The following is a 278,552-nucleotide window of genomic DNA, read 5'->3' on the forward strand; positions in this document are numbered from 1 at the left end:
TTGATTGAAATTGACATTTCCATGGGCTCCATCAAGTTTTGAAGGTTTGAAATTGAAGCATAAACTTAGCTTTAGCTTCTGCTTTCTCTAAAAGCTTAATGCTTTTTGCTTGTTAAGTTTTGGTACTCATTCCTTTTTAACAGATACTTACAAAAAGTGTAAAAACTTCGCTTCATATTGTGTTGTGTAAAGGTAAGTTTTTTACCTGATAAATCATGATGTTTTTGCCATAGGATAAAATCCCCGCTTAATTTGTTCATATTTAGGTTTGAATCGACAAAGTCAAGTTTAAATAAAGAATTGTACTTGTTTTTATAAAATGAATTCAGTTTAAATCAATTTAAATTAAATATAGAGTTCAAATATTTTTGAATTGAATTTGAATTTTAACTCACCGTAAATATTTTTGAATTGAATTTGAATTTTAACTCACCGTGTCAAATTAACTTTCTTAATTTTAAGCTAGTCTCAATGAACTTTGTTGAAAATTGATTTTAAAAAAAAAAAATCCAATCCTAATATTGTAACAATTTGTGTGTCTTGTTTTAGATTTTTTTTTCTTCTTAATTCTTAGGTTACGCCATCATGTGGAGGCTCTTAGGTTGAGGTGGTGTAGAACCGTGCTGACCCCAAAAGCAAACAAACACAGGCCAAAGGACTATGTCCCACCAAACTATGTTGAATTTTCAAAGTTTTCTGTTAACTTTGAAAATACCATTTATCCACTCATGATATTTTATTCCCCCCAAAAAACAAAGAAATTTAACGGAACCTTAACCACTGAAAATTTAATCTTATTTTTCCCCCTAAATGTTTAAAAACTAATATTTTATTCTCTAAGTTAAGTTTGAAAATATCGCATTTTCTTCCCTAGGGTTTAGTTTCAAAACTCGTTCACTTTCTCTGACGTCATCGTCGGTCATCTCTCTCTCCAGACGATTTCTCTTCTACCGACGACCCGTTTCAACTCTACCCCAACTCATTCGACATCGAAAGACATCGTCTAGGAAGAGAAATCATCTTCCCAGACTTAAGTTGGGTATTTGGGAAGAGAAATTTTTTGTTTAATTACTCATAAATGAGTATTTTAGATTATCAAAATTAACGAGAAAAACTTTGAAAATTCAGTATAGTTTTGGTGGAAAATAGTCCTTTGGCCACAAACACAACCTAAGGGCATGCCCAATAGATTGACCTGATGCAATCCATAGGTAAACAAAAAATTGTAAAATTATTTGAAATTATAATTTTAAATATTTAACATTTTTGTTGCTTTATTCACGTAAATAAAGCCCGTGTGCTCCAAGTCTAGCATTGAGGTGGTTTGTCTTTTTATAGAACTTAAACACAACACGATCCAATCCATAGTCAACTCTTCTTCTGGGCTATTATTGCCCTCGTGACTGGTTTCAAAATCGCATGAAAATGGCGCCATAAAATGGCTTTTGATGCTCTCCCTAATATTTTTCTATAGAGGAATTCACTATACATAACATAATGGGACGTTTGATTTGGATAATATTTGATTACTAAAATAAAAAGATTATCTTGAAGATAGATTACTAGGTATAAATGATTATTATGTTTGATAAAATTTGATAAGTATAAATAATTATTGTATTTGGTTAAAGATAATAAAAGATTACTAGTAAATTATTTTACTTAAATGTCCTTGAATATAATTATTTTTAAATATTTTTTATATTATTTGTCATATTAATTAAAAATAAATTTATTTTTATCTCAAAAAAGTAATAAATAATAATATAATTATAATAAACTCAAGATTACCCCAATAATCTTTAAATACCTAAGGTGAAGATGGTAATCAGATTACCACCTATATTACCTGTCACGTCAGCATTGGTAATAGAATATTACTGTAATCTTCTATTACTGACAAACCAAACAAGGGAATAAAAGATAGATTACCAAGGTAATCTTAAAATCCCTCAACCAAACGCACCCTAACTGACATTTTTAGATCTAGATCGGTTTGAGTTTTGATTGACCAATCAAACTGTTAATTATGAGAGTCGGATTATGTATTATATTAAATATTAAAAATCTATTTTTTAATAGGATATAATTTTTTAAAAATTATTATTGTCACATTATTATTTTGAAAAAAGTATCACAAAAAATTTTTAAATTTCTAAAATTGTTCAAATATATCCCTATTATATTATTATTTTTAAATATTATTTTGTATCAATAATATATGTTATATTATTTAAAATATATATTATTTTTCTTTTATAATATATCATATATTATAATAAATATTGTATATGCTAAGGTATATTAAATATGTGCTTGACATATTAAATAAACAAAGATAAAAAATAAAATTCGATTCATATTTGCAATTAAATAGAATTTTAAATAATAATTGTCATTTTCCAATTAAATTCTAAAATTCATTACCACCAATCACATTCTTCCCGTGGACCCCGCCATTCCCCTAGATGCCTAAAGAAGACTGAAACGAATATAGATCCACAGCCGTCAGATTACCTAGATGCCCTCCAAATAGAATCTCAACCGTCCATCAGTTTCCTCATCTCGAACTCCTCCCTCCATCCGACGTGGTAATTAACTACATTTCAAATCCGGATTTCACGTCCGAATTATATAAATAAATAAATTCACAAAATGTTCCAATCTGATTTTTAAAATAATAATTAAAAAAAAATGTCAAACACTGGAAGAGAAGTGGGGAGGAGCTCAGCGTCCTGTTCGCTCGCGGGATTTGAATTTTAATTTTTTAAATCTCTGTAAGTGTTTTTAATTTTAGCGTTTTCAGGTTTTATTGGCTTTTAATTTGTGTTATTATTTTTTAGTTTTTTAGTATATTATGTGTATTTTTTTTAAGATTTTAGCTTTGTGGTGTTTGTGTTAATTCCAGGTTAAGAATAGGGTTTCGGTGTGTTGGTTTTGTCGCTGTTTGTAGTTATGGTGAAATTGGTGTTGAGGGAGTGTTTGGTTGCTGAGAAAGTGTGGGAAGAGAAAATTCTGCTGTTTGAATTTGCAAAGTAAGGGGTTTTATGGCCTGGGGTGTGAATAGGTTGAATTTTTGTTCGAAATTCAGCTTGATACTCTTGTTCTTTAGTTTTGGTATAGTTGAATTCGGAAAAAAATGGGGAGAAACAAACCCTAAAATTTCGGTATAAGCGGTTTCTCGAAGTTTGGATAACTTTCTCAGTAACCAAACAGACTTTTTTTTGCATGTGTTTTCAATTTTGTTGGCTTTGCCTATTTGGGAGCATGTTGAAGCTTTTGTAGATCTTGTTTGGATGTTTTAAGTTGTTTTTATCAGCATTTTATGCAGTGTATTAGATTTTTTAAATAATTCATAGTCAGATACTCCATTGTCTTGATATGAATTTGATGGAGAATTGACTACTTTTTGTGCAGCTCTTTGTGCCATTGGGTTGAGGAAGCAACTTATCAAGCTTGATTGAGTAGGCATACAAGGGAATTCTATTGTTTTAGCATTTACTCTGATCTGATTGAATATGGGTGAGGAAGAAACAAAGAGTGAAGTTCCTGAGGTGGCAGCAAATGGGACAACTAACCCGGTGGAGAAACCAGTAGAATTTGTGGGTGAGAAAAAAGAGATTAAGGAAGACAGAGGAGTCAAACAAGTGGAAAAAGATACAAAAGATGATGGAGTGAAAGAAATGGAAGAAGATGCTGAAGGTGATGGAGTTAAAGAATTGGAAGAAGATAAGAAAATGGATGGAGTGAATGACACTGAAGAAAATAAGAAAGCTGATGCGGGGAAAGAAATGGAGGAAGATAAGAAAGATGCTGCGAAAACTGATGAGAAAGTTGAAACTGAAAAAATGGAGGAAGACCCAGAAGTCAAGGAAGAGGCCGAACAAAAATTGGACAAAGGAAGTGAGGAACCAAAAACTGAAGCTATCAAAGAAGAAAATGAGGAGAATGATGAAAAGAATGGTGAGCAAGAGGAGGTAAATGAGAAGGCTGTTGAGGCAAAGGAGAAAGACCATAAGAAAGAAGAAAGTAAAATGTTGAAAGAGTCAACAAAGCTTGGGAAAGAGAAGAGTGAGTCGAAAGTTAAAGGAAAGAAGTCAAAGTTAGTAGATGTTAAGGAGCCTGAGCAAAGGACTCCTGTTACTGATCGCCCCGTGCGGGAGCGGAAATCTGTTGAAAGGCTTGTGGCCTCCATTGAGAAAGATGTTGTAAAGGAATTCCAAATTGCAAAGGTTTTTCATTATTATTTTAAATTTTATCTGTTTGATTCCATAAATATTTAACTGGAATGTAACATTGTAATGGCAGGGACGTGGTACCCCATTGAAAGATATTCCTAATGGTATGGCTTCTATCTCTTGTTTTGGATTTGTACTGGCTATGTTTGTGTAAATTTCATGTTAAATTTGTGGAAAAATTCTAAATGAAATATTGGTTTAAGTGTATGAACAAACCACTAGATGATGCTGTGGAACTTTAAATAGGTTTTTCTTCTTTCAAAGTGAATGTTTGAAATGTCGATTTACTTCAATACTCAAAAAGCTTCAGTGGTGTAGACTGGGCACAATGTGGAAGTCATAATGATTCAGATGTCTTTTAGATTGACCCATGTAGTGGATGAAAATAGCTCAATGGATGTCTATACTGAACATATTTTGCCAGTTTCCTCTCATATGGGCGAGAGATACACTTATCATTTGTATGAAGCCCTGTAAGGGTCCTGCGAATGATATTAAGTTTTTTTCAATATTTGATATCAAATGATCAATCGTGGGATAGTTGTTTGTTTACAATTCTATTGAGGTGGTAGTTTTTCCATTTTTCTTAGCATGTTTTCCATTTCTTCATTCATAAATCTTGTTTACCAGGTTATCAAAGTGCTTGTAAAACCATTGGAACTTCTCTCTTTTGCATCTTATCCATGTAGATATGTATGTCAATGCAGAACAGTGGATTAACTATTTGACTTAATATGTTTTCTGCTTTAGTGGCGTTTAAATTATCTCGAAGGAAAACTGATGACACCTTCAGACTGCTTCATACAATTCTCTTTGGAAGAAGGGGAAAGGTAATTTGAGAGTACTTCTTTAACTTGCTTCGATGTCGATTTCTTATTAGAATCTTGTCTATTGTAGTCAGTGACCAGGATGTAGGAGACAGATGCAAGTGTTTACGCACTGCATAAATACCAGGAAAAAAAAAGAATGGTTTTGGGGCTCTGTGTTTATTGTTTATTGCAGACGATTTTATTGACTTAGATAGACTTTTTTTATGGGATTCTCATTCCTTGCATTTGCAGGCATTTCAGGTGAAAAGCAACATATCTCGATTTTCTGGCTTTGTGTGGCATGAAAATGAGGTAAACTGCAATTTTTAAGGAGACTCTGTTGTTTCTAATATTTTTTTTCTATTTCAAAAATAGCACATCTTAGGGCTTTAAGTTTAGAAAATTATTTTGTAGAATTTAACTGGTTGGTTCGGCATGTGACATGGTGGCATGAAATTTTGGATATCATTCACTTGGATTGTTCTAATTCATTTGTTCTTGCAGGAAAAGCAAAAGATTAAAGTGAAAGAAAAATTCGACAAGTGTAACAAAGAGAAGTTGCTGGAATTATGTGATGTGCTAGACATTCCAATTTCCAAGAACACTAGGAGGAAGGTTTGTGAGTTTTCTAATGCTGCATGCTAGTTCTAGACAAAATCTGTAGCCCTATTACTAAATCCACAGTGGCTTCTTTTTCACTGGTTTTATTGAGGAAAAGAAACTATTGGTTTTTGCAAATTAGTTTAACTGCTCTCTCTGTTTTCAGCACTTGTACACAAACATGTGAACAGAATTCCCAGCTGCTGTGTGGTCTCATCCATGGTCCCATTTTACTAAATTTTCTTTTAGGAAGAGGGTTTATCGTTTTGGTTTGCTTGAATGTGCAAAGTTATAATATCAGGTGATGCTGCCTTAATGAGCTTAAAATTGTAAGTGCAGGAAGATATTGTCACAAGTCTGATAGACTTTTTGTTGGCTCCCCATGCCACAACTACAGAGCTGCTTGCTGAGAAAGAGGTCTGTTGCTTCAAAATACTGAAATTTGAGCTTAACATATATTTATGGTTTCTGGTCTGGCATGTTTTTTACTTGGATTTTTCTGCTGGTAATTTAGTCAAGAGCAAGCAAGAAGCGCAAGCGGGCAGGCAAACAAAATTCAACATCTGGGAGCACACCTTTGAAACGTTCAGCAAAGGTACTATTATACAATTAAAATCAGAAAGGTGGTTTTGATTTTTACATCATAGTATAATGGGTAAAATTGCACACTTTAAAGCCTTTTTTTATACTGTATTTAGCCAAATAGTGCATCCCTGGGTACTAGCTGGCTTTGGTTGTATTAAATGTCTGGGAAGGGGTTGAAGTAAAGTTAAAAAAAAGGTAGATCACTCCTACTATCCTGATATTTTTGTGCTAATGGTAACAGAATTATTTCATCTTTAGATAATCTGCAGCTTATAGCTGGAACTAATGAAATAAGCTGAGAAACAAATAAATTAGGAAGATCAGAGAGTTTATACCATGCAAGAATTGTATTTTTTTTTTTTTTTGTTCTATTAGTCATTTCTCGTTTCTTTGGCTTATGGCAGAGTCGAAGAAAGACTGAAGATGCTTCAAAGAAGAAGGGTACTGATTCTGAGGAGTCTGATGAAGAGGAGGAGGAGGAAAAAGAAGAAGAATCTGAAGAAGAGGAAAAAGAAGAAGAAAATGGTGTTCCCGAGCCTTCTGATGATGAGATGCCTGAGCCTTCTGAAAGTGAGGACAAAAGTGAGTCCGAGGAAGAATCTGAAGAAGATGTGAGGAAACGCAAACGAAGTTCAAAGACCACTACTAAAAAGAAGCAATCTGCTGGAAAGGCTAGTACCAAGAAAATCGCAGTTACTGGCAAGTCCAGTCCACCACTGAAAAGAACACCAAAGAATGCACCATCTAAGCGATCTAAGGCTGATGAAGACAGTGATATTAGCCCGAAGGTATTCTCAAGAAAGAGGAAAAATGAGAAGGTAACAACGGAAAAGGCTTCAACTCCAACAAAAAGTACACCAAAGGAAAAACCTGGTAAAATAACATATTTCTTCGTAACTTCAATTGTTTTTTAATTATTATTTGTCTTTCTTCTAATATATGCTGGAAAACTATGCTTTGTTTTTCAAGGAAGAAAAGCTTCAAAAGGTAAGGAAAAAGCCAAGGAGGAGGAATTGAGGCCAAGTGATGAGGATTTGAGGGATGCAATATGTGAAATTCTGAAGGAAGTGGACTTCAATACAGTAAGATTTAATATCACTTCGGTTCACTTTTAGTTTATTATAGATATATTAAATTCTAAGTTATTTCTGAAAACTGAAGGAAAATAAAGATGTAGCCAAAATTCCTGCTTCTTGACATGCGGTAGTTTACGATCTTGAGTTGTCTTAGCTAAGTTGATTTTTTTCTTTTTCTTTTCAGGCTACCTTCACTGACATTCTGAAACAACTTGGTATGCACTATCACTTCTTTTGTTTGCATTGGTTTTATGACCCTTTTGGAGTTTCCTTTCATCAGATGGCAATGGTCTGGAACTTGTAAATTTGTGGCTTACAACTATAGTGCTTCTTTGCAACAAGCTTTACTTGTTCAAGTGACCCCAAAAGCATTATATATAATGCATCAGTTGTTTTAGTCTCTCCTTTAATACATAAATCTATAATTGGCCCACTTCGATAATCTGAGGCCATTTAGAAAATGTTTTAAATCCGATAAGATTTGTTAGTGTTGTGATGTTTACAAGAAAACCCAAAATGATGAAAACCTTGAAACATACAGAATCAGAATGCCGATTAACAAGTTTTTAAGTAATGGCAATTTTGATCATTTTTCAGCTCAACGATTTGACATGGATCTCACTCCTAGGAAGTCATCTATAAAGCTGATGATCCAAGAAGAGCTCACCAAACTAGCTGATGAGGCAGGTGATGAAGATGGGGAAGGTGATACCGAGAAAGGTGAAACCCAGTCCACCGGCCAAGAGGTTGAAGCCTGATCAGTGATGACATGACTGCATGGAAATATTGTAGCTATGTATGCCTTTTGGTCCCTCTTTTGAATTTAGTTGTACCTGAATGTAATGTTTAGTCTGTTCTAAGCTGGCTGTAATTTATAATTAGTATTAATTTGCTGGGGATAAAGCTAGAGATTAGTGGAAACTAGAGGAGATGGCACTACTCAAAAGCCCTTGTGTGCTGCGGAATTGCTGCATGTTGTGTACACAATAACATAATCTGTAGGAATTATAACTGACCTTTTGTGGAGTATAAAACTTAGACATTCAATCTTGTTTTTTATGATTTTCTATCTAACCTGGGCCACTTAGAAACTTGGCATAAGCTGAAGCATGGGACCTATTGATGGCTAGCCTGGGACTCATCTTGTCTGATCCTACCATTGAGCACAGTGCCATTGTTGTTTCATGGGAATGTTCGGGTTGGATTCGATTTGAATTAATTCAAATAAGCCGATTTTGAGTTAAGAGTTAGTTTGGTAGTTAGGTTTGAGATGAGTTCATTTGTTCAATAATGGATGATACCAATTATTCAATTGGTGACATTGTTTATCTTATTGGTAATTTTTTATGATATTTTGCACCAGTTTGAGTTGTTATGGATTTGACCAAAGCAGAGACAGCCCTCAAGCTCAACTCTTTATGGTGGAATCCACCCCTAGTTTGGGTGTATTGAATGTCTTTTGCGCTTCGAGCAGCCTGCATTTAATCTCGAATATTAAAATCATTAAGACATCCATAGCCAATAATAATTATTGTCTTTTTTATTCAAGTGAGCTGTTCTCGGGGTTTCTTCAACATGTTGAATCTATGTGTGTTTGTGGAGCACTCATGGAAGCCGTTCTTGGAAGAAATTGGGTCTAGATAGATGGTGGGTGTATGACTTTTTGGCTTAGATTTTTTTTTAAAAAAAAAAAATCTAATGGCCACTAGAGTGAAAAGACTAATGTTATATCATTGGACCACCAAGGGCAGTTTATTTGAAAAATCTAAAAAAATCTCATTCAAATGATAAGAGATAAATTTGAGAAGAACCGATATTATATGTTTAAATTGGATTTAAATTGAATTCATTTACATTATTAACTAAGGTGAACTTTGATGCAATGAGAATGCCTGCCTCATAAGTTCAAGGTTAAGAAAATAAAATTTCAATTTCAATTTAATCTGTTCCCATATAGATAATGGAATCGATATACAAAAAAAGATGGAGGCTAATGTAGTAAATTGTGAAGTGAAAATGTTTGCTACTGTGACAGTTGACCCACTGCTGGGATAAGAGGAAGAAAATTCCTGACAAGACTCCAACCTCTAACACAATACGCTCTTCGTCTCAAATGTCAAATCCACGTCACATTGAAAATGATCCATCACCTTCAAATTTATAATAATATAAAATTGATTCACTTCGTGTACACCTTGATTCAGAAAAGAGCCAGTCTTTCACTCCAATTTAATTTAAATTAATTTAAGTTGACTGGGTGTACATTCAGATATTTTTTAAAACTATTTGGATCTATTAATTAAATTTGAGTTTTTTTTTTTCGTTAAATAAATTGAACTTGAATGGTTTTAAATATTTGAGATTGAACCCATTGAGAAAATATTTTAAAAAATTATTTTTAAACTAAATTTAAATATTAATTTATTAATTTTGAATTAAATTTGTTATTCAAATCAATTTCAACCCACATGGAATTTAGCCCAAGTGGAAATTCTCTTGCCTAATTCAAAAAAGCAAACTCACAACACAGGAAGGCCACTCAAATAGGATGAAAATAAATGTTAAAAAACAGTCCACCACACCAAATTGAAAGGATTCCTTTTACCCAATTTAATGCAAAAATTCATTGTCTTTTTCAAGCTTATGCATAGGGCTGCATCATTTAGAGAAAAAGATTGAATTTATTATGCAGTGGTTTAACCTTTTTCAGATGTGTTGCTTGCTTGATTGACTATTAATTTGACATGAATTGGTCCACAAAGTTTCTTCCAACTTTATAGATATTTAGATTTGAACCAAGGGACGGTTTGCTTGCTTTAGTTGAATGACAGTTGAACCCTTCGGTTTTACAAAACTAACATTTCCACCCCCAACCAGTCCAATGTTACATATCCGGTAAAACTAACATTAGTCAAATCAATGCTCAACAATAACAACAACTTTTGCATCAGATGTTAGCATCGACAAACCACCTTTTATCGTAGTTCGAAGCAATAAACCCATTTTATAACTTTACGTTATAAAACAAGACACATATTTACTTCTATTAATAAAGTTATTTTATTATTTTTAATTCGGTTTTTGAATTATTAAATCATATTCTTTAATTCGTTTTTTCACTTAACACTACCAAAAATTATGTCAAAGTTAAAAATATTTAACAAACAAGACCATTAAAGGTGTCAATTTCAATTTCTAATTCCTGAGAAGGTAGAAGTTATCACCTCCGAATGTTAGTAGTTCAATAAACCTTAGGGATGACAAGACAATTGAGTTATTAGTCAATGGCGGTCAAAGCTAAACCACTATTGACGAAAGGTAACATTAAGGGTGCAAGTTTTAGTTTCTGAAACTTGAGAGAATTTATCATATTTCCACAAAACCTTAGGGATTGACAGAAAATACCTGTGTGAACAAAAAGTTATATTGGGGGAAAGATAACCAAGGCTGCTTAAAATGTCAATATCTCAAGAAGAGTAAAGACAAATTGCTCCACTACTTTGAAGTGGAGCACTCAGCACTCAGTTGACGTTTTGCACTTGTTTAATTAAAAAAGAAATATTTAAATAAAATGATGTGTTGTGGTATAATTAAAAGTTTTTAAATTAAGAATCAAATAAATAATTAAGTTTAAATTTTTTAATATTTATCTATCATTTATACATATAATTTATTTATTAATAGTAATGGATTCAAATTAGACTTAGTTTAATATTAATTTGAGTTTGATTTAAATTCAAAATATATAATTCGAACTCGTTTAAATTAGTATATATTATAATAAGAAGATCGTCAATAGATTAAATAATATTATCAATTAAATGAACAATATCATTAATGAGATGAATAATATAATTAAAAAATAAATAAATTAAACTCGAATTAAACTATTGAGATAAATATTTACTTCAAATTCAATTTGTTCGAACTAAATGGTAGATTGAAATCAAGTTGTTTGGTGAGGATTGAATCCAACCGCCCACTCAAGTAGGATTAAGTGGATTGCAGATGGGGTTTATCTTTTAATAATGTTTAGTCTGGGGTTCTAGATTTCTAATTGAATTGTTGAGTTGTAATCAATTTTCAAATTGGGTGATTATAAAGCTAAACCTATATAAATGATTAATACTAGAGGTTGATTGACATGTTATTGTCACCACTTGAGGTTTTGCCTCAAGTGCCAATTGGGGTGCATAAATTCAAAGAATCTTAGGTGGATTAGGATCATAATTTGATGGTTAAAAAAATAAAATTAGTTTAAAGATTTTTTTGATTTGTTTATGTAAAAAAATCTCTGCAAAGGGTACTATAAAAAACACATGTTTTAAAATTTAGATAATATTAATAATTCTAATTAGAGTAGATGATAAATATAAGTTATGTTAGAGTTAAGACTTAGTTTAATTATCAGACTCGATTGACGTAAGGTTGAACCAAGTACATAATGTTAGATTGTGATTTAATCGTTGAATTAAATAGATCCAACAAAAATGTTCATATTAACATAATTTAAAATCTGTTTAAAAATTTTAATCATGTCATGTTAACATTTTCGGTTTACTTAATCAATTAGATCAACTCTTTAATAAGATCAAAGTTCGATTCGAATTTTAAATATAGGGAAAAAAATAAAAACATAGTTGATTATTTAATTTTTATCATTAGGATTAGATTTAAACCAAACTAACTTTGTTTGGCTTGATTCAAGATAAATTTGAATTAAAATTTTTGTTCAATAGCTCAATTCGTATTCAACTTGAATTTATCTCTGATAATATTGTTTATCTCATTTATTAAACTATTCATCATTGCGATGATACTATTTATTTTGTCAACAATCTTCGATGAAAGTTTTAACTAATTTGAACAAACTTGAACTTAAACTTGAATTGACCTTATAAGATTCAAATTGAATTCAAATCAACCCATATTTATGCTCAATTCGATTAAACTCAAATTCTACTATCTACCGTGTATATATATGAATAAGATTAATTTTTTGAAAATAATATAAAAAAATTTATTCCATAAAATCATATATAATTGATAAATTTGAAATGTATCTACCATTTTTAAAAATAATTATATTTAATAAAATTATGTGTATTTATTTTAAATATATATATATTTGATATATATTATTTTTTGAGTAAATAATTTTAAATTAATAATAAAATAATATATAATTAGACGAAGTTAAAAAAGTGAAAATCATGGTCACACATACCGCATGTTATAAAATCAAAGGTCCAGATTGTCCACCACAAGACCGGTCGGATGGCTTAAAATCCACCAGTACGAACACATACTTATCGACAAACAACAGTCTAAATTTTGCCACGTGGCAAATCTTTAGTCGTTATTATCCCCCTAATCCAACGGTCCCAGCTCATTCTCTCCCACCCAAACTCCTACTCCCTAAGCTCCCAAAATTTTCACGTTTAAAACGGCTTCAACATCTGAATTTCTACAATTTTCAGTAGCCCTTCAACGCAATTCTTCAGTTTCTTCCTCCATCACTTAAAAAATTTTCTGTTTAATTGATCAAGTTTCAGTCTTGTCATCTTTTGCCTTCTGTGTTTCATTGGTTCAAGCTCTGTAGATTCATTAATGGCTTCTTAATTTTTTTTTAAATCTGTTTTTAATTCAATCCATGGCTTCTCAAAGAACAGAACTCACTATAATTCTCAGTAACTAATTTTTTTTTCTTAATTTACTTTCTGAAATTCGTTGCTTTTTGCATGTTTCATGCAGTAAGAACCCTTGATTTCGTATCCAAAAACAGTTTCTGAAAACACTCTGTTCCAAAAACTGTCTCTGAAAACAACTCACCATTTCAAAGGGTCATCGAAAGGGAGCGAAATTTGAGTACTCTTTATCGAAAGGAAGAGCCTCAGAAGCTCAGAAACTCATCTTTCAATGGCGGACTCAGATAACGAGTCAGGCGGGGAAAGAGACAGGTCTCAGAACGCTGGTGCGAACTCAACCTCGGAGTTGTCTCCGAGGGAACAAGACCGGTTCTTACCGATAGCAAACGTGAGCAGGATCATGAAAAAGGCTCTGCCGGCGAACGCGAAGATATCTAAAGACGCTAAAGAGACCGTACAAGAATGTGTGTCGGAGTTCATAAGCTTCGTGACGGGCGAGGCGTCGGACAAGTGCCAGAGAGAGAAGAGGAAGACGATTAATGGCGATGATCTTTTGTGGGCAATGACCACTTTGGGCTTTGAAGATTACGTGGAGCCACTCAAGGTTTATTTGCAGAGGTTTAGAGAGATAGAGGGGGAGAAGGTGGCGCGTGACAAGGACGTGCCTCCGGGTACGGGTGGTGGGATGGGTGACTATGGCATGGCGATGATGATGGGGCATGGAAGTCATCAGCTTCATCAAGGACACATGTACGGCTCAAGTGGGTTTCATCATATGGCTCTGGGTGGTGGGATTGGCAAGGGGGGGCCTAATCTAAGTAGACCCAGATATAATAAGTAGTAATAGTAGTAACACAATTACATTACAACATCAAATATCAAGGACACGTGTATGGTTTTCATTGGTTTGATCATTTCAGTGATGAACGGCTGAGATTATATGTCAAAAATAGGTGTGCTTGGCTATTAGTGAGGTTTTGGCATTTTTGTGGATTTTGTAATTTGTAATTTGTAATCTGCTTGATGGTAATTGAGTGTGTGCCCAAACTAAGTTGGATTTGAAATTTGAAATTTGATTGAATTTAACATAATTAATTCAAAAATTATGTATTAAAAATCTAATTTGATTTGAAAATAATATAATAAATGCAGTTTAAACAGCATAATGCACCAATATTTTGTTTCTAATGCCAGCAGGAAAGAGAAGACAGCAAGAGAAGACAGCTTGGAAGAATATCTTCCACCCAATCTTTTACCTAGTACTACAACAACAACAAATAAGAGATGGTGAATCTTGAAATGGTCACCCAATCAAATCCAACAAATGCATTAAAGCTTCTTGGGGAAAAACATGTTATGATTGAATCATAATTATACGAAGAGTATCAATTATGAAAGGATTAAAAGTTTTAGGGAACATATTTTTGTTAGTTCAAAGTTTTGACATGTTACCCTTTTGAGATATTATATAGTATGTTGTATTTTCATTTTTTTGTGGTAATAACATGTTTTTTTTTTCATTTATAAAAAAGATTGAATTCAAATTAAATTTATTGAACGTTCAATTTGAACAAACAAGACTTTTTAAAGTTAGAATAACCTTAATTTGAGTTTAAATTGAGTTAGTTCGAATTCAGTAATTTGTAAAAAAGTTATTGACAAATTCATCTTCTTCAATGACTTTTCTTCTTTTTTTATTTTCTCTTTGATAATTTTTCTTCTTTCTTATTAATGATGATTATTTTTCTTCTTTATTATATTTTTTAATAGTTTATTTAATGTCTTTATCTTTAGTTTGAGTGAGTTCCAACTTAAACTGAACTTTTTAGATTCGATATGAGCTTCAACTAACCTCTATTCGAGTTTGTCTGGACTCAAATCCATCTCTATTTGTAGTTGTGAATTCAAAGATACAATGAGATCAAATTTGAGTAAAAGTAAAAATATAACAGTCAATTAAGAAATGTGTCAAATTTTAGATATTAGTTTGCTATTTTCAATTGATTAAACTACAAATTTTTCAAAACCAGAAAGTATAACTACTCATTTTTCAATCTCAAGGAAGGTCAAGTAACCCATCTTGATGCTTTTAGGTTCACTATGATTTATTTATTGATGTAGAATTTACCCTTATTTTTGGATTCAAATAGATTATGTCAAACCATATTTTATATAAATATAAAATTCGGCCACATATTTCGAGTATTGGCAATTTGTTGTATTCCTTAGAGCCTCTTTGATGGTGGGCTCTGCAAAAGACTCTGCTTAATGTGTCGGCAGCGTCATTCAGGTGGTTAACATAAACTTTTCTGGAAGATTAGCGAGTAATTAAGTTCAACTTAATGAACACTCAAATTAATTTGTATTTTCAATTATCCAACCGGTGATAATGCCTTCATGCATCATGATGGAGCTCAGAGTCTTGTGAACTCCTTAACTTGGTCCTCTCTGTACAGCTACTGTATCTGGTCACTTATTCATCCGCTCCTTTTTATTTCTTCAAATCACAGATTAATGCAGCAACCATTTCAATTTCATAATCATGTTGGTATGACCAGAATGAATGAATGCATATATCTCATTTGGGTTCATATCTTAGCCAAATTGACTCTATGTTTACTCGAATCTTATGAGTTATGAAAAATTGTTGATACATACATCTTTTTTAATGATTTTTATTCTCAATCAACTTTTTCTTTGATAATTATTCTTTATTTTTAACGATTTTTTTTTTATTTTCTAATGATTTTTAGTAATTTCCTTGAAGATTTCAACACCAACTCTGGATAGGATTTTAAAATTCAAACAAAACTCTTTTAGGCTTGACTCAACATGTATCCATCCCTAATTATCCAAGGTAAATACTTTCTAATTAAACAAAATAAACGAATGAACATGTCAAACAGTGATATGCTTGTTCAAGGTATGACTTTCTTCTGATACAAGTGTCAGACATACTCAGGCACAGTGATGAGCAATTTCAAGAGATATGTGCGCATCCTTTACGTGATGAAATAACTATCAGAAGGTCAGCAAACGCCCAGGCCTCGCAAACTCGGACACAAACACGAGCAGTTAAGAGGCAGAAATTCGGCAGCAACACATGTTTAATGGAAGTAGAACTAGAAAACGCACTTGACATTTTGCACACGAGTCTAAGAACACAGAAAACTAATGAATTTTGCAGAAGTTTCAAAGGTGTGAATGAAAACCAGAAGCCTTTTCTTTCCCAAGAACAAACGAAAAATATGATCTTACAACCCAAAATAAAAGAGCAGAAATAAACTTCTCTTTTTCTAGATTTTAATTTTGAAAATGGCTTCAGAAATACCATGCCCCATGTCTAAGACAGTAGGGGGGAAAAACTCAGGAAAACAAAACAAATGCAGATTATAAGAATTTGTATAATTTATTTTCAATATATACAAGATCACAATGTACAGTTCTCAGGCTAAATTACTGTATTAATTCGGTGATCAGATTTCCTACATCCCCTTCACAAAAAATAACATGATAAACATTGTGGTACAATCAGAAACTATAAAGGGGTTAAAAAATGATACAACAACTTGCCAACTAGCAAAGTTGAGCAGGCACATCAGCAACATTTTCTGTGCTAAATCCTATTACATCAGATTTCCTACATCCCCTTCACAAAAAATAACATGATAAACATAGTGGTATAATCAGAAACTATAAAGGGGTTAAAAAATGATACAACAACTTGCCAACTAGCAAAGTTGAGCAGGCACATCAGCAACATTTTCTGTGCTAAATCCTATTACATCACATTCAAACATTAAGTTCTGAAGTAATCTACCACATCCAGACTAGTAGAAGTTCAAGCCATCATCAAATCATCCATAACATTGATCTGATCAAATGTCAATAAACTAAAACAGACATAGCAAAAGATTCCAAAAACTAAAAAGCAAAAGTTCATCTTCAACATCAATGTCGGTAATGATTAAAAGTTATGCATTGTCTTCCTCTCACACGCAAGGTTGAGGTCCTCTTCATCTGTAAGGAAACACAGTTCTGCTGAACAGCTTCAATTCTCAAGATCACTGATCCTTCAAGCTATTAATAAACAAAGAAATGAGTAAGCAACACTGCAATCCAGGCCTTAACACAGTCAACAGAAAACATTAACAAGCTTTGGTTAAAAAAAAAGGTAACCATAGATTTCAATCGATCGGGAAATCACCATATTAGGCAATTTGAGAAAAAGGATTAATTGACAGGCTTTGGTCAAGAAAAGCAACCTTAGATTTCAATTAACTGGTAAGTCACCATATTAGGCAATTTGATAAGAATATAATGTGGTGGCAGAACCACCAAATTCAATTAAGATTATGAAATTATACCTTGACACCAACCCCCAAATTCAATCAGTAAGAAAAAAATAATCTAAAACAGGTTCCAAGAATCCACTGCATTTTTTAACATCAAACTAAAGTGCTATTGATTCAGGTTTGATTATCTAAACAGAGGAAAGTGTTCTGTCACTTCTATATGACTGATTTCAGCAGGGCAGACACAAACCAAACTACATTCCAAGTTTAGCAAATTGGCAAATTGAATGGAAGGCGTCTCTGTAGTTCATTATATTTTAACCATGTACTTAAAAAGAAAAGATAAAAGCAAAGCACATTCATGCCAGTTATATCTAGACACTGAAAGCATCTAACTGTAAAATAATAGACTTCATTAACAGGACTATTATGCCTTCAGAAAAGATACATTGAAAATTCTCTACCAGAAAAGAAAGCAGAACAGAAAATTGAAACCAAGAACTTACTTCTTTCATGCAATGGTGAAACCATACTCCTGGTGAAATGCGACAATCAAGAAACTTAAGGCAATGAAATGAGAAGTAATGTTCAGCAATTAAGGACCAAAAACGCCACTTGTAAGAGTATCTGAATGAGCATGAAATAATAAGCATCAAACTAAGCTATTCGGAAGTAAGCCGTCGTCTCTTTCCATAATCAGCATCCCTCGATCTTGAGCGATGTTCATCCTCTTGAGATAAACGTGACTTACTGTGCCTTGATGATCGCCCCCTGTCCCATTCATCATCATGCTCTGTTTCACGGTCCCTGTACCTATGATGATCCGGATATCTTTCTCTTTCCTCCCTATACCGATCACGCTCCCTTTCTCGGTCTCGCTCCCTATCACGGTCACGCTCACGATCTCTTGAACGTTCACGGTCCCTATCACGCTCTCTGTCCCTGTCTCGACCAACATCCCTGTCATCACGATGCCTTCTCTCAGCCAAGTCGTGATCATGCCCCATATCCTTTTCTCTAGGCATGTCTCTTTCATACCCAGGCTCTCTATCATCGCGATACCTTCTCTCAGAGGAACCAGACCAGTCCCTTTCTGAAGCTCGATCTTTTTCCTTCATGGAATTCTGCCAACCTCCTCTGTCATGACTCACCTCGCCATACTGTTGGTCAGAAGCAGCTTCCTCACCATAACTAGACTCTCCAGCTCTTCCACCACCATGCTCCTCACCACCCCATCCTCCCATACCAGGATCTGACCACATTCCCATATTAGGCCCCTCAACACCACCTGCAGGCATCATACCACCCATCCCATTCATTGGCATCCGACCATTAAAAAACGCAGGATTAAGATGAGGTGCTACACCAGGCAATCCAATACCTCCTACAGGTGGGAAGGAAGATAGAACCCCTGAAAATGGAGGTGTTGGGGCACCGGGAAAACCCCCATAACTGCCCATCCTCCCCATAGGTGCACCAAACCCTGGATCAAATCCCATTGACTGAGGATGCATCAAGGGAGGAGCCCCACCAATGCCTTGCCCAAATCCGTTTCCACCATTCCCCATCATACCTCTTCCACCCACTGCACCAGGCCCCCTATTCCTCATTGGACCAGCTGGCCCTCTATTTCCCATCCCTTGCATATTGCCTCTTCCCCAATTCCCTCTTCCATAGCCACCTCTATTATTGTCCCCACCTTGATAATTCCCACCGGTTGCAATATTATTTCCTCCGGCCTTACCCCCACCATCATTTGCTCCCCTCCTACCTTGCCCAATGTTAGCTTGTGACATCTGCTGATTCCTATTAACTTGAGCCTCCCCCATCTTCTTAACGCTAAAAGGTGATGCATATGCTACCACACATGGCCGTCCATTAAATAAATGTCCATTCATATTCTCTTTACATGCAGTGGCTGCAGCTGGGTCATAGAACTCAACTTGGCAATACCCCTTTGACTTCCCACTAGCCTTTTCATCAAAAAACTTCACCTCTTTCACCTGCCCGTACTTATATAACTCTGCTTCTAACTCAGCATCAGTTGTCCACCAATGCAAATCACCAACAAACAATATCGTCCCACCACCACCTCCTAAACCACCACCAACACCGCCACCAGCATTACCAACAACAATGTTATGACCATTACCACCACCAACAACTACCCCACCTCCCTGTCTCATCATTGCTTCATTCCCCATACCACCACCGCCAGTATGACTTTGCTGCACTATATTCCCTTGAACACCACCACCAACACCAGTACCACCTCCAGTATTATTACCACTATTAACATTGTTATTGCTCATAACCTGCTCTTCAACTTCGCTCGTCACCTTACTCTGCCCTAATTCAACCCTAAGCGCACCTCCACCACTACGCCCACCCATCCCGCCAGGCCCACTAAATCCTAAATTCTGCTTAGTATCGTTATTATTGTTATTACCGAAATTTCCCCCAGAAACCCTAGGCAAACTACTATTGCCACTCTCACCAACAGTGCCCGCAACATTAGGCGCTGAATCTAGTTTCTTCTCCTCATCATTACGGTTAGTATTACTCTTGTTATTAATATTATCATCCTTTTCAGACCCCACAACGTCCTCGTTCTGTTTCAAACTTTGAAGAAACCCTTCACCGACATTAACATCATTATACAGATCATCAAAATCGTCATCCTCTTCCCCGAGAAACCCCTCATCAGCAACGGCTGAGATCGCTTCGTTACGATGAAACTGCTCCACCTGATCCCCTTCCTCCATTTCTTTTCTCTCCCTCTCTCTCTCTCAATAAATATTTTCAGTTTTGACCAAAAATTGAAACCAGAAACATGTCGCTCTGGGTGTTTACCAGATGCAAAAGACAATAGAGATGCTTAAAATGAAGGAAAGATTCGAGCTTTGTTAGATCTTACCAGTGAAAATTGAGATGAAATGAAAGGATCTTCGCGAACGAAACCCTAATCTGGAAACTCGTTATCTATTTGTCTTCTTTCAAAGTTTCTTTCTTTCTATTTTATTATTATTATTATTATTTTGGGTGTTGTTTATAAATCTACTGATCCCAGTTGCTAACGTGATCAGGCGGTATTGTACGCACTCCTATCTGTGAAACGCAGCGTTTTGGTGGACAATGTATGCTGAAAAATACTGAATCAATATTAGCCTATGTCTCCATTAGGTTTTATTTTTTATTTTTTAAATTTTACAAGGAAATAAAATAACTTAAAATTTAATTTTATAGTGATAGTAATCAATGAGAAAGAAATTAAAAATATATTTATAACATATGAAAATTATCTAGTTAAGGTCGTTTTGAATAATTAGAATGAAATCATGTTTTATATATGAGTTTTGAATAATGATTAAACATAATCAAAATATAATTATATCAAAACAATCTTATTTTTAAAATTATTAAAAGTCGATTCAAATTGAGTTAATTTAGTTCGACAATAAATAATACTATTAAAAAGGGAAAAATTGTCAATAAAACAAACTTTAGTACATCAACACTAATGAAACATTGATCTCGAGCTAAATAGTATTTAGAGTCTTATTTGGCTTGAATCATATCCACTAATGAGAATTACTGAGCATACATATTTCAACTGATGGATTCTTGAATTTTTGGTGGTAATACTTCATAGTGTTTTGGTGAGGATATTAATTAAAATAGCTTTTTATTTTTTTCATTTTATACATATATAATTATTTTCTTTTGTATTTTATATTTTTTAATTTGGCTTTACTTTTAAAAAGAGAATATTTTAAAATTTAGGATTAACTAGATAGATTTGTTGTCTAACCAAAAACTCGATCAACTAATTTTTAAAAATAAATTAGTTGGTTAGATATTTGGTCAATTGATCAACCACCGATCAAATCGATTTTTTAAAAATAAAGCCAACCAACTAGCCACCTTTCTCACTGTCAAAATTGTCGAAAATTTTTACATTTTTATTTTATTTTACTATATATATCAATCTTAATTGGGTGAGTAAGTAAATTTTATGCCTTGACTTTATGAGTCTGTATATTGACTAGATAAATATAAAGTCTAAAATATTTTAAATATTTTATGTTTTTGATTAGGTAAATATAAAGTCTAAAAATAATTATATATATATATATATGAGAGTTAAATAATGGTGGAGCCGAAGGCTCCAAATTCTTATATTCACTCATTCGTTCCATGGGCCACGGCTTAGATTCCAGATTTGGTTGCCCACCATCGGATTTAAAATAAAATTATTTTTTAATCTAATTCAAATATCAAATTATTAATCTGAAACTAATTTCAGATTGAATTTAATTTTTATCAAATTCAGTCTTAACTATAACATAACCGTGAGCAGCACATCACTTGTATAAATTGGAACAAGTTAAATAGATTAATTTTAGTACTCGTATCGTATAGTTCTCGTACGATACTACCAAAGATTCTAACCCATCGCATAATTTCATCCAAACCGGACAGACGAAACTGTCCCGGCCGGTTATATTTTTCCGAGTAACGGCAACTTCACCGGCTATAGCAGGTTACACTAAGCTACAAATCCAACGGTCACATTTATCCGTTTCACAATTCACAACGTTCTGCTTTTCGTTATAAATCTCTTTCTTCTCCTCAATCTCTAAACACACTCCGTAAATAACAAATCTGAGCAAAACCCACTTCAGATTCAGGCAATTCAACATGTTCAAACTACTTGTATTTTGTTTTCTAGTCTTTTTCTTGTTGGATTCCGGTAGTGTACAAGCAGACAATGCGCCTGCTCCATCTCCCGGCACCGCCGTCACAAAATCACCCCCTGCTCCGGCCAAATCCCCGGCAAACAATCCTTCGGAAAGTCCCCAGGTGTCACCTTCGCAAGCCCCAGTTTCATCCCCGCCAAAAGTTTCTCCTGTGGCCGCTCCTGTGAAGTCACCGACAGTTTCGCCTGTGTCGCGGCCACCGGCAACTGCTCCGCCTACTGTCTCTCCTGTGGCTGCTCCTGTGAAGTCACCACCAGCGGTTTCCCCGGTGTCGCCGCCACTGGCAACTCCCCCGCCTAGTGTCACTCCCCCTGCACAATCTCCCGCAAGTCCTCCTTCCTCACCGGCTGCAACTCCAGTTGCTCCGCCGACACTGTCTCCAGTCGTGGCTCCGCCGACATTGTCTCCAGTCGTGGCTCCGCCAACAGTGGAGGGTCCGGTTGCTGCTCCAGCACCGGAAACAGTCCCAGCAAGCATTCCATCGAGTTCAGCGACTCCGGGCGAAGCTCCACCTGTGTTCCCCTCTAGCAGTAGTCCACCGGTTCCAACACCAGGAAGTTCTGCACCGGAGTCGGCTCAGGGTCCGATTAGTGATGAATCGGGCGCCGGGTTAATGTTTGAGGTTAGGATCATTTTAAGTGGATTTGCAATTGGAGCTGCCTTGGCATTCTAAAACTTCTATCAAATCAACCTGATTTTCCACATTGTACTCTTAGTTTTTTGTTACGGTTTTGATTATTTAATGAATGTGTAGTTTAGTATGAATTTCTATTTGAATTATAAATATTTTTATATTGTTATATTCTTCGGAAACTTGACAATGTTATCAGAGATATCTTGGTTCATATAAAATAGAGTGACGAAGCTCAAATCGATTGCGGGTTTAGGATACTGCTCCTTACCCTTCCTTTCTCACCTAAAGGCAGACACCCGAGGATATCTATGGGTCCTGTGAATGAAGTGATCGCCAATTTCGACCCACATGTAGAAATAAAAATTGTTCAAATGGTTGAATCTTAAATTACAAGCCTTAAATTACAGTGAAAGAAGATGTGAACATTAGGTGCCACCACCCATTTAATTAGCAATGGTGGCCTCTCTGGCAATTCATGGCGCCTGCAGATGGAGTGTAAATGGTTAACATTGAGGCTGGTCTAGCCACCATGCTTGAAGCTTTCAAGTAGCTTCCTGGAGATTCTTCTCCTGACGATGTGAAGAAAGCGCCATTAAGCATTCTGTCTCCATCTGATCTCCAGTTCCATTTCTTCCACTCTTCCTCGTCTTCTGATTCATGCTTGGTCACCTGCAGCAACAATGATAACCAAAATGCCAATCATTATCAGAAATGTTTTGACTTAGATTGAATTTTGACTTAGATTGAATATTGACTCAATCAAGGGGTTAATCTAGGATTTAGTTGACTTAATTGACACTTAACCTAATAGAGGTAGATGTGAATCGACCGAGTTTGAATATCTTTTAGTTTAAGTTTGATTAAATAAAAAATAGTTTAATTCGAATTTGTTTAGAAGTCAGTGGTAGTTCAACTGAGTTCATAAGTTCAAAGTTTAAAGCTTAGTTCAAATGAATGGTTTGGATTTGTGGTTTAAGTTTGTGATATATTGCCAAAATTATGTCGTTTTATTCAATAATAAACAAAATAATGTTTGTTTAACTATTGTTTAATATAACTCAAATTGAGTTGCGAGTAAAGTTCGAACCAAAATCAAGCTATCACCCAGTTTGCAATCTGGATTAAGCCAAACTCTCTTTAACTCAAGTTTGATTTGGTTTCGAAAATGAATCGATTTTTCTAATTAAAGTGCGACTCAAGTTTAATTTAATTGAATTTAAACTAACTTTTGAAATTGAGTCAATTTGATTTGGGTCTAGCCTTACAAACCAATAACAAAATTTAATAATATTCATTCATACAAAATTGTCTCCAAACCGTTGGAAATGAAAAGTTATGCAAAATAACATACTGACATCATGATGCATTGACTTGGTAGTTGAACTCTGACCTAATGTAATTTGCTCATTTCAACTCCTAGTTCAATCCGATCCAATAGTTTAAAATGGTTCGAAACTTGCCTCCTTTGTAAATCTATTGTCTGATGCTATAAAGACATTTCCTTGGCTGTTAATTGTAGGATTGGCACTTCCACCAATTGCATACATCTCCCAGCCAGTGTATATGTTATTGACAATATGAAAATAGCCATGCCTGCACCTACAACAACAAATTTGCAGAAATTATTGACAGAATTTTTTAGTACAGTGAAAGATAAACAGCAGAGACTGACTGACTAAGAACCTGGGCATCCTTTGAACCAAGCCTTCCCCAAAAAAATTGAAGGCAATTGTGACCTGCATATTCTTATCATCAACAAACTCATCACTGTGCCCCAGAAGCATCACTTCATTGTGATGAAACATGTAATTGTTTGAGATTGTAATGGCTGTGGAGCCATACACAGCATCAATGAGTCCATCTTTGCAGTTAGCTAAAGTACAGTGATCAATCCACACATCTCTTGATCCGGTGATAGAGATTCCGTCCCCATCCGATCGCCCTCGCAATCCGTAATGGCTAGGTGTGTCCCTCACTAGAGCATTCCCAGCAGGTAAACAGTCATGAATGAAAATGTTATGCACAATTATGTTACTCACATTGTAAATTGCAATGCAAGGGCCATTTGCAATCTGGATATTGAACCCTCTCCCATCAATGGTCTTGAATGAGTTTATCACAAGCTCTGCCTTCAAGTTAATCACCATATCGTGATCGAAGATTATCCAAAGAGGCTCCTCTTGGAGAGCTGCATACCGCAGAGTACCCGGTTTTGGATTCTGAGGATCGTCGTTTCCTGAATCGGTAACTAAATAAATTTTGCCATCTCTACCTCCCACTGCGTTGCGCCCGAACCCGACAGCACAATCTGCCAACATTTTCCTGTTTGATTCCCAGTTTGGGTCACATCTCCAACAATCATCAATGGGATTGCCTGTTCTGCAAGGTGATTCATCCCCATCTCCATCCCCATCCTCAAGCTGCCTTCTGGCTGTCAAGTTCTTCCTGTTTGAACAGTCTAAAAGTTGTTACTTAACCAACAAGTCACAGCAAAAACCCATTACAAACAAAATGCAGCAAACTTACCATTCAATTCCTTCTGCAGAAAATGCCAAGATGAGAATAAAGAACGAGAAGAAGGAGAAGCAGATTAAAGAGCTTGACATTTTGAGGTACGATGGGGTTGCTTCGATGGCTTGAGTTATATAACAAGCAGCCATTATCTTCATGGGGTCTAGTGAAAAAGATTGATCGGATTTTGCTGGTACAATAAACTTAAACTCTCTGCACATTAAGGGAAAGCTTAGTCTACCATGTGCAGAATAAATGAAGCAAAAAGGACAATCAATTTTTCTGTGGGGAATGTGTGCAAATTTAGTAACTAATTAGTTGGGTCAGCACCGTTAAATTTGGTTTCAAATGAAAGTGATGAATAAAGGGGAAAACATTGTTTTAAAATCTGAATCCAACCAATTGATTAAATCGGTAGTTAATCCAGTTTAAGTCGTAGATGACATATCAAATTAATTTGACTTAATGGTTAAACTGTAATTATCAAATTAAACTAGTCTAACTATCATGCTAATATCAACATTTTAAGGACGAAGTAATTTGAATCTAGTTTTCGACTGACTCAATAGTATTTTTTAGTGAAAATTGAACATTGACTATGATTAAGCATAGGTATTGTTTGAACTAGAAGTATTTGTTATTTAATATTATCTATTAAATATATTTAATAAACCCTATTCAAAATTTTAATTATGTCATTATGATAAAATCGATCCGTCTGAACAGTCTGACTATTCGACTGGTGAATCAACCTTTTTTAAGGGTCAAGGCCAATGTTTGGTCTAAAAACATGATAAAATTTGAAGCACTTGATGCACAGACGTGAAAGAGCTTTCACTGAAACACAGTAATATTTTGGAACTAGTTTGGTGCATTGAAAGAGGTGGGGTTGAGGGGAAGCTGTGGCCGAAAAGTTGGTTCATTATCTTTATGAAAATGGGCTGCCATTTTTAGTGCTTCTGCAACTTAATTTATTCGCAAGGAAAGTGCATGGAGATGGTACAAATTCAGCTCAAAATAATTAAGATTTCTTAAAGGTAATTGGAATCAAAGGAGTCTTATTCAAATAATACATAAAAATGGATTTTATTAGGCTAAATCTTATGGAAACCATATAAAAGAAGTTTTACTATACGAAATAGAGGAAACGTATTAATATCGAACATTAACTTAGTTGAAAAATTATCATGTAGATCAACTAATTGAATTAACAATATTAATTTAATATAATTAAAATTTTCAAAAGAATTTTAATCATATAGTGTCAATAAAGATAATAAAATTAGTATAGCCTAATAGTTGGATTGTATTTTGATACTATTTATCTGATTTTAATTTTAAATTAATATAATTCAATAATTAAAATGAGATTTCCCCGTGACAAAAATTGGACTTGGGACCAGTTCCCAAACAGATTGGTTGATACGCAATGCCAATTCTTTTTGAAAAAGATTTTTATGTAAAAAGAAAATCTTTTTATCATAAATAAGTCTAAAAGTGGGTTTAAAGTGGTCGTATTAATAAATCTTTTCAACCACTGTTTTGTTTGTAAGAAAAGGATAATTTTTCGTCCAAAGTTTAGACTAATCTTAAAATTATATTTATGATAGATAAAAAATCTAAATATCAATTCATAAACTAACTATTTTCTAAATTTTTAGTTAAAGGTAAGGATAAAATCGTTATTTTATCTATAAATCTTAAAATTTTAAAAATTTATATTATTTTATCATTTTAGTTTGAAAAACTCACATTTACCCCAATGATTAAACTTTAAAAAAATTATTTTTTTCTCTTTCTAGGTTTTATTTTCGTTGGCTTAGGAATTGATTGACTATTTAAAAAAAATGAAAGTCTTCTCTGATGAAAGACAATTCTTTATCATCTAGATCAGGAAGACTTGATCTTCCTTCGTCGTGTCATCCAAACATGACAATGAAAGATGACAAAGAGTCATCCTTTGTCAAGTCTTCGTAAGCAGATCTGAAAGATGGGTGGAAAACGGTGGCCGTTGGTCGGAATGATGGTGGCCAGAGAAGGAAGCAAATCTTAGGAGTAAAATCTAAACTTTTCAAACTTTGAGAATGAGTTAAAGTATTAGTTTTTAAAATCTGGGGAAAAAATGATATAAATTTTAAAGTTTTAAGATTTATAAGTAAAATAACGATTTTATTCTTATCTTTAACTGAAAATTTGAACGACAGTTAATTCATAAGTGAGTATTTGATTTTTTAATTAGTCATAAATATAATTTTGAGATTAGACTAAAATTTAGGTGGGAAATAATCATTTTCCCTTTGTTTATTGTTATTTTGTGTTAGTGAAAAGAGACTTCATTGTGAATCGAATTGAATAAGGGTCCGAAAAAGGGACAATTGAGCAAGTTGAAGTTATTATTATATAATTAAATAATTTAATTTTTATTTATAATTTAAAATCACTTAATTATATAATTTATATTAATTTGTTTATCCATAATATTATTATTTAATTTATATTTGTACCAAATAACAATAAAAACACAAAATAGGTGACATATTTTCTTAAAAATAATATTACATTTGTATATTAAGATTCTTAATATTACCAAAACATTATATAATTACTTCATTAAGAATAGCATTAAATATAATTTTCAAACCATGTAAACAAAATTCTAAGGTCAAAACTTTTATTACAATCCAATATTATTTTTCATTCTCATATATATATATATATATATATATATATATATATATATATATTTTTTTTCTTATCTATTTCATTTTTAATGATGGACACTTAACCTAAATATGATTTTTCATTTAATATTTAATATTAAAAATTATCTAATAAAATCATTCATGCATATCATGGTCATATTAATTTCATTATAACAAAACTCTGAAAAATGTCAATTTCTTTATGCCAATTAATATTCATTTATTTACGCTTCAAATATTATCCAAACAAATAGAAATTTCTATTTTACTCCACAATTTCCCTTCTCTCCTTTCCTCTCTACCCCCTAACAAAAACATGGCTATGTCAAATCTTTTTCTTTCTCCACCACCTCCTCTTTTCACTTTAACTAACAAACTCAACCGCCAAACCAAAGTGACTAGACCCAGAAGAGCTAGTTTCACTATAGTTGCCAAATCCCAAAACAACAAAAACAATAACTCAGCTGATTACCCAGACCGCTTAATCTCAGCTGTTTGTTACTTTTTCCCTTTTATTGATGGCATTCAATATGGGAAATATGTGTTGACCCAATTTACTCCTATTCAAGTTCTTGTACAACCACTTGTACCAGCTATTAAAATCTTCAAAAGCTTCCCCTTCAATGGGTTTTTGGTCTTTTTAACTTTGTATTTTGTTGTTGTTAGGAACAATAATTTTAGCAGATATGTTAGGTTTAATACTATGCAGGCTATTGTGCTAGATGTTTTGTTAATTTTTCCCGACCTTTTTGAGAGAACTTTTAATGTTAGAGATGGGTTTGGATTGGATTTGATGATGAGTTTGGATAGTACTGTGTTTTTGTTCCTTTTGGTTTCTTTGATTTATGGCTCTTCTTCCTGTTTGCTAGGTCAAGTGCCCAGATTGCCTATTGTTGCTGAAGCAGCTGATAGACAAGTTCTTTGATTGCCCACTTGGGTTCTTTTGCTTTATATAATACAATGCTGTTTCAGCTATCGTTTTTTCTGCTTTAGCTGGTTTATGATTGTTCATCTCTTTGAGAGATAATGGGAAATTGGGAAATGTTGTTGTGTTGTTGAATTTAGTGGCTTGGCAATACAGAAAGGCCATTGTTCTGCAATTATATTGTCATTGTCATATTTATCTGGTTTCCTGTTATTGAATTTGAATTCAGTTGTAAACTTATTGTTTGATGGAAGTGTTAAAGAATTTAGCTTTATATAATAAAATGCTGCTTCAGCTGTTGAATATGTCTTACTTATATTGATTTTGATTGGGAAGGTGATGGGAAATTTGAAAATGGTTGTTTGATGGAAGGGTTAAAGGATTTAGCTTTCCATAACACAATGTCCTTTCGGTTATGGTTTTGTGTTATAGTTTTTGGTTGGTTGGTTTGTGATTGTTTCTTTCTTTCAAAGATGTTGGGAAACTAGGAAATGATGTGTCTTTCTATTGATGGGTAATTGCATTACTCATAGTCAAATCCCACATTAGTAAAATATGGTAGAGATGATAGGTTTGTATGAGTATCCTACATTGCTTAGAAATGATAAGGGAAAATTAGTTAAATAGTTTGTGAACTCTTAAACTATCCAAATGTCTTTTGAGTTCAAATCTAACCCTATTTATGTATACTGGTTTAGGGATTTATGCCAATCTCACGAGTTTTGAACAGAAATACCTGAATTTTCACTTCTGTGATATCTGTTAAAGGAAAGACCTTGCTTAAGTAAATGCAACTGAATTTGCACACTGGGAGATCCCTAGTCAAGTCTCCAGTAAATCTAGCACTTCTTTCTTTTTCCGTTCCTACAAATTAAAATCAAACCCTGTCATCCTGGTCTGAGCAGTGTTTTATTTTACCCAAAATTCAACACTTAGATTGCCTTTCTCAAGATGCAAATGGTCCACCATCCCTCATAGCCATTTCTTTTCTAGATAGTCTAAACTCTTTGCTTGGTGTTCTTGAGATTGAAGGGAGCATTTGTTGTTCGAATAACACTATGTTATACCCATTAGTATCAAACCGTTGGTACATGAAGTATTATTATTGATATTCTGATAGACACTTCAATAAACTTGGAGATACTACATCCTTTCATGTTAAAAATTGTGCGCATTGAATGATGTTCCATGGACATGACTTTACTTCAAAATGTTCAGTCACCATGTTTGCTGAAAAATTTAATTTGTGGGCCGACTTTATGAATCTGTTTCTTGGGTTTGAAAAGGAAGAAGAAGCCATAAATGAAGTGAAGGTGATAGGGGCAATGATCTTGCCGTTCATCAGAATCCTTGTGGTTTCTGGTGCTTATTGTTTCACATTATACAGGTAAGGATGATTCTGTATCATGTGTGAGTCAAAGTTCCCACTCTCAAGGCTTTAATTAAGGTGTCTTCATGTTCAGGTCTTTCGGACGCCCCACATCTTATTTTATAGCAGGGATCCTCCATGCTTCTTTGAGTCTTGTACAAGTTTACTTGATTTTATCACAAAATCACAAGCTGGAACATGTCAGGTCTTGTTCACTGTGTTCCACTCCTTCACAATTCCTACCATTGCCAAACCCAAAATCTCTTCTATCCATCCAGTATCAAAATCAATTCATTTTCATAAATGAACTAAGTTTAAATTGATTTGAATATTTCAATACATACTTGGCTCAATTGTTTAACTTAAATTGTTTTTGAGTTTTAACTCATCGATCTCGAATTGAGTTTTATTTGAGTTTGACCAGATCAAATCCAACCATGGGTTATGCATATTTGAATGGAATAATATGCACATGAAACAATAAATCGTCACCCTTTATATGAGGGAATTTGGTATTATTTTGAATTTTAGTTTTCTTTTTCTATTTAGATTCATATTCGTATTGTCATGTGATACTTCCTCTATAGCTTTTAGTAACAAATTTTTATCAAATAATGAAATATTTGAAATAAAAAAAATGTAACAAACCCAATCAAGAAGTGTTTACGTTAGAATTAATGTTATGAGTTTATTTCAAAATTGTTACAATATTAAGGTTAAAATTGTCCAAAAATACAATTAAAAAAAATACTTAAATCAGTGTAAAGGTGGGAGCACTCAAGCCAAACGGTATGAGTTCAAAAATTGGTGAAAACATATCAAGAGCAAACTTATAAGTCAATTATTGGATTCAATTTTTTTTTTACTTGATGTAATTAGTTTAGACCCGATTAAGTCGAAAAAATAGCTCTTAACTAATAGTATAATCAGTTCAAATTTGATTAAATTAGATTTTTTTATGTTTAGATTAATTAGTTCAAACTTGAGACTAAACATGAAATGATCGAAATAAGAATTTGTTGTTAAATTTAAAAAAAAAAAAAACTAATCTTATATACATAGCCGTTGAAAGATGGTTACTAGAATTTGACCTTATAATTAAATAATCAAAGTCCTCGGATATTTACCTGCAACGTAGGAAGAATTGAGGTCAATGGATGAGCATGGTAGGTGAAAACATATTATAAAAAAAATGGAACACACCAAACCACCTTCTACATATTTTTAGTAATTGCTTTCCATAAAATACTATTACTTAATAATTAACTATTAGATAATTGCCTGCAATGTAGGAAGAATTGAGCACAATGGATGGGCATGTCGGGTGAAAAATATTATATAGACAGTTAAGGCATCTACTACATATTTTTAGTTGTTGTTTTTCAAGAAACACTGTGAAACCAGGGAAAAATGTATGGGACTGAGTCTAAGAAAGTGGATTTAAATTGACTACAGTATGGATAAGAGCCAATTGAAATTTGGCTCAAATTCAAAATGATATACTTGAGGTCCTTCAACGATTGTCTATTTCATTATTGATACTTTTCATCCTATAATCTATTTAATAAACTATTTATCCTACCAACAATACTTTTACAGAACAAACTTGAATTAGAGCCCGAATTAATTGTTAAAAAATGGCAGCAGTACTTCATTGACCAATCCGACAAAGCGGATAGTCTATTAAATCTTAGTAAAACTGATTTACATGCATTGTCTGCCTTTCCACTGATTTTGCTGCAAGCAGTATAGCTTCCTCTTTGAATCTATGGTTTCATCTTCATCTTCTTCAGTTCACCTTAATGCCAAGCATGATGTTTTCCTTTGTTTCAGGGGTGAGGTGAGGATACCCGTGACAATATTACAAGCCATCTCTATGCGGCTTTGCGTTAAAAAAGAAAAGATTCAAACCTTTTTTGATGAGGATGGACTTAAGACTGGAGATGAAATTTCACCTGCCCTTATAAGAGCAATTTAAGAATCAATGATTTCAAGTATCATTTTCTCCAAAGACAATGCTTCTTCTAAGTGGTGCTTGAATGAACTTGTAAAGATTCTTGAATGCAAGCAAAAGAATGGCCAAATGGTCATATCAGTCTTATACTTAGAGAAAAAAATGTGATAAAATTTTAATTTTTTTAATAAATAACAATTTTACCTTCAATACTAACTGAGATTTTTAACAAAAATTAGTTTATGGATATATATTTGAGTTTTTGAAAATTGAAAAATGGAATTTTGGAATTCCACTATACCTTGGATGGGTACAAGTCTTTTGGCCTTTCAAAGTCAACTCATTATCATGACGTAATTGAGTTCAAATTGATTTGAATATTCAAATTCAGATTGATTTGAATTAATTTTAAAGTTAATTTGTTTTTGAGTTTCAATTCATTGACCTTGAGTCAATCTCAAACTAGGTTTTTGTTTGAGTTTGATTCAGATTAAATTCAATCATGGATTTATGCATATTTCACCGAGAAAGTTTTTATATGAAAACTTAAGTATTAGCCTTCTATTACAGGGAAATTGGTATGTTATTGAATTTTACTTCTTCATCCCGTCATGTGATTACTTCTTATAGAGCTTTCATCAAAACAAAAGAAATGTTTGATATAAAAAATGTTCCAAACCCGACCAAGTAAGAGTTTATGTAAGAATTAAAGTTACTAGTTTATATCTAATTATTTTATTAAGGTTAAAATTGTTCAAATAAAACAAGTAAACAATAAGTTGAATTCAACTATACTTTCTCAAAAGGTAGCTTGAGTAGCATACATGGAGAACCCAAATAAGAGGGTATAGGTTCAAAAATTGGTTGAGACATATTAAAATAGAATTCTTAATTTATTTAGTATAGTAGTTGTATAGTCTATTATTAGATATCGATTTTCTTCTGATTGGCATAATCAGTCTAGATTTGATTAAATCGAAAAGATAGTTAATGACTAGTGGTGTGGTTGTTTCAAATGCAAATGTAGCTTTTGATTAATGGTGTGGTTGGTTTCAATTCGACTAAATTGGGTTTTTTGGTGTTTAGTGTGATCGGTTTAGACATGATAAATAAAAAACATAGCTTCTAACTAGTGGTGTCAGTGGTCTAAGCTCGACTAGATTGAAAAAACAATTCTTGACTAAATGCGAAATGGTTGATTATACACAAATGAGTTTCTTGTTATATATAAAAAAATAGAAAAGCTAAACTTATTTACATAACAATTGATGATGGTTATTGAAATGTGACCTTATAATTAAATAATCAAAGTAGTTAGATAATTACCTGCAATGTAGGAAAAAATGAGCTCAATGGATGAACATGTTAAGGTGAAAACATATTATAAATATAATATTTTGTCACGTACTACGTATTTTTAGTAGTTGTTTTCCACAAAACACTATAAAACCTATTAGTAAGGATGAATTCAAATTAAATTAAATCTAAATAAATATATTTGAGTCAAGCAAAGCTTTAATAAGAAAGTTCAACTTAAACTTGAAATGATAAATTTGAATTCGAATTTAAACTAGCTCGAATTGTGAATAGTGATATAAGAGAAAACTATGAATAGTTAAAAAAAAAGAAGTGTTGATAGAAAAAAAATCATTACAAAGAAGAATTTTAGTGAAAGATTGCCAACAAACCCTTGAATTCAAGCCAAATTGCTAGGTGAAACTTTAGCTCAAGTTTGATTAGTTTGAATTAAACAGGAATTTGACTCAACTAGTTCAACTAGAATCTATCCCCTTTTACAAGTTTAATTTCCCAACCAAGGGCAAAAAGATAAAACAAGAGGTAGCTAGGGTTGGAGTTGAATCGATTCAGTTCGATTCAACTCAATTCAAATTAAATTTGGGTTAACTTTGAATTTATTAATTCAGTTCGAATTCTATTTCGACAATATTATTTATTCCATTAATGACACAAATTATGATCATAGGACATTATTTATTTTATTAATAATACTATTTATCTCACAACAACTCTATAATGGCATCTCTTACTAGTTTAAATAAGTTTAAGTTTGAATTAATCATGATAAATTCAAACTAAATTTGAGTCGGTATATGTCCAAGCTTGTTTCCATTATATTCAAATCCAACCTCCTCGCTAAAAATGGCAGCAGTACTTTTCTTGACCAATTCAACAAAGTGGTTAGTCTACTTAAATTTAAATCATAAGTAAGACTTTTTGCATGCATTGTCGTTTTTCTACTGATTTTGCTGCAAACGGTCCAGCTTCCTTTTCGAATCCATGGCTTCGTCTTCATCTTCTTTGATCCACCTTAATGCCAAACACGATGTTTTCATTAGTTTCAGAGGTGAGGATACCCGTGATAATATTACAAGCCACCTCTACGCGGGTTTTTGTCAAAAAAAAATTCAAACCTTCTTTGATGAAGATGGACTTAAGACAGGAGATGAAATTTCGCCTGCCCTTATAAAAGCAATTGAAGAATCAGTGATTTCAATAATCATTTTCTCTAGAGGCTATGCTTCTTCTAAGTGGTGCTTGAATGAACTTGTAAAGATTCTTGAATGCAAGGAAAAGAATGGCCAAATGGTCATACCGGTTTTCTACCAAGTCGATCCATCGGTTGTGCGGAAGCAGACTCAGAGCTTCGGGGTCTCTTTTGTTAGGCATGAAAAAGATTTCAAGAAGATGCCAGAAAAAGTGATGAGGTGGAGAGCCGCTTTGACTCAAGCAGCCAATCTATCTGGTTTTGATTCAGCTGTGATCAGGTAAGTTTTGACATTTTTCTCTGCATTTATGATTTGATTTAACTTGTGGGTGTAGATAATCATCATTCATGCCCTTCACTCGCCCTATTAATATATAGAAATAATAATACTTCAGGGATGACAATTAAGCTCTTCAAATCAGGTCCTTGGCCCGCTCCTCTAGGAATGGGAAGGGGATTCCTCGTACCTAATAGTTATGCCATTACCCCCCTTGGGAATGTGGTGGGAAAAGGGAGGTGAAATTTTCTCGAGGGAAGAGGACAGGGATTTTCCCTTATTAGAAACAAAGCAGAGACAGGGAAAAGTCTTACTTGCGGGGATGGGAACGGGGATTAGGGTATTTGACCCCGCCTCGCCCTGCTTTATTTCTATCCATATTTATTAGAAACATTGATGCAAATGTTGATGTATATTTTAGATGATTTTGAATTAAAAATACAATAATAATAATCACATGATGATATATCAATATTTGTAAGAGAAATTGTCCAAAAAAGTTTTGAAAACATAGGTGCAAACGCTTGTGTATATCCTAAATAAACTTGTTAATGCATATGGTATTGCTTGTGTAACATATTTGTTCTCCATATTTTTTAGGCCAGAGTCTAAACTTGTAGGAGAAATTGTCAAAGAAGTTCTGAAGAATTTGAAAGAGAAATTACCATCTAGTGACTATTGTAAAGGCCTGGTTGGAATAAATTCCCGCATAAATAATGTGAAATCATTATTATGTATTGGGTTATCAGGTTTTCGTATGGTTGGAATTTGCGGTATGGGTGGTATTGGCAAGACAACAATTGCTCAAGTTTTGTTTGAACAAATCAAGCAAATTTCAGATGAGTTTGAAGGCTTCCACTTCATTGCAAATGTTAGGGAGGAAGCAAAAAGATGGGGACTTGTTAATCTACGAAATCAAGTTATTTCTAAAATACTAGAAGAAGATTTCAATGAAGGCACTCCAAACTTAACTCAATATATAGAGAAGAGGCTTCTAGGCAAAAAGGTTTTCATTGTTTTTGATGATGTTGATGATGTAGAACAATTGAAATACTTAATTGGAGGCACTAGTCGATTTGGTCCTAATAGTAAAGTCATTATAACCACTAGAGATAAACAAGTATTTCGCAGTTATGGAGTGGATAACATATATGAGGTTGAGAAGTTGAAGTATAGTGAATCGCTTCAGCTCTTTTGTAATTATGCCTTCAAACAAAAATTTCCTCTTACAGAATTTTTGAATCTCTCAAGTAGTTTTGTAAGTTATGCTAATTGCAATCCATTCGCTCTCACAGTGCTAGGAACTTCATTATACCAAAGGACCAAACAATACTGGGAAAGTACATTGCATAAACTGAAACACATGCCTTACCCTAAAATTCATGATGTTTTGAAAGTCAGTTTTGATGGACTTGATCGAGAAGAGCGGGAAATATTTCTTGATATTGTTTGTTTTTTTAAAGGGGAGGATCGTAATCAAGCAGAAAAGATATTCAATAGCTGTTACATGTCTGCACATGTTGGATTAGCTACCCTTGTTGATAAGTCACTCATATATATATCACACAAAGAGAAGCTAGAAATGCATGATTTATTACAAGAAATGGGTTGGGAAATTGTTTGCAAAGAATCCTTCAAACAGCCAGGCAAACGTAGCAGGCTGTGGGATTATGAGGATTCTTTACGTGTATTGAAGAATAAAAGTGTAAGAGCTAATTATTTGATTAACTTTTGAGTTTGTTTCTTATGCCAAAATTTTCAACTGTTACCTCAAGGTATTGTCCTTTTTGGCCTTTATTGGCCTGATGGTTTTGCCTTTAAAAAGCACCTAGCAGGGGAGAGGGAGCTTTGAGTCAAAGCCCTTGACTCCGGTTCAATGTGAAATTTTTGGCATTAACACCAACAATATGTATACCATGTACTAACCTATCCTTTTCTTTTGCTTTGAAGGGAACTGAGGCTGTCGAAGGCTTGTTCTTAGATATGTCCAAAATCACAGACTTGGAGCTAAGCTCCGAAGCCTTTACAAGTATGCACAATCTTAAATACCTAAAATTCTATGTGTCTGATTGGCGTATTGGAGCTGGAAATGTACCAAAAGTGCATCTTCCCCGAGGACTAGAATATCTTTCTGATGATTTACGGTACCTCTATTGGCATGGATATCCTCTAAAAGCATTGCCACCAAATTTTAATCCAAAGAATCTTGTAGAGCTCCACATGCCACATAGTAATGTTGAAAGACTGCCCAAAGAGAGCATGGTATGGTTGAAAAATTAACTGTGTATTTCTTTATTCACATATACATTATATGATCAATAATATTGATTTTCTTCTGCTGCATGCAGCACGGTTCCAGTTTCAAGCAGATCACTCCTTATGACGTAAATGCCCCAGAGCTTGAACGTTGTCAAACTTTGCTTGTAGGCTCTTCTATGCAATATCTCATCAACCTCTGTTTCTTAAATCTGAGTCACTGTGAAAGTATTAGTAATTTTTCGAGTGATATCTATTTTGGTTCTCTGATAACTTTTAATCTCTCATTTTGCCCCATGATCACAAAATTTCCTCAGATCTCAGGAAATATAAAAGAATTATATTTACAAGGAACTGCAATCGATGAAGTTCCTTCATCAATTGGATGTCTAAGTAAGTTGGTTGACTTAGATCTAAGTTACACAGCAATTAAAGAGCTACCAGCTTCAATTTGGCGTCTGCGTGGGCTTGAAAAGTTGACACTGGGTCACTGCAAAAATCTTGAGACTCTTCCAAGGGAAATCACATATCTGACATCGTTACGTAAAATTGGTATTTATGGTTGCTCAAAACTAAGCAAATTGCCAGTGAACACGGAGAGATTATTGAATTTGGAAACTCAAAGTACATACCATGCTCCCACAAGTCAATTGCCTTACTCTCTCGTATTTCGCATGGAAATGAGAAGTTTAGGTCTATCCAAGTTGATGGAGATCCCCGAACATTGTGATAGTCTATCAATACCTGAGCCCCTACTGAGCCTAAGATATCTAGCTGCAAGTAATTGCAAGAAGCTCCAATCCTTACCCCCAGAGCCTCCATCAAGGGATCTTGGAGAATTACATGAATTCAGATTGGCAAGAGCCTTTGGACAGTGGGTTCAACCAACAGAAGAAGACGGAATTTCTTTTAGTTTTCCAAACTGTGTGAGTCTGGATCGTAACAGTTTGGGAGATTTACTTGAAATAATTCAACATACGGCAACTGCAGCAGCAATAACAGAACTTTGTTGTGAAGTGGTATGAAACTCTGTCTTTCTTTCTTCCTGTCTTCCTGTCTTACAGTGACTCTTACAAGTTATCCGTAATTAAATTTTTCAGGCATTTACTAGAATACCTCAAATTAGCTTATTTTTACCTGGGAGTGATATTCCTGACAGCTTCACCCATAAAAGTTCAGAACCTACAATAACTATTGAGCTACCTTGGCATCAGTCATCTAACAGCTGGTTGATTGGATTCGCTTTATCTGCAGTTATTACAGTTGAGGACATTTACCTAGATAATACATTTGAGGATAGTGATGGACTTAAGGTTTTCGTCAACTGTAATTACCGTTTTCATTCTGCACATGATGATAATGACCATACTGATAATTACTATACCTGGAGTTGTTTGCTCTATAGTGGTTATTTAGAGTTGGAAACTGATCATATAGCACTAGGGTATAGTCCTTGTATGGATGTGAGGCTACCAAAAATTGAATTTATGACAACTTCGAGTAATGAGGGTGAGTTTGTCACATTTGAGTTCGGCATAATACGTGAACTTAATGACCCAATAACCGAAGGCTGCAGAATGAAAAATTGTGGTGTCTATCCCTTGTATGTTAAGACAAGTACTAGAGGTCAAAACGGAAATGATACATCTAGTGAGGAGGAGGAATCTGATGTACATGCTGCTAACGCAAGTGGAATTGAAAATGGAACTGGAAGATCTACTGAAGAAGTGATGGAACAAAATTCCAACGCAAACTGCTCTTCAAGAGAAAGTTGCTCGTCGGCCTTGTGTTGTTGGGATTTTGTTATTAGTTTCTTTCACATGAGGTAATTGTGTTGTTTGGGCTCCCGGATGTGATGTGACAGTGTCAGCAACTACAGACACAAAAGGCCTTTTTTTTAAAAGGTATCTGTTTAAACTTTGTAACTTAAAGTGTGTCTTGACAACTTAACAACTTACCGATTATATAAACAATTTTGTCTTAACATCCTCAAATAATATGAGACACTTATATATATATATATATATATATATATATATATATATATATATATATATATATGTAACATCTCTCTTATACTTTATCAATACGGTATTTATATCTAAGAGTGCATTAGTAATCTAATTATCTTAGTAGCTGTGATGAAAAGGAATATTCTCCAGTGGGATGCTCAAGCTCGGATTGATAAAAAAGTTCAGTGATACCTTATCAGCTTGTCTTTCAAGTACATAACTTAAATCATTACTGTATGGAACTGTTGAATTAGTTTTGTAAATATTACTGGAGTTGACTATGCAAAATAATGATTTTAATACATTTTAGAGCGTAAATGTTTGCCCAGATTGCGGATTTTAAGATTACTATTGAAACCACTCAGGCAGACCTGCATTGCACCTTGCACTCTGCTGTTCTACTGGAAGGCATAATCAAATATACGAATTCCCTCTTTTCGATATACAGCAAAAGAGGCTCTTTTTAAAGGCAAGTTTCTTGAACATAGGATAGTGTTTGTGTGTGTAAGTTTTTAAATTCATTATGTGGATTTTATAACTTTTGGGGTAAAAAGGATGTTCATCATTCAAGTTTGTTTGAAGTAATACGACCCATATATTCTAAAGAAGTGGCAATTTGTAAGCAAACATTTTTAAGAAGTGATGTTTACCTCTTATTCCTCATGTATGGATGTTACTGAATTGCTAACAGCTCAGGCCCAAATTTATGATGAGGATTCTATCAGTTTGTCATTGCTTGCAGTAAACCTATTGAAACTGAGTCATCTAAACCTTTGTCCGGTCAGCTTTGTTAATACAAGTTGGATTCCCACATCTGCAAGTTTTTAGAGAGCTGGAAGACAGATGAAGAAGCAGGAAGAACGACAAGGGTGTGCGCCGGCTCAATCTGCTGGATTTGGTCATGGCAGATGAAAATCAACGGTGCAATCAGAGACACTTGCATACACAGGGGAAGATCAAATAGCTGGTTGATGAGGTAATATTGGGAATGAGAGGAAGAGTGAGCCGAGAGAGCTTGAGTTGCTATGTAAAGCTAGCGGTCCGGGTAATCCTTTGAAAAATTTTGTTTTCCTTGATTGTAATTAATCTCATTGAAAGCTATTCTCTATGAATTAATGAAGTTCATCAGCCACCCCAAAGTGGTAGTTTGAGTGTAATTTTTCTTGCTGTTTGTTAGATTAATCATTGTCTAAAACACTTGAAAACCTATTCCTAATATGTGTATTTTACATATACAGGTTTGCAGTGCTAAAATGAATCCAAGTTATGAGGTGGATTTTGAGAGTGTGTTCTTCCACAAGACATATTAGTGTTGCTGAGGTCAATTTGTTTTAATTTTCATTAATATTTATACTCGCTAAAACAGTCAGGTTTAGAATTTCAAGTGCATATTCTTGGTTCTTGCATCATTTACAGTCATGACTTTCTAAATTGACGATTTGAGCCAAAGAAAGAACAAATAGAAGGGCATGAATTTGCACAAACGCCAAGGATCTATGTGGGGTTGGATTCGATCTGAATTACTCAAACTTGAATCATGAATCTGATTGAACAAACCAAATTTGAATAAAGAATTAGACTTATTTTTCATAATTGAGCCGTGTTTTGAGTTGGTTTATATTGATCCTAAAAAATGTTTTTAAGTCTTAACTTATCAATATCGAATATAGACTTATTTGGTCTCAATCTGAATCAAATCCAATTTTGGATCTATGCATATTTTAAAATCTCTTCAATCTATTTCATATGATTTTCAAATCAACTTGGTTTCATAAATGAACTGAGTTTGAGTGATTGAATATTTGAGTTTTAGTCAATTTAAATCGATTTTAAAGTTAAATTATTCGAATTTTAATTTGTCAATTTCAAATTTATTTCAAGATGAGTCTTTTTAATTCAAGTCAATGTAGGGTTGAGACTTATTTAGACCCATAAGAAGAGGTGAGATTTGTGGATTGTGACAGTGGGAAATGTCATTCCCACTGAAATAAATTCATACTCACATGCTAGAAGCTTCATGTTTGCCCACAAATGAACAACTCAACATCAATCACAGTATCAATCATAATCATCCTACTAATGCATTACAAATCATATACACTTTAATAAAGTGAGCATTTCAAATTGTCATTATGAAAATTTAAAACTAAAAATAATGTTATGTGTATATATTTTTTTAATATATAATTATAGTATATAAATAATTTATTATCATATAATTAATTGAGTGTTATTTTATTTTTAATTTAAAATTATTCAATCATATGATAACATATCATCTATATACTCAAATTGTATATTAAAAATATATATGTATAATTTTATTGGTTCAAAATATATAATAAGAAAAAGAACAAGCATAATCTTCTAAATATTTGTGGTGTCCAATTCACACTACATCTTTACTTTCTAATTTAGTGTTTATATTTTGTTATTAATGCAAGTATTAATTGTAGATTATAGTTGGACAAACCCTATTTGATGAACAACCCGTTTGAACCTAAATTGAGTAAATTCATCGGTCAATGATATAATTTACCTATATGTAGGGATGAAATTGAATCAAACTCGAATAAAGAATGATTAGAGATTGGGTTTAATTCATAAATTTTAACTCATTCGAATCAATGATGAGATCATTATGGAAGTCATTTAAAATCACCAAAGAGAAATAAAAATCACTGAAAATAGAGAAGGAGAATCACTAAAAAATTAAATTAAAAAAGAGAAAAAGTTATTAAAAAAGATGTTTCATATTGGATGTCATAAAATAAATAAATAAAGACTTTGGCATAAACTCTTCACAATTGTTTAGTAGACTAACATACGCAACACAAGAGAGGATTGAATAATATGAATGTTGACAAAGACATTAGAAAAGAAATTGTAACAGACAACCAATTTCAACCTGGAATCACGTATCCTTATGAATTATTTATTATTATATTTTTTTTCATAGAATAAAAATTATTATTATTATTATTTGTATACATGGGATACAGGTAATGTCCTGTTATGGTGAAAATTTATATTTAAATATTACGGGACAATGATAGTTTGTCAATACTATAGCTTTCATTTAAATAAATAACAAGGATTTTATATATAAAAATAATTAAAGGATAATCACTCCAAACACTAAGAAACCCTTGTAGTTTTGAAACATAACTCTCAACCCCCTACAATTTAGGATTTGGTCCCATCCAAGCTACTCAAACTTAAATTCGTATTTAAATCAAATAAATCAAGTTTGAACTAAGAATTGAAGGTATTTTTATAAACAAACTAAACTCAAATCAATCTGAATATTTGAGTATGAGTTTGTTTATATCAAATATATAATTAAATTATTTTTTAATTAAGTTTGAATTTTAATTCATTGATTTTGAACTAAATATTTTTAAACTTGACCTAATTTGAATTTTTCCCTATTACCATTTGTCGGAGTTACTGAATTATATCACTTTTTGACACATGCAGAACAAGTAATTAGGCATGTATTTTTTTTACCTATGTTAATACGTAAAAAATTAGCTTTATGTTTCGAAGCACAACTCTCTCTGTCCATCTTTCCATTGTTATCGGATAAGGCACCAACAAACGAAGATCGTGAAATAAATCAAAATGCTTTAAAAAACTGAAAAGTTTTAGATTTTTGTTTGAGGCACAGCTAATCTTATAGTGTTAATATTTAACAAATAGCAGGGGGTTAAAAGTTGTATACAGAACTATAAGGGGTTCATGGATAGTGATTATATCTCAAGGGATTGAAAATTACTATCATACACATAAATCTTACCAGAACTCCACTTTCTTGATTGAATCACAAGGATACTAAATTCAGTCTAAATTACTTAAATTTGATTCATATAAATTAAGTTCAAACAAATTTAAATTTGGTTTAATTTGATTTAATTTAAATTTAAATTATTATTTAAATAAAATTAAATTTTAATTTATCAAGCTTAAATTTATTTATTTATTATTTTGAATGGAAATGAAATTGGTCTAATTTGGACTGTTGCCTAACCAATCAAATCCTAATTTAAAGGGATTGCAGAAGCTTGAAGGCGACATCAAGGGCATATCTTTAATAACTTAGGATTTGATTATTTCATATATTATGACACATAAAAATATTTGTAATATATGTATGACTAGTCGTTTTTATATTGAGAAACACATGCACATATGCCAAAAAATAAATTATTCTCAAAAAAATATTTTCAGTATTTTCATTGCTGAAAACATGTGGGATCAGAAGAAGATTTTTAATTGTTCATCTTCATCATCATAAAAACAAATATATATATATATATATATATATATATATATATATATATAAATAAATGAATAATTTTTTATTATTCAATCGATAATTTTATATATTTTTTTCATAATTTTCATAGATAATTTTTAGGCGCTGTAAGAGGAAGAATCTTAACTGTCCAAAGACTCATCGTGTTTCCAACCAACCCAGTGCTATCTTGTCGGTGCCTGATCTTACTGCCGTCATATAATCGATCACTACCGCCCACGTGTCCAATCATGTTTTCAGTGCCAGCCTGGCAATTTTGGGAGCACGTTGAATCGAGAAGTGCTGGACCCCACTTATTAACTAAATTGCCGTATAGTTTTCCCGGACATTTACCCTCTAGTTTTACATTAAGTTACAAAATTGCCATTCCAAGAACTTCCTGAAGCCGACACTCCCAGCTTGGCGCCTAGTCATTCAAATGGACGGCTTCGATTTATTTAGAGCCATGTGCGAAAAAACTTATATTGAGGAATATTATTCACATAAAAATATGTAAAATAAAAGAAATATTATGGAAATAATATTTATAAATATTTTTAAAGATAGCCTTATATGTTTAATTGGAAATATATGCCTAAACAATTATTTTAAATTTATATACTTACAATTTGAATTAATAATTTAAAATTATAAATAATATGAATTATATAATAACATATTATTATTAATAACAAATTAATACTCATCATCTTTAATATAGATAGTTTGACTCAAATTATAAAATTTATTTGAGACTTCGTGTTGTATATGAAATGAGTACTAGAGATTTTAGTATCTAACTTATATTCATAAATAAAGTCAAATTTAAACAAGTTTTGTCTTTATTTTCGAGATTAGATCTAATATAAAAAATTATTTTAAAATTAATTAAAATTTAATTTAAAAATAATTTAATTTTAGATTTTATTTAAATCATCTTAAATTTAAATATTTAAATTAGTTTAAATTTAATTTATTTATAAAAATAAATTCAATTCTTATTTAAACTTGAATGGTTCAAATGAAACTTGAATTCTCTATGCTATAAAGAAGGGATTAGAAATTTATTTATTTATTTTGACAATTTACATCAAGTGGTCAACGACGGTGGTCAATGATTGGTTGGTGATTATCATGATATCATAAGATTGTGTTAGAACTGGGTCCCATAATCAATCTCTTCAAGGGGGACTTTACAAGTAGGTGATTATGATGCAATGCAAAGGGTGGCTAGGATTACCAAAGTATATATGCATTGCTTGCGATCTGGTGTTTCGTGTACTACGCTTTTATGCTACTTTTGTTCCTTTATTTCCGATCAAGATATGCTCAGACTCCGCCACGTGATCAGATTTGCAGCATCTTCTTGATCTTTCAAGTGATGTCGATAACTTGTCATTTCTTGACTTTTTGGTCAACGACATTGTCGTTTTATATATTTTATAAAATTTTAAAATTATAATATGAATTTTCACATTCCATGCCATTATTGTCAACTGAGCTTGCAGTGATTTGGCACCCATGGACACATCTCAATAAAATTTAAGAATTTTAAGATTAAATAAAAATAAAATATAAAAAATGAATAAAATTTTAGAAAAGATGATATAAAATTTATTGATGATATTAATTATATATATATATAAATTATCAATTTTTAAATTTAAAGAGATCAAATATCCATTTTTGACCTATTTTAGGTTTTTCTATTATGAATATATGTATATATATCTATTTTACTGAGAACCTTATGATAAATAATAGATAATGTGAAACTCTTGAATTTGGAACAGTGAATGACGAGTTTGAGTTCGAATATATTTGATTGATTGATGACAATGTTTGAGAAAATAATGAACGGTAAAAAAAAAAAAAATTATTAAACTAAAATTTTATGTTTAAATTTAATTTATTTAAATTAAATATAGATTCGAAATCTAATCAAAATGGGTAATGACTTTGTCGGTTGCGCTAAAATAGACGGTACTAGCCCTTCGAAGACTGTACACATAGTGGCTCCACTTGTAATTAATCTCAAATCTAAGCCTTATGTCCATTGACATCTTCTTCAACCTTCACCACTCCCCTCCTCACTTTTAACCCTCACTCTCCTCCTTCCTCTGCATCTCCATTTCCACAACAGAAACCTTCTCTCACTCTTTCTCTCTCCTCAAAACGACAATGCAACAGCTCAAGCTTCTCCTCCTTCTCTTCTTCACCACCTTCACTATCACCCATGCCCACAACATCACGCGCATACTGGCCGATCACCCCGACTTCTCCACTTTCAACCACTACCTCACCGCCACCCATCTCGCCGGCGAGATCAACCGCCGCACCACCATTACGGTCTGCGCCCTGAACAACGCCGCCATGTCGGACATCCTCGCTAGCCACCCCTCCATCTACACTATCAAGAACATCCTTTCCCTCCACGTCCTCCTCGACTACTTTGGCGCCAAGAAGCTCCACCAGATCACCAACGGCACCGCATTGGCGGCCACCATGTTCCAGGCCACTGGTTCTGCCCCCGGCTCGTCTGGGTTCGTCAACATAACCGATTTGAAAGGCGGGAAAGTTGGTTTCGGCCCCGAGGATAATGGTGGGAACATTGATGCCTTGTTCGTTAAGAGTATCGAAGAGAAGCCTTACAACATTTCTGTCATTCAGATCAGTAAGGCCCTCAAGTCTGACGTGGCGATGGCCCCCACTCCCGGGCCCAGTGAGCTCAATCTGACGGGGATCATGTCCGCCCATGGATGCAAAGCGTTTGCCGATGCTTTGATTGCTAATGGCGACGCCTTGGACACTTATCAGGTCAGTGACTCAAGCAATTGGGTGTTGAATTTTTAATTAAAGTTTCCATTTTTATGTGTAAAGATTTTGTTTTTAATAGCATCTAGTTTGAAGATATATTCTTTAGACGATTAGATCTGAGTGTTTTTGGATATAACCTTGAATTCCGGTATCGTTACTGGGAATCAGCTGAGTGTTTTTAATTTTACGAGTAACAAGCAGCTTCTTTGAGGCTGGCAACGTTACCGGATCACTGTTGAATATTTTATTTATCCTAATTAGCCCGGAAACCACAAGTACCCCTTATACACCATCATTTTGTTTAACTTTCTTTGGCAGGCATTACTATTGTGTTGGGTAATATTCATGTAACATTACAGGTGTTGAGTTTTCGTTCGGAGTTGTGGAAAGATTTGATGACCTTTTGCAGAATATTGTTTTCAATGTTCCTGTAACATTACTGGATCGGTACTGTCAATGTGATTGATAATTGTAAATGGGATTTTATGTTTTGGTACAGAGTAATGCAGAAGGAGGGTTGACAGTGTTTTGTCCATTGGATGATGCATTCAAGGCCTTCTTGCCCAAGTATAAGAATTTGAGCAAAGCAGACAAGACTTCATTTTTGGAATTTTTAGCTGTGCCAGTTTACCAATCTTTGTCCATGTTGAAATCCAACAATGGGTTGATGAACACATTGGCTACTGACGGGGCAAAGAAGTTTGATTTCACCGTGCAAAACGAAGGGGAAGAAGTGACGTTGAAGACCAAGATCAATACCGTCAAGATTACTGGGACTTTGATCGATGAGCAGCCTCTGGCAATTTACACAACTGATAAGGTTTTGATGCCGAATGAGTTGTTTAAGGGTGCTGCTGCACCAACTCCTTCTCCTGCTCCAGCACCAGAGAAGGCAGCCGATGCCCCCAAGGGCTCAAAGCATGCACCCTCCACTGCAGCTGCCGATTCACCGGCTGATTCCCCAGACGGTGATCCGGCAGATCAGACAGCTGACGAAGATGCCGGTGTGAAAGCTGGAGCTGCAAGATTTCTTGCTCTGGGTTTGAGCTTGTGTTTAGGACTTTTGCTGCTGTAAGATCACTGTTTTGGTAGTTCTTTCCTTCTTTTTGGATTGTTTTTTTTTTTTTAGTTTTGGAGGAAATAAGTTTATATTTATTACTAGTATGGATGTGTTTTGTTTTTATTTTTATTTTTTGATATTGTTTTTAGTGTGATGATTGTTCACTTTTGAGGTTTTTTTTTTGGCTCAGAGGAGATTGTGATTTGTTTGTGGGTGTGATCTGTTTGTGATAAAAAGGATGTAAATCTATTTATACACATTGTAATGGTCACTTTTCATCAATTAATTCGGAAGATCTCACCATATTACAATATGATTTCTGTATCCATATGTGTCTACATCATCATACTTCATTAAATTCTTGGATTTGTGGTAGCCAACTCAATTTTTTAAAGAAGTTGTTGGTGGTAGTTTTGCTTTTCTTTTATTAGGTAGTTGTCTCTACCCAATTATGGGCACCACTGGCTTCTCTGAGCGAATTACATTCCAACCCTAAGGTTTTGGTGTGTTTTTCCCCTCGATTTTGAGAACTAATAGGACAACCCCGAATACAGTTTCTGGTGCACGAAGTAGAAAATACATTTGGTGGTTCATGTAGGGTTAGATTCGATTTGAATTATTATAGTTCAGATTGAACGAGTTGGATTTGAGTGAAAATTGGGTTTAAATTTATTAATGAATTAAGTTTAAATTAATTCAAATATTCAACTTAGCTAGATTTATGTGACTTTTTATATTGAAGATTGTAATAATACCTACATAGTTGACCCTTTAATCAAATAATAAAACTATGTGTATTAATTTTGAATATTCAGATAATACCTTAACTTCTAATTTAATGATTAATGAAAAAGATTTTCGAGCCCTGAGGATAAATAAGCCCCTCTTTCTCCTTCTAAGCAAGCAAATGGAAAAATAAGGAGCAACGTTTTGACTAAGATAATGTTCTCTGTACAAGTGCTTCAAATAGAAAGCAATACAGTGAGATGAAGCTTGTGACTAATAAGTAATTACACAACTCTTTTTTTATAATCTTCCTCCCAACTTTCCAGATCATGACCCACAAGTTTTGTGCATCTTTTCACTCTTATCAAACACTTGAAGCTTCTTCTAATCATGTGTTTTCTTTCTTTGACAAGCTGTTTTGTAAGATTTTGGTCATCTTTATCTAGCTATATATTCCTATCTTTACAACTCATACTCACGTGAAAACTCAGAACAACAGCAAGGATTGCAAATCATCAATACCTTCCTTCATCCGTTTAGTTCAATTTTCAGGAAAATCTTATCCTTGCTAGGGCAGCAAATGAGCTTGGCCACTCACTTGCTACTTGCAATTTGACTTATGTCGAGTCAAGTTTGAACTTCTTGTTACACAGCTGAGCTATTTGCAATATGGTTTATGTTGAACCTAGTTTAAACTTGTTATTGCGGCTTTCTGAGATTATAACTTTGTTAGAGTATAATATTATAAACTTTTAAAAGTTTAAAATCTTGCTTTATATTTATAAAATCTTACTTTTTAACTTCGATTATAAAAGGTAATTAATAATTATATAAATTATTAAGTTTAACTTTAATTTTTTGATTTGAGCTCAAATTAACTGTTTTTAATTTTTTGAAAAAGTGTATGCTTAAATTCGAGTTCGTCAAGCTTCAACTTTGTATAAACATAATTGAGTTGAATTTAAGCTAAACAATACGTAATTTGATTCGATTAAAGCCTTAATTCTAACATGAATATCCTTAAACAAAACAAGAAGGGGTGGTAGACTTGAATAAATTTGACTGTCATTTGCTTCGTTTTCTCTAGTTGGCACAAATTTCCTAGACTTAGAACTGCAAGTGGCAGTATAAATGCACAGTCAAAAGAGACAATAAGGAAAAGATCTACGCGGCCAAGATGTCAGAAACTGGAAATAACTGACACCAGTAAAGACAAATCGTTCAAGGTCAAGCCAATCAACCATGGCAGAGGCAGACACAGGATAGAGACTAGAGAGTGCACCTGAGACTGATCAGCAGAGATTACACACGCTTTTGTCTCTCACAAAACCAACAAATAGAGGTATTCAAAATTGTTACGTTATTTATATCCTCATGTGACCATAAAATGTATGACAATACCGCATGAGATAATAAATCACAAAAGAGTAAAAATTTAGAGTAAAAGTGAAGATGCGGCAGATTATCGATAGGGTTGAATTCGATTCGATTGTATCTAAATAAGATTCGATTTAAATTAATTTAAATTCAAAAGAGTCATTTTGAGACTAATTTGAGACCAACAAACTAACAGTTTAAACTCAATTTAAAAACTTTAGATTTGATCTCAATTGATTCAAATTTTGTTATTTCAATCTGAGCATAAATTTAAGCTCAAATATAGATTGAATTTATAGATGCTAAATGGAGCAAAAAAATACAATTCAATGTAATTTAACTTAGATCTAATCTTACTCAATCTAATTCTATCTTAAAGCAATAGTTTACTATTGTAACAGAGGTAAAACAACACCCTGAGCCTGAGATGAACGTTGAGTGCTTAATAAAGGTTTGCGCATCACAAGTAAGTTCCAATCCTCTGACAAAAACAATCTGGTTCACATTTTTCTTCGCAGAAGGGACAAATTATATACAGTTTGGATCCAAGTAAAGGCAACAAAGCCTGATCTTTTTAATATATGTTCGAGATTAGGGCTGAATTTGAATTGAGCCTGTTCGAGTTCGAATTTAGTTTGAACGAGTTTGAAATGAACTAGTCCTATATAGGCTCGGTTGAGCTCGAGCTCGAACTTGAGTTCAAGCTATTTGCCAAATTTTTCATCTAAAAATTTTGATACTAAACAATGTCGTTTTAATCAATATATATTAAAACGACGTTGTTTTGATAACGAAACAGTTAAAAATTCGAGCTCGAAATGTGTTAAGCTGAATTCGAATCTAGTTTAAACTCAAACTCGAGTTCTGCTATATACAAACTGAGCTAAACTCGAATTTGATTCGGATCGAATCCAGCCGTAATCGAGATATATATGAATTAATTGAAATTTTCTCTTTTAAGGTATTTTTGTTTTGTCACGATATCTGTATTCAAGAATTTTTATAACCTAAAGGCCTAACGTCTACAGCCCACATGCGGAACACAACTAAAAATAAATAAATAAGTAAATAAATTTCGAGCACTCATAGAAGAAGCATTGTTACAATGACATTTAACGGAGCTTTCTAACTTAGATGATATATATCTGTATATATCAACATATGGCATACAAACCTAGAACAAGACGGCAAATGGCATTGACAGAGTCACTAATGAAAAGAAAAAGGGAGGCAAGTAAGGTAAAGGAGAATGGTTGGCGTCAGGAATGTAAGTGTAGGTATTTGGAGGCGAAGGAGGCGGGTAATGGCAGCACTGAACAGGACCAGGGGGACAACCGCGTTGAGCTGGTGCTGATGGTGGTGGTGGAGCTCTGTATGAAGGGTAACTGGAACCTGGAGAAGGTGGAGGTGGAGTTCCATACAGAGGGTAACCACCAGAATCAGGTGGCGGTGGGAGACTTTGGCATGGATATGGACACTTTGTGCAATTTATAACACAACCGGTACTAGGTGAAGGCAAGTCATAAGTATGTTTTTGAAACTGAAACTCTCTTGAGTTTGCAAAATCAAGGTTAAAGACCACCAACAACCAAATCAATAGAAGTAACAAAAGATTAGCAGGAACCATGGTTTCTCTGAGTTGAATGAGATTGAAGAAAATTCTGTACCTTTTTTCTGAGCCTTATAGTGTTAGTAGCTTTAAACCACTGCCTCTCTTTCATCCTTCTGTACTGAATTCTGGATTTTGTGCCGCATCGCAGACCACCTGTCATATGCATGGAGAAATAGTCTAAAATTTTATTTGCATGGATCCTCACAAGCAGACAAATGATCGCGTAAGGAAGAAGAGATAAAGATGGATCTGAATACCCATGTCTTGTTCAATATTTTGCCAATTTAGGTCTTCTAGGCACTGTCAAGTCATAATTTCCAGAGTTCCCATATCCATATTCCCCCAAAAGAGAGCTACGTTCAATATTTCTGAATGCTATAAGATTAACATTGATGCCGAATGTATGCATGATCTATTATATGCATGACATAGCAGGAAAAAATGTGCTGGAATGAAAGTTGGTTTTCTTCTCTACTTGGACAGACAATGACCAAGCCATATTCCATTTATTGACTGCTCATATAAGAAGTCAGTAGTTAACAACTTACCTTTTCGATCGGTTTGCTTTTGTAGTAAGCTATGTCTAAGTTGGATCCATTGAGATGGTGTCTCTATTTGATGTCTGTATATAACATCCACACCACATTAGACATGAATAAAAACTTCATAATCAATGAACATTCTCTTATGAGTTATGATATAAAGAAATCACAAGGATCAAGGATAAAAATAATATTGAGTTACATATAAATGGTACAACAAAATCAACACAAACTTATATATCATTTATTTTTCGAACATCAACTTTTGACTGGTCTAAATCCAATCTGTTCAAATAAAGGTAACCCAGGTCGTCACGAAAGATTGATGCTGTAGCCCGTGGAGAAAATCCAGTGTAGCGGTTGTCTATCTTTGCTATGCATAAGTCAGTTATGTACTTGAAAATCTCAGTCTTCTGAACGAAAGGTTGAGCTGCATATTCCTCAAATGGCATCCACTGTGGAGGAGGGGGTGAACATGTGAAAAACATAGATTCCAATAGCAAATTCACAGTTGATAGTCAAATTGCTCAAACTATCAATGGTAGCCTTCAACATACATGTGTGATGTCCATAACAAAATATTTAATGATTTTTTCATGCTGGAATCCGAATGGTCCAAGTATTTGTCAAGTTTTTCTTCCATTTTTGGACTAGAAGTGCTTTTAAAATGTATTTCTTTGAACCTACATCTTTGACTACATAAAACAAAGGCAGCTTCATTGAATTCAGTTGTATGTCGTGTGGTGAAGAACTAGCTTCGGAACATAAAAAAAGTATTTAAGAATGAGATTAAAATCGGCATGTTATATGTCATCTCAGAGATATTGCTTCCTTTTGTACATACACACCCTGCTCCCACGTTTGTGAAAGGAATTCTCCGATCAAAATAAATGTTAAAACTATGGCTAATGGATCTGATTTTCATATCAACAGAAAGAAGTACCTGGGCTGCCTCAATCTCTAGTTCTTGTTTTTGGATGTCAAATGATAAAGGACGCAACATACACAAGAAGAATAAATCTGATTTCTCAAAGAATGACTTGTGTGATTGTCTGCAAGAGAAAGAAAAACTATAATCACGTGACAAAGCCCTGTGTTCAAATTTTTGGGATAAGGAAATCGAAGTTACTCCTGAAGATGGCAATGATTTGTTTTAAGTTATTGTTTATAATTGCAAAATGGTGAAATGAATCTGCATTTTAACCGCATTCCTGCACATCATTCAAGACAAAGCAAATTTTACCTGAATGCTAAGATCTCAATAAACTGTGTGTCAATCTGAAATAGTCAAAAGTGGCACCATCAAGGCCATTGCCATGGATTTACAAACATTCAAGTTCGAACAAGAGATTTACATCCACTCATCACTTACTCCTGTCTCTTCTTTTACTTCTCTAATGGCTGCCTTGGAGATATCCTCACCCTGTATGTTGAAATTTTCACTTACTGGTAAAAATGCTTTTAGTTTGGTTTCTAAACAATTAAGAAACTGCTGGTCTTAGTCAAGTACCTCATCAACAATTCCAGTTGGAATTTTCCACAAACCTATTATTTGGAAATTGCCACTCTTTTCCTTGACTACAAGCAACTTCTACCGAATAAAATTCCATATTAGAAACAACAACATAGAGCAACAATGTGTCTGAACACAAAATGATATAGCATTGCGTATGATTGAGAACAAGGATTCTTAAATACTTTGTTGAGTTTCAATGGATGAAAAAAGATAGATCAATTTGAGGAAGAAATTGAAATAATAGAAGTGATCTAGTTCCGGAATATCAAATTGCTACATCAGGTTGTAAAGTCTGGTTAAGTTTGCCTTCTATTAGGATCATAAAATATCCTCTGGGATAAGCATTTGCATAATAAGATCACGGTACAAAACATTTCATCGGCAATTAATATCTGCACCTTGACATCCAAACTAATTTTAAAAAGTGAGGTGAGCTTTCTATTTGACTGATCCCTGGGAATACAGATATCTTGACCAAGTCAACTGTAAATTAGCCATGGAGCATATCCTCTAAAAAGGCAAGACATTTTAGAACTTAATCAGATTCACCAATTTTCGTTAGGATTGATATGGTAACTTAAAATGTGCAGAATAAAATAAAAGCAAAATGAATCAGCAAGTGAAGTTCTACTAACAGTAAAGGGAGAACCTCTCTTCTATCATTAAAGACAAGAGCACCAACACTGACTTGATGCGTAGCATTTGCAGGTATAGTGTTCCCAGTTTCAGGAATCCAGTAAACAAGCATGAGATAGTTTGGCTCAGCATGGTGATACCAAAATCCCTCCTACAACCAAATTTCCAAGAGAAAAGTCAGCAGTCAAGGAGACAGAACCATTTAGATTTTTTGGATGGTTCACAACTGACACTGGTCACCAAAACTACAGTTGATCGCTTTGCAAATGAATCTTGTTCTTTACTTAAATTTGAATCTGCTTGGTGGCACAAGAAAATGTTATAAAGATTGGAAAACCATCAATTTCCTTTAACAATCAACCAAACTGTGTTGCTTCTAGGCCTTAAATGTTCACTTAGCTTGTGCAGGTTTATTAAAAAAAGAATCCCCAATTTTAGAGTGTGTTCATTAACTAGTATTTTAATCAGAAAATCATTTCGTCCTCTATTTGCCATATGCAAGGTATAAATAACTAAGGAAGGAAAAAATCTAGCTTGACAACTGGGTTTTCAATATACTTTGTCTCGGTCAGCACAAGGTTGATCAGATTCAGGGGAGAAGAGTATGTTACCTTGACTGCAGTTTCAACCAGATTAACTAGTACTATAGGCAGTTTAATCCAGACTCCTTTTTTGCCCTGCAAAGTAAAACATCTTTATGATATATTTTCAAAAGCAGCGGCAGACTCAATAATGAATAAGTGTGGAGCCCAATAAATGCTAAGTAACTAAGTATGCTTTAACAAGAATCTTCGGATTTCACAAACTGGGATCCACTTATTTACTTTTTAGAACACATAAAAATAACCTTATCCACCTCAGACAAAATTCAAGAGAATAATCATTTGCAGAATAATGTTATTAAATGGCCATGTTCTATAAACATGTCAAAAGGGCCACCGAATGACGAAAATTTCCATCAGCTGTAGTGTAGAAAACCGTAAACCCAAAATAAAAACAAAATATTGATCCAACAAGGTCATATTCATGCAAAGAAAGCTTCTATAAAATAATCCACCTGATGCTTCCACTGCAACAATGAAGCTCTAAGCACAGTGACAAAGACCTCGGGGGTCATTGCCTCCTTCATCTCCACAATAACTCCTCCATGCTCATCATCGATTCCTTTTAGTAGCTTGATATCTTCAACTCCATTCCCAAACACCTCGTCCACATGCATCACTGAACTTGCCAAAAACAACATCGATCCCATTAAATCTAGCTCCGGAGCGTGTGAGTCTACAAAACAACATTGCCTAACTAAACTAGGCCTACAAAAACAACAAATTATACACAAAAGAATAATTACATGCTTTTCAATTGCCAGATTACTTAGGACTCTCCTTCAAACAATTACAAAGAAGGGGATGAGCACATAAAGTAGCACAAAGAACTAAATAGACAGGCCACAACGGGAGGTACATTCACATATACATATACATACAAATATGCATACAGACATACATACTTTAAAGTCGAACGCACACTTATGCATACATACATACATACCGCATGCATACATGTATACATACTTATGTACTTTGAAGTCGAACACATGTATGTATACGTATACAAAAGAATGGCATGTATGCGAATATATTAATAAGCATTAATTGATGCGTGAAGAAACTCGTAGATACAGATAACAATGACACTTAAATAAGAAGTTTCAGCAAAATGAAGCTCGGGAGTTCAAATTTTATGCAGAGAACTACTGTTACATCGACATACTGAACAAACACTGGACCCAAGCTCAAAATTCATAAGAAAAAATAAAATAACACAGAGGATGATTAGCAATAGATTCACAGCCAAACAAGAAGCTTATGATCAAAGAGTAAAAGCATTGAATCAACTCAATCAAGCCAAGCGAATAACACAGTTAAAAGTTGAAACGAGAAGCTAAAAACGTACTGCGTCAGTGATTCTAATGGCGGTGTGTATTATTTTTCAGTTTAAATTTTGTGGGAGATAGAAGAGGAAATGGTCGCCATTTATAGGGAATTTGAAAGTGTGATCTAGTGCTTCGTGACGCTGTTCCACTCAGTGGATCAGCCAATGGGATTTCATCGTGCGTAAGATGGGACCCCCGAAGGAAAAAGCCGCCGTTTAGTGTTTTGTATACGTGGCATTCGATTACAAGGACCGAACATTGTATGGGTCCCACGGTATAATAACATGGAAGGCCTAAATTGATTAAATGGATTTAGAATGGTCTACCAAAATTTTTGACGTTGACATTGTGAAAAAAAAAAAAATTCCGATTGAGCGATAATTCTCACGAGCACCTCTAAGGTTATTGAAATTGATTGAAAATCGACAAGTTTCAATTTTTTTATCATAGCACCCTTTTTTCAAATGGGTAATTCATATGACCTCTATTGTAGTTAGAAGAAGGACAATGTTAAGTAAATTCAGTTTTAAAATTATTAAATTAAATATTTAAAACTAAGTATATATAATTTTATTATAAATCATATATTTTTTTCATGTAAAATTGTTCTATCCCTAATTTATATGTAAATATTTAGAGAATAAAAAGACTTGAACTTGGGTTTTCTTATTGTTTAATATTATCCAATATCATTAAACTGAAACATTTATTATTTAATATTATCCAATAATATATATTTAATTAGGACAAATGACTATTTTCCATCCAAGGTTTTATGAAATGACACATCTCACCTTTTTAGTATGAAAATCTATTTTTTTATCCATCTCTCAAAGTTAATTCTTAGTTTTAACAATTAAATAACATATATGTCATTTCATCTAAATATTATAATGATGTGTAATTAACTCTACTTCTTCCCAAGGTTAAAATATTATACTAATATTCTTATCGAATAAAATAATGAATAATATTGTGAAGTATAAACGCTTTTTTTTTTTTAATTTATTATATGCAAATAGATATTTTCTTATCTTTCTTTCAAAATCATCAGTCACCCTCATTGTTTGTTATATGATATTTATATCCCTAATTTATTATATTTTGTTTAATTATTTTGGTGTGTAATTATCATTTTTGAAACAATTGAAAAGAATATTAAAATTTTAAAAATTTCAAAACACTTAAACTTTGTTTGCAAACTTCTAAAAACTCCTAAATATTTTCATTAGCATTCTTAACTTTTTTTAAAAATTATAATTTATCCTAAACATATGACTAGATGTTATTGACAACCCTATTTCTAAGTATACTAGTTTTTTTTAATCATTTTTAATTATAGTTAATAGAAATTAAGGGTATCGAAATTTTTTTAATAAAAATTTGGGTGACAAACAGAGTGCAATATAACTTAAGGGTTTTCTCTTTTTATCTATCCAATAATTTTATAAAAAAATGACGTATATTTTTTAATAACTTTAAGAAACAAGTAAAAAAAATATTTTTTTAAATTTAACATATAAAAATATATCATTGTATTAAATCTTAAGGAAAAATTACTTATTGAATCTTTTAATTATATTATATAATATTAAAATTAATTTACCGACCAACCTTTTGATTGTATCAAAGTCTAGACTAATCTTAAGGCAATATTATTTATTGGGTCTTTTAATTATGTCATGTTAAAATCAATCCACCGGCCAACCTTTTGACTGTGTCAAAGTTTAGTCCAATTATAAAAACAAAACCCATTATGAAACCAAAAGCCACCTTGATGCAAGAAATAGTAAGCCCATGCACCTTTTATTTTATTTCAATTTCAAAATATGGTCACCACAGCAATGATGATAAAGCTGCCCAAATTTGAATATTTTGAACTTCATAAATTGAACTCAAATTTCCATGTGATAAACATTGAGCTTAGGGTGGCTTAGCTAGTTCAAGTTAAATGAAATATTTGAATTTGAATTAGTTTAAATTAAATATAAAATTATTTTAAATTCAAATCAATCATGAATTGAGGCTGATCTGGATTAAACCTAGCCCCAAAGGCATCCATCAATCTTATTTAAAAGGGCAATAAGTATGCACAAGAGAAAGGTTCAAAAGTTATGAATAAGGATCATTAATAGGATTGACAGTTTAGCACATACTCATAAATGGCTTCATAGGCTCATATGCATATAATTAATGGTAAATAATAAATACCAAGTAACTTCCCATATAAAAACAGTAGTGTTTTTCAAAATGTGCCGACCGTGGACATTTTTCAAGCTTTGTTTAGGCGTTTTGCATTGGTCCTTTCAAAATTTATTTGACCCTTATTTTACAATTATTGGAGTATGCCTATTCCCTCCTCTGTCTATTTCAAAATCAATGTTATTTGACCTTATTACATTTGGATATGATAAATGGTCAATTTAGGAATTATTCAATCAAAATTTGTCAATCAAAATTTGTCGTATATAGATTAATGGTGTCAATATGATGTAATTAAAATTATAATATAAATTTTAATTGATATATGACAATTACAACAATTCTAACCTTAGGTTGAACCATTATCTAATACTATTTACTTTGATTCAATATCAAGTCAATATGATTTGATAGATAAAATAAATTTTATTTGTAATTTATATCAAATTTATCACCACTTTTTAGTCAAATTCAACCATCCAATTTGAGCTTTGAAACATTGTTCGTAACATGATAACATGTCAATTAGTAGTATGTATTAATAATAAAATTATGTTTATACACTTTTGAGTATACATATAATGCATAATTATGAAATTGCGTGATTTTGAATTAAAAATAAAGTAACATATATCTCTATACTCAATTGTATATTAAAAAGTGTATACATATAACATTACCAATATATTAATTATTTGTATATGCAATATCACTCCTTTTAGGGAAACAATAAAACCATGTGCATAAACAATATGAATAATTTTATGTACAAATAATAATATATCATCATGTGATTAAATATTGTTTTATCTTTAATTTAAAAATATCTTATCTTATGATGATACATCATTATTTATATATAAAATTATATATATTGTTTATATGCATAATATTATTATTTAGGAAATACCTCTATGTTGTATATGAAAATTTTTCTTTTATCTATTTTTGTAATTAATAGATGAAAAAAAAAAGAAAAGGGTATAAAAGTAATTTTAAAAAATTCCTTGTATGCAAGGTGAAGCTTAGTTGGTATATTTGCTTTTGGGGTCTCCTTAAAAGAAGCAAAGGACTTCTAATGCAAGTGCTTTTGAGCGATAGGAAACAAGAAGAAGAACAAAGAAGAAAAATTTGTAAAAGAAGTCCTTTCACACACACACTCTCTCACTCTATCCCTCTTTTATTTGCTTTGTATAGAGAGAATTAACAATACAGGTACTATACAAACAGCCATGTCTTTGGGCTACGCAGAGAAGCTCTCTTTTATAGAAGATGTGGGCAACGTTGGCATGACTGAACTCTTTGACACACCTCAACTTCTGCAAGAAAAAGTTAGCTTTTTCACCTTTTTTCCATCTGGGTTCTTGTTTTTGTTCCTGTTTTGAATGTAGTTTTGTTTAGTTTTATGATTTTGTTGTGCTTAGAATGCTACCGTTAATGTTACTTAGGTTTCAAAGGTTGGAACTTTGGTTGAAGTATTGCTGCAAATATGGGGTTCGAGAGTTTGTTTATTTTTATATTGAGTTGTTTGTGGAGATCTGGCATCTGGGTATTGGTGTCTGTGATGATTAGAAGTGAGTTAGTGGGGTTAGTTTGGAAATTTATGACTTTTTTGTGTTGTGGTGGTGGTGGTGGTTATGGCGTGATGATTGGAGTGACGTTGATTAATTGCATGCAAGTTAGTGGAAATGTGTATATGGAGGAAATATGTTGACTTGAGAAATAAGTTGTGGTTGAAGAATTATGGTGGAGAGAATTAAATCATGATTTGAGGGAAGTGTTGATTGGAGTACTGTTGATCAACTGTATGGAAGTTAACAGAAATCTGTAAGTGGGAAGATGTATTGACTCAGAAATTAGTTGTAGTTGAAGACTAATCATGGAATGAATTGAATTGTGCCTTGAGTCTTTGATTGTAAAAGGAACGCATTACAGGTTTTCTTGAGATTTTGCCTAATGTGGATCTAGAAGTGTTTTGTGCAGAGATGAGACTAGGGCATTGAATGGTTATGCTGTTTATATGTCTACTATACATAGTTACTAAGGTAGAGCAGTTTTGTGTTTAGTTTTAGGCTCAGATGGTTAGGTAATATGAAGTGAAGCATAATGAGAATAATCTAATTTTTCCCAAAAAAAAAAAAAAAAAGAAAGAAAAAAAGGATGACCGACATGCTTTTGTAATTAAGCTGTGTTCACTGAACGTGCTTGTGGTTCTTCTCCAAGGTTTTTGATTCTCAGTAAAATGAAATGATATGTTGTGATCTTGCTTCTAATGCTAATCTCAAATTTGTTTCATGTTTGTAATGGCAGATTGAACAGCTTGCCAAATTAATAACAAAGGTTTGAACACGATAACCTGCTGGTGGTGGTGGTTGTTATGGACGTTTATCTGTGATTCATCCCAATCAGCCTCTTTAAGATTTTTGTTTGTATTTGCAGAGTAAGCATCTAGTAGTGTTTACAGGTGCAGGGATATCTACATCTTGTGGTATACCTGATTTTCGAGGTCCCAAGGGAATATGGACGCTACAGGTGATAATTGTGAACTTTATTTGCTCAAATGAATTAAATGAAGTCCTTACTCTTTTTGAGGAGAATGATTTTCTCTATTATTATCTTTGTAAAAAATGATGGGTAGGCAATATCTGACAATTGTTTGACATGTCTCATATATTTCTGCATATATATTTTGTATATGTATATATATTATCAAACCTATAAGTTGATGATGGATATATTTTCAACCGCTTGATTACAAACATCTGACTCAGCAACTGTTTAGCAAATCATTGTGGTATGAATGTTGGCATTGATTTGGTTACTGATGTTTGACTAGGACAAAATTACCTGGACTGGAGTATTATCTATTTCCAGCCTTTCACTTTTATATAGCTCTTATTAGTAATACAACTTCCATATTTCATAAAAAGAAGAAGAAGAAATATAGATATGATATAAGTAGTAACAATGAGTTTTTTTTTTTTTTTAAAGATGCTTATGAAATTATATTGTAAATCACTCTCAATCACCAGCAAGCTGTTCCGTATTTCTTATAAAAAGAAGAAGAAGAAGAAGAAAACTAAATATGATATTAGTGGTAACAATTTTTTTTTTTTGTCAAAATGCTTATGAAATTATATTGTAAATCACTCTCAATCACCAACAAGATGTTTGCAAGTTTGTGTTGCTTGCTGTAGCTGTGCAAATCTATCATTACTATATTAACTTATTTTGATTTTTTTGTTTTTTTTATTTGCAAATGTAGCGTGAAGGCAAACCCTTGCCTGAAGCGTCCCTACCATTTCATCGCGCAATGCCGAGCATGACTCATATGGCGCTGGTCGAATTAGAGAAGGCAGGCATCTTAAAGTTTGTTATTAGTCAGGTAGGTCTTTGTTATTCATTTCTTTAGGCTTATGCTGCATATTTTCTTCATGTAGGAGTATATTAAGTTTGATGATGGAGTTTGTTATTCCCTGCTGCCACCTTCAGTTTGTTGATTAGGTTTTTCATTGAGTTCGGATGACACCAATCGTTCATTTATATTACTACATGCCAATGAGTCATTAATTCTTCAGACATGTACACATCTTAGCTTGGTTTTCTGATTCAGTATGTTATTATTACTTCTTAATGTTAGAATGTAGATGGCCTCCATCTTCGCTCTGGAATACCAAGAGAGAAACTTGCAGAATTGCATGGTGACTCCTTCATGGAGGCTTGTCCTTCATGTGGAAAAGAGTAAGACATGATCTTTATTTGAAACATATGATTTAAATATATATATGTAACCTTTCCTTACCAATTGATTATTTTTGAAGTCCTCATGTTGTGGTTATTATAGTATTCTGGTTCTGAAAAACAACGACATATTTCAATGCTTGAAGTTTTGTTGAATATGCTTTTTCTTTTCAAATTTAAAATATAATATTATTTAATCTTTGAAGGTATTTGCGTGACTTTGAGGTGGAAACAATTGGATTGAAAGAGACATCACGACGTTGCACTGATATAAAATGTGGAGGAAAACTTAAAGATACGGTCCTTGACTGGGAGGTAGCCCCTTTTTACTGTTCCATCTTTCTGAAAACTGAAGGAATTATATGTCTGTCCTGATGTGTTATCATTTAACCTAGTCGTTTCTTTCTAGTAGCATCAGTGTGAACTTCTTTCAGTGAAGGTGTATTGAATGAATCTATTTCTTTATAGGTTTTTATTTTTTTCTGAAAAGCAGTAGTTTTCATATTAGCAGACATGAATGGCGTAATTATGCAGCTCCAATTGGAGCAAAATTCTTGGTACAAACAGCTTGCTTGTGGCCCTATTTTAGATCTTTAAAATCATTCAAAATCCAAATAATCATATGAAGAGTTTTTTCTCTCTGTGCAGGATGCACTGCCCCCCAAGGAGATGAATCCAGCAGAAAGGCACTGTAGAAATGCTGATGTTGTAATGTGTCTGGGAACTAGGTATTGAAGATTCCCTGATTAATAGGTCTATGATTAGTTTCTTTAACATGTATTTTATGTTGTGGTTCCTGAAGTAATCAATGTGTAACATGGTAAAGACCAATGCAAATTTCTTTCATATGCTTACCATGTACATCGTTTGTTGCATCTTCTGATGGTCATACTGCGATTACTCTATGCAGTTTGCAGATAACTCCAGCGTGCAATCTGCCACTTAAATGTCTTAGTGGTGGGGGAAAGATTGTTATTGTGAATCTTCAGGTACTTCCTCTTTTCCTTAATTGCATTAACAGCTTTTGAAGCATTTTCTATTTATCTATTCATCAGATATGGAGAAGATATATTATTTTTCTAAATATGATCTCCCAATTATATTATTATGTTTTGTGCCTCAAATAAGAAATTAAGGGGGAACTCAATGAAGCCAGAAATTGGACAAAAGTAAATTTGTCTGTTGACCGTGACATCCCATCCCATAAAGACCATTAAGATAGATTTATTTTACCGCTGTTGGGATTTATGTTTAATCATATAAAAATTTGTTATCTAATGAATATTGGAGTTTTGCTTTTCGCTGTTATAATTATAATAAGACTGTTGCTTTCATATATCAGCTTTTGACTAATATCCATGTAATCTTTTATTTCCTGTTCAATCAGAAAACGCCAAAGGACAAGAAAGCAAGTTTGGTGATCCATGGGCTTGTAGATAAGGTACTGTCATTTGATTTTTTTTAGTGCCAAGAGATTTTAATTTCTTTCTCTTGCTTCGTATATGCCTTAATCCTCTCATGGTTTATACATGCACTGCAGCTGAGCTTCTTGAAAATCCATTATTACATGAATGCCAATATATGGTGTCTGTTTGCTATTTACCTGGAGCTTATTAGATCATATGTATGCATTAAGTTCTCTGACATGACTGTCTTCATAGATACATGCTTTATTAATTTAAACAAGAACAGGTTATTGCAGGAGTCATGGACTTGCTGAATTTGCGTATTCCTCCATATATTAGGATTGATCTTTTCCAGATCATTGTAACTCAATCCTTGAGTGCAGGTATGTGTTGCTGGGCTTTTACTCGACATATCAATCATTCCATCCAAGGCACTGTGTAATACATGTACATGCGTGTTATGCATGTGTTGCCATCCACTAGGCATAATGTTTGTTTTGGAGCGTAAATGGGACCTTTGGTTTCTATTAGATTTGCCAGTAAACCCTATCCTTTGGGCTCACCAGCCACATATGAAGTGACCCAAGATTGGTGGCTATCTGAAACATATATCTTAAAATTTATTTGTATTGTCTTGCAATTTTGGTTTGATTTATTGCTTTCTCAAATGTTTCATTCACTTGCATTACAGACAAAAAATTTGTGAACTGGACTCTCAGAGTCGCAAGTGTGCATGGACAAAATGTGCCACTGCCATTCATCAAATCTGTGGAGGTGAATTCACTTTCAGACTACATTCTGATTATTTTTCTCTAAAATCAATGTCTAAAGTCCTTTGATATGCATCGAGTTCTTTTTAATTTTACCAAAATTTAGTCTGGTGAACTTTAGTAATCAAGCAATAACGGTCTCTAAATGCTGATTTTACTAGCTACTGTCTACACTGAGTCACTTTATATTTCTTGTCTTGATGCCTGTTTCAAGTGAGGCATTGCAATTGCCTATTCATTGTATCGTTTTTAAGCCTATTCTTCCCAACTTTCTGCTTTATCCGCATCACAGGTTTCCTTCTCTGACAAGATGAAGTACAAAATAGCCAGTCTAGATAAGCATCCATTTCAGCTGAAGAGGTAAATTTAATCCTATTATAGATACATGTATTGGGGATTGAAATATGTCATATAGAATTTTGTGTAACCATACATGAATCCCATCTGGGGAAAATTATTTAGGTTAGACAAGCAATCAAAATCAGAAAATTAACTCGGTGTTTAGCTTCTGTGAGAGTAATCACCATGGAAATGCTCCTTATTCCACTTTATTATACAAACAAGATCATGTTATTTTGAACACATAATAATTTATTTCAACCTGAGAATCATGAGCTTGTGCAATTGGATTACTATTTTTTTAAGCTATAAAGACAGGCAGTTTCGATGTCATTACATACATTTTTTTCCTACTTCTTATCTTCGTGTTCTTTAATGTTATATCAGGAGAACCATTACTACAGAAGTCTTTGAAATCATGTTGAAACTCAACTTTAGTGATGGTTGTGTTTGTCCATGCACCCAAATCACTATCCCTTTTGATTTTAAGGTGAGAAGCGTTAAAACACTCAATTCATTAATAATTTGCTGTAATGGTTCAGTCTTATATTATTATCACTTGTGCAGGTTTCAGCAAAGAGTTTTGAACCTGACAAGGAGGCAATATTCCAAAAGCTAAGAGAGACAGCAACACAAGAATTCTGCTGTGGGCAGATTTCCCTTCTTGAGAGGAAGGTTTTTTCATCCCCCAAAAGTGAGACTGCAGTCTATGCCATTGTTACCAACATCAAATGTTTTGAATCTCATACTCTCACCAATGGCGATCTCAAATGGCAAAAGGGAAGTGTGAATGGTATTGAAACATCTCGGAAACGATCAAACAGTCGTAAGCGTAAATCTCGACCATAGACAACAAGGCTAGCCATTTGGGTTTTGTACATACTTGAACTTTGATTAGAATGATTGAATGAATCTCACAGGTCACAACATATTTTGCTGAGTGAATTTTGTTAGATGTTACACTCAGTCTCCCCAGCTATGGATAGGATAGCCAGAAACTTGCTATAGCAGATTATGAACACATTAGTTTCTCATAGCAGGCATTTCTCTCGTTTGCACATTTGTAGTGATGACTAGAATCGTCTCACTGGAGCTTGTCTTTCTAAAGATCTTATGACATACATCCATTTTAATTTACTTATGGATTAGATCAATTTATGTGTTATATAGAAAAATTAATCACAAGCTTGTATTTGATCAAGAAAAAACTGATATCAGAGAGGATTCTGATTCCAGACAAAGACCTTGCATGATTGATTTAAATTTTGATACTTTTGAAGTATAGATTGTTTTTATAAATGTTAAAATTAGGACTAGTTTTGATACAAGCAGGGCCCGAATAAAACTTTGTTTGAGAATGGTTTGAAACCAAAAGTTTTAGTTCAAGATTGTTTTTAAATAAAAAAGTTGAAGTTTGAACTCATTTCGAACACAAAGTAACTTTAGATTTGGTGACTTTGATTTGAGTTGACTCAAATTTGACTAATTTTATGAAAATAAGCCAAATTTTTTATTCAATAACTTTAATTGAATTTAACCCCAGGTAAAATTGCATAATGGTTAGGGATGTAAATACCCTTAGGCCTAGAGGCCAGCACCAGCTTGACTGAGTTATGCTTGGGGTGTGTTTTGAAAATGCAAGCTTGGTCTAGTTAAAATGATCAAGATTCTTTTAGGGTGCGTTTAGTTAAAGGATTTTAAGATTACCTTGATAATCTATCTTTTATTCCCTTGTTTGATTTGTCAGTAATAAAATATTACAGTAATCTTCTATTACCAATGCTGATGTGGTAGGTAATATAGGTGGTAATCTGATTACCACCTTCACCTTAGGTATTTAAAGATTACTGGGATAATCTTGAGTTTATTATAGAAAAATTATTATTTATTAATTTTTTGAGATAAAAATAAATTTATTTTTAATTAATATGACAAATAATATAAAAAATATTTAAAAATAATTATATTCAAAGGCATTTAAGTAAAATAATTTACTAGTAATCTTTTATTATCTTTAACCAAACACAATAATTATTTATACCTATTAAATTTTATCAAACATAGTAATCATTTATACCCAGTAATCTTCTAAGTAATCTATCTTCAAGGTAATCTTTCTATTTTAGTAATCAAACATTACCGAAACCAAACGTCCCCTTAGTATTCAACATTTTATTTGAATTACGAGGTTGGATGTAATTTTTTAAGAAAAATGATTTGACTATCTATGACAATACTCACAAGTCCTTATAAATACCTTACCCAATTACTTGAATGACACTTTCAAAAGCGAAAAGTTATAGAGATGTTTCTCTATCTACAAATATAACGAACAAATTCATTTTAAAGACATATTAATAGTTCAAAATTAATCAATGGAGGGGCAAGATAAATTCAGACGCAATCCCAACAAACTTGTTAGAACAAGCTCTGGTATAACTTCTTTCTCATTTTCTTTCAATATGTTATTCTATATAATTCATTTTTTATGTTTTTTTTTCTTTTTAATTTTTTTTTCATGTTTGTACATAGATATTTGATTTGATTTTTTCACCATTTAATGTGATTAAATTCAAAATCAATGATACTTTAACTAAGTTTTAGTAAAAAGTAACATCATATATTCATACATCATATTTACTTTTTCTTTTTGTCTTATTTTTTTTATAACTTTTGTTCATATATTATATTTGTTGATTTGTTTCCATATCTCATAAAAAATAAATAAATCTTTCTTTGTTTTATGGAGCTTGGTACTAAAAAATTAACCCCTTTAAAAAGAAAACATTTTTTTTTCTATTTTAAAAAAAAAAATTGCCTTTAAAATTTTCTAATTTTATTATAAGATTTTCAGTTAATAAATATTTATTTCAAAATGTTGACACAAACTTTTCCTTTGAGATGGAACGGTGATTAAAAATTTTCTAGCTATCGTAACATAACATGGTTTATTTATTTTTTATTTTTTAAAATTTTAAATACTTTCAATTTTGAGCTCATTATTAAAACCTAAATTCTCTAAATAGACATAGTTGGCAGGCCCTTATTGATCATAGAGCCCGCATATGTAGTGTTGAGTTGCCCTGTTAGCTAACATGTCTTCTATGGAAGGGTATGACGTGGCCTTTCGATATCTCATATGACAAAGGTTGAAAAAATATGTTTCTAAAGTTTGCAACCATTGTGGGTTTGGGTCCACGCAGATGACTTTATTTGTCACACAGTATTTGATCACGTGTTTATCATGTGGAGACCTATTAACCAAACCACATGCAATTGATTTAAATCATTTAATACAATACTAAATTTTGTAAATTCTTCATCATTTTATTGCTATAAAAAGGGCTACACATGCATTATTTTCTCACATATCTTCTTTGCAAGCTTAGCCATCGCAACTACCACCTTAGCCTCTGCTACCATAAATGTCACCATCAACACTGATAACGTCAACAACACTGACAACAATGATAATGACCCTAGTGAACAACAAGAAGTCATCGAACCATTGTCATACATTAGTTGCAATCAAAGTCAATATGTGCCTATAACCAATGTGACTTGCATCATGCGTAGAATACTCCCTCCTAATGTCAAGATTTCCAACAATGCGAAGGAGTTTGTCCAGGAATGTCACAAAATAAATTCAACTTTGCTACCAATGAAGCTAATGATTGTTGCCAATGTGAGCAATGTAAGACTATGATGACAGAAAATCTTATCTGGGCCATGAAAAAGTTGGGTTTTGACAATTACATCGAGACTCTTACTCTTTATCTAAGTCACAATAGAGAGAGTGAGGGTCGACGAAATTCAAGGCTCACACATCCCATTATAAGGCACAACAATTAGAATCATAGGCAACATTGGATGCTTGGGCCAGTTTACAACATAAAACCTCAATTAGGCTTTTATAATCCATCGATTGGGGCATACCTAAGGGATGACTTGGGCTCCGGATCAAATTTAGGTGGATCCTCATCCCAAACAAATAATAAGTTGCCTAAATTTTGATTTTTTTTTTTTTCCATTTTCTCAATTGAAGTGATGAGTATAATGGGATATTATTAATTTGTCCCCCTAGTTATTGTAAATCGAAACTATTAATAGAAAAAAGTTTGAGATTTTGCCATTTTGGTGTTTTTATTAAGCTTGAATGAGTGTAAATGAATGAACCCACCCACACAAATCACTCACTCTTGTGTTCACATTTTTGTGTGATGGATTTGTGCTTGCTTATGGCCTCCTTATATATAAATTGTGTTTGCATATAAATTGTACAATTTTCATTTGACTAATGAGACAATCCTCAAAATGATATAATGTAAAGTTAGATCCAAATATTTAAACAAGTGACATTCGAACCCTAAATGTTTTAATATAGTGAGATTTTCATCCAAAAATAATCACCATCAACTTAATCCATTATCTAACACAAAAGAAAATCTTGTTCTTATCTAATTATAAGAAAATTAAATAGAATAATAACTAAGTTTAATAAATATAATAAAACCAAAAATGAACTTTTCATAAAAATATATTTTCCCAACAACAAAAAAAAAAAGATAACTAGTGTTTTGATTAAAAATAAATTATAATAAATTTTCCAACATATAATAATTAAAAATAATAACATATAAGATGCTTCATATTCGATTTTGATTTATTTTATAAAAATAAGTTTAATTCTTTGTTTTAACTTAACTTGTTAAATTTAAACTCGGACCGTTCAAATTGAATTCAACTCTAGTTAAACTTTCTTAACATATAGAGATTTAAACATCCGAGCTTAGCCCGAAATTGACCGGCTACCCTTAAGGTGTATTTTTAAAATGCAAGTTTGGGTTAAGTTAAAATGAAAATGTGTCTTTTATATTTTATCATTTTATTTTAATTATGAATTTGGACGTAATTCTCTTATGATATTTGATAATATACGTCATAATAAATTGAAGAATGTAGCTTTTAAACTTTGACCTTCCGAAATTTTACTTGGTTGAAGATAATATAATCAAAGGTGAGGTTAAGGCTCTCCAAAGTTCAGACTCAGCCCAAATAAGGTCTGATTGTTTAAACTCGAGGCCATGAAAGTTCCTTTACACCCCTATAATTTGCTTCAATTACTAAATAATTTTATGCATTTCAACGTTCGTTTAAAAAAAGCACATTAGTTTTTTTTTTTTTTAATTCATCTTCTAGAAACCCTAAACATAAAATCTTCTCTCCTTTTAATTAATGGATTCTAACAGATCCATTTAATTATGGTGAAAACATAAAAATTACACCTATTCATTTGATTCTCTTTCCAAAAAAATTAACCTACTTTTCTTTGTTACCTAAAAAAAAAAATTACCTTCATATATAAAAGAATAACAAAATATTATAATAATATGTGTTTCACACGTCTATCGAAATGACTCTTATTAATAAATGAATCACGATCATATAAAATAAAATAAAATATAAGATTCGGTTTGATCACTTCATTTAATAAACTAAGAAAAACCTAATATCATATTATAAACTAAAAACGATCAAATTTAAAGAATAATATATATAATTTTTTGTCACAAAATAATGTACGAGAAACTCCCGATATATAAGTTATGCTTAGTATTATGATATCTTTAAATTATTTTTTAATAAAATATACATTTATCAATCAAAAGTCTCTGTATCCCAATTTTTTTTATTTAGAAATCATTTTATTAAAAGAAAAAAAAAAACCTTATTTATCAACCGACAACACTCAAAAGTCCTATAAATAACTCACCAAATTCACAATACACTTTAAACAACAAAAATCATAGACAAGGTTTGTCATAGACAAAGTCTGTTTAACAAATTCTTTTATAAGTCACTTTATTAGTTCAAATTTAAGTCATGGAGGGTCAAGATGGATTCAATAACAATCCCAACAAGTTTGCTAGAACAAGCTCTGGTATAACCTCTTTCTCATTTGGTTCCAATACAATATTTTATTTTATTTTATTTTTTGTTATTTATTTTTTCATGTTCATATGTAGATATTTGATCTTATTTTTTTTTTCACCATTTAATGTGATTAATTTTAAAATCAATTATATTTAACTAAGTTTTAGTGAAAAATAATGCGATAATTTGAACACCTTATCAAGTCTTATCTGAGTAGAATTTTCATTGTGACGGTATATATCTTATTAATTTATTGATCTCTTTGGATATCTCGTGAAATAGAAGTAATGAGTTTTTTTTTTTTTCATATATTATATTTATGATCTCTTTCGATATTTTTTAGAAAGTATATAATTTATTTAATCTCTTTTAACTTGGTACTAAACAAAATAATCCCTTATTTTTATTTTAAAATTATTTTTTATTTTTTAAATTGCTTTAAAATTCTTTAATTTTATTTTTTTATTATAAGATTTCCAACTATTTAATATTTATTTCAAAATTTTGAAACACTTTTCCTCCAATATTTTCTCATGATTATGACTAATCTATCTAAACCAAACATAATTTATTTATTTATCTATTATTTTAAAAATTATCTAACATAGTTGATTTTAAATTCAATAAAAGTTCAAATCTAAACAATTATGGTTGGTTGGGCCATTATCGGTCATGTAGCCCATAGATGTGCTGTTGGCTTATCCACTTAGTTGACAAGCTTAGACCACATTCAATTTTGTAAATTATGCATCTTTTATTACTATAAAAAGGGTTATACATGTACTAATTTTTCTCATATATTTTCTTTGATTTCAGGTTTGTCTACTAATTCAAAGGATGAATTTGATGCTGCGATTGCCACCCTAGCCGCTACTACCATAAATGTCACCATCAACAATGATAACGTCATTAATGCTGACAATAATAATAATGACCTTAGTGAACAACAAGAAGTCATTGAATCATCACCATGCATTATCCGTAGTCAAAATCAACATATGCCCATAACAAATGTGACTCGCATCATGCGCAAAGTACTCCCTCCAAATGTCAAGATTGCTGATAATGCGAAGGAGTTTATCCAGGAGTGTGTCACCGAATATATTAGCTTCATTACTAATGAAGCTAATGATTATTGTCATCATGAACAACGTAAAACTGTGTCGGCTGAGGACCTTATTTTGGCTATGGAAAGACTGGGTTTTGACAATTATGTTGAGCCTCTCATTTGTTATCTAAACCGCTACAGAGAGAGTGAAAGTCGAAGTAATTCAAGTCCTAAACAACCCATCACAATGCATGACCATCTGGATCGTCGACAACCTGTTTACTACATAGGGCCTCAACAAGGCTTTTACGATCCATCAGCTGGGACATACTTGAGAGATGACTCTAGCTCCGGATCAGGTGCAAATGGATCCTCCTCTCAAGCGAATAATAAATTTTCTGGTTTTGATTTTGATCCATTTGTTCAATTTAAATGATGAACATGTTGGGATCATAAATTTAACCCCTTTGGTAATTGTAAATTGAAACTATTAATAGGAAAAATGTTGAGATTTTGCCATGTCGGTGTTTTTATTAAACTTGAATGAGTACAAATGGATGTACCTACCCATACAATCTCTCACTCTTGCATTTACATTTTTGTGCAATGAATAGATGTGTGCTTACTCATTGCCACTTTATATACAAATTGTGCTTGCATAAAATTGTACAATTTTTCATTTTACTAATGAGATATTTCTCGTAATAATATAAAGTTAAACCAAATATTAAAAAACAAGCTCAACCTTCAACTTGTTCAATTTGAGTTTGAGCAATTTTGATCAAATACAATTCTAGTTAAAATTTTATATTGGTTAGTAGTTTAAATATCTTGAGCTTGGAGTTTGGTTTCGACTAGGTTATGTTTGGGATGTATTTTAAATTGCAAGCCCGGGTTGGATTAAAATGATAAAGTGTCTTCTAGTTATAATTTTGAACATTTTACTTGAATTATGAGGTTAGATATAATTCTCTTACTATATATGATCATTTATAATATAAAAGGATTCCAAAATTTTACCTTCGTAGTAAATGTTGAAAAAAAGGCACCAAAAGGTGAGGCCTACCAAAGTCCAACCTGGCCTGAATAAGGCTTGATTGTTCAAACTTGAGGCTAGGTAAATATTTATTTTTATATCCCTATAATTTGCTTTAATTGTTATAAAATACTTCTTTATTTCAAAAATTCCGAAAACAGGGTTTAGTTTTAAAATTCACTTCTGGAAACCCTAGATGTAAAATCTTCTCTCATTTAATGAATAGATTCAAAGATATCTATCTAATTCTGGCAAAAACGTAAATGTTACACGCATACATTTAATCATCTCTCCAACAAGTCAACCTTCACATTTGAGTGAGGCTATCAATTGGGCCAACTGAATCATGCATTGCTTGTCCAAGCCCGAACCTTTAAAAAAAATTTCAGGCCTGGTCTCTTTTTTTTTCCCAAGTTGGTTCATTAAAATTTTTGAGCTTTGGGCCTCCTTCAGGCTGTTTTATAGTTTTGAAAACCTACAAAGACCCCTATCAAGTTTGAAAATTTGACAAATACACCCCTAAAAAGTTTGAAAACCTTACAAACACACCCCTGTCCATTGTCATAAATTTTCAGACACAATGATACAACAGCCTGGTTCATATCCATTATTAAAAATTATAAACGAATAAATTTAGAAGAGAGATTAGTAGTTCAAAATTAATACATGAAGGGCCAAGATGGATTTAGTAGTCGTCCCCTTTTCAACAGCTTTTTTATCTCTTTCTATATCTATTGAAAAATAAACAATTTTTCCTTTGCCTTTTTCAACTTGGTAATAAAAATGTTAACCCCTCATATTTTTAAAATGCCCCTATATTAATAAAATTTGATTTTTATTATAATACTTCCAATTAAAAACTATTTATTTTAAACATTTGAAACATTTTTCCTTCAAGATTTTGTTGTGATTATAAATTTTATATCTAACCAAAAAATATATATATATATATATTTATTTATTTTTTACTTTTAAATTTCCTAATAGCTTTGATTTTGAGCCTAATAAAAATCTAAATAATCTAAACATTTGTAGTTGGTGTGACCCTTACCAATCATGGAGCCCACATATGTTGTAGCGACTTATCATCTTAACTGTTACGTTTTTTAAACAAAAAATATGACGTGAGTTTTTAATATTTTATATGACAAAAGTAAAAAAAAAAAAAAGATGTTTTTAAGAATTATAACCGTTGTAGGTTTGAGTTCACTCAGATGATTTGATTTGTCACGTGAGGCTTGATCACATGTATATCATATGATACTCAAATGCCATGATGCAACTATCATGTGAAAATCCAACCAACAGAAAAAGAAATAGATTAATGGTGTGACCAATTTGGCAAGCTTCAACCACATGAAATTAATTTAAATTATTTAATATTTTACTAAATTTTGTAAATTCTTCGTCATTTTATTGTTATAATAGAGGTTATACATGTTCTCAATTTTCTCGTCTATCTTATTTGATTTGGCGAAATGATTATTTTTCATCCAAACCTTAATATAAAAATGAATACACATCTATAAAAGGTCAAAAATTCAAACATCCACTCATAAGATAACTTCTGTTAAAAGTAAAAATAAAATTATCATTTTATCATTAAACTCTAAAATTCTAAAAATTTATATCATTATGGATTCTACAATATCTATCTAGTTATGATAAAAATATAAAAGTTATGTCATATATTTAATTTTCTTTCCAAAAAGTCTGATTTTCCTTTTTGCACTTACCCAATTGGGATAATTTTACTTCTTACTTGTATATATTATAATAATAATAATAATAATAATAATAATATATTATTATTATTATTATTCATGTAGAAATGAACTATAAACCGTTATGATATTTAATAATTTTAAATTAAAAATAAAATAAACAATTATATTAATTAATTTTATAATGATATGTCAAATAATAAAGATCTCCTAAGACAATATAAATTCCTTTATACCTAAGTCTTTTCAGTGATGAAATCTACTATATAAATGTAAGTATGTAAATATTTGTAATTCATAATATTAATTTTCTAAGGCACACTAGGGGTTATTTGCTATTTAAAAAACTCCAAGGAAACTTTGATAATACACCAAACTTTAGGGGGTTGATGGCTTCAACTTTTTCCTCTATATACGTACAATAAACAACTCACCATTGGTCGAATTGAAACAGGATGTCATCTTTATTTATTTTTAACATTTTTAATTCAAGATTTTCTAGAAAATTTTCTATCTATCCAAATAAAACTTATTTATTTATTATTAATTTTAAATAATAACTCTTTCAATTTTGAGTCCAATAAAGGTCCAATCATCAAAATATGGGTTTGTGTGACGAGACCTTTAATGGCCAAAAGACTCAAAAATGTCGTGTTGGCTTATGCTGTAAATAAAATTATAACGTAATATTTTAATATTTTTTATGATAAAAGTTTGAAAAAAATAATATTTTTAATATTTGTAACTGACTTGAGATTGGGTCCACTCGAATGATTTTATTGGTTAGATAACACTTGATCACGTATTTATCATATGATAATCACTTGTGATAATGCAGATATCATGTGAAGACCCAACTAACAAATAAAGACATAAATTAATGGTATGACAGTGAATTCCATGTCAGTTATCCAATGAATTTTGTAAATTTGGCAAGATTAGACTGTATGCAATAAATTTAAATTATTTAATAAGTTCCTAAAATTTGTAAATTGTCCATGATTTTATTGCTATATAAGGGTTATACATCTACTAATTTTTCTCACATATCCTCTTTGATTTCAAGCTTATCCACAAACTTGAGCAATGACTCTACCGCTGCGGCTACTACCCCTACCTCCGCCACCATAAATGCAACCATCAACGATGATAATGTTAGCAGCATCGACAATGATAATAATAACCCTAGTGAAAAACAACAAGTCCTCGAACCACCGCCATGTATTATTTGTAGTCAAGATCGATATGTGCCCATAACCAATGTGAATCACATAATGCGTAGAATACTGCCTCCCACCGCCAATATTTTCGATGATGCGAAGGAGGTCATCCAAGAATGCATCACGATATTCATTAGTTTCATAGCCAGTGAAGCTAATGATCATTGCCATCATGAGCAATGTAGAATTGTGACAGCAAAGGACCTTACTTGGGCCATCGAAAAATTGGTTTTGACAACTATGTCAAGTCTCTCACTCTCTATCTAAGCCGCTACAAAGAGAAAGAGTATTGACGTAATTCAATGCCTACACAACCCATCACAAGGCATGACCATCTAGATCATAGGCAACTTGGAGCCTCAACAAGGTTTCTACGATTTATAGATTATAGCGTCTTGAAGGATGACTCTGACTCCAAATCAAGTGCAGACAGATCCTCCATCTAAGCAAATAATAATTTTTCTAGTTTTAATTCTCACCCATTTGCTTAATTTGAGTGATGGGCATGTTGGGATCATAAATTTGTCCCCTTGGTTATTGTAAATTGAAACTATTAATAGAAAAAAGGTTGAGATTTCACCACATTGGTGTTTTTATTAGGCTTGAATGAGTGCTAATGGATGCACTCACCCACACAATATCTCACTCTTGTATTTACATTTTTGTGCAATTGATACATTTGAGCTTGCTCATGGCCTTTTTATATACAAATTGTGCTTGCATAAAATTTTGTACAAGTTTCATTGGACTAACAAGACAATCCTCAAACAATATGTTGTAAAGTTAGACCCAAATATTTAAACAAAGTAACGTTACAAACTCCAAATATTTTACTATAGTGAGATTTTCATCCAAAAGATAATCACCTTCAACCTAATATGTTATTTATAAGTAAAATAAATAAAATAATAACTAATTTTAATAATTATATATGAAAAAAATTAAATAATAAGTGTTTGTATCATAAATTTTTTGTTTTTTTATATTTTTTAATTATATAATAATTAAAAATAATAATACATAAGATGTAAATTATTAAATTTTACTTCACTATAACCTTTGGGTTTGTAGTGTCACTTTTTTGAATTTCTGGATCTAACATATTTACATCAAATTTTAAGGATATTAGTTTTTAAAAACAAACTTCCATATCTGTAAATACATATATAGAAGGCTAGTAAATCTTCATAAATGTATAAGAGAATCTTTTCCTTCTATTCAGTTGTAACCATGCATGGTTCCACGTGTCGCAATCACGAAGCATGCAGATAGTATCAACATCACGCATGCATGCCAGGTGTCATAATCAGGAAACATGCATCATGAAATAGGTCCCACCTGCTCTAAATATTGACAAATAAAGAATAATGGGGCTTCGCTGTCACCTTACTTGGCAGAGTAATGGCAAAAATCTTAAAATGGCTAAAACCTCTAATGAATTTGACAATTATACAGCCCATTAAGCCATTGCCAATCCTGGAAATTTTTCCAGTTCTGAACAAAACTGCCAGTTGTAGATGATGATGATAGGTGATTTGAACAAATGTTTTAAGATTCGGCTCTAATTGGTCCAACATTGACCGTGATTAAGGGTGGGTCAGGTTTAATCAGTTTGATTATTGATTAATAAATTAAATAAAAATTAATTAAATAAAATTATGATCGGGTAATATCTGTTGCATATTACTTATAAAATAAACTCGGTTTGAATATTAAAAATTGCATAATTCCAAAAAGAATTGTGATAGGGTGGTGTAAATATTTTGCAAAACAACATGATATTGTGAGATTGACTCAATTATTAAATCACGATTTAACATAATTTATCTAATTCAACCTCGATTTAATTCAGTCTTATAAGTAAAATAAATTTAAATATTGATCTAGACTGGTTTGATTGGTTGGTCTCAGGATTTATCTATTTCAACTCTGAATCAATTTAATCTGAAAATTAAAATACATTTACTTCTCGATCTAGATTGAATTGATCACTAGTCCTAATCAAATTGGTTGATTAATCCAATCAGGATTTTAAAAGATTTTAAACTATCACGTGACATGTCTAAGTCTTGAATCAACATAGTTCAATCTCGGATCAATCCAAACCAATAGCTAAAATGCATTTAAATATCGACTCAAACCTAACTAACCATCGAATCTAAATCAACCGTATCAATTGTTCAATCTCACAATTCATTTGATAGTTAAACTATTTGATAGAACCAATACTATTTGATAGTATTTAAACATCAACCCAAATCAAATTAACCATTAGATCTTATCGAATCGGTTCGATCAATTAGTATGATCCGGGTTTTAAGACGACTTGGCATTGCCAAGTCTCTCTCTTCTCTATAAAAGCCAGATTCATTTTCATTGTATATCTCAACCAACACTAGAGTTCTTACCCTGTACGTTTCTTCTCTCATTTTCCTCTTTCACAACTCATGAATTTTTATCTCAGATTCTGTCATTTCTTCGAAGAAGAATACCATCAGGTAAAGTCGATCCTTCAAATGAAGTTTTTGATACGTTTGAAGTTCTGTTTTCAGAATGCATGCACGTTTCTGTATTCTTATATATATATATTTTCGATCATGCATCATAGGATATATATAATTGGGAAGAAGAAGCTAAGGCTGGCCGTCCATTAATGGTGGATGAGAAAATGTTGACAGAAGAGAGAGAGCACAACCCACCATTGGCTGAAGAATGTCTTAGCTTTTGTTGGGAGTGTGCTTTCTCTTCTTCTGTCATCATCATCATCTCCTCCTTCTATATATGTGACATAATTTCAAGTCAAAGTAAGTTTTTTTTTTTCTTGAACCTGAAAACTAGTAATCACTGGATTTTATAAGCATTTTATGGTTCAAAAGTGTTTACAAGAGATGAATTGAAATCTTTGTAATTAGTCAACGTAAGTTCAAATTTCAATCTTTGTAATATTGTGTTTTGGATTGAAGTATGAAAATATGGACATCCATTGATAGACAGAAGTGGAAAATTGAATACCTTGGCTCTCTTTTGACTGCTGCAGCATGTGAAGCACCACAAGTATCAATTACTTGGCTTCGGGTTTGGCATTAAAGGCTGTTGATGCCAAAAATCGCATGCTGAATTCAATATAAAAAAGGTCAAAGCGGATAATACTTTACAGTTTTAAGTGGTTTGTTACGTGTGGATCAACACAACATCAAACAGTGGCCCTGTTTTCTGGGGACGATGGTGCTCTCCCCAAGCCTGTCGACTAGGGGCTGTATTGATGCTGCAAATTACACATCAAACAGAGTCAAGGCATGCTAGTGAAGGCCAAAATAGACAATAACTCCAGCTTTTAAATGGTTTTAACTGATTTGCTACGTGTGGATCGAGGATCAAGGCAATGTCAACACAGGACGGCAACAACAACACAGGTGATAGAGAATATAGATGTTGACTCTGAAAATTACATGTTCTATGTACTTTTGTAGCTACTGAAATGGTCCCAATACCTTTTTCTTGGCAATTTCAGTTTGGCTGTGCTCTGATCCTTGCAGTTGCAGACCACAGTGAACCTGATGGAGAATGTTCTGCCATTTTTTGGGTTTCTTTTTCGGGATTGTTTGGTCATCTGGAAAGATGAAGCTCTGATTGTTAGTCAGTGTCTATCTATAGTTTTTTTAATGGAAAGAAAGCTCTGCATTTCTTAGAGAATGAGAACACAAAACATGGCTTCATTTCTTATGTTAAAATTTAATAAACCAAGTCTAAACTAATAGCATTAAAGAGGAAAATTTATGCTTATCCTACAACTAAATAACCAAATGAACACAAAACAGAAGCTTAGAGAGCTTTAAATGCTGTTCATGACCGTCCAGACTAGGAGCCACAACAAATTTCAAAATAAGTTGTCAGATCTTCAATTGCTATTAAGAATATGGGGAAAGTCATAATACAAAATGAAGCTTGTCAGTTGATTGCATGAGCTGTGGCTGAGACCAAATACACATTGAAAGATTCAAGGAATCTGCTTGTTGCAAGGGTGGATTTGAGTTGTGTTCAAATAAGGGTTAACTTGAGCTAGAATAGTTAACAGTAATGTCAGAGAAGATAATAAGTCATTGGAGAAAGAAGAATTATTTGAGAAGAAGCCAAAATAAAGAATCGTGGGAGAAGAGCTCCAAAGAAAAATTGCTATCCAACTCTCAAACTTGAATCAAGCAAAATTTGACTTGTTTGAACAGAATTTAAATTTGAATCCGAGCCAGCTCAACTCAAAACCACCCTATGTGCCTATGTTAAACATACAGTCGAGACCACATAGTTCAATGGAATAACTTTGAACTCAGGCCACTGAACTTCTACATTCTCTAACTGTTGAATTACAAGCTCCACACAATGCAATGAAGGAAAAACAAATTAAAGAATCAAACAATTAAAATAAAACTTTGCATAACTAAATAATGAATGTTTCTTCTGATGATTTTGTTAATCTTACCAGCGGTCTTCTTCATCTGAAACAATGTCCTCTAGTTTCAGTGACATGTCGCTGGAGAATTTGAGACTTGGCTTCCTCTTAGGCACCATTACTAGTGCTGCCTCATTGTTCAAGATCTGAACAACTCTTCTCATTGAAGGCCTCTCTGCACTATCTGGGTTTGCGCAACTTAACCCCAGAAGTAATAGCTTCTTCATTTCTTCCTCATTAAACTCCCCATTCAATCTTTTGTCAGCTGCTTCAATGACTCTTCCCTCAGCATGCAATCCCCATACCCAATCAACCAAATTCACCATTTTGTTACTGTCTCCTTCCCTCTCTATTGGTCTTCTTCCACAAGCCACTTCAAGCACAACCACACCATAGCTGAAAACATCAGTCATATCAGTTGCTTTTCCATACTGAAGATACTCCGGCGCAAGGTACCCCATAGTTCCTGCTGTCAGCGTCGAAACTGGACTCTTATCATGATCCATCAGCCTTGCCAATCCGAAATCACCTAGCCTTGCATTGAAGTTTCCATCCAGCATTACATTGCTAGCTTTTATGTCTCTATGAATGACTTGCTGCTCACATTCTTGATGCAAGTAATTGAGAGCAGAAGCCAATCCAACCACAATGTTAATCCTATTGCACCAACTCAATAAAAATCCATTGTTAGGTTCTTGGTACAGCACCTTATCAAGGCTTCCATTTGACATGAACTCATAAACAAGTAACAATTCATCCTTCTCAGAGCACCAACCAAGGAGCTGAACCAAATTCTTGTGCCTCAAGCAAGCTATAATGGATAATTCAGCAAGAAATTCAGTTTTACCTTCATGGGAATGCTTTGATCTCTTCACTGCAGCAATGGAACCAGTAGAGACAAAGAAGGCCTTGTAAACATTCCCAAAAGCCCCGCGGCCTAAGATTCTGCTTGAGTGAAACCCTCTTGTTGCTGAATGTAACTCTTTGTAACTAAACTCTCTTGGTCCTGGCACAAGTTCTGCCTTTAGGCACATTCCTGGTCTCATACCTCTCCATTTCTTGACAGTAAAGTAACCAAAAACTGCAAGGGCTACACAAAAGAAGGCTGGACCAGCAATTCCAAGACCTAAACCAACCCTATTGTGATGTTTTCTTGTAGCATTCGATATAGGCAAATTAGGAACTGTATTCACTGAATTATCAGACACATTGTGAGGATGAGATTGCGGTCTCACAGGCTGAAACCCAGAAGTTTTGAAGCTCCAATTTTGAATCAAGTGAAGCTCAGTACTCCCTTCAGTTGAAGCAGAGAACCCCACATACATAACATCCTTCAGATACTCCGAGAGGTCAATATCCACACTTAACACCGGCTTTTCGGGCTTTGAAATCGAATAACTCATGAAAACTTTCAAGTCCTTCAAATTATTCTTGTAATCAATCCAAACTGTGGTCAAATTCCCACTGTTTAAATCAATCCCTTGAACGATTGGATCAGCAGTCTTGATTGAGTTAAGACTATCTATATCCAAACCAACATGATTGTCATTCGGATCATTAAAATGAGCATCAAGCCTTGTATCAAACTCAATAGCCACAAATCTATTCTTAGTCAACTGTGAAGAATTCACAAGGCCAAGATACCCTCCAGGGCTGCCAAGAATCTGATCATCAGGAGAAATAAAAAAGGCTAAACCATCACCATAAGAGCCCGGGTTCACATTGTTGATAGAAAACGTAAACTTTGTGTTGAAAGAAGCTGTGGTGTTGGTTTCTTGATCAAAAAAAGTAACCGGGTTGTTGTAAACAAGAGTCCCAGAGCTCGAAGAAGGCACACCAAGCTCTCTTGTGAGGCCAATTACACCATTGCGAAGATAGGCATCGCCAAGGAGCGTGAGGTTTCGGAGAGTCAAAGAAGGGAAACTGAAGCTAACATTGTTAGCCAAAACAAGATTAAAGTTTGAAAAATTGAGAAAGAAGAAGAACAAGCAGCTGAAACCAAGAAACTTTGTTGGAGGCATTGAGTTTGTGGAGCGTTTGCTGTCTTTCTTCTCAAGAAATTTAAGATTTTGATGAGAGGAGAGGATGAAGAAGACGCAAAACCACAAGGGTTTAGATCATTTTCTTGAGGAGGGAAGTGTTTGGACGGTGGGAAAATGGAAATGCAAATGGGGTTTAAACGGTTAGTTGATAATGGGCGCGTGGGAAGGTTGAAGAAGAGAATTAACTAAATAAATAGATTTGTAACGGTTATCAATAAAATGAGGTGTGAAACGACGGCGTATAAGGAGTGAAGCATGTGCGTGGTTTTGTTCTTGTTCGCTGACTTGGTCAGAGATCAAATGTGGTGGGTCACATGGATAACTTTTTAGGACACAAATTCAAAAACGAACCGTTTGACGTTTTTTGTGTAATTGTGTGCGTGCGTTTTTTTCTCTACTTTCAATTATGGTGCAATAAAGCCACGTTCACACTCACCCTCCAGCAAACAACTGCCCAAATAATTGTTTAAAAAATTAATTATGTCACAAGATAATTTATGTGTCGGGTCAATGGTCAAAAGTAATATAATTTAACTAAAATCTTATTTGTGATAGATTGATCTAATTATTTAATAAATTTTAATTTAAAATTATTTAATTATAATAAAAACATCAATAAAAAATTAATAAATATAATATTATTCTTAAAAAAATACCCTTATTTGTTATCAGAAAATACTCATAAGTGTTTATAAATAAATCACTCAATTAACTAAATAATATATTTTTAAAAGATCAAATTTTTATTCAACCATCTTTGCCAAAAGACTTTTGAGTGTTTTCATATGTCATAGTCAAACAAGAGATTTTTGGAGAATAATGCTTCCCTTAATAGTCTTACTCTTTTTTTTTTTTATAAAAATATTTATAATTTTAAAATTTATTTCTAATTAAAAAACAATCAATTATATCAAATAATCAGTTTATATGATAAAATTGAGAAGTTTGTAAGAATATTATCTTTCTTCTTTTGATCCTACATGTTTGCTTACCATAATCCAATTTTATGGTAGGTATATCCTTCTCACTTTTGAAGAGTTCACTTGAAACGATGCACCTTTTCAATTTGTAAAATTCGATGCTAAATAGGAATCATTTCAACAAATTTAGGCAACCATCTGTTGTGAACAGTGAATGGATCCATACGAATAGTTTATCACTATATGAATATTGGAAAACGTTTCCAAATATCCTCCTTTTGCTGGCGTTTCAGGTGGGGTGGCACTAAATTTCAGGAGGAGCGACTCGTTATTGCTGCACATTTTCATGAAAAAGGTCGTTTATAATTCTAATGAGCCATGAGTCTTAAAGGCTTTGTTTGAATTGTTTACTAGATTTGGAATCTGAACGGCAAAGTTGGCCAGAAAACTTTGGATAAAGGAGATTCTGAGTTGTGAAACCAATAGTGTACTTGAATTGAATGGACATGAGAGCGTTGGTCTGGTCTGGTCAGGTCGGTCCAAATTGAATAATTCATAGAGCCGTTGCAAAGATTAAATAATAATTTTACTTTATATTATGTTTGTATTTCTTTAGATAATCTCTGTCTGGCCACCCTAATTTTATCTCAAGATAATGTGTTCAGCATTTTTAGTGGACCATATTCCACGCTATCCATTTGTGAAAACGTTGTCACCCAATTTCCAAAATGAAAAAATTATGGGCAAAAGATTTTTTTCACCTAAATTTTACTCAATTTAAAAAAATATCCCCGACAGATGAAAAATTTAAATACTTACCAATTTTTAAACTATTATTAAATATAAAGGTAAAACTATTATTTAATAATAATATCAAAAAATATATAATTTTATCTCATTTTCTCTCTTAAATTTTAAAAATTAACATTTCACCTCATATTTGAATTTTAAAAAATGACTTTTTCCCCCCTCCCCCCTCAAACTTTAAGTATTTTTTACCCCTCTCTCTAGCCACTGATGACCTGTGCGATACATTATTGGACAACAAGCATCATCCAAAGATTTGGAAGATAGTCGTTGTTCTGATCTGGATGACTCCATATTATCCTTCACTGTTGATCCACTATTCGTTGAAAAAAATAGCCAGATCTCAAGTTTGATATCCTAAGAGAAAAAAATGAATTTTTTAAAACTTGCTTTAAAATGAAAATATTAGTGTTCTAAATCAAGAGAGAGAGAGAAATAAGATATAATATTAATATTACTGATAAAATAACAATTTTATCTCTTAACCTAAATAAAAAATTTATGAATATATCATAACATATTAAGACTTAAATGAGTATTTAAGTTTTTGTCAGCCATTGATATATATTTTTGATTTCACCAGAACTTGGGTAGAAAATAGTTCTTTTGGCCAAAAATTAATAAGTAGGTAAGTCAATTGAACTAGATAGGAATGACGTCTAAAAGTTTCTAAAAAATATGCATTGAACTGAACTAAATTCAGACCTAACTACAGTTAAACTCTTTATTAGTTTAAAATCTTTTCTGCAATCGGACTTGAACAAACTATGTTTACGCCCAAGACCCAAATATGTCAGAAATAATTTATTTCCCTAACTTGGATACCATTTTACTAGACTCATTTCACCTTGACCTTGAACTACTCACTCCAGTTCGACGCACACTCCCCAGCTGCCCACTCACAAGCTCCCCGAATCGCCCACTCCTAACCATTCTTCTTCTCAATCACGCAACTACAGCGGTCACCAGAGAACATAACATGTTCATTGACAGCGGGAAGAAAGCTAATACGTAAGCCTGTCTATTACAAACACTTCTCTCTTTACTTTAATTTGAGATTCTTCTTTAACAAACTGTGAACTTGTTGCAAGTCGAGAGTCAAATTACTAGCATCGAAGTTTTTATTTCGAGCCTAGTTTAAGCCTTACCATCAGCCTGGAAGTCAAAACTTGAATATAAAAAATTAGGTTAATAAATGTATGATATTGTAATGCAAGGAATAACCTTGTATATAAACCTGGAAAGTAATATTTACTTGTAACTAAATCATTCTGCCTCTATTTTTTTTTTTTTTTTTGTACAATACCTTAAAAACACAAGTTTTCTCAAAGTCTCTGGTCCACATCCCTTATCAGAATTTGCTGCTTATTTGGCGTTCCCACTGACCCAAGTGAACATTCAAGTATTTGCCCTAGGTGGGTCTTCTAAACAAGGAATAGGACGTAATTTGTCTCACATTTATTTAAAAATCTTCTAATAAAACAAGTGATCAGTTTGTTTTATCAAGTTAATTTTTACAAAATAATACTACATGTATAGATAATGAATATTAACGAGTACAAAAAAAGTGAATTGTCGTTATGTGATTATGTGATTTAATTATTCATTTATCTCTAATATAAGAGCATCTAATCACACATTAACACATCAATTTGTTCATATCTATTAATATCTAACTGTCTATATACTAAGTTTTATTGAGTTTTATAATGCTTTGGCTAGGAGGGATTGAGTCATACTAAGAAACTAGATAAAATCAAAAGGTTCATGAGAGGTAATGAACTTGTTTCAAATGTGTTAGATTCACAACATCTGAATTCAGACGTCATAAAACATTATGTACATTTCTAAGTTGCATAATGTTCAGCTACCAATGTCTCAAAATCAAAAAGTACCTGATCCTCAGCTGTCTTCACAGGATGTTGCTACAGAATCTGCTAAAAAGAATGAGAAAAAACAATAGTCAATTGCTTCCAGTCTTAAAGAATAAAATGAAAGTTTTTTCTTACCATTTTTCTCAGCCAAATGGACGATGTAAAAAAATAATTATGGAAATAATACTTCTTGTACTAAAAATAGATACAAACACAGATATAAACATTAACATGTCATCATATAATTAGATGATTTTAATAATGTTTATACCATGTTTGTATTCATTGATAATGCACATAATATTACTCAAACAGAAAACTGTACCCTTTTATTTCTCGTGAAGGCTCTTGAATAAATTGAATGCAGATGCATATTTTGAATCGAAAGTGATTTGACAAAATTTACATGTCCTTAACTTGGATATAGCTGTTTTCTACGGGGCTGGAGTACTGCAAAGAGAAAATGTGGTTTTGATTATTTAGCTGATCAGTATTGAAGTCCATGTAATAAAGGATGTACAAGCAGTACCTTCAACTATTCTGCAAAAACTCTGCCGGGGAAAAATCGTTTCTGCGTCCAGTGTTTGCTGGGAAGCAATGGCCTCTGCCACGCGATTTTTACTGTAGAAAGCAAGTATAGATGTATAATGTTTAATCATAGAGTCAGGTCCAAGCTACCAAGTTTGAATATCAAAACGCCTCTGGACTAGGTGTTTGGCTAGAGATCCTGAGTTGGTAAGATTTTTGGCTTGAGACAAAAATGATGGGCTCTAACCTCTTACTTTAAAATTTTTTTTTTTGAACCATAAAAATTATAAATTTATTTTCACTTTATATTCAAAACTTAAAAAAAAAAATAATTAAGAGTATAATTTTAAAATTTAGATCTTTTAAGCGTCAATCCGTGAACCCATGAAGTGATAAATACACTCCTCACAAGAGCAGAAATGATAAATTTCAGTTACATACCTGGCCCATGAAGGAATAAATTTAGTATTAGGTATCTCATCATCTTCTTCGTCTTCATCATCTGAACCTTTATATGGAGAAATATCATAAGACTCTTCCTGGTATTGGTGGGTATCAAAGTTGTGATTTTCTAATGGTTTCAGTATATTGCTAATTCCCTGGAAAAAGATTTAACGTATTAAGAATTTCAAAAGGGTGATTCAGATTAAGAATTTCATTTCCATCATTATTTTAGCGAGCAAGATTATCCTTGCTCATATCATACCTTTGTATTATTACCGCTACCAGCCGAAGTCTTACAAACTTCACGGGCAACGCTACCTTTCCCAGGCTTTTGCAATTTCTCAAGATTTTCATTTACCGTTTCTTTTTCCTTTCTGTTGTCCTTTCCTGTTTCATCCTTGGAAACCTTCACTTCGTTTGCTCGCTCATTCTGTGATAGATACCCAATGTTAATTCTATCCCTAAAATAGTAGAAAACAGAAGAACATTGTGTACAAGATTGATAAAGTAAAACATGCATGATTTACTCTGGTTTATTCTAATCCAGACTAAGTCAATATTTTCTCGTCTTTCTAATTACAATGAATTTGTGATTTCTTCCAATTTATTGTATACCGAATAATATGTTCATGTATATATATATAGATTATTATTCTTAAAACCTAAATCTTATTAAGGACTTTTGTTCCTTAGAAAAATCCTAACCGACTCTTTTAAGAGATAAACTCAAACTTATCATAGTATCTGACAACGAGTCGCTATAGTTAAACAGGCTTGCAGAATCTCAGTCAAGCAAGGCTCTCACCCATCGACCACCTTAACAAATAAATGGTTGCCAATTTTATCAAAGAAAGCAGGTATGAAAACATGTTTAACTTTTCTTAGGGTTCAAGCGATCATACCATGGCCCGGCCTTTCACTTCATTCTCTTTCTTAATGCGAATCTTTTCCTCATTCTCTCGCTGATGCTTCAAAGAATCAATGACACGTTTTCTTTTTCGCTCCTTCTCCTTTCTTTCTTCTTCTTCTCTCAGTCTTTTTCTGGCAGCAATCTCAGCTTCTTTCTTCTTTCGCTCCTCTTCTTTCTTTTTCTTCTGCTGTTCCAATTGCTTCAGATTTTCTTGCTCCACTCTTGCTCGTTCAACTTTCAAAGCTTCCTTCTTCATCTTACGTTCATTCTCTTTCTCTTGTGCAAGACGCTTTGCAGCCTCAGCAGCCTCTAGGGCCTTCACTTTAACATCCCTCTTTCCTGGAAGAAAACACCAGAAATACAAAATTATATTATATGAAACTGGATAGATGAACTGAAATATCTAATATCTGTTTAAATTCAAGCAATTACCTGTGATGATCGCGGCTGGTTGTTTTCGTTGAACAAGAGGAATAAAGGAATTGAGATTGGATACAATATTATTAGGCTTCGTTTCCTTTTCTGCTATACTTGAGCCTCCTTTTCTCAAACTGGGTTTTCCAGATAATTTTGGCTTACTGAACCTATTTCGAACTGATTTCCTCAACTTGTAGATCCCATTTTCTCCGGGTTCTGTACCATTGCTCACTTTCATCTTGTTTGAAAGTTGTTTCTTGCTGCTGTTATGGTGTTCAAGCTTTTGTTTGACCCTATTGCAAGTCCCAGTCAAGCTGTAATTTGTTTTTATAGATTCTATACTATCTCTAGCAGCAAATATCTCACATTTAGAAACACATGCTGGAAGGTTAGGATCTTCTGTGATGTCAGCAAGCGGTTCTCGTTTGACTGGAGAGGATAGCACTTCTGAACTTATGCCTTCTTGAAATACATCGGCAACCTCATGTGCGTTCTCATTTTCTTCAATAATGCAGGGAAGCTCTGCATTTAAGCTGCCTTGCTTCTCTGAACTTCCAGATTTTGATGTGGTTCTATCCCATAGTTTCCCAACTGGAGATGTAAAAGGTTTCCTGATATCCCAAGTAGATTGAGAACTAGAAAATGGTAAGCAATCAGAGTAGGATTTTCCTTCCAAAGCACTATTGACATCCTCATCGAAGCTGCTGGCCTTAAGTTGCTTGCCCATATCACCCATCTCAAAAAAGCTGCTTCTCAGGTCACACTCTAGCAGCCCATTTGGAACTGACTGATATAAATTCGGTGCTCTCTGAAATTTATATGTGGTAGAGAATTGGGATAGTGGGGTATCCATGGAAGCAGATTTGCATAGCCGCTCAAGCAAACTAGCACGTTCTATTGTAGATTTTGGTAGGTTCAATTCCTCAAAGCTAATGTTCTCTCCTATGCATGATTGTTCATAATCTGTTTCCACAGTGAATCCCTCAAACTCAGGAATGGCTTGGTCAGCACCGATAGACTCCATGGGCTTTCTAGTTTTAAATTCACCTGAACAATACATAAAATCACCATTTTCTTCCAGATGAGATTTCCTTTCCTGCTTGTCTCTTTCAGTACAAGTTAAGTTTTCCATATTTCCCACTTGGAATTTATCATCAAGAGATGGCAAGACTTTATTCTCTTCCAGGGTGCACTGTATACTTGAATCAGGAACACTAAATGGAACTGACACTCCTGCTTCCGCATTTGAACATCCTTCAGAATCTCTAGTAGCTTGATTGGCCAAACTTGAGATAATGGGCGCTTCTAGTTCTTCCAATACAAAGGTGAAAGGGGTGTGTGCACTTCTTTTCTTTTTCTCCAAGCGAAGCTCACTCTGTCAACCACAAAAATAAACATATATTCTTCATCAGAAATGCTCAAACACCAATAGAAACTAACGAGTGTAATCTGTGAAAAACCTGCAGCAAGACTTTATTCTCTCCCATAGTGCACTGTTTGCTTGAATTTGGTACACTGCTTGGATCTGTCCCTCCTGCTTCTGCATTTGAACATCTTTTAGGATCTCCAGTAGTCTGATCAGCCAAACTTGAAATAAAGGGCACTTCTAACTCTTCCTGTACAAAAGTCAAAGGGCTATTTGCGCTTCTGTTCTTCTCATCCAAGCAAAGCTGACGCTGTTTATCACAAAATTGAGACAGATATCCTTAGTCAAAAGAGCCAAAACACCAAGAGAAAGCAACTAGTATAATGTGTGAAAAACCTGTCAAGATCTCCAAGCTATCTTACGATTATAAATAAAGTACATTATCAACACTCCATAAACAATCAGTCGACTTTAGTACCCTTACTAAATGATTGCAGAAAAACCAGGGTTAGTGTAAACATGCAACCATGGTAATAAATCACATATAGTACCGTGTGTCAAAAATCTAATTTTTCGTATCGTTTGTCGAGTATCATATCGTATTATACGGTTTTTAAAAATATAATTAAAAAATTAAAAAATCTAATTGACACATCACCATTTTAGAAAATATTACAAATACCTTTGAAAATATAAAATTTCTTATATATACTCCTATTACCTCATTATTTTCTCTAAAAAGTGTATCGATTTATATCAGTAATATGTATCGTATTATATGATACGTCAACTGTATCATATTAATTCGATACATCTTATAATACATATCTTTTTCATTTGTATCATATCGTAGGATATTAATAACTATATATATAACTAAAACTCAAAATAGTGGACAATACCAGAAATAAACAGTGATTGGATTAGAATAATAGAAATGCACTATTATGTTTAAAACCAGCATAGTGATTGGGGCTTTAATATTTACTGGGAAGACAGGATAGGAATCATATTTATCCATACAGACCAACTAGTCAACTAATCCTTTATCCATCAAAAAGTTAAAATTAAATATTAGTTCATTTAGGTGTTTTTTATTGCCAAGAGATGATACTTCCTGAGAGCAAGAAATGTAGAAACAAGAACTTAATATTGACTTGATCATCACGTAAGGTGTAAATTTTATCAAATAGTACTCAGCACAATACTAATGGGAAAAATCTATTAATAGAATGTTCAGTGACCTGACTCAATATTCTACCTTAATATCTATGCGACTTTTAGAAGAACATGTTACTGGCAGTTGTAGTTAAATAATATTTCTAAATAACCAAAAAGGTCCGGTGAAAGCAGAACAGAAAAACAAGTACCACAGAAATTTGAAGCTTAGGTGAAGAATGAGAACCCCCTAGCATCTGGCAACCTCCATCCTGATTCAATTCAACAACTGGGCTATAACTGACACTTGATTGTACATCACCGCCCACCTGAGATATAGAAAAAAGTTAAGATTTCAGACAAGTTTTATGTTATCTACAACACATTTTAAGTTTTAAATTTCACGTGTATACATATAAATGAATTACCCTCAAGCTCAGTGAAGCAGACAGAGAGTCATTTAGTCGATTATTAACCTTTCTTCGCTTAGACTGAGGCAATGAACCCTCATCTCCAGATTTAGAACTTTCTTTTGACTGTATAGATTTCTTTCCGATCTGCTCTCTTGATTTTGAAGAACTAGCAGTCTGGTCATTGATATTCACATTCACTGAGCCCCTGTTAGAACTGACTTGCTGGCTAGAACATTGAGATCTTGTAATTCTACCAGAATAAGCATTACCGCCTTTCTCCTTGCCCTGTAAACCACCTATTTTTGGTTCTTCCACCACAGATCTTTCATGACGGCTCTCAACTGGTTTAACAAAGTCCAAATGTTCAAGTTGTACTGAAGAAATCCCAACAGGAGATGATTTAGATCCTCCAGTCAGGCAAGTTTCAACAGGATCATTAACTGGACTTCGATTGACATTTGATTTTGCAGTTTCATCTACCTGTGAAAAACAAAGGCAATGACCTTTTAAATCCAGCACTAGATAATCTTATGCAATATTCAAACTTCTAACATTGAAAAAACAGGTAAAGATAATGAAGTGGTTTTACCCTCAAGCTTAATGAAGCAGACATGGTGTTGGTTAGTAGATCTCCAATTTTGCCTGACAGAGGGGCATTCTCTTCAATCTGCTGTTGACTTGATTTGGCACTTCCTATATCATATTTTCTCCTACTAGATCTCTCGAAATAAGTGGGTCTACCTATATGCAAGAACTCCTTTATAAAAAAGCTTTGTGGTTGGCCAGAACTACGGGATCTGGTTAACCTACCAGAATATATTTTGCTACTCTTTTCCATGCCCTGGGAACAAGAGAGTTGGGCTTCATCCACCTTAGAACTTTCATTATCAAAATCATCAGGTTTTACTATTTCTGACTTATAAATTTGGTCACCCTGTACCACAGCAATTTGAGAGCCGGTAACTTCACTAGAATATACACTAACATTCTTCTCAGCACAGAAACTTTTACCCACATTTGCACTATCGCGAATCTCTAAAGCCCGTTGCCTTGAATTTGATCTTTGAATGCTTGCCAGTGACTGCAGTGGTCCCCGCTCAATGTCTGATTTTCTTGTCTTTCTCCGATATCGGGGAGATGTAACACTAGAATCCAGTTCGAGAACAACGTTTGATGCACATCCAGCATCACCGACAAGAAATTGATGCGAAACAGACTGTCCAGCTACTGAAAGACTTTTGTTGCTTGAAGCTTGAACTTCAGAGAATAAACCAGCAGGTAACTCCTCATTTTCAGATATAATAGCCGGTTTATAGTTGGGAACATTGTCATCACTAGAATAGGAGTTTGCAGGTTGTGGACTTGAGAATAGGAGTCCTGAGATGAGCTTCTCCTTACTTAACTCTGCAATTAAACTTAAACTTGTCAAGGAAATCCAAGGGAAATATAATTCAACTTGTCTTCTTCTAATTTGAGTAACCAATCAAACTTGAAAGCACCAAAAGCTTCTTGGGCATATAAAAGTACAATTTCTTTCTTTCCAAGACAAAAAATGAAATTGAAAGTGTTTCAAAGGAAAATAAAAATACCAGAGCATCACAAAAAATGGTGGCAATAAAACTGGCAACATAAAACGCTAATGAAAGCTCCATACCTTTTTCCTTGCTGTGTAAATCGCAAACTTTTGGTTCATCCAGCTCACAGTTTTCATAATTAATATCAAAAGATTCAAATAATTCCAACCCACAAGCATTGCCATTATGTACAGGAGCAATCTCAAAACCTGTAATTCCACTACCAAACACTCCACTCTTATTTTCTGTCTTACTCCCCTCACTTGTCTTATTTTCAGTTTTATTCTCATCATGTGAATGACTTTTAACTGATTTTGCACTATGACGAAGCTCAAGAGCCCTTTGCCTTGACTTAGATCTTTGAATCTTTGCCAATGACTTAGCTGCCCAGGGAGAAATTTCTAACATTCGACCATCTCTCTGACTCTGCAGAGATGCAGCAGAACTAGAATCTGGCTTGTGAACACAACTTGAGGCAGCCCCAGCATCAGTAACAGGAAGCGGTGGTGAAACAGACAACCGATCTTGTGCTGCATCAACAGCATTATTTAAAGGTTCAACTTCAGCATAAAAACTACCAGGTAATTCTGATGTAAATCTTTGAAAATTTTCTAATGACTGAGCTGGCTTGGAAGAAAAGTTTGAGATTCTTGCGTCTATCTGATCCTGTGGAGATGCTGCAGCAGAACCAGAATTTGGCTTTTGAACACAACTTGAGACACCTGCAGCATCAATAACAGGAAGCGGTGAAACAGACAATCGATCTTGTGCTGCATCAACAGCATTGTTTGAAGGTTCAACTTCAGCATAAAATCTATCAGGTAATTTTGATGTAAATCTTTGAAAATTTTCTAATGACTGAGCTGGCTTGGGAGAAACGTTTGAGATTCTTGCATCTCTCTGAGCCTGTGGAGATGCAGCAGCAGAACTAGAATCTGGCTTCTGAACACAACTTGAGGCACCCCCTATATTTGTAACAGGAAACTGTGGTGAAACAGACAATCGATCTCTTGCTACAGTAACAGCTTTGTTTATAGGATGAACTTCTGAGGAGAAATTACCAGGTAAATCTGATTTAGATTTTTGAATTTTTTCTAATGACTGTGCTGGCTCGGGATAAACATCTGAGATTCTTGCATCTCTCTGATCCTGTGGAGATGCAGCAAGACGACTAGAATTCTGTTCCTGTGCACTACTTGAGGCTCCTTCAGCATTGATAACAGGAAACTGCAGCGAAGCAGACAACAGATCTGGTGCTCCATCAACAGCTTTGTTTGAAGAGTGAACTTCTGCATAGACACTGTCAGGTAAATCTGATTTAGATCTTTGAATCTTTTCTAATGACTGAGCTGGATCGGGAAAAACATTAGAGATTCTTGTATCTCTCTGATGCTGTGGAGTTGTGGCAGGAGCACTAGAATCCTGCTTTTGAACACAACTTGAGGCTCCTCCAGCTTCATTTAGAGGGGATTGTAGGGAAACAGATAATGCATATCCTGCTGCCTCAACACCCCTGTTTGAAGGTTGAACTTCTGGATAGAAACCAGCAGGCAAATCTCCCTTACTAGCTGTAACAATGGGCTTGTTGTAACTGCCCAAAAAAGGAATTCCCAGTGGTACACGAGGGATTAAGAGTCCTGAAATGAGTTCCTCCATATTGAAGTCTGCCACAGCATAAAAGTAATGATTATACATGAATAAAGCAAAATGTGTTTCTTCTCATCATGCAAAAAACCAAAGCAATATAGCAGTGTAAACAATTAGTTACTCTATTCGGTTGCCAAAAAAATGTAGCAATAAAAACAAGCACACACTAACTTAACATCTCAAGTCAATTTCTTCATACCCTAACAATGGTTATGAACAAGTACAAACATTGGCGTATGATCATGTGATTAGCTAACAGTGAATTAGAGATAAAGTAATGCCTAAATATATTATGACACGTGAGCATTTTTATGCATTCTTAATGTATGTAGTATTTCTCAAAACTAAACAAACTCACTAATGAATCCCAGCAACTCACAGTCGCCATTTGATCATTTTTAATGTCAAGATAGAAACTCTAGGTGTTATAAACCTAGAAATTATTTCTTCACTTATTTACTTTATTGATAAAACTTGAAACACATTTCGCTTTCTAAGCCCCAACCAAACAGCTCTCTTAAGAAACAAAATTAATCAAAATTTCTATTAGTATCAAGATTCACTCACAGATCTAACCGTCAAATTTACTTAATTCGCCGTTCAAAGTCTCCAATCCTTTCAATTCAGCTTTCAGATATCCAAACAAAAGGTAGAGAAAACCGAATTCAAACCCTCCCTCAATGGCAAAACTCACATACAAATCTCATGTACAAATGACCTAATTCAGCATTCAGAGTCACGAAGATACAGTGAAAATGAACTCCAAATTGCTGGTAATATAAAAATCCACACCAATATGTAATCACAAAAATCACCAAATTCGCTTATTCGAACTCGCCTGGATCAAAGATTTCGTTTCAATTTATCTTTCAAAGCTTGTAAAAGGAAAAAAAAAAGGCGAAGAAATTTGGGACCAAAATTTTAAAAAAATAAAATAAAAAATAAAAGCGAGATTAAGATTACCGTTGTAGGATGATGAAGAAAAGAGCCACGTCGGAGGAGCGATTCCTTGAAGGAGACATTTGGAAGCGAGGTGTTGATCGAAGAGAAGTGTCCGTTGCTTGACCTGCTCAATGATCCGTTTCTTCCTCTCGAAGATCTGCATAAACATACTCTCCATCTCCGACATGTTCGTGCTTCTTCTTCTGCTTCTTCGTCTTCTTCTTCGTCTTCAAGCTTTCTTCTCCATTCGATAGTTCAAATCGAGTCACCGAGTTTCGAAAGAGCGAGAGAGGGAAATCGTGTGTTTTCTGATCCACGGAAGAGATTGCTTTTAAATTGAGCGCGTTTAAAATTTTTGAAATTTTTATAAATGGGCCGAGCCTACCTGGGCCGGGACGAGGTTAACTATTGTCCAACTTATATTCATGGCCCGATGCTCTTAGGTTTGTTAGGGACTATATTTCAATAAAAAACAGTATCTGTCCTTAATGGTTATACATCACCGCTCCACCTTTGCGTCCCTCTTCTGTCATCGTCCTCTCCAACTCAACCTCAATTCCTGAAATTGCTGGCAATATAAAAATCCAGTTTCCGTTTGGACATTTTCTCATATAGAGCAGTCGTGCTTCTCACAAATTCACCATTTTTTTGAACAGATTCGTCAATCTTCCTCCATTTCTATGTCATATTACTGTTCAACTGTTCATTCAGGTCTCAATTTCATCTTCTGTTTATTATTTTAACTCATTGATTGAGTTGGAATTATGGCTTAGGATGTATTGGGTCGTCAAGTTTTGTTTGAATTTGATTTTCGGACTGTTTATGAAGTTTCTTTGGTTATTTGGCTTGTTTGAGGAGTGATTGTTTGGAAGAAGACTGGTTAGTTTTGGGTCATTTTCTGGTTGTTTGTAAGGTGTTTGAAGAATGGTCTGTGTAAACTGCGGTAGTTTTGTTTTTAATGATCATGACATATATATTCATGTTATTTGTTCTTGATACAAAGCAAAGTGAATGTTTTTTTATTTATTAGCATTTTGCATATGTAAAGTGAATGTATATTGGTTGCTGGATGGGTATGGATTTTGCTCTAAAGTTCAATTACACATGAATTAAGATATTAGAATTTATGATTTTTGGTAAGCACAATGGTTTAATTAATTAATTTAAAATTAACCAGAGGAAAAATCAAATTTCTTAATAAATTTAATATTTATTTATATTTGATGAAAGATTTGAATCTTGTAAAGAATCATTTGCAAAATAGAATGAGTGATCAATGGTTGAATGATATCTTAACTGTGTATATAGAGAAAGAGGCATTTGATAGTGTTGATAATAAAGTTATTGTACAATACTTTCAAAAGTAAAATTATGACGAGGACAATTATAAATGTATTAGTTAATGAATGTTTTATTAATACAAATATTTGTATTTATTTTAATTTAAAATTTATTTGTGTCATTCTAACCTTAACCCCATTAAATTTTATTTCTGCATCTGCCACTCTTTAAGCTTTTGAGGCGAACATCTTATTTTCTTCAATGTTGAAATCTTTTGAGTGATCAGAGCTAATTGGGTTAGCCTTGAAATTCTGATAGAAATGGTCATTGGTCAAAAGTCAAGACTTTGATATTCAAAGGTCCACAGATATATATGTATATTATTCTCCATGAGTCTTTCTTCAATTCAATAGTCTCAGAAGAAAATAATTTTTTTTTCCTAAAGTGTGTTCATATTTTTCAGACTTTAGTTTGTTGTTTTTCTTTCATCTGGGAATTCTTGTTATACTGTTTGAAGTTTTGTGCCTATTTGTTTCTTACTTACATAGAAAATTTTATCGGTTGTTCCCTTTGTTTTCTTGAGCCAACTTTCACTGCGTATATAGTTTGGTTGTTCTCTTGTTTCTATAAATTTCAATACATAAAGTTCCTGCTTTTAGGTGCCATGGATATCCCTCTGCCTCTAGATAAGTTGTCTTTGGACTTAATAACAGAGTAAGTTTCATAATTTTTTGTTAATTCCTAATTCCTATGAGTAATCCTACATGTACTAAACAAAATGGGTGTAATTGTGTGATTTAATTATTTATTTTATCTCTAATTTAAAATTACTTAATCAGATGATTACTCGGTACTACCCATTTTGTTAGTACATGAAATATTATTGAATTTTTATGAATGTGGTGTTGATGAAGTGAGATTGAGCTAATTGGAATTCATTATCAGGGACAAAACTTATGTTGTTTTAGTAGCTACAGGAAGTTTCAATCCTCCAACTCTTATGCACTTGCGTATGTTTGGTAAGGTTTTTGACTTTAGCTTTAATTTTCATCTTATGCCCACTTCAATTATAGGATAGTGGTATTTAGATCTCCTTTGGAAAGTATTAAGTATATATGAGTTTGATCACTTCCACTTTTATGGCTAGAACTGGCAAGAGATGCACTGAACTTAGCAGGCTATTGTGTTATTGGAGGCTATATGTCACCTGTTAGTGATGCATACAAGAAAAAGGTATGTGAACTTTTCTGGTAGCATTTTTAAATAAGCATTTAGGTGATGATGGTTGTGTCCCGTGGTGAAGATTACATGCATTGTAAGTGAAGTACTTATTGTTAAGATAAGTTAAGATATCATCTCGTTTTGTATATTCATAAGTGGACATAGTTTAACTGAACTAATGGCATAAACGTTATACAGGGCCTTATATCTGCTGAACATCGGATAAAGTTGTGTAACCTGGCTTGCAAAACTTCCGACTTCATAATGGTTGATCCATGGGAGGTACTTACTCTCCCATTTCATTCGTGCAAAACTGTTTCATTTCAAGCAATGAATGATTCTGCTTCCTTTGTTCTTTCTTGATTTTTGGTGTGATTGTTAATGTATTGTTTTGCATTCAATTGTGTCACAGGCAAACCAGAATTCCTACCAACGAACTTTGACTGTTTTGTCAAGAATCAAAAACTTTTTGAGTGAGACTGGGCTGATATCCAGGGGTGAGAAACTGAATAATATTTTTATTTTAGTATTGTTAACTCAAATAATAAGTACGAGATACCACTTTATAATCTTGTTTATGTGAGCTTTATATGTTTATATGAGGCAACCAAATGTTGGCTTTCTTTGCTTCTTGTAGGGTCCCTTAAGGTCATTCTTGTATGTGGTTCTGATTTAATCCAGTCCTTCAGCATTCCTGGATTTTGGATTCCTGGGCAGGTATTTACTTGTGCTATGTCTTCATTCATATGCTATAGGGGCGAATAAGATAAATGGAGCAGTGATTATAATGGTTCTACAAGGACGTGAAAATTCCATCATCTTGTAAATATGCAAGACCAGGCCAACCAGAATGTTCAGCATGGCCTTGAACCAGGGTAATATTAGTGGTTAAAACCGGTCCGAATGGCCGGTCTGGTCCAATTTTCAAAACCATGGTCTTGCATTAGATGTGTATGTGTGAGCTAGAAAGCTCATTGTCTAATAGTTTTAACTTCAAGGTAAATGAGAATGAGAGATAAGTTGAACCGCTCATCACACAGAAAGGCTTGAAACTTTTCCTATTCTCTTCTCATTAATTCTTGTAGCCAATGTCAACCATATGATTTTTGGTTCTTTCAGGTAAGGATGATATGCAGAGATTATGGTGTGGCGTGCATCTGCAGAGAAGGACAAGATGTTGAAAAGATCATCTCGGACAATGAAATCTTGAATGAAAACAAGGTATTTTTTCAAACATGTTTTTGCATCCTCTACTGTGTTAATTGGTGTATTCTGAACTTCATGCCAATTGATTTGATGAAGATCTTGATTTTGTTCATAAATCATGGTAATCAGGTTACTGAACATGCTGTATAGAAAGGTGTTATTTGTCTACGATTCCAAATGTTGAATGATTAATCAATCACCATGAAACTTTTCGGAATTTAAAACCTTGTTTTTGACAATAGCTTCCGAATTGCTATTTTATTTCTGTACCATACATTGCATGCTCACACATCCAAGACTTGTTTAATTGAGTTTTCGCATTCACTTTCAGGCTAACATCATGGTCGTGGATGAGCTTGTGCCGAACCAAATCAGTTCAACAAGACTAAGGTGAGCCGGGCTTCCATATTCCGTAATTAAGATAGTACTCTGATTATGAATAACAGAATTCATATCAAGGGGACTTACACCTTTTTTTCCATGTGTTTCAGGGATTGCATTTCAAGAGGATTGTCAATAAAATATCTTACTACAGATGAAGTGATTGATCATATCAAAGAAAAGCAATTGTATTTGAACTCAGGTGACAATTGATCATCATCTTTTAACTTTGTACACAACAATTAACCACAATTAGTTTATAAATTTAAGGTGTCAAGTTTTAAACATATATTAGTCATTAAGATCAGATCAACGTACGGTTGAATCGGATGAATCACAGTGGATTTTGGAATTGATGGGACCTTGAACATTTGAGTCCAAGTTTTAACAGAAATGAAGAATCTCTTTTTGTAAAAATTTGCTATTGATGGGACTTAAACTTGACACCCGACAAATGGATATGGTCATGTGTATCACCAATCCAAATTTCATTTTGATAAAATGTAATTCGAATTCAATTTTACTCAAAAATCCATAATTGTTGAAACTCAAATTAAGTTTATCTGATAAGGAATATGTGTCACATACCATCACACCTAGGGCTGGACTCGAGCCGAGCCAGCTTGAGCTCGAGCTTGGCTCGGCTCGGTTCGAGCCCGAAACGAGCCGGGCTCTGCTCGGCTCGATCGAGCTCGAGCTGGCTCGGATTGACTCGGTAGATTTTTTTAAAAAATTTTTATACAAAACGACGTCGTTTTGATCCATATATATATATATATAAAACGGTGTTGTTTTGATATGAAAAACGAGCCGAAAATGAGCTGAACTCGAGCCGGCCATGAAAAAACCGAGCCGAGCCCGAGCTTGGCTCAGCTCGAATCCAGCCCTAATCACACCATAATTCTATTTATCTAGTTTGACTGTCAACGGACCAGGTCAATGTTTGTTTCAAGTATGAAAACATTGGTCTTGTGCTTGTGTTCATTTGTGGCTCATGCAACCAGCAAATAAATACACTCAATATAAATGTATCTGGCATTGATGTCCCCACTGCTGGCAAATTATACTCATAATGGAAAATGTGCAACTGTTAGGAACCCACCATAATTTACGAACAAAGCTCAGTTCAAGAATTTGAGATCTATGAATGAATTGAGATTTAAACTTGATTCAAAAACAATTTTATATTATATTTGATTTAAATTAGTTAAAATTTGAAATTAACTTATTTATAAAAATGAATCTAATTTTTGACTTTGATCCTAACTAGACCGAATTCAAAGAACTAGGATTGAATCTAGCCCATGAGCCACGATTGACATGCCATTACTTGCAAAACACTTAATAACAAAAAAAGTTCAATAGGATAACAGCTGTTTCCTCCCAAGCTTTCTATTAGCAATTTCCAGGAAACATAATAATCAAATGGTTAAAATTGAAACTCTTTAATGAGAAGACAATTTGCTCAATTTCTCTTAAAATCACTTGAACTGAGAAAATGGATCGAAGGCTGGCAGATTAGCCTGGGAAGATGATCCACCAGTAGAGCCCGAACCTGAACCCGACCCATCTCTAAAGTATCCACCTATTGTAGGATCAAAAAATCCTTGTTGGGGACCTAAGTTATAGGCAGGCCCATAAGGCCCAGGAAGCCCAATTGGTCCGTAGTCCATCACACCACGCCTGAGAATGGGTTCTTTCTGCATTGAAGAACGCTCGGTCTCACTCTCTCGATAACGGTTCAGGAAAAGAGTGAGAGGCTCGACATAGTTATCGAAGCCCAATTTTCCCATGGCCCAAATCACATCCTCAGCAGTGATCGTCTTACGTTGCTCGCGGTGGCAACGTTCATTAGCTTCTCCCGTAATAAAGCTAATATACTCTGAAACACACTCCTGGACAGTCTCCTTAGCATCGTCGGAGATCTTTGCATGGGGAGGGAGTATCCGACGCATGATCCGGATCACATTAGCAATAGGCATGTATTGGTCTTGCTCGCGAATCACGCACTGTGGTGGTTGGGGGTCTTGTTGTTGCCCAACTGAGTTATTGTTGTTGATGCCGGCAGCCGGGGTGGTGGATTCATTCCTTGACTGGATGACCAAGTCTGAAACCAAAGAAAGAGATGTAAGAACATTAGTGAATTGCGTAAAATGAAACCATAACAAGTGAATAATTAAGAATAAGTAATATTGCCAGTACCCAGTAACCTTACTGGACCTAAAGCAGTCATAGAGACCAATTAGCCTTTAAACAATGCTTACGAATATTAAATACCGTCCATATCCTATGTGGCAAAACGGTGTACATGCCGGGGAGCAAGCATGGGTCCTACCACCCAGCCAACAAAATCCAAACAAGTAAGACAATAGCCACGTCATATCCTACGTGGCAAATACCTGTTCAGGGCAAGCACATGCGTGGGTCCCAATTTTCTCCTGAAAACAAGGGACCCACCACTGTTGAGATTCTTTTGTTTTTCCTCCGAAGGTCAAAGCCTTTTGCTCTTCTCTATGAAACGGTGTCGTTTCTTGTAGCCCTTCTAAATAATATTTTAACCTGCATTAACTCTAAACCAGACTACTAGGCAGCACAATAAAACAGTGTTTGTTTCCATGAAAAATCTACGGTCAATCAATCAAAATCAGAATGTTTATCATATGAAACGACGACGTTTTGAATTTGAAAAGAAAAGGATCCTTGCAAGGATTGGAGGTGCAGAGTCTGAAGACTCACTGCATGGAAGCCATGTCAGTGAAGAAGAAACAATAAATAACAGTATAATTATATAATAATATAATTATATATGTTGTATAAACATAAGTGTGTTCACACATGTATCGTACGAAGATAAAGATGAATGGCAGAGAGAGATATGAACAAAAGAACTTGACAAAGTGACAGAAAACAGACCAACCGTTACAAAGAAGAACGCTATGATAAGGTCAAAAAGGTGGCAAAAAATATGTCACTTCGGGGCCTCAAAAACTCACTTTCAAAGACGTTTCAAATCTTTGTATGTATATATATATATATATATATACACAACTTAATAATGAATCTAACGGTGAAGAAAAAAAATCTGGGAGAGGCTGAGATGATCAAAACATAAGAAACGTTAGTAATTTGCATGCATTAATTCATTATCAAGTGTGTGCGTATATATAAATATATAAATGTAGCCAAAACTTCATCAAGAACAAAAACGAAAGAGAGAGGCCAGATACACCATGCATGCAACAGATTATTACCCAATATGAAACGCATAAAAAAGCCAAAGAGTTCGAGTGGTGTGATTTACCAGAGGTTGTTGTTGTTCTTGGGAGCTTGTTGGGGTAGTGATTGAATCCGGCTTGACGTTCCATGGCTTCAGAGTTCTAAACTTCTTTGGCTCTTGGATATATAGGGGGAAGAAAGGAAAGGATAGCTCTCTGAACTGAAGCTTTTTGTCTCTTGAATGGGGCACTCTGAAGTCTGAACACTCACCACCAATGGACTCAATTTATAGAGAAGGTGCGTGCGTGGTGATGCTCAATACCACTCCTGCCAAACCGGCGTTTTGATCGAGGAGTAGCTAGCTTTTCTCTCACTGTTATAACTTTTTGAACAGATTTAAACATTTAAATTAATACAAGTTTAATAGATTGTTTGTATGCATGATATGATGCAACAATGAAGAAATGATAAATATGAGATCAAATATGCAATGTATGTGGGTGTTAGATCACTTTATTTCAATATTACCTAAAAAAAGCACTAATGCCTTATGTCAAAGAATAAATGCCAAGTACGGAGAATTGAGACAGAGAGAGAGAGAGGTTTTTCGTTTTTAACTTTGGATATTGGAAGATGGGAAAAATGACTATTTCCCACCCAAGTTTTAGCTTTATTTTAAAGTATGCCCACCTCTAAAGAAAAACTTAAATACTTATCCAAAATTTAATCTATTTAGATCTACTAATATATTTTCTGTTAGGGTTAAGGGGTAAATTAATTATTTTATCAATAATATTAAATAATTAAAATTTTATCTCATTTTTCCCTCTTTAATTTGAAAAATTAACATTTATCCCCTCAATTAAGTTTAAAAAAATTCACTTTTCTCTCCTGAAATACAACCACTTTCTTTGACAACGACAGAGAAGTTTTCGTCTAGAGGTCGACTGCCTCTGGACGACAATCATCGTCCAAGAAGGACGAATGTCATCTAGATCTGGACGACGCTTCATTGTCTAGATCTTTGGACAACGAAGTGTTATCCATTCTGGACTATGAAGTGTCGTCCAATCTGGACGACGTTTCATCGTCCATTCTAGACAACAATGGATGACGCTCTGTCGTCCAGTGAACGTCAATGAGCATCGTCCAAATCTAGATGACGCTTTTTACTCTCCCTCCAGTCACGTCGTCGCTGATGAACGAAGGGAAAGTGAAAAAAAAAAAAAAAGGATTTGGGAGGGTGAAAGTCACTTTTCAAAGTTCAGAGATGAGGGTAAAAGTTAATTTTTAAAATCGAAGAAGAAAAATGCGATAAAATTATATAACTGTATTATAAACAGTAAAATTATGGTTTTACCCCTCTATTTAACGAAAAACTTAACGGCGATTTAGAGGTGGGTGGATGTTTGGGTTTTTCATCAAGTGTAGGTATACTTTTGATATACAACTAAAATTTGGGTGGAACATAGTCCTTTTCCCTTGGAAGATTTACTTACCATATTTTAAGAGGGTTTTTATTCACTATTAACCAATTAAAGTTGGTATATAAAGTAATTGGTTAAAGAGTAATTTTGGTAAGCCTGCTAATGGATGCTGTTGGAACAGTCTTATATATGTGTCCCAAACTAGGGGCAGGGTTGCATTAAATCTCTTTGGTAAGGTAGACATCACTTGAGTCAAATTAGACTTAGATTGTTATTCGGCTTAAGAACACCACCTGCCAATCTCCTTGTGTTGAAGCTCACAATTCTTTTTCTCCTTTTTATTCTACTCCAACCACATTTCTTCTTCTTCTGAGACGATTTTTCTGAATTTGAACAATGTGTTTTTTTTAGCGATTTTCCTTGTTCTTTCCTAACAATCTTTTTTTTATATCGATCAAGAGAATCGAAATTGATCTTGATATGACCATTCTAGAGTCAAGCCAACTCTTGACTCGAATTTACTAGGTTCGAATCCACCTCTAGTATTTGGAAAATGCCAATTTAAGCCCAAGAAAAAGCCCAGGTTTTTTATCTGCAAGCTGGGCTGATCCGGGCTTTTTGAAACAAGTATCATTACCGGTTCATTATTATTATTATTATTTTTTAAATCGAAGTTGAAGAATCTCTCTGAAGCTGCAAAGGTGACAAAGTTAAACATAGCAAGTACTCGCAAACTAGCACTCAAGCAAAAGTATAGATTTGTTCTTAAAGAAAGCGGCTGTTTGTATGATAAAATTGACCACTAGGAATCAAACAAAAATGGAAATATATTAATCGAAAAGATAAAAGAATCGTATAATGTACAAAGGCAGAAGTTTTCATGCATGTACAGTAGATAAAACTTGGCTTAAGAGAAAAAAAGCCACCATGATACATCATCTAAAGTACTAATTTCTTCTACACTCCTCTAATTGTTACAATCGTAGCATTTTGCATGAGTAATACTATATTACAAACATTTCTTATCAACATATCCACACAAAATGATACGACAACATGTGATGAAATGATTTTAAAGTAAGATAAAAAAATTAGTTTAAATGTATAAGTTAATAAAAAATGTTTGTAAATATAGATTTATTTTCCCTATATAAATTTCCTGAATTAAGTAAAGATTGCCCATAACTTAACAGTTGTAGCAGCTAAAAGAAATAATCAAATCACAAATTAGCTCTTATCTGTTTGATTTGAGTGGGGTAAAACAAATCTTCATCAACTGCATCAGATGATACTTGGCTGTGCGATGAATCTTTTGTTATGTCAATCTTCTCGACTTCATGGGAACTTTTAGTGTCTTGAGTCTCCGCCTCAAGCTTGGATTCTACCAATTTGGTCTTCCATTTGATGCCAACTGCTTCTGCTTGATTGGCGAACAAGACTTTAGAGATGGGTGAACTGCAGATTTATTTGTAAGTTTCGTAGCTAGCAGCATGAGTATTTCCACCTTCCAACAATTTTGCAAGAGGATGCAAAACTGAGATTGCATCATTTCTTCTCTCCAGGCAATCCTTCAACTCCAGAACTTGAAGAACCATTTCTTCCTTTCTGAACTGAACGAACACAGCAGTTTCATCGACATGATACATGGAAGTCACAGAGGTTAAACTGAAGACTTTAGAGATGCATTTTCTAATATCTTGTGCCTTGAGTTTGGATGGGAATCCCCATAATAGAACAATGTGACTGAAGGAAATCTTCGGGTGTCTGTACTTTTTGTTATTAGAAACCAAGGATAGAGAACTCTGATCACCGGTGCTTAGATTAATAACATCTCCACTAGTCCAACTGAGATATAGAAGACTGATGTGCTTCTGGAGTTTTTCGTTGAGTGCTATGCTTTCAGAGGATGAATGGAGTGTAAAATCAATGCCGAGATGACTGCATGCTTGAGCAAAGACACACCCTGTCATAAAAGCATCATATCCAGCTTCATGTGTGGTTCAAGAGTTCCAGTTGGAGGATGACATCTAGCATTCAATTCATTTAAAAAAAAAAAACTAAACAAGTTAACATGCCTTGCAAAGATGCCATATGACTTCAAGGGAACTCTTTAGTTCATGGCACATGCACAAATATGGCACATACTACAGTAATAAAATTAGGAAAAATTACAAAAACTTAATGTAACTTAAGTTTTGAGGAATTGACTTCTAGACTTTCCCAAATTTTAACTTAAGTAGATAAGATATATAAACACCAAGAATTTTAAACTTATTGTGACATAATATGTTATACATTGCAGCTAGTACAATTCAATGTAACCCCCTGGTGCATTTTATTAGAAACAAGCACTACAAACTTTCTAATTAGATGAGATGTCAACTGAAGAAGAAAATGAAAATGCACAAACAAACCTCATATCATCCACTTCAATCTCCACTTTCACACATGGCTGAGCAAGTAGAAGAGAGCTTTTAGAACCACTAGCATTCTGTGGACACAATGTTGAAAATGCTGAGGCTAATGAAGTGCCAGAGTTCTTCATCCGTTGTAGTAGAACATTATTGGAATTCAACAATACTTTGGTGTCAATGATGTGAGGAAAGTATTTGTTAAAGGAGGAAATGAATTCTTCAACAGTCAAAGGAAGAGCACCCAAGAACTTGCTGTAAATATGTGCAACATCTGTATGACAAAGATTAAATATCTAAATAATAAATTGCAAAAATAACTCTCTTCATGAATCTCAAGATTGATATTCATACCTAGGAAGCAATTGTGACCAACAATCAACTTCTTTTCAGAGGAGAGGCAGTCAATAACATGGCAAAACCCAATTGCAGCTTTTATCTTCATCTCCCTCTCTTTGCATTGCTCATCCTTAACCTCCTTCTGCAGAAAGATTAAGGAAATACCGACTTCAATATGAAACCAGAAACAAATTGGGAAAACACAGATTTCCTACTCAAATATTCCTTTTATGATGTCTCCATAATTATTGGCACTGATATTATCATAAGTGAGATGCCTCAATACCTGAAAATTAACGTTCTCATTTTATATTGACTCTTCCCACCTTAATCCATCTAAATTTTTTCCAAAAACATGTTATGACCATTGAAAGGATTGCAGAATTCAATTATAATTCCACTAAAAGGAGCAATCACCAACAAAGTCCCCATTAAAAAAAAAATTAATATAGAAACATCTAGAACATTCACATGTACCATATCACCGAAGGTTCTTTTCAAAAGTCATTCTTACCATAAGTAACTTCTTATCATCTTCTGACTCATTATACACTACAAGCTGCTGTGGATCTGGATTTTCGCCACTGACACAAAAATATACCAGATCTTTGAAATGCTTGTTTTCTTCCTGCAATTATTTGTTTTATTCATTATTAATGGTAATATACACAGCAACTATGAAGTAAATCTGTCATGAAAAGTAAAAGAAAATGTTAGATATATCAAGAGACAGAAAGTCTTAATGAACACTAAAAGGATAAACTAAGAATTAAAAGAGTGTTGGCTTAACCTAAATTTGTTGGATAAAGTCAAAGCCACTAAGAATTAGAAGAGAAGTTCAATTCCCATGGCAAAAGCAAATTGTCAAGTAGTCCAGTGTAAGCAACCAAATTGGTAGACCAGGTTATGCAACATGTCTGTCCTTGTTGGCTATTAATTGACACTGGATATGAAAACAAGATGTCATGAAAAATGATATCCTAAGACAAGGGAAAGATATATATATACAAGTCCCTACTGTTAAGCCAATAAATATGGTACAAAACAAACAACATAAAAAACCAGATCAGGATAAGCTAATAGGCTCCAACAATTCTGTTCAACACCAGATTTCTGAAGTAACAACTCAGATCTAGATAGGAAGTAAAGGAAAGAAAAGAACACATTACCAAGTGGATGAACTTAAGTTAATGAGAAGTGAATCCATTCAGACTAACTGCTGGACGCATCTTGTAGAAAATAGTTTGGAACTGTTGCTTTGAGTCATTTATACTGCCCTGAAATCCAGACGGTCCATTTCCATTGCGTAATAACCAAGCATGCCATTCTCTCAATCTGTTCTTCATTCTTTCAGTAAACCGGACATCTGCTATGTTGCCCCATGGCATATCTATCCCTTCTTTCAAGTCAAGTCACAAATCCAACAACTCATCCTCATACAACGAATTCATGTATCTAAGAGCTTCCTCTTCTTGGTCTCTGGATAAATAAGATACCCCTGAGATTATTCAAGCTTGTGAATCTCATACTGAAAGTATCTTGAAAGGCCAATTATGACACGTTAACAGGTGCTCCTAAGTCTGCTTTCTAGTGTTTAGCAAAAATAGACAAAAGAAAAGAGCTTTAATAAAAAAATGCGTTTGGAATTCTTTCCAAAGAGGAACTTGATAATTTTCTCTCCTAGAAACAACAGACTAGGTAGAGCTGGATTGGAAACGAGTCAACTCAGTTCGGCTCGTTTTGAAAGAACACCCTAAACTATACAAGTAGCTGTATCAAACACCAAATCAAAATCAAAACTTTAAAAAAACACCTTCATAAAAACAGGTGTTGAAATCAAACTGGTGCTTTGCCAAGAAATCCATTGATGAGGTGTGACAAAGGAACTCGTAAGTAGGGCCATCAACCGAAAACTCTTGACGAGGAAATATAAAAAATTGTGCCTGCAAAAAACGACATTGTTTTGTATCACCAAAATTCAATTTAATTTAATAGTAGTTTTGCTCCATCAATACTGACAGAAGGGAAATTTAATGGTACGGTCGGGCGATGAACGAGCAGTTGAGTGGGTCCCAACGAAAGGGGCAAACGCCGAACTGCATGACGGCGAACTTCTCAGCTGAGTCTTTGACTACGTCAAAACGGTCGAACTCGAAAGAGTCACGCCAGGGCGTGCTGGTGACGCCGGTCATTTCGAGGTCGACCGCGACGAAATCGGCGGAGCGAGCTGAGCGCGGAGTCGAAGTTGGACCTAGTTTCGTGTTTCACAGGAAACGGCGTCCTTGAGGCGGCCGTGCAAGAGTAGTAAGTGTGACTCAGGGCGCGAGAGAGTGACGTGACGGGCCATCGTTTCTTCATCGTATTGAATGTGTAAGAAGCGTTTTCCGGTTTAAGAGACGGACATGGTAGTGCTTCTACCAGTCATTACACGACATCGTTTTGAAGAGACAAATGAATTTTTACCCTACTTCATCACATAATTGTAAAAAGAGTCTATACAATTTTTCAGTTAATAAATTTATATACATAAAAAATACTATAATATTATGTAATTAAATATTATTTTACTTTTAAATTTTAACTATTTAATCCATTGATGTATATAATAATACCTTTTTTATAAAACCCAGCTCTATCCAACCGGGTTGACCATTTTGGTAGTGTGGATCAATGTTTAAACTTATATTGCAAGCAAATCCATGTGACCATCTAATAAGGAATATGCATCATATATCTTAATATCAATTTAAAGCTTATTTAAATTGTTATGAAGTTGGCCAGACAATTTTATTTGATTGAATACTCTTTTCTAATGTTTATTTAATTGTTTGACCGATAAGACCAGACAAACCAAGTCATTCCCTAATCCAGATATGAAACATTGGTCAACACTTCTCTAATGAAGTAATGAAAAATGAAACCAATTTTTTGTTTCATTGGTTCACCACCGGCCATTCATTCGGGAGTATAGGTTTTACATCCAAATTTTGGCAGCACATCCAACTAATCTAAGCATATAATAATTCTTGTGTGTATAATAATAAAACTTGCAAGTGAACAAAAAGATTTTGATTAGAATAGAATGATAAATATATCTTGTTAGTTGATTGACTCTAAATTATTGGCATGTATGCTGATGCAATGTTACCACTAAAGGCAAAATGCAATCTCCAGATTGAAAAGAACAATGAACATTTTGCAGTTTCATAACTTGAGGAACCCATGCTGCAAATGCCGTTAACTTCTGTGTGCATGTGTTTTTCGGATGACAATGATCACGATGTATAGTTTATAGCTTCCTTGAGTGGTTGTTACTTGTTCGATGTCACCAGCCGGCATGCCAATGTTAATGGAAAGCTGGTTGGTTGAGGCTGCACCGCCTTCATCTCTTGGTTATGTTTCCAGAACTGGTGTGCAGAACCATGTAGAGACTTCTCAGTCAAGCAGCTTACCACAAAATTTGTGTTCTGAATTTGGCAGAAGGTTTGTCTGTCATCAGGATTTGTTTCGTACGTTGAAAAGCATATAGAATACAAGAGTTGGTTTACTTACATGTCTTTATGCAGCTCGAACTAGACGTGCAGCAAAGGCACCATCTAGTGAATGTTTCACTGGGTCGGAGAAATAGAAACCGCGTTTTGATACAAAATCGGGTGGAACAAATCTACCAACAGGGTCAATGCTGAATTCCTAGCACAAGGTGGAAAATGGCACTCAATGTAATTTTAAAGCTAAATAAATACCAAAGGAGAAATGATAGTTAGCCGTATGCAGCTCTTACCGGATGCCGGTGGAGAAATGAGTCCACCCTTTCTTCATTCTCTTCAGGGTCTATGGAGCAGGTACTGTAGATTAGAACTCCACCGGGCTTTACTAGTCTAAAAAGCAAGATAAACATTCGAAAGAGACAAAAATTTATAATTACACATCAAGAAGAGAGAAAAAGAAAGCCTTGTAAGAGGAGCAATCATGTCTTACGAAGAAGCTGCATCAAGGAGCTCATCCTGCAGATTTTTAAGTTCTTCGAAATCTTCCAAGCTCTTTTTCCAACGCAAGTCCGCCCTCTTTAGAAGGTAAAAAAATGAGGAACAAAATGATTAAAAAGGTCCCTTAACTTCCAGATGATAGAGACATCCCCAATATTGCAAACTTTCAGTCATTAAACATTTTACAAAATAAATGTTTTTTTTTTTTTTTTTTTTTGGGGTAAGTTACAGAATGAATGTTAACTTACCTTTGAGAGGACACCAAGTCCAGAACAAGGAGCATCCAATAGAACTTTGTCATACTCATCCGACTTATAGTCCTAATATAGATTTACAAATAGCAAATATGTAAGAAGTTAAGTTCCCCTGAAAATTCTTCAGTTACAGAGTGCTAACTTACTGCAAAAATACGAAGATCACTGTGGACGGTTGTGATGACACTACTAACTTGGTGCAACATGGCTGTGTCTCTGAGGATTCTCAAACGTCCTTTGTTAATGTCAATTGCGTATAGCATGCCTGTAACCCAATGAGGCACCAGCTGTGTATCATTTGAAATCATTCCCGATAACAAGAAATACCATCACTGGTTCAGACTCATTCAATTAAACAAAAAGGTTTAAACAACATTACAACAGAGGTCAGTATTACATTATTACAGAGAAGAATTTGGAGCCTGACACTAGAGCCAACCAAGCTCCGTAGGTTTGAGCAAGGATTAGCATGGGAAAGGCTCTCCATTCTAGTAACGCAAAGAAGTTTTCACATTTAACAAAAGGAAAAGTGGAAATCATTTAACTGGCAGATATGGATTAGCTTACCTTGGCCACTCATACGGGATGCCATATAAACTGTTTTTCCTCCAGGAGCAGCACAGCAGTCAACAATCCTCTCACCCGGTTGAGCATCCACAACAGAAACTACCAGACCTGCAATGATGTGAGATGAATCAGTTAAATTAAAAACTGGAGCAAGATTTTGGAAGTCATTTTACCCTACAATATAGAATATAAGAATTAAAGCGAGGATACCGCACAATTACATAAAACCATGCAAGCATTTTCATGTATACTCTTGAGAAAATCATGGGATTGATGACAAATGTCCATAATACAGAAGAAGTACAAAAATTTCATGGTACATCTAACAAAAACCACGTCACACAATATTCAAGTGCATTAGTCTAGAAGGCGTCTTCTTGGAGAAGGATGAAAATATTAACCTGCACTCTCATCTTGGACTGCGCATAAACCTTGTTTCAGTAATCCCGCTTGTATAACAGTCTGAAAAATTAAATTGAGGAAATTAAGACCCTAAAATTATTTTGTTGGACAACCAACAGTTGAATTGATAGTAGTAGGTGCATCTTTTCTATAGGAAGTATTATCTTGCCCCATATAAAAGAAAGATTATTATCAATCTACTGTCCAAGAACTAGGGCTGGATTCAAGTCCAGTTTAGCTCGAGCTTGGCTTGTTTTGCATGGAGCCAAGCTCGGGCTTAAGCTCGAGCTCGCTTTAAAGGTATTCAAGCTCAACTTGTTTCAAATGAGCTGAGCTCAAAGAGCTCGCTTTAAAGGCGTTCGAGCTCAGCTTGTTTCAAAGAAGTTGAGCTTGAACTCGATTTGGTATTATAATGATGCCATTTTAATATATATTGATCAAAACGATGCCGTTTTGTATTAAATTTTTTAAGTTTACAAGTTTGATGAGCTGAACACCCTTAAAGCTTAGGCTTGAGTTTGAGATAAAAAATATTGAATTCTTAAGCTCGAACTCCCTTGAGCTGAGCTCATTTCAACTCAAATCCAGCCCTACCAAGAACATATTCAAACTATTGATCCTTTCCAGAAGCTAGCAAACCGCACAAGTTTAAACCCTATGTTTGATGAAGCACTCATACTTGCAATCCAGTTTTCATGCGGATGAAATCATCCAAGTGCAATGAAAGCTCATGTGGCACCTGCAGCTTAAAAGCAGCAAATTAGTAGTTGAACACATAAATTTCCCACAGATAGTAAATCCAAGACAAGTAATCAAAGATAAAACAAATTATCCGATGTAAAAGTGTGAGAGAGGGCTCAAAGCAATGAATATTAAGTTGTAAAAAATTGAATGTTGTGGAAAAATAACAAATCAAGTACAACCATAAGCCAAATATAAATTATCAAGCAAAAGAATCTTCAACATCTTAAAGATACCAGATGAATTTGGAAAAAAAAAAAAAAACCTCTAAGCACCTTCAACAAATTAAGCTGCTTCACAAGGTCAGCTCTTGTAACACCTCTTCCAACATTTGCTCTGATATCAACAATAGAAAAGGTAGCTATGAGATCCATGTAATGTAACACATAAAAGAAAAAAAACTGCCAGAAACCTCAAGCTAAAACCGGGATCATTGTTGTTCCACTCCATCAATTTAATTGCTTCCTCTTGCCCAAGGTACTTTGTCCATCGCCTTACCATCCACTGACAAAAAAAAATCTTTGTTTCAGTTATGATGATCTGTTATCCTGTTTTCATGATTCTATGAGTTCTTTCAATATGATAAAAATCTTGTACCAGAAGAACAAATAAGTTCTAGTTATAAACTCACAACAGGATGAGAATAAAGAGTGGCTAGAGCACGTGCTTGGGCACGATCATCACCTTCCAATTTTGGTAGAGGAAGAGAATTTTTTTCCTGCGATTTCAAAAATGTCACAAGTTCATAAAAACCTTAAAGTGTCATTCCATTAATCACAATGGATAGAGAAGGTGACAAACCTTAAGTACCACTAGCCTTCGCAGAATCCCATTGACCAGATCACCGGCACCAGGTCTTAGAGCAACCTTAGCAAGTGTCACATTCTGCAGTCAAACACAATAAGACTGTCTGATATGTGATTGCAAGAGATAATTTACAATAGTATAATATCCAAAAATTGAAGGCAGAAGAAGTATTGGGGCCGAAATCTGACCACAGAATAGATCCAACATAACATCAAACTTATAAATGTAGAGTTCCCAGACCCAAAATACGATGGATGTCACATATTAGGACTAAAAAGTGAATTGCTGGAACATGCTATCATGAGGGGAGAGGAAGAAATACTACTTCATACTTCGACTAATTATTGATGAACATGATATACAATTTACCTGGACTAATGTATTTCAAACTTAAACAAAGAACATGTCTACCACATGAATTTGAAAAGTCTCTTAAAACTACATTCCTCATTGGGTTCATTACATTTAAGAATGATTTTAAATGAGCATAAAATTCTTATAGTTTTCCTTTCAAACATGAAGCATATATCAGGAGACCCTTATCTTTTCATGTGAGAGAGAGAATGAAGTTTACCTCATATACCACAGCATATGCTGGCATCTCTAGCTTGACAATCTCATAGACACCAATTCTTAGAATCTGAAAAGATAAACAACAAAAGAAAAAAGTTAAAAACCTTTACCATGTACTATCCAGCCTTGATGATACATTGCATACAAAAACCGCCCACATGCAATGTAAAGAAAAAATACCTGCAAAAGTAGAGGTTCCATGCCTCTAAATGTACTCTCTTCATGGCACAGTGAACAAATTATATGATCAAGATATCTCCTCCAACGAATTGTACCCCCAACAACATCTGTGACCTATATTATTAAATTTGAAAAACAAAAGAGTTAAAGATTTTACTGCCACGATGCAAGATTGCATTTCTTTTAACATAATTTTAATAGTAGGAATTATTTTCTGAGCTTCTATTAAAAAGACATAAAGTAACAGGGTATCAAGAGGTTCTAAATACTGTTTCTGTGAACACCTCTATAGCTAAAATAACGGAGAAATTAAAAGGCAAATGTACATGAGACAAGAAAGGGATGAGAAACTACCAATCTAAGATCTCGATTGTCTAATTCTTTTGTGCGAAAACCAAGAGTTCTTTCAACATATCCCATTTCATTATCACCAGAGCCTTTCCCTTTTTTATTCAAGCGGTCAGCAAATGCACTACCTAGCTCTATTCTCATCAACCTCACAGCTGACACTATACAAGTGATAAAGAAATCAACATAAGAAATGAAACAAACAATAAAAAGACTACCACACCTTCATGTCGAATTTTCTAACCAATTAATTTTCAAAATGAAAGGACTTAAAGTCATATGTCAATTATAAGAAAATTTTATAGAATCATTGTTGCAGTCATCTCAAAATGGAATATAAACAACACAATCAAAAAAAATTTCTGATATAAGAGAAGGAAAGAGAGAGGAGATGTAATTACCAGCTCTGTGAGGAGAAACCTCATCGTTGAACTTCAGGGTTCTTTGCAAAGGACTGCGAGGAACTGAACATCACATACATTTCAAATTCAAAAGGTGCTAAACAAACCATTGAATTCAATCAAAAACAAAACAAAACAAAATCCTAAACCCCAATTGGGATAGTCTTATTAACCTCCCTCATCAGGGCTTTTGATGTTGTCTTAAAAGTTCTCTGTTTTGGCACCACAAACGAGACCAATAAAACAAAGAACGAATTTTAAAAACCCCAGATTGATATAATACTTTATTTCGTTTCAAAATTTATTGGGGCTTCGAATTAAAACCTTTTGCTTGCATTTTTTTCTCAGGAACCCAAACAAGAAGTTGTTTTAGTTACCTCTTTTATTGGTTGAAATGGAAGTCCTATGCCTCTGGGCTCTTCTCAGTGGCTTTAATGGAGCTTTACTTGTGTCTGCGGAGACAATTATCCGAGGAAGAAAGGCAACCTGTGCCATTTCCAAGCTGAGATGCTAGACTCTCACCAACAAAAGTAATAAAGATAGAATTTTTTTTTTTTTTCTGTGAATTACATTGTTTCACCCAACGTCTGCCTAAAAACCCTTTTTACCCTTTAAAACGTAAATAACCTTTTGAGAAATTAAATTACCATTTGACCCTAGCTACTTCATTTCTTGAAATTATTCTATAACCCTGAAAACAAATTAAAAAAAAAAAAAACCTTTAAATGTCAGATTTACTTTTGTACTTTTTTCTTCCATTCTTTCTCTTCGCCGTCCTGGAGCCAACCAAACCAACCTTCCATTTTCACTTCTGTTAACTAATATTCTATACTTACTAGACTTATAAACTCACTCTTGCTATTGAATCTTTTTGTTTTTGACTTATCATTGTAATGATATTATCGTTTTTAACTTATTTCAATCGATAAAACCTCTAGCCACACACTTAGAAAAAATTGATGATAATAATCTCCCTTCATAGCATGATTGAATTTCTTTCACATTTTTCTATGGTCAAAGGATTATTTTCCAACTTAAGTATGTTGTTATCTCAAGTTTTTATCTGTTAATTTTAAAAATCTCATTTACCCATTTATGAACTGTTAAAATTAACGATTTAAAGGGTAAATTTATTATTGTATTTATAATATTAAAAATAAATTAAAAAATTATTTTTTTTCCCCTCTAACCCCTAAAAACTAATCATTTCCACCTAGATCAAATTTTAAAAAATAGCATTTCACTCCTTAAGGTTTAGTTTTCAATCCCCAATGTCAAATTTGACACTATCGTAGACGACGAAGCTTTCTAGAGACATCACTATGCTTCGACAGTCTCTTTTTCCTCTTTTGGAACATTGGTCAATCAAGATTTGACCTGGAAAGTTGAGAATTTTCGTCTCCCAACAAAGCTCTTTGACTTTCCAAGCCAAATCTCAACCAATTGATGTTTCAAAAGAGGAAAAAGAAACCGTTGGAGCATGGTGATACCTCGAAAAAGCTTCGTCGTCAATGATAAAGTCATATTTGACACCAAGGATTGAAAACTAAACTCTAAGAGGGGAATGTTATTTTTTAAAACTTGGTCTAGAGGGAAATAGTTAATTTTTAAAGGTTAGGGGAGAGAAAAAAGATAAAATTTTAAGAGGTTAGAATTTTATTAATTTTAATCGTTCATAGATAGATAGATGAAATTTTTAAAGTTAACGGAGAGACTTTAAGATAATAACACGTTTTGGGTGAGAATAAGTCCTTTGGCCTTTCTCTATCCCAAAACCTTATTGTTTTAGATATTTTTTATGTTATGGGTTGATTGATGACAATGATGATGTTTTTAAATTTATATGCAAGTTTTCAAATTTTGAAACTGTTAAAACTATAAAATTAAATCTGTAAAATAAATATTTTTTAATTATTCTAAAATTTTAGCTATTTTTCCCTTATAAACAATAGTGTTTTTTTTTTAGCATCATGGAGGTTTTGTTAAGCTACACAAAGTATCCACATATTTGTAACCCCATTGATCTTATATACTCCGAGAAACCCCAAAACCAGCAGCAACAAAGCAACCCCGATATATTGTTAGTGCCACTACCCAGTGCTCCCACGGTAACTGAGTGACCAATGGCTTCTTCGACAGGAGAGGTTCCAGTTTTTACAGACACAAACTTGGGAACTCACATTGCCATGTCTGTCTCTTCAGATATCACAGCTGGAGATTTCAAAAGTAAGCCAACAGCAACTTTTTTTTTTTCTGTTTCTTTTTAAAATTTCTCTTCCATTATCTACTGATGTACTTTCAGTTTCATTGTTTCTACTTCTCTTTCTTTTTTGGGCCTAAAAATTAGTTCTTTCGACGTTTAGTTATCTGGGTATTGCTTGTTTTCTAGTGTCTTCTGTATTTGGTTCTTCGGTAGGAGCCAATTTTGTTTTGTTTTGGTTTGTTCATTGCAATTTTTATATGAATTTTTATTGAGCTTTCTGAAATTTTCAATTTTTATATGAATCTTGGTTGTGGGCTAGAATATTTGCCCAATGAGCATAAAAATTGGAGGATAGAGAACAAATCAACTTAGGTGTTCAATTCCTTTAGAAATTTAACTTAATGTGGACAATGTTAGAATTAGCGACCACTACGTCTTTTAGTGCTACGTTGGCCAGTAATCTGAAGCCCGTAAGGGTTGTTTAACTACCCTCTACCCACTACTTATCATTTAGCGGATGGTATGTTACTCTTGGTTTTGAGTTTATCTCTTGAAGAGTGTTTTAGGATTTCTCTGAGAATAAGAATTATAATGGGGTTTGGTTTTGTGATAAGAATCTTAATAAAGTTTGGCTTAGTGATGATAAATATAAAATAATGTTATGTGCACATACTAATTTTGGTACCAATGATATGTGTCATCATATAATTGTTGATTTTGAATTAAGAAAAAGTAATACCTAATCACATGGTGATATATTATTTTCAATATTCTATTTGGTACTCTATATAAGTGTGCATAGCATTACTCATAAACGTATTATTCTATAGCAAATACGTTCATTGTAGCGAGAGAGGTGAGAAAATATTCAATAATATTGAGTCTGCTGGACTTAGTTCGGTTTTGAGTGAATCAAAATAAATCACATGTTCTTTCTCTTTACTTTGTAGTATTTGTTTTATTGATTTTGTACATAATCTCAGATTCATTTGAGATAATATAAAAAAAAAAAAACAAGTTTGTTTTGTGTAGGAAAAACATTGTTATGTATTGAGACTTCACATTTCTCCATTTGGTTTGATATCTTTGCTTGCTGGTTCTATCTTTCATGAAATAATTTCTTCAAGTACTGCCAATGACCTGTATGTGCTCACATATTACTCAACATTGTAATGGTTGTCAGAGTTTAGTGTGAAGATTTCACATCTTCTCATGTGCTTCATTGTCTTCAAAATCTTCAATGGATTTGTTAGTGATATGCCAATGCACTCTACTATGTTCTTTTGTCTTAATTCATGAAGTAATATATTCAAATATTGTTTTGAAGGAGAACTTGCAAAAACACACTTCAGTTGCTTCCCAAAAATAGGGGAGATCGAAGTTTATGGATTAATGGTACATCCCTTGTTTTCCTATTACCTTTTTATTTTGACTTTGTACTTTTGTGTTCTGCAGCACTTCTTTGATGTTATACATGCTGTGTATTATGTGTCATATTTTCTAGCAGGTGAAGCGGAGGTCAAGGTTTTACCATCTGCCAGATTCAGTGCCTGTAAAGTATGCATTCCAGGGTCTGAAAGGAACATGGTTTCTTCATATGGAAGTGAGGCCTTTGGTTGCAAGTATATCCCAGTTTATAGATGCAAAATGTGGAGATACTCTTGATGGAAGCAATATTTATAGTTCCCTTATTACAAGCACTAAAAAGAAAAGCATTATGAGCAATGATAAAATGAAGAAGGTGAAGGATTTAAATGGCACTATTCCTCTAGCAGAAGAGCTTTCAAGAACTATACTTTCATCCAATGGAAGGAGGAAGAGAAGGAAGAGATTAAATAACTTCATTGGGTGCAAAGAAGATAAGAACGATGAGGGATGCACAAGTAGACATAGTAGATCCTCAGGTGGCAATGTTGATTCTATAACCGTTTGTAATCGCTCCCAAAAACGAAAGATGGCAAGAACAGATGATAAATCATCAAGTTTACAAATTGATGCCTTGGCGAAGTATTCAGTCATAACACCCCTGAAGACGTTCTTGTTTCCATCACCAACAAACTCCAATTTTGGAAGTCCAAGAAGTAAGCCTTTGAAAACAGAAGTTGGTAAACGTCTCATCAAAGCCTCAAAGAACCTCAGAAAGTCTGCGTGTAAGAAAAGGCTGTCAATTTCGTGCTGCAAAATCAGGAAAGGAAAATTATTAAGCCCCGCCGCTGCATCTGTGGCTAAATTCTTGGTCTTTGAGATCAGTGACAGAGATTACTGAAGAAAAGCATGCTTCTATTGAAAATGATAGTTATGTATTTCAAGTGTGAAATTCATTCATACTAAGTGCTATGTTGCAGCAACCATTAGTTCACACAGAGAAAGGTTTTGCAGATATATTCTTTAAGTGATACTATTAGAACTCATGTACACCTCCTGGAAAAAGGAAAAATTGTTGGCACAAGCACAAGGCAGAAATTTGGAAAACATTTGCACAAAAAGTAGGGCATGACCACGGGGAGATGATGTGGAACGTGGCATGATTTTAGAGGGCTAGAAGTTATGAAGAGAAATAAAGGTTGGAGGGGAAAGAAAGGAGGCGAGGAGAATTTTTGAAAAGACATAGTGCAAGGAGAGTGTTGGCCTCTCAAATGCCAAGTAATAGACTGTTCTGATTTCTTTCTTTGATCACTGGTACATTGTAAACATTGCATGAATCAATAAAAATTGCATTGTTTCACTAATTCCTATTTACTGTTACCTGTGAAATTGCCCTGGTTGTTGTGGAGTTACAGTATAGGTGACTGCATGCAACTAACAGATAACTAAATGCAAAGTCTTCTGATTCTCACCCTGGTAAATGGTTTTGTTTTTCCTCTGTTCTTGTCAATATTCAAGTCAGGGGACTTTTATATTGACACTCTTGAGCCGACCGCACAAGCGTGATAACAAAGAGGTCACTCACTGGGATTTCCTATTTAGAAAATGTATCAAAGGCTGGAGTGGAAACCATCAGAATGCTTACTTTGGTTGTCCCTGTAATGTGAGATTAGAAATAAACTTAGTAAGAGGGATTAGAGATTTATACTTCAAACTAGCAAATATTAATTTTATGATAATCTTTTATAGCAGTTGAATTATATATTATATTATATATTGAAAATTTAATTTTTTTATTATATATATTTTTTTAAAATAATAATAAATTATATTTATCATTGCCCTTACCAAGTAATGTCTCTTAAATAAACCAAATTTTCAATCATTCGTTGTCCATTTTCATAATTATTGAGATTATCCAAAGATTGAATTTGTTAACTCGCCGTCACCGTTTATTGCCGTTAACTAGACGTTACACCGTTAGCTTTCTTAAACGCCGCCAGACATTGGTTCCCGAAACACCTCCTCCTCCTCCGGTTCTTCAATCTTTGAAACGAGCAGGAGAGTACAAACACGCAAGTAGCCAACAATCCCTTCACTAATGTCCTCTTTCACTTCCTCAACCGCCAAAAGAATCTCTCAGCTCCCCCACAATTTCCCCAAATTTAAACCCTTTTTTCACAATAAACCCCAAGCGAAACCATTAACTAATGACCATCATTATGAGCTTCAACCTTCACACATGGAGAACAGCATCTACACCCTTCTCACTATAGAACGTTGGGAGTCTCTCAACCACATGGACTACAAGTTAGCGTCACTCAGACCTGTTCATGGGAAGCTTGCTTTGAAATTTCTCAACTGGGTTATGAAAACCCCTGGTTTGGAACTCAATCACTTCACTCACTTGCTTTGTTTGACAGCTCATGTTCTTGTTAAAGCTAGAATGTATGATGATGCCAAGGTGATATTTAGGCAGTTAGCTCATTTGGGTATTGGTCAAAAGTCCGTCTTTGGTGCTCTGATGAATACATACCCTCTTTGTAATTCAAACCCCTCTGTTTTTGACTTATTGATTAGGGTTTATATGCGAGAGGGGATGGTTTTAGATGGGTTAGAGACCTTTAGGTTGATGGGTTTTAGAGGCTTTAATCCATCGATTTTTACCTGTAATATGGTGTTAGGGTGTGTGCAGAAAGAGTGTGGAGTTGGGTCAGTTTGGTTGGTTTTTAGGGAAATGCTGGCTAGGAAGATTTGTCCTAATGTAGCTACTTTTAATGTGTTGATCAATGCTTTGTGTATGGAAGGAAAGCTAAAGAAAGCTGGTTATTTGGTGAGAAAGATGGAGGAGAGTGGTTATGTTCCTAATGTAGTGACTTATAATACTTTGCTCAATTGGTATTGTAAGAAGGGGAGATATAAAGCTGCGTTTGAGCTGATTGAGTATATGGGGTGTAAGGGTATTGAAGCTGATGTATGTACATATAATATGTTCATTGATGATTTGTGCAGAAACAATAGAAGTTCGAAGGGTTATTTACTCTTGAAAAATATGAGGAAGAGGAGGATATTTCCTAACGAAGTAACTTATAATACTCTTATTAATGGGTTTGTTAAGGAGGGAAAGAGTGGGATTGCAGCTCGGGTTTTTGATGAGATGTCAATGTTTAATCTTTCACCGAATAGTATTACTTACAATGCTTTAATTGAAGGACACTGCAACAAGGGTAATTTCAAAGAAGCTTTGAGACTTTTGGTTAGAATGGAAGCGGTTGGACTAAGACCTACTGAAGTCAGTTATGGGGCTCTTTTAAATGGATTATGTAAACATGCAAAGTTTGACTTAGCAATGGGCTTCCTGGAAAAAATGAGGACTGACGGAATGGTTATTGGCCGTATAACATACACATCAATTATTGATGGGCTATGCAAAAATGGGTTACTTGATGAAGCTATGCAATTGCTTGATAATATGTTCAAGGATGGATTGAATCCTGATCTTATCACATTTTCTGTACTTATAAATGGATTTTGCAGAGTGGGAAAGACTAAAAAAGTGAAGGAGTTGTTATGTAAATTGTATAGAGCTGGACTTGTTCCTAACAACATCATATACTCAACATTGATCTATAACTTCTGCAAGATGGGAAATGTTGTGGAAGCATTGAAGGTCTTTTCAGTTATGAGTTGCAATGGTCATGATTCAGATCAGTTTACATTTAACGTGTTGGTTGCTTCTCTATGTAGAGTTGGAAAAGTTGGAGAGGCTGAAGATTTGATGCATCACATGAGCAGAATTGGTCCAGTCCCTAACTCAGTGACTTATGATTGTATTATAAATGGCCACGGGATGTTGGGCGATGGGTTAAAAGCATTTTCTGTGTTTGATGAAATGATTGAACTTGGTCATCACCCAAGTCATTTCACATATGGTGGTTTACTTAAAGGACTGTGTAAAGGCGGCAATTTTCAGGAGGCGAAAGAATTTTTGAATACTCTTCATCATATTCCTTCTGCTGTAGATACTGTTGCCTACAACACTGTAATTTCTGAGGCATGCAAATCTGGAAAATTATGGGAGGCAGTGGTCCTTCTTGATCAGATGGTACAGCATAATTTGTTGCCTGATAGTTATACATATACTAGTCTTCTTTCTGGGTTATGTAGGAAGGGCAAAGTTGTTGCCGCTCTTCTTTTCTTTGACAAAGTGATGGCAAAAGGTACTTTGCCTAATGAGGTAATGCTTACTTGTTTGGTTAATGGCCTTTTTAAGGCTGGTCAACCAAAGGTTGCTCTCTATATTTATGATGCCATGGAGATGGAAGGTGTGTGCCCCGACGTTATTTCTTTCAATGCCATAATAGATGGACTCTCAAGGATGGGAAAAATGTTGAGGGCATATGATGTCTTATCAACAGTAAGGAGCAGAAGTCTGTGCCCTAATTTGGCTACGTATAATATTCTTTTGCATGGTTTTTCAAGAAAGAAAGATTTAGTGATGTGCTCTAATTTACAGAGTATCATGACGAGGGCTGGTCTCTCACCTGACAAATTAACATATCATTCTCTCATTCTTGGATTTTGTCAGACTGGTATGTTAGAAGTTGGTGTTAAATTTTTGAAACAGTTGATAGTAGAAGGTTCTGTTGTTGATCAGTTTACATTTAACATGCTTATTTTGGAGTGTTGTAAAACTGGTGAGCTGGAGAAGGCCTTTGATCTGCTACACATTATGAATAACTTGGGAGTTTTTCCTGACGTACATACCTATAATGCTATCATAACTGGACATAACAGACTTTCTGCTTTCAAAGAATCCCATTCCATTGTGCTTGACATGTCAGAGAAGGGTTTTACACCTAAATGTACTCAATATATTACAATAATTAATGGTATGTGTAGAATGGGGGATCTAAAAGGAGCATTCAAGGTAAAAGATGAGATGGAGGCACTTCAAGTCATTCCCTGTAATGTAGTCGAGAGTGCAATGGTAAGAGGGCTTGCATTATATGGGAAGGTTGAAGAAGCAATGCTGGTTCTTAATTACATGCTGAGGATGAGACTTGTTCCAACTGTTGCTACTTTTACGACTCTGATGTGCAAGTTCTGCAAAGAAGCTAACTTTGTGGAGGCCCTGAAGTTGAAAGACATAATGGAACGCTGTGGAGTGAAGCTTGATGTGGTTACATACAATGTTCTCATTTCAGGCCTTTGTGCACATGGGGATGTTACAGCTGCACTTGAACTATATGAAGAGATTAAACAAAGAGGTCTTTGGGCCAATACCACCACTTATACTGTTCTCATTGATGCCATTTCCAAGGAGGAAAGTTTTTTAAAAGGTGAAATGATTTTAAAGGATTTACAAGAGAGGGGAATAATAACTTGGGATTGGGATGGAAGCACTCAACATTTGCTTGAGAGCTTGATGATTGCACAGCAAAAGTTGAAATCCTTTAGCCACAAGAGAAGAAAAAATGCCAGAATGAGTAGAAAATCCCTGTAATTGGTTTGAACACGCATAGTATACACTTGGAGCTCTATTGCCTTATGATTTGGTTAGTCAGATTCTCCTATTCTCTTCGATTAATTCTTTTTTCCACAATATTTCTTGTTTACTTCTGGATTAATCTGTTTTAAGCTCTTTTCGGGTGATGTGCATGCTTTCATTTCTGAAAATCATGGGAACCACTGATACCGTTGACATCAGGAGCTGTGCCACAAATTATCAACTTGCTTGATTCGCCCTGGTAATGGAAAAGACTCCAGTTATCCATTTTACCTGGAGTAGGTTGGTTAATATATTTTGATGATCTAACTTGCTGTTGATTAATTAATTGTTTGGCAGCGATAAGGTGCAGCAAAGAGGCGATGAAAAGCTTCTTCTGGTTTAAATTGAAGCTTAGGATAACTGCTGGTGTCATTTATCATTCTTTCATGCAAGAAAATGCAGGTGGAGCCGCTTGCCCAAAGTGTCCCAAGCAATATTCAAACTCCTGAATCAACTTGATCTCAAAATAGGAAAAATGCCATGTGATCAACATGGGCCATCTATGATCTGGAAATGTATCCTGATTTGCTGTCAAATTCTTCGATTCACCAATCAAATATGTATATGTCGGTTTAAGATTTTCCCTGATTGCTAGAATGAGGAACAGCATTATAAATATGCAACTCTGCCCCTTCTGCATGTGGTTCTCATGGACAGAACAAACACATCTGGCATATGCAACATGTCCAACATCCATTGCAGGTTACAGAATTGATGCTCTTAATTCATGGCTCCCCAGGCCCCATCTGTAAGTGGCACTAATCCTCAAAATCCATAAATCTGCTACAAAACTGGCCATTTATGTCCTCTTTCTGATATGTTTTTGTTGGCACGTTTCCTTGGAAAAAAAAAAAACCAGCATAGGATTTCTTGTGACAGCATCTCATGTACATAAGAGTTTACCATACATCCAGCGTATCTTGTTATTTGTGTAAAACTAATAAAACCACGAACCCGGTTTATGTATTTACTGACTTGACGTATAATAACGTCATATGTCTAATGTATTTGATACTTTTCTCGAAAGATAAAATAGAAACAATACTCCATGTAGATGAGAATTGAAGTTGTAATACTGTTATGCAAATCCTTTGTCAACAAAGCACGTTGTTTAGAGAAAGATGTTAAATATGTATGAGCATCACACATTGTTTAGAGATGATTGAGAAAGACTGATTAAATACTCTATAAGTTTATAAACTGTCAAGATTGTAAAATTCAAAAATAGAATTGTGATAAATTGTCTGTTCAAAATTAGTAATGCTTTGACCGTGGATTGAGTATTAGACCAAAAAATAAATGAAGATGGAGACTTGGGAACCCTAATAAATAACTTGTGTGTCTAAATTTAGCCAAATAGGGGAGGCATTGGGGCTTGGTTGTCCTGAAACTCGTCCACGGTGTTGTTATTTTAGATTGGCCAAAAGACTTATTCCCACCCAAGGTGCAGTGAAAAATTAAAGTCCCACCTTCAAACTTTTAAAAACTCAAATATCTACTCATAAATTAAAATCTATTAAAATTTTTAATTAGGGTTAAGGTAAAATTATTATTTAATAATAATATTTAAAGTCTATATCATTTTACCTCTTAATTTGAAAAATTAACAATTTTCTTAAAAATTAAATTTTAAAAAGTGACATTTTTACTCTATCTAGGGTTTCTAATTTCGTCGATGAATTTTGGCCAATGATGGCCGATCTCTCTTCCTCCCAATGTCATCTTTCCCTCTGGTGCTCAATATCTAACTGATGACACTTGAATTTGACAAAATTCAAACGAAATCTAAATGAAAAGTTGAAATTCTTTGTCTGAATTTTTGTCATCCAGATTAAGTGGGTTTGTCTGGGCGATGACGACGGTCCAGGTGAGGAGTCATCCTCCTCCAAATGAGGTCAATCTCCTCGTTTGGACCATTGTTATTGTCTAAACGAAGTTGATTTTGTCTAGGTGACGAATATTCAAACGAAGAGTTTTAACTCTTTATTTGGATTTTATCTAAATTTTATCGAATTTAGGTGTCATCGATCATATATTAAGTATTGGAGAGAGAGAGAGATCAACCATCGTTGGTCGAAAATTCATCAACAAAATTTGAAAACCCTAGATAGGAGAAAAATATCACTTTTTAAAATTAATTTTAGGAAAAATTTATTAGTTTTCTAAATTAAGAGGGTAAAATGATATAAATTTTTATTTTTAAATAATAATTTTATCCTTAATTCTAATTAACAAATTTTAGTTCATAAGTAAATGTTTAGGACTTTACAATTTAGAAGGTGAGATTTTTTGAATTCCACTATACTTTGGATGGGAATAATACTTTTGGCCTTTTAGATTTTATCATCCCGCAGCGTGCAATGCATTGCCCTGTGCGTGGCAGACAGAATCTAGCAATTTCTTTGTCTCCCCATAATTTTAGTTCCATCTTTCATCCTAGCCTTATTTGCTTGTTCACACTATGCTTTTTTTTAGAAATATGTTTTCCTCAAATCTAAATAAAGTGTAATTCAAAATTGATTCTAATTTAAAAATATTAATTTGGGATCATTAAATTGAAGCTTAAATTTAATTAAAAAATAATTTAACTTTAGGTTAGGTTTGGTATATCTAACGAGTATATTTATTCTAACATACCTTAGATCAGAAAGAGACTCTTGATCAGTTGCTTAAAGCATGTTAACGGTCGGTCACTTTTAAGGCCTAATTTGAATCAAGCCTGATACTTTCAACATATTTATAGTTAAAAAAATCTATAGCTTATTTGTATATTTAGGGAAATAACCCAAAGTAAAGCCTCAATATTTTGCTCTTATATTATTAGCCAATGTCACATCACATCCTGATTGTGGCCAATTATTTATTGTTGGCCCTTTCTTGTCCTATTGTAATAAAAAACAGAATCTTATTGTATCTTCCACTTTGCATTAAACAAATGATTAATTGATAATTAAAGAATTAATTTATGATTTCATCATCCTTCTGAAAATGGATACCCACGTCTTAATTTTCTCTTATTTTTAATCCTACTGGCTGTTATTTTGAAAATGACATCTCATTCTCAATTTATTCTTTTATTCCTCCATCAATAATAAACTTTGGACACAAGCGATCGATACTAGCTAGTGGTGTAAACAAATCGAATAGTTCTTGAGTCATTTACGACATGATTGAATTATTATTGAGTTGAAATTAAATTTAATAGCTTGTGAGTTTGCTGTTTTATTTAAATAAAATATTAATAAATTTTTAAAAATTTTAAATTTTATTTTTTAACCCCTAAAATATTATCTTAGGATTTCGAATACTTGAACGGAATGACGGGGTGTAATTAATAAATATATAAATTATAAGATTTAAATTAGTTTTTTAAAGTTTTGGGTTTTAATTGTAATTTTTTCAACCAAACTTGAGTAAGCGATTTGTGTCTTGAGCTCGGGCTTGAGTTTATGTCATTGAATTGAATTTAAGTCAAATATTACTCAATTCCTTTTAATTACACCTCTACTACTAATATATTATATACTTAATCATATAATAGCATATTGATTTATTAACATTCATTAGTATCCACTATTTGTACATATAATATTACTCGAATGTAATAAGATTTTATATACAAACAATTGGGTATTTATAAGAATAAAAAATTGATATATCATTATGTGATTTAATAGTTTTAAATTAAAATAAATTAAATAATTAAAACACTTATTTACATGATAACATATCAGTTTATTTTGCATTAATTAATATTACTATTTGTATATGTAATATTATTCTAATGGTTACACAAAATTAATAACAAATTTTTTTAATAAAATAATATACATAATTTTATGTATAAATATAATATATTATTATATAATTAAATATTATTTTATTTCTAATTTAAAAATACTTAATTATATAATAACTTCTCTTTCAAAATATGGCCACCACTCCGTCATAATTAATAAAAATGATTAAAAAAATTTTGAGAAGGAAAAATTGAAAATTCTCTGACAAATTTTAATATATTTTCACAATTTCAAAAAGGATTTGTTAGAGAAGAGATTTTGGAAATTATAAATTAATCATTAAAAGACAAAAAAAATAAAATTACAATCTCGTAAACAGTCAACTGTTTGAACAGTGCCAGCTCATCAGTTGAACTCAATTGCTACCGTGTAACCTAACATCCGCTCCTTCCACCCCGTTTGCCAGCTCATCCTCCGTTCCGTTTTTGTCTCTCATTGCAGTCCAAAACGGCGTCTGTGCTTCACCGTCAAATATAACTCTCAGCTTTCCACTTCACTGTTTACACATCTCTTACTTCCATCTCTCTCTCTCTCTCTCCCCCTCCCTCTCTCTCTCTCTCTCTCTCTCTCTCTCTCTCTCTCCATTTTCCAAGCAAAAACAGCTTTCTCCCTCTAGAAAATTCATTCATGTCGGTATGTAATCACTTTCTGTCTCTGAAAGTTTCCATTTTTGTTGCCAAGTTTTGATTTTTATTGGAAAAAGTTTGTGACTTTTTGTAGTCAAGTTTCTGTTTTTGTTTCCAAGTTTCAATATTTATGACTTCCTGTTTTGTGAGAATTTGTTTGTTTTTGTTTATTGATTGATTGGTTGACTGTGTTTATTGATCGGTTTGGGCTGAAAATTTTGCTTGTGTTATTTTGTGATTTGGTGAAATGGGTTTGTTTGTGTTTAGTGATGTGATCTATGGTTGATTTGGATGCTATTGTATTAACTGATTAGTGTTGAATTTTGGTTAATTTTTCTGATTTTATTGAATAATTGGTTTCTTTAGCTGTAGTGTGCTTTATTTTGGTTGAAATTGATTTATCTTTCATTTTTGCGTGTTTATACATGTGAATTGTTTGTTCTTTTGTGCTAAGTGTTAAATCTGTTTGAAGAAAATGCTTTGATATTATTTGACGAGTAAGACCATGTGCAGTAATAAGGAGAAATAATTTGTGTTCTAATATTAATATGTCACCTTATGATTGAGTGTCATTTGATCCCTAATTTAAAATCACCCGATCAAACAATGATATATCATCGATAGTGCACAAATTAGTACTTATTGTTACTACACATAGTTTTATTGTTATTTGAAATGAAAAATTGGTTGCTGTCAATGGAAATTTAGCTATTTTTATTGGTCTATGAGGTCTATAGGGAATATTGATGCTAATAAGGTAAAGGGGCATTTAATAATAATTAGTACTATGGTAGAAGTAAGTTGAACTTTTGAAGACATACAGGTTTTTAGTTAATGGTCCATGCAATCTGAGAATCAATAAAGGGTATGTTTGGTTGTTCAATGAATTCCTTGAAAAGTTCGTTTATGGTATTTTATGAAGCATTGGAATTGAATGCCATGGATGAAGATGTTCGAAAGTGTTGTTATTGTTAATTTTGGAAATGTTTTATCAATGAGCACCTTTACAAATTTCTAAAAGCAATCTAATTCCATTTGTCTGAGAATGTTTTGCTGGATTGTGTTCTCTGTCTCTTTGAGTGGAATTACATGAGCGTTAACTTATATATTTATCTAAACTACTTTTACATAGTGATGGTTTACTGGATTACTTGAAATGTTGGTTTTTTACTGTATTTTCTTATTTGGTCATCCATATTTCAATTAATCTTTATTTATGATTTGCATGTCATTATTGCTTATATTAAAGTATCTGTTTGGACTGTGAAGTCAATTATGCTGGTGCTTCCAAGTTATGAAAATTTCATGTTTATAAAGTAACATCTTTTCAGCAGACCAGAAGAACCCCTTACCTCACTTGACCAAGAAATAGATGGTTGTAGTAGTATGGTTTTAGTGAATGCACCTGTATCAAGCAGAATTGTGGTTACTGTTACTGTATGCAACTTAGCTCCAAGTGCTTTGTGTAGTGTTTGTTGCCCTCGTAGCACAACCGTCATAAGTAAACAATTAGCTTTTCTTAGCATCTATCTGTTTTTCCATGAAGCTGTCTGTACGAAGAATTTATCATTACGGGGATGGTAGACTTAGATTGTCTCAGTTTTGTACACCTTTTACAGTGCTTATTTTTGGAACTTTTGCTTTTTAACAAAATGGCTTTATACTTGCATGATTGGTGCTTCCTGAAAGTACCAGCTTCAATTGTTATATCTGTGTTTTAAATCAACAATAATTCAGTCAGATCATTTATTCTGATCACCGAAAACATCAAGTTAATTGATAGTTCAAAGCATGGTACTTTTTATTCAAATGACTCTGCGCTGGTTGTGTCAATTGTTGGCTTTATTTCTCTGTTCCTGATGACTTAGCAAGGATCATAATTCTTTATGCTTGAATCTGAATGTCTTAGGTACATGTTTCTCAGTCATTAAGCATATTATTTGTGAACAGTACAATGCTGTTGCTTCATATGGCTTCCCCCTGGCATTAAAACATCTATGATTATTTGACTACTAATGGAACATATTCTTTTCCCTGAACAGGAGAAGGGTCACCCTTTGCCAAAATTTGGTGAATGGGATGTCAATGATCCTGCCTCAGCTGAGGGATTCACTGTGATTTTTAACAAGGCAAGGGATGAGAAAAAGACAGGAGGCAAACCCGAGTCACCCAAAAAGGTTGATCCTCCAATTAAGCATGGAGTGGATCCTGGCAAACCACAGCCTGTAAGTTCTTCCATTATTCAACACAGTGCTTGAAATTGAATATTTATGTTGGGCTAACAGTACCAACAAAAGAAATCTGTTTGCATATTAACGGTTTTGCTTCTGCGGAAACGCACTGTTAACAGAAAAAATGGTTTTGCTGCATCCAAAGCCCGGCTGCAGAATCCTGATGAGGTTCTGCTCATCTAAAAGCTTTCATGGAAGAGTATGTTCATGTGTAACTAGCCCCACTGTCTATTTAAAGAAATATAGGAGCTTTAGTGCTGTGGCCTGTCCTGCTGGAATTTGTTTCTGTGCTGTAATATTTGAGTTGTTGTGGGGGAAAGCTGAAAAAAAAGGTAAAAATGAAAACTTACTGTATCTATATGTACTGATTTTGTGGGTTATTATTAGAAGCCAAGCTATTTTCTTGTCTTTGCCTTCTCTGCTCTATTATGGATTGTAGAGCTTTTGTTTGTGACATATATTCTTCATGCTTATTGTATTGATGAATTGACTTTGTTTGTGAACTAGCTCATCTTTTCTACATAAAAAGATTATTGAGTAATAGTGCATGAACAAATGGTGAATACTAACGATTAAGTGTTATCATGTGATTGGTTAGTTCTTTATATCTAAATTTAAATTACTTAATTATATGATAATAAATCATCAATGGAATCATTGTTTATCCTAAAGAGAGTATTTGATAAGAGTATGTACAAGAATTCAAGTGATTAAAGCATGGAGCTTGTTTAAAGGAAAAAAGCAATGGTATGATCCAATTCATCTTAATAGCAACCATACTGAACTGCGGCAGTTGGATCACAGCTTTATATGGCACTGGTTTTTTCAATGGCATAAGATCCTGACTTAAAATACGGACCAAATTTGAGATACTACTGATGGTACTCTTACAAATTAGGTCATTTTGAGTTCAATATGAATAAAAAACCGTGAGTTTGAGATTAAAGTTGATTCTCTTGATTGACAATGATTTCATTGGATTAAAAGAAAAAAGGGTTATCGTATAAGAAAAAAAGAAGAATCATGAATAAATAAGAAAAAATATTAAAAAAAAGAATAAAAAGTTTTCTTAAAAACATAAAGCTATTGGCAACCATTTCGCAACTCGATTGGGTCCAGCTCACAAACTTGAATATTTTGATCCATGTCACAATCCAAGCCCAAACCGGCTAGGACTGTGCCCAGCCCAACCACAAATCATTCATAATATCACTGGCATGGTTTATCTTTGAAATAAGCAAATAAATTTTAGATCAGCAACTCAAACATATGATTCAGATTCCTTGCTAAAGCCATATAGAAAACATGGCTATATATTCATCATCATTGAAACAAAGTACAATTTAGTTTCTGTATGTGTTCTTTTTCCTGCTGAGAAATCACAAAAAAAAAAAAAAAAAATCAAAAGCATGAACAGCGGTGTAGGCTATCTGATCCTACAAGTCAATGACTCAAGGGTTAAATTACTCCTGCAATCCTTAATGAATCTAAACTCTGGATATCCCAAGCTTCCTTTCAAACAAGCGCCGAAGGAGATAAACTTGGAGAACACTAGCAGCAACAAGAGCAGAAGATTCCCAGAATGCCTTGTAAACTGCCCTCTTACTCATTGCTTCATTTACTGCATTTCCAATGGGAAAACATTGACATAAAATAAATCAGTTTGTTGTTTAGACTGAAAACACAAGAATTAACTTGACGCCCACAACTCGTGTAATACCAAATACGGATTAATTTGTATAACATCTTAGTCCAATATCACAACCTACTGTCAAGATATTATCTGCTTTAGATACATAGTTTGTGACAATTTTGCTTTTGGACTTTGTAACTCAAATTGCGTATTAACAATTTAAAAACTCATACTATTTAACCAATCATCTTTTATCATTCCCAAATAATGTGGTATATCTATATTTACCTAATATCTCTCCAATACTTTGTTGATGTGGAATTTACCTACAGGTGTTACAATTTGAGCACTAATGTTTTCAATAGTTTGAAGTCAATGTGCAAATCTAGCTAAGTCTTAATTTGGGCTCTTAAGTTTTCAACAGTTTGAAAAGGCATCAATGAAGAATGAAAAATATCAAACTAGACACTGCTTCATCTGAATTAAAATTAAAGCATATTTGGAGTTTCAATAAACTGATTACATACATATTGCCTGACGTTCAGTCTGAGCCTCTAGCCAATGCTGTTCAAACAGGACATTGTGAAGAGCTTCCTCCAATTTCGAAATCTGTTCTAACAAGGGGTTGAAATGCTCTGCAAAAATTGCACATAGTAGCTGCAAGTTCAGCGTTCTACAGAACTCAACAAGAAGAAGAAAAGGATATACAACAAGGTGCATTTTCTTACCGTCTTTTGCATGCTCTTCATGGTATGAAAAATGGCCAACATGCACATCAAAGTCCACGGTTTCATGATACGGAGAATTGTTAGTGAAGCAGAAACGGTGGACACCTTTGTGTCGAGCCACAAAATCAAATTTCTCACTAGTTTTACCACGGAAATCATGAATCTGGTCACCATGAGGACCCTTCACCTGGAACGTTCAAATGCATTGCACAATTAACTGAACCTGATGCAACCATTACCAGGCTTATTGTTGAGATTTAACCCAGAAAACACAGTGCTATAGACTCAAATTTTAAACAACATAAACTATGACCAACAACTAAGAAGCTTTTGTATATCGCCATCTAAAGTGCATACATTAATTGCGTAACAATAAATCTTAAAGCCCTATAAAATCTAGGAAACCATAATCAAACAACCAAACTCAATAGTCCACTTCAAAGAAGAGTAATTCTATATGTATAAACAGTGGGTACTAACGGGTAAATGGAGCATTATTGTTCAAAGAAACACAGAGCTTACCACAAGATCAACACCTTCGGTTCCACCATACCAATATTTATCACTCCTGATGATAACAAAAGAAGCATGAACTCTGTCACCTTCATATTGCACATCATGAGAAAAGCATTCATCCCTATCAATCACAAATCTAATCCCAAAGACACCTTGTGGGCTCAACACAAGTGCCAAAAGCACTCCAACACAAAACTCAAGTGCCCCAAATTTCATCTGCAATTCAAAGAACAAAAATTTAAACATTATGAGATTGGATCAAACTTCACAATAACATGCAGAATAATTTGCGAAAAGTGAAAAAAAAAAAAATCCACATCCACAATTTGCTTCAAAGTTCAAACCAAAATTCAAGTTTTTTTTTCTCCACAAAAAATTAAAAATTATTCAAGCAAAAATAAAAGAGGGTATTTCATGAATAAGCATAAAACACTGTCAGATGCATGGATAACTAGAAATCAAAACATGGGTTTGGCCTCATTTTCTGTTTGGTTTCCGAGAAAATTCAGGCAACTCTGCAAAATCTTCATTGCTAGAAAGCAATAAATAAAGTTTAAAATAAGAAAAAAAATGAGTCTTTTTTCCAATTCATTCAGAAGTTGCATTGAAACAAATGACAGAATAGAATTTTAATTATAATAGAATAAAAGAGATGAAAAAAATGGTACCTTTGAAGTTGATCAAAATCTTAAAACCCCTCAGAATTTTTGAGTTCTTGAGTTTTGTCAGAGCCGTGATATGGGTGGTAGTGGTTGGGCGTGATTGGAACATGGAGCACTTATGACGTTATTGTCCTAAAAACGGTTGTGATTCTCTGTGTGCAGGTGCACATACTGGTGTTACAACCCATCTGGTTAATGCCTTATCAGCAATGTTTCCAAACGGCCCAGCTCTGTTTTGGTTCGATTGATCCGAAACATCGATATTATTGAACGATTTAATGCAAAGTTGAAATAAATTTTTGTTTTCAACATTAGAACAATATATGATGAAATAAAAATGGGTGGTATGATGTATTCTCTTACAAATGTCAGAATTTGAATTTGAATTGTACAATAAAAAAAAAAATGATACATATTTTGAAATATATTAAAAATTAATATAATATATTAAATATATCATATAATATAATTTATATATTTATTTGAGAAATTTAAGAATTTTAACGAATATTTATAATATTTTTAACATTGTGATGTAATAATTATAATTTTTATTATTTTATTATAATTACTTTTAAAAAACATATTTTATGATATAATATATAAAATTAAAATTTTAATACACAATATAATTCTAGATTCAATACACAAATAGCTATTAGTATTAGTATTAATATATATTGTTTCCTTAATAAGTAAAATATTATAAATCATGCATAAACTTATTTTCCAACTAAGAAAATAGACCAAGTACAAGCAAAGAGAGCTAACCCAGGTGATTTGGCAGTAACTGATGAGCTAGCTTGAATCTCACATTAACAAATTTAAGTTATTGTTATAAGATTTATATGATTTTAGACTGCCCAATCTCAGATTTAGTATTTTGGGTCTAAATTCAGGATTCCGATCATGTAGATTTTGAGCTCAAAAAGCATCAGCTGGTGTGGGGTGAAAAGCCAGGCAAAATTACACATACCTCAGCAGCAACCAGCACAATGCATGCCCATCTTCTCCTTCTCTTGGTATGTGAGTCACTACAAACTCGAATGCAACATATACCCAGAAAAATAGACACGGCAAAAAGCCTATAACAGTCTTCCTTTAACTGTTCTTGTTTCAAACAAAGGAGCAGAGTCTTCACTTCCTATCTTCATCCTTCAAAAATGTCCTCAGTATGTTAATATGCTTCAGTTTTCTCTTTTGCATTAATACATAGGCCACAAGAAGTTGATTGGACATAACCATTACCTCATTTGATTGCTTCTTATTAGGACTAATATTTAGGTGGGAAGGTATAAAATGGGGAAGTCGGCATTTATAAAATGGAGAAGTCGACAGTTATGAAGGTGGTTTATGTAGACAGTTATGGGCAAGAAGAGGATTCTGGTCTCTCAAAAACCAGACAAGGGAGGGAAATTGTTGATCATCCTTTTTTTTTTTTTTTACCGTTTTGTTTGTAAAGGAATAACCACTGTCATCCATTGTAAAACTAGTTGACTTCATGCAAATTCATTGTCTATTCATTGCCATTGTCCTTGAGAACAGACCTTGGTACATTAGCTTGTTGATGACAACTGAAACACCGTACAGAAGAATCTGTAAAGGCATCCTAATTTACAGGAATTAGGCATGCCAATGAAGCTATAGCAATGGACTTGAACATGACTGAGAAAGGCAAGGAGCCTTTGTCCTTGCGAATGAAGAGAGCTTCATAGATTGGAAAATTCAGCAACACCATTACCCCACAAAGAATAACCTGAAACACCAAATTTTCCAAAGCCCCAAAATTCTGAAAAATCATCTTGAACATTGCTGAAACTAGACTGAAGAGGTTCAGCATTGCCAATGTTGAAATGATTGTGAACATGAGAGATGAGCTTCCAAACTCCATCACCTCTTGCTCGTATCTCTTTAAAACGTCTTCTGTCACCACCTTCACAGTGATGGCGAATGCTGTTTGAGAGAGCCCCAGTTGCTTCAGAATTACATCAATGAAGGCCAGAAAGTATGCACTAGTCATCCGGATCAGCTGCATTCTCTGTAAGTTCCACCAAATTCTGAGTGTACTGCCACAATTCATGGCCTCAAATAAGCTATAAGCATTCTTGAGTACGAAAACATACGCAAATGGTATGAACCAAAGGCTTGACACCTGAGACATAATAAAACAAATAAACAAACTTCGCATCAGCAATGAATAGTGTCCAATTAATCCGCTCTAGACAAAGATTCCGTTACAGTTTTGTTTTTCGATTTTACAACTCAATATGTGTGTCTCGAAAATCAGTTCGACCCAAATTCGTTTAGTCAAACTCAAGTCAAACTTAAATTATGAGGGTCACCTCATTTTTGAAACCAAATCAAACTCGAGCAAAAAGGAATTCAATTTTGTTCATCTCACAATTTGAGCAAATGACATGATTTGGTTCCAGCTTGACTCACGACTTGATTTGAGTCATGTTAAATAATTGTCCAAATAACGTTGTTTTATTCATTATTGAGTAAAACAATTTTGTTTTGTCCATGTGCCACAAACGCCAGTCAAGGATCAAAGCCAAGAATTTGAGTCAAGTTTTGAATTTCAAACTTAAGGACAAAGCCAAACTCGAGCTACTTTTAACTCTAGCCTAACAAACATGAGTTTGTCTATCATTGTTCAAGAGAACAAGTATTATGATGTTGATATCATTTGTAACATTTAATTCATATAATCTAATGTAAGATATCGTTTGTTTTTAACATAATTCATCACAGTTTTATTTTTGTTTACATAGTTCAAAATGAACAATATCTTAATAATATGTCAAACTATTGAACAAATAAAGTGGAGCCACTAAGAGATAGATTAATAAGTTTGAAAGGGACATACCTTTGGGAACAAGGAGATGCCATGGAACAAGCAAAGAGGAAGAACAATGACATAGTACAATGCAGGCAGGGAAAGTGGAGCCAATAAGAGATAAACACAGTAACCCATTTGTGCTCCGAGGTCTATCTTCTTGTGGCCATAGATGAATGGACAATACTTGGATAAAAACATCTGAAACATGCCCTCAAAACACCTCTTGTATTGAATAAGAGCAATGTCTAAAGTGTTAGGAGCAACGCCCATGAAAGCTCTCTTCACTGGATTGTAATACACTGATTTCCAGCCCCTGCATTGAATTGCCAAGCCAGTGACAATGTCTTCAACTGCACACCCGTATATCAATCCCATCTGCAAGTTCATGAATCAAACATTGCAGTCTAGTTCGAATCCAAAACGGTTAACTCAAAATTGGCAAGTTGAGTAGAATTGATGAGAAGAATAAATACCTCCCTGCCCCATTGAGTGTCCTGCTCATAGCTGCAACTAGCAAGAACTTTTGAAGCATCTTCCAATTCATCAACTGTTGTATCATTCTTCTTGACCTTCGTCTCCACCGTATGTTCTTTACAATCCTTGGAGTACTTGGCTCCAGAAAGACTTTCTCTTCGATGCAAACATCCAGTGCCACAATAAAACATCGCGCCATAGCCATCCATGCCATGAAGCTCCAGCTGCAACAACACACATAATGAAGATCTGATGATTTCGGCGATCTCAGTCATTAAACAAAATTGCTACAAACAATGACCATGCTAGAAAACTGTCTAATTTTTCATTTGAGTGAAACTCGCGCTAGAAAATATCAAGTTTGGTTTAGTTCGTATCCAATCCTGCTCTTTATATGGGATTTGCCTAAGAGTTTAACTTTGATACATGTGGATATGTATACCTCAGGAACTACATGAACATGACTGGCATAGATATCATTTTTTGTGATATTTCTGAAACGTTGTGGATACTGCACAAATGCGATTTCATGGCCTCTTTTGTCATCCATGAAGAAACACAATGCTTCTCGTATTGCATCTGGATTATTTGCGTACATATCACAGTCCAAATTCAGGATGAAAGCTCCACCACTTATCTCTGATGACACTCTTATCTGCAACAAATCAATATCTTAGTACCCCAGTTGTGTATCAGGAATTTTATAAGTTACTCAGGGAAAATATTTATAATCCAGCTATAATAACATTAAAGTTAAAGGACCAGTTCTCGGATTGGCCAATCTGATCAGTGATATTAACATGACAATAAAAATTTTAAAACAGGCTTTAACCATGTGACATCTGTATGATAGTCAAATTGGTCTGACTTGATGATTGAACTGCGATTCAACACTAATCACCAAGTCCAACCCTAAGTCAATTCAGTTTAATGGCTAAAATACATATCCATGACCCCAGTCATATTTAACACCAATCCCCGATTGAACCGACCAATTGGTTCAAGTTTTAAAACAATGATCATCAACCAAAGCTTTTTTATTGGGGTGAATTTGATTCAAGTCGAGTTGAGTTTGACAACAACTCAAGCTTTGATCAAATCTATAATATATAACTTAAACTCAACCTCTTTTGAATTGGTGTACAATGTCACCGTAGACTTGTTGATAGGTAAACAATGTCATCGAATGGATAAATCAGCTGATTTCAATCCGTGCTACTGAATTAGGGCTCCAGCTCAAGATCTTTTTGTACAAGCTAAGATGTGGATTCAAGTTAGCTTGGATCAGATCCAACGCTACTTTTCCGCAACAATATCTTTTTTCTCTCATTAATCTTTAAATTATTATTTGACAATATATTAATCGGTGATACAAGAGTGATGTAGTATCCCTGTAATATCATAGATGAGGTTGCAATGCATATAGTTACCAGAGCGTTCATGGCTCCGGCTTTGAAGTTATGAGGGTATCCTGGCCTCTTCTCTCGTGCCATGTACACCATTGTTGGCAATCTGCATCCTTCATTGTCTACAGCTTCTGTGTCCTTCCCATTAGTTATAATCTGAAGACCAAAACGAAAATTCATTATAATATATATATATATAGAGAGAGAGAGAGATACCGATGTATTCTACAATCTCACTCACCTGCACAATCGGCTGATGATTCTGCTTGGTTACATCAGAATTCCATTCTAAAAATCCAATGTGTTGATCCCTTATTTCTTTGGAGATGCTGCCATGTGCAATGGCTGATTCGATTCGTCTTTTCATTTCTTCATATTGTTTCTTTAAATTAAAAAAAAGAAAAAACATGTCAATAAATTAATCCAATTAGTTAGAGTGGATTTGCCCGAGTTAAATCCGAATAAGAGCTATTTTGAGTTTGGTTTGAATCCAAAATAACTAGTTGGAGATTTAGTGCAGCTTGTTTGAATTGTTCAACAGAAGAAAAGGAATATATAGAGAAGAAAGAATCTTTCCAATCCAAAAGATTCAAGTAGAGTCAAATATTGATCTGAAATTGCACCAATTCAGACATGATTCAGGTCTGCTATTAGCATCCTTCATACTAACAAAGACACCAAGTCCGTGTATTATAAATTAAAGAGGAATGCTATATGTATCTGTCTAGTTAAATTTTATCATGTGATTGATTATTATTTTTGTTATAAAACTAAATGTATTTATTTTAAGTGTATAAATGAATATATACTTTTATATATTATTATGTGGTTAAGTGATTTTAAATTAAAAATAAAGTAATACCCAATCATGTGATGATATATATAAATGTACATATTTATGTAATCAAAATAGGTACGCATATTATTCTAATATTTTTTATAAATAATTTAAATCAAAGTTTTATAAACTTGATAAAGATTCAAATTCTAATATTTCCTCAGTTATTAATGAATTATTATAAATGTGTTTATAGGTAAGATTCTTCATGGTTTTGAGAGTGTTGACCTCTACACCTTGCCAAAGACATTCTATTTTTTATGGTGGAAATTTCGTTACCTTGATTGCTATCCATTCTTGAGCTTGAGTTCTGCTGTTTTTCTCATCGGACTCCTCTAGAGCAAAGTAGGCTTCCGGAGATCTTGGTTCAACGTTGAATTTTTTACAAAAGGGTATCCAATACTTAGAGAAATGAGATGCCTCCAGGAGAGCATAAAATGTGAATTCTGAGCCACCGTCGTCTGACAGATAAACACTCAATTTCTCTGGTGGATAATTGAAAGACAGGGCTGATAAAATGGTGCTCATCACCATAATCGGTGGCTCTATCACCGGATCCGCCGTGCAAACAAAAATGTCAACCTCTGGTAACTTGTCTTCATATCTGCAAATAACAATGGACTTGAATATGTTAACTAATTAACAACACTTCAAGTTCTACAGTTTAAAGTATTAAGATATATAGCCTTTGGACTGTCACAAACAGTGAGTGAAATCAATGTTTTAAAACTTGGACTACACCTTAACCTGGATAAAAAGTTGGTTCATAGGTCGACCATCCGGGTAGAATGGTGACATTAACATGATATAATTAAAATTTTTAAATGGATTTTAAATTTTCTGATATCATGTTGGCATGATTTCATGCTAATGTCCACATTGATAAACGAATTAGTTTGACTCGACTGATAAATTACAAATTAACATAACTCAGTTAGTTTAATCCAGATCAGTTTGGTCCAATGACAAAAACAGATTTTAGCCATTACTTGGATCAGATTTGACACTGATTCCAGATCAAATAGACAAGCCCAATACCAGATTTAAAATAGTGCTTATAGTTTAAAAACCGAAATCTCAGTTAACCATACCACAAAACAAGGATAGAGTCTTCTTCTCACATATGCTTGGTAAAGCATCTGTTTTCACTTCTCATAATCTCAATAACATAAGTTCAACTGTTCAAGTAGGGCTGGATTTTATTAGAGTTGCTAGAGTTCATATTAAACGAGTCTAGTTTCAGCCAAAGAACTGTTTTCAAACCAAGTTTGGGTTTAATTTGTTGATCTTAATCCTATCTCATACTAACTTTTTTATATTCGAATTGATCTCAAGTTAGACTTTGTTTGAACTCGGCCAGATTGAATCCAACCCTGAGTTCAAGTCCTTAAGTTCAACCATTTTATTGGAAGTTTTGAAGATGTGATAAGAGAGAGCGAATATAAACCTCTGAGAGAGCCTGTTTTTATGAGGGAAACTGAATCTAGAATTCCAACGAAGAGACAGACAAATGAACCAGTAAAAACCGAAGCAGAGTTCTGCCATGAACATGCCAAGCCAAGCCCATCTTCCTCCTTCTCCAGCTCTTGGGATGTACAGAAGCCTGTAAAACAATATCAAACATGTTCCCACAAGCAATTTCAATGCAAATACCCTGTAAGCAACCGAACACTTCCCTTGCTTGCTCTCAAAGAGAGGAAGAAGAACCTCTTCTTTGTCACCTCCACAGCCTTCTGCAGCCATCTCTCTCACTTTCATCCAAAAATATTAGTCTCTCAGCATGGGAGTCTCTATAATATATAAGCATATGTCAGGCTTTCTCAATTATAAATATGCTACAAGATAATGCTCCAACACTAACGTTAAGCTCTCACAGTCGCCAATAAAAAATAAGCATATATTAACATAGTTATTTTCCAATAAATTAATTTAAGCATAGTACACATTAGGGAATAGATTCCAGTCAAATTGAACTGAAGGGGTTGGAGAAGAAAAATAATCAGTAACTCCAGTGTGGCGATACCAACAAAGCTTGAAAAATATATGTGATAAATTGTTGGCCTGAGAAATATCTAAATTATTGCTTGCATGTGCGTTTTATTGTGAACCACTTCATAATCTGTTAAAATCCCTGAATTATCAGAAAAGAAATAAAATATGTTATTATAGAGAAAAACATTTTGAGAAGATCTGGGGAGTAACAAGAGAACAACTTTTCTCATTGCCCCAAAAAAATCTTTAAAAATTTTGAACATTCTTAAAATTCCAAAAAATTTCAAACATTAATTATTTAACAGATCAACTAATAGAAAAAAAAGTGATAATTGGATATTTACAAATGTCTGGAGGAGCTTATAGCGCAAGGTCCCAATTCCCGTACAGAGCCAGCGTCAAGTTCAAATTCATACAACTTCCAAAAACTAGGATGGTTCTGAATTTCAAAATACAATACTGAAGTTTTTCTAATTTACAAGAATTAGGCAAGCCAATGCAGCTATAGCAATGGACTTGAACATAACTGAGAAGGGCAAGGAGCCTTTGTCCTTGCGGATGAAGAGTGCTTCATAGATTGGAAAATTTAGCACAACTGTTAGCCCACAAAGAATGACCTGCAACACAAATTTTTCTAGAGCGCCAAAATCCTGAAAAATCATCTTGAATATTGCTGCAACTACACTGAAGAGGTTCAGCATTGCCAATGTTGAGATGATTGTAAACATGAGAGATGAGGTTCCAAACTCCATCACCTCTTGCTCATATCTCTCCAACACATCTTCTGTCACCACCTTGGCAGTGAGGGCAAAAGCAGTTTGAGATAGCCCCAGTTGCCTGAGAATTACATCGAAAAAGGCGAAAAAGAATGATGTTGTTCTTCGAATCAGCAACATTCGCTGTAAGTTCCACCAACCCTTCAGTGTACTGTCACAATTCAGGGCTTCAATTATGCTGTACACATTCTTGGCTATGAAAACATACACAAAAGGTATGAACCATGGGCTTGACGCCTGAAACACGATGCCAAAAAAGCCAGTTTAGTACTGGAATATACTCTATCGACTAGTCATGATTGAAGAGTACTTGAATCTACGGATCAAGTGATATCAAAGCTTAGGTTGATAAAATGAAGTTTTTCCGGCTTAAGTAAAGCAAAAAAAGGGAGAGAATAAGATGAAAACCAAAACTAACTCCACCAACCACTTGATCCAGGAACGCATTAGTTTGATACATCTGTTTCATCTAAAAAGCGTTTGGTTTTTCTAGCGTAATTCATACCTTTGGGAATAGGGAAATGCCATGAAGCAAACAGAGAGGAGGGACAATTATGTAGTAAAGTGTAGGCAAGGAGACTGGAGCCCATAAAAGATAAACACAGTAACCCATTTGGGCACCAACTTTGATCTTCCCATGACCATAAATGAAAGGGCAATACTTTGAGAAAAAGATCTGAAACAAGCCTTCAGACCATCTTTTGAATTGAACAAGATGAGTATCTAAAGTAATTGGAGCAACTCCAATGAAGGCCCTCCTATCTGGATCGTAATACACTGATTTCCATCCCCTGCATTGGATTGCCAAGCCTGTAACAATATCTTCAACTGGACAACCATATAACAATCCCATCTGTAATGTTCATAATAATGATCAGTTCATACAAACAGCATAAACCATTTACCTATATAATAATGAATTGTTAAGTGTGCCACATTGGTTGGTAATTAAGTTGGGTGTGTGTACATAAGTTTGACAGAAAATCTCAACCTTTAAGCTAGTTTTTGGGGTGGGAGAAACCTGATAACACTTTATTGCAGATCCAATTAGTGGTATCAAAGCCCAGGGTTTATCCCTATGGTGTTTAAACTCAGGTTGAGGGAGGTTTTGCGCACCTTACTTCCCGGTTGGCCTGGTTGAGGGAAAGTGTTGGGCGGTTTTGTGCACCTTCCTTCCTGGTTGGCCTGGTTGAGGGAATGTTAGTATTAGAATTGTTGTGAGTGGGAATTTTCCAGCCTGGCTTAAACTCAAGTTCAGGGAGGTTTCACACATCTTACTTTCTGGTTGGTCTAGTTAAAGGGAAGTTAGTGTTAAGTTCATATCTCATGTTGATCGGGAATTAAGTTAGGTGTGGATATATGAAGCTATCTTTTAAGGTCGGATCGGACCAATAGAATATCAGATCATCCGTAGAAGAGAACACTATCGTGATAGAAAACAAACCTCTTTACCCCATGGAGTGTCCTTCTCATAGCTACAACTAGCAAGAACTTTTGAGATCTTTTCCAATTCATCGGCAGTTCTTTCATCAATCTTTTTGGCTTCTGAGTCTACATTTTCTCTACAGTCTCTAGAATACTTTGCTCCAGAGAGGCTTTCTCTTCTATGGAAGCATGCAGTGCCACAAAACAAAGCCGCATCATAGCCACCAACACCAGCCAGTTCAACCTTCAAAATCATAAAAAATGATCCATTAACATAAATTTTCTCAGTTTCAGACCTAGAATCCAGATCAACAATGAGCCAGTCTGCACCTGATGAACAACATGAGCACAATTACCATAGATATCATTTTTGGTGATATTGTTGTAACGCTGTGGATGTTGCATAAAAGCAATTTCAGGGCCTCTCTTTTCATCCATGAAGAAACATAATGCCTCTCTTACTGCATCAGGATTATTTGCATACATGTCACAGTCCAGATTGAGGATGATGGATCCATTGCTTATCTCTGATGAAACTCTTATCTGCATATACATAATTTTTGTTACATATATCACTCTAAGTTTACCAGAAATAGTTCAGTTTATGAGAAGTACCAATGCATTCATGGCTCCAGCCTTGAAGTTATGAGGCCATCCTGGCCTTTTCTCGCGTGCCATGTACACTAATGTTGGCAATCTACAGCCTTCATTATCCACTGCATATGTGTCCTTCCCATCAATTATAATCTGAAATTGTATAACATAACAATACAATTCAGAATGTCAGCACTTGGGAAATTAAAAAAATTGTTACACCTCTGGACAAATTCCCCAGGAGAGATGTGGATATGTATGGGCATTTCACATAGTTAACTAGCTGGTGAGATATCAAATTGTCAGACAATATCTTGGCATAGGACGGATGGCTATTGAACTAGAATCTTAACAGTCTTATGGATGGGCATCACATATTTTAAATAATCAAAGCGGCCAATGTTTTGATAGTGGATTGGGCTCAAAATTATAACCAAGAGGATACAATTATATTTACCTGCACAATAGACTGATGATTCTGCTTTGTCACTTCATAATTATACCATTCCAAGAAACCTTTGTGTTGTCTCCTTATTTCTTCTGAAATGCTTCCCTTTGCCATGACTGATTCTATTTGATATCTCATTTCCTTATATTTTTTCTTCAAATACACAAAAATAAACAATAAATTATCGAGATGTCCTGATTTAAGAATTATCCATTATATATAACAAGAAATTTTTATGGAATAACAATAATTAGAAGTATCGAACTATCATATTTTGTTTTATTGAAATAATGAACATTTTTTTTCTACTGAATGAATAGTTCAATATCTCCATTTGTAGTTATCCTAAATTTTTACCTTCATGGCTAACCATTCTTCTTCAACCTGATTTACATATTTCTCATCAGGTTGATGAGAGAAGTAGGCTTCTGGGGACATTGGTGCAACATTGAATTTTTTACAAAAGGGTATCCAAGATTTGGAGAAATGAGAGGCCTCCAGGAGGGCATAGAATGTGAACTCCGATCCACCATCATCAGAAAGATAAACACTCAATTTCCCAGGAGGATAATTGAAGGACATCACTGATAAAACAGTGTTTACCACCAAAGTTGGTGGCTCCATTATTGGATCAGCTGTGCACACAAATACATCAACTCCTGGTAACCTATCTTCGTATCTGCACAATTATTGTAACACTCCTATCAATGAATTATTAAGTTGAGTTTTGAGTTACAAAGTTTAAAAACAAAATTGAACTGTGTATATTAAACGGACAATATATTGATAGTGAGTCAGACTATTAGAGCAAGGAGGTTTAGTCTCATAAAAGGGTGAATATAATACCCAAAGTAAATTTCACATCAACAAAACACGAGGGATGATATGACAAATTTTAGCGAAAGCGTTGAGTTCCGTAAAGGGATGAATTTAACACCCTTATGCAAATACTACGTTGACAAAACATAAGAAAGATATTAGGTATGTATGAATATTCCATATTACTCAAATATGTTTAAAGAATATGTATGAACGTACTATATCATTCAGGGAATTAGGGATACTAATATAAGATTAGTCAAATAGACTGTGGGTTAAACTATTTAGATATATTTTGGGTTATAAATACCAAAAACAAAATTATAAAAGTTTCGCACTCATATTTATTACTCATAGTTCAACATATTAACTTACATAAATCAACATTAAACACATTGTATCATGTGTATTTCATGCCAAATTGGACCTTTTATAACTATTTTCTTGGCTTTTTTCGTGGGTCCAAGTAGATTCGTGGGGTAATGCAATCTTTTATCATTACATTGCTTTAATTTTTCTAATAATTTAACTGTTTTCAAAAAGATTCACAAAATCTAGAGCAACAAAAGTCAAGTAAACAAGTGCATCACAACTAGCAGGGATGGATTCAAGTCAAGCACTCAAGCTTGGTTGCTAGTTTGGCTTACGTAAGCTCAGGCGTAATGATAATGCACTATTAAGCTTGAGCTTGGGGTTTGTCAAGCTCACAACCTTTTGTAAGTTCAATTTAAATCTATTAAAATAATATCGTTTTGATCGATATATATTAAAAAAATTATTCTTTTGATTGATTTTAGTCTGATGCTGTAACCAAACTCAACTCTGACAATAACCAATCAAAATTTACCTCTGAGAGAGCCTCTGAATGAAAGGGAAATTCTGTGTAACATTCCAGCGAGCAGACTGAGTGATAATCCAGTAGAAACTGAACAAAACCTCTGCAACAAGCATCCCAATCCAAGCCCATCTTCCTTCTTCTCCACCCCTCGGAATATGCAGAAACCTGTAAACTAACATCAAGCATATCCCCACAAAAACTGTTGCTGTAAAGACCCTGAAAGCAGCTCTTCCCTTCGCTTGCTTGGTCTCAAAAAGAGGCTGCAGCTCAGCCATCTCTCCAATCTAAATCTTCTTCCTTAGCTAGCTGGATATAAGCTAGCGAAGAAAAGTTTTAATGCAGACAAACAAATGAATTTGTGCAATAGAAACTGATGTGTGTGCTGATTATTTTTTAAGTGCTGAACTTGAAGCACTTCTAAAAGGAAAGCCACACACTTGAGGATGGATTCTCCGGATGTGAGATCATTGTCATAGAGATGAGTAGGACAAGAAAGATCATTATAAATGGGGTAACAATAAGTTGGCATCAATATTTTATTTTGGTAATATTAACCAATAACTCAATCAGACAAAGATATGTCTTTTATTTATTTAATTATATATTTAAAATTATGTATATATAATATTATTTAATATAAAGCTCTTATTTGAATTATATTATCCTTTTATATCAATTGGGAGTTACCTTTTTTAACATAGTTGGCTTTATATTAATCACAAAAAATATAATAAAACTCCTGATTTAATAATTGTTTTATAGCATTTTATTAATTTATCAAAAGTTTAATTATAATATATTTTTAGAGAGCATCAAACTCATATATTTTTTATTATTTAAGTTACCCCATATTTATCACTTAAGCTATCCCTTAGAGATAATAAAATATAAATATTTATAATATGATAAAATATTATTTTATTTTTATTTTAAAATTTTTTAATAATTGATAAAAATTTATATTTGTATTTGTATATATAGTTAATATATAAAATATTATTATTATAAATAATATAAAGAATACTTTACATATAATTTTTTTATTAATCGATAAAAATAAATAGATATATTATTATATAAATATTTCATTAAAGTATTAATACGCTTTATATATATATATTTCTTATTAATAATATGTTTTATTTGAAAATTTGAGAATTTTTTATTGGTGGCATGTTTCCAAGGGAGACTTTCCAAATAATAAATTATACATGTCCGTTCTTTTAGGTCTCTACTTAAATTAGTTTTTTAATAGAATAATCAAGATTTAAATTATTTTATTGGTATGACCAAATTTTTATAATTTTTTTATTAAAATATCAATTTTTTTATTTTTTATTAAAAACATTAAATTAATAATTTCATTTTTAAAATATTATTACAATTATTTCTAATTGTTCATGATAATGAATTAAAATAAAATCAGATCTGGAGGAGGCGGTGGCGTCCATTGCTAACCAACCCAGATTAGGAAAGATAATAATGTTGCTTCTTAAATGTTACAAAGGCACAGTACGACTATGACACACCAAGCTGGTTAATTGGATTTCGTTGTCATCTTCTGTCTTCAGTATCATAATGAAAAATATCATTCTGCCTGCCACAGCCAATCTGTCCAAGTCCAACCCACATACCTAATTCTTTGATTTCCGTATATGTATTCTTCAGAAAGTCCAAAATCTAGCTTAACTCATACTGATCACCACCATTGTACACATTTCAGGTGCTCAGCTTGTCGCTTGCATCCATGGCAATTATATCATCTTTAACCTTTGCATGAATTGTATCTTGTTCTTCTTCTTTGTTGTTATTTTGCATCATTCTTAACTTTTTCAGGCCCGTCTTTGTAGTGGCTATATTTTTGTATAGGATTTGATTCAGTCTAAATTAAACATGAATAAAGTTTAGTTTGAGATTGATACGTTGAGATTTGAATTCAGTTTGAGAATAATTTATTTTAATTTAGTCCAAATTAGTTTGAACTTAAAGTTTTGAATCAATTTTTTTTATAAAAAATAAACTTAATCCAAACCTTGTTCATTCAATTTGAGATCGAATTTAAGTTTGAGTAGATTAAATCGAATCCAACCCTCTTTTGTAAACTGTTTGCAAAGTTTTCTTTTTAATGTTTATTTGCTTCTTTGCGACAATGTAACTCATGTTGTCCTAAGAGGATAGCTTAAGTGATAGAGATTAAGACATTCAAAAAAGAGAATACTAGGTTAAAATTTATTAACGTCACATTAAGATTAAACTTTTAATTTAGATGAGGTAGTGTTATAATCATTAGACTTGTTATTTTTATTTATTCGATGAAATTGATTCAAACTTGATTAAATAAAAAATATAACTCTAATTAAACTAAAAAATTATGATCAACTCTAATAAAATTTTCTTGCATAGAAAAAAAAATTTGTGAATTATATTCACTTGCCACAAGTATGGAATCGAAATATCTAAGTTTACCTCTTTGTCTTGGCAAATAAATTTAAATATTGTATAAACAAATGCTTTCTAAAATATTTATATCAAAGTATAAGACTTTGATGATAATTATGAGATTAATCTCTTCATAATTTACTAATGATGATCGAGTTCCGCCTAAAAGAAGAGATCGGGCTTTGCCAATGGTTTAAATTGATGACCAAAAGTTTCACGGTTATCAGCAAAAGTTAATCCACCTCCTTCACTTGGTGGCATAATCATAACAATTCAACACCTGCAAATTTGTCATGCTGATGTGGCAAATTGGTCTTTTACGTGTCACACATGCAACTAACTCCTTTTGCTATAGATTTCCATTATTGAGCTGTCAGGCTTTGCAGAGTTAGGGCCTAGCCCAAGCTCAAGCCCACCATGGTCTTGTTGGTAAAAGCTCGTTAACGGTGGAAATTCCGCCATGAGAAATACAAAAACTATAAGTTGCAATTTTATATAAGCAATAGGAATGGAAAGCTATCTCCAAATTGGTCCAAATTATTGTTCGAAAGGTTACTTCATCAGTCAATTAAAACAAAGGCCAAAAGACTTATTCCCACATAAGGTGTAGTGAATTTCCAAATTCTTATTTTTAAACTTTTAAAAATTCAAACATCTACTCATAATTTAGAAAATTAACATTTATCTTTCAAAATTAAGTTAAGATTAAAGATAAAATTATTATCTAATAATAATATTTAAAGTTTATAACATTTTACCCCTTTAATTTGAAAAATTAATAATTTCTCTAAAAATTAAGTTTTAAAAGGTGACACTTTCCCCCCTACCTAGGGTTTTCAATTTCTTCGATGAATTTTCGACCAACAATGGTCGATCTCTCTCCCTCCGGTGCTCAATATTAGAATGACGATGTCTGTATTCAATAGAATCTAGACAAAATTTAGATGAAGAGTTGAAACTCTTCATCGTTCAAAAGAAATCGGTTTCATTTGGAGGATGACGAGGGTCCAGATAAGGAGATCAATCTCTTTTGAATCATCATCGTCTTACAGATGAAGTCGACTTCGTCTAAACAACAAAGATTAAGACGAAGAATTTTGACTCTTTATTTAGATTTCATCTAAATTCTGTTTAATCTAGAAGTCGTCAATCCAATATTGAGCACCAAAGGGAGAGACGACATTGGGAAGGAGAGAGATTGGCCATCATTAGCCGAAAATTTGTTGATAAAATTGGAAAACCTAGGTAGGGGGAAATATCACTTTTTAAAACTTAATTTTAGGAAAAATTATTAGTTTTTCAAATTAATAGGGTAAAATGATATAAACATTAAATATTATTATTAAATAATGATTTTGCCCTTAATCTTAACTTAATTTTAGAGAGTGGGTGTTAGTTTTCCAAATCATGGGTGAATGTTTAAATTTTTTAAAGTTGAAAGGTGGGAAGAAAGTTCACTATACCTTGGGTGGGACAAGGTCCTTTGGCCTAAAACAAATAACATATTAAAGAACACGTCATTTATGCCGAGACTTGTTCTTTTCCGTGTTTTTGAAAAGATAGTTTCTTACCTACCGTTTTTTATTGACCTGTAACACGAGAATATCTATTTAGTTTAGTTTTTATATATATATATATATATATATATATATAAAATTGTTTTTTTATTATACAAATATAATTATTTTAAAGTTAATTTTATCTTTAAAAGAATAAAATTATAAAATTTAAGATTGATCAAATAATTAGTCAGATGGATTGACCGATCGATCGACAAATCACCTAATCAACTAATTTTTTAAAATAAATTAGTTGACTGAAGGTTTAGTCAGTCAACAACCACTTAACCAACTTTCTCATTGTCAAAGTTATTAATGATTTCTATATTTTCATCTCATATTTTTACCTTAATTGGATGAGTAAATGAATTTTATGTTTTGATTAAATAAGTCTCAATTGAATGAGTACAAAATTTAAAAATATTTTAAATATTTTATGTTTTAAGTTATATATGTATAATAAAAAAAATTACTATATATGTATATAAAAAAATATTATTTTAATCAATATTCCCTATAATACTGTAAACGTCATTTTTGAATCACAAATAAAACGATTTTTTTTTTTATTCTATGAACTAAATACTTTTTTTTTATAACTAAGTAAATAAGAAACTTTATATTAGGGTAATGCTCTATTATTTTATAATGGATATCAAATGTATCCAACTTATTACTGATTATAAGCGTTTCATTGTATGGAAAGGTAGGCCTCATAGAATAATAATACAACACTATCATAACGCAAAAGTGACCTTGAAATTTAGGTGTTACAATTATTTTATAGGGCTATGAATTTCTATAAGAATAATTGAATAAAAACTTTATATTATAATATAAAAGGAGAAAGAAGTGGGATCCATCGACAGTCAATCAAGAATATCCAAACCCCACATCAACATTACTACTTTTCTGGCTTCCATTGTCTATGTTGGAAAACTTTCACATTGGTCCCTAAGGTCTTGCTTTATTAACATTGAGTCTAGTAGAATTTCTAGGAAGTCTGATCAGGAGTTAGTGGCATTAACGGTTCTGAGTAAGGCAAAAATTATTTTGACCTTTAAATAACATTGAATTACGGTTGAACTAGACGCATTACGTCAGATTACAGTTAAATCGTCAGTTCAATATTGTCATTTGCCTGTCCACAGTATCTATGAATCCAAGGAACTTCAATTACAAAACGCCTCGTAAGGATAGGGTTACTAAGCCAAACCTCAGGGATTACCCTGTAATTTTACTTTGTTTTGACATAAGAAAAAGATGCAAACAAAGTATTTGTTACCTTTATTCATTATTGGTCATTTTCACCTTCCCCTCTCACTCGTTTTCTTGTCCTGGCCGGTGCCATTTTTGTTCGCCTCTCTCTTCAAATTCAAAAGTCTTTCTAAGCAACTCTTTGTTGTACCTTTTGGACATAATTCTTTTAAACTCAAATTTAAAAACTCGTAACCTATTGGACTCCTAAATAATCTGAATTTCATTTTTTTAATACAACTTCCTTTTGCATAACAGGTGAATTGGAAACGGGATAGATAATTCATGCTTGAGTTTTAGATAGATTTGAAAGAGTTAAATTTCACTTGAAATTTTAACTTGAGAGTTTACTAATAATTTTTTATTAGGTTTTTTTTTAACTATTATTCTTATTATTTTTCTTCGGTTATTTATCTTTTTTATTAATATTTATTAATCAAAATTTGAATTTGAATTTGAATTTGAAGTTTTAGATTTAAGTTAAATTCATATTAATTCTTGTTTGAGCATGATTTAATATTTATTAGTCAAAGATATAAAAGATTTTAAAAGATTTTCACGTGTATTGTATATTTAATTTATGCATTATGATAATATATTATTATATAATTTAATATTAATTTTTTAAAATATAAAATTACTCTATTATTTAATGATTAGTTATATTAATAATAAGATTATTTTTATAAATTATTAATATAAATTTATACATAAATAATAATATATTATAATATAATTAAATAATTTTAATTTAAAATTAACAATAATCAATTATATGATCTCATATATAAATTTATACTAATTATTTATAAATATAGATCCACTTGGGTCAATCTAAATAATTTTATTGTTATCTTTTGATTGACTGGTTAACACATAATAATCAATAATCATTTATAATAAAATTTGAATTGAAAATTATGATAGATAAGCATTCTTTTACCGAAATTACCCTTTAAAAGTTTTATCTTTGAAATTCAACTCTTCTCTTCCCAAGAGAGTACAACTCGAGATTGTCACATCTTTCTCTCTTGGAAACACTATTCAAATACTCCTCTCTCTCTCTCTCTCTCTCTCTCTCTCTCTTCACTCATTTGCTGGCATAGAATTTGTCTGCGACCGCATCCATTTTTCAAACTTTCTCTCTGTAAATTACAGTCGTTTCAACGGCTGGAGAAGGGAAAAAAAAGTCACTTGGTCTCGCCTCAGAAAAATTTCCTGGAAAACAGCTTCAGCTTTCCTGTGCGAGAAAATTTCGGCTTCGTCGAAATTTTTTAACAGCTGGAGAAATCCTTGGTGGGTTATTTTCTTTGAGTGAAAAGATTAAAAGGGTATCTTTTTTTTTTTTGGAAGAAAAGCATGAAGATCACGGGCCTGTTTGAGCTTGTAAAGACTGGTGCTTTATTATAAGTGGCTTTCTGGCTTTTGACTTTTGATGATTTCTAGGTTTACGTGATTAGGGTTTTGTGGATAGACGATTAAAGGTATGTTCTTTGTTCTTTTTATGTTTTCAAGTTTGTCTCTTTTAACTTTGCTTAGTTTTGTTTTTGTTGTTTTGGTTTTGATTTTCATTTTTTTTTATGTGACATGTCTTTTTTGTTGCTGTCTAGAAGTATTATTGATATTCTTGGAGCTTAGGTTAAGAATCATTCAAACAGTGAATTTATTGGCCAGCTGTTAGTTAAGTTTGAGAAGGGGGGAATGACATGTTAACTTGACATTTGTTATACTGGCTTATTATGGAGTGCGTGGGAAATCACCAATTTTAGGAGCTTGTGAAAGATTCTTGAGGACGCATCTCTCTCAAACTAGACTGGGGCTTCTTGAAGCGAATAGGTTTGTGGCTGAGGTGGTGATTGCCGTGGAATTCTTTGATTATGGTTGATTTGGCTAACTTCTGATTCTATAATCTTACCGTAGGGGAGCCTAACGTCCTGTTAAGAGATCTTAGGAAAGGTGCATGGAAAGCAATCTGTTTTAAGTAGTACTCAGATCTTTGGGTATTGTTTAGTCTGTATCTTTTGGTCGTTTAATGCAAAATATTTAGGAGTTAAATGTATTTGCGGTGATAGTTTATCACTTTGATTAACTTTTCAAGGTTTATCAGTTAAGGAAGTCTGGCCTATGGTTTGATGCGTTTGTTAACTGCTGGAATTGTTGATCTTTAGCAGCTTATATGGTCTGATAACACAAAGGATGATTTAAATTTTCTTCCATGTACTGTTTTTACCTTTTTCTTTCTGCTTCAGTGGAGGAAATGCGAAATAGGTTTGGAAAAAGAATATGGTTATAATTTGGCAATGTTCATTTGTTCCTTTTGTGTTCTGATTAATGCCACAACTGTGGATGAGTCTTTAGGCCTTACACCTTCTACCATTTGAGCGTCTACAGTAATTTCCTCTTGGGTTGTGTGCTATCATTCAGAAATTTAAAATGAGTGATTCTATGTGCACTTATAATGGATGACAATGATGATATTTTATCATGTGATTGAGTGTTACATTATTATTAATTCAAAATCACCCAATCACGTAGTGATACATCATCATTGATACTAAAATTGATATTCGTTATAAGTACACATAGTTTTATTGGTTTATAATAGTAATGATATTCTAGTTGCGATGCCTGCTTGCTGTGTATGTCCAATGTGTTGAGAATTTTGGCTGATCATAAATTTTATGTCTTCTTGATGTGATTTTAAATAATCTTTTTGATTGTTTTCAGCAGTTGGCTTCTAGGAAATAATACAAACAATAAAATATAATGGTAGCGAAAGGACGTCAAAATAATACAGACTCAGCTAAGGTTGAGGTAGGTGAGATAGACACCAGTGCACCATTTCAATCTGTTAAAGATGCAGTAACTCTTTTTGGTGAGGGTGCTTTCTCAGGGGAAAAACCTTCCATAAAGAAGGCAAAACCTCTTTCTGCAGAGGTACTCGTTTTTCTCGTCTTTTACATCTTGCAATAATTTACAACAGTGCAATGCCAATTCCCATGGATCAATTTTAGTGTATCATTGTTAACACTGGTGCCAGCTTTCTCAGCTTAGAATGGTTCTTTAGTGTGTATTATTAAAGAAATAGTTATTAAGCCTGCACAGATTTCTGAGTGTTACAAACTAAAGTAAACTTAGAAACAAAAGGCATCCTAATTTTACATACATTATGATAGTATTATTATGCTTAAAATTAATGCTCATTAAGCATCAAAGCTAGCTGCTGCTTTTTTTTTTTTTTCCATTTAATTAACTAATAAATGTCTTGATCATAAATATTTCTTCTCTTGTATTTTCTCAAAAGTGTTTACTTGCTCTATTGGCGGTCATATGGTGATAGATATAAGATATTTAGCTTCATATCAGTTTGAAGTACTGTTTATAATTTTGCTGTTCTATTGGCAGAGTATATTGGCCAAGGAGGCACAACTTCACTTGGCCCAGAAAGAGCTGAACAAGTTAAAGGACCAGCTGAAAAATGCCGAAACTACCAAGGCCCAAGCACTTGTTGAGCTTGAAAAAGCTAAAGGAACAGTTGATGATCTCAACAACAAACTCAAAGTCCTTAAAGAATCCAAGGGTTCAGCAATTAAGGAAACAGAAGCTGCTAAGAATCAAGCAAAGCAGATTGAGGAATCAAACAGTGGCAATTCTGTGGGATCTGAAGGTGATAGGGAACAAGACCTAGAAACTGCAAGGGAAAAGTATATGACTGTGGTTAATGAACTGGATGGTGCAAAGCAAGAATTGAGGAATATTCGTCAGGACTGTGATGCAACCTTGGAAGCAAAAGTCACTGCCTTTAATCTAGCAGCTGAAGCTGAAAATGCTGCCAAAGCAAACATGGAGAGAGTTAGTGAACTCTCCAAGGAAATCTCTGCTGTGCAGGAATCAATTGGGCAAGTGAAGCTTGCAACCATGCAAGCACAGCAAGAGCAAGCAAAAGTATTTACTGACAAGGATGTTCTGAAGCAGTCATATAAAGTAACTTTGGAAGAGTCAGCCAAGAAACTGAATTCTTTGAAGAATCAATTTGATCCTGAACTCACCAAGAGTCTTGAAACACAATTGACTGAAACAATGAACGAGGTTGCAGCTCTGCAGAAGCAGATGGAAAATGCAAAGGCTTCAGATTTAGATTCTGTGAGAACTGTTACTTCGGAGTTGGATGATGCAAAGGGGTCTCTGCAGAAAGTAGCGGAAGAGGAAAGCTCATTGCGAAGCTTGGTGGAGTCTCTTAAGCAAGAGCTTGAGAATGTGAAGAAAGAGCATACTGAACTGAAGGAGAAGGAAACTGAAACAGAATCTCTTGCTGGGAACCTTCATGTCAAACTCCGTAAAAGTAAGTCTGAGCTTGAAGCATGCCTTGCTGAGGAATCTAAAGTAAGAGGTGCTTCTGAAGAAATGATCTCAACGCTTAAACAGTTATCCTTGGAAACAGAAAATGCAAAACAAGAAGCTGAAGATATGAAGAATAAAGCTAAGGAGTTGAGGGATGAAGCTGAAGCTGCCAAGATTGCTCTGGAAGAAGCAGAAAAGAAGCTGAAAGCTGCTTTGGAAGAAGCTGAAGAAGCCAAAGACGCAGAGGCAATGGCCCTTGATCAGATTAAGACCTTGTCTGAGAGAGCTAATGCTGCACGAGCATCAACTTCTGAGTCTGGTGCTAAAATAACTATCTCTAGGGAAGAATTTGAGTCACTGAGCCGTAAAGTTGAGGAGTCTGACACATTGGCAGAAATGAAAGTGGCAGCTGCCATGGCCCAGGTGGAAGCTGTGAAGGCTAGTGAAAATGAGGCCCTGAAGAAGTTGGAGGCAACTCAGAAGGAGATTGAGGACATGAAGGCTGCCACTGAAGATGCTTTAAAGAGGGCACAGATGGCTGAAGCAGCCAAGAGGGCAGTTGAGGGAGAGCTTCGGAGGTGGCGTGAACGGGAACAAAAGAAGGCAGCTGAAGCTGCAGCTCGGATTCTTGCAGAAACAGAGATGTCATCACAGACATCTCCACATCACTATCTTGTTCAAAAGCAGAATTCATCAGAAAAATTTATGGAGGTTCGGAAGTTGGAAAAGGAGAAGACATCTCTGTCGAAAAAAGCACTCATGCCTAATATCAGCTTCTTTAATCGGAAAAAGAACCAAATCGAAGGCGGGTCACCATCTTATCTGCCTGGTGAAAATCCTATATGACATTTGTGTTTGCCAGACCTTTGTGTGATTATGAATGGTTCAGGAAAAACATTTTTAAGCCCTTGGTTGTGTGTACATGTAAGACTAGTGGAACCAAATTTCTGTTGTTTAGTCTGTTTGAGAGAGAAAGACAAATGCCATAAGGTGAGATTAGAAGCAATTTCCTGAAAGAGTTGATCTTTCACTGCTTAGCTCACTTGAATCTGATCTTTTTTTGTAATATTATGGAAGTGTGACCTTGTATATGGATATTAGGTTTATGATTGAAAAAAATTTGCCCCATTGATAAGCTTTGTTATTGCTTTACGTTTTTTGGCAGATTCCTTGAAATCTTCTCCGAAGCAGTATAAATTTTTCCTTTTGGTGGCAAAGGTGGTAAGTTGATGTGTTCATTGGAAAAGCCTCCTCCCTAGTAGTACCATTTGAAAACATCTAGCTATAGTTTCCATTTTTTAATCGCTTGACTGTTCTTGCTGTTTATATGAAGTTTCATAACGTAGACCACAGAACCAGGGTAAAGATATCTAAAAAGATCAGAGATTGATTCAAGATCTCTATCATTTATTATTTGTATTCTTTTATTTCCATAATCTTCTATAATGTGGAAGATGTAATACTGTAAATATGATATCTTGAAAATTTTTATTTTATTATAATTATATTTTTATTTATTAATTTTTTTAAAATAATTATATTAAAATATTTAATTAAAATAATATATTAATATTATTTTTAATAAATATAATAATTATTTATATTGATCAAATTTTATTTATATAATAATAAAATGTTGTTCAAATTAAATGCCTTGAATTACTTGGTTTTCATTCATCTCCATCAAGAAAGACGTCCCCGTTGTGCCACGTGTCCCTCCAAACGAAGCGGAAACTCAACAGCAAAACCAGGTAGACCGAAGTCTCATTCTCATGTTCAACACAAAAGCATTTTTACTTCACTTACCTATGCCACTGAAACTCAGTCCAAAACTCGCTCTTTAACTTTCTAATTCGCTTAATCTCTGTGGCTCACCCACAATGTCAAGCAGAGACGAGCCCTTGAATTTCACATCTTCTTCTTTTCCCATCACGGTTTCCGACCAGCTTGACAGCTTATGCACTGACTCGGGAAGCGCTTCTCTCATCGGAAGCGCTTCTAATAGCTTCCAAAATGACAACTTATTGAGTGAAGGGAGTGGTAGTGTTCTTAGTAATAGTAGTATTGATGCTGAGTTCGGGTTCTCTAGACCCGAGTTCAGACTGAGTCAACTCGCTGGTACGGTTGATTTTTATGAGCGTCACGTTTTCTTGTGTTATAAGAACCCTGCTGTTTGGCCGCCGAGGATCGAGGCTGCTGAGTTCGATCGGTTGCCGAGGCTGTTGGCGGCTGCTGTTGGTTCTAGTAAGGCTGACATGAAGAGACAGGTTTGTGGGTTCGTTATTGGTGATATGGGTTTGTTTTATTTTGGCTGAATCATGAGGGCTCTTTTTGGTTTGTGAATTTATTGTGTTTTCACAGTGGGTTGAGGTGCTTGATATGGGGGTTAACGTTATGATTTTTTTTAATGTTAGTTTGGATGAAAGGACTTGAAGCTTTGATTATTGTGGATTTATTCACCATTTCAAGTTAAATGATGTCGGTTGCTTTTGTTTTGGAGGAATTGGTGTGGGTTCTCAATGTTTTGTAGAATTGTTCTTGATGCTTGATTAATTCATTTGGCGGCTCAAGGTTCGTTTTTTATTTTCAAATTTGGATAGGAGAGGCTTCAGGCTTTGATTGAGGTGAATTTATTTCATTTCCGGTGAAATGATGTGAGTATTTGGTTGCTTTTTGGACTGGCTGTTTCTTGAGGAGTGATTTAGCAACATTTTCTTGTTGGTTTTTACAAATCTGGTAAATTATTTCTTCTTTTTGTTTTTGGGATGGGGGCTTGTTTTGTTTGATTTTAAAGGTATTTCTGCTTACTGTTTTGATTTTCAATGTGCACTGGTTTCGATTTTGTGAGTTGAAGTTGATTTTGGTTCTTCACAAGTTGCTTTTGTATTTTGGAATACACTTTAGGTGTTTTACTATGGACTCGGTTGAACTTCAACTTAAACTGGTTTTAGTTTTTCAGTGATTTTAAGTGTTTGGTATCTTGTGATTTTCATTGGGGGTTCAGAGATGTGGGTTGACTCTGTATGCTCTTGAATGAATTTTGTAGTAAAGGTTAGAGTTTGGTAATGAGCAATCTGACTTTTCAGTGAAAAATTTCCTTGTTACACATGCTTAGATTTTCTGTAGGTTGAGATAAAAACTACTATTACTTATAATACCTATTCATGATTATGGTTAGTGTGTGGATATGGAGGGAAATGGTGTTTCGGCTCTGAATATTAGTCATGAATCTTCCTTTAGTGGTCATATAAGTATCTTAATGATGCTGCTTGCTATCTTTTTCTTTGATTATGGTTTCAGTGGGACCAAATATGGAGAGTCCTTTAATGTTATGGAAAATTTATGCTATGTAAAGCATTCATTTCATCATGAACGTGAGTGGCATAATTGATTACCTGTGTTTTGAAAGATTCAGCAGCCTGAGCATTTATGATTTCTCAAATTTTAGAAGATTAAATTTTCGTTGAGAAGTGGAATATTCGGAAGATTAATTCCGATGATTGTCTTTAAAGAAATTTGTGACTAATCTTGGTGTCAAAGAAATCCGAAGCCTTGTATCAACCTATTTCAAATAATCTGCTTGAGAGCTAGGAAATGCAATCAACTATATTTTATTGGATTTTTAAGTGCTTTTATGATTGAATATCTTTCTTTGAATCTTTGGTTGGGTTGCCTTTTTTGATTTATTATTAGCTTGTCTATGTTTTCGGGTCTGGATTTGAAATTTTGATTTTCAGTGGTAGGCTGATACGAACCTTAGGAGAACCACACCTCAAAAGCTAGCTATTGAGATGGGAGAGCCCAAGGTCATATAAACCCCACATTAGTTGCCCATACTTTCCAATGTGGGATCCAAGTCCCATACCTTGCACTTGAGATCTTAACATACCACCACGCTCCGGCGCCCTGGCGCCCATGCGGGCTGGCTGTGCACTAGCTCCCTGCTAGCCTCGAGTGAACACTGCAATGCCGGCGTCACCACCTGCGCCGCACGATTGCAACTGGGAGACATGGTGATGACTCTGATACCAAATGATACGAACCTTAGGAGAACTGTTGCAAGATTCACGGGTTAATTAGGCTGAATTAGTGTGATTTGTTTGTATTTTAGTTTCCTAAAATAGCTAATGAATAGTTGTCAATTAAAGCTGTCAATTATTTTTTATTCTCTAGGATTCTTACCAGATTTAACTTCTTGTATAGTTATATATTTCTGTACCAATATAGATCAAATATATGAAAACCTTTTTATACCATACAAGTTCATATGGTATCAGAGCAGGAACTCTATTTCCTGAATTCCTAGCCTTCATCTGTATCAGCCTATCTCCTTCCTCTCTAATCTTTTTCATTATGATTTCTGAGATTTCAGAGACAACCAACACTACAGACCTGCCTACATCCACGACTACCACTCAGGTTCCCACCTCGGAATCCCACTCTATTCAAATTACCACGATTAAACTAAATGGAAAGAATTTCTTGCGCTGGTCTCAATCCGTGTGCATGTATATCCGTGGTAGGGGCAAGATGGGATATTTGACTAGAGAAAAGAAGGAACCTGCATCTGATGATTCTAGCTATGCTACGTGGGACGCGGAGAACTCGATGGTGATGACATGGTTGGTGAATTCGATGAAGGAAGACATAAGCTCCAACTATATGTGCTATCATACGGCGAAAGAGCTTTGGGACAATGTCAACCAAATGTACTCAGACTTGGGAAATCAATCTCAGGTATATGAGTTGACTTTGAAGTTGGAAGAAATTCGCCAAGGTGAGGACACTGTCACTAGGTATTTTAATTCCTTGAAACGTCTTTGGCAAGACTTGGACCTCTTCAATGATTATGAATGGAAATGCACTCATGATTGTAACCATTATAAAAAAATGGTGGAGGATAATCGTATTTTTAAGTTTCTTATTGGACTTAATATGGAGTTTGATGAAGTTAGAGGCAGGATCATCGGTAGACAACCACTTCCATCTATCGGTGAAGTGTTCTCTGAAGTCCGCCGTGAGGAGAGTCGCCGTCTTGTTATGCTCGGCAAGAAAAACCCTAGCAGTCCTATTGAAAACTTTGCTCTTGCGGCCGGGGTGAATGCTAGCCGAAATACTAACAAGAAATCCAATGACAAGCCTCGTGTTTGGTGTGACTATTGCGACAAACCACGTCATACACGTGAGACATGCTGGAAACTTCATGGAAAGCCAGCAAATTGGAAGGGCTCTCATGAAGGACGGTTTAATAAGACTCCTACTGCACATGAGGCTGATTCGGCCTCCTTCAACAAAGAGCAAATTGATCAAATCCTGAAATTGCTGAAGTTCAACTCAGGTTCATCTAGTGCTCCTAATGCTTCAGTGGCTCAAACAGGTAATGATTTTAAGGCATTATCTTGTCACTCACTAAATTATTCTACTCCTTGGATCATAGATTCGGGAGCCTCTGATCATATGACGAGTTTGTCTAGCTTGTTTCATTCTTACTATCCTTGTTCTGGCCATGAAAAAATTCGTATAGCAGATGGAACTTATTCTTCTGTAGTCGGCAAAGGTTTGGTAAATCTTTCAAAAAATATTTCCTTAAAGAACGTCTTACATGTTCCTAAACTTACTTGTAATCTACTATCGGTTAGCAAATTATCCAGAGACTCTAACTGCCGTGTTACTTTCTTTGAATCATATTGTGTTTTCCAGGAACTGAACTCGGAGAAGATGATTGGCAGTGCTAAATTAATCAATGGCCTCTATTATTTTGAAGATCAAGATTCCAAGAATAAAGAAGCTCAAGGCTTAAGTGGTATTAGTTCTACTCTAGTTAAGGATAAAATTATGCTTTGGCATTATAGACTAGGGCATCCTAGTTTTCCTTATCTTAAAAAACTATTTCCTAGTTTATTTAAAGATTTCGATTGTTCTAAACTATATTGTGAGAATTGCATTTAATCTAAGAGTCATAAGACTGTTTATCATCCTAAAACTTATCAAGCTTCAAAACCATTTTACTTAATCCATAGTGACATTTGGGGTCCGTCAAAGATTAATACACCCTCAAATAAAAAATGGTTTGTGACGTTTATTGATGATCATACCTGTTTATGTTGGGTTTACCTAATGTCAGAAAAATCTGAGGTTGAAAAACTATTTAAAATGTTTTACTCAATGATTGAAAACCATTTTGAAACCAAAATTGGGATTCTTCACACAGATAATGGAACTGAATACTTTAAAAGAATTCTTGGAAGTTTTTTCACTGAAAAAGGGATTCATCATCAAACTACTTGTGTCAATACACCTCAGCAAAATGGTATTGCTGAGCGCAAAAATAAACATCTTCTTGAAGTTTCTCGAGCTATTATGTTTTCAATGAATGTTCCTAAATATTTATAGGGAGAAGCTGTCTTAACTGCATCTTATCTTATTAATAGAATGCCTACTCGTGTTTTGAATTATATTACTCTGCTTGATTGTTTAAAAAATTTTTTTCCTGAATCAAGAATACCTTCAAATCTTCCTATTAAAATATTTGGGTGCACAGCATATATCCACATAAATAGTAAAGGAAGATCTAAACTTGATCCGAGGGCAGAAAAATGTATTTTTATTGGTTATGCTCCAAACAAAAAAGGATACAAGTGTTTTAATCCACAAACTAAAAAAATAGTTGTTTCTATGGATGTTACATTCCTTGAAAGTCAACCTTTCTTTCAAAAAATTACTCTTCAGGGGGAGATAGGAGAAGAAGGAAATTTTTGGGATATTTCTACTATTCTGTTACCTAAAATCATTGATTCTATTGATCCTATTACACCTATTACTGGTTTTATACCTGGTCCCACATCTAAAAATAAACTTTTAAATAAAGGAAAAATAAATAATACTAAGGAAACAAGTGATCCTGAATCTGTTTTGCCAAACATTTCTGAATCCTCAACAGGGGGAGAAATACTACCCATAGTTCTCACAGAACATGGTAAAGAGCTCCTAACTTATTCAAGGAAGAAAGCTCCTAACTTATTCAAGGAAGAAAGGTTATAAAAAAAGGGTCATGGTTCCTTTAGCACCAGTTCAATCAGCTGCTCCGAGAATAGAACCTGAAACTACTCCAGGTAACATTCCTCTTATTCATACTCATGTCTCTAATGACCTAAATGATGATTCTATTTCTTATCCAGTACCTAATACTGAGTCTAGTGATCTAGATATTCCTATAGCTATTAGGAAAGCTAAACGTACCTCTCATCCTACATCTCGATATCTTTCCTATGCTAAACTCTCAAAGAAACATAATGCCTTTATATCTAAAATATCTAACTTATTTATCCCAAGAAACATACAAGAAGCACTCGATGATCCTGACTGGAAATCAGCAGTAATGGAAGAGATTAATGCTCTAAAGAAAAGTGGAACGTGGGAAGTTGTTGATTTACCCAAACATAAAAAAACTGTCGGGTGTAAATGGGTGTTTACAGTGAAATGTAAGGCAGATGGAAGTATTAAGAGATACAAGGCGAGATTAGTTGCTAAAGGGTTTACTCAAACATACGGAATTGATTATCCGGAAACCTTCGCCCCTGTTGCAAAAATCAATTCCATCCGGGTATTATTGTCTTTAGCTGCTAATTATGATTGACCATTACACCAGTTAGATGTCAAGAATGCGTTCTTGAATGGGGATTTAGAAGAAGAGGTGTTTATGAGCCTACCTCCAGGATTTGAGATGATGGGACAAGATAAAGTCTGTAGACTTAAAAAATCCTTAGATGGCCTTAAACAGTCTCCGAGAGCTTGGTTTGAACGTTTTGGAAAAGCCGTGAAAAGCCATGGTTATCATCAAAGCTAGGTTGACCACACAATGTTTTATAAGCGATCGGAGAAAGGTAAAATCTCTATCTTAATCGTCTATGTGGATGATATAATTTTGACAGGTGATGATTTTGAAGAATTAGCAGACTTAAAGAAGAAGTTGGCACGAGATTTTGAGATGAAAGATCTAGGATTATTAAAATATTTCCTTGGTATGGAGTTCGCTAGATCAAGAAAGGGTATCTTTGTAAACCAAAGGAAATATATCCTTGATCTTCTCAGTGAAACAGGTCTCCTAGGTTGTAAAGCTGCCGATACTCCACTTGACGCTAATTTGAAACTTGATCCAGCTAAAGCTGAAGATGTGACTGATAAGGAAAAATTTCAAAGACTTGTAGGGAAGTTAATCTATCTGTCACATACCCGTCCTGATATTGCTTTTGCTGTGAGTATGGTTAGCCAATATATGCACTCACCTGGACAAGAACATTTTAATGCAGCCTATAGAATACTAAGATACCTAAAAGGAACTCCTGGAAAGGGCCTTATGTTTTGGAAGAATAACAACCTACAAATAGAAGTCTACACTGATGCAGATTGGGCCGGTTGTACTATTGACATACGTTCTATTTCAGGCTACTGTACCTTTATTGCAGGAAATCTTGTTACATGGCGGAGTAAAAAACAAAATGTTGTGGCTCGAAGTAGTGCTGAGGCTGAGTTCAGGTCTCTTGCTCATGGGATTAGCGAGGCAATTTGGTTGAAAAGATTGTTTGAAGACTTGAAGATCTCGGTGTCTTATCCTATAAAAGTATATTGTGATAACAAGGCAGCCATTTCAATCGCTCACAACCCGGTTTTACACGACAGAACGAAACACATTGAGGTTGACAAGCACTTCATCAAAGAGAAGATTGAAAGTGGGTTAATTTGTCTCTCCTATGTACCAACTACAGATCAAATAGCAGACATACTCACCAAAGGGCTGCACAAGGGACAGTTTGAACTTCTAGTTAGCAAGCTAGCTATGGAAGACATCTTCAAGCCAGCTTGAGGGGGAGTGTTGCAAGATTCACGGGTTAATTAGGCTGAATTAGTGTGATTTGTTTGTATTTCAGTTTCCTAAAATAGCTAATGAATAGTTGTCAATTAAAGCTGTCAATTATTTTTTATTCTCTAGGATTCTTACCAGATTTAACTTCTTGTATAGTTATATATTTCTGTACCAATATAGATCAAATATATGAAAACCTTTTTATACCATACAAGTTCATAAGAACCACACCTCAAAAGCTAGCTATTGAGATGGGAGAGCCCAAGGCCATATAAACCCCACACTAGTTGCCCATACTTTCCAATGTGGGATCCAAGTCCCATACCTTGCACTTGGGATCTTAACATAGGCTAATTAAGGATAGCATGGTGGTACTGTTGGGTTGGTTTATTCTTTCAATTATGTTCTCTAAAGTTGATCTTCTACTTCATAACTTATTATTGTCCCTCTCTTTCTTCAGACTCGCTTAACAATATGTGAGGGTCATGATGGAACAGAAACATCTAATGGGGATGTATTAATTTTCCCAGACATGATCAGATACAGGTCAACTACTAGCTCTTTGTCTCTCTTTAAAGTATTCTTAGATTTTCTCTTAAAAATTCTTTTTTTCTGCTTTATTACTGATTTTGATGTAGTGAATAATGCAGGAAATTGACTCATTTTGATGTTGACACATTTGTTGAAGAAGTTCTTGTAAAGAATGGTGAATGGCAGCCTGGTACCCCAGAAACACTTAAGGGTTGGTATGTATTTGTTTGTTCTCATGGGTCCCAAGATCGTCGCTGTGGAGTTTGTGGACCTGTATTAGTTAGTAGATTCAAAGAAGAAATAGAAACTCATGGTCTTCAGGGGAAAGTGTCTGTTAGCCCTTGCTCACACATTGGGGGGCACAAGTATGCCGGAAATGTGATAGTATTTGGATCAAATATCAATGGAAAAGTGACTGGACACTGGTAAGGGGAAAAATCAATCTCTTTATTGATTTCTTTAAACCAACTTTTAGCTCTTCTGTAATTTGTTAGCATAAGGTGCATTTAATCATAAACCCTAAACCCTATAGCATTAGTAGATATGATGAAGAATCTTATCATCTCTTAAGTGAATTTTCGATCAAGAATGTTTTCTTGGTGAGAAAGTGAAGAAAAAAGAAAAGAAAATTTAAGTAGGAGAAGATGCAGTCAAAGAGAATAGAGGAAGAATCAAAAGAGTTACAAGAATTTTTTAAGATTCGGTGTATTTTAATTTGGAATATACAAGCTGATGTAGTGTTAACTTGGATGATTCTCAAAACCTTTTTGTTTCCAAAATAACATTCTTGACTGATAACTTGGCTGAGAAGATCATTAGATCCTTCATACACAATTAGTAATTTAAGCATTTGAAGATCAATTTTTTTTTTAAATTTTGCAGGTACGGGTATGTTACCCCAGATGATGTGCCTCTATTACTTGAGAAGCATATCGGGATAGGAGAAATTGTGGACTGGTCGTGGAGGTAACTTTTTCTCCTGTGTTTTTTAAACCACTTCTCGTCCCAAAGTTCTAGGATCTTTTAATTGGTTTTTGTGAATTATTTCCATTTTAATCAGTACTCAGCAGTAGAATGGAGCTAATCAAACTTTTGTTATATGTTTTATCTGTAAAATAGGATCTCATGGTAAATTGTGGTTGTTACTTTTTGGGATGATTTGCCATGTGATTGCTATATTTTCTTAGGGGAGAGGAGGGTAGTCCATACAGAAAGAAGTAGCCTAGATGTTCTACTCATGATGAAAAATAAGTAGATATTGCAAAAATATTTACACTCATTTTCTTGTCTTGGTTCCATATCCAATTAGATGGTATTTAGTGTGTTGAAGTATGTTTTCTCTAACATTTTCTTTCTGATTTCAGGGGTCAAATGGGTTTATCAGAAGAAGAGCAGAAGAAATCTCAAGAATTAAGGCTCCAACTAAATGGTAAAACCAACATTAAGAGCTGCAGTAAAGAAATGATGCTGCTGGGAGAATTGAATGATGAAAATACTGCATCTTGCAGATCTCAAGGTGAGCTTATAGTCTGTTGCCAGCAAAATGGAGACTCTTGTTTTCAGAACCCCGTCTTACCAGAAAAACTAGACAATTTGGATGCTAATGAGAAAGCAAAAGTGTCAACTGAAAAGAAGAAAAGCCTTTCACGAAGCAGTAGTGGCAAAAGCACTTCGTCACACAAGGTATGTACAATGCCAACATGGTTTGAAAGCTGGGAGCACGAAGATACTTACGCAGCCCTTTCAGTTGTCTGTGCTGCTGTGTCTTTTTGTTGCCTATAGTTTCTACAAACAGTTGTAATAAAAAATCAAAGCGAATGTGTGTTCATTTTAATGGTATAATGGCTCAAAACCACCTTCTCCTTGTGTTATCATCATAATGTCATCCTTCTACAGGAAGATCTTCTGGGATATGAGGGCAAAGGGCTTGAAGGAATGCATTAGTCAGATATGTAAATTATCATCAAGGGTATTTGAAGCCTGAATTATTTCTTTGTTCTTTATGTTTAGTTTGTACCTATACATATATATTCACACCATTTATTGTTTTATGGGAGCTTTTAGTTTGTAAATTGTTGTCAAACAATGTGAGATATTCATACATAGTCAACATTTTCTCATGTTTTATCAACATAAGATTTGTCTATATGTGCTATTGAATAATGAAAGGTACATCAAATGGGATGCACTAGAAAATATTATGTTATGATCATACTGAAAAGATTATAATCATTATTTCAATTTCAAAAGTTCATACAAAAGGTTTGTATCTGTACTAATACTTTATACAGGGTGCTCAATTTCTTGCAGGCATTCTCAGGCTATCCAGGCAGTGCCTGCTGCAATGGCACTTATCATGGAAGATTAGATTGTGTTGCAGAGGACTCTAGCATTTAAAAATCCCAAGACCTTACTCTTGTATCAGTAGAAGATGATAAATCCACACAAAAGTGGTCAGTGTTAAGCTACAACAAATTAGTTGTTGCATCCCTTGCATCAAGTTAGTGCAAGCAAATGCCGTGGCATTTTAATGGCGGAAGGACAACCCCGGTAGCATGAATACATGACAGGCCATCGAGTGTTGGGTATTGAAGACAATATGCCGGCTACAAATGTGTAATTAGTATTCCCTAGACTGTAATTACCCATCAAATTTGAGGCCGCTCAGTGTCTTAATGAGTCCGTTCTTGCCAAGCCTGTGAAATTCAGACTCGATGGTCTCTGCGATCTTGGCATCTTCAGGGTCTAGCTCAGGGACATCTACATGAACCGGGCCATATCTGACTGGTGAAACAGATTCCATAAGCACAGCTTGCTGTTTTATGTAATTGTAGAGCATTTGATGGAACGCGTGGTCCAAAGAGAAACAATTTTCGATAGTTCCATTTTGGGATGGGCTAGAACCTTCTTTTCGACAAAAGTGTGGGAGGGAGTCATAATCTATTATCTGAAGAAAATGCATAACATGTCAAACTGCTGTATATTTTATCAAGCACATTTCATTTGCCGCTGTCTTAAAAACATGAAGCAACCAAAGAGTGACCATACTTTTGACGTTCTACCAGTATATATTACGAGCACTAGACTTGAAAGTCACCGCATGAAAACACAGAAAGGAAAAAGATATGCAATAGGATAAACTCCTTACCTTCAACAACTCGTCTCTTCCATTACCTTGCAGAACCTGAATTTTCTTCTTTGCCCTTTCTTGCACAAGCGGTTTTATGACCTGCCAAGATCTAAACTATCAAACCATAATCTATTTTTGGGTGGCTGAGAAAAGGGTAGAGAAAGAGAGGTGGTCCAAGGTGAAGATTCATTTTGATATAAACATGATGAGGAATACAAACCTTCCAACATGCTGAAAATATATATGAGGCATTGACAATATAGTATTTTTCAGTCTTCTCTGGATAATTCAAGTCGTCTACTGTTGACATTGCAGTCATTAGCTGCATTATCAGGTCAAAATGTGAGAATAAGCCTTCCAAAAAAATTAACCCTGACAGCAATTAGCAGAATGATTATCTCCTTTCTATTTTCTATTATTTGTGGTAAAGGACTTGAACATACTTTAATATCAGATCTTACAAAGTGTGTGGTAAAGAAAGTTAGATCAGCTTGTGTCAAGAAGAAATGGAACTGGCCAATACAGCTATAAGTTTCTCAAATGGAAGTTGACCAGTTCCACTAATTTAATTTTTTCCTCCTATAATTTCTTGAACTTTCTAAAGCACGACAAAATTATAATGCTCCTAACATCATGCGATACCTTTATTTGGTTCAGTGCTGAAAGCTTTAATCCAGTCATATCCAAAATCTTCAGAGAGGTGCTAATGTACCGTCCGTACTTTTTTGATGCAGCAGGCTATGAAATAAGAAGCGAAGTTAGCCTTCCAGAATATTACAGCAGAAAAATAAATCATTGATTTCAAGAACATACTTACCAGTACTACACGATCCCTATACTCATTCATTTGAATGTGTGATTGCAGATAATAATTTGCCTAAAACAAAAAGATATACAGTAGGTATCACAAACGAATTTCTATATTTGTATGACATACCAAAAACATCTATTCTAATATGCTTACAGATGCTTTGTCAAATGAGCTTAACCCAACGCCAACTGCAATTACAGGAAGACCCTAAAGATTTTATTTAAAAAGAAAAAAAGAAAAAAAATTCATAAATTGAAAATTGTAAGTGATTGATCAACATGAAAGGTTATGAACGCAACACTCATTTCCCCAGGAAGAGAAAAAAAAAAAAAAACTTAAAGAAGAAGCAGTTCCACACAACTGGCCATTGGCAAAATAGAACTTCATTTGCCAAACCCCCTTGCACAAGCTAATGGCAGGATGATAGTAATTTATAATTCTTTTTAATATGCACATACCTCTTTTGAGAAACCTGATAGACCCATAAGCTGAGAATCTCGCACCACTCCATACAATTCAACAGGGACGATTGGTCTCTACAAATAGAAAAGCAAAGCAAATATGAAATAAGTCATTGATCTCAACAAAAGCATAAAGTCATTAAATCATTATGATCATCTTAAACTTCAAAAATTAGATCTGGAAATATTAATGCTCTTTTGGGTAACATTTGACATTTGTAGCAAATGTGCCCACTAAGGGTGTTTTTGTTTTCAATGTCGATGCATGCTATAACACAGTGATGGAAGCCATAAACATATCCACATCATCCCTATTAAAAACCTCACTAGTTAACCCACACAATCCAGTGGCTATGTTCTTTATGAAATGGGTGTCACTCGAAACAACTCTAACAAGAAAACTCCCTTTCTTTTTTTTCAGCATTCCATATGCAGTCAGAATTCAGTCCCCAAGCAAAAAGAAGGAAAAAGAAGTAGAGACAGCTTGTTACAAATCTAAATGCAAGGTTCAAAGCAATCCATGAGAATCATCTGAGACCTAAATTGCAAGCACCATTAACCATAACTCACCGCGAATATACTGTCAATGTCATTAGTTATCCTCCAACCCAAACAATCAATCAACTGGGACAATTAAGCACCATTAGGAATGATACAAAGATCAATACTATGTCAAGCAGATAAATATATAACATATCAAGAGAAAAAAATTTAAAGGACCATGAATCTAACCATTTTATGGGCTTTTGAGACATTCCAGTCCCTAGCTTTGAGAAACCGCACCAGTGTTTCAGTTGGATTACCTTGGTGCATATTCTGGAGATTACAAGACAAACTTAAAGCTCAATTTGAAGTATCACAAGCACATGTACACAATCATGCCAGCATGGAGGTTTAATAACAAACTTCAGATGTCTGGTTAAGCTAAATCCAAAACGGAAGGAAATTGAGAACGCAAACTTGCAAAAAAACAACTCATCCTAGTATGATTTGACAATGATAATCTTCTGGATTCAAACCCACTACAAAGATCAAGTCATGATTTCAACTTTAAAAGCCTTAAAAGATGAAAAATACGATGATAAAAAAATCCATACACAGTACAAATCATCGCAAGTCAAAAACCCAGTTGGTATCTCAAAATTTACAACCATGAGCTTCACAACCAAAATCCCACTAGAATCAACATGAAAAAAAAAAAGAAAAACCAGAAACCCGAATGCAAATGTGAACCATCTAATCTTCCCTGAACCCAAAACCGAGAACATTGACTAACCAGATCAGAAAGCTTATTACAGAACAAACCCAGATCAAATCTCAGCTTTCATCAAGTACAAACAATACTCAATGATTGAATAAGTCTCAGATGAGTTAAAGCTTCAACTTTTACCACTATGATTATCTAAAAACCAAGACTCGCGTAAATTTTCATGCTTTTCACTTCCATTTTCCAGCATCTAAACCGAAAATAGATCCAACTAACTTAGAAAAGGAAAGTAAAAGCTGAACTAACCTTAAATGTCTCCTTGATTGACTCATCCTCCACTGAAAAAGAGTGAAAAAGAAGAAAAAGAAATTAAGACCCATCACAAACTGCTATTTCTATAGATCAAATAAGAAGATAACAACAAATTGTGAAGTGAACTCATTCTTCAAAGCTCACCATCTTCAATCAAAGACTAACGCTGCTTAATTTCTTCTTGATGAGACATACCCTCAAGATTTTTTTTTTTTTCTATTCTTCTTGATTTGGTTCTATGTATTTACGCCTTTCCAGAGCTCCGGTGATAAGAAAAAATAAAATTTAGAACAGACCATCATGGCTAGAGAAAGAAAGTAGAAATCTATTTATAAATAGAGATTAAAAAAAGGTATAAAATTTTAAAATATTCAAATTTGGTTTTTGAAATATGGAAATTAATTAAAATCTGTATGATCCATGGGGTTGAGAATGAAATATACGGTTTGAAGATGGAAAGGATATTATTTTAATCCAAAAAAAAAGGTTTTTTGCAGTGATTTTTAACAATTTGCTGAGAATATCACTATCAAAGAAATTCTTCATAAATATTCGACTGTATGATTCAACAAGAGAAAATCCAAAACAGTGTCTAATGCGGGTCAAAGCCTGCCCAGATTTGAAAACATTGTAGAATACTACAATATACTTTATAAATACATATTCTTTTACAATGTGAATCATATAAGCTGAACCAACATGCCTTCGGAACCAAAGGTCTGCAATTTCCATGGCGAAAGGAACAAAATTTACATATTATGGTCAAGAGACGAGAGAATCAATAAAGTTTCCATTACCAAACAAAATTTGTGAGTTCTGCTCGGTGTATGATCATGACACCATCTGACTTAGCCACGTGGGTCATATTTGTGAACTCTCAAATGATGATCTATCAGAAGACGAAGTATGTGTGTAAACTTAATAAAGCTCTCCATGCACTGAAATAGACGCCTAGAGTCTGGTTTTACAAACTAAAGGAAGCAGTAATCATGTGGGGATTCAGCAACTCCAAAGCAGATTCATCATTATTCTATTTGCACAAGGACAAGAGTATAGTAATCATGTTGATCTATGTTGATGAAAACTCTAGGCAACTTACTAGTTAGATGATCACCAATCTTAAGCACATATTTGCATTAAAGGATCTAGGTGAATAGGACTGGAAGTGACCAGGAAAGCGGATACACTCGATCTTCCACTTGGTGAAAGCAAAAATGAACCAAGTTAACTCTTGCCCTCCTCCTATGATCACTGGAGTCTGGACACAAACTCAGCTCTGGGGAAGTTAAACAACTCCTAATCCAACACTCTACAGAAGTCTCATGGTATCCTTGCAATATGCAACAATTACTTAACCTGTTATACTCAGTGAACAAACTAAGCCAGTTTATGCAAAACCATATTAAGAATCATTGGCAGAAAGCGAAAAGATTGCTAAGGTATCTAAATGGACCATCAAAACTTGGGTGGCTTGTGATCCTAAAGATAGAAAGTCAATTTGAGGCTATCTTATTGAGCTCAATGAAAATCCAATAGCCTGGAGTTTCAGGAAACAAAAAGGTCAGTCTAGATCTAGTATAGAAAGTGAACATAGAGCTGTGGCTCAAGTGGTGCAGAAATTGCTTATTGCAAATCACTTAGGAAAGAACTTAGATTCAACTACACAAGTTGTCTAGTGTTTTGCTTGTTGTGCAGCGGAAATATAAAACACAACTTCTATGCTATTGAATATAATAAATAATTAAAGCAAAAAATAAAATGCAGAAAAATAAAAGAAAGAGAACACAAGTATTTACGAGGTTCGGTAAATATACCTACGTCCTCGGCGCCGCTGACTACTTTCACTATCTCCAAAGAATAGTTACAAAGGAAACATAAACTATTAGAGATCCCTAAATAATAGGATTCTCTCAATACAATTGTGTTTGACTACAACTGTCTTAGGGATGATTTTGAACTAAAACCAAGGCCTCTATTTATAGCCTTTGGTAAAATACAAAGATTAAATTAATAGATGTGGGACATAAAGAGCCACTAATTTCAACAATCTCCACCTTGGCGATTTAGTGAGTCCCACCAAATTTCCTTTATACGATCTTCTTCAGCGACGACTTCAAATGCGCCTTTCGGCGCAATTTAAGCTTGCAGGATGTTGATCAAGTTCAAACAATGATTGAACTTGATCGTTGTTACCACCTTGGTCATTATATCTATAGGATTCTCAGCAGTCTCAACATACAATAATAGATAAATGAAAAACCCATCTTGTAGCCTGCGAAAATATACACAATTATCATACTTGCTTCTTGTGTACCTATGCTCCATCATAAATTGATCAAATCGCTTGTACCACTGTCTTGGTGACTGTTTCAGTCCATAAAGCGATCTTTTCAATTTGCAAACCCAATTCTCTTTATCAGCAACCTTAAATCCTTCAGGCTGAGTCATGTAGATTTCCTCTTCCAAATTACCATGTAGAAATACAGTTTTCACATCAAGTTGAACTAGTTCAAGATTCAATTGTGCTACCAAGACCAACAAAATTCTAATAGAGAAATGCTTTACAACTGGAGAAAATACCTCATCAATCCCTTCCTTTTGAGCATAGCCTCTTGCTTCCAACCTTGCCTTGTAGCGAATATCTTTTTTGTTAGGAAATCCATCTTTTCTTGCATACACCCACTTGCACCCAATTGTCTTCTTATGTTTTGGCAATTGAACTAACTGCCAAGTTTCATTCTTCTGAAGGGATTGTAATTCCTCATCCATGGCTTTCTTCCACTTTTCAACTTCTAGACTTTTGACTGATTCTTTATAAATGGAAGAAATATCATCATCTACAACTGGAAGTGCATAGGCCACCATATCAGCAAATCGAGCAGGCTTACGTATTTCTCGTTTTGGCCTATGTGATGCAATTGATTCTTGTTGCTGTTGAGGTTCTTGGGTTGAAACCTCTTCATCTTCACTTTCCTCCTCTGCCACTGGAGTATCACTATCATTTTCAACAACTCTAACTGGGTTTATTGTTGTGATTGTCTCAAACTCCACCTGTTGCGGAATACACTCCACCTGCTGTTGAGTATCATCAATATTCTTTGTTACCTTCTTTAACATGGCAGATTCATCAAAGGTAACATCCTTACTGTGAATGATTTTCTTCAACTTTGGACACCACAGACGATATCCTTTCACTCCAGAACTAATCCCCATAAAGATTGCTTTCTTAGCTCTTGGATCTAATTTAGACTCCCTTGTATGATAATAGGCAGTCGAACCAAACACATGTAAGGAATCATAGTCATTAACAGGTTTTCCAGACCATACCTCAAGGGGTGATTTCCCTTCAATTGCAGTGGATGGTAAACGATTAATGAGATGACATGCATATGTAACAGCCTCAGCCCAAAATGGTTTGCCCAACCCAGCATTGGACAACATACATCTAACCTTCTCCAGCAAGGTTCGATTCATGCGTTCAGCCACCCCATTCTGTTGTGGTGTTCCTTTGATTGAGAAATGACGTACAATATCTTCAGCCTGACAAACTTCAAAAAACGGATCACTGGTATACTCACCACCATTATCAGTTCTTAGTCGTTTGATCTTTCTGCCAGTCTGAGTTTCAACCATCTTTTTCCATTTCAGGAAAACACCTAATACGTCATTCTTCTTCTTTAAAGTGTACACCCATGTCCTTCTAGAAAAGTCATCAACAAAAATAACAAAGTAGTGTCTACCTCCCAAAGAAGCTGTTTTAGTAGGTCCCCACACATCAGAGTGAACATAATCCAAAATACCTTCAGTATTATGAATTGCAGTACCAAATCTTACTTTTGTTTGTTTTCCCAAGACACAATGCTCACAAAAATCTAACTTGCAGGTTTTTGCTCCTTTCAATAAGCCTTGTTTCACCAAACTAAACAAGGCCTTTTCCCCTACATGTCCCAAACGCATATGCCAAAGTCTGGTTGTTTCATCATCTACATCTTTTACAGATATTGCAGCTGCTAATCCAAAAACTGTACCACCATTATAATAATACAAGTTATTTCTTCTTGTACCTTTCATCACTACAAGGGCACCAGAGATAACTTTCAAGACTCCATCTTGTATTGACACCTTGAAGCCTTTGGATTCCAAAACTCCCAAAGAGATGAGATTTTTCTTCAACTGTGGTACATGTCGAACGTCTGTCAGAACTCTAGTTGACTCATCATTATTCTTCAAACGGATTGAACCTATCCCCTCAGTTTTGCAAGGACTATCATTGCCCATGAAAACAACTCCACCATTTAGTTTTTCATAACTGAAGAACCATTCCTTGTGTGGACACATATGATAAGTGCAACCTGAATCTAGAAGCCATTCATCATACTGAGATGTTGTTGGTAGAGTTACTAAAGTAAAATCTGACTCATCTTCTTCAATTTCAGCTACACATGAAGCAACTTTGGTCTTCCCCTCATCTTTCCTTTGTAACTTCGGACAATCTTTCTTCCAATGCCCCTTCTCTCGACAGAAAGCACATTCATCTTTACTAGGTCTTTTCTGAGATCTACCCCTTCTTTCTTGCTTTCGACTTTGACTTCGTCCTCTTGCAATAAGGGCTTCAATAGTTGTCTCTCTATTCTCTTGTTGATCTTTCTTTCGAATTTCATTATTACTCAAAGCAGCACATACCTCATCATAAGTTACTTTCTCCTTTCCATGAAGTAATGTAATGCTCAAATGATCCAATTCCTCAGGAAGAGATCCTAGTAGAAGCATTGCTTTATCTTCATCTTTGAAGGTTTCATCCAGGTTCAGTAAATCAGCTATCAACTGGTTAAAAGTATCAATATGATCACCTATACTTGTACCAGGTTTCAATTGAAGACGGAACAGTCTCTTCTTCAAATAAAGTCTATTCTCATTGCTCTTCTTCATATACTTGTTCTCTAATGTCTTCCACATTTTACTTGCAGACGTCTCTTTCATGAATGGATATTTCTGCTCTCTACAAAGACACGTACGAATTGTACCAAAGCTTGACGGTTGATCCTCACCCAGTCTTTGTCATCCATCTTCTCTGGTTTTTCCTCCTCCAGAGCTATATCAAGATTTTCTTGACACAGGGCGTCCATCACCTCACATTGCCACAAGCCAAAATTGTTGCGGCCATCAAATTTTTCCACATCAATTTTTGCGGTTGTCACAATTGTCTTTGTTGATGTCGATGCCATTTTCTGCTGACTACGATTTACTTGGTAGATAGTTGTTCAAATAACCAAGTTCCACAAATTTATATTCAATAGCTAGAACAAAATTACTATAACCTAAGATAGTAGTAAGTGCCTAAAAAATGATAATATATGCACCAGGAAAGTACCCAGGAAAGATTGGTGGGGACAAAGCCTCCTTAAAAACCAGCCTCCTTAGACAGCATTTTCCTAGACATGCACATAACCATATAAATAGCTACTCACTGTCCTAAACCTAGGTTCTGATACCACTTGTTGTGCAGCGGAAATATAAAACACAACTTTATGCTATTAAATATAATAAATAATTAAAGCAGAAAATAAAATGCAGAAAAATAAAAGAAAGAGAACACAAGTATTTACGAGGTTCGGTAAATATACCTACGTCCTCGGCGCCGCTGACTACTTTCACTATCTCCAAAGAATAGTTACAAAGGAAACATAAACTATTAGAGATCCCTAAATAATAGGATTCTCTCAATACAATTGTGTTTGACTACAACTGTCTTAGGGATGATTTTGAACTAAAACCAAGGCCTCTATTTATAGTCTTTGGTAAAATACAAAGAGATTAAATTAATAGATGTGGGACATAAAGAGCCACTAATTTCAACATTGGTATGACAACAAAAGTTTAGTATCGTCAGCATACAATCCTATCTTGCATGAGAAATCTAGATCAAATATATGATCAACAATGGAGAAGTAGTAATACAACACATTCCATCAAAAGAACTAACAACAGACATCTTCACCAAACCCATATCCTTGGTCAATCCAACTACCTCAGAAACAAACTAAAAGTTAAAGTTCTTCCCAAAACTTTCAGTTTGAGCCAATGTAAAAGAGGAATTGGACTTACCCTAATGTCAAGACAGCATTATCTAGACCTTAGGCTGACTGTTATGCTGTAAATGTGGGTTGGACATCGCAGAATTGAGGGTGGACACTGGAAATTGGCAGGTAGTGACAATAACCATGTAATGTGTATAAATAGAGCACAAGCCTCGCAAAAAATTTGCGGGTTTTTTATCAAACACCTTCCCTGCATTCTCTTCATTTCCTGCCCTAGCTGAAAACTAGAAACCATAGGAACATTTTAAAGAGAACGATATTAAAGACAACAAAAATAGAGAGGTTAGGAAGATTAAGCTCTAAAAGATAAGAAGGCTAAACACTGAGGCAAGAATTCCTTTTTTGGATTTGCCTTTATGGCATGTAAAGAATTTAACAATCTCTGGGCTAATAATTTTGGTTATCATGCAAAATTACTAGTTTTAATTAATTTATTGTAATGAGACATTGGAATATGACTGCCAAGAGTTCACTCTGATTATGAAAATATCTATTATGAATTATCAGTTCCTATGTCATCAGGATTATATGAAACTTCACTTTGATTCCTAACTGCTACGGTGAAATTATTTGATTCTGTTTATATATACTTCTTGTTTCAGTACTTTAATATTTAAAGCTCTTCTGAATAATCAGACTTTTCTTTTTTCTTATAAATGCAATATGATCCAAGACAACCACATCAATATATTGCTTTGTTCTAATGATAACTGAAATCAAAATGTGTGCAGAATCTGGGTTTAGACACAGCCCTCAACCGCAGAAAATTGGCTTAGTTCTGGTGCTGGATCGCCTGTTCTGGGAACAGTGTTTTGCCCAGTCAATCAACTAAATTTCAGATATTCTTATATCCGTAATTGTTTATTAGTGGGTATCTACTGTAACATGTCATAAGGTTCATAAGCTTGAGCTTACTCTTTTTCAATAGGCCTTGTCCTGATGTAAGAACTCCATAGATTATTATTTTAGATTGGCTTAGTTTATACGGCTTTGCATTTATTATATATACCTGTTATAACATGTTCATAGCCATTATCATTGTGGACTAACCTCTATTTGCAATTCTTTAACCAATATGATCATAATTTAATACAATGAAGATAAGGTAACGAACGTAATATTGTTTTATCTTGTAATTGATTAACAACAATTAAGAAATCATATAAGTTATTTTAGTAACAGTAATTGTACAATATACCGAAAATACAAAAACTGAAAGTTGCAATGCATGTGTATGTGATACTGACGTTTAATCGAATCCTTTGTTTTTACTGATAATGCTGCTACAAACTGTATTTATATATTTTTAATTATTTAATTGTTGGTTGACTTTGTCAACTGGTTAGTGTTTTTGATCTGTTTGTCCATAGAGAAACAAAAGCATTCTCTCTTGCTTGCTTATTCATCATTTTCTTTCTTATCCTGATAACTAATTCTGCTCCTGAAGATTTAATCATGGTGGCAGAGCTCTTTCTTTCTGCGTTTCTCCAGGTGCTGTTTGACAGGCTGGCGTCCAGGGAGTTGCTGAAATTAGCCTTTCAGGAGGGGTTGATTCAAAGCTAAAGAAATGGGAAAAAAACGTTGAAGATGATCGAAGCAGTACTCAATGATGCCGAGGAGAGGCAACTGACAGGGAGGGCTGTGAAATTGTGGCTGGAAGATCTCAAAGACTTGGCTTATGGTGTGGAGGACATACTAGATGAGTTTGCAACTGAAGCTTTAGGCCGTAAGTGGGTGGCTGAAGATCAGGCTAGCACTAGTAAGGTTGGGAGATTCATCCCTGCTTGCGTCAGCAACATCAATAATTTCAGTCCAAGCACTATTGAGTCCAATGTTAGCATAAGATCCAAGATAAAAGATATTACTTGCCGGATGGAAGATCTCTGTAAACAAAGAACTGATCTAGGATTGGAGAAGATTGCTGGAGGATCATCATCTATTGAACGACAAAGACTTCCATCAACTACGTGTTTGCCAATTGAACTTGCTGTTTGTGGGAGAGATGAAGATAAAGACAGAATAATCAAAATGATGTCAACCGCTGAATCAAGTGAAGCCAAATTTCTTGTTATTCCCATTGTTGGCATGGGAGGCATTGGCAAAACAACCCTTGCCCGGCTTGTGTATAATGACAAGGCAATGGAAGATTTTAAGTTCGACACAAAAGCATGGGTTTGTGTATCTGACGACTTTGACATTTTGAGAATCTCAAAAGCAATTCTCGAGTCTATCACTCTCTCACCTTGTGCTTTGAAGGATCTAAACCAAGTGCAGCTTCAACTAAGAGAAGCAATAGCTGATAAAAAGTTCTTGTTAGTTTTGGATGATGTTTGGAATAGTTAACTACGGCTTCTGGGAAACTTTGAAATCTCCTTTTATGGCTGGAGCATTTGGAAGTAAGATCATTGTGACCACACGCAGTGAAAATGTTGCATTAACAGTAGCACCCGGTGAATATTACAAATTTAAATATCTATCAGACCGTAATTGCTGGTCTGTTTTCACGGCGCATGTATTTCAAGGAAGAGATATTGCTGCGTGTCAAAATTTACAACTGATTCGTGAGAAAGTAGTTGAAAAGTGCCAAGGTTTGCCTTTGGCAGCATGGACTCTTGGTGGCCTTTTCTTTAAGAAAAGGTATGATGACTGGAATGATATACTGAATAGCAAAATTTGGGATTTACCAGAAAGGAAGGACGGACTCTTGCCAGAATGGAAGCTTTGGAGGCAATTGAAAGAAAGTGAGGATGCTGGAATTTTCCCTTGCCTCCGCAAGCTTTCAATTGTCAAATGCCCCAAACTCACGGGGAAAGTTACCTGAGAATCTTCCTTCGTTGGAGGAACTTGTAATTCATGAATGCCCTCACTTGTTGGTGCCTTCAAGCAGAAACCTTCCAATTCATGTCAACTTACAAAGAGATGCCCGCAAAGAGACAGTGGGTAGTAATCTGATTGACTGAAATTCACTGAACTCTGTGACTCCAGAAAAAATTTCAGAGTTTGGTAATTGGATAATGGAAGGGTGTCAGAAAGTGGAACGACTAAGTATCATGGATTGTGAGAAACTCATATGTTTGTGGCAGAATGAGATTTCTCTTGAGAAGCCTCCACTAGGGTTGCAAAGCTGCAGCTTCCTCAAAACACTCCATATTCAAGATGCCCAACTCTTGTTTCATTTCCAGAGGTCGGTTTATTTTCCAGTCCCAGTGAACTTGAGATTAAAAATTCCAATATGCTAACATCCTTACCAGTGGGAATGAGGCATGGCAATACAGGTCTTGAAAGTTTGCAGATCAAAGGATGTCATTCTCTGACATTCATTGTAAAAGGTCAGCTACCTCCATCTCTTAAAAGACTTTCAATATTAAATTGTGAGAAGTTGCAGGTTTTGTTAGATGATACAGATGATATTTCTCCTCCTCCATCTTCAATAATGCAAAATGTGTTCAATAGCAACACCAGTACATATGTACTTGAGCGCTTGTATATTGATAACTGTCCATCTCTCACGGCTTTATCATTAAAAGGACAGTTACCTGTTTCACTCACACATCTTAAAATTTTTGATTGCTTAAAGTTAGCATCAATCGCAGAGAAATTTGACAACAACATATCTCTCAGGTCAATACATGTTCGGGAATGTGAAATCTTATTCCCTTGCCTCAGTCTAAACATTCTTAACCGCCTTCATGAAATTACACTTGCAGACTATCCGAACCTTGTTCGCTTCCCTGAAGGAGGGCTTCCCAACACCAGTCTAGAGATTATATTCTTCAGATGTGAGAAACTTAGAGAGCTTCCTGAAGGCTTTCACAATCTCAGCTGTCTCCAACTTTTATCAATAAATAGATGTCCAAGTATCAGATCATTGCACAAGCTCACCTGCCTTACAAGCCTCCATATAGCTGGATGTCCTGATGTTGTATCTTTTCCAGAAGATGAGATGGGAATGATGCTGCCAACCTCTTTGATTCAGCTATCCGTTGAAGAATTTCCAAACTTGAAATACTTATCTTACAGGGGTTTTCAAGACCTAGCTTCTCTTCAAACTTTGGTTATCGATGATTGCCCACAGCTTCCATTCTTTCCGGTGGGCCTAACATCCTCGCTTTTGCAATTGCACATTTATGATTGTCCACTGCTGAAAAATCAGTGCACGAGGGATAAAGGACGAGAATGGCCTAAGATAGCTAACATCCCTTACGTTACATTTGACTACAAGTTTATCTACGATTCGAAGGAGGAAGAGGATAGATCAAAGAGACATTTGATATACATGAGGTATTCAATTTACATTTCAATTATACAAATTCCTATCTACAGTTTAGTCTTTGACAACTAGTCATTTACTTTTAATTTAAAGTCTTAACAGATGGTTCCGATTTTATCATTTTGACATATACAGTGATATGTAGATTGTTAGTCAAAGATAGTTTGACTCATCAAAGCTGAATTTTTGAAGTGTCAAAAACATGCTGGCCAAAAGCTGATAGATGTGCAATAAAAAACTGGTTTTATAGTATAAGAAAGGATGACCTTAGGGGTTAACAAAATTGGTGGAGTATTAGAATTTCTAAGGTGAAAACTTGAGTTCAAGCCTCTACCATGTTGTGCATTGTGCCCCGAGTTTACCCTAAACAAATACAGGCGGGTCCTGAGTTATTTAAAAAAGAAAAGATAACATGATAGCCTGCAAAATCTGTTTGGAGATCAAGTAATAAAAAATTCCTTGATTCAACGCTCTTTATTGGTACATAAACCCTCCAAACTCTCTAATCTCAGCTTTTCATCATTTCAGGCAAACTTGTGCTAATCAACTGGGCAATTTTTTTTTTTTTTTCTGGGGAAACATATTGTAGCTTTGGTGTTACATGGATTCAGGTTTTTCTGATGAGTTTAAATTTGTAAAAGATTATATGGATTCTCTTCAAAACTCTTACTTGGAAGACTCAAGACTTAGTATGTGTGATATTAAGTTATTACTTACGATAAAATTTTCGAGAGGGGAATTCATTTAAAAACCTTCAGGTTTCTAGTAAAATAATTCCCACATCTGGAGCCTCTGTTAAGAATATCACATATTTAATAGACAAGCCAATTATCAACCCCACATCTGTGATCCATATTAATGATTGTCCAAGCAAATATCTTCGAAGGATTGTGCTCTTCATTCAACTTTGGTTCTGCTGTCTCATTGCCCTCATAGCACCAATGAGACAACATTGTTGGAGCACGGATGTGGGCTGATGATTGTCCAACAATGCTCCCATATTTCAGTAGAAGCACTCTAGATAGTAGATCCTACTAAACATACGGATATTGTAACACTCTTGGACAAATCTCATATTACAGAAATTAGTTTTGTCTTAACATCCTCAAAAAGTATCTAAGATAGACAGTTTATTGATAGAGAATCGGGTTATTGGACTAAAATGTTACAAACATTGTTGAAGCACTACAGGACTGCACTTAAGAGTACAACCCAACCAGATGGAACCTTCTTGTAACCTTCCTCTTTACTCTGACCATGCCTTGACAAAACATGTGAAGCGAACAACATAAAAGGAAATGAAAATAGAAGAAAAGCCACCGAATAGTTGTGTTGATTATTTGTTAAAGGCTTCTGCCTTGGGGAGGGAAGGCACCCCTAATTGTCTGTTTCATTTTCTCTCATTTGTTTCTGCTTAAGGAGACAACATACTGCTGGTCCATTTGTTTACTGATTGTGCTTATTTGGAAGGGTGTGTTGTCTGTGAATCCATTCACAACTTGCTGGGTTTTTTTTTTCCCCTTTTCTTTTTTGTGTCGAATATTAGTTTTGTTGGAAAGAATTGTTTGGATTCGGTGATTTATTGAACTAGTCTCTGTCAGAAAATTGTCTCTTTATATATATGAAGATGTAGTTTAAACATTGTCAATTTTTTAGGTAATTAAAAACTTATATAATGCGTGATAATTTTTTTTATGCTGGATTTATTAATGATGACGAATGAGCTTTGTTAAGAGTATTTAATGTTTTATTAGTCCAATATAATATTCTCTAATCTACAAAATTGACTTGTTTTTAGAAAATCAAATTTGTTTAGATAATCTAATTTAATTAATGAGGTATGATTAATAAAAATAATTTCTGAATTTTCCTTTATGATTAATAAATATGTTAACTAGAAAATTGTCACAATACAAGCTGCATTTAATTCTTATCAATTTACATGGTAAGAGGTTGAATTTTCTGAATCAAGTCAATAGTTATTGGCAAGCTAGCATTCAGGTTCACCCACCATGTCAAATGAAGATGAGGTCTCATCTGCTTTCAAGTGGACAAAGAATAAGTACTGCAATGCAACCACGGCATAAATTGTTATGTGCTGCAAATGGAAACATTAGTCAACCCAAGAAATCACAAATGAGTATATTTCTCATTCAAATGGACAAAATTTCAAACAGCAATTTGTATTATTTTTTCCTTAATACAGCAACCGCACGCTTTCTCCATTGCATCCATGAAGTATTTACAACCCTACATTAAGTAGAAAGAAACATGATACCGTACTAAGAGTATATTTCTATAGTTGGATAGATCATTGTAAGAAAGATAATGAGATCAGCACACAAAGGCTAGGAATGGCTACAATAATGGTATATACACAATAAGAAAGACACAACAAGATTCCTGCTAATCAATGAAGAAGCAAATACATATAGAGCTAAGAACAAGGACCCAGAAGTCTTTCAGCAGCTCATTGTTTGCAGGCTTCAAATCAAGTAATTTTGGATCAAACCTAGTACTGCTATATGATGTTTTTCATATGATATGACCTATAAACGATATCATCAGTTGAATCACTTCATTAAATTAACATAAGCACAAACTCCAACTAATCTTAGAAGTAAAACTAATTCCAATATATTCTCATTTTCAAATCTCTCAAACAACGGATGAAGAGAAAAAAAGACTATGCAAAAAGAAAAGCAAAACAACTACTTACCATGTCAACCTCAACAGAAAAACACATACCAAACACTACAGGAAAACTAATAGTCCGATACTAAGTTTATGGTTCTCCTATGTATCCCTTGTTCTGATAGTAGAGAAAAACAATAGTCCATCAAATACGGTACAGAGATTGCTTTCAACATGTCCAATACTAAGTTTTCGACATGCAATAATCCACCAAATTAATATGGTACAGAAAAACGATAGTTCACAAAAATAATGCCACCAAAAAACCATATATCTCCACCATAAAAATCGATTATCAGTGCTTGATAACGCAAGAACAACAAGACAGAAAAAGTAAAACCAACTCTAATTAAGTAAATAAAATTGACTAATTGGAGATGTCGTATGCCAAAGCCGATCTTTCCGAGCATTCATCGAGCCGCCAATAGCTGGAGAAGCCGGATATGGAGAAGAGATGACTTGAATCACGCAAGAGAGGATAGAAGCTTCAATTCCCAGAGACAAAATCTGAGAGACGAGAGTTACAGGTTTAATGATCTATGTCATTAGTTAGAGTCTTCAGGAGAATACATATAATGTTTAACAAAGTTAAAATCATCAAAAAAAACCTGAATCCATGTAACACCAAGTTCAAGCATCACAAGTATTCCTGAAATGATGAAAAACTGAGATTAGAGAGTGTGGAGGGTTCTATGTACCAATGAAGAAACATTGAATCAAGGAATTTTATTACCATCTGAGATTAGAGAGTGTGGAGCATTGGTTGACTTACATTATTTGTATCTGAGATCAAACATAGCTCAATCCTCCTCTGAATCATAGATGAATTTGCCATCTATTTCAACGCAAGGGATATTAGCTATCTTAGGCCATTCTCGTCCTTTATCCCTTTTGAACTGTTTTAACAGCAGTGGACAATCATAAATGCATAATCGTAGAAGTGAGGATGTTAGGCCCCCCGGAAAGGATGAAAGCTGCGGGCAATTACTGATCCACAATTTTTCAAGAGAAGCTAAGTCTTGAAAACCCCTGAAAGATAAGCATTTCAAGTTTGGAAATTCTTCAATGTATAGCTCAATTAAAGAGGTTGGCAGCATCATTCCCATCTCGTCTTCTGGGAAAGATACAACATCAGGAAATCCGCCTATTTCCAGCCTTGTAAGGCAGGTGAGCCTGTGCAATTCCCACTCCTTCAAAGTCTTATAGATTTCAAGATTATCATAAACAGTTAGTGATCTTAGGTTGCTAAGAAAACCTTCTGCTGCAAATGATTTAATACTTGGACAATCTATTATTGTTAAATCTTGGAGACAACTCAGATTGTGAAAGCCTTCAGGAAGCTCTCTAAGTTTCTTACATCCAAAGATTGAAACATCTAAAATAGTGTTGGGAAGCCCTCCTTCTGGGAAGCAAACAAGATTTGAACAAGCCGCAAGTTCAATTTCATGAAGATGGTTAAGATTGTATAGTCCCTGAGGCAAGGAACTAAGATTTTCACATCCCCTGACTTCTAGTGATCTTAGAGATATGTTGCTGTCAAACCTCTCTACTATCGACCCTAGCTTTAAGCATTTATGAATTACAAGAAGTGTGAGCGAAACAGGTAACTGTCCTTTTAATGATAAAGCCGTGAGAGATGGACAGTTAAAAATAAGCAAGCGCTCAAGTGCAGATGTCCTGGTGTTGCTAATGAACGCATTTTGCATCATTGAAGATGAAGGAGGAGAAATATCCTCTGTATCATCAAACAAAATCTGTAACTTCTCACAATTATATATTGCAAGTCGTTTAAGAGATGGAGGTAGCTGACCTTTTATAATGAATGTCAGAGAATGACATCCTTGGATCCGTAAACTTTCAAGATTTGTATTGCCATGCCACATTCCAACTGGTAAGAATGTTAGCACATTGCAATTCTTAATCTCAAGTTCACATAGACTGGGAAATAAACCAATCTCTGGAAATGAAACAAGAGTTGAGCAATCTTGAATAAGGAGTGTTTTGAGGGAGCTGCAGCTTTGCCACCCTTGTGGAGGCTTCTCAAGAGAAATCTCATTCTGCCACAAACATATGAGTTTCTCACAATCCATGATACGTAGTCGTTCCACTTTCTGACACGCTTGCTTTATCCAATTACCAAACTCTGAATTTTTTTCTGGAGTCACAGAGTTAAGTGAATTGCAGTCAATCAGATTACTACCCATTGTCTCTTTGCAGGCATCTCTTTGTAAGTTGGCATGACTTGGAAGGTTTCTGCTTGAAGGCACCAACAATTGAGGGCATTCATGAATTACAAGTTCCTCCAACGAAGGAAGATTCTCAGGTAACTTTCCCGTGAGTTTGGGGCATTTGACAATTGAAAGCTTGCGGAGGCAAGGGAAAATTCCAGCATCCTCACTTTCTTTCAATTGCTCCCAAAGCTTCCATTCTGGCAAATCTTCAAAAAAAAGAGTCTCTAGTGACTGAAAAGGCTTCAAGTAGCTCTCTCCATAAACCTCAAAACCAATACTTATTATTTTTGTCATCCTTTTAATAGTGAGATCTTTGAGTGACCTTAATTTTCCAAGAGAAGGTAAAAATGTACAGTTTACACAACTCTCCAATCGTAAAACAACCATTTTGGATAAAGATGAATCTCCTATCCAAGATGGAAATTTCTTACCGCAGTAGCCTTTAACAGTGAACTCTTCTATATTTTCTTGTGGTTGAAGCATGTTAAGTACACTTTCCTCTTCAATCTCATCTCTTGAGTCTTCAACATGAGACCCCCATTCTAGAGACAATACCTTTAAACCTTTTTTATCACTTAATATGGCTTGTCCAATGTCTCGTGAATTAGCTACATTTTTTAATCCTGAAATGCAAAGCTCTTCGGTGAGAAACTTTAAATCTTTCAAATCTTTCAAGTTCGATCCAACATTCTTACTCACAATAAAATTAGACAAAGTCCGCAAGCATCTCAACTCTTTAATTCCTAATGGCATCTCTTTTATCTGATTTACACCTCCAATGTCAAGGTGACGCAGATTGATCAGGTGTTCCATGTTAGGCAATTTCATGAGACAATAACATTCTCGTAAAAGTAAACTTTGCAGGTTGAATAGAGAACTTGTTGATTTGGGCAAGTATTTTATCATTGTGTAAGAAAGATTAAGATATCTCAAGTGTTTCAATTCTCCAATTGAATCAGGAATCCTCGTGATATAATATCGTTTTAAAGACAACACTCTCAATTTTTTGAACTTCAACAACAAATCAGTGAGCACCACATTTGTTATATAATAATGATCAAAGATATCATTATAACGTAAGACAAAAGGGTGGAATGTTCTTAATTGTTTAAGCTCATGGAAATCCTCAAATTTCTTTATACCATCAAAAGGCTTAGAAGTATAAGAAAAATGACGTACCCTTTCAACATTTTGTCTTTGCTTGTTTGCCCCCATTCCATCTTCCATCCTAAAACTTGTTTCTCCGGAAACCCATTGAGCCAATTCACTGACAAGGTCATGCATTATAAATTTAGAATTATGAGCACTTGACTTTTGAAAAATTGACCTTGCAACAAGATCAGCAAAATACGCACAGCCCAAATCTTCCAATTGTTTGTGATCTTTTGATTCTTGAATAAGACCTTCCGCCATCCATAACAAGACAACTTCTTTTTCTTCAAATTCATAACCTTTTGGTAGAATTGAACAATAAGCAAAACATGTCTTGGTATGTGCAGGAAGGTGGTGATAGCTTAGTTTCAAAACAGGCAGTATCTCATTTTCATCAGGTAAATCCCAGATTTTGCTATTCAGTATATCATTCCAGTCATCATACCTCTTCTTTGAGCGTAGAAGGCCACCAAGAGTCCTTGCTGCCAAAGGCAAACCTTTGCACTTTTCAACTACTTTCTCCCGAATCAGCTCTAAATTTTGACATAAAGCAATATCTCTTCCTTGAAATGCATGCTTCATGAAAATGGACCAGCAATTATCATCTGATAGAAGATTTAACTTGTATTCGCCACCGGGTGCAACCATTGATGCAACACTTTCGTTGCGTGTGGTCACAATGATCTTACTTCCAGATGCTCCAGCCATAAAGGGAGATTTCAAGGTTTCCCATAAGCCATAGTTAGTGTTCCAAACATCATCCAAAACCAGCAAGAACTTTTTCTCAGCTATTGCTCTTTTTAGTTGAAGCTGCACTTGATTTAGATCCTTCAAATCACAAGGTGAAAGAGTTATAGACTCGAGAATTGCTTTTGAGATTCTCAAAATATCGAAACCGTCAGAGACACAAACCCATGCTTTTGTCTCGAACTTGAAATCTTCCATTGCCTTGTCATTATACACAAACCGGGCAAGGGTCGTTTTGCCAAGGCCTCCCATGCCAACAATGGGAATAACTAGGAAGTTGGCTTCACTTGATTCGGCAGTTGACATCTTTTTTATTATTCCGGCTTTATCTTCGTCTCTGCCGAAAATAGCAGGTTCAATTGGCAAACATGTCGATGATGGAAGTCTTTCTGGTCCGGCAAAGGACGACCGTCCTGCAATCTTCTCCAATCCAAGATCAGTTCTTTGTTTACAGAGATCTTCCATCCGGCGAGTGATATCTTTTATCTTTGACCCCATGCTAACGTTGGACTTAAGAGCACTTGGGCTCAAAGTATTGATTTTATCACGGATGAAGCTCCGAACCTTACTAGTGTTAGTGCTAGCCTGATCTTCCGCCACAAACTTGCGGCCTAAAGCATCAGTTGCAAACTCATCTAGTATGTCCTCCACATCATAAGCCAGGTCTTTGAGATCGTCCAGCCATAATTTCACAGCCGTGTCTGTCAGTTGCTTCTCCTCAGCATCATTGAGTACTGCTTCGATCATCTTCAATGTTTTTCTCCATTTCTTTAGCTTCGAACCAACCCCCTCCTGAAAGGCAAATTTCAGCAACTCCCTGGACGCCAGCCTGTCAAACAGCACCTGGAGAAAAGCAGAAAGAAAGAGCTCCGCCACCATGGTTAAGTCTTCAGAAGCAGAATCAGTTATCAAGACAAGAAAGAAAATGATGTATAGGCAAGCAATGGAGAATGCTTTTGTTTCTCTGTGGACAAACAGATCAAAAACACTAACCAGTTGACAAAGTCAACCAACAATTAAATAATTAAATCTAAAGCTTGACGGCTGGCTAGCACAATAAGCATTATCACCAATGTAGCATGGAAACGGGAATGGAGGAACGGAAGAAACACGAAAACAGAAATGTGGAAACGTTTTTTTTTAAAATATAATAAACAAAAATGTAGAAAAACTTATAAATATAAAACTAATATTTTTTTTTATAAATATTAAATTTTTTATGACAAAAATACATAAATTTGTTTAATGTAAAAATAAATAATAAAAAAAGAATGAAGAGAAAGAATACTATAATATAGAATCATAAAATCTATTGTAAATTATTCATGAGTAAACATATATATATATATATTTAAAAAAATAATAATAATACACACCAATCTATATGATATGTCGAGAAAGAGATAAGTAACACATCGAAGAGTTGAGAGGAGATAAATTAAATATGAGATTTAAAGATATTTTTGGTTCGAAAATACGAAAGATATGTGTTTAATCGATTTCACGATTTTTCTTCTAAAAAAACGTGTTTTAAAATTTTTTAAAAATTTCAAAATGACCCCGAAACATTTCCTACAAGTTTCGAGGAGTTTCAGAAACAGAAACGTTTCCGAAACATAAAAACGCATCCCATTGTAAGTTTCCGTGCTACTTTGATTATCACTAAAAGCAAAGGATTCGCTCAAACATCGCTACCACATACAAATGCCTTGCAACTTCCAGTTTTGGTAAAGCAACTTATATGATTTCCTTATTGTTGTTAATCAATTACAAATTCACGTACTTCTGCTACCTTCTCTTCATTGGATTAAATAATGATCATATTGGTTAAAGAATTGCAAATAGAAGTTAGTCCACAATGATAATGGCAATGAACGTATTATAACAGGCCCGTTCTAAAATAATAATCTATGGAGTTCTTACATCATGACAAAGCCTACTGAAACAGAGAAAGATCAAGCTCTTGAACCTTAATGACATGTTACAGCGGAAACCCACCATTAAACAATTATGGACATAAGAATTTCTGACATTTAATTAATTGACTGGACAAAACATTGTTCTACGGAAATGAAACAAAAGTTAACTAAGTAAAATTAAGTTAGGTTAAATCTTAATACATATCTAAAATAATAGATAATTATTATTGTTTCTCTAAAGTGGATGATAATGGCCTTGTTATCATTATCATGTATTTATTGATGATAAAGATAGAATGTTATTTTGTAATCATCAAAGATTGAGTTTGTTGTCTTATCTACTATGACTATAAGATATGATTGATAGTGTCAAGTTCTGCTCTTCTCATTGTTTTGTAGATGTGGCTTTTACCCACATTTGGGTTGACCCGCAGGTAGACAACATAACTGCCGATGCATGCTGCAATTATGTAAGGGTTAGTTGTCTCTCCTTGTTATCTCCTCCAGGAGTTCAACCAGGGGAGGATTTTTAATACCATAAACAAATGTGTTTTTTTATTTAGCAAGATTGCAGTATGTTGAGCTTAACAAGTCTTTGAGATCCCAAACGAGGGTGTGTTTGTCCTGCAGCAACGCTAGATGGTTTGTTTTCTACGACCAACAGCAAAATATTCCCTCCATCTTAGAATCTGAGAACTTTATATGATTAGGGTATAATAGCCTATTGATAGTGTTTTAAAACCTCAATAGACTAGATGGTTTAGCTAATCCACCTTAAACGAGTGATAAATCTTATATGGATCATGACTAAAACTTGTTTTAATCATAGGATTAAATTGATTTAGGATTGAACCACATAAATAATGTTAAGATATAATTCAATCATCAAGTCAAACTAATTCAATCATCATACTAATATCAAAGTTCATATTAATATCACTGATGCAAACAAGCCCTCAAGGCCTCTTATGCATAGAACCCTTTCTATCATCACTCAAACAACTCCTTAGAGTTGTATATTATATTATGAAGAGCTAGGCTCTAGGCATAGCTATATTTTGATTTCTTTACACTGTCACCCAAATGAAGCATGTGGTCGACATGGCCACTACCACAAATAATAAATCTTGGTCTTTTCTGCTGGTTAACAACCCTTTCCATTGAAGAAATCATAACTATCCTCAAAGGGTCTATGCATCTTGTAGATTTGACATCAGAAATCTCAGTTTCATAAAGCAATGTCTTTGTAAGCCATTTCTCACATAACTTTCTTTGTATTTTCTTGCAATTCTGAAGGAAAAGAACTCCACTTGTCCCAAAAGGAAAACACAGAAAGTTTCTTTTGTGAACTTTAATGGAGCAAAATAGTCTCCAAGAATCTAGAACTCTACTCACAGTATCATGGGGAACAACTTAAGATTCCAATTGTCAAAAGATGAGTTAAAAAGGAAAAAGCAAATCCACACATCCATGTCAGGGCTACAATGAGCTTGAAACATTGAAACCATTAACATTCAAATTTGGAATTGTTTACAACATCATATATTTGATCATTACAGCATAAGAATTCTGATTTTCATACCATCAACATTTTGGAACTCTACATTTTTCCTCAAGTGAAAAGAAACAAAGATCAAATTAAAAGAAATCAAATTCCAAGTACTTATTGTGATCAGAGATAGCGGTGGCACTGGCAGCTTTAACTGTCGGTGGTAACCCTGGGGCTTGAAATTTCTCGATTTCAACCGGCCTTGGAATCTCAGGGGGGCTTGCGCAACGAATCAATGCCCAATTTACACCTTGAAAGAAGGGATGTTGTTTGATCTCGGTTGCTCCTCGCTTATATGCCAACCTATGTTGTGGCTCTTTCACCAGTAAGCCCTTTATCAGATCCTTAGCTGAAAAACTTACAACAGGTGCATCGGGGAATCGCAATGGTTGACCCACAACATTAAACAGAGTAGCCCTGTTTTCGGAGCCCTTGAAGGGAGTTTTACCAAATAATAGCTCATACAGAAAGATCCCAAAAGTCCACCAATCAACGGCACTGCCATGCCCTTCACCTTTGATGATTTCCGGAGCCAGATACTCGTGAGTTCCTACAAATGACATGGAGCGAGCATTGGTTGGCTCAGCAATAAGTTCTGGCAGTGGAGTAACTTGGTTCCCAGTTTCATTCTTTGGCTTCTGAACTTTCTTAGATTTTGAAAAGAATCGAGGAGAAAAACAGGTTGTAGGGGCAATACATGATGGTTGGATACATGAGGGCTCAATGCAGGCAGGTTGAACACAATAAACCGGATTCCTTTTCAGGGGTTCAGACCCAAGGGTTGATGACTTGACTACTGTGGGGCTGACAGCGCATCGAAGAGAAAGATCAAAGTCAGAGAGCATTATATGTCCATCTTCCCTTACAAGAACATTTTCTGGCTTAAGGTCCCGGTAAACAATTCCAAGCATATGGAGGTATTCCAAAGCAAGGAGAACCTCTGCTACATAGAACCTGACACATAGAAAGTCATAAAATAACCCAATGAGGAAAGATAGCACACTTCTGTTTCTTTAAGTGATGCAGAATAAGGAAGTGCACAAGAAATTCAAAAAGCAATATGCAGCTACAACAAATTAGGTTATCTCCACTATTCTCCCCACTTTCTTGAAAAACATTCTCTAAATTCATGCCCCTCCTAAATAAAAGTTACCAGATCATGTCATAGCTTATAGAACTTGGATTAAGGTTAAATAGATATAAGGGATACACAAGGTCATATGCCAGGCCATAAGCAGTTTTCCTGCTCAATTTCTTCAATGACCATATTGAGAAGATGAAGAGCCCCTAAAATGCCAGAAGCATGAAAACATGCACACATATCAATCACCACAATTTACTAGTATAGACATTATGAGTAGAGGGAGGGATTTCATACTTTACTCCTTGCTCAGAAAAATGTTTCCCAGGTTGCCTTTGCCGAAGTGTGTGCAGATCACCCCCGGGGCAGAACTCCATCACCAAACATGAGAATTTGTCAGTCTCAAAATGGGTATATAAAGTTGGAAGGAAGGGGTGGTCCAGAGATTGTAATATTTCTCTCTCTGTTTGAGCTCGGAGTAGTTTCTTACGTTTTGCTAGAGATGTTTTGTCCATCACTTTCATTGCAAAATGGCACTTTGTTCCACTTAACTCAGAGAGATAGACACTTCCAATATCTCCACAGCCCAGCTTCTTAAGCAGTTTAAAATGGCCCACACCCAAAGCACCTTCTTTTGCTCGGACAGCTTGTATTGCTTCCCATCTTACATCATTCACTTTGTGAGGTTTATTGACACTGCTACTTAAGCTACTACAACTACTTTCATCACTCACATCACTGCTTGTGCTACCTCTACACATGCTGCTCTTCCCACTCTCAGCAAAATCAGCTCGATCACTAGCTTTGGCCCTTCCACTTGTCTTAACAAGACTGCAAGTCCCATCACTGACTTTAGCAGAAGCAGTGCCAACTCTATGATCTGATGTTTTCTTCTCATGTTCAACACCAACTTCCAATGAACCCTTAGTCTCACTCACTTCAGAACCAACATGTATTGGCAATTGTTTTGGATCATCCAAGCATAAACCAGAATCCAACTTATCACATAAAGAACCAACTGAATCCATTGTAGAAGAATCTAGAGATTTCTCATCCTTTGTTGCAACAGAAACATGTTCTGATGCAGCCTGCTGGCCACACTTGGGTATCTTTCTCAGAATAACCAGCTCAGAGTTGTTTGCTAAAGGTGAAGGCTTGCGAGAATCACATTCTGATGCTTGACTACCGACTGGATTCCTCTGCTTCTCTGGGGAAACTCTCATACCAGGATTTGAGGCCATCAAAATAGAGCAGACTTGTTAAACAAATCAGATTGTACCAAAAACCCATTACTTATCCCCAAGCTTCAATAAGTGGCTCCCTCCATTAGCAGTGCCAATTATTATCATCTCCAACTTCACTAACAGTATCTTGATTTCTACAGTGATCAAAACAAAAAGTTATCACTAAACAATGAACTTATCCTCCAAGTAAAAGATAGAAAACAAAAAAAATGCATAACGGAAAACACAAACCAGACAACAATCTTCTACTCACGATTATCCATGAGTTAAATCTCACACCTAGATGGATGCAACTCTGTTAAGACCAAATACAACTAAACTGCCACATGACCCCGCAATGAAAATCATCTTATACAAACCAAGAAAAGTAGTGAAAATTTCCACTCTAGTAATACCAAATTTAAGTCCATAACTCAGTTAACAATTTAAGGATGAAATGTAAAATCCAATTCATGAAACCGAGCCAATGAGCTAAAAAGATACGGCCAAAAGTGCATGCAACACAGATCAAATCTTACAATTACATCAAGAAAGTAAGAGATCAAAGCCACTTAAATCAAAATGCGAATCAATAAAAACTGAAACTTTGAATCACACAATACCATTCAAAATGCGCTTTATCCTCCGCAGCCGAAGAACACGCAACACAAACCACAGGGCAAAATATAAGAACAAATTGAAGTAAAGAAGATTCACAATAGATCTCAAAACAAAACCCCACCACTTGAGACCATGAAAAGGAAACCCACAAAGACCCAGATGCTAAAAAACAAAGCAAATTGCAATGGCAAAGAGAAGCTAAAAAACCCACCAAGCAAATCAAAAAAGCAGAAAAAAAAAGTTGAGTGAAGAGAAAAAGATAGCCAAAAAAGAAGAATACCTTATAGTGATAAGGATCAAAACTTTGAGGGCTAGCTTTTGCAGTGGCGAAAAAGAGAGAGCACCCACTTATTCATTCATTCATACACTCATTCATTGGCCAGTGTAGAGAGAGATAATAAGGGAGAGTGATGTGTGAGAGCTCCTTCTCTCTGAAATGCGTGGAGAGAGCCGTAAAAAAATTAACTTTAGAGAGAAAGAACACATAAAATAAAATTTTGCAGTGGACAAATGTCATGGTACCCAAGCCTGTATACCTCAAATTAGGTATTCCATGTTATCTTAAAAAGGTGATATCATCTCAGATTTTTTTTATTAAAACAATCCAACTTTATTTTGAACTTTTAAAAGAATTAAACTTAAAAATTTTTCTAGTAAAAACACGAAATTTTCAAACTTCTATATTAAAAAATTTATATTTATAATATTTTTTATTAAAAATATTAAACAAATATAATAATTATTATTATTTATTTTATTTTGCTTAATAAGTAGTTTATCAGGTTCTTTTAATAATAAATAGTAAAAATTTCATCATTATAATCAAAGTGGGGTCAAAGCCAAAAAGGAAAGAAGAAAAAGAGAGTCAAAGGTAGAACTTTGAGGATGGATAATTATAATAATAATTTTAGAAGTAATATAATAATACTTTTGTATATTAATAATAGATATATATATATATATAATTAAATAATTTTAAATTAAAAAATAAAGTATACATCAAAATTTATAGGGATGTCCTCCCAAAAAAAAAAAAAAGAGGAGCAAAGGTCTTAATCAAAGTGAATGGGCCTCAAGAGGCTGCAAGCTGTCTCTGCTCTTGCTTTTTTGGGCCTTTGTTTTTTTTTTTTTTTGGAGTTTCCCATTTAGGGCTTCAAAGTCTTTCAAATGACCATTTCTGTCCCTTTTTTGCCACCCTTTTCGGTGGTCCTCAAGACACTTTTCTTTTATGCTTTATTAGTTGTTTTTAGATGATGAATGATATTGAACATACTTCTACTGGACGATTCAAATACGATCAATGAAAAAGTCTTAAATTGGATGTACGTGTTATATTGTCTATATATTTATAATTTAATTTATAAGAAAATTTTAAATTATGAATTCAAGATTGAGTATATATAGTACCACTTTTTTGTCAAACATGGATAACTTATTCTATTTTGAATTCTTCTTTTCTCGCTATTCAAACCCGAGATTTGCTACTCCTGTTCACTTTCAACTATTTCAAATCAAAGAAAGTTAATTGATCCCTTTGATAAGACTTGTTCAACAATAGTGACTTCAACCAAGCTTCTCTACTAGTTACATATTGTTTATCAAATTGGTGCATGTCATTAGGTTTGCATATAAGGGTTAATTCAAGCTAAGTCGGCTTAGGTTTGAAAGCATGTTCAATTCGACTTTAAAGATTAGTCGACGATTCACTTTTCTGGGTATTCTTCACCTCTCAACCATTTTTGTTGACCTCTTTAACATAATTGTTCACCAATTTGAGTTTAATCTAAATATTATAGATTCAAACTGAATTTGAATTAACCCTAATTTGAATTTGATCTAATTAAATTCATTCTCATTTGTTCGGTTAAACTAGATGTAAGTAGATTTTAAATTTTATTTTTAATTATTAATAACAAATTTGATCTGAATCATCTTTAACTTGAATGTTCAAATCAATTTTAACTTAATTCATTTTATAAAAATAAGTTCGATCCTTGATTCAAATTCAATTTTTTAAATTTCATTTTAAATTTGAATTTTAATAATTCATATCAAATTCAACTCTAATCAAGATCATATGTTTTTGTCTTTCAAGGTCCCTCTTTTAGCTTTTTAGTTTCCACTTACATCAACATTAAAAGTTTTGGAGACTCCTTTACCAGATACCTAACTATATCAAATCAGAAATGGCATTTCATGCTACAAGTCAATTTCCATCACAATTACTTGCTGTCTTGTCTTGTCTTGTCTAAGATTCATGACTTTGAGTGATTGGATGGGACAATTTCCAGTTTGAATAAGAAATCATGGGACTGACCCAGAACCAGAAAGGTCTAATTGGTTCAATTTTTTAATGAACCTACTTGCCAAAGTTGGTTCACTTTGGGGCTTGCTCTATTGAGAACTTAGTCTTGGTGTGAACATATAATATTATTAAATGAGCAAGATGGCTATGTCATTTCGAGCAACCTAACTAATGCAGTCAGAAGTGGATTGTAACTTCAAATTTTTATTTTTAAAACTTGGACAAAATGGTTAATTTGATTGTAATTGAAGAAAAAATTGGATTAGATTGATCTTTGAATTGATAAATCATAGTAAGTTTTTATTTTATTGTCAAGTTCGATTAATTTGACTATAATATTGATATCACACTTAACAGATAAACCGTCCAAATCATGTTACTGTGATGATTTGGATAATTTTGAATTATATCATTGTTGACATTGACGAGAAAGATTGTACTTTTTTGGTTTCCGAAACTAACATTATTAACAACAGTAATAAAATTATGTATTAATAATTAATATTAATTTATATACTAATGATAATATATTATCAAATAATTGTATAATTTTAAATTAATAATAAAATAATATCTAATTTTACGGTGACATATTATTGTAGATACACAATTAGTGCACATTGTCTTACTAGGAAAATATGTTTTTGAAAAATGAACTTTAAACACCCTAATGATCTAACTCTCTTGGTTTCAGAAACTTTGAAGTTACTTGTAAACGAGAATGACGGCATGAGTTTATTAAAATCAAGAGGTGAAGTGTTCTTATCCCATAAACAAGGGGGCCAATGGAATTTAGCCAATTAAGAAATGGCCCATTTAATTGTAAGCTTAGAACATATTTGAATAATTTTTTCTCCTAAGAAAGCTTGTGAGCTGGCAGAAAAGACCGCGATTCTTTTGTCCTCAAGGACAGGTGTGCCACATGCTTCATATGGGAGAATGAAAGGTTCTCAAAGTTCTCATATAGACCTGGAAGCCTCATACCTTTTTCATATCTAGAGAATAATAGGAAAAAATGAACAGAAAAAAGGAAAATGAAAACCATTCCACCTGTACAACAACACTACAAATATGTAGGTACGGCAAGACGAAGGACACCTGTGCATCACAAGTGGACAAATGAAACAATTCTTGTGCGCGATGGATTTGAGAGCGTGGAGGGGTTGGTCAACTTAAGTTCCACTCGCCTGAAATATTCAAGTCTCCCTCAATGCAGTTTGAGGAGCGCCAAACTCAAGTTCAACTATAGGATTGAATTAAATTTGATTTAATACTATAATCAAATCACAATTGATCAAAACCATATAATTTGAATACATATTGATTAAAATAAAATAATTTTAACCAATTCAAATTAAACTCTTTCAAACTCGTAAGTTTGATGAATTAAACACGTATCACATTCAAGTTTGTCTAAAAAAAACCGAACTGATTTTAAATTCAATTGAGCCAAGCTAACTATTGAACTAGAGCTAACTTCGCTCAGATCCAACCCAAATTCTTGCTCAAGTCCTAGCTAAAAGTATTTAAGTTTGGAAAATCCAATAAACTACCCCTCGTCCACTTCTGTTAATAAAATACTCAATAAAGCTAGTAAGGTTAGCAATAGATGGGAATCCTTCTACCATCACAATACAAAACTGGAGAAATCACTCTACAGAAACATGCATTCCCCATAACAACTCTCACATTTTTTCATGCTAGTACTTGCAAAAGAATCTCATATACATAAGGTGAAACAATATTAGCATCTTCAGCTCTAAAAATGGAGGGAAAGAACAGTATCAATTACCAAACTGCTTGGTTTACTGTGAACTATATTTTGTCTTAATATCGACTCCACAAAGCATCAAGATAGCTCAGTAATCACACGTTCGCATTTGTCTTCCAAAATCTTCACAGCTTCAGTAAATAAAACTTCAGGAGGTAACGCTCCGGTTGATTCAATAGTAACTGGATAAAACAAAGATATGAAAAATAAGAACAACATTACACTACCAAAGCCTTTCAAGCAACAGCATTAAATTTACAACCAAATTGTTGCAACGCGATGATTATAAAGGACTGGAAGTTAAAACAGTGGGCTTATCATCATTTTCAAGCCTATACACAAACATTTCCTATTGGTATAGACTATCCAGTTCCATCATCTTTGGATAGCATAGCGGAAGAAATAGTTCCAGGATGGCTCAACTTCAAAGAAGGCTGCTTTGCAATCAAGTTACACGAAGCTAATTACTCATGCCACATGCATTTTGGACTTGATGCATTCATTCGAGTAGTCAATTTAAACTGACTAGGATGTTCAAGTATATTCTCCTGAATAATCTTCTAATTAAATCTAATTGATGCACATGCAGAACATACTTACATATAAAATGGTCTTTAATACGATGCAGTGATACACGCTTCTCCCATTCTTCTCCAATTCTTAGGCATTCCCTACAAAGTGTGCAAGCTCGGGGTCGTGCTACAGTTGCCTTTTTCTTACCTATTTTCCCCCAAATCATTTATGAGTGATTTCAAACATGAAAAAGAAGAAAAGAGAATCCAGGTGGGGGCAGGGTAGTAAAAACTAAAAGGCTATAAGAGAAAAGAAACAGTAAAACAGCTTAACAATCAAAATAAATTTTCGGAAAAAAAATCTTTGCGACCAAATTTCCCTGTGTAAACCATGAGAAAGAAGAAACCGATAGATACCAAAAGTCTTTACCTTTTCCAATATCTTCAATATCAAATACTTTAACAGGGCAAGTGTTTACAAGTTTTTCAGCATCCTCATCTTCAACATCTTCCAATAAAACAACCTACATGTAATTAATTAAATCATACACAGCTTGAAAAGAAAAGATAACTGAAAAAGATGCATCAGATAGTTGAGAAGCAATTCCCAGCAAAAAATTCTTACCTCAGGAAGCATTCGGTACGAGGCAGTACCCACTGGTGACCACTTTGCATGAGTTTTACCCATGCCTTTAACAGCATGTGCTTCTAACTCAATTTCCTGCAGAAGGGAGAATAATATATGAGCTGTAAGAACTTCAACAGATATTTCAACAACTGTCAACCAAATACTAAAATGAGAAACAAGATTACTTTATATTAAAACATAGTCAAGGCAAATTAGCCCCAATAAAGCATGGATGACCAGGTTTAAATTCAAACAAACATATTCACAGACTTAAAACATTTTATTTGCACTTCCAAAACAACTTATCTCTATTATGCTCACTTTCATGCAAACCATGTTTAGAAAGAAACTGTAAGCTGAGCTAAATCAGTAGCTACCAAAGAAGGAAAAGAAAGTTTACCTGACCAGGACCAAGTCTTGCGATAGTAATTTCTGGCATAGGGCTAATTGGATTGTTAGCAAATTGCGGCAAGGATGTTTGGCTGCAACTAAATGAAGTGTAGGTTCGTGGTTTTGAGGATGGATTTGAATCTGAATTTTTTGAATCCAGAAGAAGCTCACTCCCATTCGGTAACCACTTCAATTCATTAGTTTTTACTGCATCATATAAAGTATTTCCATTACATAACAACCAATAGTAACACAATAATGCAAGAACAACAAGAATTCATTTAAAAGTGTAAGTTTGGGAATTGCATAATTTTCCCAAAGATGTTATATCCTTAACCAAATCACAATCAATTGATAGAACAACCATGAGTAAATAAAAAAAAATTATCATCAAATTCATTGAAAATAAAAACTATGATTTCAATATAGAGAACTAGAACAACATCATACCAGTAAGACGGGGTGCCCCTCTTTCACAACGAACATGAAGTTTAAAAACAATGGTATTTTTTTCATTATTTGTATCATTTTCTACATTAAGAAACGGAAAAACAATCAGATATACTCCACATGTCCCAAAAACTGCAGGAATGAACAAGAAAATAATACTAAGAGCTACGAAACAAAATAACCACTAACCAATTAATTATTTAAGTCATACCTGATATATATTCAAAAAGCCTTGGATCAACCATGATTGGAATGAGACCCAGCCTGTGGGCAAGAACTTCATCTTGAATAATTGATGTATTGTTTGCAATAAGAACTTTTTCAATAGCCATTGTAGGAAGCTGCAAGCAACAATGAAACAGAATCCATTGGTATCATTAATAGAAGGCACCAACTCACATGTCACCGGCAAAACTAAGATTAAAAAAACAATGACCACCCAACACTTTGAAGATGGAACTATAAACAGTCAAAACTGCAGACATGAACAATGCTCACAATGATATTAAGTATTCATGAATACAATTATACCAAAATTATAAACATTAAACAATGCACCTCAGCTATGAGAATCCTCCGGAATGCATTTGCAATTGATGGATCAATACCAATCAAATCAAACTCCATGTCATCCTTTGTGAGTCGAACCACTTCAACTTGAAATTTGCGACGAAAATAATCCAATTGGACACTGTTGTCGACTCCCACAGATGCATAAGCACCACCATATATTACATTATCTGTCTGCATAAACCAAGAACATAAATTTAAAGAACTTGAAAAAGAAACAAAACCAAAATCCACAACCTCATATTCTTCTGCCCAAAAGAAGAAATTTTTAACAGAAAACAATAAGAAAAAAACAGATTGTAGCAAATATGGAAATTTAAAAAAAGGGCATTAACCAACATGAGAAACTTGCAACAATGTAGATAGACTTAAAATTTCAATCTTTGCAATACACGAAAATCTTATTATCAAACGCCATCTAACACAAATAAACAATCATCAAAACAAAATCATGAGTATTTACAAACATGACTAAACACACAAAGGGCATAGTCAACAAGAGAAAAACAGAAAAAGATTTCCCAAAACCATAGTTTTTCGGCCTGTGCAATATGTAAGAAAAGATACATACATACATACATATATAATTTTATACAACGCAATTGAATTATCACAAAACAAATTCATGTGTATTTAACCACCACGAGAAACAGCAAGAATAAAAAGGACTTTACAACAATGTGCGAAAGACTTAAAATTTCAATCTTTGCAATACTTGAAAATCAAATTAATAAGCATCATATAACACAAATAAACAATAATCAAAACAAAATCCTGGGTATTTAAAAACAAGAAAAAGCAGAAAAGGGCCAATGACAAACACATAAACGGCTCACACAAAAACACTACCTTGAAAGCCTCCAAAAAAAAAAAACTCGGAAATTTTCAAATAATAGATGAACACTCAAAAACCCACAAAAACAAGAAAATTTTAGCTACAAAACGGAGATGGGTCTATGAGAAGTACATGAATTGGAGCATCAAGGTTGCAGAGGACACGAGTTCTCTGAAACTCAAGCTGTGGAGGAAGCTGTTTGGGCAAATCGGGTAAATCCAAAGATGAAAACTTATTTTTCACTTCATTTACTAGCTTCTCATCTGCCATTTTTTTATTGAATCCTCTCTCGCTGAGAATGTAAAGCTTGGTGGGGTTATTGACAAGAGAGAGTGGTTCAGGAGGGTTTAGACTTTAGGGTTTAACAGAGACAGAGCAACTTGGAGAGAGGCACTTCCACGACGAGAAAATATGGGCCCAGTAAGGGATTTGGACCTTAAATTATATGAATAATTCTTCTAGGTATCCTCGATCTATTTGCTAAGAAACCCCAACTCTATTTATTTATTTATTTTTTTGTTCTTTCAAAGAGTAACACGTACAAAAAAGGGTGCAAACAAGGGGTAATTAATTAAAATAATTATACGTTTTTAGGTCACCTTAGAAAAGTTTTACCAAAATAAGTAAACCGTGTTTTTTTACCCTTTTTACCCTTATGTTAAAAAATCAAGTAAAAATATTTTTTCTGAAAATGTGCGTCGGTTTATAGTGGTTACGATGGTGGCTAGGGATTTTATACTGAAACCCTAAATATGTCGAATTATGTATATAGATGTTTTTGAATGTTTCGAACGTTTAAAATGATGTAGTTTCAATGTTAATGGATGTCTGGAAGTGTAGCCGTTGAGAGACAAAAGCACGTAAATTTACAGTGTCACGCAAATTGCACAAATTTACAGTGCTGCGCAAATCGTGCAAACACTATTTACACCGTGCAAACTTGTTCACATCGTGCAATCACTGTTTACATCGCACAAAAATAGATATTATAGTCTGTAAACAGTATTTTTTACGCGATTTTGCGAGCAGTTTGCACGATGTGAACAATATTTGCGCAGTTTGCACAGTTTGCGTGACACTGTTTACTTTTTGTGTTTTTGTCTCTCAACAACTACACTTCTAGGCATCCATTAACATCGAAACTACACCATTTTAAGCGTTCAAAACATTCAAAAACATTCATATATATTCGACATATTTAGGGTTTCACTATAAAATCCCTAGCTACCATCGTAATCACCATAAATCGATACACATTTTCAAAAAAAATATTTTTACTTGGTTTTTAAATATAAGGGTAAAAAGGGTAAAAAAAATACGATTTGTTTATTTTTATAAAATTTTTTTAGGATGACCTAAAAACGTATAAACCCTTAAAATTTTACTTATTTTAATTAATTACCCGCAAACAAGCCTTTGTGCCGAGCTGGGCTCGGTGTAATTATTGTCCAGTCTAAACTTGTATACGACCTTATTAGTGATTGGTTCAATGCATCTGCGATCTCAGAACTTGTTTAGAATAAATTATAAAATATTAACAGACATTTTAAATTTTTAGATTTTACGCTGACACTTATAAAATTTTATTATTTGATTTTTGAATATAAAAATAATTAATAATTATATAAATTATTAAATTTAAAAATAAGTTTTTGAGAGTTACGAGTTTAAAAATAATTTTGTGAAGTCCAATTCTAGTTAATTATTCTTATCTCTAACCTAAATTTATCTTTAATTAAGTTGAATTTAAGTTAAACATTATTTGATTCAGTTTAATTACTATAATTAGAGTATAAAATATTAGCATCTTTTCACGTGATTAAATATTTATTTTTAATTATAAATTATCTAATTATATAATAATATATTAATACTTATATTTAGTATAATTAAAATATAATTATGTAAAAATATATATTGTAAGTTTTTTAACCTCTTTAATTATTATAAATTTACAAGATTTACTAGCATTGGCTTTTATTTGAAGCAATGTTCGTAGACATACTTTGACATTGACTCGGTCAAGATATTAGTTCAGAATCGGTAATATATTAAATAAATATTAAAATAATGTATGATTATATAGAATTGTTGTTTAGTGGTATGTGATGCAAAGTTTTTGCATGATAACAGATTTTTACATTTCAACATGACCAACCTTACGTTATTTCTAATATGACCAAAGGACTATATTCCACCCAAGTTTAAGTGTATTTTTAAAATCACATTTATGAGATTTAAAAAATTAAAAGTTTTATCCATTTATTAAAAATTTCAGTTATGAGTAGACATAAAATCATCATTTAATAAAAAAATTTATTACGTTTGTCTCATTCAATTTGAAAATCTTATAATTTTCTCACATCTAAAGTTTGAAATATCAAAATTTTCTCTCTAGGGTTTGCAAACCGTCGCTAGAGACGACTATCTCCAATCACATTGGCTCTCCCTCCAGACTTAAATCTTTTTGCTGATAACATCCTAGTCATTGGCGAAACTTATTTCCTCTGACAAAGATGATTTTCATCTTCATCAGAAGAAATAGGTTTCATCAGTGACTGAGATGTGATCAGTAAAGAGAGTTAAGCGGAGAAAAAGAGCGAATGCAACTAGAGATGACGAAGTTCGACGTCTTTGGTGATAGTTTGTAAATCTTAAAAGAAAAATTTTGATTTTTCAAACTTCAAATATAAAAAAATTATAAGATTTTCAAACTGAAAGAGGTAAAATTAATAAAATTTTAATTTTTTATTGAATAATAGTTTTATTTTTTAATTCTAACGAAAATTTTTAATAGAAAGATAAAACTTTTAAGTTTTCAAATCTTACTGGATGTAATTTTTAAAATCCACCTAAACTTAAGTGGGAAATAGTCCTGTGGCCTTTCAATTATAAATCAGAACAATATACTGTTTTGCATGCTGACATCAACATAAAAATTAGTGTGGATCAACCCGCACTTGAACTGGCTGATTCAAACTTTAAACATCAACCCGAATCATATCTGGATCGGGTTTTGAAACGCTAATCAGAAGAGGGAGGAAATCGTGATTTGTTTCTTCCTAGAGAGAAATAAAGGTATGCTAGCCAACCCCGAGGACCTGACGTCCACATTAGAAAGTAATGTTATATATATTTAATTTTAAATAATATATTAAATATTTAGATGTATTATCATAATATTATTATATGATTTAATATTATTTTTAAATTTTTAATTATATAATAACTTATTAATTAAATATTTAATTAGATATTCAAAATAGATACACAAAATTTGACCGTATTATAAACAACGCTGTTGAATTATGACACTAAGAACACAACTTTTTTGGACTTCCACAGCCAAAAAGATTTGAACTTTTCTTCCACTCAGAACGTAAGAAAAAAAACTGAGCACTTTGCAGCAAGGCTTACAAAATCTTGAGCTTTTGATTGAATACGGTTTGATCATGTAGCTAGATGCTTATGTGCTTGGCTGCCATCATATATATCATGTTCTCGTCAAGGCTGTTCGTTGCTCCCTCCCAGTGAAAATGAATCACAGCATTACTGATCACAAACACCATCCTGTGTTATCATCAGCTGATCATTTGCTACTACTACCCACCTTGCCTGCACTGGTCTTCTTTCTCCTCAATGCTTTTCTCTTCTCTTCTCTACACGAATGATGCATGAATATATGAGATTGCATACAGAAAGTTCTCTATATGGACAAATAAGAGCATGAACAAATTGCTTGATGCCTCTCATATCAACCATTATTTGCTTGTGTCTAACAAATTAACCTCAAAAGCAACAATATCAGGTGAAATGGCACCCGTTTTTACCGATGGAAAACTTGATAAGACATGGGAACAAGCCATTACCTGGCTTTCGATATTTCCTCTCGAGATGGGAATTTTCTTTTCTTTCTTTTTTGTGGACTGGATTCAGAAACTACATTTCCATTTTCAACTGAACTACGCTTCTTTTGCTTTGCATCCTTAGCTTCTTTATTGCCTTTAGCTTCTCTAGTGCCTTCTTCTTTCACAGACCGTTCAGTCTCCTTTTCACCATCGTTCTCATTTGAAGTGGGAGCTTGTTCAACTGATTCTGCAGTTTCCGAAGCAACTGAAGTTGCTTTAGCATCGCTCATCTTCTTCAACTGCAAGAAATCAAACCAAAAAAAAATCTTAAGGCATGTAGAGAATCAAGCTGAAAAACTCAAGTAGATGGCAATGAGATAAATTCCATTAACTGAACTAACATAGACCGATGTATACCTTCGCTACAAAAAATCCATCCATATTGTGAACATGAGGATAAAGTCGCCTTGTCTTTTCCAATGATGGATGAAATCGGTGCTCCCTAAAGCTAACAAATCTATAGAAAGATGAAATGTTGTTAAATACAAAAACCAGCAGGCAAATCACAAACTCTCAAAGATAAGAGTGAAGCATTACCCTGGCCGTCCAAAGTCGAGTCCACAAGGTACAAGTTTGACATCCCTCTTTTTGAGTGCATAGTCAACAACTGCTTCATTCTGCAACGCAATAATTTACCATAAGAGAGGGAAAACTGCAAAAATGGGCATCCACAAGCACACCCTTCTTGACAAACCTCAGGAACCATGATGGAGCAAGTGGAGTAAACAATATATCCCCCCGATTTGGAATTAGCATCCACCATGTCAATTGCAGCAAGTATTAATTGCTACAGGAAAAATAACATCATTAGCTTCAACTTAGGAAATTAAATGAGATGATGTATAACAGTAGGTAATTCTTGTTTTTCTATACAGAAAGTGCATACCTTCTGCAAATGGGAAATTTTCTGAATATCGTCAACGCTTTTAGAAGTTTTAACGGATTCATCCTTAGATATGACCTGCATTGAGTAAAGTAGGGTCATTTAGTCTCATCAAGCAAATACCAATTCAAACAAGCCATCCAAAATAAAGGAGGTCCCAATCGCTTACCCCAGTCCCACTACAAGGAGCATCCAGCAATACTCTATCAACTGAGTTCACACCCAAAACCTTGGGCAACTGAAATGGACAAACATTAAACAAAAGCAAAAGCACTAGACTAGCAGAGTGGATATTCAACCACAGGATTTTACCAATCAAATAAATAACACTACTATCACCAGTGTACATTAATTTTATCACTACTCATCCACAAGCAACCAAGGTCCATATAAAATGATGATATCTTTTACCATATATCAATCTAGTGTATGAAAAATGTAGGTTTTGGTATCCAATTTGTTTTCCATTGATAGCAAAAAGACTGTCACAAGCATCTATCAGAATTTTAACATTACTTCTAAGAATAACATATGCTGGTAATTTATAAAACAAATTGCAACAATGAGTAAAATATCTGCCACAATTCAAAACCACCTTGTCAACTGAACTGAGGGGAAGAAAGAGCACAGTGTTTAATAAACTCTAACACACCGTTAAACTTAGAACTTGTTACAGCATTACATTATACTATATATGCTTGGCAAAAAGAAGCTAACCTCCTTTCCATCATAGTTGCAAACTATAGTGTTTGTCACCCCCATACGATGCAAATTTGCAGTAAGAGACTTAAGCCTTGTTTCCTTCATCTCATTTGCATAGATTAGTCCTGATAAAAATTTAATTAGAATGATAAAGGAAGAATAAGATTGGAATAAAGAGAATCAGAGCATAAATCACAATCAAATATTGGGATCAGTGTGTGCATACTAACAACAAACCAGTATTATTTTATTTCCTGAAAAAAAAGATTAATAGAATCATCTTAAAATTGATAATAACTAATACCTAATTATGTGGGTTAAGCTACTGACTAAGAAATAAAGAAATCAGAAAACATAAAGCAAAACCAGTCACATGCACAAGACAACTGTTTCATTTGAATCTTTCAAAGATTGCTTCATACTGGTATTTTTCATAAGGGCGGCAATGTAAGTTGTTTTACCACCAGGTGCAGCACTGTAACAGATATAAAATTGTTACCAGAAGAGAAAACGTGTTAAAGATACTAGGAACTTATAACATAGATACTGTGGACATTAACATTTTCACAGAACAACCAAGTTTCAATCTCATCTTATTATGAAGTGGGTCACTGCAACAAGACACAATTTGTGAAACAACTATTACCATAAAGTTACAAGCTTACAACAGAAATTCAGAACATAAGTAAATACTTTGCTTGAGTAAGCAAAAAATTAGTCTTTATCATCATGACTTCCAAAAGATATTAACATGATAGATTGGTGGACAGAGAAAAGCAACAAAATGGCTTAGAAACAGATATCCAGAAGAAAACACTTACGCCATATCAACGACTCGCTCATTTTCTTGAGGTGCAAGAGCCATTACTGGCAGAAAAGAGCTTGCACTTTGTAGCTACAAATTAAAAATAAATATATTAATACGTTTAGAACACCATGTAGAACAGGGAAACTGAAATAAAGTAGTAAAGAAAAATGTCCAGAAATATAGGACTTCCTACCATGTAATAACCAGCCATATATTCAGGAGTTGCACCAATTGGAACTTGAGAATCATATACTACCAACCCTAACTGAATAACAGTATCAAGGCATTGACATGTGTAATATTAAACCCAGAATTTAGGGAAAAAAAGTAAACAGCGTAATTCTTACTTTTGACCACTTGCTTAAGGGGTCTAAATTTACTCCTCTGTTGATGAGAACATCAGCCAAGTCTCGTCTCCGAGTCTAAGAAGATACAAGGAAAAAAAGATTCAGTCAAGATACTAAATGTTGGACGTAAAACATATATAACAATAAATCATATCTCAGAATGCAGCAACGTAAAAATGTAGTTTCACCTTCAAAGTGTTAGTTCTTAGGCATATAGGTCAAGGCTTTTCAAATGCTTCAATAAGTTCCATAAGTTCAACTGGGAGAAACATCTGTAAAGAAAAATACACATTTACCAGAGAACACAATCACAAAACAGAAGACAGATGGAAGGATGGGATAAAAGACGGGTGCTGAAGACAAATAAGGACATAGTAAACCATCAACTACCTCCACTAAAACCCCAATAAGGAACTCATTATAACCATAGTATGAAGCCAAATCCAGTTTCAGCTGTTGTATGTATTCTTTCCTTGTTCTTCCCTTTTGACACAAGTCGTTAAAATTTGAAAGCACTCGAACAACTGTAAGTGAATGTTAAAATGATATTTAGAAATTTGAAGCAACATGATTCTGAATAAATCAACTACAGTGAACTAATTGAAATATATCTCACTCTCTTTAATCCTTCTTTGAAGACTTGAAAGATCAGGAGGTCGCTGTTTTTCTTCCTCAAGTTCCTATGTTATTAGGAATGCAAAAGAACATTAATTGTGAATAAAATCAATTGATTAACAAAAGAAAAAAGACGGGAAAATTACATTCAACACAATATTTTAATAAACTGGGAACAAAAATGACGAGATATAGAAAGTGGAAGTGAAAATAATAACCTCCTTTGTTGGCAGTGTAAATTCATCAGACTCTTCTTTAATGTTGAGCTGCATTTCTTCAAGAGCCTCTCTTTCTTCCCTTGCTCGAGCTTCGTCAATAGCTCTTGACTTCTTTTCAAGATCAGATTCATCATCTGAATCTGAATTTGAATCAGAGCCAGAGTCAGAACCTGAAGCCGAAGCTTTATCTGCAAAAATATCATGATAAAAAACAAAACGAGCAGCAACATTATTAACTAATTAAAAAACCAAAATAGCACACAAAATTTTAGAAAGACTCCAAAAACTACAAATTGATAAAACCACAATACCTTCATCTTCACTTCCTTGAAGGAAATCATCAGCAAGGGGATCATCTCCATCTGAAAATAATTCTGAATCAGCATCAGAATCAGATTCTTGCTCTTTCTCTTCAAATTCTCGAGGGTCTTTTACTTCCTCATTTGCAATGTAAGAATCAGAATCATCAGAAATATCTTCCTTCTTGGAACGTTTTGCAGCAAGCATATCATTCTTCTTCTGCTTCTTTTTTGGTGGGGGCTTCTGTGCTTTCGGTCCCTTTTTCTTACTAAGGGCTGCAGTTACCATTAAAGCTGCATAAACCAAGGCAGAAGTTACTGAGAAAAATTCATAGTTAACAATAAACAACCAAACTAAACCACTCAATTAACATTGTAAAAGGAAAAAAATTATTCCATGTCCAGTAACCCTCGTTGCCTTACCTAAACAAACTTATCAAGCTTCTTCTAGCTCTCTAAATGTTGTACCAAAGGAACATTTACAACCCTCCGACTAACAGACTTATATTCTCAATAAACGATGGTAAACACAAAGCAGCATCTATAAGCTAAAATGAACCAGAAAGGAACAAAATTCATACAATAAAAAACGCTTTTTGAGCACAAAAATAATAAAAAGTCCAATTTTCAGTAGCTGCTGGGCTTCTACGCACAATAGAAGGATCAAATTCAAAGCTATAACCAAAGAACAACAGATAGGTACCACTACAAAGTTACGAAATTGATCAAAAGTTGACAGGCAAAAAGAAAAATAAACAAATGGGCAGTTATAGAAACATAAAAAGATAATATTTTTACTTGGTTTTTGGTTCAAGTGCGTGCAAAAAGTCTTCTTCTTCCACGTGGTCTGCAGGGGTTTAGGGTTTATCAGAGGAAAGGCAGAGCAACTGGAAGAAGACAGCACGAATTGGAGACAGTAGTATCGAAAAGCCTGGGCTTTTATTGGCCCAAGTGGTTATTTCTATTGGGCTGGTCTGGTCCGGCCGAGATGGGTTGGGCTTGATCCCAGTTTGGAGGTCTAAAAATGTCACTATCCTTATAGTAGAATTTGATCAAATCAAAGTTGCTAAAACGTGGATTTGAGATTTGATAGAATAAGTTGAGTTTGAGTTAAACATTAAACTTATTTTCATATAATGATCCAAGTTCAAGCATATTTGAACATTTGAGCTCAGTTGGGATCAAATTTAAAATTAAATTATTTTTTATTTGAGTTTGAGTTTCAATTGATCAATTTTGAATCAATCTTAAATTTATTCTTTTATATCAAGTAAATCTGAAGTTTGGTTTTACTTAGATCTATTTGAATCGAATCTAGCCCTAACTATTAATTAAAAGTAAAATTACACAAATACCCTCTAAACAAAATCCTAGTTCCCTTGGCCAATGGTTGGATGAAATTTGTGAAATTGTTTATTTGAAAAAGACGTTAGGGTTGATTTATGATAAAAAGATTCTTAAAGCTATATTTTTTCTCTCTCTCTCTCTTTTTTTTTTAATACAAGAGTGAAATAACCCAAAGACATTAAAATACACCCCGATAGATTATCAATTTATTAAAAGAAGTTAAAAGCAAATTTGAAGATCCATAAACCTCTAAAAATCTTAAATATTGCACTACACCTTTAAAATATTATTTCTTAATTTTGCATATTCAGTGTTAAATATAAGTTATTTATCATAAGTATTCAAAATTTTTATATGTTTGATAGAACAAACCTCAACCAAAATATTAAGTCCTGAAAAATAGTAAATGTAACACCTCTCATAAAGAGATAAATATAACACCTTTAATAAATCTCATATTAATAAAAATAGAGAAAAAAATTAGATATATATTTATTTATTTATTTATTTTTCACATTGTTTAAGAATGTAAATAAAAGTTACTGTAAAAACATATTTTAAATTATAAAACAAATAAAATATATCAAATTATGTGTAATAAATGATATCTTTAGAATGAATCAAACTATTAAATTAGGTCATTGTACAACATGGTAATTATTTAGACTCAAATATCCTAACAAAAACCTGACAATATTTAATGTAGTCTGAATATTTGGGTTGGCTTAGAGTTATGCTGTAAGAAACGGGCAAAAGAACATGTCCGATAATTTCATTAGAGTGTACAAGTAAAGTCTTGGTCCTTAAGTTTCAAAAGCCTATTTTTCATCTGTTTGTTAAAATCGTACAATAATTTTAATAGGCAAAGGTATTTTTCGATTTAGAAAAAAAAAAAAAAAACACTTTAAAAAATAGGTGCATGCAGAAGATTTTTTTTTGTAGAAATAATACCTACTATTCATAGAAACTTCTTTTCATGGTTTACAACTGGAATTATTTATTACATGGCCAACCATATGAAGAAATATAAAGTTCAATTATTTAATGGAATGATGTAACGTTAGGACTTTGGTCAAATGATATCTTTTAAGTTTAAAATATTCACTTTCACCCCCTTGGACATTATTTTTAAGAGTAATTAATATTATATGTATATTATTTTGATATATAATTTAAATATATAAATAATATATCATCATATAATTAGATGTTATTTTATCTTTAATTTAAAATTATGTATATATATCTAAATTATGTACAGAAGATATACCTTTTTCTTTAGAAGATATATATAATATAATTAGAGTTGTGTTATATACAAAAATAATCCTATATCATAATATAATTAAATAATTTTAAATAAAAATAATATTTAATTATATAATAATATATTATTATTTATGAATATAATTGTATTGATATAATTAATAACACTTGTACAAATAATACATTTAATAGTATAAATAAATCCAATTTTACCATAATTATTTTCTATTTTTCTGTCGTTTACCTCCTTTCTAATTCTCCTAAGGCATCTTCTAAGCAACCTCCCGAGACGTGAGTTGCGGGTTGGAGGATACGTATGATAGTGGACCCTCAGCATTTGATAGTGACATCAAACAAATTACCAATCTTTCATTTCATCTCCAGTGAATGTCGTAGGTAAAAAAAAAAAAAAAAGGCATTTGACAGTGACATCAAACAAATTACCAATCTTTTATTTCATCTCCAGTGAATGTGATATGTAAAAAAAAAAAAAAAAAAAGGGCATTTGACAGTGACATCAAACAAATTACCAATCATTTCTTTCATCTTTAGTGAATATGATAGGTAAAATGAAAAAGGAAAAAGAAAAAAAAGACCCCTATTTTCAAAACCCTATTATTTTACGATTAGCAAGAACTTTGCTGTGAATAAAAATGATTAATCAGATGTCTATAAAATTTTAGCTTTAGCTTTAGTAAAGACAAATGTTTTTATTGCACTTTCATCAACTTTATAAGAGTGGGAAATACTCATTCAATCTTAATAATTATTTTATATCCATCATTGAGAAAGAATGACAAACAAGAATCATCCTCTTTTAATTAATGAGCCAATTTCAAATAATCCGTGAATCTCAACAACGAAAAAATAATATCCAAGCTAAAAAGAGCTAGAATCTGAATACATCTCTGATTTCATCCAAATACAAATAATGAATTAATTATTCATTAAACAATAAACACCAACTATTCTGAAACAGACAAAAGATTTTCTAGGAAACTTGGCATTGTTTGTTCTTGGTTATGGCTCATTGGTTGGACTTATTCAAGTAAGACAGAAATGTGAAGCTTTAAACTAGTTGAAGATATGAATATTTAATTTAAGTTGTGCTTAATTTTAATTTTGTCACTTATTATCTTCAAGAAACAAACAACTACAAATTAAGCAGCTAGTGTTAATATTTTTATACATAAAAAAAAAAAATCCTATAATTGTATAAATATTTCATGAAAAAAGACCTTGAACATATGAAATTCTCGTTATGTTTGATAAAAAACAATAATTCATATGCATTCAATTTTGTGTATCCAATCGGGGTACCCACATGAGATGTTATCATATGATTAAATAATTTTGAATTAAAGATAAATTAATATTCAATCACATAATAATATATTATCTGAATATTTAATAAAATACTCAAAATTGGATACATATAACATTATTCAAGAAGTAGCTAGCCCCGTGATTAATTAGGATGACTTATTGCTAATAAATTTTATAATATCTCCTATTTATTTAAGTTAATTTTTAAATATTGAATAATAATAATAACAAGTGCTTAGATTAATTAATAAAAAAATAATGCACGCATGAAGAGGCTGGCCGGCTGAGAGGAAAAAAACAAGTAATAAGAACAAAATGTTACAACCATAAAACCAAAAAAAAAAAAAAAAAAAAAAAGATCGTTTTGGCCATGAATCTTTTGGGAAATTTGTTTATTATTTTTGGTATATAATATGGTCTAAGGTAGTTGAATTATATTTGTCTATAACAGCTATTATTATGTGAGTGGTGACATAATAATAAACTAATTAATCACTAAAAAATCAAAGAGGAGACTTTCAAAAGAATGGTTCAGATTTAAGAGAAAAGGGAACACCACGCACAATAATTTGAGCTCTCGTTTTCACATTAATTAAATTTTTTTTTTAAATCTCAATCTTGAAATTGTTATATTTGATATTATATACGTTTCTATTTTAATTATATTATTTATATATAATTTATTTACAGTTAATTAAAACGTAAATATTTTGTTAAAACCTTAATTTTGTAGCTTTTAGTTTTCTATATAACTTTTAGTTTTCTATCCTTTAAACAGCTTTTAAAACTGATTAAATTTGAAGCTGATTATAACATAATCAGATTTATAAAAGGATTCTAAAAGCTCAATTTTGTAGCTTTTGAAACAGATATATATTATACTCAAAACATATTTGAATAAATATATTTATTACATATGATCCATTGCGATTCATGATTTGCCAAATACATTTACAAAAACTAAAAAAAAAAACCCATTGTGGATATGCAAAGGGAGAAATGTGATCACAAATATTCATAATTTGTCAAATACATTTACATAAACAAATGAGAAACCATGTTCATGGTCGGCCTACATTTTGGATTGAAATTCAAGCAATCAATTGCTAGCTTAATCTTGAATAGTAGGCAGAGGAAGTGGAAGACGTTGGTCCAAAACATTGTTCAGTAACATGTTCTCTCGAGTGAATGAAGACAATAAAGATTCAGTCAAGATACTAAATGTTGGACTTAAAACATATATAACAATAAATCGTATCTCAGAATGCAGCAATGTAAAAATGTAGTTTCACCTTCAAAGTGTTAGTTCTTAGGCATATAGGTCGAGGCTTTTCAAATGCTTCAATAAGTTCCATAAGTTCAACTGGTGGAAACATCTGTAAAGAAAAATACACATTTACCAGAGAACACAATCACAAAACAGAAGACAGATGGAAGGATGGGATAAAAGACAGGTGCTGAAGACAAATAAGGACATAGTAAACCATCAACTACCTCCACTAAAACCCCAATAAGGAACTCATTATAACCATAGTATGAAGCCAAATCCAGTTTCAGCTGTTGTATGTATTCTTTCCTTGTTCTTCCCTTTTGACACAAGTCGTTAAAATTTGAAAGCACTCGAACAACTGTAAGTGAATGTTAAAATGATATTTAGAAATCTGAAGCAACATGATTCTGAATAAATCAACTACAGTGAACTAATTGAAATATAACTCACTCTCTTTAATCCTTCTTTGAAGACTTGAAAGATCAGGAGGTCGCTGTTTTTCTTCCTCAAGTTCCTATGTTATTAGGAATGCAAAAGAACATTAATTGTGAATAAAATCCATTGATTAACAAAAGAAAAAAGATGGGAAAATTACATTCAACACAATATTTTAATAAACTGGGAACAAAAATGACGAGATATAGAAAGTGGAAGTGAAAATAATAACCTCCTTTGTTGGCAGTGTAAATTCATCAGACTCTTCTTTAATGTTGAGCTGCATTTCTTCAAGAGCCTCTTTTTCTTCCCTTGCTCGAGCTTCATCAATAGCTCTTGACTTCTTTTCAATATCAGATTCATCATCTGAATCTGAATTTGAATCAGAGCCAGAGTCAGAACCTGAAGCCGAAGCTTTGTCTGCAAAAATATCATGATAAAAAACAAAATGAGCAGCAACATTATTAACTAATTAAAAGACCAAAATAGCAAACAAAATTTTAGAAAGACTCCAAAAACTACAAATTGATAAAACCACAATACCTTCATCTTCACTTCCTTGAAGGAAATCATCAGCAAGGGGATCATCTCCATCTGAAAATAATTCTGAATCAGCATCAGAATCAGATTCTTGCTCTTCCTCTTCAAATTCTCGAGGGTCTTTTACTTCCTCATTTGAAATGTCAGAATCAGAATCATCCGAAATATCTTCCTTCTTGGAACGTTTTGCAGCAAGCATATCATTCTTCTTTTGCTTCTTTTTTGGTGGGGGCTTCTGTGCTTTGGTCCCTTTTTCTTACTAAGGGCCGCAGTTGCCATTAAAGCTGCATAAACCAAGACAGAAGTTACTGAGAAAAATTCATAGTTAACAATAAACAACCAAACTAAACCACTCAATTAACATTGTAAAAGGAAAAAAATTATTCCATGTCCAGTAACCCTCCTTGCCTTACCTAAACAAACTTATCAAGCTTCTTCTAGCTCTCTAAATGTTGTAGCAAAGGAGCATTTATAACCCTCCGACTAACAGACTTACATTCTCAATAAACGATAGTAAAAACACAAAGCAGCATCTATAAGCTAAAATGAACCAGAAAGGAACAAAATTCATACAATAAAAAACGCTTTTTGAGCACAAAAATAATCAAAAGTCCAATTTTCAGTAGCTGCTGGGGCTTCTACGCACAATGGAAGGATCAAATTCAAAGTTAAAACCAAATAACAACAGATAGGTACCACGACAAAGTTACGAAATTGATCAAACGTTGACATGCAAAAAGAAAAATAAACAAATTGGCAGTTATAGAAACATAAAAAGATAATATTTTTACTTGGTTTTTGGTTCAAGTGCGTGCAAAAAGTCTTCTTCTTCCACGTGGTCTGCAGGGGTTTAGGGTTTATCAGAGGAAAGGAAGAGGAACTGGAAGAAGACAGCACGAATTGGAGGCAGTAGTATCGAAAAGCCTGGGCTTTTATTGGCCCAAGTGGTTATTATTATTGGGCTGGTCTGGTCGGCCGAGATGGGTTGGGCTTGATTCAGTTTGAAGGTCTAAAAATGTCACTATTCTTATAGTTGAATTTGATCCAATCAAAGTTGCTAAAACGCAAATTTGAGATTTGATAGAACAAACCGAGTTTGAGTTAGATATTAAACTTATTTTCATATAACGATCTAAGTTCAAGCATATTAGAACATTTGAGCTCAGTTGGGATCAAATTTAAAGTTAAGTTATTTTTTATTTGAGTTTGAGTTTTAATTGATCAATTTTGAATCCATCTTGAATTAACTCTTTTATATTAGGTCAACTTTAAGTTTGGTTTTGCTTATATTGATTTAGATTATATCTAGCCCTAACTATTAATTTAGAGTGAAATTACACAAATACCCTTTAAGCAAAATCTTAGTTCCCTTGGCCAATGGTTGTATGAAATTTGTGAAATTGTTTATTCGAAAAAGACGTTAGGGTTGATTTATGATAAATGGATTCTTAAAGCTATATTTTTTTTCTCTCTCTCTCTTTTTTTTAATGCAAGAGTGAAATAACCCAAGGACATTAAAATACACCCCGATAGATTATCAATTTATTAAAAGAATTTAAAAGCAAATTTGAAGATCCATAAACCTCTAAAAATTTTAAATATTGCATTACACCTCTAAAATATTATTTCTTAATTTTTGCATATTCAGTGTTAAATATAAATTATTTATCATAAATATTCAAAATTTTTATAAGTATAATTAAAAAAAACCTCAACAAAGATGTTGAGTTCTGAAAAATAGTAAATGTAATACCTTTTATAAGGGGATAAATATAACACCTTTAATAAATTTCATATTAATAAAAATAAAAAAAAATCAGATATATTTATTTATTTATTTATTTATTTTCACATTATTTAAGAATGTAAATAAAAGTTATTGTCAAAACGTATTTTAAATTATAAAACAAATAAAACATATCAAATTATATGTAACAAATAATATTTTCGTAACGAGTCAAACTATTAAATTGGGTGTTGCACAACATGTTAATTATTTAGACTCAAATATCCTAACAAAAACCTGACAACATTTATAATGTAGTCTGAACACTTGGGTTGGTATGCAGTAAGAAACGGGCAAAAGAACATGTCCGATAATTTCATTAGAGTGTACAGATGAAGTCTTGGTCCTTAAGTTTCAAAAGCCTATTTTTCATCTGTTTGTTAAAATCGTACAATAATTGTAATAGGCAAAGGTATTTTTCGATTTACAAAAAAAAAAAAAAAACACTTTAAGAAATAGGTGCATGCAGAAGATTTTTTTTTGTAGAAATAATACCTACCATTAATAGAAACTTCTTTTCATGGTTTGCATCCGGAATTGGCCGTACGAAGAAATATAAAGTTCAATTATCTAATGGAATGATGTGACGTTAAAACTTTGGTCAAATGATATCTTTGAAGTTTAAAATATTCACTTTCACCCCCTTGGACATTATTTTTAAGAGTAATTAATGTTATATGTATATTATTTTGGTATATAATTTAAATATATAAATAATATATCATCATATAATTACGTGTTACTTTACTTTTAATTTAAAATAATATATATATATATCTAAATTATGCATAAAAGATATATATATATATATATATATAATTTTATTGTATTTTTAATCGTTACATGATACCTTTTTCTTTGGAAGATATATATAATATAATTAGAGTTATGTTATATACAAAAATAATAATATATCATAATATAATTAAATAATTTTAAATAAAAAATAAAATAATATTTAATTATATAATAATATATTATTATTTATAAATATAATTGTATTGATATAATTAATAACACCTATACAAATAATACATTTAATAGTATAAATAAATCCAATTTTACCATAATTATTTTCTATTTTTTTGTCGTTTACCTCCTTTCTAATTCTCCAAAGGCATCTTCTAAGCAACCTCCCAATACGTGAGTCACGGGTTGGAGGATACGTAAGATGGTGAACTCTCAACATTTGACAGTGACATCAAACAAATTACCAATATTTTATTTTATCTCCAGTGAATGTCGTAGGTAAAAAAAAAAAAAAAAGGCATTTGACAGTGACATCAAACAAATTACCAATCTTTTATTTTATCTCTTGTGAATGTGATAGGTAAAAAAAAAAAAACAAAGGCATTTGACAGTGACATCAAACAAATTACCAATCATTTCTTCCATCTCTAGTGAATATGATAGGTAAAAAGTAAAAAAACAAAAACAGACCCCTATTTTCAAAACCCTATTATCTTACGATTAGCAAGAACTTTGCGGTGAATAAAAATGATTAATCAAATGTTTATACAATTTTAGCATAACATATTATTTAGCTTTAGCTTTAGTAAAGACAAATGTTTTAATTGCACTTTCATCAACTTTATAAGAGTGGGAAATACTCATTCAATCTTAATATTTATTTTATATCCATCATTGAGAAAGAATAACAAACAAGAATCATCCTCTTTTAATTAATGAGCCAATTTGAAATAATCCATGAATCTCAACAACGAAAAAAAAAACGAATATCCAAGCTACAAAGAGCTAGAATCTGAATACATCTCTGATTTCATCCAAATACAAATGGGAAATTAAGAATTTTCCTTCATGAAGTTCTCTTTAAAAAGAAATATTACTAATTTGGTGAATAAATTCATGAAAAGATGGTTTGAACAGTCCCATGTTCTTTATAGACCAAGTAATTTTCAAGAAGACGAAAACGGCAAGACGGCCATGCAGATTCAGTTTGTTAATGCCTATATCAAGGCATGCGATTAATGCATGACAGAAAGACTCCCTAAAAATGCCCTAAGTAACATGCCTCTTGTGTTGGTGACTGTTATTTTTCTGATTACTTATATGGCAACTTTGGTGAGAAAGGTTGAAATTCTGAGAAGATGCGCGCGGTTAAGGTCTAGAGTAGTTATTTTCTATATCCACAATACTTCATGTACAAATAACAATAATAATGTATATTTTGATTTGTAGATAAATAAACAATTAAATCAATTAATTATATTATAAAATATCAATGTTTGTGCATATACTTTTGAATCATGCAGAGAAACCCCCTATAAGTGCTCAAAGTAACATGATTATTGTATTGAGGATTGTGATTTTTGATTACTTGATAAGGAAACTTTGGTGGGAATGAGTTGAAAATTTGAGGAGATGAACGGTTGAGTAACAAAGGATACATGTTTGAATTGAATTTGTGCCTGTTAGTAAATTTGTATACCCTGCATGCCATATAAGGAGAGTGTTGACTGTATGAAGTTGGAAAGCTGGAATTCGATAATATTAATCATTTATAGGTATCATTTATTAGCTATAATGAGGATGTTAGGTTCAAGATGACTATATAAGACCACCACCAGCTCCAACAAAGTTCAAAAGTTAAAAAATTATCCAAAAGGCTCATCCAAACTCCAACTGTAACCAGCCAGCAATCCTTCCGGCACTGTCATTGCCTCTGCCTTCTGAGAAAAAGAGAATTGGAAATGGCACGTCCTTACAATGTTGAAGACACTGCTTCTGCTCCACATTCCGAGTCTTTTGAAATTCATCAAACTGGCAGCAGTGTCACTGGTAATGTTTTTTTCTTTGTTTAGTTTCCTTTCTGGTGATTTGCCTTTGTATAGATGAATTTAATGAAGGATATAATGAACTTTAAACTGTTACTAAACAGTTTCCAAGTATATATACATGGCAACATGCATGGATTTTCTTTATGGTTTATATCAGAGTCTTGTACAGCAGTTTCTTGTTACTTAATCTTTGGTAGGGATGTCAAATTCAAACATTCGAATATATTCTGATTCAAATACAATTCAAAACTTAAATTATTTTCGATTAAATTTGAGTCTCAAGAGTTAGGATTTTGAATTGGACCTTGTGAATCAGTTTCTTTTTCTTATTTCAGTTTCCTCCTTTGTTGAGCTTTACACTTTGATTTGACCTGCTTAAATGCATTTTTAAACTTTAATTTGTATATTTGTTGAAAGCCAATTTTATTGGATACAACATTGGTTAGTAATAGGGTGTATACAAAATTAGTAGCTCATATGATACGTTCCTTACTGATTTAAAATGATAATTTTATCGAAATAAAATAATATACTCTTTTGAGAAATGATACGTATCTATTTGAAAGATTTAAGAATTTCTATTTTAATTTTTTCAAAAGGAATGATAAAAAAATACACAATATAGAACTTTGGTGGCAGTGCTGATGCATGGCTAAGTCGGGGCATTCCTCGCGCATAGATGTGGGAGGGATGCAAGTGGTGATCCCGGATAGTTAGATATCATTGAACAAATGAATTAGGCCTTTGATACACACTATTAACAGATTTCCTTTATTCTGATTCATTTACCTGTTTGGTGATGTAGTAGATGAGGAAATTAATGATAACCCAATAGAGGAAGTGAGGCTTACAGTTCCCATAACTGATGATCCCAAGCAGCCAGCTTTAACTTTCCGAACATGGGTTCTGGGACTATCTTCATGCATCCTTTTAGCATTTGTGAACCAGTATTTTGGTTACCACCAGAATCAGCTGTATGTAGGTTCACTTTCAGCTCAAATTCTTGTCCTGCCAATCGGAAAACTAATGGCTGCAACTCTTCCGGACAAACAATTCCGAATCCCATTCACGGCATGGTCGTTTTCGCTGAATCCGGGACCCTTTAGCCTGAAGGAACATGCGTTGATCACCATTTTTGCCAACTGTGGCTCCAACGGTGTTTATGCAGTGGGCATCGTCACAATTGCAAAGGTTTTCTATCACAGACAGCTGAACCCAGTTGCTGCAATGTTGTTAGTTCAAACAACTCAGGTACATGTTGGAAAATTTATATCGAGGTCAAGGGTTCAACTAACCCCATTGGTTTAGTATAAATAAAACGCCAATAATTTTGCATTGACCTTCCTAAATTTCATTATTTCTTTTTTCACTTTGATTTCTTAAGTTTTGTTTGTAGGCTCTCTGTTTGATTCCTAATTTGAGCTTTTGTTTTTTAATGTGTAATTCAGTTGCTTGGATATGGATGGGCTGGCTTATTCAGAAAATACCTTGTTGATTCTCCATACATGTGGTGGCCAGAAAACCTGGCACAGGTCTCTCTGTTCAGGTATATTCACAGCAAAGCCATATGCCAAAACCTAAAGTTTTCGGCTACTTTCTGGCACTGATATAATTGCAATCTGCAGGGTACTGCATGAAAAGGAAAAGAGGCCTAGAGGAGGAGTAACCAGGCTACAATTTTTCCTCCTTGTCTCGATAGCAAGCTTCGCGTATCACATCATTCCAGGCTATCTTTTCCCATCACTAAGCGCTCTCTCCTTTGTGTGTTGGATATGGAAAGACTCCATCACTGCACAGAAGATTGGTTCAGGCTTGAATGGCCTAGGCATTGGTTCTTTTGGCCTTGATTGGTCTACTGTTGCTGGCTTCTTGGGAAGTCCCCTGGCCACTCCCCTCTTTGCCATTGCTAATACATTAGTTGGGTTCTTTTTGTGCCTCTATGTGCTTGTTCCAATTTCTTACTGGTATAATGTATATGATGCCCAGAAATTCCCCTTATTTTCCTCTCGCACTTTTGACTCTAATGGCCAAAGTTACAACATCAGCAGAATCATCAATGAGAAAACCTTCGAGTTCGACAAGGCTGGCTATGATCAGTATAGCAAACTCTATCTTAGTATCCTGTTTGCATATACTTACGGATTTAGCTTCGCTGCGTTAACGTCTAGTCTTTCGCACGTTGCACTCTTTGATGGACAGTAAGCATAATCCTTATCAGTATGATCTTGTTTTTTCATTCTACATGTCGATGTTTCTTATGAACTGTGGATAATTGTCTTATCTAGCATAATATGGCAAATGTGGAAGAAAACAACTGCTGCGTCTAAAGCCCTATTTGGGGATGTGCACACAAGAATAATGAAGAAGAACTATGATGAAGTGCCTCAATGGTGGTTCCAGCTTATCTTGGTTGTCTCATTCGCGCTTTCACTCTACGTTTGTGAAGGATTTGGTAAACAGCTTCAACTTCCATGGTGGGGACTCATACTATCCTGTTCCATAGCATTCTTCTTCACATTACCTGTTGGGGTGATTCAAGCAACCACAAACTCGGTATTTTCCATACTTTGCTGTCGTTTTATGCATATATGACCCCATGATTTGAGCTATTTCTGATTGAATTGTGTAAAAAATCTACAGCAACCAGGGCTTAATGTGATTACAGAGTTTATTATTGGGTACATGCATCCTGGTAGACCTCTAGCCAATGTAGTTTTTAAGACCTATGGCTATATCAGTATGTCTCAAGCTCTCATTTTCATGGGAGACTTCAAATTAGGTCACTATATGAAAATTCCTCCAAAATCAATGTTCATTGTACAGGTAATTCGATAAGATTGTCAGACTTTTTTTTATGCTAATTTCTTTTCTTTAACCCAGTCACTACATATTTTCAGTTAGTAGGAACTATAATTGCTTCAACGGTCTACTTTGGCACATCCTGGTGGCTCATCACAACTGTTCCCCACATTTGTGACACAAATTTGCTGCCAGAGGGGAGTCCTTGGACGTGTCCTGGAGAAGATGTTTTCTACAATGCTTCAATGATATGGGGCATTGTAGGACCTCTCCGAATGTTCACAAAGGAAGGTGTCTACCCAGAACTCAATTGGTTCTTCCTACTAGGCTTGCTCGCCCCAGTTCCTGGATGGCTCCTCTCACGAAAGTACCCTGAAAAGAAGTGGATCAAGAACATCCACACACCGCTCATCTTGCTAGGGCCACTGGCTATGCCATCAGCCAACGCTGTGCATTACCTGAGCTGGGGAGCTGTTGGAATCCTGTTCAACTACTACATTTTCAGGAGATATAAACCCTGGTGGGCTAGATACAATTACATTTTATCAGCTGCTCTGGATGTTGGGCTTACCTTCATGGGTGTGTTGCTCTATATCACCCTTCAATCACATGACATATTCGGCCCAGAATGGTGGGGTTTGGACAACTCTGATCATTGCCCTCTGGCTAAGTGCCCCATTGCTCCTGGCATTGAGGTCCCTGGATGCCCTGTGCATTGACATTTCTTAAATTTGTCAGAAAGCTCTAGAAATTCTCCTTTGTAATCTACATGGATGAGATAGATCGGACAGATGATCACATATAATTTGTTAGTAAGTTTAGGTTCTCTTGAATGGCCACTAAAAAATCAATGTGATTTGAATCAAATTATGGCCATGATGCCTTGTCATAAATTTAATTTGGATTATTAATCTACATAGTTTTATTAATTATATTAGAGTAAAATAATATTTTACAACTTAGATTCAAGAGCCTCTTTTTCTTCCCTTGCTCGAGCTTCATCAATAGCTCTTGAATTCTTTTCAATATCAGATTCATCATCTGAATCTGATTTTGAATCAGAGCCAGAGTCAGAACCTGAAGCCGAAGCTTTGTCTGCAAAAATATCATGATAAAAAACAAAATGAGCAGCAACATTATTAACTAATTAAAAGACCAAAATAGCACACAAAATTTTAGAAAGACTCCAAAAACTACAAATTGATAAAACCACAATACCTTCATCTTCACTTCCTTGAAGGAAATCATCAGCAAGGGGATCATCTCCATCTGAAAATAATTCTGAATCAGCATCAGAATCAGATTCTTGCTCTTTCTCTTCAAATTCTCGAGGGTCTTTTACTTCCTCATTTGAAATGTCAGAATCAGAATCATCAGAAATATCTTCCTTCTTGGAACGTTTTGCAGCAAGCATATCATGCTTCTTCTGCTTCTTTTTTGGTGGGGGCTTCTGTGCTTTTGGTCCCTTTTTCTTACTAAGGGCCGCAGTTGCCATTAAAGCTGCATAAACCAAGACAGAAGTTACTGAGAAAAATTCATAGTTAACAATAAACAACCAAACTAAACCTCTCAATTAACATTGTAAAAGAAAAAAATTCCATGTCCAGTAACCCACCTTGCCGTACCTAAACAAACTTATCAAGCTTCTTCTAGCTCTCTAACCGTTGTACCAAAGGAACAGTTATAACCCTCCGACTAACAGACTTATATTCTCAATAAACGATAGTAAACAGAAAGCAGCATCTATAAGCTAAAATGAACCAGAAAGGAACAAAATTCATACAATAAAAAACGCTTTTTGAACACAAAAATAATCAAAAGTCCAATTTTCAGTAGCTTCTGGGCTTCTACGCACAATAGAAGGATCAAATTCAAAGTTAAAACCAAAGAACAACAGATAGGTACCACTACAAAGTTACGAAATTGATCAAACGTTGACATGCAAAAAGAAAAATAAATAAATGGGCACTTATTGAAACATGAAAAGATAATATTTTTAGTTGGTTTTTGGTTCAAGTGCAAGCAAAAAGTCTTCTTCTTCCACGTGATCGGCAGGGGTTTAGGGTTTATCAGAGGAAAGGTAGAGGAACTGGAAGAAGACAGTACGAGTTGAAGACAGCAGTATTGAAACGCCTGGGCTTTTATTGGCCCAAGTAGTTATAGATATTGGGCTGGTCTGGTCCGGCCGGGATGGGTTGGGCTTGGTCTCGATTTGGAGATCCAAAAATGCCACTATTCTTACAGTTAATAGTTGAATTCGATCAAATCAAAGTTGCTAAAACGCACATTTGAGATTTGATAAAACAAGTCGAGTTTGAGTTAAACATTAAACTTATTTTTATATAACGATCCAAGTTCAAGCATATTTAAACATTTGAGTTCGGTTGAGATCAAATTCAAAGTTAAATTATTTTTAATTTGATTTCAAATTTTAACTGATTAATTTCAAATCAATCTTTAACTAACTCTTTTATTTCAGGTTAATCTTAAGTTTAGTTTTGTTCATATCGATTTGAATCGAATTTATCCCTAACTATTATATAAAAGTAAAATTACACAAATAGCCTTTAAACAAATCCTACTTCCCTCTGTCAATGGTTGGTGAAATTTGTAAAATTGTTTATTCCAAAAACATGTGAGGGTTGATTTATGATAAATGGATTTTTAAAGTATTATTTTTTTCTCTTTCTTTTTTTTTTAAATACAAGAGTGAAATAACCTAAGGACATTAAGGTACATCTTGATAGAATACCAATTTATTAAAAGAAGTTAAAAACAAATTTGAAGATGTACAAACCTTTAAGAGGGCGTTTGGTTTGAGTTTTTTAAGATTACTTTATTAATTTATCTTTTATTTCCTTATTTGATTTGTCAGTAATAAAATATTACAGTAATCTTTTATTACCAATACTGACGTGACAGATAATATAGGTGGTAATCTGATTACCACCTTCACCTTAGGTACTTAAAGATTATCAACATAATATTGATTTTATTATAATTATATTATTATATATTAATTTTTTAAGATAAAAATAAATTTATTTTTAATTAATATGATAAATAATATAAAAATATTTAAAAATAATTATATTCAAAGACATTTAAGTAAAATAATTTACTAGTAATATTTTATTACCTTTAACCAAATACAATAATTATTTATGCTTACCAAATTTTATCAAACATAGTAAACATTTATACCCAATAATCTTCTAAATAATATATCTTTAAAGTAATCTTTCTATTTTAGTAATAAAACATTACCCAAATCAAACACCCTTAAAGGTTTTAAATGTTACACTACACCTTTAAAATTTGAATATAATTTTATTGATATAATTAATAGTGCTTATACAAATTATACATTTAATGGTATAAATAAATTCAATTTTACCATAATTATTTTATATTTTTCCGCCGTTTGCCGCCTTTCTAATTCTCCAAAGTAGACCTGGCCACAGTTCGTGAACCATCAGTTTCGGTTCGAAACCATCGGTTCACGGTTCGAAAACATAAGGATTCTGAACCGAAACCGTAACAAGACTGTTCGAAATCGACGGTTCCGATTCATGGCCCCGGTTCAGAGCCAATGGTTTCGGTTCGAAATTGATATTGAACCGTCAATTCTAATACATGATCTTGATTTAATTTTTAAATTATTAATTATAATAATTGAAAATTAAAAGAAAGGCTTGGACTTAATTTTTCAATTGAGCTTCCTACGTATCTTCTTGGGGTTTAGAAGAATCAAAGCCTACGTTGATGTTGTTGTTGTTGCTCCACCTTTTCATATCGGCTTTCACTTTCTTGTGTTGAAAAATCATCTATAAGTTGATTTTTATTCACATTTGATATATGTGAATATTGACTAAATCTCCTATTACAAAAGAATTTCCACTACTTGTCATTTTTTGATAATAAATAAAATTAATTATATAAATAAATTCTATAATTAATTATGAATTGTATAATAAAAATTGAAATTAATAAAAAATTAAGAAAAAATTTAATTAAATTTAAAAAAATTTGATTGAATTGAAAGATCGAGAGAGTATTAAGAGTTGAAAGAATGAGAATGAGAGTTTGAAGGATTGAGTGAGAGAGTGGACAGATTAAAATTTGAGAGAATGAAATTTGAAGGAATATATATAGGAAAAACTTTTTTGAAAAAAATTAAAAATGAGGGGTGTGAATTGAGATTTTTAAAATTGTAGGGGACTTCCCTGCAACTTCCGAAAATTGCAGGGGACCAACGGTCCCCTACAATTTCTTCCCCTTCAAGCCAATGGTTCCCTGCACAGGGAACCGTTGGCTTTTTAAAAAAAATTCAAAAAAATTTAAAATAAATTCAAATATTTTCGGTTCAGTACAGTAAACCGCCGGTTCATAAACTAGGTGTGAATTGATGGTTTCACGGTTTCAATTTATGTAAACCGAAATCGAACCATAGAACCCCGGTTTTTGTTTCGATTCAGTCTGATTCCGGATCTACTGGTTCCAATTTTATCCAGACCAGTTTCGGTCCGATTCACCGGCCAAACTGGCCCGTGGCCAGGTCTACTCCAAAGGCATGTTTTAAGCAACCTCCCAAGACGTGAGTTGCAGGTTGGAGGATCCGTATGATAGTGGACTCTGAGCATTTGACAGTGACATCAACCAAATTACCAATCTTTTCTTTCACCTCTAGCGAATATGATAGGTAAAAAAGGAAAAAAAAGACCCCTATTTTAAAAGCCCTATTATTTTACGATTAGCAAGAACTTTGCGGTGAATAAAAATGATTAATCAGATGTTTATAAAATTTTATAAATTTTTGAAGGAATAACATTTATTAATAAATTTTTGTTTCCTTCATTTTGAAGGAAAATGTTTAATATTATTTTTTTAAGTAAATGTTATATTTCAGAGTGTCAGTACTAGGAAAATTAATTGAAGTGTGAATATTCTTTTCCCACCCAAAGCTTGTCCTTATAACTATTTTTCATCTCTAGATGACACAGATAAATAAAATTTTTATATTTATAAATATCACTTTTTTCACTTAAATAATAATATTAAAAATTAAAAATACTATTTTATCTTAATTATTTTATTTTTTAAATTATCATATAATTATAAATTAATCAAAATTAAAAATAATATTTTATATATCAAAATTACATAAGAATATTTTAATTTTATTTCTTTTCCCAACCCTTTCTTCTTTTCTTTCTACAATTAGGAGAGTCTTTATCGTATAATAGTATACTAAAAGATGAACTAAATTTTTAAAAATATGAAAGGTCTTTTTGAGAGATTCATAATAAATTATGGCCTTTAGAAAATTTTAAAAAATCATTCTTCTTCCAATGGTTTTAAAAATGATGTTACAATCCCAAAAAAATTTGAAAAAATGTAATAAATTATGAATGTAAATGTTATATTATAATTATTGAGAATCCCTTATCTGGATTGTTGATATTCATCACTATCTTCTTCTGAGAAACCAACTCACTGCTCGGTGCAATTTATCATTCGAGATTTTGTTGCAGGAGAACTGTACTTACTAGACTGCAACTACTTTTTGGGATTCAACTCCAGCCATTGTTATTTTTTATTTAATCTGCAGACCTCTGCTTCTGATCATATTCTTTCTGAACACCAAAACAGAGACCAAATAATAGCATATTTGTTTCTCAACAGTTTTGATGGACCAAAATTCTACTGGGAAATAACATTAACAATGGCTTAAGAACTTTACATGTGTGGTAAATGCATTAGGATAGACCCTAAACTACAACAAATATTGTCTTCTCTTGGGATAACACATACAGACGTACTAGACAACTAAAGGAGATAAAGGGACCTGAGAATTTAGAATTAGGTACCTTATCTTTACTTGTAAGCATACACAAGTAGCTTCAAATGCATTACAATACATCCTTCAACAGGGCTTCCCTTTTAAGAATGGCATCTGTACTCTATCATGAGGATTCAATATCTGAAAAGCCTAACATTCTCAAATGCAAATACGAGGATCCAATTTCAAAGAAGCCAAGATTCTCAAATGCAGAAACATAATTTTATACATATTCATCACCACTATCTTCCTCATATTCAGCAGCAGAATCATCACTCCTTGGCACCGTTAGCATATTCATATCAAATGATGGCTCCGTTTCCATCTCCTCCATGTTGATGGTGTCATAGTCCATCTGCTCCTCAAACTTCTCATCAGAACAGTTAAGAAGCCAGGAAAGAGAGCATTTCAAACCCTTCTTCGCAATCACCTTGTGTCTGGGTTTAATAGTAGACTGCAGACTATACATAAAGAATGCTGGGAAAGCAACTAAATCATCCAGAGGCCTTTTCACTTCCCTTTGAAAGTAATCAAAGCTAAGTTTCATGATGTCAATATTCCAAGCAAGCACTTGGGGACACACCACAACCATCTTAGTCACTTGCTGCAAGGAGAATCCACAATCCTTAAGGAAATCCACATGCTTCAAAATAGGGTTATTAGTTACACTAACAAACTGAGGCATCTTCTCAACAACGGTGCCAAAATCCTCAAGACTCAGTTCAATAAGTGAATTAAGTAAATTCTGTTGACCAAGAAGCTTTGGTTTCAGGTCAATTCCTATAATTTCAGGATAAAGAGCCACTACTAACGGAAGCACTTCTTTTCTGACATTGAACTCTACAAGGGTATCAACATTTGGTTTCACCCTTTCCTTTAATTCAAGATCCAGAATGTGCGGCCCCGCTCTATCAATTTAACTATAGCTAATCTTGGAATACCCAAACTTTCAAGATACTCCACAAAAGTTTTAATCACTTGACCCACAAGCATGCCTAAAATCTCTGCGTATCTAGTTAAAACTCCTCCAATTTCTTTTCTTGCCACTACAATTCCAACCAAATAAGCCACTGATGTGCTCATCATCCCCTCAAGTTTGAATCCTAATAATTCTGGATATCTCTCAAGAACCCAGGGAATATCATTTGGTATCCAAACCCCGCAGATACTTGACAACAGGTGCAAGGTCTAAAACAACACTAGCATTGATGACTTTTGTGGATATCTTCTTAAGAACACTGTGACAGTGGATTTCCTAACACCCAATTTACCAAGGTTGTCAAGCACCGGTATCATGTCCTTTTTCACACTGCAGCCAAGAACCAGTGGATAATTATTGATGTCTTCAATTGTTAGCCCTAAATTGTGAAGAAAATCCACACGTTCCCTCATAACCTCAATTGTAACAGGGAGCTCCAACCCATCAAGTTCATCAGGAACAATACCAATTCCCTGCAGGAAATTCTAAACCTTGGCACGATTTGCTATCCTCTCATTCTTCATTTCTAATAAACTAGGACGGCTATACAAGGATGACGAAGCTCCTTGTTTCCCACCTAAATGAACACTATTGGGCTTGGACACAGAAGCATCCACAGAAGATGCAGATGTTCTGTCAGCAACTGAGTACTGAAACCTTGTAATCAACCTAAACCTCTTCTCATAGTTATGTAACTGATGAAGAAGGTAACCGTGGTCTACAATAAGTCATAGCAGGTAAATCTGGATGTTCTAGCAAAAAAATAAATTTTGTTATGCCAGCAGAGCTCATGATCTTCATTTTCCAGTTCCCAATGCCTGCAGTATCAAAGAATCAGCATACCAAACAAAGCCTTCTCGGTGATTATGAATTCTACATACAAAAATAATAAAACAACATATAATGGAGAACTAGAACCAATGGGAACGAGTGCAATGACGCTAACAAGCCCTGGAATACCCGTTGTACTAAAAGAAGAGTCGCTCCAAAATTAGCAGGAAAATAAATAAAAAGGTAAAACAAAGTTATCAAGCATTAAAAGTAGAATGGGTATCTCAAATAAAGCAAAAGAATTAAGTAGATAAGATAACATTTAGAATTAGATAAATTGAAGTAAGAATCTAAAAAGGCCAGTGTTGTAAACAGCCAAAACAAATAAAAGTGATATGGTTGAAATGACCTGTTTCGTCCTGGAAATAAGCAAAGATGAGTGCAGGTGGTGACCGGAGGAGTAGCGTCGGAGCTGACGCCTGAGGCAGGGCTTACGCTTGGGTTCAGAAGTCGGTAAGGCTTTAGCTCGAGTGGTCAAGCTTTTACTTTGCTTTGTCAATTCTTCTGTTGCAGTCCAGTTTTCTTCACTGTCAATTGTCGAATTGGCTCACAAAGCGATAGAGGTGAGGCAGCCCAAGCTTCAATTGCTGACACTGGCACTTGGCTTCACAGAAGCATTCCTGGGCCGAATCACTCAAGCGGCTCATTAAGGAATCAAAAGAACCCAAAACATAATTTAATTTTAATACATTTAAAATTAGAGAAAATTAATTCAATCTACCAATAAAATTATATACATATTTTTTATATATAATTTAAATATATAAATAATATATATAATTATATAATAATATATTATTTATATACCTAAATTTTATATATGTATATAACATTATTTTTTCTTCTTTAATTTATATTCAAACGAAATTGGCCTTTTTTTCTTTTAATAAAAAAATCTTAATTGCTTAACCAAGTTTTAATACAAAAGATAATTGTACTAATTTCAAAAATTCAAATATCTATTAATGATCTAATTTTTTAATTAGAGATAAAGATAAAATTATCATTTATTAAAAAATTAAAATTTTATCATATTTTCTTCCTCAAATTTAAAAATTTTACAATTTTCCTTTACTCAAAGCTTTTAAGTTTTAAAAAATGATTATTTCACGCTTAAATCTTTAGGTTTTCTTTCTCTCCCCTCTAATGACCATCCCTGATAAAAAAATTTTTGTCTTTGTAGATGAAGAAGCGTTATCTTTTCATATCTGTAGATGAAAAAACATTGTCTTTTCATCTCTGTTGATAAAGAGGCGTCGTCTCTTTATTTCTATCGATGAAGAGACATCTCTTTATTTTAGTCGACTAAAAGACAATACCTCTTTGTCTTTTTGTCGGTAAAAAAAAAGATTCATTTATAGGAGATAGTTGCTGACTCTCTATCTCGTCTTCAAATGATCATCGTTGCTAAAGAAAGGAAAAAAAATCTAAAGGGGGCATTTGGTTGGAGCTTTTTAAGATTACCTTGATAATCTATCTTTTATTCCCTTGTTTGATTTGTCAATAATAAAAAAATTATAGTAATCTTCTATTAGCAATGCTGATGTGGCAGGTAATATATGTGGTAATCAGATTACCACATTTACCTTAGGTATTTAAAGATTACTAAGGTAATATTGAGTTTATTATAATTATATTATTATTTATTAATTTTTTGAGATAAAAATAAATTTATTTTTAATTAATATGACAAATAATATAAAAATATTTAAAAATAATTATATTCAAGGACATTTAAGTAAAATAATTTACTAGTAATATTTTATTACCTTTAACCAAACACAATAATTATTTATACCTACCAAATTTTATCAAACATAGTAATCATTTATACCTAGTAATCTTCTAAGTAATCTATCTTCAAAGTAATCTTTATATTTTTGTAATAAAATATTACCTAAACCAAACGATCCCTACAAATTTGGCAATAAAATGATCAATTTTTAAAACTTGAAGACTTTAGATGATAGAAAATTATAAAAATTTTAAACTTAAAGAGTAAAATATAATAAAAATCTAATTTTATAAATTTTATAAATAAATAATTATTTTATTTTCAATCTTACCTAATATTTATGATAAAAATTGAATTAAAAATAAATATTTAAGTTCTAAAAATTTGAGCATGTGTAACTGCCTTCTCATTAAAACTTGAGTTGGCCCATAAATATACATCATTCAAAACTTTGTTTTTGTTAATCAAATCGGGAAAAACTAAAAATTTACCACGTCTAGAAGCTACGAAAACCGGGTTACGAGATCCAAGTAAATCAGAAATCAAGGAAAACACTGCAAAAGAACCACGATAAGCTGCGATGAATACAGTGAGGTCTTGGTTTATTTTGTTCTGCTTAAGTTTGATTTTATTCTTTGCAACTGCCGAAGATTCCCATTCTTCAATAGAAGGTGAGTCCTCTTTACTCATCTTCTACTTTTTTTATATTTTTATTTAACAAGGGTATGCAGAGAAACGTCTTGAACTATTTAAGATTCATGGATATGCTCAAGAAGCTTCTGTTTAGAGTTAGCTATTTGTTTAGGTTTATTGATTTTATGGTGGTGATTAAACCAATTGATGTCAATGGTACTGGAACCGACTTAGGGTTGCAAAATGTTGAGAAAAAAGTGATGCATTCTTAGATACCTTTGTCGGGTTTTAAAAATTAAATTTTTCGTATTGTTGCAATTCTTTTATGAAGACTTGAATGTTGGATGAATGATGCGAGTCTAACTTTGAATTTTCACTGGGAGATAATGAAATTGTATCATCTTGTATTTATTAAGGGGAAATGTTGTTGATTTGGAGCGGTTTCATTTGTGAATGTCCTCTATTATGTGTTCCATGCCTTTTTATATCAGTTTATTTTATGTTTTATTGCACTTTATTTGTGTTGCAGGATTACCACTTGTAAGAAACATTAGGAGCTTTCACAGGATAACTATGGAAGAGGAGGTTTGTCCCATATTACTTTGGCAGGCTCAGTATCCGCAGGATTGAAAGAGGTACCAAATACACTAACTCAGAATGTGCTTATCCATGATCTCTTGAGTAAATGTTTTATTGGTTTGTTTACAGAGAAGCAATGATCATATCAAAAGTTAAATCAAGAAGTCCTTGTTAATCATGACGTAATTAATTAGAGGTGTATGGTTGAAAGAAGTATTGATAGAATTTCTCCAGGTCTGGAGGGATGGTATGCTGCAATAGATATCCAGACTGTCTTTGGTTCTAAACTTTTGTAATTACTTTGAGACAACAAATGTTTGCCTTTTTTTAATTGTTCATTGTTAGAGAATCCAAGCTACTTTCACACAGCACAAAACAATGTTGATTTCGGCCCTTTGTGGCAGGCAAGTGAAAATTCTGAAGTATGGCATTTATGTTTCAAGGCATTTCTGTGTTTTCACAGGTTGAGGTTTGGCTTCAAACATTTCTCCAGGATCAGGAACACCAATACACAGACACTCCTGTGAAGAAGTTTTTGTTGTCTTGAAGGGGAGTGGCACTCTCTATCTGGCCTCAAATTCGCATGGGAAGTACCCTGGGAAGCCACAAGAACACTTTATCTTTTCAAATAGCACCTTTCATATCCCTGTTAACGATGCTCACCAGGTAAAAACTACCATTATTATTCTTAGATGGCTAGATCAAATATTTTGTGAATTTGCATATTAGATGTATTAATACAAAGAAACAAATAGTATTTGATCTTACCCTCCCCCTAGTAGAACAATACACCTTGCTGTTTGTGTTATTGGTTATGAACAATAATTATACATCTTACCTCTAGTTTAAACCCTGGAAAGGAAAATACTATTTATGTGGTTTACGCACTACAAAAAGGTTGATCTGAAAGATTATTAATGTTGTTAGCATTATACAAAATTTTACACCTAGTAAATGCTTAGGCTACTGCAACTTGTATTGGATGTGAAATTGTTGGATGTGAAATATCAGTATATTACGTTCCTCTCCAACATTCTCTGTAGAACGAACAATTACCTTCAATATTATTCAGCTACTGCTTTGCACCTGCAGAAACACAATCACAAATACACAACCCTGCACAGCACAAATGCACACTGAAAATCAAGAGAAAAAAATTATATGCAGACAACAATGTCTTTGATTGATCTTCTTACAATCCACTCAATATCCTACCACACAATCTAAGGACAGAAACAATAACTAACTTCTGGCTTTTCGAGAAGCGGTACCTCCCTACTGTTCCAGTGCAAGAAAAACACAGCTACCCCCTTTTCTTATAAACCTTCTCAATCATTCTTTTTCCTTCCACTTCCACCTGTATCCTGCTGCCATGTTGATCCAAAACCGTTATTCTCCACAGCCAATTCCCCTTTGCCATGTGTGACATCTTTTCCTTGCCTTCTCCTCATATACATCCTCAGTAGCCGAACACAGTACCTGGTATTTTATTTTGGCGGTAAAGCCTGAGATGGACTCTGTTGAGTAGTGAGATAACATGTACTTGGTATACTTGAACTAATATTCAGGGAAAAAACCTATGACTGCAATCTTTTGAGCATTATTCTGGCAACGACATAGTTAGTTCATAAGTTTCTTCCCGGTGAATCAAATGAACATTGACTTTTATTCTCATTCACTCTTATAAACATAGTTGCTATAATTATTGTCTTGGAAGCGTTTCCAGATCCAGTCATTGGCCAAAGTTTGAAAATTGTAGGTGGTGCCTCATTGCAGGTCTGGAATACAAATGAACATGAGGATTTGCAAGTGATTGTTACCATATCACGCCCACCTGTGAAAGTGTAAGTAACGTCCGTTTTTCCAACCCCTTGAACTTTCTATGTTTGTGTTTACATTGTTATTCAAGATATTAAGTTTGTTTTCTTTGCTTGATTTGACATATTGCATCTCCAAATCTGTCAAAATATGCTTTCATGATGCTAGTATTGCCTCTAGAAGTTTGGTTACTGAATGGTTATTTCTGGTTTCCTTTAGTGTTTGCTTCATTTATTTGAAATTTCTTACAAGCTTAATTGAGACTAGATTTTGATTGATCTGTATCGTATGGGTATGTTTACATTCATTACTTTGGCTTTTGCTCCAGGTTTATATACGATGACTGGTAGATGCCACACACTGCAGCAAAGCTTAAGTATCCCTACTATTGGCATGAACAACGCCACCAAGCATCTGTAAAAGATGAGCTTTAAAATTGAAATACTAGATGAGGAGTATAGACTGAGAAATGGTTACTGTTTCTCCACTTCTTATGGAAAGGAATATGTGAGAATTTCATTGCGTTTTGTGACAATCAGAGTCGATATACCACACTGATATGGACTTGTAAATTGTAATATTGTACATGAATGGTGTATTCTTTTTGTATTTCTTTTAAGCTTTAGCAAATTTGACGTTAAAACACTCTAAAAGCTAACACAAAGATCAAGCATTATTAAAGTTCTAGCAATGTCTCGTTATATGACAGTGTCCATTCTCGCAAATTTTATGATAATGTGCGATTCATTACAGCCTCTAAAATATATTACTTGAGGGAAAAAAAAAAAAACGAAAAACAAAAATCAAGGAGCTGTTACAAGTACAATTGGTAAACAAATTGAAAAATGAATATGGAAGTCAATCCACTGAAGATTCACAAGCAGATATTGCAATTCCCCTCAGGAAGGTAATGCTTTGGCTTTGAGATGAATATGGATACGAGCAGGTTTTTTCATTCACATCGTATCTGTCTAGTCAATAAAGTTATAACAACTAATGATTTCATCTAACTGATTGGATTTAAAAAGGACTTAATCTTGATTTTGTGCTCATACTTTTAACTTTTGCTATATCAAAGGGAGTCATCACATTCTGTCATCTTTTGCTTCACCATTTTAGTTATGCTCTTTTAACAATCTTCTCGTCAATAACTTTGATTTACACCAGTGCACTAATTACATTTACAACAATTCTGCGGGTAATTCGCGATGAGATCCAACCTGGGAAAACTGATAAATAAGTCTATAAAAAGCTTGAGGATGATTATGGGGAGACAGTGCTTTATACTCCAAAGTTTGATCTACAGACAGCTCCCTTGTGGCTATCACGTGTCAGTTAAGAGTTAAAAGAACCGTCTAAAAATTATGATGAACTTTCTATTTGAAATTTTACTTAGTATTGGGTTGCGACAACTTTTAGTTGCAGGTGCTTCTGTAGGAATTTGGGCTTACAGCAAGCACAAGCAAAAGACTAATGTGCGCATTATGGCTTTGAACCTTGTTAGAGGTGTTCCATTGACCGCAAAAGAAAAGGAAACCATGTTAGACCTCCATACTCCTCCTCCTCCAGAAGGAGCTTCTCCTTCCTCCTGGTGGAGTAGGTTGCGTCGACATGATGTGCAATTCTGCGAGTTGTCTTACCTCTTGACTCATATATTATGATTTGACATTTACCAATTAAGAATTTGATAGGCATCAAATTTCAAGTATTTCCCCCTTATAATAAGCTTATTGCATGTCAAATTCTACATAATCTGATTTCAACTTCCCTTGTCATCAAGCTGAATCTTTGATTATTTTTATTTTATATTGTGGTTGGTTAAATCGAGTACAGGGCTTCTTTGCATGTTCACAGTTTTTGGACTGTTTATTGCCAAGACCAACCAAGGATGTATTCCTTTTAGAATCATTTGATTCTTTGAATCAGTATCTTTTTTATCCTCCTCTAGTTCTCAATAAGATTTTACTTAATACTTCACTAAATGAGTAATTGGATCCCTTCTTTAAGTCGCCATTTCGGAAATTTCCCATGAAAATTCACGTCCACTAACGAATTTAAAATTTTAGGGTAAGAATTGGGAGTTTTTACTTTAATCAAGGGAAATTGCTCCTTGGACAAATGATTTGTCATCTAACGGCCTTGCTTAATTTCCAAATAACCTTTCATTTATATCGGGCTATCAGATCAGATCCGCCTCGCAACCAAAGTCACAAGTCATCTTCCAATTCAATTGTACGATTTTTCTCATCCCTAATTCTATTTGGTTATCGGAGGCTGGGGGAGATTTTCTATTTCTAAAACTAGCAAGAAAACTGAAGCGACAATCAACAGAGAAACATGACGGACAAGAACGCTCTCGAGACGACAATCAAATGGATACAAGCACTATCCAAAGGCGTGATGGGTCGGAAAGCACTTCCAATTCTATTTGGTTATCTGCATGTATTGTATTTCGCAGGATAAAGATGGTCATTGGCATACCGGAGCAATGGCAACGTTAATCGACAGTCTGGAGGCTGCTGCTGCCTACTCTTTTTTCTGGCAACGTCAAGGCCTCTCTTGATTTCATCTTTTCATTTTATTCCACGGTCAACATATTGGCACAGTTTCTTGCTATCCATGTTTATTTTCTATTAGACGCTTTGCCCTTTTATTATTATTATTATTATTATTATTATTTTTAAATTGAAAACATTGGATTAATTTATTAATTATTTACTGAGATACCTCAAAGTTTTAATTGGTCTTCTTTCTACGTATATCACTGATTCAATCTTCAACCATTCGTAATTTTATCATTTGAACGTACAATTGTGATTTGTTCATAGTAAATCTGCAAAAATATGTTGAAGAATCTGGTCAGGCGTGTCAATGAAATTAATCAATTATCTCTGTCTATATTGTGATGGTAATACATAATCAATAAAAACAAGTGCTTATGATTAAATTGAAAAGGCTTCTTTATCTCTGTTTTGAAGCTAGTTTTATAATTGGGTAAGCTTGATCTCAGGCTTATTAAAATGGTGTGGAGTCACGGAAAAAAGGTGTACACGGAGCTACCTACTATTTTATGGCCAAAGGTCTATTTCTAGCCCAAGTTTTAATACAAAAATAAATATATATTTGTAAGATTTCAAAAATTCAAATACCCACTCATAATCCAAATTTTGTTAAAAATCTCAATTAGGGTTAAGGTAAAACCGTTATTTAAAAAAATTTAAAAAATTAAACTTTTATAACATTTTCCTCTCCAAGTTTAAAAATATCACAATTTCCCTCCTATCCAAAATTTGAAAAGTGACAATTATTCTTCAGGGTTTTTTTCTCTTTTCTCCAGCAATGATTCGTCGTTACCAACCATTGGTTATCATCTCTCTCACCGACTAATGCATGATGAAGATGATGAAAAGACTGAGATCTCTTCGTTACTTCGTCGTGCGATGACAAGATCTCGGTCTCTTCTCTGTGCACTAATTGGTGAGGGAGAAGACTGCCGATGGTTGGAGATGCCAAATTGTCGTCGGAGAGAAGAGAAAAAAAAACTCTAAGGGAAAAATAGTCACCTTTCAAATTTCATTAAAGTGACATATGGGTGGGTGGGGAAGGGGGAATTGTAAAATTTTTAAACATGTGAAGGAAAATGTTATAAAACTTTAATTTTTTAAATTTTTTAATCAATGATGGTTTTACCTTTAACTCTAACTAAGATTTTCAATAGAAATTAGATCATAGGTAGGTGTTTCGGTTTTTTAAACCTTACGAGTATGTATTTATTTTTGTATTGAAACTTAGGTGGGAAATAGTCCTTTGGCCCTATTTTATTTGCACTTTGGCTCCTTCAATTACTTCGGTTGCATTATAATCCCCTTAGTTCGATTGAAGTTGTTTTGATTGTTTCTACCATGACATATAATGTTTATGTACAGGGTTGTTGAGTTTGGCTAATAGATGTATACATAAACAATTGTAGGAAGAAGTTGATATAGAGGCAAAGGTTGTGGGGAGCAGGGGAAAGCTTACAGCGGCAGAGGTGGAGGTAAAAAGAAAAGATAGTGGACGACTGATTGCTTTGGGCATACTGTGGACAACTTCAACTTCAAGTCAAGGGAGTAAGCTTTAACATAGAAACACCTATCTTGCCGGTAACTTTATATAATTTATATGTTTCTTAGTTGTGTTGAGGAAACTTAGTAATTGTCCAAGACATATCAAGTTTTTGATTTTGCAAGAGCTTAGAGGCTTGGCTGGTGTCAATAAAATTTGGCATATACCAATATCTTGATTGTTTTAATTTGTCATTAAGTTTAGAGAGCTTAAAATAGGGATCTTGATCTATGCTCTTCTTTGTTTCTAGTTGAAATTTAAGTTCCTTTTGCTTATTGAACTATAGACACCTTTCTTTTTTATTGTTCAATTTTGCCCATAGGCTAGATAGGTAAGAGGGTTAGATCCACCCAGCACTTGGCCTCTCTGTGGCAGCTAGCCCCATGTTAGATCTCAAAGTCATTCATTTATTTGGAGAGACAGAGAGAGCGAGAGAGAGAGATTGATCCCCTTCTCTCCCAACTCCACGGTAGAATACAGTAACATAATAGTCCACGATTTAATTTACTAAAATATGCAATAATATTAACTGTGATATCTTCAGAAGACAGTATGAATAAAGTTTTATCGCTAATGAGAATGTGGTATGTACCTGGACCAATATAAATAATTATAAGAGTAAATTACATTTCTCACCCAGAATCATTTTCTATCATTTGATGGGATAATTTACACTTCCTTATTCAAAATTAAATTATGTAAAAAAAAAAAAAAACATTATAAGGGTAAAATAATAATTTTCAAAATTAAATTATGTAAAAAAAAAAAACATTATTAGGGTAAAACAATAATTTTATCATCCTTAAATTTTGAAAAATAAAAAGAATAACCTTTTAACAAATTTTATCTTGATGTTTTAAACATATTAGTTTAGCCTTTTTATAGGTTTAGACATCTGCATTGAAACCTTATGAAGTTTGAAAATGTTAGTATTAGCCATCACTTTTAAATTAGAATCTCACTTTTTTAATCAACTTAGTCGTTTTCCTTACCTACAGTCACTTTATTATTGTTCTGTCTTCAATCTCATAAGAAGTATTATACAATTTTTTCATAGTTTTCTTTACCACAGTTCTTTAATTTGGATTCTGACAAAACTTTGATTTTATTTGATGACAAATTGTTGTTTTTCAAGAGTTGATTTATTTTGTATAATTGAGAAAACATATGGAATTCATAGTGTTCATTTGAATTAGTTGGAATTCATCCTTGTTATTGTGATAGGAATTCACAGAGGGTGACGTGGGGTCCAGATAATAAAGGCCATTGGTTGGCCTGATGAAGAGGTGAATGAGTATGATGATAAAAGTGAAAGTGAGCAAGGCATGAGAATGTGTTAATATAAATTTATTTTGTATATCGACAATACTTCATGTACAAATAACAACAATATTGTATATTTTGATTTACAGATAAATAATACAATTAAATTAATTAATTGTATTATAATATATCAATTTGTTTATGTTGGTTTATACTCAATGTTTGTACATATACTTTTGAATCATATAGGGAAACCCCCTATAAATGCTCAAAGAAACATGATTATTGTATTGGGGATTGTGGTTTTTGATTACTTGATAAGGAAACTTGGGTGGGAATGAGTTGAAAATTTGAGGAGATGAACTGTTGAGTAACAATGGGTATATGTTTAAATTGAAGTTACGCCAATTTATTTGGTTCCGTTACTAAATTTGTACAGCCTGCATGCCATATAAGGAGAGTGTTGACTGTATGAAGTTGGAAAGCTGGAATTCGATAATATTAGTCGTTTATACGTTTCATTTATTAGCTAAAATGAGGCCGTTTTTAGGATATCAGGTTCAAGGTGACTACATAAAACCACCACCAGCTCCAACAAAGTTCACTGGTTAAAAAATTATCCTAAAGGCTCATCCAAAACCAGCCATGTTGATCTAGATTAGGCAAAGTTCTGGTACAAATTCTTTTCTTTATTTTTTATATATAAAGTCTTTATCTAGTTGGCCGGACAGCTAGCCAGCCAGTAATCTTTCCAGGATTGTCATTGCCTCTGCCTTCTGAGAAAAAGAGAATTGGAAATGGCACGTCCTTACAATGTTGAAGATACTGCTTCTGCTCCCCATTCCGAGTCTTTTGAAATTCATCAAACTGGCATCAGTGTCGCCGGTAATATTTTTTTCTTTCTTCAGTTTCCTTTCTGGTGATTTGCCTTTGTATAGATCAATTTAATGAAGGATAGAATGAACTCTAAACTGCTACTAAACAGTTTCCAAGTATAAATACATGGCAACATGCATGGATTTTCTTTATGGTTTATATCAGAGTCATGTACACCAGTTTCTTGTTACTCAGTCTTTGGTAGGGAAGTCCAATTCAAACATTCGAATTTATTCTGATTCAAACAGAATTCCAAAGTTAAATTATTTTCGATCAAATTTGAGTCTGAAGAGTTAGGATTTTTAATTGGACCTTGTCAGTCAGTTTCTTTTTCTAATTTCAGTTTCCTTCTTTGTTGAACTTTACACTTTGATTTGACCTGCTTAAATGCAATCTCTTAAATGCATTTTTATACGATAATTTGCGTTTCTGTCGAAAGCCAATTATATTGGATACAACATTGGTTACTAATAGGGCGTATAAAAATTAGTATGATATGTTTCTTACTGATTTAAAATGATAATTTTATCGAAACAAAATAATGTACTTTTTTGAGAAGTGATAGGTATATATCTGAGAGATTTAAAAACTTCTATTTTAATTTTAATTTTTTCAAAAGGTATGACAGATAAAAAATACGCAATATAGAACTTCCGTGGCAGTGTTAATGCATGGCTAAGTCGAGGCATTCCTTGTGCATAGATGTGCGAGGGATGCAAGTGGTGATCCCGGACACGGTGCGATATTGGTGAACAAATGAATTAGGTCCTTGATACACACTATTAACAGACTTCCGTTATTCTGATTCATTAATTCTTTATTGATTTTGATTTCTTAAGTTTTATTTGTGTTATTTGTGGGCTGTCTGTTTGATTCCTAATTTGAGCTTTTGTTTTTTTATGTGTAATTCAGTTGCTTGGATATGGATGGGCTGGTTTATTCAGAAAATACCTTGTTGATTCTCCATACATGTGGTGGCCAGCAAACCTGGTGCAGGTCTCTCTGTTCAGGTATATTCAGAGCAAAACCATGCAGAAAAGGAAAAGATATAATTGCAATCTGCAGGGCACTGCATGAAAAGGAAAAGAGGCCTAGAGGAGGAGTAACCAGGCTACAATTTTTCCTCCTTGTTTCGATAACAAGCTATGCGTATTACATCATTCCAGGCTATCTTTTCCCATCACTAAGCGCTCTCTCCTTTGTGTGTTGGATATGGAAAGACTCCATCACTGCACAGAAGATTGGTTCAGGCTTGAATGGCCTTGATTGGTATACGGTTGCTGGCTTCTTGGGAAGTCCTCTGGCCACTCCCTTCTTTGCCATTGCTAATATATTAGTTGGGTTCTTTTTGTACCTCTCTGTGCTTGTTCCAATTTCTTACTGGTATGATGCATATGATGCCCAGAAATTCCCTTTATTTTCCTCTCACACTTTTGACTTTAATGGCCAAACTTACAACATCGGCAGAATCATCAATGAGAAAACCTTCTAGTTCGACAAGGCTGGCTATGATCAGTATGGCAATCTCTATCTTAGTATCCTGTTTGCGTATACTTACGGATTTAGCTTCTCTGCGTTAACGTCTAGTCTATCGCACGTTGCACTCTTTGATGGGCGGTAAGCATAATCTTTATCAGTATGATCTTGATTTTCATTCTACATGTTGATGTTTTCTATGAACTATGGATATTTGTCTTATCTTGCACAAGATGGCAAATGTGGAAGAAAACTGCTGCTGCGTCTAAAGCTCTGTTTGGGGATGTGCACACAAGAATAATGAAGAAGAACTATGATGAAGTGCCTCAATGGTGGCTCTAGCTTATCTTGGTTGTCTCATTCGCGCTTTCGCTCTACATTTGTGAAGGATTCGGTAAACAGCTTCAGCTTCCATGGTGGGGACTCTTACTATCCTGTTCCATAGCATTCTTCTTCACACTACCTGTTGGGGTGATTCAAGCAACCATAAACTCGGTATTTTCCATTACTTTACTGTCATTTTATGCATATATGACCCTGCGATTTGAGCTGTTTCTGATTGAATTTTGTAAAAAATCTGCAGCAACCAGGGCTTAATATGATTACAGAATTGATCATTAGGTGCATGTATTCCGATAAACCTCTAGCCACGGCAGCGTCATTTTCAAACTTAGTTGGGGGGTAAATTGGGTTTTTTTAAATCTTGGAGAGCTGGATAAGATTCATTACAACAAAGGGGGTTTTATGGAAATTTTTGATATAACATTAGACCTTTTTAATTAAAGAATTTTCATTAGGGGTTAAATTGAGATTTTTCTCATCCACGGTTTCTGATCGTGTAGTTTTTGAATTTTATATCCGTTTTTTCTGTTTTAGGTTTTTCTATATGTATTTTTCAAATTTCAAATTCGAGTTTTCAAATTTTGGTGTTTTTTGACACAACTTACGATGTAACGACGTTATTTCAGTTTCGTTTTTCCGGATTCGAATTTCAGTTCCGTTTTTTTGGATTTCACCATTTTAGGTTATATCGATTCGTATTTTCACGATATCCGAATGATTTTCCAAGTATCATCAACTTAAAGTATTTCAATGTATAGAATTCGAATTTCAATTCCGTTTTTTCGGATTTCACCATTTTAGGTTATATCGATTCGTATTTTCACGATTTCCGAATGAATTTCCGAGTATTGTCACTTTGAGGTATTTCAACGTATCGAATTCGAATTGTAACTCCTTTTTTTCGAATTTCACCATTTCAGGATATATCGAATCGTATTTTCATGATCTCCGAACGATTTTTCAATTATCGTCACTTTAAGGTATTTCAACGTTTAGAATTCGAATTTCAGTTCTGTTTTTTCGATATTCACCATTTTAGGATATATCGATTCGTATTTTCACGATTTCCAAATGATTTTCCGAGTATCGTCACTTTAAAGTATTTCAACGTATAAAATTCGAATTTCAGTTCCGTTTTTTCGGATTTCACCATTTAAGGTTATATCGATTCGTATTTTCACGATTTCCGAATAATTTTCTGAGTATCGTCACTTTAAGGTATTTCAACGTATCGAATTCGAATTGCAACTCCATTTTTTCGAATTTCACAATTTCAGGATATATCGAATCGTATTTTTATGATCTCCGAACGATTTTTTAATTATCGTCACTTTAAGGTATTTCAACGTATAGAATTTGAATTTCAGTTCCGTTTTTTCGGATTTCACCATTTTAGGTTATATCGATTCGTATTTTCATGATTTCCGAATGATTTTCCGAGTATCGTCACTTTAAAGTATTTCAACGTATAGAATTCGAATTTCAGTTCCGTTTTTTCGGATTTCACCATTTTAGGTTATATCGATTCGTATTTTCACGATTTCCGAATAATTTTCTGAGTATCGTCACTTTAAGGTATTTCAACGTATCGAATTCGAATTGCAACTCCATTTTTTCGAATTTCACAATTTCAGGATATATCGAATCGTATTTTTATGATCTCCGAACAATTTTTCAATTATCGTCACTTTAAGGTATTTCAACGTATAGAATTCGAATTTCAGTTCCGTTTTTTCGGATTTCACCATTTTAGGTTATATCGATTCGTATTTTCACGATATCTGAATGATTTTCTGAGTATCGTCACTTTAAGGTATTTCAACGTATAGAATTCGAATTTCATTTCCATTTTTTCGAATTTAACCATTTTAGGATATATCGATTCGTATTTTTACGATTTTCGAATGAATTTTCGAGTATCGTCACTTTGAGGTATTTCAACATATCGAATTCGAATTGCAACTCTGTTTTTTCGAATTTCATCATTTCAGGATATATCGAATCGTATTTTCATGATCTCTGAACGATTTTTCAATTATCGTCACTTTAAGGTATTTCAACGTTTAGAATTCGAATTTCAGTTCCGTTTTTTCGAAATTCACCATTTTAGGATATATCGATTCGTATTTTCACGATTTCCGAATGATTTTCTGAGTATTGTCACTTTAAGGTATTTTAACGTATGGAATTCGAATTGTAACTCCGTTTTTTCGAATTTCACCATTTCAGGATATATCGAGTCGTATTTTCATGATCTCCGAACGATTTTTCAATTATCGTCACTTTAAGGTATTTCAACGTATAGAATTCGAATTTCAGTTCTGTTTTTTCGGATTTCATCATTTTAGGTTATATCGATTCGTATTTTCATGATATCCGAATGATTTTCTGAGTATCGTCACTTTAAGGTATTTCAACGTATAGAATTCGAATTTCATTTTCGTTTTTTCGAATTTAACCATTTTAGGATATATCGATTCGTATTTTCACGATCTCTGAACGAATTTTTTATTATCGTCACTTTAAGGTACTTCAACGTATAGAATTTGAATTTCACATCCGTTTTTCAAATTTGACTATTTTAGGATATATCGATTCGTATTTTCAAAATTTTCGAACAATTTTCTGATTATCGTCACTTCAAGGTATTTCAACCTATAAAGTATGAATTTCAGTTTCGTTTTTTCTATTTTCCGTCATTTAAGGATAACTTTTTCGATTGTTAACATTCTACAGAAGTTGAACGTATAGAACTCGAATTTCTATTCTTATTTGTTAAGTTTTGTCATTTCCTTTTTAATTATTTGGTATTTCTCATCTTTATATGTTTTTTTCACTAATACATTTGTTTACATATTTATTTTTGTGAATATCTAACAAATTTTATGTGATTGTTACAAGATATTTCTCGCAAAAAAAGACGGATTGAGAGCGAGCTGCGCATTCCCGACGAGTCCAGACACTTCTGGGCAGATGCGATATCTCGTGCACAGCGTACGACATTATCCTGGATTTCTTCTACATTGACCCCTCGGCAGCTGCGACTATTTGAGAGGACGTGTTTCGGGTCCTTCCTTCGTTTACTCGAAACCAAATTCTGCGGGATATTGGTTCATGCATTTTTACTCCGACAGTTACATCCACCCTTTGCCAGAGACGAGTTTTGGTTTAGGGTTAGCGGGGTTGATGTGAGGTTTAGTCCGTTCGAGTTTGCGTTGGTGACAGGGCTTTCGTTTAGCCGCCGGACCGATGTTTCTTCATATATTCCTCGCTCCTCCGGACATAGGATCAGATCTACGTACTTTCGTGGTTGTTCGAAGGTGCAGTATCACGACATCGAGCGTGTTTTCTTGTCGAGGCCATGGGGGGATGATGATGTTGACGCTGTCAAGCTCGCCTTGTTGAATATTCTACACATGGTTTTGTTGGGCAATGATCGACGAAAGAAGGTGTCTACGGAGTACTTACAGTTAGTTGATCATTTGGACGGGTTTAATTCTTACCCGTGGGGCGTCGCTGTATGGCAGATGACATACGATTCTATGTCACAGGCGAGTGAGAGAGTCTGTTCCGGACGGATGCAGGAAATCCGTAAATACGACCTTTACGGATTTCCTTTCGCATTTCAGGTAAGTTTTATATTATTATTTATATATATTAATTGGCAAAAATATAAATTGCTTTATATTTACCTTGTAAATGATTATATTACAGTATTAGATATATGAGACTTTAGAGACGTTACACGATTGGATTGACCTTGTCGATCTCTATATGTCCCCACGGATGTTGAGGTGGCGTACGCGAGACGTCCCTGTTTGGACTCATATAGGTCGTATTTTCACTGGTGATCCGGTATGTACTAGTAAATTAATAAGTCGATTAATTCATTATATGTTACAATTATTTTGACTTATATATCTTCATCATTAGGAGGATGTCACATTCCCTCTTGAGCCATCATCGATCGAGGTGGGTTTACCGTGGTACGCTGAGATTCATGAGTACACCGGTTTACCCGATGCTGATTCTTCCTCATCTTCTTCGATTCCAACCGCGACTAGAGATGAGGCTCCTCCATCCTCGGGACCTTTAGATGTACCTGTAGAGACTCCACAGACACATGAGGAGCCTATTCAGCCTCCTGTTATGGAGCAGCCTATATGTTCCCCTGTTGTTCAGAGCCCACGGACGACAGACCATCCTGGATTGGAGGCCCACCCTAGCGTGGAGGAGCGTCCTGGAGTGGAGGACCGCACTACCCATCATGCCACAGAGCAGTGTCCCCGATTCGTATCACCCAATATTTCTACATCTGATGCTACCTTAGCGTAATGGGGTGCTACGATTTTACGTGAGATATCGAGTTTTTGCGATGATATCTCTTCCCAGATGACCCGATTACGTGACGATGTCTCTTCTCAGATGACTTGATTAGAGGATCGTATGACTCGTTTGGAGGACATCGTCACGCGTACATATCCAGCCTCCGTCGCTCAGGTTGTAAAACCACTTATAATTTATTACTTATATAAAATGTCTACAGTGTTATAATTCTGACAACTATTATTACATTCGCACAGGAGAGGGACGAGGATATCCCACCGACATCCCCCGTTGATACCGCAATACCATCCCGTCACCCACACGAGGTCCGTATGATGTTTGAAATTTATATTTATTGTTAAATGTCATTATTATATTATAGTATTGTTATATATGAAATATCACTAATTAAGTTATTATTACTAATATGTTAGGGTAGTTGCCCGGAGGATGCACCGGTTAGTCCTTCTGTTGCATCGATCGAGGGTTCTCCCCGAACACCTTCCCCGGAAGTTCAGGTTAACTTTATTTTTAAATTGTCATTGATTGATCTGTCTTTTCAATTATATTATTTATTTAATGATGTTTTGACTGTTTTTCAAGACGAGCGATTATGGTTACTTGCTGATATCCCGAGCTCGACCAAAAAAATTGTGGATATTGGTTCACAGGAGGAGGACTTCCAGGAGGACGATTTTGAGGCCATCCCTATTGAGGTATATCAATTATACTTAGTATATAAATAGTTGTATATACTGGTCATTGAGATGTTCAAAATTTGTATTCTCTAGTCTGCCGAGGGAGCACGCATGGTGGACTTGACCGTGTTCAAGATTCTCCAGCTAAACCTCCTCCCGCATATGTGGAGAAGGTAAGATAAATCGATTAATGCTAATTGTTGCGTAAAATGAATGATGAATTAATTATTTTTTTGGGATCATGCAGATGATTCGTACAGCACGTGGCCGGATCGTCCAGAAGGGTCCGCTGGTTCGCACCGCGTATACGAATCCACTCAAAGGGAGGGCGAAACGGCAACCTACGGCCATTCCATCCTCTGCCTCTGAGCGTGAGGAATCTTTCCTCACATGGTACACCAGCGCTGCGGCTTTCGACTCACATGATGTCTACTTCATCGGGTCAAATTCAAAGAACAGCTTCTGGAGGCTTGTTGTAGAGTTACGTTAATGGTTGACCGACGATGTGAGTTGTCTATACTATATAATTTGATAAAAAGCTACATATATTTATTAATAACTAACACGTGAACTTGTTTATACCATTTTAGCATGTGGATTCCTTTTTGGCTTTATTACGTCGGCAGCAGGACGATCACCTGTCGACTATCTCACAGCGTTGGACGACTACCCACACATTCTTCGGAGGCCATATTGAGATGGCCTGGAAGAGTTGGAAGACCACACCGATTGGAGAGTTTGAGTTTTCGGGGCTCTTTATGAGGATGGTTAATGCATTGTACACCCCGGGATTGTTGTACAAACCATGGGGGATGGTCGATTAGGTAGAGTTTATATATATTTCTATTATATTCAATTGGTTAACGACAACGAATTGTAACTAAAATGTCTCATTGTTTATAGGTTTTCATCCCTATAAACTTCGAGAACGCACATTGGGTCGTCGGAGTTATAGATTTCCGTGAGTGGTCGATTACGGTGTATGATTCAGATGTTTCATATTCGGGGAATATAGGGACTCTGGAGCAGCGCATGCGACCGTACATGACCTTTATTCCCGCGTTATTAGAGGCGACGACTTTTTGGACAGCTTCTAGGAGGACTCCACGACGTGATCCCCTCACTTTACATCGAGCGTCGGATGTCCCTCAGCAGGGGTTGGGCTCCGGTGACTGTGACGTTTTTATGTTGCGATTTTTTGAGTGTTTGCCGTTGGCACGGAGCTACGTTTTTCCCCGAGAGTCGTCTACCTCTATGCGTCGACGATTAGCGACACAGTTGTATTTTCATTGTATCGAGTAGCTCACGGATGTATATTTATCATTATTTCTATGTTTAGATGTATATATTTATTGTATTTTCATATGTATATGATATACTTTATTTGTGGTTATATATGAATGTGTATCGTATTTGAGTTCATTTTTTAAATAATCTTGTCATAAAAAAACAATAAAATCCTTATCTAAAAGTTAAAATTCGAATTCTAAAAGTTGAAATACCCTAGAACGGAAACAATCAGAAAATCCTTCAGAAATCTGAAAAATACGAGTCGATATCTCGTCAAATGGTGTAATTCGAAAAAACTGAACTTAAATTTGAATTCTAAAAGTTGAAAAACCCTAGAATGACAACAATCAAAAAATCCTTCAGAAATCTGAAAAATACGGGTCGATATCTCGTAAAACGGTGGAATCCAAAAAAACAAAACTGAAATTCAAATTCTAAAAGTTGAAAAACCCTAGAATAGCAACAAACGGAAAATCCTTCGGAAATCTGAAAAATACGAGTCGATATCTCGTCAAACGATGAAATTCGAAAAAACTGAATTAAAATTCGAATTCTAAAAGTTGAAAAACCCTAGAATGGTAACAATCAAAAAATCCTTCAGAAATCTGAAAAATACGGGTCGATATCTCGTAAAACGGTGAAATCTGAAAAAACGAAACTGAAATTCAAATTCTAAAAGTTGAAAAACCCTAGCATGGCAACAAACGGAAAATCCTTCAGAAATCTGAAAAATACGAGTCGATATCTCATCAAACGGTGAAATTCGAAAAAACTGAATTAAAATTCGAAATCTAAAAGTTGAAAAACCCTAGAATGACAACAATCGAAAATCCTTCAGAAATCTGAAAAATACGGGTCGATATCTCGTAAAACGGTGAAATCCAAAAAAACAAAACTGAAATTTAAATTCTAAAAGTTGAAAAACCCTAGAATGGCAACAAACGGAAAATCCTTCGGAAATCTGAAAAATACAAGTCGATATCTCGTCAAACGGTGAAATTCGAAAAAACTGAATTAAAATTCGAATTCTAAAAGTTGAAAAACCCTAGAATGGCAACAATCAGAAAATTCTTCAGAAATCTGAAAAATACAAGTCGATATCTCGTAAAACGGTGAAATCCGAAAAAATGGAACTGAAATTCAAATTCTAAAAGTTGAAAAACCCTATAATGGCAACAAACAGAAAATCCTTCGAAAATCTGAAAAATACGAGTCGATATCTCGTCAAACGGTGAAATTCGAAAAAACTGAACTAAAATTCGAATTCTAAAAGTTGAAAAACCCTAAAATGGCAACAATCGAAAAATCCTTCAGAAATCTAAAAAATACGAGTCGATATCTCGTAAAACGGTGAAATCTGAAAAAACAAAACTGAAATTCGAATTCTAAAAGTTGAAAAACCCTAGAATGGCAACAAACGAAAAATCCTTCGGAAATCTGAAAAATACGAGTCGATATCTCGTAAAACGATGAAATTCGAAAAAACGGAACTGAAATTCGAATTGTAAAAGTTGAAAAACCCTAGAATGGCAACAAACGGAAAATCCTTCAGAAATCTGAAAAATACGAATCGATATATCGTAAAACGGTGAAATTCGAAAAAACGGAACTGAAATTCGAATTCTAAAAGTTGAAAAATGAAAATGCCTTTACAATGTAAAATATCCAAAAACCCCTCATATTTATCTAAAATTATTTTAACCCCCATAAGGAGTGAGGGGAGTTATATAAATGAAGGGATGGGTAATTTTGACATTTTAGAAAAAGTTTGAAATAAATAAATAAATATCAAAACGCCTTTATAATATAAAATATCCAAAAACCTCTCATATTTATCTAAAATTACATTAAAACCCCATAGTAAGTGGGAGAGTTATATGAATATGAGGAGAATGGTAGTTTTGGTATTAAAAAAAGTCATAGGTATTTTTTTTTTGAAACAGTGATTTTGGGCATTTTGGCTTGAAAATAGTGATTTTGGCTATTTTTGCTTAATGGGAGGGCATTTTGGCCATTTTTTATAATTTCCCTTTATTTTCTATCCATTTATTAAAGTAGTACAATACTTTTCATAGGAAAGTTATTTTTCAATTTAAAAAAAAATCAGAAATAAATGCATATAGTAGTTTTTGTATTTTTGGTGGAAATAACACCGACTATTAAATGAAACTTCTTTCATGGCTTACAACTGGGATTATTTATTACACGGCCAACCATATGAAGAAATAAAAGGCTTAAGTATTTGATGGAAAGATGTAAACGATGTAACGTTTTAACTTTGGTCAAATGATACCTTTTTAGTATAAAATGTTTACTTTCACAAGCTTAAATATTATTTTTAAGAGTAATATTATATGTATATTTTTTAATATATAATTTGGGTATATAAATAATATATCATTATAATTAAATATTTTTTTATTCTTAATTTAAAATTATTTAATTACATAAAGATATATTATATATGTACTAAACATGTGCATATATAATTTTATTGCATTTTTTTCTTTATAAAATATCTATAATATAATTTGAGTAGTATTATATATATAATAATCATATGTTATAATATAACTAGGTAGTTTTTAATAATAAATAAAATAATATTTAATTATATAATAATATATTATTATTTGTTAATATAATTTTATTTCTATAATTAATAGCACTTTTAGAAATTATAGACCTGATGGTATAAATAAATTCAATTTGACTTGGATTATTTTATATTTTCCTGTGTTTACCTCCTTTCTAATTCTCCAAGGGCATCTTTTGAGCAACTCTTTTCTTTAATCCCTCGAGAAATATGATAGGTCAAATAAAAATGACCCTTTAATAGAGAATAAGTTATAATCTATTATAAATGACCCTCGAGAAATATGATATGTCAAATATGATAGTCATTTAAGTCATTTCATCCATCTAAGACTATAAATTGAAGACTCTTTAATAGAGAATAAGTTAGAGATTACTAATATAAAATCTTATACTCATTTCTTCTCTAATTTCTCTCACAAGTTTATAATTCAAATTCTTGAGAGATATATTGATGCTCATTTTCTTATATTGGCATTTATAAACATCATTTTTTTCTATATTCAAACAAACTTGGGTGAAATCCTGGATAACAATTATGGTGGGTGCAATTTGGGATTATTAGCAATTTGGGGTTTTTTAATAACTTATTGAAATCCAATATTTTATTTTTTATAACTCAAACTTAACATATCAACATGAAATTGTCACTAGAAAAATAAAAATTTTACTTAGAAAACTTGAAGCAATGGAGCAGCACTGCATTGAATCCTTAGAGAATGAGTGATGAGGTAATAAGGAAGAATGAGTGAAGAAAAATAAGAAGGGAGGTGAAAAATCCAATTGAGGGATAAAAGTTAGGGATTTGGAAGTTTTTGGGCTGTTTAAACTTTAAAGAAGTAAGGGTGGGCTGCTCAAACTTAAAAAAGAAACCAAAATAAGAATAGGCCGATAAAAGAAATAAGGGTGGATTGCTCAAAAATTAAAAATCTAAAAAATAAGAATAAAGGTAGGCCTATATAGAAAACTAAGAATGGGTCTGCTCAAACTTCTTAAAAAAAATTTAGAATTAAGAGTGGCCTGGACCTACCCTAAAGTTCCGCCCCTAAAGTAAGGGTGGGCTGCTCAAACTTAAAAAAGAAACCAAAATAAGGATAGGCCCGATAAAAGAAATAAGGGTGGATTGCTCAAAAATTAAAAATCTAAAAAATCAGAATAGAGGTAGGCCTATATAGAAAACCAAGAATGGGTCCGCTCAAGCTTCTTTAAAAAAATGGCCAAAGAACTCTTTCCCACCCAAGGTATGCTGTATTATCAAGTTTTCTTTTTTTAACTTTAAAAATTCTAAATACCTATTATGAGTAGTTAAAATTAACGGTAGTAAGGGTAAAATCGTTATTTTATCTATAATATTAAAAATAAACTAAAATATAATCTTTTTTTGTTTCTCTAAACTTTAAAAATTAAAAGTTTTTCCTAATCTAAGTTTTAAAAAATAACAGTTTTTTCTTAGGATTTTGTTTCTAGGTCTCCGGCTCTATTACCGATGACCTCTCCCTCCTAAAGCTTCCTCCCCCTCCGGCGGTCTCTCTCCTCCCATTTGAACGTCCTATTTACATCAGAGAAATTGTAAAAAACAAAGAGTTTCGTCGAAGAAGATGGCATGTCTTTATCTTCCACGGCTTCTCCGACATCGATCGGATATCCAAATGAGAGGAGAGAGACTGTCAAAGGGAGAGGAAGCTTCGGAAGGGAGAGACCGCTGACAATGAAGTTGAAGATGGTATCGGAGATCTGGAAACAAAACCCTAGGGGGAAACTGTTATTTTTTGAAACTTAGGTTAGAGGAAAATTTTAGTTTTTAAAATTTAGGGGGGCAAAAAAAATAAAATTTTAAAGAGTTAGAGTTTCGTTAATTTTAACTACTTATAGATGGGTATTTGAGATTTTCAAAGTTAAAGGGGGGAAATGGGGAATACAACATACCTTGGGTGGGAATTGTGCTTTGGCCTTAAAAAAATTTAGAATTAATTGTGGCCTGGGCCTATCCTAAAGTTCCGCTCCTAAAGAGAATTCTTTCTTCTATATAAGCAGAAGTCCGCAAACAGTTGAAGCATTCCTCAATATCTTGGCTTGGAGAGAAGGCTGAACAGAAATGGAGAAAATGTCCAAAGTTGCAGTGAAGGTTGTGCTTGTGATGATAATGGTGATGGTTTTGACAGCCATGCCATCTTTTGTAGAAGGTGCTAGAGTCCTGTCTGCTTCTGCTCCTGCTCATGTGGATTTCCGGCGTTGTCGTTGTGGAAGTGCACCATTTCCGTGTTGCATTGCTAACGACAAGTGACTGTTGTATTTTTTTTTTTCCACCTTTATTAAGATTTTGGATCCTATGTCCAATCTTTTATCTTAATAATAAGATTCTACATTTCTAGATTTTTATTTCTTCTTCTTCATTTTTTAAGTAAGATTCCGACAGATAAATTGTTATTTCGTATTTCTAATGATTCTTTCAGTGGAATATTACAATCAGCGTTATGTTCAATATTTTCGTATGAGGTTTGGCCAAATCACTATTTCACACCCACGGTGTGATGCAACGACATGTCCCACCTTTTAAATTTAAAAAGCTATGTTCTCTATTTCACTGAAAGGTCGTTGTCTAAGCTCAAGCTTGGCTTTAGTATTTTGATAAACCTTGAGGCCAAAAATTTGTAGATGAGGTATTCAGAAAGGAAACATATAAATGTATATAATTATATATCTAAAATAGATACATATAATATTATTTATTATTTTGATTTATAGATAAATAAACAATTAAATCAGTAGTTAATTGTATAATAATATATCAATTTATTTATATTTGTACATGAACTTTTGAAACCGCGGATAATTGCTCAAAGTAACTTGGTTATTGTGTTGGGGATAGTGATTTTTAGTTACTTGATAAGGCAACCTCGGTGGGAATGAGTTGAAAAATTGAGAAGATGAGCTGTTGAGTAACAATGTGTACATTTTTGAATTGAAGGTACGCCGGTTTATTTGTATCCGTTCGTAAATTTGTACAGCTTCCATGCCATATAAGGAGAGCGTTGACTGTATGAAGTTGGAAAGCTAGAATTCGATAATATTAGCCATTTATATGTATCATTTATTAGCCATAATTAGGCCATTTTAAGAAGTGTTACAGTGTAATTTGAAAAAGAAATTTAATCTTACGAAACGGAAAAAATAATATACACAAAATCAGAATAATATCGAATCAGATTGAATTAAATCATAATCAAAATCAAATCAGAATCGGATCTAGTTAGTATCAAAATCAAAATCAGAATGTGACCGAAAGAGAAAGTAAATATTATTTAACATAACCAGCCATGTTGATCTAGATTTATTGACTTTGATTTCTTTCCTTTTCACCTCTTCCACCAAACACACTTAGCTTTTAAGTAATGAAGAAATAAATGGGCTTAATATTTTGTATGTGATATGCTCCTAGAAAAGACTTCGATCCAGCGTTCAATTTTCCTACACACAAGTATCCTTCATCATATGAAATAATTCTAAAGAAATAAAACCTTTTGTTGGGCCAAAGCCACCACCAAAATAGGATAGGTCATGCTATAGACACGATCATTCTTAATGCAATCAAATTGGCTATCATCATCATCCTAGTTACAATGAGGGTTCTCCAAGGAAACTTTCTAATAAGAAAATTAAGCTCTGGGATCATATATGGGATCCTCCTCAAACCCTAGCTCACTCAAACAAAGAATCTCCATCACTAAACTATAAAAGTTTTCAACATGGTTTCTGATGTTTGATTTCAGTAAAATCTTCTCCATTTATTTCTCTATTTTGATATGGATTCATCGTCTTGAAATAAAGAAACTTTTCATTTCTCTATTTAAATTTCTTTTCGTACAGGCCACTACCATTGACTTTTCTCCTGTACATATAAATCAAATACCAGCTTCTGTTTGGAAAAAAACATGGTAAGAAATATATATGAAGTTGGCAAGTTGCAATATTTTTTTTAACGAACTAAGACTGTCAGGCCCCAAATTTTGAAGATATCAAAGGACCCATTTTACCTAGCAATGAATTCAATTTAAAATTATATTATTATAGAAAAATTCTTATAACAATTATTCCACACATGAACCATCAGTTTCCAATTAATATCATTTAAATCTTATAATCTGAGTTAAACGGAGAACAATTAACAAAATTTATAAACCATACTTGAAAAGAAAAACCAAAGCAATTTGAGAGATTTGTGTCATCAAATAATGGAAAAGCAATTTAACTTTTTCATATTGTATGAGGATTTTTTTCGTTAACGTAGTTTAATTTTAGGTGGAGCATGATTTGTGCCATTAAATAACGGAAAAGTGATTTGGCAACATGCATGAATTTTCTTTATGGTTTATATAGAGTCTTTCTTGTTGCTTAATCTTTAGTTGGGCTGATTCGAACTCGAATTCAAACATTCGAGTTTATTCTGATTCAAATAGAATTCAGAAGTTAAATTATTTTCAATTAAATTTGCGTCTCAGAGTTTGGATTTTGAATTGGACCTTGTAAGCCAGTTTGTTTACACTTTGACCTGCTTAAATGCAATCTATTAAATACACTTTCATACTTTAATTTGTGTATTTTTTTTGAAAGACAATTTTATTGGATGCAACTTTGGTTGGTAGCGTCAACATGAAACATACAAAACTAGTCATATTTTAGGGGTGCATAAAAAATTAGTACGTCATGCAATATAATTTTTATTGGTCTATATTGATAATTTTATTGATACAGGCTGATATAGTTTTCTGAAAAGTGAGAGTAATGTTTGAGAGATTTGAAAACTTATTTTAACGTTAATTTTTTCAATAAGATATGACAGATAAAAAATACACAATATAAAACATCCATGACATGGTCGGTGCACAAATGAAATAGGCCTTTGATACACACTAATAACAAATTTTCCTCTTTTTTTAATTCATTTTTCTGTTTGTTGATGTAGGAGGTGAGGAAATTGATGATAACCCAATAGAGGAAGTGAGGCTCACAGTTCCAATTATTGATGATCCCGAACAACCAGCTTTAACTTTCCGAACATGGGTTCTGGGACTGTCTTCATGTTTCCTTTTAGCATTTGTAAACCAGTTTTTTGGTTACCGCCAGAATCAGCTGTTTGTAGGTTCAGTTTCAGCTCAAATTCTTGTCTTGCCAATCGGAAGACTAATGGCTGCAACTCTTCCAAACATACAATTCCGAATCCCTTTCACGCCATGGTTGTTTTCACTGAATCCGGGGCCCTTTAACCTGAAGGAACATGCGTTGATCACCATTTTTGCCAGCTGTGGCTTCAACGGTGTTTATGCAGCGGGCATCGTCACAATTGTCAAGGCTTTCTATCACAGACAGCTGAACCCAGTTGCTGCAATGTTGTTGGTTCAAACAATTCAGGTAGATTTTCGTAAATATGTATCGGGGTCAAGGGGGTCTGCTGATCCCATTGGTTTAGTATATATAAATAGCCTAAAATTTTTCATTGACCCTCTTAAATTTCATTATTTCTTTATTGACTTTGATTTCTTAAGTTTTATTTCTGGCCCCCCGCTGCCTGTTTGATTCCTAATTTGAGCTTGATTCGTTTGTTTTTTATTTGTAATTCAGTTGCTTGGATATGGATGGGCTGGTTTATTCAGAAAGTACCTTGTTGATTCTCCATACAGGTGGCGGCCAGCAAACCTGGTACAGGTCTCTCTGTTCAGGTATATTCACAGCAAAACCATTTGCCAAAACCTGAAGTTTTCAGCTACTTTCTGGCACTGATATATTTGCTATCGGCAGGGCATTGCATGAAATGGAAAAGAGGCCTAGAGGAGGGGTAACCAGGCTACAATTTTTTCTCCTTGTTTCAATAACAAGCTATGCGTACTACATCATTCCAGGCTATCTTTTCCCATCACTAAGCGCTCTCTCCTTTTTGTGTTGGATATGGAAAGACTCCATCACTGCACAGAAGATTGATTCAGGCTTGAATGGCCTAGGCATTGGTTCTTTTGGCCTTGATTGGTCTACTGTTGCTGGCTTCTTTGGAAGTCCTCTGGCCACTCCCTTCTTTGCCATTGCTAATATATTCGTTGGGTTCTTTTTGTACCTCTGTGTGCTTGTTCCAATTTCTTACTGGTATATGATGCCCAGAAGTTCGCCTTATTTTCCTCTTACACTTTTGACTCTAATGACCAAACTTACAACATCAGCAGAATCATCAATGAGAAAACGTTCGAGTTCGACAAGGCTGGCTATGATCAGTATGGCAAACTCTGTCTTAGTATCCTGTTTGCATATACTTACGAATTTAGCTTCGCTGCGTTAATGTCTAGTCTTTCGCATGTTGCACTCTTTGATGGACAGTAAGCATAATCTTTATCAGTAAGATCTTTATTTTTCATTCTACATATTGATGTTTCTTATGAACTATGGATAATTGTCTTGTCTAGCACAATATGGAAAATGTGGAAGAAAGCAACTGGTGCGTCTTCGCTCTATGTTTGTGAAGGATTCGGTAGAAAGTTTCAGCTTCCATGGTGGGGACTCATACTGTCCTGTTTCATAGCGTTCTTCTTCACATTACCTGTTGGGGTGATTGTAGCAACCACAAACATGGTATTTTCGATTGCTTGAGTGTCATTTTATGCATATATGACATGAAGATTCGAGCTATTTCTGAATGAATTGTGTACTAAATCTACAGTAACCAGGGCTTAATGTGATTACAAAGTTGATCATTGGATACATGTAACTTGGTAGGTCTCTTGCCAATGTGGTTTTCAAGACCTATGTTTTTATCAGTATATCTCAAGTTCTCAGTTTCATTGGAGACTTCAAATTAGGCCATTATATGAAAATTTGTCTAAAATCTATGTTCATTGTACAGGTAATTCAATAAGTTTTTTCAGATTTTTTTTATGCTAATTTATTTCCTTTCACCCTGTCACTATGTGTTTTCAATTAATAGGAACTATAATTGTTTCAACTATTTGTTTTGGCACGTCTTGGTGGCTCTCACAACCGTTCCCTACATTTGTGACACAAATTTGCTATCAAAAGGGAGTCCCTGGACATATCTCGGAGATGATGTTTTTTACAATGCTTCAATCATCTAAGACATTGTAGGACCTCTCAGAATGTTTACGAAAAAAGGTGTCTATTCGAAACTCAACCGGTTCTTTCTAATAGGCCTACTCACCCCACTTCCTAGATGACTCCTCTCACGAAAGTACCCTGAAAAGAAGTGGATCAAGAACATCCACACACCGCTCATCCTTCCACGGCCACTGGGCATGCCATCAGCCAAAGCTGTGCATTGCCTGAGCTGGGGAGCTGTTGGAATCCTGTTCAACTACTACATTTTCAGGAGGTATAAATTCTGGTGGGCTAGATACAATTACATTTGATCGGCTGCTCTGGATGTTAGGTTTGCCATCATGGGTGTGTTGCTCTATATCACTCTTCAATCTTATGACATTTTTGACCCAGAACGCTGGAGTTTGGACAACTCTGACCATTGCCCTCTGGCTAAGTGCCCCATTGCTCCTGGAATTGAAGTTCACGGATGCCCTGTGCATTGACATTTCTTAAATTCCTCAGGAAGCTTTCAGAAATTCTCCTTTGCAATCTCCTTGAATGATATATATCGTACACATTATTTACATGTAATTTGTTAGTAAGTTTAGGCTTTCTTGATTGGCTAGAAAAAAAATCAGAAAGTGAATTGAGTCAAATTATGGTCATACTGTCTTAATATAAATTTATGTTTGATTATTAATCTTCATTGTTGTATTAATTATATTAGACTAAAATGGTATTTTATAATCTCTTTCAATTCGAATATTTGAATCAACTCAAACTTAATTCATTCATCCAAACGAGTTTAATCAATGACTTTAAGTCAATTTGTTTAATTGGAATTTGGATAAATCAAATTAAATCCAACACTATCTGTAAACCCATATTTACCCATTTCAAATATGGGTTGGGTAACACCTAACCCGTTTTTGATAATGGTTGCCGACAACTTGCTGGGCCCTTTTCGTTTTGCCTAAGAAAGATGCTAGGATTAAAACGTAACAATAAAACCATCTCCTAAAACAGAGAGTTACCAACACGCACAACGACGCGCGTAGGGATTTGCTCCAAAAAAACTGTTTACAACACAAAATCAAAGTCCAACCCGAACTGTCTTTTTCATCGTTCAGATCAAAGGACTGAATCCTCAAAAAACTTCTCTTCTTCCCCAAAATTTACATGTAATTTGTAAAAACCTAACCCTGCAAATATTCCCATTTGAGACATTGTCTTTGAGCTTTAAACCTCAGTTTTTGGTGATTTTTGAGACGCCCATTCATGATTAATCAAGAGAAAGTGAGAATTTTGTAGTGGGTTTTTGATGGGGGCAGAGAAGCTATGGCTTTTCACTCTGTTTTCAGCTGCATTACTGTCACTCTTGTTACTGTTACTCTACTCTTTCTCAACTTTTAGCAATTCTTCTTCAAAGCCTTTCCCTTCTATAATTCATCACGGGGCTCACTATCCTCCGGCTTTTGGTTACTATATCTCGGGGGGTAGGGGTGATAAGGACCGCATCTTTCGTTTGCTTCTCGCGACTTATCATCCGAAAAATCGGTATTTGTTGCATCTGGGAGTTGATGCGTCGGAGGAAGAGAGATTGAGGCTCGTTGCGGCGGTTATGCCGGTTCCGGCGATTCGGACTTTTGGGAATGTTGACGTTGAGGAGAAGCCTGATATACTATCTTACATGGGGTCCAGTAATTTGGCTGCCATTCTTCGTGCGGTTGCCATTTTGTTGAAGGTTGATAAGGGTTGGAATTGGTTTGTTTATTTGAGTGCTGCTGATTATCCTCTTGTTACTCAAGATGGTATGCTTTTTTTTCTTAATTTATTTTATTTTTATATTTCAAGTGTTTGATCTTTTTGTGTTTTGGTTTAATGGGTTTTTGGTTATAAGTTGAGGGTGAATTTTTGTGGGAAACTTTGAATTGTTTTAGTCTTGGGAAATATTGAATATGATTTTAAAGGATGATACCGTTTAGTAAAGTTTTTGTCAGTTTCTTGATGGTATCCATAACACTCTTATTATCATGTTTGAGCTCAGTTGGGTTGATAGATGCCTGAGATATCATGTATGAACCTAATTAATATATGTATGATTTTGATTGAAAGTTTGTTAAATGTACACTCAAGTCTCAACACAAGAACACAAAGTATTTGCGTAGAAAACTCGAAAAAACAACAGATAGATTATGAATGAAGCAAATTACAACGTTTGTATCTGATATACTTTCGCTCTACATTTGTGAAGGATTCGGTTAACAGCTTCAGCTTCCATTTTGGGGACTCTTACTATCCTGTTCCATAGCATTCTTCTTCACATTACCTGTTGGGGTGATTCAAGCAACCACAAACTTGGTATTTTCCATTACTTTACTGTCATTTTATGCATATATGACCCAACGATTCGAGCTGTTTTTGATTGAATTTTGTAAAAAATCTGCAGCAACCAGGGCTTAATATGATTACAGAGTTGATCATTGGGTACATGTATCTCGATAGACTTCTAGCCAATGTGGTTTTCAAGACCTATGGCTATATCAGTATGATTGAAGCTCTTAGTTTCGTTGAAGACTTCATATTAGGTTAGGTCACTTTATGAAAATCCCTCCGAAGTCAGAATTCATTGTATACGTAATTCAATAAGTTTTTGCTTTTCAGTTTTTTTTTATGTTAATGTCTTTCCTTTAACCCTGTCACTATGTATTTTCAATTGGTAGGAACTATAGTTGCATTAATTGTCTATTTTAGCACATCTTGTTGGCTCCTCACAATAGTTGCCCACATTTGTGACATAAATTTGCTACCAAAGAGAAGTCCTTGAACATGTCAATGCTTCAATCATCTGGGGCATTGTAGGACCTCTTTGAGTGTTCATGAAAGAAGGTATCTACTCGAAACACAACTGGTTCTTCCTAATAGGCCTACTTGCCCCAGTTCTCGAATGACTCCTATCATGAAAGAAGTGGATTAAGAACATCCTGATGCAAACTCTTTACATATTTCCAACGACACTGTTTAGCTAATGATTACATAATACGACAGCCATGCTAACGTTTCCTGCCTGCATTTCTCAATACTTGCATTCTCCCTCCTTTTGTGTCAATTCACCTTATTCCTCTTGTGCAGTTTGCATCAGGATGTTCTTGATCCACTTCTTTTTAGGGTATTTTCGTGATAGAAGCCATTCAAGAACTGGGGCAAATAGGCCTATTAGGAAGAACCAGTTGAGTTCCGGGTAGACATCTTCTTTCGTGAACATTCGGAGAGGTCCTACAATGCCTCAAATGATTGAAGCATTGTAGAAAACATCGTCTCTAGGACATGTCCAAAGACTTCCCGCTAACAATAAATTTGTGTCATAAATGTAGGGAACTATTATGAGGAGCCACGAGGATGTGCGAAAGTAGACAGTTGAAGCAACTATAGTTCCTACCAACTAAAAATACATAGTGACAGGGTTAAAAGAAAGACATTAGCATAAAAAAAACTGAAAAACAAAAACTTATTGAATTACCTATACAATAAACATTGATTTCAGAGGGATTTTCATATAGTGACCTAATTTGAAGTCTTCGATGATACGAGAACTTGAGACATACTGATAAAGACATAGGTCTTAAAGGATTTGGTAAACAGTTTCAGCTTCCATGGTGGGGACTCGTACTTTCCTGTTTTATAGCACTCTTCTTTACATTACTTGTTGGGGTGATTGTAGCAACCACAAACATGGTATTTTGAATTACTTTACTTTCATTTTATGGATATATGACATAATGATTTGAGCTATTTTTGAATGAATTGTGTGATAAATCTGTAGCAGCCCGAGCTTAATGTGATTACAGAGTTGATTATTAGGTACATGTATTTTGGTAGGTCTCTTGCTTATGTGGTTTTCAAGACCTATGTTTTTATTTGTTTGTCTCAAGCTTTTAATTTTATCGGAGACTTTTAATTAGGTCACTATATGAAAATCCTTCTGAAATCAATGTTCATTGTACAAGTAATTCAATAAGTCTTTGTTTTTTAGATTTTGTTTTTATGCTAATATCTTTCCTTTAACCCTGTCATTATGTATTTTCAGTTGGTAGGAACTACAGTTGTGTTAACTCTCTACTTTGGCACATCCTGGTGGATGCTCACAACAGTTCTCCACATTTGTCACACAAATTTGCTACCAGAGGGGAGTCCCTGGACATGTCCTAGAGACGATGTTTTCTACAATGCTTCAATCATCTAAGGCATTATAGGATCTCTTCGAATGTTCACGAAAGCGGGCATCTATTTGAAACTCAACTAGTTCTTCCTAGTAGGCCTACTTGCCCCAGTCCTTGGATGGCTCCTGTCATGAAAATACCCTAAAAAGAAGTGGATCAAGAGCATCATGCTATATAGATGAAGTCATTGGCAATTTCAAAGATGTCAACATTTGATGTTGGGAAGGTTTTCTCTAAAATAGGATGTGATTATTGATTTGTTTGGTTCTTGTTGATCATAATTCTAATAAAATTAAGAGGGTAAATAGCATCTCATTCAAGAACTTTAAAAACTATTTATACTTTTCTAAAATTTAGGGTTGATATTTAAGTTGAAAGACTATTTTTCATCTGGAGTTGACAAATTCTCATCTTTTAAGTAATAGACTTAAATTGAGTCAATTTGGCTTGATTGTAGCTAAATTCAAATTGAAATTTTAATTTGATAATTCAATTTGTGTTTAATTTGAATTCTCTCTCAATAATAAAGTTCATCTTATTAGAAATATTATTTATCTGTTAATAATATTATTTATTATACCAATAATTTTTTAATGATATTTTCAATCAAAACAGATTTGGTTTGAATTTATTATAATAGATTTAAATTAAACTCAATTTTAAGTTAACTAATGGTATAAGTTTGAAAATTTTATTTTCTATTCATTTATTAAAGCCGTACAATACTTTTAATAGGAAAAGCTATTTTTCAATTTAAAAAAAAATAAGAAATAAATGCATAAAGTAGTTTTTTTCTTTTTGGTGGAAATAACACCGACTATTAAATGAAACTTCTTTCATGGCTTACAACTGGGATTATTTATTACATGGCCAACCATATGGAGAAATATAAGGCTTAAGTATTTGATGGAAAGATGTAAATCATGTAACGTTTTAACTTTGGTCAAATGATACCTTTTTAGTCTAAAATGTTCACTTTCACGCTTAGATATTATTTTTAAGAGTAATATTATATATATATTTTTTAATATATAATTTGGGTATATAAATGATGTATCATCTTATGATTTAATGTTATTTTATCTTCAATTTAAAATTATTTAATCACATAAAGATATATCATATATGTACTGAAAACGTGCATACATAATTTTATTACATTTTTTTTCTTTATAAGATATCTATAATATAATTTGAGTAGTATTAAATATATAAACAATCATATATTATAATATGATTGGATAGTTTTTAATAATAAATAAAATAATATTTAATCATATAATAATATATTATTGTTTGTTAATATAATTTTATTTCTATAATTAATAGCACTTTTAGAAATTATAGAGCTGATAGTATAAATAAATTCAATTTGACTTGGATTATTTTATATTTTCCTTTGTTTACCTCCTTTCTAATTCTCCAAGGGCGTCTTTTGAGCAACTCTTTTCTTTAATCCCTAGTGAAATATGATAGGTCAAATAAAAATGACCCCTATATTCAAAGCCCTATTATTTTACCATTAGCAAGAACTTTGCGGTGAATAAAAATGATTAATCAGATGTTGATAAAACTTTGTAAAATTTTAGCCTAACATATTATTTAACTTTAGCTTTGGTAAAGACAAATGTTTTTATTGCATTTTCATCAACTTTATAAGAGTGGGAAATACTCATTCAATCTTAATATTTATTTTATATCCATCATTGAGAAAGAATAACAAACAAGAATCATCCTCTTTTAATTAATGAGCCAATTTGAAATAATCCATGAATCTCAACAACGAAAAAAAAAAAAAAATCCAAGCTACAAAGAGCTAGCATCTGAATACATCTCTGATTTCATCCAAATACAAATGGAACATTAAGAATTTTCCTTCATGAAATTCTCTTTAAAAAGAAATATTACTAATTTAGTGAATGAATTCATGAAAAGATGGTTTGACCAGTCCTATGATCTTTATAGACCAACTGATTTGCAAGAAGACGAAAACGGCAAGACGGTCATACAGATTCAATTTCTTAATGCCTCTATCAAGGCATGCAATTAATGCATGACAGAAAGACTCCCTAAAAATGCTCCAAGTAACTTGCTGCTTGTATTGGGGGTTGTTATTTTTCTGATTACTTATATGGCAACTTTGGTGAGAAAGAGTTGAAATTCTGAGAAGATGGGCACGGTTTAGGTCTAGGGTATTTATTTTGTATATCGACAATACTTCATGTACAAATAACAACAATAATGTATATTTTGATTTATAGATAAATAAACAATTAAATCAATTAATTGTATTATAATATATCAATTTGTTTATGTTGGTTTATACTCGATGTTTGTACATATACTTTTGAATCTTATAGAGAAACCCCCTATAAATGCTCAAAGTAACATGATTATTGTATTGGGGATTGTGATTTTTGATTACTTGATAAGGAAACTTGGGTGGGAATGAGTTGAAAATTTGAGGAGATGAACTGTTGAGTAACAATGGGTATATGTTTAAATTGAAGTTACGCCAATTTATTTGGCTCCGTCACTATATTTGTACAGCCTGCATGCCATGTAAGGAGAGTGTTGACTGTATGAAGTTGGAAAGCTGGAATTCGATAATATTAGTCGTTTATACGTCTCATTTATTAGCTATAATTAATGAGGCCGTTTTTAGGATGTTAGGTTCAAGATGACTATATAAAACCACCACCAGCTCCAACAAAGTCCACAGGTTAAAAAATTATCCAAAAGGCTCATCCAAACTCCAACTGTAACCAGCCATGTTGATCTAGATTAGGCAAACTTCTGGTACAAATTCTTTTCTTTATTTTTTATATATAAAGTCTTTATCTAGTTGGCCGGACAGCCAGCCAACCAGCCAGCAATCCTTCCAGGATTGTCATTGCCTCTGCCTTCTGAGAAAAAGAGAATTGGAAATGGCACATCCTTACAATTTTGAAGACACTGCTTCTGCTCACCATTCCGAGTCTCTTGAAATTCATCAAACTGGCATCAGTGTCACTGGTAATATTTTTTTTTCTTTTTTCAGTTTCCTTTCTGGTGATTTGCCTTTGTATAGATGAATTTAATGAAGGATATGATGAACTTTAAACTGTTGCTAAACAGTTTCCAAGTATATATACATGGCGACATGCATGGATTTTCTTTGTGGTTTATATCAGTCTTGTACAGCAGTTTCTTGTTACTTAATCTTTGGTAGGGAAGTCAAATTCAAACATTCGAATTTATTCTGATTCAAATAGAATTCAAAAGTTAAATTATTTATGATTAAATTTGAGTCTCAAAAGTTAGGATTTTGAATTGGACCTTGTGAGTCAGTTTCTTTTTCATATTTCAGTTTCCTCCTTTGTTGAACTTTACACTTTGATTTGACCTGCTTAAATGCATTTTTAGACGTTAATTTGCGTTTATGTCGAAAGCCAATTATATTGGATACAACATTTGTTAGTAATAGGGTGTATACAAAATTAGTAGGTCATATGATATGTTCCTTACCGATTTATAATGATAATTTTATTGAAACAGAATGATATATTTTTTTTGAGAAGGGATGGGTATATATTTGAGAGATTTTAAAACTTTTATTTTAATTTAAATTTTTTCAAAAGGTATGATAGATAAAAAATACGCAATACAGAACTTTGGTGGCAGTGTTCATGCATGGCTAAGTCGAGGCATTCCTTGTGCATAGATGTGCGAGGGATGCAAGTGGTGATCCCGGACACGGTGCGATATTGGTGAACAAATGAATTAGGTCCTTGATACACACTATTAACAGATTTCCTTTATTCTGATTCATTTGTCTGTTTGGTGATGTTGTAGATGAGGAAATTAATGATAACCCAATAGAGGAAGTGAGGCTCACAGTTCCAATAACTGATGATCCCAAGCAGCCAGCTTTAACTTTCCGAACATGGGTTCTGGGACTATCTTCATGCTTCCTTTTAGCATTTGTGAACCAGTTTTTTGGTTACCGCCAGAATCAGTTGTATGTAGGTTCAGTTTCAGCTCAAATTCTTGTCCTGCCAATCGGAAAACTAATGGCTGCAACTCTTCCGGACAAACAATTCCGAATCCCATTCACGGCATGGTCGTTTTCGCTGAATCCGGGACCCTTTAGCCTGAAGGAACATGCGTTGATCACCATTTTCGCTGGCTGTGGCTCGGGCAGTCCTTATGCAGTGAGCATCGTCACAATTGTCAAGGCGTTCTATCACAGACAGCTAAACCCAGTTGCTGCAATGTTGTTAGTTCAAACAACTCAGGTACATTTTTGTGAACTTATATCGAGGTCAAGGGGTCAACTAACCCCATTGGTTTAGTATATATAAAACACCTAAAATTTTGCATTGACCTTCCTAAATTTTATTATTTCTTTATTGATTTTGATTTCTTAAGTTTTATTTTTGGGCTGTCTGTTTGATTCCTAATATGAGCTTTTGTTTTTTTATGTGTAATTCAGTTGCTTGGATATGGATGGGCTGGTTTATTCAGAAAATACCTTGTTGATTCTCCATACATGTGGTGGCCAGCAAACCTGGTACAGGTCTCTCTGTTCAGGTATATTCACAGCAAAACCATATGCCAAAACCTGAAGTTTTCAGCTACTTCTGGCACTGATATAATTGCAATCTGCAGGGCACTGCATGAAAAGGAAAAGAGGCCTAGAGGAGGAGTAACCAGGCTACAATTTTTCCTCCTTGTTTCTATAACAAGCTATGCGTATTACATCGTTCCAGGCTATCTTTTCCCATCACTAAGCGCTCTCTCCTTTGTGTGTTGGATATGGAAAGACTCCATCACTGCACAGAAGATTGGTTCAGGCTTGAATGGCCTAGGCATCGGTTCTTTTGGCCTTGATTGGTCTACTGTTGCTGGCTTCTTGGGAAGTCCTCTGGCCACTCCCTTCTTTGCCATTGCAAATACATTAGTTGGGTTCTTTTTGTACCTCTATGTGCTTGTTCCAATTTCTTACTGGTATAATGTATATGATGCCCAGAAATTCCCTTTATTTTCCTCTCACACTTTTGACTCCAATGGCCAAACTTACAACATCAGCAGAGTCATCAATGAGAAAACCTTCGAGTTCGACAAGGCTGGCTATGATCAGTATAGCAAACTCTATCTAAGTATCCTGTTTGCATATATTTATGGATTGAGCTTCGCTGGGTTAACGTCTAGTCTTTCGCACGTTGCACTCTTTGATGGACAGTAAGCATAATCTTTACCGTTATGATCTTGATTTTTAATTCTACATGTTGATGTTTCTTATGAACTATGTGGATAATTGTCTTATCTAGCACAATATGGAAAATGTGGAAGAAAACAACTGCTGCGTCTAAAGCTCAATTTGGGGATGTGCACACAAGAATAATGAAGAAGAACTATGATGAAGTGCCTCAATGGTGGTTCCAGCTTATCTTGGTTGTCTCATTCGCGCTTTCACTCTACGTTTGTGAAGGATTTGGTAAACAGCTTCAGCTTCCATGGTGGGGACTCATACTATCCTGTTCCATAGCATTCTTCTTCACATTACCTGTTGGGGTGATTCAAGCAACCACAAACTCGGTATTTTCCATTACTGTCATTTTATGCATATATAACCCCACGATTTGAGCTATTTCCAATTGAATTGTGTTAAAAATCTGCAGCAACCAGGGCTTAATGTGATTACAGAGTTGATCATTGGGTATATGTATCCTGGTAGACCTCTTGCTAATGTGGTCTTTAAGACCTATGGCTATATCAGTATGGCTCAAGCTCTCAGTTTCATAGGAGACTTCAAATTAGGTCATTATATGAAAATCCCTCCAAAATCAATGTTCATTGTACAGGTAATTCAATAAGATTGTCAAGTTTTTTTTTTATGTTAATGTTTTTTCTTTAACCCTCTCACTATGTATTTTCAGTTAGTAGGAACTATAGTTGCTTCGTCAGTGTGTTTTGGCACATCTTGGTGGCTCCTCACAACTGTTCCCCACATTTGTGACACAAATTTGCTACCAGAGGGGAGTCCATGGACATGTCCTGGAGATGATGTTTTCTACAATGCTTCAATCATCTGGGGCATTGTAGGACCTCTCCGAATGTTCACAAAAGAAGGTGTCTACCCAGAACTCAATTGGTTCTTCCTAATAGGCCTAGTTGCCCCAATTCCTGGATGGCTCTTGTCGCAAAAATACCCTGAAAAGAAGTGGATCAAGAACATCCACACACCGCTCATCCTGTTAGGGCCACTGGGCATGCCATCAGCCAAAGCTGTGCATTACCTGAGCTGGGGAGCTGTTGGAATCCTGTTCAACTACTATATTTTCAGGAGATATAAATTCTGGTGGGCTAGATACAATTACATTTTATCCGCTGCTCTGGATGTTGGGCTTGCCTTCATGGGTGTGTTGCTCTATATCACCCTTCAATCGCATGACATATTTGGCCCAGAATGGTGGGGTTTGGACAACTCTGATCATTGCCCTCTGGCTAAGTGCCCCATTGCCCCTGGCATTGAAGTCCCTGGATGCCCTGTGCTTTGACATTTCTTAAATTCGTCAGAAAGCTTCAGAAATTCTCCTTTGTAATCTACATGGATGACATAGATCGTACACATTATCTCACGTAATTTGTTATTAAGTTTAGGTTTTCTTGAATGGCCTTTAAAAAGTCAAAGTGATTTGAATCAAATTATGGTCATGATGTCTTGTTATAAATTTAATTTGGATTATTAATCTTCATCATTCTATCAATTATATTAGACAAAAATGATATTTTAAAACCTAGATTCAATGGTGCATATGTATGATCCTAAAAAATTTATGTATGATTCTGATTGGAATTGTAATTTTTGATTACTTGATAAGGAAACTCGAGTGGGAATGAATTGAAAATTTGAGATGAGTGATTGAGTAACAACGGGTATACCTTGAATTAAAGATATTTATATCCTTTGGTACCACCACCTGTTTATACAGTATTGAAATATTGAAATTTTGACAAGATGGGAAAGGTTTAGGTTTAGATTATTGTATTTTTTTTATATCAATAATACTTTATAGGCAAATGGTACAGTAGCATCAGATAAATGTTAAAATAGAAGTAAACCAGCAGATACATTAGATTGTTAGTATCTATATGTACCTGCAGTTAGTTCATTTAATATTGAACTATGGTAAAATATAAGGTAGGTTATGGTTTTAATACATTACTTCTGCATAAATTTTGTATAGCTTGCATGCCATACAAGGAGACTGTTGACTGCCTGAAATTGGAAAGCTGGTATTCTATAATATTAGTTGTTTATACGTATCATTTACCAGTTATAATAAGGCCGTTCTTAGAGTGTTAGGTTAAGATGAATACATAAAACCACCACCAGCTCCAACAAAGGTCACAGGTGAAAAAATTATCCAAAAGGTTCATCGAAACTCCAACTATAACCAGCCATGTTGATCTAGATTAGGCAAAGTTCTGGTACAAATTCTTTTCTTTATTTTTTATGTATAAAGTCCTTATCTGGCCAGCCAGCTAGAAATCCTTCCAGGATTGCCATTGCCACTGCCTTTTGAGAGAAAGACAAATGGAAATGGCAAGCCCTTACAATGTTGATGACACAACGATTCAAGCTATTTTTGAATGAATTGTGTAATAAATCTATAGCAACTAGGGTTTAATGTGATAACAAAGTTGATCATGGGTACATGTCTCCTGGTAGGCCTCTTGCCAATGTGGTTTTCAAGACCTATAGCCTTATCAGTATGTCTCAAGTTCTCAGTTTCATCAGAGACTTCCATGTTAATTATACATGTAATTCAATAAGTTTTTGCTTTTCAGATTTTTTTTATGTTAATTTTTTTCTTTTAACCCTGTCATTATGTTTTTTCAGTTAATAGGAACTATAATTGTTTCACCTGTCAGCTTTGGCACCTCCTGGTGGTTCCTCACAACCGTTCCCCAATTTGTGACATAAATTTGCTGCCAGAAAGGAGTCCTTGGACATGTCATAGATACTATGTTTTTCTACAATGCTTCAATCATAAGGGGCATTGTAGGACTTTTTTGAATGTTTACAAAAAAAGACATCTACCCGGATCTCAACTAGTTCTTCCAATAGGCCTACACACCCCAATTCTCATATGACTTCTGTTACAAAAATGCCTTGAAAAGAAGTGGATCAAGAATACCCACACACCAGGGCGGAACTAGGATTTTCATTAAAAAGGCGTCTGCACGGCTCCGTCATTTTTCACCAATTAACATATATTTTACCTTAGTGGAACATTCAATTAAATATCAAATCTATACAAAAAAGGATGATTTTCTAAATGCAATGCACAAGACCACCAAACTCATATAGTAAACTTATATACAAATCTATTAGGATTTCATTATTTTAGGGATAATATAATACTATTACTATAACAATGGTAAATTGAATTAGGATTAAAATTCTTAAAATAAAGAAATCCCATCAAAGTCACCATATAAATTCACTTAAAAGAAACAAAAAGATACAAACTCTATGTATATCAAACCTAGCAATTTGTTGTCAACAAAACATCGCATAACCAATGATGTTGCAAGCATGACTAGGACACCCATCCCTTCAAGTTTGAAGTGTTTTGAAATTTTGAAGTTGCTAAGAAGATGTTTATCTTGAAAAAAGGGACGTTTATCCCTCAAGTGGTACATTTAAAAAATTTGACTATTAAACATCTGATTCAAAGCTGCCAAAGTCAGAATGTGTAACAAGACCCTCATCCCTCAAAATAGAATGTCTGTCCTATCATGTTTTCAAGGCGAAAACATTATTATCGAAATTCAATAGATATATTATGCAAACCAACGGTCATTTAAGCCATTTCATTTATCCAAGACTATAAATTGAAGATTATTTGATGGAGAATAAGTTAGAGATTGCTAATGTAAAATATTATGCTCATTTCTTCTTTAATTTCTCACAAAGCTCATAATTCAAATTCTTAAGAGATACATTTGTACTCACTTTTTTTACTAACCTTATAGAGGCATTTACAAGCATCATTTTTTCTGTATTCAAATAAACTTGGGCGAAATCTTGGATAACTATTGTGGTGGACGCAATCCTGGATCAATTAGTATACTTGGGCAAAATCCCGAAGAACTATTGTAAAGAGGAGATTTTTCACTTGTTAAACTTAAAGTAGAATTCTTTGAAGAAGTGGATGTAAAAAATTTGAAAGAGAAGACTTCGAACCACTATAAATGTTAACAATTTTCTTTCTCTACTCTCTTTACTTTATATTTGTGTTATATGTTTTTGATAAATTATTGAATATTATCATTGTTTGATTGTTTGAGTAAACTTGTTGGACATTGATTTAGTTTGAATATCTTTATTGAAATTGTTTGTGAAACTGTGACTGATTGAAAATTTATTCAAGATATTTATTTGGTTAAAATGTTTTAAATAATCTTATTCACCTCTCTTTAAGAGTATTAGTTATTTGGGGGTTTTTAATAACATATTGAAATCCAACATTTTATTTCTCATAACTCAAACTGAACACATCAACACGAAATTTTCACTAAAAAAATAAAAATTTTACTTGGAAAACTTGAAGCAGTAGAGCAGCACTTTATCGAATCCTCAGAGAATGAGTAATGAGGTAACAGGGGAGAATGACTGAAGAAAAATAAGAAGGTGAGGTAAAAAATCCAATTGAGGTATCAAAGTTTTTGGGCTGTTTAAACTTTAAAAAAATAAGGGTGGGCTGCTCAAACTAAGAAAAGAAACTAAAATCAGGATAGGCCTGATAAAAGAAATAAGGATGGACCGCTCAAACTTTTTAAAAAAAAAAAAATCAGAATAAAGGTAGACCCAACAAGAAACTAAGTATGGGTCTGCTCAAACTTAAAAAAAAAAAATTTAGAATTAAGAGTGGTCTGGGCCTACCCTAAAAGGGCCCAGTTCCACCCCCAAAGAGAAGTCTTTCGTCAATGTGAGAAGCAGAACTCTGCAAACAGTTGAAGCATTCCCCGGTATCTTGGCTTGGAGAGAAGGCTGAACAGAAATGGAGAAAATGTTCAAAGCTGCAGTGAAGGTTGTGCTTGTGATGATAATGCTCATGGTCTTGACTGCCATGCCACCTTTTGTCCGAAGGTGCGAGAGTCCTGTCTTCTTCTTCTCCTGCTCATGTGTATTTCGTGCGTTGTCGTTGTGGAAGGGCACCAATTCCGTGTTCCATTCCTAAAAACAAGTGACTGTTGTATTTTTTTCATCTTTAATAAGATTTGGGATCCTATGTCAAATTTTTTATCTTAACAATAAGATTTTATATTTCTAGATTTTTATTTCTTCTTCTTCTTCATTTTTTAAGTAAGATTCCGATAGATAAATTGTTATTTCGTATTTCTAATGATTCTTTCAGTGGAATATTGCAATCAGCGTTATATTCAATATTTTCGTATGAGGTTTGGCCAAATTACCATTTCACACCCAGGGTTTGATGAAACAACAAGGTCCCTCAATTTAAAAAGCCATGTTCTCACCCGTCATCTCATCTATTTCATTGAAGGGTCGATATCTAACCTCAAAATTGACTTCAGTATTTTGATAAACCTTGAGGCCAAAAATTTGTTGATGAGGTATTCAGAAAGGAAAGCGATGTGACGATACATATAAATAAATATGTAATTATATATTTAAAATAAATACACATAATATTACTTATTATTTTGATTTATAAATAAATAAATAAATAATTAAATAATTAAATCAATTAATCATATAATAATATATCAATTTGTTATATTTTCACATATACTTTTGAAACCGCCTATAAATGCTCGAAGTAACATGGTTAATGTGTTGGGAATGAGTTGAAAAATTGAGGAGATGAGCTGTTGAGTAACAATGTATGCATTTTTCAATTGAAGATACGCCAGTTTATTTGTATCCGTTAGTAAATTTGTATAACTTGCATGCCATATAAGGAGAGTGTTGACTGTATGAAGTTGGAAAGCTGGAATTCGATAATATTAGTGGTTTATACATATCATTTATTAGCTATGATTAGGCTGTTTTAAGAAGTATTACAGTGTAATCTGGAAAAAAAAAAAATCTAATTGAAAACTAATATACATAAAATTAGAATAATATCGAATCAGAATCAAATCAAAATCGAATCCAATCATAATCAGAATCAGAATCAGATCCAGTCAATATCAAAATCAAAATCAAAATCAAAATCAGGAGAAAGTAAATATTATTTAACATAGCCAGCCATGTTGATCTAGATTTATTGACTTTGATTTCTTTCCTTTTCACCTCTTCCACCAAACACGCTTAGCTTTTAAGTAATGAAGAAATAAATGGGCTTAATATTGGTTTATTGATGGTTCTAAAATGGGTAATAAAAACTTGTTCCTTAAATGTTCTCGTTCAATTGATTTTTTGGCAATATTCTTAAGGAGGAACTAGCGTTCATCTGTCATTATAAACTATACACATTTTTTTATTGATATTTTGTATCTGATATGCTCCTAGAAAAGACTTCGATCCAGCGTTCAATTTTCCTACACACAAGTATCCTTCATCATATGAAATAATTCTAAAGAAATAAAACCTTTTGTTGGGCCAAAGCCACCACCAAAATAGGATAGGTCATGCTATAGACACGATCATTCTTAATGCAATCAAATTGGCTATCATCATCATCCTAGTTACAATGAGGGTTCTCCAAGGAAACTTTCTAATAAGAAAATTAAGTTCTGGGATCATATATGGGATCCTTACTCAAACAAAGAATCTCCATCACTAAACTATAAAAGTTTTCAACATGGTTTCTGATATTTGATTCCAGTAAAATCTTCTCCATTTATTTCTCTATTTTGATATGGATTCATCGTCTTCAAATAGAGAAACTTTTCATTTCTCTATTTAAATTTATTTTCGTGCAGGCCACTACCATTGACTTTTCTCCTATACATATACCAACTTCTGTTTGGAAAAAACATAGTAAGTAAGAAATATATATGAAGTTGGCAAGTTGCAATATTTTTTTTAACAAACTAAGACTGTCAGGCCCCAAATTTTAAAGATATCAAAGGACCCATTTTATCTAACAATGAATTCAATTTAAAATTATATTATTATAGAAAAATTCTTATAACAATTATTCCACATATGAACCATCGGTTTCCAATTAATATCATTTAAATCTTACAATCTGAGTTAAATGAAGAACAATTAACAAAATTTATAAACTATACTTGAAAAGAAAAAACCGAAGCAATTTGAGAGATTTGTGTCATCAAATAATGGAAAAGTAATTTAACTTTTTGATATTGTATGAGGATTTTTTTCGTTAACGTAGTTTAATTTTAGGTGGAGCATGATTTGTGCCATTAAATAATGGAAAAGTGATTTTGGGGCAAACCACACATTCCCGAAGATTAAACTAGAAATATGAAGTCTTTACATGACAAAATTGGAGCCATTTCTGGTACTTTTGCAGTATTTCAAACGAGAGGACTGGAAATGCCCCCGGTTCTATAACATTGTACAAGAATATAATGTCGAACTTTCTAAATTAACCATATGTGCCTGCAGATTGTTACGAAGAATCATTCAAGTTTCAAACTGAAAATGACAATCACAACCAGCTTGAATAAGAGAAGCAGGCAGTTAGTAATATTATAAGACCTCTGGCTAAGTGTCCCATTGCTCCTGGAATTGAAGTCCATGGATGCCCTGTGCATTGACATTTCTTAAATTCCTCAGAAAGCTTCAGAAATTCTCCTTTGCAATCTCCGTGGATAACTTAGATTGTACACATTATTCCCATGTAATTTGTTAGTAAGTTTAGGTTTTCTTGAATGGCTAGAAAAAAAATCAAAAAGTGAATTGAATCAAATTATGATCATGATGTCTTGGTATAAATTTAAGTTAGATTATTAATCTTCATCGTTCTATCAATTATATTAGACTAAAATAAAATTTTACAATCTAGATTCAATGGTGTGTATGTATGAACCTAATTAATATATGTATGATTCTGATTGGAATTGTGATTTTTGATTACTTGATAAGGAAACTTGGTGGGAATGAGTTGAAAATTTGAGGCGATGAGTGATTGAGTAACAATGGGTACATGATGAATTAAAGATACGTCAGTTTGTTCATTGAACTTTTGACAAGATGGAAAAGGTTTAGTTTTAGATTATTTTAATAATTTACAGACAAACAGTACACTAACATCGAATAAATTTTAAAATAAAAGTAAATCAACAAATATGTTAGATTGTTTGTATCCAAACGTACTTGCAGTTGTTCGTTTAATATTGAACTATGGTAAAATATAAGATAGATTATGCTTTTAACACATTACCTTTTCATAAATTATACATATTGTTTGTACACATAATATTACTTATTTTGTATACCTTGTATGCCATGTAAGGAGATTGTTGACTGCATGAAGTTGGAAAGCTGGTATTTTATAATATTAGTCGTTTATACGTATCGTTTACTAGCTATAATAAGGCCGTTTTTAGAATGTTAGGCTAAGATGAATATATAAAACCACCACCAGCTCCAACAAAGGTCACAGGTGAAAAAATTAGGCCAAAGGACATTTCCCACCCAAGGTATGCACATTTATCAAGTTTTTTCCCGTTAACTTTGAAAATCTCATTTACCCATCCGTGTACGGTTAAAACAAACGATTTCAAGGGTAAAATCGTTATTTTGTCTGTATTATAAAAAATAAACTTAAATTTGATTTATTTCCGCCTCTAAACCCTAAAAACTAATAATTTCACCCCAACCCAAGTTTTAAAAAATAGCATTTTCCCCTCTAGGGTTTCAAGTTTTCAAAGTGCGTTTTTTTGTTTGGTGGCGTTTCTTTCTCTCCAGCGACCTCTAGGCCACTGCTCTTCCTCTCTGGCACGGTCTTCTTCCGGCAGCTCTCTTGGGAGAGGTGATCGACAAAAACAAGTTATCTTCATCTCTGACGAAGACTCTTCCTCGACGAGGAGTCTTTGTCGACTAGTGTTCGTCGAGACAAAGACGAGGACGCGACGAAGACGACTTGTCTTCTTCGAACACTGCCCCCAGGAGAGCCGCCGAAAGAAGACTGTGCCAGAGAGGAAGAGTCGTAGCCTAGAGGTCGCCGGAGAGGAAGAAATGCCACCGGAAGAACGCACTCTGAAAACTGGAAATCCTAGGGGGGAAAATGTTGTTTTTTAAAACTTGGGTTGGGGGTGAAATATTAGTTTGTAGGGCTTAGGGGGGAAAATGATATAACTAACGGATTCAGTTAATTTTAACAGCCCATGGGTGGATAAATGGGATTTTCATAGTTTATGGGGGGAAACTTGAGAAATGCGCATACTTTGGGTGGGAAATAGTTCTTTGGCCAAAAAATTATCCAAAAGGTTCATCCAAACTTCAACCATGACCAGCCCATGTTGGTCTAGATTAGGCAAAG

General features: G+C 33.8%; 33 protein-coding genes, 2 long non-coding RNA genes and 6 pseudogenes across 78 annotated transcripts; 23 read left to right on the plus strand and 18 right to left on the minus strand.

The window, feature by feature from the left end:
• The first annotated feature begins 2,652 nt into the window (after positions 1-2,652).
• LOC123220437 (protein DEK) lies at positions 2,653-8,367 on the plus strand. Of its 2 annotated transcripts, none has more exons than XM_044642657.1 (12): positions 2,653-2,777; positions 3,418-4,232; positions 4,309-4,342; positions 4,989-5,068; positions 5,300-5,359; positions 5,552-5,662; positions 5,987-6,064; positions 6,162-6,242; positions 6,637-7,105; positions 7,202-7,314; positions 7,493-7,523; positions 7,906-8,367. In XM_044642657.1, exons 2-12 carry the CDS (start codon positions 3,519-3,521, stop codon positions 8,064-8,066), a joined length of 1,932 nt encoding a protein of 643 aa, XP_044498592.1. In that variant the 5' UTR covers positions 2,653-2,777; positions 3,418-3,518; the 3' UTR covers positions 8,067-8,367. The 2 variants fall into 2 exon arrangements, with proteins under 2 accessions (XP_044498592.1, XP_044498600.1); XM_044642665.1 differs by lacking the exon at positions 2,653-2,777 and adding an exon at positions 3,017-3,035.
• Positions 8,368-12,731: 4,364 nt separating this feature from the next.
• LOC123213015 (nuclear transcription factor Y subunit B-3-like) lies at positions 12,732-14,047 on the plus strand. The gene has a single exon (XM_044632329.1). The coding sequence runs from the start codon at positions 13,228-13,230 to the stop codon at positions 13,795-13,797; it is 570 nt and encodes a 189-aa protein (XP_044488264.1). The 5' UTR covers positions 12,732-13,227; the 3' UTR covers positions 13,798-14,047.
• A 2,429-nt stretch (positions 14,048-16,476) lies between these two features.
• Positions 16,477-20,261, minus strand: LOC123221866 (uncharacterized PE-PGRS family protein PE_PGRS54). The gene is made up of 2 exons (XM_044644825.1): positions 17,758-20,261; positions 16,477-17,036 (listed from the first exon to the last, which is right to left on the minus strand). Exon 1 carries the CDS (start codon positions 20,014-20,016, stop codon positions 17,914-17,916), a length of 2,103 nt encoding a protein of 700 aa, XP_044500760.1. The 5' UTR covers positions 20,017-20,261; the 3' UTR covers positions 16,477-17,036; positions 17,758-17,913.
• Positions 20,262-21,952: 1,691 nt separating this feature from the next.
• LOC123198542 (vegetative cell wall protein gp1-like) lies at positions 21,953-22,684 on the plus strand. The gene has a single exon (XM_044613264.1). It carries the CDS (start codon positions 21,953-21,955, stop codon positions 22,682-22,684), a length of 732 nt encoding a protein of 243 aa, XP_044469199.1.
• Positions 22,685-22,996: 312 nt separating this feature from the next.
• Positions 22,997-25,320, minus strand: LOC123209179 (putative pectate lyase 21). The gene is made up of 4 exons (XM_044627003.1): positions 25,172-25,320; positions 24,329-25,090; positions 24,106-24,244; positions 22,997-23,314 (listed from the first exon to the last, which is right to left on the minus strand). The coding sequence occupies exons 1-4, from the start codon at positions 25,312-25,314 to the stop codon at positions 23,093-23,095; spliced, it is 1,266 nt and encodes a 421-aa protein (XP_044482938.1). The 5' UTR covers positions 25,315-25,320; the 3' UTR covers positions 22,997-23,092.
• Positions 25,321-28,100: 2,780 nt separating this feature from the next.
• LOC123213542 (protein TIC 20-v, chloroplastic) lies at positions 28,101-29,088 on the plus strand. Its single transcript, XM_044633003.1, has one exon. It carries the CDS (start codon positions 28,175-28,177, stop codon positions 28,781-28,783), a length of 609 nt encoding a protein of 202 aa, XP_044488938.1. The 5' UTR covers positions 28,101-28,174; the 3' UTR covers positions 28,784-29,088.
• A 5,316-nt stretch (positions 29,089-34,404) lies between these two features.
• LOC123198619 (disease resistance-like protein DSC1) lies at positions 34,405-39,037 on the plus strand. The gene is made up of 5 exons (XM_044613380.1): positions 34,405-34,892; positions 35,490-36,594; positions 36,840-37,151; positions 37,238-38,164; positions 38,246-39,037. The coding sequence occupies exons 1-5, from the start codon at positions 34,405-34,407 to the stop codon at positions 38,972-38,974; spliced, it is 3,561 nt and encodes a 1,186-aa protein (XP_044469315.1). The 3' UTR covers positions 38,975-39,037.
• Positions 39,038-45,540: 6,503 nt separating this feature from the next.
• LOC123209553 (fasciclin-like arabinogalactan protein 1) lies at positions 45,541-47,655 on the plus strand. The gene is made up of 2 exons (XM_044627652.1): positions 45,541-46,271; positions 46,771-47,655. The coding sequence occupies exons 1-2, from the start codon at positions 45,636-45,638 to the stop codon at positions 47,344-47,346; spliced, it is 1,212 nt and encodes a 403-aa protein (XP_044483587.1). The 5' UTR covers positions 45,541-45,635; the 3' UTR covers positions 47,347-47,655.
• A 2,953-nt stretch (positions 47,656-50,608) lies between these two features.
• On the minus strand, positions 50,609-51,061 carry LOC123198696 (leucine-rich repeat extensin-like protein 1). The gene has a single exon (XM_044613483.1). It carries the CDS (start codon positions 51,059-51,061, stop codon positions 50,609-50,611), a length of 453 nt encoding a protein of 150 aa, XP_044469418.1.
• A 495-nt stretch (positions 51,062-51,556) lies between these two features.
• Positions 51,557-55,012, minus strand: LOC123193159 (nudix hydrolase 2-like). Its single transcript, XM_044605955.1, has 8 exons — positions 54,798-55,012; positions 54,352-54,417; positions 53,754-53,891; positions 53,099-53,176; positions 52,961-53,011; positions 52,832-52,866; positions 52,532-52,640; positions 51,557-52,043 (listed from the first exon to the last, which is right to left on the minus strand). The coding sequence occupies exons 1-8, from the start codon at positions 54,990-54,992 to the stop codon at positions 51,822-51,824; spliced, it is 894 nt and encodes a 297-aa protein (XP_044461890.1). The 5' UTR covers positions 54,993-55,012; the 3' UTR covers positions 51,557-51,821.
• Positions 55,013-58,932: 3,920 nt separating this feature from the next.
• Positions 58,933-65,285, plus strand: LOC123212492 (NAD-dependent protein deacetylase SRT1). The gene is made up of 14 exons (XM_044631657.1): positions 58,933-59,206; positions 60,186-60,215; positions 60,315-60,407; positions 61,141-61,260; positions 61,516-61,616; positions 61,823-61,931; positions 62,265-62,344; positions 62,527-62,605; positions 63,004-63,057; positions 63,309-63,405; positions 63,714-63,796; positions 64,085-64,152; positions 64,519-64,621; positions 64,699-65,285. The coding sequence occupies exons 1-14, from the start codon at positions 59,108-59,110 to the stop codon at positions 64,978-64,980; spliced, it is 1,398 nt and encodes a 465-aa protein (XP_044487592.1). The 5' UTR covers positions 58,933-59,107; the 3' UTR covers positions 64,981-65,285.
• A 4,729-nt stretch (positions 65,286-70,014) lies between these two features.
• LOC123198786 (nuclear transcription factor Y subunit B-like) lies at positions 70,015-71,549 on the plus strand. Its single transcript, XM_044613592.1, has 2 exons — positions 70,015-70,072; positions 70,882-71,549. Exons 1-2 carry the CDS (start codon positions 70,015-70,017, stop codon positions 71,547-71,549), a joined length of 726 nt encoding a protein of 241 aa, XP_044469527.1.
• A 5,830-nt stretch (positions 71,550-77,379) lies between these two features.
• Positions 77,380-78,786, plus strand: LOC123212291. Of its 4 annotated transcripts, none has more exons than XR_006501528.1 (3): positions 77,404-77,591; positions 77,702-77,897; positions 78,057-78,786. It is a non-coding gene; the product is annotated as an uncharacterized LOC123212291 (long non-coding RNA). The 4 variants fall into 4 exon arrangements; XR_006501531.1 differs by having other exon boundaries at positions 77,408-77,591; positions 78,131-78,786; XR_006501529.1 differs by lacking the exon at positions 77,702-77,897 and having other exon boundaries at positions 77,380-77,591.
• On the minus strand, positions 78,411-81,749 carry LOC123212281 (probable L-type lectin-domain containing receptor kinase S.7). Its single transcript, XM_044631376.1, has 2 exons — positions 79,571-81,749; positions 78,411-78,703 (listed from the first exon to the last, which is right to left on the minus strand). Coding segments are annotated over exons 1-2 (1,992 nt in total). The 5' UTR covers positions 81,562-81,749; the 3' UTR covers positions 78,411-78,702.
• Positions 81,750-83,512: 1,763 nt separating this feature from the next.
• Positions 83,513-94,885, minus strand: LOC123229024. 7 transcript variants are annotated; one of them, XM_044654597.1, is made up of 14 exons: positions 94,604-94,885; positions 92,074-93,657; positions 91,009-91,823; positions 90,435-90,899; positions 90,219-90,335; positions 88,943-89,158; positions 87,498-88,857; positions 87,058-87,404; positions 86,418-86,585; positions 86,153-86,310; positions 85,713-85,804; positions 85,509-85,633; positions 85,205-85,243; positions 83,513-83,666 (listed from the first exon to the last, which is right to left on the minus strand). In XM_044654597.1, the coding sequence occupies exons 1-12, from the start codon at positions 94,767-94,769 to the stop codon at positions 85,596-85,598; spliced, it is 5,526 nt and encodes a 1,841-aa protein (XP_044510532.1). In that variant the 5' UTR covers positions 94,770-94,885; the 3' UTR covers positions 83,513-83,666; positions 85,205-85,243; positions 85,509-85,595. The 7 variants fall into 7 exon arrangements, with proteins under 7 accessions (XP_044510532.1, XP_044510556.1, XP_044510540.1 ...); XM_044654621.1 differs by having other exon boundaries at positions 85,205-85,246; XM_044654605.1 differs by lacking the exon at positions 83,513-83,666 and adding an exon at positions 84,004-84,477.
• Positions 94,886-95,055: 170 nt separating this feature from the next.
• LOC123212664 (nicotinamide/nicotinic acid mononucleotide adenylyltransferase) lies at positions 95,056-98,958 on the plus strand. 2 transcript variants are annotated; one of them, XM_044631792.1, is made up of 10 exons: positions 95,056-95,293; positions 96,523-96,577; positions 96,809-96,882; positions 97,011-97,096; positions 97,283-97,366; positions 97,497-97,581; positions 97,722-97,801; positions 98,204-98,305; positions 98,622-98,680; positions 98,782-98,958. In XM_044631792.1, exons 1-10 carry the CDS (start codon positions 95,263-95,265, stop codon positions 98,882-98,884), a joined length of 759 nt encoding a protein of 252 aa, XP_044487727.1. In that variant the 5' UTR covers positions 95,056-95,262; the 3' UTR covers positions 98,885-98,958. The 2 variants fall into 2 exon arrangements, with proteins under 2 accessions (XP_044487727.1, XP_044487734.1); XM_044631799.1 differs by lacking the exon at positions 96,523-96,577 and having other exon boundaries at positions 95,057-95,293.
• Positions 98,959-99,997: 1,039 nt separating this feature from the next.
• On the minus strand, positions 99,998-102,266 carry LOC123230365 (nuclear transcription factor Y subunit B-9-like). Its single transcript, XM_044656559.1, has 2 exons — positions 101,973-102,266; positions 99,998-100,778 (listed from the first exon to the last, which is right to left on the minus strand). The coding sequence occupies exons 1-2, from the start codon at positions 102,034-102,036 to the stop codon at positions 100,153-100,155; spliced, it is 690 nt and encodes a 229-aa protein (XP_044512494.1). The 5' UTR covers positions 102,037-102,266; the 3' UTR covers positions 99,998-100,152.
• A 1,857-nt stretch (positions 102,267-104,123) lies between these two features.
• On the minus strand, positions 104,124-108,256 carry LOC123198868 (annotated as a pseudogene).
• Positions 108,257-109,118: 862 nt separating this feature from the next.
• LOC123206334 (probable ribosomal RNA small subunit methyltransferase B) lies at positions 109,119-114,887 on the minus strand. 3 transcript variants are annotated; one of them, XM_044623542.1, is made up of 18 exons: positions 114,701-114,884; positions 114,324-114,386; positions 113,929-114,083; positions 113,575-113,688; positions 113,396-113,461; positions 112,816-112,899; positions 112,646-112,732; positions 112,427-112,518; positions 112,290-112,350; positions 111,953-112,012; positions 111,273-111,333; positions 110,872-110,979; positions 110,451-110,569; positions 110,299-110,370; positions 110,043-110,128; positions 109,846-109,942; positions 109,617-109,754; positions 109,119-109,531 (listed from the first exon to the last, which is right to left on the minus strand). In XM_044623542.1, exons 1-17 carry the CDS (start codon positions 114,816-114,818, stop codon positions 109,623-109,625), a joined length of 1,575 nt encoding a protein of 524 aa, XP_044479477.1. In that variant the 5' UTR covers positions 114,819-114,884; the 3' UTR covers positions 109,119-109,531; positions 109,617-109,622. The 3 variants fall into 3 exon arrangements, with proteins under 3 accessions (XP_044479477.1, XP_044479627.1, XP_044479545.1); XM_044623692.1 differs by lacking the exon at positions 113,929-114,083 and having other exon boundaries at positions 114,701-114,842; XM_044623610.1 differs by lacking the exon at positions 109,119-109,531 and having other exon boundaries at positions 109,617-109,746; positions 114,701-114,887.
• Positions 114,888-116,317: 1,430 nt separating this feature from the next.
• On the plus strand, positions 116,318-119,255 carry LOC123214597. Of its 4 annotated transcripts, none has more exons than XM_044634469.1 (3): positions 116,318-116,549; positions 117,854-117,921; positions 118,031-119,255. In XM_044634469.1, the coding sequence occupies exons 1-3, from the start codon at positions 116,447-116,449 to the stop codon at positions 118,790-118,792; spliced, it is 933 nt and encodes a 310-aa protein (XP_044490404.1). In that variant the 5' UTR covers positions 116,318-116,446; the 3' UTR covers positions 118,793-119,255. The 4 variants fall into 4 exon arrangements, with proteins under 4 accessions (XP_044490404.1, XP_044490412.1, XP_044490421.1 ...); XM_044634477.1 differs by having other exon boundaries at positions 116,319-116,549; positions 118,034-119,255; XM_044634486.1 differs by lacking the exon at positions 116,318-116,549 and adding an exon at positions 116,778-117,382.
• A 594-nt stretch (positions 119,256-119,849) lies between these two features.
• On the plus strand, positions 119,850-124,544 carry LOC123228371 (pentatricopeptide repeat-containing protein At5g55840). 4 transcript variants are annotated; one of them, XM_044653769.1, is made up of 3 exons: positions 119,850-123,641; positions 123,740-124,190; positions 124,302-124,544. In XM_044653769.1, the coding sequence occupies exon 1, from the start codon at positions 119,993-119,995 to the stop codon at positions 123,395-123,397; it is 3,405 nt and encodes a 1,134-aa protein (XP_044509704.1). In that variant the 5' UTR covers positions 119,850-119,992; the 3' UTR covers positions 123,398-123,641; positions 123,740-124,190; positions 124,302-124,544. The 4 variants fall into 4 exon arrangements, with proteins under 4 accessions (XP_044509704.1, XP_044509695.1, XP_044509712.1 ...); XM_044653760.1 differs by having other exon boundaries at positions 119,850-123,449; positions 123,533-123,641; positions 123,740-124,544; XM_044653777.1 differs by having other exon boundaries at positions 119,850-123,449; positions 123,602-123,641; positions 123,740-124,544.
• Positions 124,545-127,725: 3,181 nt separating this feature from the next.
• Positions 127,726-130,602, plus strand: LOC123213259 (protein NOI4). 2 transcript variants are annotated; one of them, XM_044632656.1, is made up of 3 exons: positions 127,726-127,875; positions 129,911-130,097; positions 130,219-130,602. In XM_044632656.1, exons 1-3 carry the CDS (start codon positions 127,870-127,872, stop codon positions 130,536-130,538), a joined length of 513 nt encoding a protein of 170 aa, XP_044488591.1. In that variant the 5' UTR covers positions 127,726-127,869; the 3' UTR covers positions 130,539-130,602. The 2 variants fall into 2 exon arrangements, with proteins under 2 accessions (XP_044488591.1, XP_044488599.1); XM_044632664.1 differs by having other exon boundaries at positions 127,727-127,875; positions 129,911-130,093.
• A 776-nt stretch (positions 130,603-131,378) lies between these two features.
• On the minus strand, positions 131,379-140,956 carry LOC123211581 (transmembrane emp24 domain-containing protein p24beta2-like). Of its 2 annotated transcripts, XM_044630388.1 has the most exons (12): positions 140,646-140,956; positions 139,478-139,802; positions 138,602-138,742; positions 138,385-138,516; positions 137,397-137,609; positions 136,954-137,178; positions 136,508-136,855; positions 135,305-135,790; positions 132,983-133,192; positions 132,461-132,647; positions 132,260-132,367; positions 131,379-131,720 (listed from the first exon to the last, which is right to left on the minus strand). In XM_044630388.1, the coding sequence occupies exons 1-12, from the start codon at positions 140,954-140,956 to the stop codon at positions 131,587-131,589; spliced, it is 2,820 nt and encodes a 939-aa protein (XP_044486323.1). In that variant the 3' UTR covers positions 131,379-131,586. The 2 variants fall into 2 exon arrangements, with proteins under 2 accessions (XP_044486323.1, XP_044486320.1); XM_044630385.1 differs by lacking the exons at positions 135,305-135,790; positions 136,508-136,855; positions 136,954-137,178; ... (3 more) ...; positions 139,478-139,802; positions 140,646-140,956 and adding an exon at positions 133,645-133,755.
• A 545-nt stretch (positions 140,957-141,501) lies between these two features.
• Positions 141,502-146,532, minus strand: LOC123192278 (cellulose synthase-like protein E6). Its single transcript, XM_044604765.1, has 8 exons — positions 146,100-146,532; positions 144,791-145,112; positions 144,443-144,586; positions 144,007-144,138; positions 143,722-143,934; positions 143,411-143,635; positions 142,472-142,819; positions 141,502-142,203 (listed from the first exon to the last, which is right to left on the minus strand). The coding sequence occupies exons 1-8, from the start codon at positions 146,363-146,365 to the stop codon at positions 141,661-141,663; spliced, it is 2,193 nt and encodes a 730-aa protein (XP_044460700.1). The 5' UTR covers positions 146,366-146,532; the 3' UTR covers positions 141,502-141,660.
• A 5,844-nt stretch (positions 146,533-152,376) lies between these two features.
• LOC123222312 (WEB family protein At5g55860-like) lies at positions 152,377-156,814 on the plus strand. 11 transcript variants are annotated; one of them, XM_044645056.1, is made up of 5 exons: positions 152,377-152,829; positions 152,956-153,181; positions 153,266-153,301; positions 154,073-154,282; positions 154,751-156,814. In XM_044645056.1, exons 4-5 carry the CDS (start codon positions 154,112-154,114, stop codon positions 156,530-156,532), a joined length of 1,953 nt encoding a protein of 650 aa, XP_044500991.1. In that variant the 5' UTR covers positions 152,377-152,829; positions 152,956-153,181; positions 153,266-153,301; positions 154,073-154,111; the 3' UTR covers positions 156,533-156,814. The 11 variants fall into 11 exon arrangements, with proteins under 11 accessions (XP_044500991.1, XP_044501009.1, XP_044500943.1 ...); XM_044645074.1 differs by having other exon boundaries at positions 154,076-154,282; XM_044645008.1 differs by having other exon boundaries at positions 152,956-153,301.
• Positions 156,815-157,445: 631 nt separating this feature from the next.
• On the plus strand, positions 157,446-167,213 carry LOC123218846 (annotated as a pseudogene).
• A 79-nt stretch (positions 167,214-167,292) lies between these two features.
• Positions 167,293-171,605, minus strand: LOC123218856 (SEC14 cytosolic factor-like). Of its 4 annotated transcripts, XM_044640513.1 has the most exons (11): positions 171,146-171,601; positions 170,996-171,027; positions 170,215-170,298; positions 170,053-170,106; positions 169,480-169,557; positions 169,175-169,228; positions 169,028-169,087; positions 168,853-168,948; positions 168,431-168,532; positions 168,229-168,309; positions 167,293-168,027 (listed from the first exon to the last, which is right to left on the minus strand). In XM_044640513.1, exons 3-11 carry the CDS (start codon positions 170,293-170,295, stop codon positions 167,722-167,724), a joined length of 912 nt encoding a protein of 303 aa, XP_044496448.1. In that variant the 5' UTR covers positions 170,296-170,298; positions 170,996-171,027; positions 171,146-171,601; the 3' UTR covers positions 167,293-167,721. The 4 variants fall into 4 exon arrangements, with proteins under 4 accessions (XP_044496448.1, XP_044496459.1, XP_044496452.1 ...); XM_044640524.1 differs by lacking the exon at positions 169,175-169,228 and having other exon boundaries at positions 171,146-171,604; XM_044640517.1 differs by lacking the exon at positions 170,053-170,106 and having other exon boundaries at positions 171,146-171,603.
• A 6,688-nt stretch (positions 171,606-178,293) lies between these two features.
• Positions 178,294-181,486, plus strand: LOC123208957 (annotated as a pseudogene).
• Positions 180,332-182,951, plus strand: LOC123208963 (putative disease resistance protein At3g14460). Of its 2 annotated transcripts, none has more exons than XM_044626664.1 (2): positions 180,332-181,380; positions 181,898-182,951. In XM_044626664.1, the coding sequence occupies exons 1-2, from the start codon at positions 180,332-180,334 to the stop codon at positions 181,956-181,958; spliced, it is 1,110 nt and encodes a 369-aa protein (XP_044482599.1). In that variant the 3' UTR covers positions 181,959-182,951. The 2 variants fall into 2 exon arrangements, with proteins under 2 accessions (XP_044482599.1, XP_044482592.1); XM_044626657.1 differs by having other exon boundaries at positions 182,553-182,951.
• Positions 182,952-184,056: 1,105 nt separating this feature from the next.
• LOC123213767 (putative disease resistance protein At3g14460) lies at positions 184,057-189,300 on the minus strand. Of its 2 annotated transcripts, XR_006501745.1 has the most exons (3): positions 184,836-189,300; positions 184,672-184,712; positions 184,057-184,570 (listed from the first exon to the last, which is right to left on the minus strand). XR_006501745.1 is itself a non-coding variant. In XM_044633310.1 (2 exons), the coding sequence occupies exon 1, from the start codon at positions 189,070-189,072 to the stop codon at positions 184,864-184,866; it is 4,209 nt and encodes a 1,402-aa protein (XP_044489245.1). In that variant the 5' UTR covers positions 189,073-189,300; the 3' UTR covers positions 184,057-184,712; positions 184,836-184,863. The 2 variants fall into 2 exon arrangements, 1 of the variants encoding a protein (XP_044489245.1); XM_044633310.1 differs by having other exon boundaries at positions 184,057-184,712.
• A 2,297-nt stretch (positions 189,301-191,597) lies between these two features.
• LOC123225006 (serine/threonine-protein kinase D6PK-like) lies at positions 191,598-195,068 on the minus strand. 2 transcript variants are annotated; one of them, XM_044648835.1, is made up of 3 exons: positions 194,867-195,068; positions 193,040-194,120; positions 191,598-192,615 (listed from the first exon to the last, which is right to left on the minus strand). In XM_044648835.1, exons 2-3 carry the CDS (start codon positions 193,981-193,983, stop codon positions 191,751-191,753), a joined length of 1,809 nt encoding a protein of 602 aa, XP_044504770.1. In that variant the 5' UTR covers positions 193,984-194,120; positions 194,867-195,068; the 3' UTR covers positions 191,598-191,750. The 2 variants fall into 2 exon arrangements, with proteins under 2 accessions (XP_044504770.1, XP_044504778.1); XM_044648843.1 differs by lacking the exon at positions 194,867-195,068 and adding an exon at positions 194,589-194,794.
• A 2,538-nt stretch (positions 195,069-197,606) lies between these two features.
• Positions 197,607-202,505, minus strand: LOC123211775 (DNA-directed RNA polymerases I and III subunit RPAC1). Of its 3 annotated transcripts, XR_006501473.1 has the most exons (10): positions 202,180-202,495; positions 201,201-201,386; positions 200,854-200,983; positions 200,643-200,723; positions 200,203-200,399; positions 199,800-199,895; positions 199,605-199,698; positions 199,263-199,382; positions 198,684-198,844; positions 197,607-198,134 (listed from the first exon to the last, which is right to left on the minus strand). XR_006501473.1 is itself a non-coding variant. In XM_044630663.1 (9 exons), exons 1-9 carry the CDS (start codon positions 202,315-202,317, stop codon positions 198,741-198,743), a joined length of 1,146 nt encoding a protein of 381 aa, XP_044486598.1. In that variant the 5' UTR covers positions 202,318-202,493; the 3' UTR covers positions 198,470-198,740. The 3 variants fall into 3 exon arrangements, 2 of the variants coding, with proteins under 2 accessions (XP_044486598.1, XP_044486611.1); XM_044630663.1 differs by lacking the exon at positions 197,607-198,134 and having other exon boundaries at positions 198,470-198,844; positions 202,180-202,493; XM_044630676.1 differs by lacking the exons at positions 197,607-198,134; positions 199,263-199,382 and having other exon boundaries at positions 198,470-198,844; positions 202,180-202,505.
• A 2,772-nt stretch (positions 202,506-205,277) lies between these two features.
• On the minus strand, positions 205,278-216,911 carry LOC123208420 (26S rRNA (cytosine-C(5))-methyltransferase NOP2B-like). 2 transcript variants are annotated; one of them, XM_044625939.1, is made up of 18 exons: positions 216,803-216,911; positions 216,015-216,295; positions 215,704-215,891; positions 215,487-215,550; positions 215,261-215,394; positions 215,059-215,142; positions 208,696-208,770; positions 208,542-208,613; positions 208,362-208,435; positions 207,963-208,015; positions 207,556-207,665; positions 207,008-207,076; positions 206,842-206,916; positions 206,650-206,742; positions 206,493-206,572; positions 206,313-206,412; positions 205,917-206,194; positions 205,278-205,706 (listed from the first exon to the last, which is right to left on the minus strand). In XM_044625939.1, exons 2-18 carry the CDS (start codon positions 216,208-216,210, stop codon positions 205,637-205,639), a joined length of 1,815 nt encoding a protein of 604 aa, XP_044481874.1. In that variant the 5' UTR covers positions 216,211-216,295; positions 216,803-216,911; the 3' UTR covers positions 205,278-205,636. The 2 variants fall into 2 exon arrangements, with proteins under 2 accessions (XP_044481874.1, XP_044481863.1); XM_044625928.1 differs by having other exon boundaries at positions 216,015-216,319.
• A 3,513-nt stretch (positions 216,912-220,424) lies between these two features.
• On the plus strand, positions 220,425-224,113 carry LOC123193613 (oligopeptide transporter 1-like). The gene is made up of 7 exons (XM_044606674.1): positions 220,425-220,596; positions 221,404-221,846; positions 222,044-222,141; positions 222,221-222,793; positions 222,881-223,148; positions 223,236-223,418; positions 223,493-224,113. The coding sequence occupies exons 1-7, from the start codon at positions 220,509-220,511 to the stop codon at positions 224,111-224,113; spliced, it is 2,274 nt and encodes a 757-aa protein (XP_044462609.1). The 5' UTR covers positions 220,425-220,508.
• Positions 224,114-224,277: 164 nt separating this feature from the next.
• On the minus strand, positions 224,278-224,996 carry LOC123193607 (25S rRNA (cytosine-C(5))-methyltransferase NOP2A-like). Its single transcript, XM_044606661.1, has 2 exons — positions 224,613-224,996; positions 224,278-224,489 (listed from the first exon to the last, which is right to left on the minus strand). Exons 1-2 carry the CDS (start codon positions 224,887-224,889, stop codon positions 224,347-224,349), a joined length of 420 nt encoding a protein of 139 aa, XP_044462596.1. The 5' UTR covers positions 224,890-224,996; the 3' UTR covers positions 224,278-224,346.
• A 4,089-nt stretch (positions 224,997-229,085) lies between these two features.
• On the minus strand, positions 229,086-231,643 carry LOC123193576 (annotated as a pseudogene).
• A 1,593-nt stretch (positions 231,644-233,236) lies between these two features.
• Positions 233,237-236,456, plus strand: LOC123193597 (annotated as a pseudogene).
• Positions 236,457-248,874: 12,418 nt separating this feature from the next.
• LOC123193632 lies at positions 248,875-249,164 on the plus strand. Its single transcript, XR_006497113.1, has 3 exons — positions 248,875-248,914; positions 248,990-249,069; positions 249,144-249,164. It is a non-coding gene; the product is annotated as an uncharacterized LOC123193632 (long non-coding RNA).
• Positions 249,165-254,876: 5,712 nt separating this feature from the next.
• LOC123199050 lies at positions 254,877-260,361 on the plus strand (annotated as a pseudogene).
• A 593-nt stretch (positions 260,362-260,954) lies between these two features.
• Positions 260,955-264,582, plus strand: LOC123193584 (beta-glucuronosyltransferase GlcAT14C-like). Of its 4 annotated transcripts, XR_006497109.1 has the most exons (4): positions 261,532-261,669; positions 262,113-262,219; positions 262,308-262,446; positions 263,946-264,582. XR_006497109.1 is itself a non-coding variant. In XM_044606627.1 (2 exons), exons 1-2 carry the CDS (start codon positions 261,180-261,182, stop codon positions 264,065-264,067), a joined length of 612 nt encoding a protein of 203 aa, XP_044462562.1. In that variant the 5' UTR covers positions 260,955-261,179; the 3' UTR covers positions 264,068-264,582. The 4 variants fall into 4 exon arrangements, 1 of the variants encoding a protein (XP_044462562.1); XR_006497107.1 differs by lacking the exon at positions 262,308-262,446 and having other exon boundaries at positions 260,959-261,669; XM_044606627.1 differs by lacking the exons at positions 262,113-262,219; positions 262,308-262,446 and having other exon boundaries at positions 260,955-261,669.
• A 2,211-nt stretch (positions 264,583-266,793) lies between these two features.
• LOC123193568 (oligopeptide transporter 1-like) lies at positions 266,794-270,812 on the plus strand. The gene is made up of 7 exons (XM_044606607.1): positions 266,794-267,093; positions 267,913-268,355; positions 268,553-268,650; positions 268,729-269,301; positions 269,391-269,658; positions 269,742-269,924; positions 270,000-270,812. The coding sequence occupies exons 1-7, from the start codon at positions 267,006-267,008 to the stop codon at positions 270,618-270,620; spliced, it is 2,274 nt and encodes a 757-aa protein (XP_044462542.1). The 5' UTR covers positions 266,794-267,005; the 3' UTR covers positions 270,621-270,812.
• Positions 270,813-278,552: the final 7,740 nt, after the last annotated feature.

Source organism: Mangifera indica, chromosome 1 (assembly GCF_011075055.1).
Source record: "Mangifera indica cultivar Alphonso chromosome 1, CATAS_Mindica_2.1, whole genome shotgun sequence".
Lineage (NCBI taxonomy): Eukaryota > Viridiplantae > Streptophyta > Magnoliopsida > Sapindales > Anacardiaceae > Mangifera > Mangifera indica.

What these genes read in the sequence shown, in the direction of transcription:
- LOC123222312 (XM_044645008.1), top strand. Translation starts at nt 154,112, where the DNA reads ATGGTAGCGAAAGGACGTCAAAATAATACAGACTCAGCTAAGGTTGAG. An exon ending in CAAAACCTCTTTCTGCAGAG is followed by an intron (nt 154,283 to 154,750) that starts GTACTCGTTTTT and finishes TTCTATTGGCAG; the next exon opens with AGTATATTGGCCAAGGAGGC.
- LOC123212281 (XM_044631376.1), bottom strand. Translation starts at nt 81,561, where the DNA reads ATGCCTCCAACAAAGTTTCTTGGTTTCAGCTGCTTGTTCTTCTTCTTT.
- LOC123193568 (XM_044606607.1), top strand. Translation starts at nt 267,006, where the DNA reads ATGGCACATCCTTACAATTTTGAAGACACTGCTTCTGCTCACCATTCC. An exon ending in AACTGGCATCAGTGTCACTG is followed by an intron (nt 267,094 to 267,912) that starts GTAATATTTTTT and finishes GTGATGTTGTAG; the next exon opens with ATGAGGAAATTAATGATAAC. An exon ending in AATCAATGTTCATTGTACAG is followed by an intron (nt 269,925 to 269,999) that starts GTAATTCAATAA and finishes ATGTATTTTCAG; the next exon opens with TTAGTAGGAACTATAGTTGC.
- LOC123198696 (XM_044613483.1), bottom strand. Translation starts at nt 51,061, where the DNA reads ATGGTTCCTGCTAATCTTTTGTTACTTCTATTGATTTGGTTGTTGGTG.
- LOC123213015 (XM_044632329.1), top strand. Translation starts at nt 13,228, where the DNA reads ATGGCGGACTCAGATAACGAGTCAGGCGGGGAAAGAGACAGGTCTCAG.
- LOC123198619 (XM_044613380.1), top strand. Translation starts at nt 34,405, where the DNA reads ATGGCTTCGTCTTCATCTTCTTTGATCCACCTTAATGCCAAACACGAT. An exon ending in TTTGATTCAGCTGTGATCAG is followed by an intron (nt 34,893 to 35,489) that starts GTAAGTTTTGAC and finishes CATATTTTTTAG; the next exon opens with GCCAGAGTCTAAACTTGTAG. An exon ending in GACTGCCCAAAGAGAGCATG is followed by an intron (nt 37,152 to 37,237) that starts GTATGGTTGAAA and finishes TGCTGCATGCAG; the next exon opens with CACGGTTCCAGTTTCAAGCA.
- LOC123211581 (XM_044630388.1), bottom strand. Translation starts at nt 140,956, where the DNA reads ATGAAAGTGAGAGAGATGGCTGCAGAAGGCTGTGGAGGTGACAAAGAA. An exon ending in CCGGAGCCATGAACGCTCTG is followed by an intron (nt 137,610 to 138,384) that starts GTAACTATATGC and finishes GATTTGTTGCAG; the next exon opens with ATAAGAGTGTCATCAGAGAT. An exon ending in GACTGAACGTCAGGCAATAT is followed by an intron (nt 131,721 to 132,259) that starts GTATGTAATCAG and finishes TTGGAAATGCAG; the next exon opens with TAAATGAAGCAATGAGTAAG.
- LOC123193607 (XM_044606661.1), bottom strand. Translation starts at nt 224,889, where the DNA reads ATGGCAACTGCGGCCCTTAGTAAGAAAAAGGGACCAAAAGCACAGAAG. An exon ending in TCAAGGAAGTGAAGATGAAG is followed by an intron (nt 224,490 to 224,612) that starts GTATTGTGGTTT and finishes ATATTTTTGCAG; the next exon opens with ACAAAGCTTCGGCTTCAGGT.
- LOC123220437 (XM_044642657.1), top strand. Translation starts at nt 3,519, where the DNA reads ATGGGTGAGGAAGAAACAAAGAGTGAAGTTCCTGAGGTGGCAGCAAAT. An exon ending in AGGAATTCCAAATTGCAAAG is followed by an intron (nt 4,233 to 4,308) that starts GTTTTTCATTAT and finishes TTGTAATGGCAG; the next exon opens with GGACGTGGTACCCCATTGAA. An exon ending in ATTGAAAGATATTCCTAATG is followed by an intron (nt 4,343 to 4,988) that starts GTATGGCTTCTA and finishes TTTCTGCTTTAG; the next exon opens with TGGCGTTTAAATTATCTCGA.
- LOC123230365 (XM_044656559.1), bottom strand. Translation starts at nt 102,036, where the DNA reads ATGGAACGTCAAGCCGGATTCAATCACTACCCCAACAAGCTCCCAAGA. An exon ending in AAGAACAACAACAACCTCTG is followed by an intron (nt 100,779 to 101,972) that starts GTAAATCACACC and finishes CTTTGGTTTCAG; the next exon opens with ACTTGGTCATCCAGTCAAGG.
- LOC123211775 (XM_044630663.1), bottom strand. Translation starts at nt 202,317, where the DNA reads ATGGCAGATGAGAAGCTAGTAAATGAAGTGAAAAATAAGTTTTCATCT. An exon ending in AGGGGCACCCCGTCTTACTG is followed by an intron (nt 200,400 to 200,642) that starts GTATGATGTTGT and finishes TATATGATGCAG; the next exon opens with TAAAAACTAATGAATTGAAG. An exon ending in TATTGAAGATATTGGAAAAG is followed by an intron (nt 199,383 to 199,604) that starts GTAAAGACTTTT and finishes GGGGGAAAATAG; the next exon opens with GTAAGAAAAAGGCAACTGTA.
- LOC123214597 (XM_044634469.1), top strand. Translation starts at nt 116,447, where the DNA reads ATGGCTTCTTCGACAGGAGAGGTTCCAGTTTTTACAGACACAAACTTG. An exon ending in CACAGCTGGAGATTTCAAAA is followed by an intron (nt 116,550 to 117,853) that starts GTAAGCCAACAG and finishes ATTGTTTTGAAG; the next exon opens with GAGAACTTGCAAAAACACAC. An exon ending in TCGAAGTTTATGGATTAATG is followed by an intron (nt 117,922 to 118,030) that starts GTACATCCCTTG and finishes CATATTTTCTAG; the next exon opens with CAGGTGAAGCGGAGGTCAAG.
- LOC123208420 (XM_044625939.1), bottom strand. Translation starts at nt 216,210, where the DNA reads ATGCTTGCTGCAAAACGTTCCAAGAAGGAAGATATTTCGGATGATTCT. An exon ending in GAGCGAGTCGTTGATATGGC is followed by an intron (nt 208,016 to 208,361) that starts GTAAGTGTTTTC and finishes TATCTGTTACAG; the next exon opens with TGCTGCACCTGGTGGTAAAA. An exon ending in ATGGATTTTTTGTAGCGAAG is followed by an intron (nt 206,195 to 206,312) that starts GTATACATCGGT and finishes GATTTCTTGCAG; the next exon opens with TTGAAGAAGATGAGCGATGC.
- LOC123208963 (XM_044626657.1), top strand. Translation starts at nt 180,332, where the DNA reads ATGCTAACATCCTTACCAGTGGGAATGAGGCATGGCAATACAGGTCTT. An exon ending in AGACATTTGATATACATGAG is followed by an intron (nt 181,381 to 182,552) that starts GTATTCAATTTA and finishes ACATTGTTGAAG; the next exon opens with CACTACAGGACTGCACTTAA.
- LOC123225006 (XM_044648835.1), bottom strand. Translation starts at nt 193,983, where the DNA reads ATGGCCTCAAATCCTGGTATGAGAGTTTCCCCAGAGAAGCAGAGGAAT. An exon ending in TTTTCTGAGCAAGGAGTAAA is followed by an intron (nt 192,616 to 193,039) that starts GTATGAAATCCC and finishes TCTATGTGTCAG; the next exon opens with GTTCTATGTAGCAGAGGTTC.
- LOC123209179 (XM_044627003.1), bottom strand. Translation starts at nt 25,314, where the DNA reads ATGAAGATAATGGCTGCTTGTTATATAACTCAAGCCATCGAAGCAACC. An exon ending in TCTGCAGAAGGAATTGAATG is followed by an intron (nt 25,091 to 25,171) that starts GTAAGTTTGCTG and finishes CTGTTCAAACAG; the next exon opens with GAAGAACTTGACAGCCAGAA. An exon ending in TTGGTTCAAAGGATGCCCAG is followed by an intron (nt 24,245 to 24,328) that starts GTTCTTAGTCAG and finishes TTGTTGTTGTAG; the next exon opens with GTGCAGGCATGGCTATTTTC.
- LOC123198542 (XM_044613264.1), top strand. Translation starts at nt 21,953, where the DNA reads ATGTTCAAACTACTTGTATTTTGTTTTCTAGTCTTTTTCTTGTTGGAT.
- LOC123213767 (XM_044633310.1), bottom strand. Translation starts at nt 189,072, where the DNA reads ATGGTGGCGGAGCTCTTTCTTTCTGCTTTTCTCCAGGTGCTGTTTGAC.
- LOC123229024 (XM_044654597.1), bottom strand. Translation starts at nt 94,769, where the DNA reads ATGTCGGAGATGGAGAGTATGTTTATGCAGATCTTCGAGAGGAAGAAA. An exon ending in CTAAGCTTCAAATTTCTGTG is followed by an intron (nt 89,159 to 90,218) that starts GTACTTGTTTTT and finishes TGTGATAAACAG; the next exon opens with CGTCAGCTTTGCTTGGATGA. An exon ending in AAGTGAAAGGCCGGGCCATG is followed by an intron (nt 86,586 to 87,057) that starts GTATGATCGCTT and finishes TATCTATCACAG; the next exon opens with AATGAGCGAGCAAACGAAGT.
- LOC123198786 (XM_044613592.1), top strand. Translation starts at nt 70,015, where the DNA reads ATGGAGGGTCAAGATGGATTCAATAACAATCCCAACAAGTTTGCTAGA. An exon ending in GTTTGCTAGAACAAGCTCTG is followed by an intron (nt 70,073 to 70,881) that starts GTATAACCTCTT and finishes CTTTGATTTCAG; the next exon opens with GTTTGTCTACTAATTCAAAG.
- LOC123218856 (XM_044640513.1), bottom strand. Translation starts at nt 170,295, where the DNA reads ATGCACCAAGGTAATCCAACTGAAACACTGGTGCGGTTTCTCAAAGCT. An exon ending in ACATTGACAGTATATTCGCG is followed by an intron (nt 169,558 to 170,052) that starts GTGAGTTATGGT and finishes TTCTATTTGTAG; the next exon opens with AGACCAATCGTCCCTGTTGA. An exon ending in TATTTTCAGCATGTTGGAAG is followed by an intron (nt 168,310 to 168,430) that starts GTTTGTATTCCT and finishes AGATCTTGGCAG; the next exon opens with GTCATAAAACCGCTTGTGCA.
- LOC123209553 (XM_044627652.1), top strand. Translation starts at nt 45,636, where the DNA reads ATGCAACAGCTCAAGCTTCTCCTCCTTCTCTTCTTCACCACCTTCACT. An exon ending in ACGCCTTGGACACTTATCAG is followed by an intron (nt 46,272 to 46,770) that starts GTCAGTGACTCA and finishes GTTTTGGTACAG; the next exon opens with AGTAATGCAGAAGGAGGGTT.
- LOC123213542 (XM_044633003.1), top strand. Translation starts at nt 28,175, where the DNA reads ATGGCTATGTCAAATCTTTTTCTTTCTCCACCACCTCCTCTTTTCACT.
- LOC123221866 (XM_044644825.1), bottom strand. Translation starts at nt 20,016, where the DNA reads ATGGAGGAAGGGGATCAGGTGGAGCAGTTTCATCGTAACGAAGCGATC.
- LOC123228371 (XM_044653753.1), top strand. Translation starts at nt 119,993, where the DNA reads ATGTCCTCTTTCACTTCCTCAACCGCCAAAAGAATCTCTCAGCTCCCC.
- LOC123193159 (XM_044605955.1), bottom strand. Translation starts at nt 54,992, where the DNA reads ATGGGATCGATGTTGTTTTTGGCAAGTTCAGTGATGCATGTGGACGAG. An exon ending in TGGTTGAAACTGCAGTCAAG is followed by an intron (nt 53,892 to 54,351) that starts GTAACATACTCT and finishes ATTTGGTTGTAG; the next exon opens with GAGGGATTTTGGTATCACCA. An exon ending in TCTTTAATGATAGAAGAGAG is followed by an intron (nt 53,177 to 53,753) that starts GTTCTCCCTTTA and finishes ATTCGGTAGAAG; the next exon opens with TTGCTTGTAGTCAAGGAAAA.
- LOC123192278 (XM_044604765.1), bottom strand. Translation starts at nt 146,365, where the DNA reads ATGGCTGAGCTGCAGCCTCTTTTTGAGACCAAGCAAGCGAAGGGAAGA. An exon ending in ATTCAGAGGCTCTCTCAGAG is followed by an intron (nt 145,113 to 146,099) that starts GTAAATTTTGAT and finishes ATAATTGTGCAG; the next exon opens with ATACGAAGATAGGTTACCAG. An exon ending in AAGAATGGTTAGCCATGAAG is followed by an intron (nt 144,587 to 144,790) that starts GTAAAAATTTAG and finishes GTGTATTTGAAG; the next exon opens with AAAAAATATAAGGAAATGAG.
- LOC123193613 (XM_044606674.1), top strand. Translation starts at nt 220,509, where the DNA reads ATGGCACGTCCTTACAATGTTGAAGACACTGCTTCTGCTCCACATTCC. An exon ending in AACTGGCAGCAGTGTCACTG is followed by an intron (nt 220,597 to 221,403) that starts GTAATGTTTTTT and finishes GTGATGTAGTAG; the next exon opens with ATGAGGAAATTAATGATAAC. An exon ending in TGTTAGTTCAAACAACTCAG is followed by an intron (nt 221,847 to 222,043) that starts GTACATGTTGGA and finishes TGTGTAATTCAG; the next exon opens with TTGCTTGGATATGGATGGGC.
- LOC123212664 (XM_044631792.1), top strand. Translation starts at nt 95,263, where the DNA reads ATGTCATATTACTGTTCAACTGTTCATTCAG. An exon ending in TCTTTGGACTTAATAACAGA is followed by an intron (nt 96,578 to 96,808) that starts GTAAGTTTCATA and finishes ATTCATTATCAG; the next exon opens with GGACAAAACTTATGTTGTTT. An exon ending in GTGATGCATACAAGAAAAAG is followed by an intron (nt 97,097 to 97,282) that starts GTATGTGAACTT and finishes AACGTTATACAG; the next exon opens with GGCCTTATATCTGCTGAACA.
- LOC123212492 (XM_044631657.1), top strand. Translation starts at nt 59,108, where the DNA reads ATGTCTTTGGGCTACGCAGAGAAGCTCTCTTTTATAGAAGATGTGGGC. An exon ending in AGGGAATATGGACGCTACAG is followed by an intron (nt 60,408 to 61,140) that starts GTGATAATTGTG and finishes TTGCAAATGTAG; the next exon opens with CGTGAAGGCAAACCCTTGCC. An exon ending in TCCATGGGCTTGTAGATAAG is followed by an intron (nt 63,058 to 63,308) that starts GTACTGTCATTT and finishes AAACAAGAACAG; the next exon opens with GTTATTGCAGGAGTCATGGA.
- LOC123193584 (XM_044606627.1), top strand. Translation starts at nt 261,180, where the DNA reads ATGGGGGCAGAGAAGCTATGGCTTTTCACTCTGTTTTCAGCTGCATTA. An exon ending in TCCTCTTGTTACTCAAGATG is followed by an intron (nt 261,670 to 263,945) that starts GTATGCTTTTTT and finishes ATGTATTTTCAG; the next exon opens with TTGGTAGGAACTACAGTTGT.
- LOC123213259 (XM_044632656.1), top strand. An exon ending in TGGCAAACCACAGCCTGTAA is followed by an intron (nt 130,098 to 130,218) that starts GTTCTTCCATTA and finishes CACTGTTAACAG; the next exon opens with AAAAAATGGTTTTGCTGCAT.
- LOC123206334 (XM_044623542.1), bottom strand. Translation starts at nt 114,818, where the DNA reads ATGGCACAGGTTGCCTTTCTTCCTCGGATAATTGTCTCCGCAGACACA. An exon ending in GCATGAAAACTGGATTGCAA is followed by an intron (nt 111,334 to 111,952) that starts GTATGAGTGCTT and finishes TTAATTTTTCAG; the next exon opens with ACTGTTATACAAGCGGGATT. An exon ending in CATTTCTCCACCGGCATCCG is followed by an intron (nt 109,755 to 109,845) that starts GTAAGAGCTGCA and finishes ACCTTGTGCTAG; the next exon opens with GAATTCAGCATTGACCCTGT.